This window comes from Podarcis raffonei, chromosome 18 (assembly GCF_027172205.1).
Source record: "Podarcis raffonei isolate rPodRaf1 chromosome 18, rPodRaf1.pri, whole genome shotgun sequence".
Taxonomy (NCBI): Eukaryota; Metazoa; Chordata; class Lepidosauria; order Squamata; family Lacertidae; genus Podarcis; species Podarcis raffonei.
Window position 1 is genome coordinate 10,027,111 of NC_070619.1, and position 266,514 is coordinate 10,293,624.

At 49.5% G+C, this 266,514-nt stretch overlaps 8 protein-coding genes and 1 long non-coding RNA gene across 26 annotated transcripts; 7 read left to right on the forward strand and 2 right to left on the reverse strand.

Annotated features, from left to right (window-relative positions):
- Positions 1-4,194: 4,194 nt before the first annotated feature.
- Positions 4,195-64,066, forward strand: APC2 (APC regulator of WNT signaling pathway 2). Of its 3 annotated transcripts, none has more exons than XM_053372688.1 (15): positions 4,195-4,545; positions 26,379-26,537; positions 28,823-28,913; positions 29,912-30,101; positions 32,339-32,447; positions 36,154-36,267; positions 36,630-36,707; positions 43,900-43,986; positions 46,090-46,477; positions 48,302-48,397; positions 50,832-50,971; positions 52,897-52,974; positions 55,079-55,195; positions 57,195-57,409; positions 58,448-64,066. In XM_053372688.1, exons 1-15 carry the CDS (start codon positions 4,492-4,494, stop codon positions 63,972-63,974), a joined length of 7,443 nt encoding a protein of 2,480 aa, XP_053228663.1. In that variant the 5' UTR covers positions 4,195-4,491; the 3' UTR covers positions 63,975-64,066. The 3 variants fall into 3 exon arrangements, with proteins under 3 accessions (XP_053228663.1, XP_053228665.1, XP_053228664.1); XM_053372690.1 differs by lacking the exon at positions 4,195-4,545 and adding an exon at positions 22,212-22,489; XM_053372689.1 differs by lacking the exon at positions 4,195-4,545 and adding an exon at positions 22,212-22,485.
- A 6,009-nt stretch (positions 64,067-70,075) lies between these two features.
- Positions 70,076-127,705, forward strand: TJP3 (tight junction protein 3). Of its 6 annotated transcripts, none has more exons than XM_053372293.1 (21): positions 70,162-70,232; positions 85,927-86,010; positions 87,239-87,295; positions 89,168-89,292; positions 89,899-90,001; positions 92,675-93,146; positions 94,714-94,817; positions 96,391-96,553; positions 97,012-97,105; positions 98,228-98,286; positions 102,379-102,454; positions 103,003-103,159; positions 105,279-105,387; positions 106,414-106,633; positions 108,329-108,525; positions 110,055-110,150; positions 110,829-110,899; positions 111,647-111,958; positions 121,643-121,900; positions 126,175-126,227; positions 127,464-127,705. In XM_053372293.1, exons 2-21 carry the CDS (start codon positions 85,999-86,001, stop codon positions 127,570-127,572), a joined length of 2,847 nt encoding a protein of 948 aa, XP_053228268.1. In that variant the 5' UTR covers positions 70,162-70,232; positions 85,927-85,998; the 3' UTR covers positions 127,573-127,705. The 6 variants fall into 6 exon arrangements, with proteins under 6 accessions (XP_053228272.1, XP_053228268.1, XP_053228271.1 ...); XM_053372292.1 differs by having other exon boundaries at positions 70,178-70,232; positions 85,961-86,010; XM_053372297.1 differs by lacking the exon at positions 85,927-86,010 and having other exon boundaries at positions 70,076-70,232.
- A 212-nt stretch (positions 127,706-127,917) lies between these two features.
- LOC128405562 (uncharacterized) lies at positions 127,918-199,128 on the reverse strand. The gene is made up of 2 exons (XR_008328329.1): positions 199,051-199,128; positions 127,918-128,302 (listed from the first exon to the last, which is right to left on the reverse strand). It is a non-coding gene; the product is annotated as an uncharacterized LOC128405562 (long non-coding RNA).
- APBA3 (amyloid beta precursor protein binding family A member 3) lies at positions 129,550-151,022 on the reverse strand. Of its 4 annotated transcripts, none has more exons than XM_053372300.1 (13): positions 150,773-151,018; positions 149,698-149,911; positions 147,059-147,406; positions 144,240-144,930; positions 143,128-143,167; positions 141,762-141,907; positions 139,320-139,406; positions 139,002-139,160; positions 136,883-137,158; positions 135,514-135,726; positions 133,613-133,732; positions 132,846-132,986; positions 129,550-130,622 (listed from the first exon to the last, which is right to left on the reverse strand). In XM_053372300.1, exons 2-13 carry the CDS (start codon positions 149,802-149,804, stop codon positions 130,551-130,553), a joined length of 2,400 nt encoding a protein of 799 aa, XP_053228275.1. In that variant the 5' UTR covers positions 149,805-149,911; positions 150,773-151,018; the 3' UTR covers positions 129,550-130,550. The 4 variants fall into 4 exon arrangements, with proteins under 4 accessions (XP_053228275.1, XP_053228274.1, XP_053228276.1 ...); XM_053372299.1 differs by having other exon boundaries at positions 144,240-144,933; XM_053372301.1 differs by having other exon boundaries at positions 136,883-137,080; positions 144,240-144,933; positions 150,773-151,016.
- On the forward strand, positions 153,476-159,637 carry MRPL54 (mitochondrial ribosomal protein L54). Its single transcript, XM_053372326.1, has 3 exons — positions 153,476-153,626; positions 157,129-157,285; positions 159,399-159,637. The coding sequence occupies exons 1-3, from the start codon at positions 153,521-153,523 to the stop codon at positions 159,529-159,531; spliced, it is 396 nt and encodes a 131-aa protein (XP_053228301.1). The 5' UTR covers positions 153,476-153,520; the 3' UTR covers positions 159,532-159,637.
- C18H19orf25 (chromosome 18 C19orf25 homolog) lies at positions 161,182-166,367 on the forward strand. The gene is made up of 3 exons (XM_053372329.1): positions 161,182-161,258; positions 165,085-165,247; positions 165,996-166,367. Exons 2-3 carry the CDS (start codon positions 165,112-165,114, stop codon positions 166,190-166,192), a joined length of 333 nt encoding a protein of 110 aa, XP_053228304.1. The 5' UTR covers positions 161,182-161,258; positions 165,085-165,111; the 3' UTR covers positions 166,193-166,367.
- On the forward strand, positions 169,833-213,822 carry PIP5K1C (phosphatidylinositol-4-phosphate 5-kinase type 1 gamma). 8 transcript variants are annotated; one of them, XM_053372304.1, is made up of 19 exons: positions 169,833-170,082; positions 184,856-184,887; positions 186,609-186,701; positions 188,077-188,207; positions 188,886-189,003; positions 189,432-189,584; positions 191,704-192,003; positions 192,749-192,954; positions 193,713-193,796; positions 194,826-194,874; positions 196,668-196,752; positions 197,900-198,061; positions 201,775-201,913; positions 203,844-203,876; positions 204,822-204,936; positions 206,644-206,772; positions 210,633-210,707; positions 212,212-212,298; positions 213,730-213,822. In XM_053372304.1, exons 1-19 carry the CDS (start codon positions 169,923-169,925, stop codon positions 213,730-213,732), a joined length of 2,154 nt encoding a protein of 717 aa, XP_053228279.1. In that variant the 5' UTR covers positions 169,833-169,922; the 3' UTR covers positions 213,733-213,822. The 8 variants fall into 8 exon arrangements, with proteins under 8 accessions (XP_053228279.1, XP_053228280.1, XP_053228281.1 ...); XM_053372305.1 differs by having other exon boundaries at positions 212,215-212,298; XM_053372306.1 differs by having other exon boundaries at positions 169,834-170,082; positions 204,822-204,926; positions 206,640-206,772.
- Positions 213,823-218,178: 4,356 nt separating this feature from the next.
- Positions 218,179-228,246, forward strand: LOC128405863 (serine protease 57-like). Its single transcript, XM_053372863.1, has 6 exons — positions 218,179-218,231; positions 220,462-220,596; positions 223,396-223,632; positions 225,594-225,738; positions 226,395-226,655; positions 227,949-228,246. The coding sequence occupies exons 1-6, from the start codon at positions 218,179-218,181 to the stop codon at positions 228,099-228,101; spliced, it is 984 nt and encodes a 327-aa protein (XP_053228838.1). The 3' UTR covers positions 228,102-228,246.
- A 21,423-nt stretch (positions 228,247-249,669) lies between these two features.
- On the forward strand, positions 249,670-265,774 carry FSTL3 (follistatin like 3). Its single transcript, XM_053372321.1, has 5 exons — positions 249,670-249,734; positions 258,682-258,867; positions 262,789-263,004; positions 264,141-264,368; positions 265,337-265,774. Exons 1-5 carry the CDS (start codon positions 249,674-249,676, stop codon positions 265,387-265,389), a joined length of 744 nt encoding a protein of 247 aa, XP_053228296.1. The 5' UTR covers positions 249,670-249,673; the 3' UTR covers positions 265,390-265,774.
- The last annotated feature ends 740 nt before the right edge of the window (positions 265,775-266,514 follow it).

The following is a 266,514-nucleotide window of genomic DNA, read 5'->3' on the forward strand; positions in this document are numbered from 1 at the left end:
AATCCAAGCTGTTCATAAACTAAACTGTTCTTAAACCCAAGGTACCATTGTAAGTGTTTTGTTTCCTGGGCAGGCAAATGCAAATGCCAGCTTTGAACCTTAGAAGAACATCGGAAGAGCCCGGTTTATTTGTTTCGTAAAATTTATGAGTTAAAAAGGTAAAGGGACCCCTGACCATTAGGTCCAGTCGTGACCGACTCTGGGGTTGCGGCGCTCATCTTGCTTTATTGGCCGAGGGAGCCGGCGTACAGCTTCCGGGTCATGTGGCCAGCAGGACTGGAGAACCAGAGCAGCGCACGGAAACGCCGTTTACCTTCCCGCCGGAGCGGTACCTATTTATCTACTTGCATTTTGACGTGCTTTTGAACTGCTAGGTTGGCAGGAGCAGGGACTGAGCAACGGGAGCTCACCCCGTCGTTGCGGGGATTCGAACCCACAGCACCACCCGAGTCCCTCATAAGTGTGGGCTGAAAGCAGGTTAAAACTCGCACCAACTGTCAGGAGAGCGTGCAGAAGCCAGGCCCTGGGACCAGTAGGACTTTGCAGGACTGGGGCCTTCCTAAGTTTGTTCTGAAGAGGCAAGGTGCAGCCGCACAGGTGAGGCTGATTGGTAACTCACTGCACCTGGTGGCAAGAGCCGGGAAGGGATATAAGGTCAGCATTTCCCTTCGGCTCTTTGCCACAGCAACACACTTCCTGCCTTGCTGTGTTTGGCTTCTTGCTTTCTGATCCTCGGACCTCGGCTTCTTGACTCCTTGCTTCTCGAACCTCGGACCCTTGACTTTGTGACTCTTTGCTTCTCGACTCTCGGACCCTTGACTTCGTGACTCCTTGCTTCTTGATCCTCGGACCCCTGACTTCGTGACTCCTTGCTTCTCAACCCTCAGACCCCTGACTTCGTGACTCCATGCTTCTCGACCCTCGGACCCTTGACTTCGTGACTCCTTGCTTCTCGACTCTCGGACCCTTGACTTCGTGACTCCTTGCTTCTCGACTCTCGGACCCTTGACTTCGTGACTCCTTGCTTCTTGATCCTCGGACCCCTGACTTCGTGACTCCTTGCTTCTCAACCCTCGGACCCTTGACTTCGTGACTCCTTGCTTCTCGACCCTCGGACCCTTGACTTCGTGACTCCTTGCTTCTTGATCCTCGGACCCCTGACTTCGTGACTCCTTGCTTCTCAACCCTCAGACCCCTGACTTCGTGACTCCTTGCTTCTCAACCCTCGGACCCTTGACTTCATGACTCCTTGCTTCTCAACCCTCGGACCCTTGACTTCGTGACTCCTTGCTTCTTGATCCTCGGACCCCTGACTTCGTGACTCCTTGCTTCTCAACCCTCAGACCCCTGACTTCGTGACTCCATGCTTCTTGATCCTCGGACCCTTGACTTCGTGACTCCATGCTTCTCAACCCTCGGACCCTTGACTTCGTGACTCCCTGCTTCTCAACCCTCGGACCCTTGACTTCGTGACTCCCTGCTCCTCAACCCTCGGACCCTTGACTTCGTGACTCCCTGCTTCTTGATCCTCGGACCCTTGACTTCATGACTCCTTGCTTCTCAACCCTCGGACCCTTGACTTCGTGACTCCTTGCTTCTCAACCCTCGGACCCTTGACTTCGTGACTCCTTGCTTCTTGATCCTCGGACCCCTGACTTCGTGACTCCTTGCTTCTCAACCCTCAGACCCCTGACTTCGTGACTCCATGCTTCTTGATCCTCGGACCCTTGACTTCGTGACTCCATGCTTCTTGATCCTCGGACCCTTGACTTCGTGACTCCCTGCTTCTCGAACCTCGGACCCTTGACTTCGTGACTCCTTGCTTCTCAACCCTCGGACCCTTGACTTCGTGACTCCCTGCTCCTCAACCCTCGGACCCTTGACTTCGTGACTCCCTGCTCCTCAACCCTCGGACCCTTGACTTCGTGACTCCCTGCTTCTCAACCCTCGGACCCTTGACTTCGTGACTCCCTGCTTCTCAACCCTCGGACCCTTGACTTCGTGACTCCTTGCTTCTCAACCCTCGGACCCTTGACTTCGTGACTCCCTGCTCCTCAACCCTCGGACCCTTGACTTCGTGACTCCTTTCTCCTTGACCCTCGGACCCTTGACTTCGTGACTCCTTGCTTCTCAACCCTCGGACCCTTGACTTCGTGACTCCCTGCTCCTCAACCCTCGGACCCTTCACTTCGTGACTCCTTTCTCCTTGACCCTCGGACCCTTGACTTCGTGACTCCTTGCTTCTCAACCCTCGGACCCTTGACTTCGTGACTCCTTGCTTCTCAACCCTCGGACCTTGACTTCGTGACTCCCTGCTCCTCAACCCTCGGACCCTTGACTTCGGGACTCCCTGCTCCTCAACCCTCGGACCCTTGACTTCGTGACTCCTTGCTTCTCAACCCTCGGACCCTTGACTTCGTGACTCCCTGCTCCTCGACCCTCGGACCCTTGACTTCGTGACTCCCTGCTTCCTGGCCCTCAGACCCCTGGCTTCTGGACTCTCATCCCTGCTCCCACCCCGCCATCTTGCCCCTGGTCCCGATGTCCTCAGCCGGGACTTCGATCTCCTGTAGACCTGACCATGACACCAATTTTCTGAGCATCTGGGGAGGCTTGCCTAAACCCAAAAACATTCGTGGCAGGCGCTGAAAAGAGCGCCGCGAAGGCTGGGTGTCAAGTGGCAGGGAGTTCCGAAGTCGGAGTACTGCCACACGAAAGGTTCGAGTCCTTGGAAATGTGGAGCAGGCGTTTTGTGGTGGCAGCAGCAGTTCCGCAGACTTTTCAAAGGTTGGTTGGGCAAATAAAGGGTCAGGCCGATCCCAAATGGGGGGGGTCTCTATTCTAGCATCCTCACCGGGTCCGGCCAGATGCCCCCAAGGAAAGCATCCCCCCCCAGCAGGATCCGAGCACAAGAGCAACACAGGACACCCCTGTGGGGCTAGGCAGCCCTGTTCTGCCGCCCCTCGCCTGCAGAGCTGGCAGCCCCTCACCCTTTTTCAAACAGCCTCTTCTCTCCTTGGGAGACCTCTGGGCAGCCACAACTGCCTTCCCTGCTCTCTGAGCTGCCCCAAAGAGAGGTCCCTCTTCACACTGCCCCACAGGAGCCTGGCAAGCACCCCTGCCCAGCCCCAGAGGCACCATTCACCCACGGAGCTTGCAGCCAGGGCTGCTGCAACAAACAACCTTGCAAGCCTTGCGGAGGCAGAGACGCCAGAGGGCAACAGAGGAGGGAGCGAAGGAAAGAGGGCCAGAGGCCAGTGTTGACCATCATTCTGGCCACCCCAGGGTGGGTTAAAAGTCACTGGTCTATGCTGACCGCTGGCCCTTTCCCAGAGTTTTCAGGGAAGGGGAATTTCCAGGCTCACCTGGCGATGCTTTTGGCACAGGTGGGCGGGTATGAACCCTTCATGGATCCCTGCCTTGCCGTGGCGAAGGGGCTTGAATAACTCGGAGAAGCTGTGAACTATGCCGAGCAGGGCACCCAAGATGAACAGGTTATAGTGGAGAGTTTTGACCAAATGTGATCCACCTGGAGGAGGAACCGGCAAGCCACTCCAGTATCCCTGCCAAGAAAACTCCATGGACAAAGACAACAGGCATATATAAGTTATGACGCTGGTAGATGAGCCCCTCAGGTCGGAAGGCTACTGAGGAAGAGCGGAGGACAAGTACAAGTAGATTCAGAGCTGATGAAGCGGCTGGGCCAAAGCCGAAAGGACGCTCAGTTGCGGATATGCCTGGAAGCGAAAGGAAAGTCGGATGCTGTAAAGAGAAATATTGCATAGGAACCTGGAATGTAAGAACCATGAACCTGAGTAAGTTGGACGTGGTCAAAAATGAGATGGCAAGAATAAATATTGACATCCTGGGCATCAGTGAACTAAAATGGACGGGAGTGGGCGAATTCAGTTTGGATGACCAATCCATTCTTAACGAAATCAGCCCTGAGTGCTCACTGGAAGGACAGATCCTGAAGCTGAGGCTCCAAGACTTTGGCCACCTCAGGAGAAGAGAAGACTCCCCGGAAAAGACCCTGATGTTGGGAAAGATGGAGGGCACAAGGAGAAGGGGACGACAGAGGACGAGATGGTGGGACAGTGTTCTCGAAGCTATGGACATGAGTTTGACCAAACTGCAGGAGGCAGTGGAAGACAGGAGGGCCTGGCGTGCTCTGGTCCAGGGGGTCACGAAGAGGCGGACGCAACTAAATGACTAAACAACAACAAAACAAAGGACAGATATGATTTGGAAAATAAAAATAAAATTTCCAGACTGCCTTGCAGCCTCCTCCTCCACCTCCTCCTCCTGCAATATTCTCTCGGCCACATTTTCCCCCCTAGCAACCCAGTGGACTGACTCTGCACCGCTCCCTAGCGCTCGCTGGAGAGCGCTGCCGCCTCCGTCCTTGCAAGAACCAGGCAAGCCCATCTGCATCCATCAGGGTGGGAGGGGAGAACCAGCCAAACGGTGGCAGAGAATGCAGAGAACTACATGGGCTTGCTCTGGGTCCTGTCCTTCTTCCATTCAACCTTCTTTGGTGATGAGGTAAGGCCCTTCATCTTTTTCCCTTCGCTGCCTTCCTTCTTAAAGAGATGCACCTGCCTTTTCCAATATGCTTTCTCTCCTGCTCTCAAACGATAGCCGTCGATGACAAACAAAAAAGCCTCAATCTGTGCGTTGGTGTGTTTTTTCTAATGCAACTGCTGGCCCTCTCGGGTTGCGGGTTTAGAAAACCAGGGACAGCCCTTGGGGGGGGGGGGAACCAGGAGCCGAGAATTCAGGGTGCAAGCTGTGGAGGGTGACAGGGACGGTTTTAATTTTGCAAGGTCCAGATTGCGGTTTTGAGCCTGGGTTTGTTCATGCTGCGGTGTTCCCCGGAGCCACAATCTCATTTCGGTTGTGCTACACTGACGTGTGTGTTTTAAACGATGGCCAATATTGTGCTTTGGTTGTTGCAACCTCCTTTGGTGATAGATCGTTTGGCTGGCTATCTGTCTTGCTGTCTGTTTATCCATCCATCTCGCTGTCGTGATTACAGACACACAAACACCCCCTCCTCGCAAAAGGGACGAGGGACCTGTTTTCTGCATTTTTGTTGCCTAGTGATGACAACTCCAGACAAAGGTGTGTTGGCAGGCATTTGGGGATGCAAGAGGCAGTGTGTGTGTAGATTTGATGTTGGTCCAAAATGGAGCGCCATTTTCCCCCACCGCCCCTTTCCAAAAGGCTTGGCCGGTTGGCTGACGTCCACATGAAAGGCAAAGGGAGAGAGGCCGAAAAAGAACGTCCCCGAGTTTAGCCAAATGACACCAACGCCCTGGAAGAAAGAAAAAAACAAGCGAGCGTTCGGAATGGGTTTGCTGGATCCGTCCCAAAAAAACAGCCCATCTAATAGAGCGTTCTGTGTCCAGAAGTGGTTGGACACATGCCCTCTGGAAAAACCGATGCAGTCAACAAAGACGGTAGAAGGAACGCCCCTGGTTTGCATCCCTGGCGTTTTTGCGGTAGACTGCCCTCGCCCAGGAGGCTCCATTTCGCCGTTGGAATGACTTTGCATGTTGTAAGGCTCAGAGCCGGGGATGTTTGATGCACAATAATAATAATAAAACAATGTGCGCTCTTTCAATTGCATCAATTGCCTTATACGGAGGCGGTACCTCCGTGGTTCCGCCTATCCCAGTGCTGTCTGCACGGACTGGCAGCAGCTGTCCGGGGGGGGGGGCCTTCTGCATGCAACGGACCTTGCCTTAAAAAGAAAGCAAGATTCTAGTCCTCATCGCTTTGAACTACAAGGCCGAAATGAACAGAACGCTGCCTTAGACCATGGCTCCATCTAGGCCAATATTGCCCACATGGACTGGCAACAGCTCTCTAAGGTTTCAGGCGGGGGGTGTGTGTGCCAAGTTTGGAACCTGGCATGGGCGCCTCTTTACTTTTACATTCATCAGATATAAAGAAACAATCCTTAAACAATCCTTTATGATGTTTTTATATGTGCTGGAAGCAGCCAAGATTGGCTAGGGAAACCCCAGTCAGATGGGTGGGGTATAAATAAAATTAGTATTAGTATTAACAACCACCCCTGTCAGGTAATCCAGTATTATTATCATCCATATTTTTTGGTGGGAAGGCAGAGACAAAGACCTGCCGCAACCCATCCATTGTGAGTTCCAGACAGAGACAAGATTTGCACTCGGCGCTTGCCGACTCTTAGGTCAATCTCTTGAGTCCTCTGTTCGGAACGGCAATCTGGTGCACCCCCAAAGCAAACTGGTTTGTCTCCCGTTCCTTTCCACCACCCCAAAGATAACTAACATATTTTTTGCTCTCTAAGACTCACTTTTTCCCTCCTAAAAAGTAAGGGGAAATGTGTGTGCATCTTATGGAGCGAATGCAGGCTGCGCAGCTATCCCAGAAGCCAGAACAGCAAGAGGGATTGCTGCTTTCACTGCGCAGCGATCCCTTTTGCTGTTCTGGCTTCTGAGATTCAGAATATTTTTTTCCTTGTTTTCCTCCTCCAAAAACTAGGTGCGTCTTGTGGTCTGGTGCGTCTTGTAGAGCGAAAAATACCTTAGATCCTACAGCAATCTCACCGGTTACTAAGCTGATCGCAGGCCAGGAGGTTGTCAGACAAGCCTTTGTCCCAAAGTTAGAGTTACCTGCATGGACACTGGGCCAGATTTGTGCTCACGTGAACTTCGAGGGGTTAGGAAAGGCGTGGGATTTATTTGTTATTTTAGGGTGGGGAGGATGAGAGGCTTGTGTTTGCTCTTTTCAGGAACTTTGGAAAGGACTTGTTGTTGTTGTTGTTTAGTCGTGTCCACCTCTTCGTGACCCCCTGGACCAGAGCACGCCAGGCCCTCCTGTCTTCCACTGCCTCCCGCAGTTTGGTCAAACTCATGCTGGTAGCTTTGAGAACACTATCCAACCATCTCGTCCTCCGTCATCCCCTTCTGCTTGTGCCCTCCATCTTTCCCAACATCACGGTCTTTTCCAGGGAGTCTTCTCTTCTCATGAGGTGGCCAAAGTCTTGGAGCCTCAGCTTCAGGATCTGTCCTTCCAGTGAGCACTCAGGGCTGATTTCCTTCCGAATGGAGAGGTTTGATCTTCTTGCAGTCCATGGGACTCTCAAGAGTCTCCTCCAGCACCATAATTCAAAAGCATCAATTCCTCGGCGATCAGCCTTCTTGATGGTCCAGCTCTCACTTCCATACTTGGAAAGGACTGGCCTTTGTGAAATAGCCTGCGAGAAACCTTTCTGAACAATAGCTCGTAAACAAAACAGGAAATTCAGGGAGGGTTCTGAAGAAGAAGAATAATAATGAATTTTGATTTGTACCCTGCCTTTGCCAGCAAGAGCCGGGCTCAGGGTGGCTAACATCATAACAGACTGCCTTATCCCCTATCTAGCTCTGCACGGACTGGCAGCAGCGCTCCAGCGTTTCAGGACGGAGACATTCGCTGCATCCCAAACGTCAAAGGATTTGGAATGCAAGTGTCAAGTCAAAAAAGGGTTTGCTTTCAGAGAGCTGACCTCCTTTTGAGTAGCCCATCCCCTATGTTGCTTCGGGCGGGTCTCAGACATAGGGAGCAGGTCTGGAAGGCGAGATACCCAAAGCCCTCAGTCGCTCATCCAGAGGTGGAGATTCTTCTGTGTCCGCCTCTCCGGGATAACCCAGTACAGTGGTACCTCGGGTTAAGTACTTAATTCGTTCCAGAGGTCCGTTCTTAACCTGAAACTGTTCTTAACCTGAAGCACCAGTTTAGCTAATGGGGCCTCCCGCTGCCGCTGCACGATTTCTGTTCTCATCCTGAAGCAAAGTTCTTAACCCGAGGTACTATTTCTGGGTTAACGGAGTCTGTAACCTGAAGCGTCTGTAACCCGAGGTACCACTGTACGGAGATTCAACAGAGCACTCCATCCCCAGTAGAGGCGGATGGGAAGGAACCGGGGACTTATACAGAGAGGCAGCGGAGAGGCTGGTGAGAAGGAGAGATGGATTTGCAGTGTAAGAGTCCCTTGTATGTGGTTAGGACAGAGGGACTTGCGCAGACAGCCACCTCTGTACACAGAGGCCGACCACAGCACAGCAGGGACTCACACAGAGAGGCAGCGGCCACCCTCCTTTTGCACTTGAGACGCGTACATTAATCCCTTCCCCGCTGAGAGACACGCACGCTTTTTATAATTTAAAAAACAAAAACCCAGAAGGCTGATGGCCGAAGAGTGGATGCTTTTGAATTCTGGTGCTGGAAGAGACTCTTGAGAGTCCCATGGACTGCAAGAAGATCCAACCTCTCCATTCAGAAGGAAATCAGCCCTGAGTGCTCACTGGAAGGACAGATACTGAAGCTGAGGCTCCAAGACTTTGGCCACCTCCTGAGAAGAGAAGACTCCCTGGAAAAGACCCTGATGCTGGGAAAGATGGAGGGCACAAGGAGAAGGGGACGACGGAGGACGAGATGGTGGGACAGTGTTCTCGAAGCGACCAGCATGAGTTTGACCAAACTGCGGGAGGCAGTGGAAGACAGGAGGGCCTGGCATGCTCTGGTCCAGGGGGTCACGAAGAGGCGGACACGACTGAACAACAACAAGCTTGCCAGGACCCCCTTTACCTTCCCCCTTCCTTCCCAGAATTGTTCCTTTGATAGGCTTTTTTGGGGGGGTCTGTTTTACTCCTCCCCCCATCATTTCCATGACCTTCCCCCCTTCCCCATCCTCTAGCAGGCTGTCTGCATCCTGCCCTCCTCCTCTGGAGGGGAGCTCTAGGCGAAGCTGGGTACCAGTCGGGCCCGGTTGCCATGGTGACCCCATCCTCTGTGGAGGGGAGTATCCTCCCATCTCCAGCATCAACGTGTTCGCATGTCGTGTCTGGGTGTGCAATGATATATTGATTCCTCTGCTCCTATCCAGCAATTGCATTGACCTTGCCTCCCAGTTGTCAAACTGGGATATGTTTCCTCTTAGCAGGACATGAGAGGGAAGGTGGGAGGGGGCCGCTTCTGGGGGCTTGGATGCCCCCCTCTCTCTCCCCCCCCCCCCCGGGGCCTCTTTGTTTGCCAGTGTTGGGTTTCCTCTTTCTCGCCTCCCCTCCTTTAATCTCCTCCTGCGCCCTGGATCTTGACTGAAATTTCAATTAGCAGGAGCTGGTAACAACAGCCTGTTTGTTTAACCCCCCTGGGGGGGTTTGCAGGGTGTGAGTGTATAAGGGGGGCGGCGGGGAGAGACTAGCCCCTCTCCCCTTTCCCTGGAACATATCCAGGCCCTAAAAGATTCAAGCATTTTTGTTTTTTGTTTTTCATTTTCAGGTCCTTTCCCTTTCCAATTCTTGCTCAGTTTTCTTCCTCCTCACCCTTCTTTTTTCCTTCCCCTTTCATTTAAATCCCCTCTCCCTTTTTTGCATTTTAATTCCCTCCCTCCTTTCCCACAAGATCTCCTCTAGATGTTTCTTCTTTTTCTTTTAAAAGTTATTTCCTCTCCTGTTAAAACAAGAAAAACCAGGACAGCTTCCAACAATCCAAAACGGAGCATAATAATAATAATAATAATAATAATAATAATAATAATAATAATATGATAAAGCAGCTGAATAAATCCAGACTAGATCCAGATTAGATCAGATTTAATTCCTTTAGGATATTTTTTCTCTCTCCTTGCTCCCTCTCTCTCTTTCCTTTCATCTTAATGATTCCTGCTCTTTGTTTTCCACTAACTTAGTTCTTTCGTTCTGATGTTCTTCCTTTTTCTTTTGGGGCCGCCGTTTCCAGCTTTCACAGAATCATGGAATGGGGGACCCCCAAAGGCCATCCAGCCCAACCCCTTCAGTACAGGAATCACAGTTGAAGACCGTGAGAATTGGCCACCCAAATTCTTTTTGGAATCTTCCAGTAAAGGACACTTTCTGAGTCCAGTCTACTGCTGAATGGCCCTTAGCCTCAGAAAGTTCTTTCCTAATCTTTCGTTGGAATCTCCTTTTTCTGTCACTTGAAGCCATTGGATCTGGTCCCTCCCTCTGGACTCAGAGTAGATCCCTTGAAATGAAAGATTATGACTAACCGTAGCAGCACTAGTTAGGTTAAGCCTTGGTTCAGTCTTCCTTCCTTCCTCTCTCTCTCTCTCTCTCTCTCTTCTTTCTTTCTTTCCTTCCTTCCTTCCTTCCTTCCTTCCTTCCTTCCTTCCTCCCTCCCTCTCTCCTTCCTTCCTTCCTTCCTTCCTCTCTCTCTCCTTCCTTCCTTCCTTCCTTCCTTCCTCCCTCCCTCTCTCTCTCTCTCTCTCTCTTCTTTCTTTCTTTCTTTCTTTCTTTCTTTCTTTCTTTCCTTCCTTCCTTCCTCCCTCCCTCCCTCTCTCCTTCCTTCCTTCCTTCCTTCCTCTCTCTCTCCTTCCTTCCTTCCTTCCTTCCTTCCTCCCTCTCTCTCTCTCTCTCTCTCTCTCTCTTCTTTCTTTCTTTCTTTCTTTCTTTCTTTCTTTCTTTCCTTCCTTCCTTCCTTCCTTCCTTCCTTCCTTCCTTCCTTCCTTCCTTCCTCCCTCCCTCCCTCTCTCCTTCCTTCCTTCCTTCCTTCCTCTCTCTCTCCTTCCTTCCTTCCTTCCTTCCTTCCTCCCTCTCTCTCTCTCTCTCTCTCTTCTTTCTTTCTTTCTTTCTTTCTTTCTTTCTTTCCTTCCTTCCTTCCTTCCTTCCTTCCTTCCTTCCTTCCTTCCTTCCTCCCTCCCTCCCTCCCTCCCTCCCTCCCTCCCTCCCTCCCTCCCTCTCTCTTCTTTCCCTTCCTTCCTTCCTTCCTTCCTTCCTTCCTTCCTTCCTCTCTTCTTCCTTCCTCCCTCCCTTCCTTCCTTCCTTCCTCTCTTCTTCCTTCCTCCCTTCCTCCCTCCCTTCCTCCCTTCCTTCCTTCCTCTCTCTCTGGAGTGTATGTGTGCACTCCAGTTTTCTGCACACCACTTAGAAATATTTTTACTCTATTGAGCCAGTATAGAAATTAAACATTCCATCAATATATGTTTATTTTGTGGGGGCTTTAAATAAACCCCCACAGCCCTAAATATTTGATTACGTTGATCGACGTTAAGGCATTGGTTAACAAACTATTGCTTTAACACTGAGCAATGCAATGTTTCCATTTAACTTTTTTTTAAAGCAATAAAAAAAAACCTCCACAGTCCTGGGAATTGTAGTTCCCCCGCTCACGGAGCTACAATTCCTGGCACCCTTACCAAATGACAGATCCCAGTGTCCTTTGATGAGGGAAGCAATAATCTAGAAGCAAATCAGAGGCATTGTGGTTTTCTGAAAGCAAAAGCAAACCAATCGATAGTGTCTAACGTCAGAGATCCATTTAAATTAATGGGCAGGCTTAGGTCAATTTCAATAGGTCTACTCTGAGTTAGATAACCCTTTTTCTTTGTGTGCCGTTTTAATGCCCTGTTTAATATACACTTCCTCCCCTCCTGTTTCGTAATTTCATTTTAACGCTCGTGATTTTCTTCTTTTAACTCTCCCAGTGTTTTTCTCTTTCATCTAATATGACAAGTTAGATATGTGACGCTGGCTTGGCCTGGGGGTGACAGATGGGATCTCCTTCCAGGCTGTTAATCTCCCCAGAACATCTGGGTTGATAACTAAGACCCCTGAGATTGTAGTTTAATATGTTCACTCGATCTCCTCCCCAGCCACAAATTTAATTCCAAATTCTGCATTTTGGCAGGGAGATGTAAGGCACAAATGCCCCTATCAATTTATTTATTTATTGGTTGCGGGAGGAGAAGGGGGGTTTCTCTCCTGATCCTTTTGAATCTCAAAACCTGGGTGCTTTTGCAGTACATTTCTGAGCACAATTCAAAGGGTTGGTGCTGACCTTGAAAGCCCTAAACGGTCCAGGCCCAGTATACCTGAAGGAGCGCCTCCAACCCGGACACCGGGGTCCATCTCCCGAGGGTCTTCTGGCGGTTCCCTCCCTGTGAGAAGTGAGGTTGCAAGGAACCAGGCAGAGGGCCTTCTCGGTGGTGGCAACCTCTCATCAGATGTCAAGGAAATAAACAACTACCTGACTTTTAGAAGACATCTGAAGGCAGCCCTGTTCAGGGAAGTTTTTAATGTTTGAAGTTTTATTCTGTTTTTAGTGTTCTGCTGGGAGCTGCCCAGAGTGGCTGGGGAAACCAGGCTAGATGGGCAGGGTATAAATAAGAAATTATTATCGTTAGGGGATGACCTCTCCACAATCCACAATTCCATTTTTTAGGCTGAGAACAATGAGGACTGGAATCTTGCTTTCACTTAAAGAGAAGGGCCACGGCCCCTCTACTCCCTTAACCCTGATTTTATTTTACTCTTATGTAGGATTTGCCAAAAGAAAGCTTTTAACATTTGATGTTTTGTTGTGTTTTTAATATCTTGTTGGGAGCTGCCCAGAGTGGCTGGAGAAACCCAGATGGGCAGGGTATAAATCATAGAATCATAGAATCATAGAGTTGGAATAGACCACAAGGGCCATCGAGTCCAACCCCCTGCCAAGCAGGAAACACCACCAGAGCACTCCTGACATATGGTTGTCAAGCCTCTGCTTAAAGACCTCCAAAGAAGGAGACTCCACCACACTCCTTGGCAGCAAATTCCACTGTCAAACAGCTCTTACTGTCAGGAAGTTCTTCCTAATGTTTAGGTGGAATCTTCTTTCTTGTAGTTTGGATCCATTGCTCCGTGTCCGCTTCTCTGGAGCAGCAGAAAACAACCTTTCTCCCTCCTCTTTGTGACATCCTTTTATATATTTGAACATGGCTATCATATCACCCCTTAACCTCCTCTTCTCCAGGCTAAACATGCCCAGCTCCCTTAGCCGTTCCTCATAAGGCATCGTTTCCAGGCCTTTGACCATTTTGGTTGCCCTCCTCTGGACATGTTCCACTTTGTCAGGGTCCTTCTTGAACTGTCCTTCTTGAACATCATCATCATCATCATCATCATCATCATCATCATCATCATCATATTACAATAGTAACAACAACAACAACAATAGCACAATGCCACTCCATCCCAAATCCTCTAATTCTTTGCCAGAGTTTTGGCATGCAAGAATCTGCCTTGTACACAGAGTCAGACCTTTTGATTCTTCTGGGTCAGAGAAGGGAAGATCCCATCACTCGGTCCCTTGTTCAGTCGATTCAACCTGGGATCTTGTGCATGCAAGGCAGCTGTTCAGCCCCTGATCTTACAGCTCTTGTCAATTACTGTTGTTGTTTAGTCGTTTAGTCGTGTCTGCCTCTTCGTGACCCCCTGGACCAGAGCACGCCAGGCCCTCCTGTCTTCCACTGCCTCCCGCAGTTTGGTCAAACTCATGCTGGCACCTTCGAGAACACTGTCCCACCATCTCGTCCTCTGCCGTCCCCTTCTTGTGCCCTCCATCTTTCCCAGCATCAGGGTCTTTTCCAGGGAGTCTTCTCTTCTCAGGCCAAAGTCTTGGAGCCTCAGCTTCAGGATCTGTCCTTCCAGTGAGCACTCAGGGCTGATTTCCTTCAGAATTGATAGGTTTGATCTTCTTGCAGTCCATGGGACTCTCAAGAGTCTCCTCCAGTGCCCTAATTCAAAAGCACCAATTCTTCGGTGATCAGCCTTCTTGATGGTCCAGCTCTCACTTCCATACATCACTACTGGGAAAACCATAGCTTTAACTATACGGACCTTTGTTGGCAAGGTGATGTCTCTACTTTTTAAGATGCTGTCTAGGTTTGTCATTGCTTTTCTCCCAAGAAGCAGGCGTCTTTTAATTTCGTGGCTGCTGTCACCATCTGCAGTGATCATGGCGCCCAAGAAAGTGAAACCTCTCACTGCCTCCATTTCTTCCCCTTCTATTTGCCAGGAGGTGATGGGACCAGTGGTTTAAAAATCCATCCCCTCTTCCCAGGGAACTTTGGGAACAGGGATCTCCCAACCGCTCACAGCACCCAGACCAAACTACAGTTCCCATGATTAATTGAGGGGGAAGCCTTGACTGTTCAAAGAGGGGCAAGACCGTTTTAAATTTATAGGGAACCTTAGGGATATTTGATGCCTGCTCTGTCCAGAGTGCTGAAAGAATTCTAGCTCATCCCCCTTGAACTCTGCAAGACTTTGAAGGACTTGCGAAAAGTCACCCAAATGGAAATTCGCCCTCCCCTGTTTTTATGGACCCAGGTGGCCCCCCCTCTTGTTGTTTTTTAACTATATATTTATGGGGTGCCAACACAGCTGTTGCAATCGGTGGGTCCTTGCCCAATATAGGCCCATTGAAAGGGAATGACCTTCCAGTGAGTCTACTCTGAATCCAATCCAGTAGGAGACTGCGTGTGGTCTTCGCAAAGGGGTTGGTGACTTTAATTTGCCTAGATCTTAAAATAACTGAAGTGGGAAGGGTGGGTGATCTGAGAGAGATCTCTGGGATCTAGAGTTTCCCTGGCACTCGGAGGAGGTGTGAATGGTTGGTTGACAGCTGCCTTGAGCCAAAAGCTTTCCCCAGGAGCATTTATGACATTAATTCATAATGAATAGTCAGTCTTAAAATAGACTTGACCTCCAGTGACTATCTTGGTTTTCTACATTTTTCTTTTAGAGCGTTGGAACCTTGCACACATACTAAAAAGAAGGAAATTTTACTTTTCTTCTCCTTTGGCGATCCCTCATAGCCAAGTAAGATTGTCTTCCATGAACACGGTTTTAACAGTGAATCCGTAAGTGACCATGGAGGCCAATTCTGGATCCGCACGTCCTTCCACAGTGGGGACATAGGTTTCCGGGCGGGAGTTGATCACGGCGAGGATTTGCCAAGCGTGCCTTCCTCTTAGCACGTTTCTCCCTTGCGTCCTGAGTTCGAGCGTCTTCAAAGCCCAGGACACCTTTGGTAAAGGCTGTTCTCCAACTGGAGCGCTCGCAGACCAGTGTTTCCCAGTTGTCGGTGTTTATACTACATTTTTTAAAAGATTTGCCTTGAGAGGGTCTTTGAACCTCTTTTGTTGACCACCAGCATTATGCATAGTGAGGTATGGAAGTGAGAGCTGGACCATAAAGAAGGCCGATCGCCGAAGAATGGATGCTTTTGAATTCTGGTGCTGGAGGAGACTCTTGAGAGTCCCATGGACTGCAAGAAGATCAAACCTCTCCATTCGGAAGGAAATCAGCCCTGAGTGCTCACTGGAAGGACAGATCCTGAAGCTGAGGCTCCAAGATTTTGGCCACCTCATGAGAAGACTCCCTGGAAAAGACCCTGATGTTGGGAAAGATGGAGGGCACAAGGAGAAGGGGACGGCAGAGGACGAAATGGTGGGACAGTGTTCTGGAAGCTACCAGCATGAGTTTGACCAAACTGCGGGAGGCAGTGGAAGACAGGAGTGCCTGGCGTGCTCTGGTCCAGGAGGTCACAAAGAGGCGGGCACGACTAAACGACTAAAAACAAGCATTACGCTTTCCGTTTTTAAGTTCGGAATAGAACAGTTGCTTTGGAAGATGATAATCAGGCATCCGAACACCATGACCAGTCCAATGAAATTGATGTTGAAGAATCATTGCTTCAACACGGGTGATCTTTCTTCTTCTAGTACACTGGCATTAGTTCGCCTGTCTTCCCAAGCAATTCTCTGCCCCTCTTCCCATCCCATCTCTCTTCTCCCCCAACATTCTCCATGGATAAGGGGCAGCGAGTTAGAATGGGCAGAGACGTATTCTAACAGAGTCCACATCATGCGTTCAAAGCATATCCTTTAAAGCCCAGGCATTTAGAAAGTTCTTAGGGGTTTTAATTTGTTTCAGTCTGTTTTATTGTGGTTTTTAGCCTGTACACTTTAACTGAAGGGTGCAATTTTATTTTATTTTAGTGAGAATCTTATTCTCTTATCCTTTTTCGTCGATCGCTCGGAGGGCTTTCAGTGTATGTGGGTTTTACGGTGTATAATAAACACAGCCTCCCCTACGCACACAAAGAACCACGGGAACTGTAGTTTTCCCACCCACCCCTCGGAGGAAGCTGCAATTTGCAGTGCGCGGGACAAAACTACAGTTTCCAGGATCCTTTTGACAGGTGGGAAAACCGATACGCTGGGATGTGCTTTCGATGTATGGCGCGGATTAAAATCTTGGCCAGCGAGGGCAGGGGGACGTCTGCCACACATCACGCATTATTTTCTCTGCCACCTCCCCCCACCCTACTTAAAAAAATTAAAATAGATCTGAGCTCCCGGGTCAAAACCAGCTCAAAACGGAAGGCTGCCTTCTCTAGTTCAGCTATGTTTATTTTCTATCTATCTATCTATCTATCTATCTATCTATCTATCCATTATCTATCTATATCTATCTATCTATCTATCATCTATCATCTATCTATCTATCTTCTCTCTCTCTCTCTCTCTCTCTCTCTCTCTCTCTCTGTGTGTGTGTGTATATATATCCATCATCTTGGAAGCCATTGGCTGTCGCCATGGTTACACAAGAGCATGTTCTGGGCTGCTATTGGCTGGCGCCAGCCCTCTATTGCTTTCCTCCCCATCTATTCCCCCCTCCCTTAAAAAAAAAAAACCATTTCTCTCTGATTTATTCACTGTATGGGACAAGTCACTAGGGACTCTCTTTCCAATGCAAGATGAATGAGGCTTTGAAGAAAGGTAGCTAGCCTTTTGTCTCCGTGGGGGCGGGGAAGAAAGGAAAGGTTATTTATTTATTTGGAGGCCTCTCCAACCCCCTCCCCAACTCCTCTCTCTCTCTCTGATTTTAAAAGGGCAAATTCCACTCAAAGAACCCCCCTCCCCGAATCTGTCTCCTCTGCAAAATGAAAACACGGTGCATTTAAAGAAGGGGAGGGGCTTCACCGTGGTACGTGGTTCTGGAATAAGTGGGTGGGGAGCCGGGGTGATACTGCAAAACTGCTCCCCGGGGGCGATTCGATGCGGCCGGAGGGCGACCACCCAAAAGGGTTTCAGTTTTGTTTATAAAGGCCTCATTTCCAAGGCCTTGGTGCACCCCATGGTTAGAGCTTGGTGCTGATTACGGCAAGGTTGCAGGTTTGATCCCCGCCAGGGACAGCTGCCTATTTTTGCATTGCAGGGGTTGGGCTAGATATAATAATAATAATAATAATAATAATAATAATAATAATAATAATATATATTTATTATTTGTACCCTGCCCATCTGGCTGGGTTTCCCCAGCCACTCTGGGCGGCTTCCAACAAAGACCAAAAATGCACTAAGATGTCACACATTAAAAACTTCCCTGAACAGGGCTGCCTTCAGATGTCTTCTGAATGTCAGGTAGTTGTTTATCTCTTTGACATCTGGTGGGAGGGCGTTCCACAGGGCGGGCGCCACCACCGAGAAGGCCCTCTGCCTGGTTCCCTGTAACTTGGCTTCTCGCAGCGAGGGAACCGCCAGAAGGCCCTTGGAGATGGACCCAGGTGTCCAGGCTGGATGATGGGGGTGGAGATGCTCCTTCAGGTATACTAGACTGAGGCTGTTTAGGGCTTTCAAGGTCAGCACCAACACTTCGAATTGTGCTCGGAAATGTCCTGGGAGCCAATGTAGGCCTTTCAGGACTGGCGTTATATGGTCTTGGCGGCCGCTCCCAGTCCCCAGTCAAGCTGCCGCATTCTGGATTAGTTGCAGTTTCCAGATCACCTTCAAAGGCAGCCCCACATAGAGCGCATGGCAGTAGTCCAAGCAGGAGATAACCAGAGCATGCACCACTCTGGCCAGACAGTCTGTGGGCAGGGAGGGTCTCATCCTGCGTACCAGATGGAGCTGGTAAACAGCTGCCCTGAACACAGAACTGACCTGCTCCTCCATGGACAGCTGTGAGTCCAAAAGGACTCCCAGGCTGCGCACCTGGTCCTTCAGGGGCACAGTTACCCCATTCAGGACCAGGAAGTCCTCCATACCTGCCCGCCTCCTGTCCCCCCAAAACAGTACTTTTGCCTTGTCAGGATTCAACCTCAATCTGTTAGCCGCCATCCATCCAAATTGCCATTCAAATACAGTCATACCTCGGGTTAGAGGTTGCGTGTTTTCGGATTGCAGTAGTCCAAGCGGGAGATAACCAGAGCATGCACCACTCTGGCCAGACAGTCTGCCGGCAGGGAGGGTCTCATCCTGCGTACCAAATGGAGCTGGTAGACAGCTGCCCTGGATACAGAATTGACCTGCGCCTCCATGGACCGGTGTCCCTTCTGACCCGATCCTTCGATTCAGGATACTGTTGAGCTACGTAAGAACCCCCCAGCGGCCATCATAGCCTATCGGCCGAGGAGAATGACATCTGTGGATCAACAATGTATTTTTGGAGTGGGTTTGTTTTTGCCATTTTGAGGGAGGATGACGTGGTTAGAGCAAGATGATTGTGGAGGAGGCTTATGAGCAATTGAGAGTGGGAAGAGAGGAGAGGTGTGTGGTTCCCCCCCCTCGTGTCTCCTAATGCCACGATGCGTGGGTGATTGGTTGGCAAACCAGTACAGTGGCAGGCGGAATGAAGACCTGCGGAACTCACCGCCACAAGATTCCAGGGGCAAGCGTGCGCCTTTTCGTCTCTCTATGTTTCCCCACCTTCTCTCTTTCGGACATCTCCACCTCTCTCTCACTGTTCCTCTCCCTCTCTGGGCTCCCATGAAATCAGGTGCATGGGATGATAATAATAGTAATAATAATAATAATAATAAATTTATTATTTATACCCCGCCCATCTGGCTGGGCTTCCCCAGCCACTCTGGGCGGCTTCCAAAAAAATATTAAAATACAGTAATACATCAAACATTAAAAGCTTCCCTAAACAGGGCTGCCTTCAGATGTCTTCTAAAAGTCTGGTAGTTGTTGTTCTCTTTGACATCTGGTGGGAGGGCATTCCCACAGGGTGGGCGCCACCACCGAGAAGGCCCTGTGCCTGGTTCCCTGTAACTTGGCCTCTCGCAGTGAGGGAACTGCCAAAAGGCCCTCAGTGTCTGGGTAGAACGATGGGGGTGGAGATGCTCCTTCAGATATACTGGACCCAGGATTCTGCAAATCGGGCCTAGCCATCTCCTTTCTCTCACCCTCTCCCTTTGTTTCTTAAGGGTTGGTCAGATTCAAGGAGGAGAAGTTCTGTCAAGGTAGCGCAAGGGGCTCAGGGGAGCCTCTGTGTGCCAGCGCAGTCTATCTTGGAATGCCCGGTGCTCAGGGCAGAGAGGAAACAGCTGCAGGCTCTGTTTACAGCCTTCCCAGTGTGGAGAAGGGCCTGGTCTTAAACAGAAAGGATTTGAGAAGGTGGAATCGCAGCACTTGTGCTCAGTGAGATACACCTGGAAATCTGAGGCAGAGGCACCCAAAAATAATAATAATAATAGCACTGGGCCCATCACCTCCCAGCAAATAGAAGGGGAAGAAATGGAGGCAGTGAGAGATTTTACTTTCTTGGGCTCCATGATCACTGCAGATGGTGACAGCAGCCACGAAATTAAAAGACGCCTGCTTCTTGGGAGAAAAGCAATGACAAACCTGGACAGCATCTTAAAAAGCAGAGACATCACCTTGCCAACAAAGGTCCGTATAATTAAAGCTATGGTTTTCCCAGTAGTGATGTATGGAAGTGAGAGCTGGACCATAAAGACCCTGATGTTGGGAAAGATGGAGGGCACAAGGAGAAGGGGACGACGGAGGACGAGATGGTGGGACAGTGTTCTGGAAGCTACCAGCATGAGTTTGACCAAACTGCGGGAGGCAGTGGAAGACAGGAGGGCCTGGCGTACTCTGGTCCAGGGGGTCATGAAGAGGCGGACACGACTAAACGACTAAACAACAACATTATTATTATTATTATCCTATACCTGGGGGTCTCAGAGCAGTTCACAGAATAAAATCAAGATATCAAACTACAGAATGCATAGTAAAAATAAAAGCAACAACCCAATAGCCCCCCCTTAAAATAATACACATTTTAAAAGGGCGTGGGATGTAAATCAGATCAACCAAAGGCCTGGTTGAAAAGGGACATTTTTGCTTGGCGTCTAAAGGTGTATAATGAAGGCGCCAGGTGAACTTCCCTGGGGAGAGCGTTCCACAGACGGGGAGCCACTGCAGAGAAGGCCCCGTTCTCGTGTTGCCACCCTCCGGATCTCTCAAGGAGGAGGCACATGAAAGAGGGCCTTAGAAGATGATCTCAGGGTCTGGGTTGGTCCATATGGAAACAAGCAGTCCTTGAGGTCTAAGTGGAGGTCGCAACTTAGTCTGTCTCATAAGTTAAGTGCGTCATCTTAGAGAGCCTTTCATTTTCTTTCCATATCTTCTAAAAAGCAAATCCTTTAGTTAATATTCTTTTTTCCACACAGTCTATTCCACACAGTCGTTTTCCCATCTCACTTTCTATCAGTCATGTGACGGTGGTTCTTGAGGACTAGCGACTTAACTTCTTGAGGACAGTTCTCCTTGAAGACTAGCGACTTAACTTGTGCGGGAAGGGCCGTCGCTGGGGGCCGAGGCCTCCATCCGTGCAGAAGGTGGCAGGTTCAAACCCTGGCGTCTCCAAGTAGGGTTGGGGACGCCCGCCCCCCCCCCCCACGCAAAACTCTGACAAGCTTCTGCCAGCCAGTGCAGACAGCATGGGGCTCGATGGACCAGGCATGAGGTGGTCCTGAGAATTCCCTCTAGTAGCACGTGATAAAACATGCGTGTAGCTGCCGCTGCTCAGCTTCGGAGAATCAGCTTCTGATGCCCACACACGCGTGTGACAGCTGCGCCATGTGCCGGCTGGGCCCTGGGCAGAGGCACATGGATCTGTGGGCATAGAGATGCGAGGTGGGCAGCTGTGGACCCCCACCCCAGCCGCTGGGGCCGCTGGTTTGCGGAGAGCAGCTGTCACAGCCTTCGCTTCAACTCCCTTCTCCCTCCACAGATCAATCGTCGTCGCTGCCCTGGGGGGAAAGGCCCACAATCTGGGCTCTGTTGACAGCGAGTGCCATCTCCTAGCTGTGTCCTCCTCAGAGTAGATCCATTGAAACGAAGGAGCCTCAGGCATCCATTCCGGACGGGCCTGTTCTGAGGAAGGTCAACAATTCCTATTTCCCAAGGACAGTCCCAGATTTACAAAAGCCGCCCCAGTTTCTGATTTATTTACGTCTTTCCTTCTGCAGTGTTGGATGGCAGGTTGAGAGGAGTCCCCTACCAGGACAGACTTTGCTCGTGTGCTCAAGACATCGATTCCGTAAAACATATTTTGTTGCACTGTGCAAAGTATGAGCAAGCCAGGGCTGAACTGATACTACCCTTGCTGGTACCTTTCCCGGGAAAATCAGAGGCTCACTATGTCAGGCTCCTATTGGAAGACCGGACAAATGCTAGAACATTAGTAGTGGCCAAGTTTTTATCTGCATATGCAGATTAACTGTATGTCTTCTAATGGTTGTATAGTTACTTGTCTCCTTGGCTCAGGGGTTGCGTAACTCCATCCCCTCCAACATTTCCCCAATGAAAATAGGGACGTCCTAAGGGACGTGGGTGGCGCTGTGGGTTAAACCACAGAGCCTAGGGCTTGCCAATCAGAAGGTCGGCAGTTCGAATCCCCGCCACTGGGTGAGCTCCCGTTGTTCGGTCCCTGCTCCTGCCAACCTAGCAGCTCGAAAGCACGTCAAAAGTGCAAGTAGATCAATAGGTACCGCTCCGGCGGGAAGGTAAATGGCGTTTCCGTGCGCTGCTCTGGTTCGCCAGAAGCGGCTTAGTCCTGCTGGCCACATGACCCGGAAGCTGTACGCCGGCTCCCTCGGCCAGTAAAGCGAGATGAGCGCCGCAACCCCAGAGTCGGTCACGACTGGACCTAATGGTCAGGGGTCCCTTTACCTTTAAGGAAATCCAGGACTTTGTGGGATCAAACCAGAAACTGGGACAGCTTCTGTAAATCCAGGACTTTCCCCTGAAAATAGACAACGCTCCCCTCTGAATTTTGCGCCCGGGTCCCCAGCTCCCTGCTACGCCACTGTTTCTCCAGATCTAAAGGCCTGGATGGATGCTTCCGCTCCGATGCTGCGTGATCTAACTCTGTATATGAGTTACATCATTGTAATTATAACAGATCGTTATTAATCTAGGAGCCGAAAAGCCTGTGTTATTGACACGCTCTGAAAGCAATGGAAGGAGCTCAGCTGGGGAAACCGGCCCTGCCTTGTACGGTTTGTGCGGAGATTGCGGGGTGGCAATTGGATAAACCGGGGGGGGGGGTGTCTTCTCACAGCTATTTGGTTCAATACACCCACCACGTGACTTGTCATTGGCAGGCGAGGACCCCACGAAGGAGACAAACAGTTCTCCTGTATCTCCCCTCGCATTTATACCACGGATAATGCCCTCCGTCTCAAACAATTTCTTAAGAAAAAATGGGGATGTTGCATGCCTGCAGGGACCCCAAACCCACAGGGACCCATAAGAAGACCCCCAAGGAGGCTGTGGAACTGAGGAGTGGAGGAATTCGCAGGAATTAACAGCCTGAGGTCAGAGGTTGGGGTCCCACAGGGACCCGGCTGCCGTTTGTGAGTAAGGGTTCTTCATTGTCTCTGTTTCCTCCGTTTGATGTTCTCCGTGATTCTCCTTTTCCGTAAGAATAACCTCGGGGATATTTTTTTGGGGGGGAATAGGGGTGTTCCAAGAGACCCCAGGTGTGCTTGTGGGGAAGAAAGAGTTGTGGGGGAGATGGAGGGAAAGGGGGCCAGTGGGGAGGACACAAAAGCAGCGAGGAGCCCCCAGAAATGGGGAGAGAGAGAAAGGAGTCAGCGGAACGAAGTCTGCTCTGAGAGAGAGAGAGAGACAAAGGGATGAAAGGAAGACCGAGTTGGGTGACGGCGGGGTGGGCCAGAAAGAGACAAAAGGGGGCTCCGTTCTTTGTAAAAAATGACTGCGGCCATTGATCTGTGGGGACGACGATTTAGAAAAAGGGAGAAGAGAGCAGGTGAAGGGTTTGCGAACCTACCTGCGCTAACCTGGTCTCCAGGTGATGGCAGGGAGCAGGCTGAAATCTCCAGGTTAGGAGAATGTGCCTTTAATTTTTAAATATACAGTGGTACCTCAGGTTAAGTACTTAATTTGTTCCGAAGGTCCGTTCTTAACCTGAAACTGTTCTTAACCTGAAGCACCACTTTAGCTAATGGGGCCTCCTGCTGCTGCCGCACGATTTCTGTTCTCATCCTGAAGCAAAGTTCTTCACCTGAAGCACTATTTCTGGGTTAGCGCAGTCTGTAACCTGAAGCGTATGTAACCTGAAGTGTATGTAACCTGAGGTACCACTGTATTTATAAGACAGCATCTTAAAAAGCAGAGTCATCACCTTGCCAACGAAGGTCTGTATAGTTAAAGCTATGGTTTCCCCAGTAGTGATGTATGGAAGTGAGAGCTGGACCATCAAGAAGGCTGATGGCCGAAGAATGGATGCTTTTGAATTCTGGTGCTGGGGGAGACTCTTGAGAGTCCCACGGACTGCAAGAAGATCCATTCTGAAGGAAATCAGCCCTGAGTGCTCACTGGAAGGACAGATCCTGAAGCTGAGGCTCCAAGACTTTGGCCACCTCGTGAGAAGAGAAGACTCCCTGGAGAAGACCCTGATGTTGGGAAAGATGGAGGGCGCAAGGAGAAGGGGACGACGGAGGACGAGATGGTGGGACAGTGTTCTCGAAGCTACCAGCATGAGTTTGACCAAACTGCGGGAAGACAGGAGTGCCTGGCGTGCTCTGGTCCAGGGGGTCACCAAGAGGTGGACACTACTCAACAACAAGAAGAAGATTGTGCATGCGGCTTGCAGGATTCAGCCCGGCAGGGACTGGGTGGAAATTATTGCATAGACTCTCTCTCTCTTTTCCTACCTTCCCTTTCCCAATTAACCTCCGTCTCCAGGGATTAGCCAGGGGAGTGGCAAGGAAGGGAAAGAACTGGGCTGGGCACGAGGGGAGGAGTGGGTTCTACGTCTCTCTGTGTGTTTGGCATGGGGCACAGCCCAGGTGACATCACCAGGGGGCCGCGCCTAAGTCTTGTGCTTGGGACTTATATCTCAGGGTCCGAGATGGGCAAGCCGACGGCCGACCAGCTTATGACAAACAGTTGCTGGGTTATATTTGTAGGTGAGGGGAGCCAGTGGGTCTATGACCCTTGGGGAGTTAGGGGCTTGCCCTGCCTATGAAGACAGGGGCTCTCAATGGGGAAGACGGGGCGCTGCCCCACTTTGAGTCAGACCCACGGTCCCATCTGGCTGCTTTGACTGGCAGCACCGTATTTTTCGCTCCATAAGACGCACCAGACCACAAGACGCACCTAGTTTTTGGAGGAGGAAAACAAGAACAAAAATATTCTGAATCTCAGAAGCCAGAACAGCAAGAGGGATCGCTGCGCAGTGAAAGCAGGAATCCCTCTTGCTGTTCTGGCTTCTGGGATAGCTGCGCAGCCTGCATTCGCTCCATAAGACGCACACACATTTCCCCTTACTTTTTAGGAGGGAAAAAGGGAGTCTTAATAGAGCAAAAAATACAGTACGTCCATGGAAATCAAGAGAAATCGTAGACCTCTTTTCATGAACGCAACCACAGCGGCTAGGATTTTAATAGCAAAGAATTGGAAAAGTGATAACATAACCCCACAAAAACCAACTGGCAAGCAAAAATGAGAGAATATTTACAACTTGCAAGGATGACAGGGAGATTAAGACTGGGCAATGTTTAAAGAATACCTTAAAAACCATTGTGACAACGGTCAACTCCTGGCAGACTTAGAATGAATCTTGAAGTGGGTCTTATAGAGCAAAAAATACAGTAGTTTCCCAGGCTTTCAGGCTCTCCCCGAGCCCCCTTTCTGGAGGTGCTACGGTGAGGAGGGGGTCACCCCAGGGCCCTTCTGAAGGCAGGTCAGGTGCTCTTCAAACGAGGCGGGGTCTCCTCCCCACAAATAGAACCCAAGGCGCTAGTCCTCATGGTTGTGAGCGAGAAGCAAATAGGAATCTTGTGCTGTTAATCAGTGTGGCCGACCGTTTGACTGACAGATTTGGGTAGGGGGCCCTGCCTGGGGTGTGAGGGGAGGGGCAGTACCTCTGGTGGGGGGGGCACTTACCTCTGGTGGGGGGGGGGAAGCAGCCACAATCCCAGGAAACGGCTTCCAATGGCCGACTAAACCCAGGAAGGGGAACCTATGGGTCGCAGGCCTTCTCAGTGGTGGCACCCTCCCATCGGATGTCAAGGAAATAAGCAACTATCTGACTTTTAGAAGACATCTCAAAGCAGCCCTGTTTAGGGAAGTTTTCAACGTTTGATGTTTTATTGCGTTTTTAATATTCTATTGGGATCCGCCCAGAGCGGCTGGGGAAATCCAGCCAGATGGGCGGGGTATAAATAACAAATTATTATTATTATTATTATTATTATTATTATTATTATTATTATTATTATTCCAAGAGGGTTTGTGCACAATGGGCGACAATGCTTAGCCCTTGGGGGGCTCTTCCAAAAGTTTGTGGTTTTGCTGCTCAGCTTCCCAGCGATTGTTATCAGAGTTAGGCCCGTTGTGATGTAAGGGCCGTATGGAATTGCGGACACCCCTGCCAGGTTTCTGTCTACGACCTGCAACATGGGGAATGTCCGTGCTTGTGTTTTCAGGGGTGACTGTGCCCCTGAAGGGCCAGGTGCGCAGCCTGGGAGTCATTTTGGACTCACTGCTGTCCATGGAGGCGCAGGTCAGTTCTGTGTCCAGGGCAGCTCCGTCTGGTACACAGGATGAGACCCTCCCTGCCCGCGGACTGTCTGGCCAGAGTTGTGCATGCTCTAGTTATCTCCCGCTTGGACTACTGCAATGCGCTCTATGTGGGGCTACCTTTGAAGGTGACCCGGAAACTGCAAATAATCCAGAATGCGACAGCTAGACTGGGGACTGGGAGCGGCCTCCGGGACCACATAACACCGGTCCTGAGAGATCTGCATTGGCTCCCAGTACATTTCTGAGCACAATTCAAAGGGTTGGTGCTGACCTTGAAAGCCCTAAATGGCCCAGTAGACCTGAAGGAGCATCTCCACCCCCATCATTCTGCCCGGACACTGAGGTCCAGCTCCGAGGGCCTTCTGGCGGTTCCCTCACTACGAGAAGCCAAGTTACAGGGAACCAGGCAGAGGGCCTTCTCGGTGGTGGCGCCCGCCCTGTGGAATGCCCTCCCTTCAGATTTGAAGGAAATAAGCAGCTATCCTATCTTTAAAAGACATCTGAAGGCAGCCCTGTTTAGGGAAGCTTTTAACATTTGATGCTGTATTGTTTTTAACACTCGATTGGGAGCCGCCCAGAATGGCTGGGGAAACTCAGCCAGATGGGCGGGGTATAAACAATAAATTATTATTATTATTATTATTCCCGGCGCACGATAGCAAAGCCGCCTCACTCGTCCCTTTCTGCCCCTCTGCAGTTGACGGAGGAGCTGAAGATGTCTACGTCCATCGCTTCCTACGACCAGCTGGTCCGGCAGGTGGAGGCCTTGAAAACAGAGAACACCCATCTTCGGAGGGAGCTAGAGGACAACTCGAACCACCTGTCCAAGCTGGAAAATGAGACTTCAGATATGAAGGTGAGAAAGGGAGGCTTGTGTTCAGTGTATTAGCAACAGCCCTCAGCCTCGGATCAATGAGGGCTAGAATCATGCTTTATTTAAAGGAGAGGAGAGGAGCTCGCGGGTAGGACATCTCCCTGGCATGCAAAAGGTCCAATCCAGGTTCAGTCCTGAGATGGATGGACAGATTCCTGTTCTTTCTTTCTTTTTTCAACTTAATTTTTTATTAGTTTTCATCAAACATACATTCCAATACATTCATTGTGTTAATACGTCTCATACATAACATTAGCTCTATTGAGCTTTGGAGTTCCTTCGGTAAGTATCATATATTTTCATTATGTCACGTATTTTATGTTGTTGTTGTTGTTTAGTCGTTTAGTCGTGACCGACTCTTCGTGACCCCCTGGACCAGAGCACGCCAGGCACTCCTGTCTTCCACTGCCTCCCGCAGTTTGGTCAAACTCATGCTGGTAACCTCGAAAACACTATCCAACCATCTCGTCCTCTGTCGCCCCCTTCTCCTTGTTCCCTCCATCTTTCCCAGCATCAGTGTCTTCTCCAGGGAGTCTTCTCTTCTCATGAGGTGGCCAAAGTACTGGAGCCTCAGCTTCAGGATCTGTCCTTCCAGTGAGCACTCAGGGCTGATTTCCTTAAGAATGGAGAGGTTTGATCTTCTTGCAGTCCATGGGACTCTCAAGAGTCTCCTCCAGCACCAGAATTCAAAAGCATCAATTCTTCGGCGATCAGCCTTCTTTATGGTCCAGCTCTCACTTCCATACATCACTACTGGGGAAACCATGGCTTTAACTATACGGACCTTTGTTGTCAAGGTGACGTCTCTACTTCTCAAGATGCTATCTAGGCCTGTCATTGCCCTTCTCCCAAGAAGCAGGCGTCTTTTAATTTCGTGGCTGTTGTCACCATCTGCAGTGATCATGGAGCCCAAGAAAGTAAAATCTCTCACTGCCTCCATTTCTTCCCCTTCTATTTGCCAGGAGGTGATGGGACCAGTGGCCATGATCTTCATTTTTTTGATGTTGAGCTTCAGACCATATTTTGCGCTCTCCTCTTTCACCCTCATTAAAAGGTTCTTTAATTCCTCCTCACTTTCTGCCATCAAGGTTGTGTCATCTGCATATCTGAGGTTGTTGATATTTCTTCTGGCGATCTTAATTCCGGCTTGGGATTCATCCAGCCCAGCCTTTCGCATGATGTATTCTGCATATAAATTAAATAAGCAGGGAGATAAAATACAGCCTTGTCGTACTCCTTTCCCAATTTTGAACCAATCAGTTGTTCCATATCCAGTTCTAACTGTAGCTTCTTGTCCCACATAGAGATTTCTCAGGAGACAGATGAGGTGATCAGGCACTCCCATTTCTTTAAGAACTTGCCATAGTTTGCTGTGGTCGACACAGTCAAAGGCTTTTGCATTGTCAATGAAGCAGAAGTAGATGTCTTTCTGGAACTCTCTACCTTTCTCCATAATCCAGCGCATGTTTGCAATTTGGTCTCTGGTTCCTCTGCCTCTTCTAAATCCACGTATTTTATACATTTATCTATTTGATCATAAGCTGTTGAAGTTAATCAAATCCTGCCAGTGTCTTTAAAGATTCACAGTTGTCTCTTATATAATCCAAGTATTCACTCCAATTCTCATAAAACTTTTGTTCATCCTGATCTTTTATTCTCCCCGATATTCTAGCCAGTTCCACATAATTAATCATTTTGACCTGCCATTCAGTAATAGTTGCTATTACTTCTGTTTTCCAATTCTGGGGTTAACATAGTCCTTGCTGCTGTTGTGGCATACAGGAATAGGTTTTTATCTTTCTTTTTGACATCTTTTCCAACTAGTCCCAGTAGAAAGGCTTCGGGGTTTTTTTTTTAAAGTATACTTAAAAATTTTTTTAAGCTCGTTGTAAATTAATTCCCAGAAGCCTTTCACTTTACTGCAATTCCACCACATATGGAAAAGATCTCCTTCTACCTCAGATGGAGAGATTTCTGTTCAATTCAGATCCTATTCCTATTTAACTCAGAACAATGAGGACCAGAATCTTGCTTTATTGTAAGGAAAGGAGCAGATCCCGCTGAGAAAGATGGACACCTGGGAATTTCCGCCTGAATCAGCCCCAACAAAAAGGACTCTGGTTTCTTTTGGGAAACATTTTTTTCAATTCATTGTGAATTATTTCCCAATGCTCTTTTACCCGGTCCACCGCATGTGAAAGAACGTTCGCTCCACCTCTTTGCAATTCAATCCATTTTCTGTCTCTCCCATTTTTTGTCCATTCCAGGAAGTCTTGAAGCACCTCCAGGGAAAACTGGAACAGGAGGCCAAGATGATGGTTTCGTCGGGTCAGATGGAAGTCCTAGACCAACTGAAAGGTCAGTGGAAGTTACAATCCGAGAGGAGATCTTTGTTCATTTTGGGGTGGCTGTCGCTCCCAAGCAGGATCCCTAAAACAACGATTAGCCCAGGCGGTGGGTTCCCTCCACAGCTCGCCTCTCCATTTAATAATAATAATAATGGATTTATGCCTTGGGACGCGGGTGGCGCTGTGGTCTAAACCACAGAGCCTAGGGCTTGCCGATCAGAAGATTGGCAGTTTGAATCCCCGCCACGGGGTGAGCTCCCGTTGCTCGGTCCCTGCTCCTGCCCACCTAGCAGTTCAAAAGCACACCAGTGCAAGTAGATAAATAGGTACCGCTCCGGCGGGAAGGTAAACGGTGTTTCCGTGCTGCTCTGGTTCGCCAGAAGCAGCTTAGTCCTGCTGGCCACATGACCCGGAAGCTGCACGCCGGCTCCCTCGGCCAGTAAAGCGAGATGAGCGCCGCAACCTCAGAGTCGGCCACGACTGGACCTAATGGTCAGGGGTACGTTTCCCTTTAAATCAGGCTTCTAGTCTTCAAGGCTGCAGAGGCAGCTTTGTAAAGTGTGTGTTGGCTTGTGTGTTGGCCTTTGTAAGGAAAAAGGTCAGGCTTAGCATTCAATAGAAATGGATAAATAGTGACTGTCACCCCCCTCTTCTGCACTGAGCCTCTTGGACTTGCCGATCGGAAGGTCGGCGGTTCGAATTCCCGCGATGGGGTGAGCTCCCATTGCTCTGTCCCAGCTCCTGTCAACCTAGCAGTTTGAAAGCACACCAGCGCAAGTAGATAAATAGGTACCGCTGCGGCAGGAAGGTAAACGGCGTTTCCATGCACTCTGGTTTCTGTCATGCGCCAGAAGCGGTTTAGTCCTGCTGGCCACATGACCTGGAAAGCTGTCTGCGGACAAACGCCGGCTCCCTTGGCCTGAAAGCAAGATGAGCGCCGCAACCCCATAGCTGCCTTTGATCGGACTTAACCATCCAGGGGTCCTTCACCTTTATCCTTTGCTCCAGCCCTGCAGATGGACATCAGCAGCTTGTACAACCTCAAATTCCATCCCCCGGCTCTTCTCCCTGAACCCATAAGCCAGGATCACAGCCCCGAAGGCAGTCCTGCTCACCCAGGCTCCCTACAGAGAAAGGACAGCATGTTGGACCTCAGCCGGGCCACGATCCGACTACTGGAGGAGCTCGACAGAGAGAGGTGAGGGCGGCGATGAGGTCACCATTGGAGTCAGCAAGCCAAAGTGCCCCTGTCTCAGTTAATTTCTCTTTTTTTCCCCATCCACTAATGCGATCTGAACCAGCCTCCCCTTTTGAGATCATAGCCTTGCCATTGAGCGCGGGGGGGGGGGGTGTTTATATTTTTTGATTATGTATTTTGTGGTTTTAGGGATGCGGGTGGCGCTGTGGGTTAAGCCACAGAGCCTAGGACTTGCCGATCAGAAGGTCGGCGGTTCGAATCCCCGCAATGACGGGGTGAGCTCCCGTTGCTCGGTCCCTGCTCCTGCCAACCTAGCAGTTCGAAAGCACGTCAAAGTGCAAGTAGATAAATAGGTACCGCTTCGGCGGGAAGGTAAACAGCATTTCTGTGCGCTGCTCTGGTTCGTCAGAAGCGGCTTAGTCCTGCTGGCCACATGACCCGGAAGCTGTACGCCGGCTCCCTCGGCCAGTAAAGCAAGATGAGCGCCGCAACCCCAGAGTTGGTCACGACTGGACCTAGTGGTCAGGGGTCCCTTTACCTTTACCTTTACCTTTATCTTGATTTTTCATTCTGTGAACCACCCTGAGACACACACACAGAGAGAGGTATAGGGCAGTATATAAATTCAAGAAATAAATAAATGCAGTGGTACCTTCGTTCTCAAACTGAATCCATTCCAAAACCAAAGCGTTCCAAAACCAAGGTGCGCTTTCCCGTAGAAAGTAAGGCACAACGGATTAATCCGTTCCGGACTTTTAAAAACAACCCCTAAAACAGCAGTTTAACATGAATTTTACTATCTAACTAGATCCATAAAATGAAAGCAAGAATCAATATACTGCACCATAAAATAAATAAGACAGTATTGTAGATGATAAAAATTAAAATAACTTTTTTTACTTACCTGCACTGATGATAGTCTTTGTTTGGATGGGGGGCTTTTATCCATTTCTGCAGTCACACAATCCGTCAATCAGTAGCTGAACTGGGTTCCACACAGTCACAAAAGCAATTTAACCAAAAAAGCCTCAAAAACAAAAAGGCAAAATAAATAGCAAAAACAAAAGCGCCAAACTTAATCCGTTCCGGAAGTCCGTTTGACTTCCGAAATGTTCGGAAACCGAGGCGCAGCTTCTGATTGGTGCAGGCGCCCCGGAAACAATAGCCGACAGCCGCATCGGACGTTCGGCTTCCGAAAAAACGTTTGAAAACCGGAACGCTTAATTCCAGGTTTTCAGTGTTTGAGAACCATAGCTGTCAACCGTCCCTTATTTGGCGGGACAGTCCCTTATCCCAGCGCCGTGTGCCGCTGCTGTCCCTTATTGATGATGTCCCTTAAATTTCCCGGGTTTCAAAGGAAGCAGCTCCTCTCCCTCCCTCCCTGCCGGCCAGGGAGGAGGGAGGCTCCAGCTGTGTTGCTTGGCTGCGTTGCTCACCCAATAAGGAGTCTAAGAACGACTGGGGGGTGGAGCTTGCATGCCTTGTGCCGATCAAATCGGCCGCGTTGCCTGGGGACTCGCCTTTGCTCAGCGCTTCCCAGCGGAGAGGTGACGGTGGTTTCCCTTGCTGCATCCCCTTTGCCGGGTTGCTGCGCTGTGGGAACCACCGCTTGAGGCTTTGCTTGGCTGCTGGCTGGGCTTTCTGCCTTTGGCTCGGAGGGGCTCAGAAGTTGAACATATCTGTGCTAGGAAAATCCCTTATTTTGGCTGCTGAGCCCTTATTTTCTAGGCTGCTGGTCCCTTATTTTCAAATCTGTAAACTGACAGCTATGTTGGGAACCAAGGTCCCACTGTAAATAACAATGAGGACTTGTAGCTTGTTTTAATTGTAAGGTAGGGAGAACAGCTTGGTGGCTTGGCACCTCCTCTGCATGCAGAAGTCCCCAGCTTTGATCCCCCCAGATTCTCCTGCCCCCCAAAAAAGAATCAGGATCAGGTGATGGGAAAGACTAAATGAACCCAATGTAGATTCCCGTACCTAACTGAAAGTGTGCCATTATGACCTATGCCAGCTTTCGATTTAGCTAACTGCAGGGTAGAGATATCCACACCGTACATTTAAAGCTCCCCCCCCAAAAGAATGTTGGGAACCGTAGTTTTCCTGCACCCGGCGCTATAATTCCTGGCGCCCTTAACAAATCACAATTCCTAGGTTCTTTTTTTGGGGGGTGAGGAGCCTTCCTTTTCTGATTGATGCCCTCCCACTGTGCTTTACACACACCCCTTCGTCTCTCCTAGATGTTTTCTCCTGAGTGAGATTGAAAAAGAGGAGAAGGAGAAATTGTGGTACTATACTCAACTCCAAAGCCTCTCCAAAAGGCTGGATGAGCTCCCTCATGTGGAGACGGTAAGTTTCGGAAACCCATGGGCAAACTCTTGGCATACCATCTATATGAAGCCACTGGGAGAGATCATCAGGGGGTTTGGACTGGGTGTCCATCAATATGCAGATGATACCCAGCTCTACCTCTCTTTCAAATCAGAACCAGTGAAGGCGGTGAAGGTCCTGTGTAAGTGCCTGGAGGCGGTTGGAGGATGGATGGCGGCTAATGGATTGAGGTTGAATCCTGACAAGACAGAAGGACTGTTTTGGGGGGACAGGGGGCGGGCTGGTGTGGAGGACTCCCTGGTCCTGAATGGGGTAACTGTGCCCCTGAAGGACCAGGTGCGCAGCCTGGGAGTCATTTTGGACTCACAGCTGTCCATGGAGGCGCAGGTCAATTCTGTGTCCAGGGCAGCTGTCTACCAACTCCACCTGGTACGCAGGCTGAGACCCTACCTGCCCGCGGACTGTCTCGCCAGAGTGGTGCATGCTCTGGTTATCTCCCGCTTGGACTACTGCAATGCGCTCTACGTGGGGCTACCTTTGAAGGTGACTCGGAAACTACAACTAATCCAGAATGCGGCAGCCAGACTGGTGACTGGGGGCGGCCGCCGAGACCATATAACACCGGTCTTGAAAGACCTACATTGGCTCCCAGTACGTTTCCGAGCACAATTCAAAGTGCTGGTGTTGACCTTTAAAGCCCTAAACGGCCTCGGCCCAGTATACCTGAAGGAGCGTCTCCACCCCCATCGTTCTGCCCGGATGCTGAGGTCCAGCGCCGAGGGCCTTCTGGCGGTTCCCTCATTGCGAGAAGCAAAGCTACAGGGAACCAGGCAGAGGGCCTTCTCGGTAGTGGCGCCTGCCCTGTGGAACGCCCTCCCATCAGATGTCAAAGCGATAAATAACTACCTGACATTCAGAAGACATCTTAAGGCAGCCCTGTTCAGGGAAGTTTTTAATCTGTGATATTTTAGTGTATTTTTGGTTTCTATGGAAGCCGCCCAGAGTGGCTGGGGAAACCCAGCCAGATGGGCGGGGTACAAATAATAAATTATTATTATTATTATTATTATTATTATTATTATTATTATTATACCAGGGGTTTGCGGGACCAAGGTTAGTGCAAAGCTCTTCTCAAGTTTCTAGTCCCTGGTGTGTTGCGGGGAGAGAGGTTCTGCAGAAAGAGGAGCTGGAAATGAAAAAACATTGCACAAATACAAAGCTTTGGCCTAAATGGGCTTGTAATACTCTTTGTGTCCTAAATATGCCGGTTTGTGTCTAATTACCGTATTTTTCGCTCTATAAGACGCACCAGACCACAAGACGCACCTAGTTTTTGGAGGAGGCAAACAAGAAACAAAATATTCTGAATCTCAGAAGCCAGAACAGCAAGAGGGATTGCTGCGCAGTGAAAGCAGCAATCCCTCTTGCTGTTCTGGCTTCTGGGATAGCTGCGCAGCCTGCATTCGCTCCATAAGACGCACACACATTTCCCCTTACTTTTTAGGAGGGGAAAAGTGAGTCTTACAGAGCAAAAAATACGGTACTGTATTTTTCCATGTATAAGACTATATTTCCCCCCAATATTTTTTTTTAAGTTTAAAATTGAGGGTCGTCTTATATGTGGAACGTTGTAATTCATTAGTTCTTAATTTGGGGCTCGAAAAATAAGGGTTGTCTTCTGCTTGGGGGGATCTTATGTGGAAAAATATGGTAACATTTCTTAACATTTCCTGGGCTATTTTAGACCTGGGTGAATTCAATCAATCAATCAATCTGTTTATTTTGAGAGGGCTTGAAACAATCCTACAAAACCCCGAGTCTTTGATTCTGTTAAGACAAAAGTCCATTGCCTAACACTTTATTGCTTTAACACTGGTTGAGGCAATGTTTTAAGGTTGTTGCTTTTTAAAACGAATCTGGGAACTGTAGTTCCCCGACTCACTGAGCTACAATTCCCAGCACCCTTAAGAACCGATGGTGTCCAGGAATCTTTTTTGTGGGGGGGAAGCAATGATATAGAAGATTCTCTTGGCCAAATTCAGAGGGGGTTTTTTTAACCATCTCAGCCATTTTTTAAAAAAAATATTGGCAAAGAAATGGAAAGCAACAGATCCATCAAAATTGACGGGCACGATGCACTGAGGCCTAGCCATTTCCGTGGGGTCTACTCTGAGTAAAACTCCATTGGCGGCAACTCCAAATGAGCAGCCTCGGCGAAACCTGATAGGGGTGGAAAATCGGAATATTCTTCGATTGTGGGTGTTTTGCAAGCAAATGCAAATGTCAGGGATTCACCTCTCTAAAAATTATGGAATTGTTCAGGGAGAGGGACAGTGCACAGATGGAGTTTGTGTTTTTTAGTAATAATTTTTATTAAGTTTTCCATTTAACAATCCAATCATATCACATTAACTATTCCAAATTATACCAATACATATTATGTAGTCCGAATATTTTGCCAAATTTTAAATTTTGTTGGGGGTTCCCATGTTCCGAGCTCAGTAAGGGTCCAATCATCTCATATTTCTGCTGCTTTTGATGTTCACAAATCCCATCTTCCAGTCTTCTTCTTGTTATGGTTTTTCTTCTTAATAGCCTCTGAGTTGTTCCGCAGGCGAGTTAAACCAAACATTGTTATGTTTACTTCCAGTAGCACCTTAAAGACCAACTAAGTTAGTTCTTGGTATGAGCTTTCGTGTGCATGCACACTTCTTCAGATACACTGAAACAGAAGTTGCCAGATCCTTCTATATAGTGAGAAGGTGGGGAGGGGTATTCCTCAGAAGGGTGGTGGGAATGGGTGATTGGCAGATAGCTGTGATGAGCCTGTTGACGACTGCAATAGGTCTTACAGGAAAAAGCAAGGGGTGAGAAGGTGAAAAATGTCCTTCAGCTCTCTATATTGGACAAACAGGCCAAACCTTACGCCAAAGAATAAACGGACATAAATCGGACATCAAGAATCACAAGACAGAGAAACCAGTAGGAGAACACTTCAATCTCCCAGGACTTTCTATACAAGATCTCAAAGTAGCTGTTTTACTACAAAGGAATTTCAGAAATAGACTGGAAAGAGAAGCTGCTGAATTGCAACTCATTACCAAACTTAAAACCATGGAGAGACCTGGTCTGAACAAAGACATTGGATTCTTATCTCATTATACACGACAAAGCCATTTTTCACCTTCTCACCCCTTGCTTTTTCCTGCAAGACCTATTGCAGTCGTTAAGAGTCGTCAACAGGCTCATCACAGCTATCTGCCAATCACCCATTCCCACCACCCTTCTGAGGAATACCCCTCCCCACCTTCTCACTATATAGAGGGATCTGGCAACTTCTGTTTCAGTGTATCTGAAGAAGTGTGCATGCACACGAAAGCTCATACCCAGAACTAACTTAGTTGGTCTTTAAGGTGCTACTGGAAGGAAAAAAATTTTTTGTTTTGACTATGGCAGACCAACACGGCTACCTATCTGTAATTGTTATGTTTCTGTGTGAACTTTGTAAGGCTCTCTGTAAATCCCCACACGCTGATCCAACAGTCCTGTTCGAGCGGCAGGCGCCATTTTAGTCTGTTCCGACGTAATAAAGTCTTAAGCGCCTGCTCATTAATTTTCCCAGACCAGTTGCGCCATAAATCAGTCTTTCCAGGGGAGGGTTTGCCAACTCAAACACACAGAAGTTTGCGTTTTTAACCTGGCCTCTTCCTGTGCCGCCAACCAGTTTTCGATGCAGATGGACCTGATCCGCCAGCAACTCGAATTCGAAGCCCAACACATCCGCACCCTCATGGAGGAGCGTTTTGGGACAACCGACGAAATGGTGCAAAGGGCCCAGGTGAGGATCATAAAAATCGTCGAATTATAGAATTGGAATGAATGAATGAATCTTTATTTGCGTCATCCATCGGCCATAGCTTTTGCTACAGTTTCATATAGGGAGGAAGGATTGCAAGAGCCTTTACATATTATTATTAATATTTTAATATTAAATGATATAATAATAATATAATACAATTATTGTTATGTTATTATCTTATTTTCTTCTTTTATCGTGAACGGAAGTTGTTAACATTGTTTTTTAATATTGCCACCCACCCTGGGATTGAAACGGCCGAGTGGGCAGATGTGGGTTGAAGCGAACTTGCCAGTAAATAATACAATGTTTTGCTCTTTTTTATTTTTTTAAAAACCGTTCAGATCCGGGCGTCTCGGCTGGAGCAGATCGACAAAGAGGTGATTGAAGCTCAAGAAAAAGTCCAGCAATCGGAGCCTCAGGTGAGGGGGCTTGGAGCAAATGGGGGGTGCGTAGATCTGTGTTGACCCCGATATCCTTTTCACATGTTCTGCTAGTAAGCCAGATGTCCTCCATTTTTCATGCAGCTGGTTCTTTCTGTTGTTGTTTAGTCGTTTAGTCATGTATGCCTCTTCGTGACCCCCTGGACCAGAGCACGCCAGGCCCTCCTGTCTTCCACTGCCTCCCTCAGTTTGGTCAAACTCATGCTGGTAGCTTTGAGAACACTGTCCCACCATCTCGTCCTCTGTCATCCCCTTCTCCTTGCGCCCTCCATCTTTCCCAACATCAGGGTCTTTTCCAGGGAGTCTTCTCTTCTCATGAGGTGGCCAAAGTATTGGAGCCTCAGCTTCAGGATCTGTCCTTCCAGGGAGCACTCAGGGCTGATTTCCTTCAGAATGGAGAGGTTTGATCTTCTTGCAGTCCATGGGACTCTCAAGAGTCTCCTCCAGCACCAGAATTCAAAAGGTTCTTTCTACCTGACATTTATCCCTGTCGAAATTCGGTTGGTTCGTTTTGGCCCAATTCTCCAACCCATTAAGGGCATCTCGAGTCCTGATTCTGTCTTCTGCGACATTAGCGCCACCCGCAATTTGGTGCCACCTGCAAATTGGACAAAGATCCCCTCAATTCCTTCATCCGAGTCATGACCCGGAAACTACAACTAATCCAGAATGCAGCTGTCTGGGACTGGGACTGGCCGCCAAGACCACATAACACCGGTCCTGAAAGATCTACGTTGGCTCCCAGTATTTTTCTGAGCAAAATTCAAAGTGTTGGTGTTGACCTTTAAAGCCCTAAATGGCCTAGTAGACCTGAAGGAGCGTCTCGACCCCCATCGTCCAGCCCGGACACCTGGGTCCATCTCCCAAGGACCTCTTGGCGGTTCCCTCCCTGCGAGAAGTGAAGCTACAGGGAGCCAGGCAGAGGGCCTTCTCGGTGGTGGCGCCCTCCCTGTGGAACGCCCTCCTACCAGATGTCAAGGAAATAAACAACTATCTGACTTTTAGAAGACATCTGAAGGCAGCCCTGTTTAGGGAAGTTTTTAATGTGTGACATTTTAATGTATTCTTAATCTTTGTTGAAAGCTGCCCAGAGTAGCTGGGGAAAGAATGGATGCTTTAGAATTATGGTGCTGGAGGAGACTCTTGAGAGTCCCATGGACTGCAAGAAGATCTAATTTCTCCATTCGGAAGGAAATCAGCCCTGAGTGCTCACTGGAAGGACAGTTCCTGAAGCTGAGGCTCCAAGACTTTGGCCACCTCAGGAGAAGAGAAGACTCCCTGGAAAAGACCCTGATGTTGGGAAGGATGGAGGGTGCAAGGAGAAGGGGACGGCAGAGGACGAGATGGTGGGACAGTGTTCTGGAAGCTACCAGCATGAGTTTGACCAAACTGTGGGAGGCAGTGGAAGACAGGAGGGCCTGGCGTGCTCTGGTCCAGGGGGTCACGAAGAGGCGGACACGACTAAACGACTAAACAACAACAACAACATCGTATCGACAGTGGAGGGTGGAAGATGGGTGTCCTGCGCCCCCCCCAAAAAAAATTCCTGGCTACACCCATGATCCCTGCACCTTCCAAGTTCAGGATCAGGATCAGACCCGCCCCAAAACTGGTCCGTCGCAGAAAGATGTGAGTCTCATCGCAACCCTTTCCCTCTTCCTACCCCTTGTCGTCCCAACTCCCCAGGCAGAGATTTTGAGCCAGTGATGCTAAGCCATCACAGCAGCCAGGCGGAGATATCCGTTCGCCGGAACGAACGCTGTGACAGCCTCAGCTTGTCCCGCAGAGAATGGCAGCAGACCTTCTGCTGCCTGTGAATTCGAATCCTCGTATCTGCACGACAGACAGATAAAAAAAATGAGCCTTTTCCTGTAGATTAGACAGTGCCGTATTTACCATATTTTTCGCTCTATAAGATGCACCAGACCACAAGACGCACCTAGTTTTTGGAGGAGGAAAACAAGAAAAAAAATATTCTGAATCTCAGAAGCCAGAACAGCAAGAGGGATCGCTGCGCAGTGAAAGCAGCAATCCCTCTTGCTGTTCTGGCTTCTGGGCTAGCTGCGCAGCCTGCATTTGCTCCACAAGATGCACACACATTTCCCCTTACTTTTTAGGAGGGAAAAAGTCAGTGTTATAGCGCAAAAAATATGGTACTTAACCCAAGGTACCACTGTACGTATAAGCTAAACAAGCTATAGCTTAGGGACCCACTCTTTTGGGGGCCCGCCAAAAAACTGAAGGGGGATGTGCACTTCCAAAAAAGAAGATAAAAAAACAAATAAAATAAAAGCCTATATATAGAAAGGAGCAAACCGGTGATATTTTAGGGAGCAGGCAAGCATTAAAGGAGCCTACACAACACAAAACGCCGTTGCTGGATGTAGGTTTTATCTTTATTGGAGAACTGGGCCAAAGCGAACCAAATGAGTTTTGACAGGGACAAATGTCAATTTATGGACTTAGGGAGAAAGAACCAGCTGCCTGAAAAATGGGGGACAGCTGGCCCACTAGCAGAAATGTACATCCAGGGTTTTTTTCCTTTAAATTTTTTTGGCGGCCCCCAAGAGAGTGAGGCCCTAAGCTATAGCTTGTTTAAAGGTAAAGGGACCCCTGACCATTAGGTCCAGTCGTGGCCGACTCTGGGATTGCTGCGCTCATCTCGCTTTACTGGCCGAGGGAGCCGGCGTACAGCTTCCGGGTCATGTGGCCAGCAGGACTAAACCGCTTCTGGCGAACCAGAGCAGCGCACGGAAACGCCGTTTACCTTCCTGCCGGAGTGGTACCTATTTATCTGCTTGCACTTTGATGTGCTTTCGAACTGTTAGGTTGGCAGGAGCAGGGACCGAGCAACGGGAGCTCACCCCATCATTGCGGGGATTCGAACCGCCGACCTTCTGATCGGCAAGTCCTAGGCTCTGTCGCTTAACCCACAGCACCACCCGCATCCCTATAGCTTGTTTGTTGTTTAGTTGTGTCCGCCTCTTCGTGACCCCCTGGACCAGAGCACGCCAGGCCCTCCTGTCTTCCACTGCCTCCCGCAGTTTGGTCAAACTCATGCTGGTCGCTTCGAGAACACTGTCCCACCATCTCGTCCTCTGTCGTCCCCTTCTCCTTGTGCCCTCCATCTTTCCCAACATCAGGATCTTTTCCAGGGAGTCTTCTCTTCTCCTGAGGTGGCCAAAGTCTTGGAGCCTCAGCTTCAGGATCTGTCCTCCCAGTGAGCACTCAGGGCTGATTTCCTTCAGAATGGAGAGGTTGGATCTTCTTGCAGTCCATGGGACTCTCAAGAGTCTCCTCCAGCACCAGAATTCAAAAGCATCCATTCTTCGGCCATCAGCCTTCTTTGTGGTCCAGCTCTCTAGCTTCTTTAGCTTATAGTAAATCTGGCACTGGAGGGGTGTTTAAAAGAGGAGCTTTTTTCGTTTTTTTCAACCTTCTTTTTCCTGTCCTTGTGAGCATCTCTCAAAGGGCAAACGCCAGGGCCGTGATTTGGTCCTGTGCCTGGGACAGAATAAGGATGGATTTCTGCATCGTTCTAGGGACCAAACCGCCTGTTCTTCTCCTTCCCCCGTTCTCTTTCCCCGATGAGGAAGAAAAGAAAGCCTGTTTTTTTTTGTTCAAGCGTCCCTGTGGAAAAGGGAGGCAGTTGCCATGGCGACGAGAAGTAGGTCAGCAAAGCGGGGGGGGGCAAGCTGGCCTGATGGCCGCAACCAGATTTGGCACAGCTGCCAACTTCTGTGTGTAAATGGGAGAAAGGTTTGGCTGGCGATAGCTGCCTTCTCCCAACAACCCGGTGCCACCAAAATTTGCTGGGATGCAAGCCAGGTCTGTGTGGCTTTCTGCATCCTAACCTTACCCCAAAATTTATTGGTGTGTGCTTTCCTTTTGGCAAATCCGAGCAAAGAGAAAAATGAAATAAATTCAGGATTAAGGAGGTGGAGGGTCCGTGGCCCTTTCTCCAGGCACAAGCAAGATCCTAGTCCTTATTGTTCTCAGCTTAAAAAGGGAATTGTGGATTGTGGAGGGGTCATCCCCTAATAATAATAATAATAATTATTATTATTATTATTATTATTTATTTCTCTCCCAGGACGCGGGTGGCGCTGTGGGTTAAACCCCACAGCCTAGGACTTGCCGATCAGAAGGTCGGCGGTTCGAATCCCCGCAATGACGGGGTGAGCTCCTGTTGCTCGGTCCCTGCTCCTGCCCACCCAGCAGTTCAAAAGCACGTCAAAGTGCAAGTAGATAAATAGTTCCCACTCCGGCGAGAAGGTAAACGGCGTTTCCATGCGCTGCTCTGGTTCACCAGAAGTGGCTTAGTCCTGCTGGCCACGTGACCTGGAAGCTGTATGCCGGCTCCCTCGGCCAGTAAAGCGAGATGAGAGCCGCAACCCCAGAGTCGGCCACGACTGGACCTAATGGTCAGGGGTCCCTTTACCTTTACTATTTCTATCTCACCCATCTGGCTGGGTTTCCCCAGCCACTCTGGGCAGCTCCCAACAGAACATTAAAAACAGAATAAAACTTCAAACATTTAAAACTTCCCTAAGCAGGACTGCCTTCAGATGTCTTCTACAAGTCAGAGAGATGTTTATTTCCTTGACATCTAAAGGGAGGGTGCCACCACCGAGAAGGCCCTCTGCCTGGTTCCCTGCAACCTCGCTTCTCGCTGGGAGGGAACTGCCAGAAGGCCTTCGGAGCTGGACCTCAGTGTCTGGGCAGAACGATGGAGGTGGAGACGCTCCTTCAGGTATACTGGACCGAGGCCGTTTAGGGCTTTCAAGGTCAGCACCAACACTTTGAATTGTGCTGGGAAACGTCCTGGGAGCCAATGCAGATCTCTCAGGACCGGTGTTATATGGTCTCAGTGGCCGCTCCCAGTCACCAGTCTAGCTGCCACATTCTGGATTAATTGCAGTTTCTGCGTCACCAGTTGCCTGTGAAAATGTGCCCTTTTTTATTGACATATCACTGTTTTTTTCCTTAGCATACACCTAAACATTTTGTGAATCTAACAGGAGAAGAAACGAAAGAGATTCAAAATTTTTTGTTTCTTCTCTGGCACAGAGAATTGTCGGTTGTGTTGCTACCCCCGATTATGGCCTTTCGTCCATTCACTGTATTTATTTTCCCCCAATTTGAACTATAAAATGGTGAGTTTCTTGAGTCAAAATGAGAGTACCCCTAAACATTTTTTGGGAGGGAAAGCACTGGATATATTTATTTACAGTACTGCATTTCTATGCCATAATGAGGCATACATGTTATTCTTCTAGGCTGGCTCCAGGTTGATTTATTATTATTAACCTGTATAAAGGTAAAGGTAAAGGGACCCCTGACCATTAGGTCCAGTCGTGTCCGACTCTGGGGTTGCGGCGCTCATCTCGCTTTACTGGCCAAGGGAGCCGGCGTACAGCTTCCGGGTCATGTGGCCAGCAGGACTCAGCCGCTTCTGGCGAACCAGAGCAGCGCATGAAAACGCTGTTTACCTTCCCGCTGGAGCGGTACCTATTTATCTACTTGCACTTTGAGGTGCTTTCGAACTGCTAGGTGGACAGGAGCAGGGACCGAGCAACGGGAGCTCACCCTGTCATTGCGGGGATTCGAACCGCCGACCTTCCGATCGGCAAGTCCTAGGCTCTGTGGTTTCGACCAGAGCACCACCCACATCCCATTAACCTGCATACAAATGTAAAATAATAATAATAATAATAATAATAATAATAATAATAATAATAATAATAATAATTGTATACAGCCCTTCATCCATAGATCTCACGGCCGTCCACAACATAAAATTGCAACATAACTGATGGATCAATCAATTATATTTATTATTATTGATAGTCTTTTTAAAATTTATATCCCGTCTTCCGGGGAGCTCAAGGTGGCGTATGTGGATCGCCTCCTCTCTGTTTTGTTTTGGCTGCTCACGACAACCCTGTGAGGTAGGTCAGGCTGCTCCAAAAACCACCCAGGTTGCTGAAGTGGGAATTCAAACCCTGGTCTCCTGGAGTCCCAGTCCCTCTGGGAATTTCTCTGCCAGCATGGTTAATAATAATAATAATAATATATTATTTATACCCCGCCCATCTGGCTGGGCTTCCCCAGCCACTCTGGGCAGCTTCCAAAAAAATATTAAAATACTATAATAAATCAAACATTAAGAGCTTCCCTAAAGAGGGCTGCCTTCAGATGTCTTCTGAAAGTCTGGTAGTTGTTCTCTTTGACATCTGGTGGGAGGGCATTCCCACAGGACGGGTGCCGCCACCGAGAAGGCCCTCTGCCTGGTTCCCTGTAACGTGGCTTCTCACAGTGAGGGAACTGCCAGAAGGCCCTCGGTGCTGGATCTCAGTGTCCGGGCTGGACAATGGGGGTGGAGATGCTCCTTCAGGTATACAGGGCCAGGGCCATTTAGGTCTTTAAAGGTCAGCACCAACCCTTTGAAGTGTGCCCGGAAATGTCCTGGGAGCCAATGGAAGTCTTTCAAGTGTTATATGGTCCCGGTGGCCGCTCCCAGTCACCAGTCTAGCTGCTGCATTCTGGATTAGTTGTAGTTTCCGGGTCACCTTCAAAGGTAGCCCCACATAGAGCGCATTGCAGTAGTCCAAGCGGGAAATAACCAGAGCATGCACCACTCTGGCCAGACAGTCTGCGGACAGATAGGGTCTCATCCTGCGTACCAGACGGAGCTGCCCTGGACACACAATTAACCTGTGCCTCCATGGACAGCTGTGAGTCCAAAATGACTCCCAGGCTGCGCACCTGGTCCTTCAGGGGCACAGTTAACCCATTCAGGACCAGGGAGTCCTCCACACCCATCCCCCCAAAACAGGACTTCTGTCTTGTCAGGATTCAACCTTAATCTGTTATCCGCCATCCATCCTCCAACTGCCTCCAGGCACTCACACAGGACCTTCACCGCCTTCACTGGTTCTGATTTGAAAGAGAGGTAGAGCTGGGTATCATCTGCATATTGATGGACACCCAGCCCAAACCTCCTGATGATCTCTCCCAGCAGCTGCATGTAGATCTTGAAAAGCATGGGGGAGAGGACAGAACCCTGAGGCACCCCACAAGTGAGAGCCCAGGGGTCTGAACACTCATCCTGGCAGATTTGGTTTAAGAAAAGAGAACTATTATTTTAAAGATTTTTCTTTTTCCCCAGCTCTGCGGGAAACTCTCCGGCCTGGAAGAGGATGGGAGCCTTGAGATTCCAGCACACCCTGAAGATGGGAATCAGGAGGGCAACAAGGTAAGTTGGTTTTCCAGTGGTGCCTTGGTTCTCAAACGCATAGCTGTCAACTTACAGATTTGAAAATAAGGGACCAGCAGCCCCGAAAATAAGGGATCAGCAGCCAAAATAAGGGATTTTCGGAGCACAGGTATGTTCGACTTCTGAGCCCCTCCGAGCCAAAGGCAGGAAGCCCAGCCAGCAGCCAAACGAAGCCTCAAGTGGTGGTTCCCACAGCGCAGCAACCCGGCAAAGGGGATGCAGCAAGGAAAACCACTGTCACCTCTCCGCTGGGAAGCGCTGAGCAAAGGCGAGTCCCCAGGCAATGCGGCCGATTTGATTGGCACAAGGCACGCAAGCTCCACCCCCCAGTCGTTCTCAGACTCCTTATTGGGTGAGCAATGCAGCCAAGCAACCCAGTTGGAGCCTCCCTCCTCCCTGGCCGGCAGGGAGGGAGGGAGAGGAGCTGCTTCCTTTGAAACCCGGGGAATTTAAGGGACATCATCAATAAGGGACAGCAGCGGGACACGGCAGTGGGATAAGGGACTTTCCCGCCAAATAAGGGACGGTTGACAGCTATGCTCAAACGCCTTGGTTCTCCAACAACTTGGAACCCAAACACTGCAAACCCAGAAGTAAGCTCTATTACAGCTTCATCACTTATTTTTGTTTCCTTATCTCTGTACTGTGTCCTAACATACATCATTTTCTTTATATATTTCCTCCAATTTTTTCCTTTCCCACTTTGTGAAAATTTAATCTGGGCACATCCAAGTACAGTGGTAACTTGGTTCTCAAACTTAATCCATCCCGGAAGTCCGTTCCAAAACCGAGGCGCTCTGCTTTCCCGTAGAAAGTCATGCAAAATGGATTAATCCGTTCCAGACTTTTAAAAACAACCCATAAAACAGAAATTCAACATGAATTTTACTCTCTAACGAGACCGTTGATCCGTGGAATGAAAGCAGTAACTAATGGGCTGTACTATAAAATAAATAAGATAGTATTGTAGATGATGAAAATTAAAATTATTATTTTTTCTTACTTGCTCTGATGATAGTCATTGTTTGGATGGGGGGCTTTTATCCATTTCCACAGTCACACAACCAGACAATCAAACAGCTGAACTGGGTTCCACACAAAAACAAACAGACCAAAAAAGCCTCAAAAACGCAAAATAAAGAGCAAAACCAAAAACGCCAAATACAGTGGTACCTTGGTTCTCGAACTTAATCCGTTCTGGAAGTCCGTTTGACTTTGAAATGTTCAAAAACCAGAACACTTATTTCTGGGTTTTCGGTGTTTGGGAACCAAGGCGTTTGAGAACCAAGGCACCACTGTATTACTTTGGGAACCATATTCGCACAGATAATTTTTAAAACAATCCCATTTGCTTTAAAACATTTGCTTCTTTAAAAAAATTAAATTGTTTTTTCCAAAAAAAAATTAAAACAAACAAACATAAATCTCAACCGTATTTAAACCAAACTTTGTATCATTGTTAAGTGACTTCCTCGTATCCCCCTGGTTGAATTTCAGTGTATAACATTTCAACGGATTTCCAAAACCTAAATTCTTAAAAAATTAACTTAACCACTTAACATATTTCTTTCTTTCCAATTCAGCATTAAACATAATAATTCATCACATTACATACCGTATTTTTCGCTCTATAAGAAGCACCAGATCACAAGACACACCTAGTTCTTGGAGGAGGAAAACAAGAAAAAAAATATTCTGAATCTCAGAAGCCAGAACAGCAAGAGGGATCGCTGCGCAGTGAAAGCAGCAATCCCTCTTGCTGTTCTGGCTTCTGGGATAGCTGCGCAGCCTGCATTCGCTCCATAAGACGCACACACATTTCCCCTTACTTTTTAGGAGGGGAAAAGTGAGTCTTATAGAGCAAAAAATATGGTATCTAAATCCTAAGCCCATCTGGTATTTGCAAGCTGTTCCCATTAATTTAACTTAACATATTGAACCAAATAGTCTTTAAACATTTTTTTCGATTCATTCTCCATCGTTCCCCAATACTCTTTTACCCTTTTACAGCTTTGACATGAGCACCCCCTGGTGGCTACCTTTGAGACCTGCACCTGATTCTCCCTTTCCGCCTTTTTGCAGGTGGAGGTGGTATTCTGGCTCCTTTCCATGCTGGCCACCCGGGACAAGGAGGACATGTCTCGAACCCTGCTGGCGATGTCCAGCTCCCAGGAAAGCTGCCTGGCCATGCGGAAGTCTGGCTGCCTGCCCCTCCTCGTCCAGATTCTCCATGACACGGACCGGGAGCCAGGGGCCCCTGAGAGCCCCGGAGCCGCCGGGAAGGACTGTCGCATGAGGGCCAACGCCGCCCTACACAACATCGTCTTCTCGCAGCCCGACGAAGGGCAGGCCAAGAAGGAGATGCGAGTCCTGCACGTTTTGGAGCAGATCCGTTCCTATTCGGAGACCTGCTGGGATTGGCTGAAGGCTCACGGCAAGGAGGGAGCAAAGACCCCCGAGAGGGGAGCAGGTAAAACTAGCAGGGTCTTGCAAATCCCCTTCTCGCTCTCTGGGTAAAGGTCATTTTTACTAAGTCCAGCCAAGGGACGCGGGTGGCACTGTGGGTTAAACCACAGAGCCTAGGACTTGCCAATCAGAAGGTCGGCGGTTCGAATCCCCGCAATGACGGGGCAAACTCCCGTTGCTCGGTCCCTGCTCCTGCCAACCTAGCAGTTCGAAAGCACACCAGTGCAAGTAGATAAATAGGTACCGCTCCAGCGGGAAGGTAAACGGCATTTCCGTGCGCTGCTCTGGTTTGCCAGAAGCGGCTTCGTCCTGCTGGCCACATGACCCGGAAGCTGTACGCCGGCTCCCTCGGCCAATAAAGCGAGATAAGCGCCGCAACCCCAGAGTCAGTCATGACTGGACCTAATGGTCAGGGGTCCCCTTAGCTTTACCTAAGTCCAGCCAAAGGCGACTATGGGGTTGCGGCGCTCATCTCGCTTTCAGGCAGTTTGTCCGCAGACAGCTTTCCGGGTCGCCCAGCCAGCAGGACTCAACCACTTCTGGCGCATGACGGAAACCAGAGCGCATGGAAACCCCGTTTACCTTCCCGCCAAAGCGGTACCTATCTACTGTGCTTTTGAACTGCTAGGTTGGCAGGAGCTGGGACGGAGCAATGGGAGCTCACTCCGTCACAGGGATTCGAACCACCGGCCTTCCGATCGGCAAGCCCAAGAGGCTCAGTGGTTTAGACCACTGTGCTCATCAGGGGACACCCGCCGGCCCGAGCTCTATAGCGCCACCACGGCAGCAGGCCAGAAAGGGTACTGCACAGAGGTTACTTCTGGGGACCTGAAGTTCCTGTGCAGATTGTATTTTTGCTCATAAAGAGTTCGCCCCAGAGAGCTTCTGCCGGCCTGTGACTTAGTTTGTCTCCGTAGAAAGCAGCTTCCGTTTAACAGCAAGGACTGGAATCTTACTTGATCTTTAGAGAGGATGTAGCTTAGGGAGATGCGGGTGGCGCTGTGGGTCAAACCACAGAGCCTAGGACTTGCCGATCAGACGGTCGGCGGTTCGAATCCCCGTGACGGGGTGAGCTCCCGTTGCTCGGTCCCTGCTCCTGCCAACCTAGCAGTTCGAAAACACATCAAAGTGCAAGTAGATAGATAGGTACCGCTCCGGCGGGAAGGTAAACGGTGTTTCCGTGCACTGCTCTGGTTCGCCAGAAGCGGCTCAGTCCTGCTGGCCACTTGACCTGGAAGCTGTACGCCGGCTCCCTCGGCCAGTAAAGGAGATGAGCGCCGCAACCCCAGAGTCAGCCACGACTGGACCTAATGGTCAGGGGTCCTTTACCTTCACCTTTAGCTTAGGGGGAGAGTGTTTGCTTGGTGCGCAGAAGGTTCAGGAGAGCATCTTCTGCCCCAAACCCTGGACGGCCTCTGCCAGTCAGTGCTGAGCGACATGGCCTGACTCTGAACCATAGGCAATCCCTAGGTTCCTTCGACTGAGTCTCAAGGCAGAGTCCACTGCTGAGAGAGGTTAATTTTTGCAGAGTCGCCTTTCTGAGCTCAACTATCTATAAATACATCTCATATACACTTTTCTTTTAAAATCACTTTTCTTGATTTTCCAATAAAAACAACCAATCAACATATCCACAATTAAAAACAATAAACTAAATTTTTTAAACACAACCAAATTACAGTCCGAATTGTTAATTGTTAATTTTTCCAGGCTGGCCATAGTCTGGACCTCTGAAGAATATCTCCAATACAATCATCTTGCCTCTTCTCGCTGTTTTCGTATTTTCCGCATTTCTCAACGCTTTTATCATATACGTTTTTCTTGGCAGGGCCTGTCCCTATTGAGCCGCAAATCTGCCAAGCCACATGTGCTATCATGAAACTCTCCTTCGACGAAGACTATCGCCGGGCGATGAACGAGTTGGGTAAGCGGAAATTAAGTTTCTATCGTTCTCCTTCCCTCCCACAAAATATGACACCATAGAATCCCTTGTCTGTGACTATTGTTGTTTAGTCGTGTCCGCCTCTTCATGACCCCCTGGACCAGAGCACGCCAGGCCCTCCTGTCTTCCACTGCCTCCCCCATTGGTCAAACTCATGCTGGTAGCTTTGAGAACACTGTCCCACCATCTCGTCCTCCGTCGTCCCCTTCTCCTTGCGCCCTCCATCTTTCCCAACATCAGGGTCTTTTCCAGGGAGTCTTCTCCTGAGGTGGCCAAAGTCTTGGAGCCTCAGCTTCAGGATCTGTCCTTCCAGTGAGCACTCAGGGCTGATTTCCTTCCGAATGGAGAGGTTGGATCTTCTTGCAGTCCATGGGACTCTCAAGAGTCTCCTCCAGCACCAGAATTCAAAAGCATCCATTCTTCAGCGATCAGCCTTCTTTATGGTCCAGCTCTCACTTCCATACATCACTACTGGGAAAACCATGGCTTTAACTATACGCACCTTTGTTGTCAAGGTGACGTCTCTACTTCTCAAGATGCTGTCTAGGCCTGTCATTGCCCTTCTCCCAAGAAGCAGGCGTCTCTTAATTTCGTGACTGCTGTCACCATCTGCAGTGATCATGGAGCCCAAGAAAGTAAAATCTCTCACTGCCTCCATTTCTTCCCCTTCTATTTGCCAGGAGGTGATGGGACCAGTGGCCATGAACTTGGTTTTTTTTGATGTTGAGCTTCAGACCATATTTTGCGCTCTCCTCTTTCACCCTCATTAAAAGATTCTTTAATTCCTCCTCACTTTCTGCCATCAAGGTTGTGTCATCTGCATATCTGAGGTTGTGTCTGTGACTATCTAGCCATAATTCTTTTTTGCATAAAATAAATAAAATGTGGCCGATATCTTCCCCCGTCCTGCTTGTCTCTTGCTCTCTGTCCCCTTCCCTGCTTTTCTCGGATTCCTGCCTTGCCGGGGGTTGAGCTAGATGCCCTTTGGGGTCCCCCTCACTACAATTCTTCTCTTCTTTCTTTAAAAAAATATATATATTTATGCTTTTCAGGTTAATACCTTTCGCTAATTTTACAATTACAATTTACATTTCCAACCTTGACTTCCTTCCCCCTCTTCCCGTGCGGTTCCTTAAATTCATTTTTAATATCTTCTGCATATCCAAATTATCCAAATTAACTTAATTTGCTCGTTTATTCATCTAAATACATACCCTTATAAAACTACGGGTCATTACAATAACCCTGCCAATCTTCTTATCTGCTTACAATTTATCTGTAAATATTCAACAGAACATTTCCAGATTTTTTTTAAAGTTTGTCTTTGATTTCTTATTCTTCCGGTAAGTTCCAGTAAGGAACAGATTTTAGATGAAGAGTGGGAAAGAATATTTCAGCAACCACCCTTTGTTGCGACCTCTAGGATAATCTAGGAACAGGGGTTGAAGTTAGTACAAAAATGGTATTATACACCTGTAACGTTATATCATTTTACAAAATCTGGAAGTAAGAATTGTTGGAGGAAATGTGGAGTGATGGGAACATACAGTCATATGTGGTGGGATTGTCTGTTAGTTAATGAATTTTGGAAACAGATTGGTATAGAAATGTCGGAAATTGTGGGTAGGAAGGTGGAAATAACTAAATTAATGGTTCTTATTAGTCTGAGTAGCACCGAGTTAAAAACAAAAGAGGAATCATGTAAATGGGTAAAATTGATGGTAACTGCAGCCAGACAGGTTATAGCAAGTAATTGGAAAAATGCAGAAGAACTAGGAGTGAACCAATGGAGGGGAAAAACTGAATAATATTATAATTTTAGAATATCTAACTGTGAAGATACACAAAATGAAAGGGTTTAAGGTCAGGATTGGTTTGAGAAGATATTGAATTATTTGGGTGGGTTTGAATAATTTGGGGCTATTAAAATGTTAAAAGTTAAATAAACCTTGTGGACGGAGGAGTGTTAAGGTATATAGAATTGAACATATGGTTGATTTGAATATGTTATTACAGTGGTACCTCGGGTTAAGTACTTAATTCATTCTGGAGGTCCGTTCTTAACCCGAAACTGTTCTTAACCTGAAGCACCACTTTAGCTAATGGGGCCTCCTGCTGCTGCTGCGCCGCCGGAGCACGATTTCTGTTCTTATCCTGAAGCAAAGTTCTTAACCTGAAGCACTATTTCTGGGTTGGCGGAGTCTGTAACCTGAAGCGTATGTAACCCGAGGTACCGCTGTATTGATTATGTATACCCAATATATCAGCCACCTGGGTGGGTTTCACTGTTTATTTTTTACCAACAACCAAACACACAGAAATTAAACATTAAAAAAATACATTAAAAGAGAGAGAAAGAGATGCTCTTTAATACGTCTGGGGTCAAACACAGAAGCCTCCCTTTTCTTCTTCCTAGGCGGACTGCAGGCTGTTGCCGAACTCCTTCAGGTGGACTACGAGATGCACCAAATGACCAGTGATCCCCTCAATCTGGCCCTGCGGCGTTACACCGGCATGGCTCTGACGAACCTCACGTTTGGGGACGTTGTCAACAAGGTACTGTGGGGGATAGGAATGGACTTTGGCTGAGATTTCGGCATCACTTGGCCCACGGAATCCCAAAGCGGAGAAACGTCTGAGGTTTGAAGGCACTAAAAGAAAGTACCGTATTTTTCGCTCTATAGGACGCACTGGACCATAGGAGGGGGAGAAGGGGAGAATTATTCCCCTCTCTGCTCAGCGCCCCTTCAGCGAAGCCCCTTCCATTTCTCCTTCCGCTTCGCTGAAAGGGCACTGCACAGAGAGGGAAAACTGTGCAGTGCCTCTCCAGCGAAGCGAAGCCTGGAGACCAAGAGGGATCGGTGTGCACCGACCCCTCTTGCTGTCCAGGCTTCAGACGGCTATCCGCAAGCCTTCGGAGCGCAGCGGGAACTCCAGGGGCTTCAGCGAAAGCAATGCGAAGCCTCCGGAGCGTGGGGGGAGCGCTCCCTCTGCACTTGGGAGGCTTCGCGTTGCTATCGCTGAAGCCAAGGAGCCTGCATTCACTCTATAGGACACACACATTTCCCCTTCATTTTTGGAGGGGGGAAAGTGCGTCCTATAGAGCGAAAAATACGGTAACATGCGGGGGAAAGTCCAGGCACCTGCAATCGGTTCAGGGAAAAGGCTGAGTGCGAGCAGAGCATCTATAGGGGTTCCGTGGGGCAGCGCCGGAAATGTAGGCCCCTATCGGACTTTGAAAAGCTGCCATCATCATAATGTATTCTTTATATCCCCTGCCCATCTGCCTGGACCTCCCCAGCCACTCTGGGCGGCTCCCCAAAGAATATTAAAAACACAATAAAACATCAAACGTGAAAAACTTCCCTAAACAGGGCTGTCTTCAGATGTCTTCTAAAAGTCTGGTAGTTGTTGTTCTCTTTGACATCTGATGGGAGGGTGTTCCACAGGGAGGGCGCGACCACTGAGAAGGCCCTCTGCCTGGTTCCCTGTAACCTCACTTCTCACAGGGAGGGAACCGTCGGAAGGCCCTCGGAGCTGGACCTCAATGTCTGGGCTGGACAAATGGGGGTGGAGATGCTCCTTCAGGTATACTGGGCCGAGGCCATTTAGGGCTTTCAAGGTCAGCACCAACACTTTGAATTGTGTTTGGAAACGTACTGGGAGCCAATGTAGGTCTTTCAAGAATGGTGTTATGTGGTCTCGGCGGCCGCTCCCAGTCACCAGTCTAGCTACCGCATTCTGGATTAGTTGTAGTTTCCAGGTCACCTTCAAAGGTAGCCCCACGGAGAGCGCATGGCAGTAGTCCAAGTGGGAGATAACCAGAGCATGCAGCACTCTGGTGAGACAGTCCGTGGGCAGGGAGGGTCTCATCCTGCGTACCAGATGGAGCTGGTAAACGGCTGCCCTGGACACAGAACTGACCTGCGCCTCCATGGACAGCTGTGGGTCCAGAGTGACTGAGAGTCCCATATGGTCCTGGTGGCTGCTCTCAGTCACCAGTCAGGCAACCATGTCCTGGATTAGTTGCAGTTTCCAGGTCACCTTTAAAGGGAGCCCCACGGAGAGCGCATGGCAGTAGTCCAAGCGGGAGATAACCAGAGCATGCACCACTCTGGAGAGACAGTCTGTGGGCAGGGAGCTTCTCAGCCGGCGTACTAGATGAACCGTCGCTGTTTTGAATTTATGATTTTCTGCAGTCAGTCCAGCAAACCACTGAACATTGCTTTCTTATATGGTGGGGTAGAGGAGCACTGGGGATGATTTTGTGGAAGCAAAGGGGAGCACTCCCCAAAAAATAGGTTGGGGAGCCACCAGTCCAGTGTTTATGGGCGCATTGCGCTTTGGAGGCGAAATGCAGAAAAGAGGAACATTTGAAGGCAAAGGGGTAAGCTGGTTTTGATGGGAGACCACAGCAGTTTCTCAGATGATGACCCTTCTCCCCACCTCTGCTCCATCATTTCTCGTTTTGACCCACCCAGGCAACATTGTGCTCCCGTCAGAGATGTATGCAGGCCATTGTGGCGCAGTTGGCGTCTGAAAGTGAAGAGCTCCATCAGGTAAGCATAGCTGAAAGGCAAGGGGTGTGTGATCTGCGTCTGCCCATATCAAGCTTCCCTAGCCAATTTTCACACAGTTATGTGTAGATTTCCACAGCAGACTTCTACACGCTTCCACAAAAGACTTCCGCAAAAGACTTTCACACTTCCTCAGACTTTGGCAGAAGACTTCCACACTTCCGCAGACTTTTACGCTTCTGCAGAAGACTTCCACACACTTTCACAAAAGACTTCCACACTTCCACAGAAGACTTCTGCAGAAGACTTCCACACACTTCGGCAAAAGACTTCCACACTTCCTCAGACTTTGACACTTCTGCAGAAGACTTCCACATACTTCCACACACTTTCACAAAAGAATTCCACACTTCCGTAGAAGACTTCAGCAACAGACTTCCACACACTTCCGCAAAAGACTTCCACATACTTCCACACACTTCTGCAGCAGACTTCCACATTTCCGTAGAAGACTTCCACACTTCTGCAGACTTTGACACTTCTGCAGAAGACTTCCACACACTTTCACAAAAGACTTCCACACTTTCACAGCAGACTTCTGCAGCAGACTTCCACACACTTCGGCAAAAGACTTCCACACTTCCTCAGACTTGGGAAGAAGACTTCCACACTTCCACAGAAGATTTCCACATACTTCCACACACTTTGGCAGAAGACTTCCACACATGTCCTCACAGACGTCACCAACCTGCCGCCCCTCTCCAGATGTGTTGGGCTGATGTGCAGGGTTGTCACAATGAGGAACGAGTGTATCCCTCCATTTCACTTTCTCTCCATTTTTGTCCCCTCCCCCCTCCACTCACCTTCAGTTAAGTTCTCCACATTCCCACATTGGTTTGTAAAAATTAAAACAAAAAATGGGGGGGGGGGACACAGACATTTGTGGACATTTGTAGGCATATTAGCATATGTTTTCCCCGATTTATATTATTTATTTATCGCATAAGATTTCTATGTTGCCCACATGCAAAGGCAAAGCGACAACACAAAGAATAAAGCGGTGAAATTATCAGCAAAAAAAACCCAGCTGAAAAACACCAATGAAAACCATTTTTAAAAAACAAAACAAAACGGTAACCTAAAACCCAGATTAAAACACATTCTATACACCTGGATAGGCTTCTCCGAACAGAAATGTTTTTAGCAGGCGCCAAAAAGAGCACAGAGAAGCTGGTGTCAAGTGGCAGGGAGTTCCAAAGCTTAGTCCTGGATCAGCAAATCCCTCTGAGTTTAGCCAAGTCACACACGCACACACAGCAGCCTTCTAAAGCCGCTGGCTACCGTCATTTGAAGGGACGCGGGTGGCGCTGTGGGTTAAACCACAGAGCCTAGGACTTGTCGATCAGAAGGGCGGTGGTTTGAATCCCTGCGACGGGGTGAGCTCCCGTTGCTCGGTCCCTGCTCCTGCCAACCTAGCAGTCCGAAAGCACGTCAAAGTGCAAGTAGATAAATAGGTACCGCTCCGGCAGGAAGGGAAACGGCGTTTCCGTGTGCTGCTCTGGTTCGCCAGAAGCGGCTTAGTCCTGCTGGCCACATGACCCAGAAGCCGTACGCCGGCTCCCTCGGCCAGTAAAGCGAGATGAGCGCCGCAACCCCATAGTCTCCTTTGACTGGACTTAATCGTCCAGGGGTCCTTTGTCTTTACCTTAGGGGAGCGGGTGGCGCTGTGGGTTAAACCACAGAGCCTAGGACTTGCCGATCAGAAGGTCGGCGGTTCGAATCCCCGCGATGGGGTGAGCTCCCGTTGCTCGGTCCCTGCTCCTGCCAACCTAGCAGTTCGAAAGCATACCAGTGCAAGTAGATAAATAGGTCCCACTCCGGCGGGAAGGTAAACAGTGTTTCTGTGCGCTGCTCTGGTTCGTCAGAAGCGGCTTAGTCCTGCTGGCCACATGACCCAGAAGCCGTACGCCGGCTCCCTCGGCCAGTAAAGCGAGATGAGCGCCGCAACCCCAGAGTCGGCCACGACTGGACCTAATGGTTAGGGGTCCCTTTACCTTTGCCGTCATTTGAACTCAGTGCCCTTCCAAGATCAGTAACCGGCTTCCCTCCGCTCCCTTCCTGATCCTCCTCTTCTTCCTCCTCTCAGGTGGTCTCCAGCATCCTTCGCAACCTCTCCTGGCGGGCCGACATGAACAGCAAGAAGGTGTTGAGGGAAGTCGGCAGTGTCACGGGTCTGATGCAGTGCGCCCTGCGGGCCAACAAGGTGAGCCGGGAAGCGGCTAATAATAATAATAATAATAATAATTTATTATTTATACCCCGCCCATCTGGCTGGGTTTCCCCAGCCACTCTGGGCGGCTTCCAACAGGATATTAAAAACACAATAAAAGATCGCACATTAAAAGCTTCCCTAAACAGGGCTGCCTTCAGATGTCTTCTAAAAGTCAGATAGTTGTTGATTTCTTTGACATCTGAAGGGAGGGCACCACCACCGAGAAGGCCCTCTGCCTGGTTCCCTGTAACCTCGCTTCTCGCAGGGAGGGAACCGCCAGAAGTCCTTCGGAGCTGGACCCCGGTGTCTGGGGTGGAGCTGCTCCTTCAGGTCTACTGGGCCGCTTAGGGCTTTCAAGGTCAGCACCAACACTTTGAATTGTGCTCAGAAACGTCCTGGGAGCCAATGTAGGTCTTTCAGGACCGGGGTTATGTGATCTCAGGGGTCTGTTGTCTGTCAATGGTGGAATCTCATTGGGGCAAATGCAGCAATGGCCTTCCACTCTCTCGGACAACCTGCAGCCAATCGGAAGCCGCGCCTTGGTTTCCGAACGTTTTGGAAGATGAACGGACTTCCAGAACGGATTCCATCCGACTTCCAAGGTTACCAGTCCAAAGGCCTCAGGGCGGTTCACAGCTCCCAGGATCCTCTGGGAGAGAAGCCCACAGTTGATTTAAAGCAGTCTCATAGTGCTCTAAGGGACATGGGTGGCGCTGTGGGTTAAACCACAGAGCCTAGGACTTGACGATCAGAAGGTCGGCGGTTCGAATCCCCGCAATGACGGGGTGAGCTCCTGTTGCTCGGTCCCTGCTCCTGCCAACCTAGCAGTTCAAAAGCACGTCAAAGTGCAAGTAGATAAATAGGTACCGCTCCGGTGGGAAGGTAAACGGCGTTTCCGTGTGCTGCTCTGGTTCGCCAGAAGCGGCTTGGTCATGCTGGCCACGTGACCCAGAAACTGTACGCCGGCTCCCTCAGCCAATAAAGCGAGATGAGCGCTGCAACCCCAGAGTCGGCCACGACTGGACCTAATGGTCAGGGGTCCCTTTACCTTTATGTTTACCACAGTGCTCCAAACGCCTGGGACAAACATGTAACAAGAAGGATTCGAAACCTGCGGGACCAGAGATTCTTAGAAGACTGGAGTAAACATTTGAACTATCTAAAAAGCAATTGTAATAAACAGATTACGTTAGTAGGACTGCAAGAAGTTCTGTAAAGAGGATTATGTGAAATATCGCAAGGAAGATTAGCAAGAGAATTATTAGTTAACGATAATTAAAAGTACAGTGGTACCTCTGGATGCGAACGGGATCCGTTCCGGAGCCCTGTTCGAAACATGAGCAGAACGCAACCCGCGGCTGCACTGGTCGCGGTTCGCCGCGTCTGCGCATGCGCGTGGCGTCATTTTGAGCGTCTGTGCATGCGCGAGCGGCGAAACCCAGAAGTAACCCGTTCCATCACTTCCGGGTCGCCGCGGGACGTATCCTCAAAGAACGTAACCTGAACCGAACGTAACAAGACTAATAGAGAAATTAAGAAATGCAGAATAAGTGATAAAGAATGGAAAATCTTCAGCGGTTGTTGTCCAAAATATTGTATAAGATAAGAATTCATGTTAAATGATTGTTGGAAATGATAGGTTAAAAAATCAATAAAAATGTGTAAAATAAAAAAAGAATTAAAAGGCACAAATAATAATAATACAGTGGTACCTGGGGTTAAGTACTTAATTCGTTCCGGAGGTCCGTTCTTAACCTGAAACTGTTCTTAACCTGAAGCACCACTTTAGCTAATGGGGCCTCCTGCTCTTGCTGCACGATTTCTGTTCTCATCCTTAAGTTCTTAACCTGAAGCACTATTTCTGGGTTAGCAGAGTCTGTAACCTGAAGCGTATGTAACCTGAAGCATATGTAACCCGAGGTACCACTGTAATAAAAACACCAGGTGAACACGGCCTCATTGCCTCTGTCTCTCTGCTGTTCTGTGCTAGGAATCGACCCTAAAAAGTATCCTTAGTGCGCTGTGGAATCTTTCGGCTCACAGTACAGAGAATAAAGCCGCCATCTGTCTGGTAGACGGGGCCCTGGGCTTCCTGGTCAGTACCCTCACCTATAAATGCCAAAGCAACTCGCTGGCCATCATTGAGAGCGGAGGAGGAATCCTGAGGAATGTCTCCAGCCTCGTCGCCACCAAGGAAGATTACAGGTCAGTGACTCTCTTCCTCTGTTTCTCGGCCGCCACTGGGCGCATCTCCCTCCCTCCGTTCGACTCCCGAAACGTTTGAAAACCAAGGCGCAGCTTCTGATTGGCGCCGGCACCCCGGAAACAATAGCCGACAGCCGCATCGGACGTTCGGCTTCCGAAAAGCGTTCAAAAACCAGAACACTCACTTCCAGGTTTGGGGCACAAGGTGTTTGAGTACAGTGGTACCTTGGTTCTCAAACGCCGAAAACCCGGAAGTAAGTGGACATTTTTCGGAAGCCAAACGTCCGATGCAACTGTCGGCTATTGTTTCCGGGGCGCCTTCACCAATCAGAAGCTGTGCTTCTGTGCAGCAAAGAAAAAAGTTTGATTTTAATTTTTATCATCTACAATGCTGTCTTGTTTATTTTATAGTGCAGTACATTGTACAGCGGGTGGCGCTGTGGGTTAAGCCACAGAGCCTAGGACTTGCCGATCAGAAGGTCGGAGGTTCAAATCCCCGCAATGACGGGGTGAGCTCCCGTTGCTCGGTCCCTGCTCCTGCCAACCTAGCAGTTCGAAAGCACGTCAAAGTGCAAGTAGATAAATAGGTACCGCTCCGGCGGGAAGGTAAACGGCGTTTACATGCGCTGCTCTGGTTCGCCAGAAGCGGCTTAGTCCTGCTGGCCACATGACCCGGAAGCTGGACGCCGGCTCCCTCGGCCAGTAGAGCGAGATGAGCGCCGCAACCCCAGCGTCGGCCACGACTGGACCTAATGGTCAGGGGTCCCTTTACCTTTACCTTTACATTGTTTATCGCTTTCATTTTATGGTCTCATTAGAGAGCAAAACTCATGTTAAATTGCTGTTTTAGGGGTTGTTTTTAAAAGTCCGGAACGGATTAATCCGTTTTGCATTGCTTTCTATGGGAAAGCGCACCTTGGTTTTGGAACGCTTTGGTTTTGGAACGGATTAAGTTTGAGAACCAAGGCACCACTGTTCAGCGAAACGCAGGTCCATGCCACTGTGTTGTTTTTAATTTATTCCCTGACTGTCTTCTAGGCAAGTCCTGAGAGACCACAGCTGCCTGCAGACCCTCTTGCAGCACCTCAAGTCGCACAGCCTGACCATCGTCAGCAACGCCTGCGGGACCCTCTGGAACCTCTCGGCCCGCAGCCCCAAAGACCAGGAGCTCCTGTGGGACTTGGGCGCCGTCAGCATGCTCCGAAACCTCGTGCACTCCAAGCACAAGATGATCGCCATGGGCAGCGCGGCAGCCTTGCGGAACCTCCTGGCCAACCGCCCCCTGAAATACAAAGATGCCGTGGTCATCTCGCCAGGGTCCTGTATGCCATCGCTGTACATGAGGAAGCAGAAGGCGCTGGAGGCCGAACTGGACACGAAACACCTGGCCGAGGCCTTTGACAGCCTGGAGAAGCAGACTTTGAAGACGCAGAACTCCAAGAAGCCCATAAGGCACATGGAGAGTTTGGTGAAAGACTACGCCTCCGATTCGGGGTGCTTTGACGACGACGAGGGCCCCAACGCCTCTGAAACTGGGAACGCCTCTGTTCTCTCCATGTTCCTGAACTCCTCCTTCCTCCAAGGGCAGGCGTTGCCGCGAGCCGGTGCTCCACGGAGGTGCCCCGAGCCCGAAAAGGATGGGAGCCGTCCGGCGGAAGCCGCCCAGGTGGCCCCTTCGCTGCTCCGCCCGGACGAGGACGTCTCCGCGGCGGCCGAGAAGCTGGCCAACAAAATCTCCACCGCCGTGGCCAAGATCGACAAGCTGGTGGAGGACATCTCCGTCCTGCACACGTCGTCGGACGACAGCTTCAGCCTCAGCTCCGAGGACCACTGCTTGGATTGGCAGCTGGGGCTGGAGGAGGTGCACGAGGCCCGTGCACAGTCGTGCTCGCCGTGCCGGCTGTCAGACGCCAGCGGCTTTGCCAAGCGGGAAGGCCTGTGCCGCGCCCACACCCTCCTGCGGCTGAAGACAGCCTACACCAGCCTCTCCAACGACAGCCTCAACAGCGGGAGCACCAGCGACGGTTACTGCACCAAGGAGCACATGAAACCATGCACCGGAACGACCTTCTTGGATTTTAAAGACGAGTTGCATCGCTACCAGAAGCGGCCTAGCCGCCTGGACCTCAAGAACATCTTGAGCAACAGGCCAGAGAAGGCAGAGGTGCCAGGAAAGAAACGTCACGGGACAGGAGAGGCGGCAGAAAAGCCGGAAAACCTTGGAAAGCTCCCGAAATCTGACGCTGTGGTTGCCGAGAAGGACCCACAACCCCAGACAAAAGTTCTGAGCAATGAGCTAAACGCAGACCCCAAAGTCCACACGATTAAGCTCTCACCGTCCTACCAACATGTCCCCCTGGTGGAGAGCATTGGGGACGGTAGCTCAGCGCCCGAAACGGCCGGGCCGCAGGGAGCCGGTCCCTTCTACCCCAGCTTGTCGCTGAAGTCGATCGAAAACCTGAGCAAGATCCCTGAGAGGCTTCCCGCTCGGCCCCCGGCCCCCGTGGCGCAAGAGCAGCTGCAGAAGTACTCGGTGGAAGACACGCCGATCTGCTTCTCTCGTTGCAGCTCGCTGTCTTCGCTTTCCTCAGCCGACAACGTCCTGGACGGGCAGAGCCACAGCGAGAACGAGACGGATAGCGACTCCTCGCTGGAGATCATCGAGGTGGAAGAGGTGGCCGAGATGGAGGAGGCGCGGAAGGGAGGGCAAGCGGAGCCTGCCCCGGCCGCCTCGCAGCCCATCGCCATCCCTTTTCCCAAGAAGGAGAAGGTCTTCCTCCGCGGAGCTTCGCCCTGCCGGCCGGAGGACTTGACGCCGTCCAGCTCTTCAGAGAACTACATACAGGAGACGCCGCTGGTGATGAGCCGCTGCAGCTCGGTCAGTTCGCTGGGCAGCTTCGAGAGTCCATCCATCGCCAGTTCCATCCAAAGCGAGCCTTGCAGTGAGATGATCAGCGGCACCATCAGTCCCAGCGAGCTGCCTGATAGTCCCGGGCAGACCATGCCCCCCAGCCGCAGCAAAACACCCCTGTTCGAGCTCAGCGGTCAGCCGGAGAAGGAGGCGAGCCAGTTCAACATCCAGTGGGAGAACAACGTCAAGAAGTTCATGGAGATCACAGACTTCAAGGAGCGGTTCCAGGTGCCCCAAGACCTCGACTCCATGGTGTACTTCACTGTGGAGAAACCCAACGAGAACTTCTCCTGCGCCTCCAGCTTGAGTGCTCTTCCTCTCCACGAACACTATGTCCAGAAGGACGTGGAGTTGAAGTTGATGCCCCCTTTCCCCGACAGGAGCGGCGGCCTGGGCTTCGCGGCACACGAGGAAGAGAGGGCCGCCGAGAGCCAGAGGAAGCCAGAACGCCTTGAGCTGACCTCTGACGAAGACATCGAGATCTTGAAGGAGTGCATCAATTCGGCCATGCCGTCCCGCTTCCGGAAAGTGCGGACGTCTCTCGTCTCCGGGTTTCCGGGCCAGGTTCTGAACCCCCAAACCAAGAAGCCAGTGCACATCCCGGTTTATATGCTGGTCCCCGCCAGTTCTCACCTTGGTCTCCCCAAGCACAGGCGTACGGCAGCAGCCACGCGGCCCAGCAAAGACTACGTTGGCGATGAGGATTCCTTCACCGACTCGGCTGAAGGGACTCCGGTCAACTTCTCCAGCGCGGCTTCCCTGAGCGACGAGACGCTCCAGTACCCGACGAAGGAGGAGGCGGACTTGAGGTGGTGCTCCGGGAAGAGGAGGGATGCTCTGGGCCCACGTGGATTAGGCCTCAAGATGGAGGTGGCCCAGGGTGAGGCGGGTGGCTTCCGGGCCGGAAGGATAACCTCCAGCCATTCCACGCCAACCCGGGTGGCGTCCGCGTACAAGCACAACACGGGCTCGAGCCACACCAGCCCGCTCCGCACAGGCCGGGCCCAGTCGGCCGAGTCTAAGCGAGGACACGTCCCCCTCAGAAACCTGGAGTTGACGCTCGTGAGGCAGGGCAGCCTGAGGGCCAGCTCGGAAGGCAGCCGTTCCAGGAAAGACGCCCCTCAGGAGAACAGCAGCAGCGACATGGTCTTCCAGTCGCTCTGCCACACCACGCCGACTGAAGAGGCGGTCTATTGCTTCTACGAGAATGACTCAGACGACTTGGCAGAACTCAGGGCGAGGTGTTCACCCAGGAGGAAGGCCGGCGCACCTGGCAAAGGCCAAAGAAAGGAAGCTTGGGTCAAGAAAGAGGCCGAGTTTGCTTCCAGGCAACCGCCGCCGAAAACCAAGATGGCTGCCAAGCTGCGCAGCAACCTCATTGTGGACGAGACACCCCCATGCTATTCCCTCAGCTCCTCTCTGAGTTCTCTGAGTGATGTGGAGCTGTGCCACGCAGAAGGGAGGGGGCAGCTGTATGGCAGAGCCAAGCTGGCCTTGAGCCGGCGGCAGGAGATGCGGGCAGCGCTGTCCAAGCGGAGGGGCAGCTCAGGGAGCTCCCTCAGTTGCGACTCAGACGACAACCTGCTACCCAAAGGGGTCGGGTCGGCCGCAGCCAAGAGGAGGAGGCACTCGGGGAAAAGGAAGCAGGGCGAGAAGGAGAGGAAGGGGAGGAAGCCCCACGAGCGGAAGCCAGAGGCCACGCCAGACGAAGCCGCCTCAGACCTGGACAGTGTCGACTGGAAGGCAATCCAGGAAGGAGCCAACTCAATTGTCACCTGGCTGCACCAGGCGGCCTCCTCCTTTGCCCGCGACCCGTCCTCGGAATCGGACTCCATTCTCTCTTTCATGTCCGGCCTCTCATCGGGATCCACGCTGCAGCTGTCTCTGGAGAGGAAGGAGAAGAAGGCGGGCAGGAAGGTCGCCGGCCGTCACGTGGAGAAGAAAGACCTTCCACGGGCGTTCCAGGATGGCAAGAAGGTCGCCACAGGAGGTCCCAGGGCCCAGAACAGTCGGGCGGAGAAGAATGTTCAGCAGAAGCCGCTCACCAACTTGCCGGTGGTCTTCCGAGGCCGGACGGTGATCTACATGCCAAACGTGGTGAAGGACTCGCCGGCACAGAGCCCCAGAGCCGCCCCGAAGAAGGCAGGACCCCCAGCGAAGCAGGAAGTGCCTGTGAAGAACCTCAGCCTGAACCAGCAGAGATCTCGGAGCCTCCACAGGCCGGGGAAGATCTCGGAGATGGTGGACCTCACCTTGCCGAAACGCAGCGCGACTCCGCCGGCCCGGATGACGAAAGCCCCTTCCTCGGGGTCGTCCCGGACGTCCACGCCGTCTCAGCCCAACCAGAAGAAGCTGACGTCCCCTTCGCAGCCGCCCGGCCGGCAGATACCGACTCGGGAAGCCGGGAAGGCAAACGGGAACGCCACATCTCCCGGCCAGAACCCCAAGCCGGTGCAGAAGTCTCCTGTCCCCAAGCAACACAAGACCCAGAAGTCTCCCGTCCGTATCCCCTTCATGCAGAAGCCGGTGAAGAAAACGCTGCCGGCCCGGAACGCCATGCCTACTTTGGAGGAGCAGGTGGGGAGAGGCAGAGGGTCAAGGCCCCAGACCGGCGGGAAGCCCACCCTGCAAAGCAGCCACCTCAATCTGGTCCGCATGTCCTCCGCGAGGTCCGCCGCCAGCGAGTCGGACCGCTCCGGCTTCCTGAGGCAGCTGACGTTCATCAAGGAGTCGTCTGGCCTGCTCATGAGGCACCGGGCTGAGCTTTCGTCGCCGCAGCCGAACTCGACGCTCTCCCCGGCCGCTTCGCCTCGGAGGGGCCGCCCCGGCCTGCCGCCCGTCTTCCTCTGCTCCTCCCGGTGCGACGAGCTCAAGGCGGACAAGGCCTCGGGGCTGATGCAGCGACCCGTCGTCTCGCGGGGGCCTCTGTCGAGCCACGGGGTCCCGGTGGGCATGAGGCCTCCCAGGCGGACCAGCTCAGAAAGCCCCTGCAGGCTCCCGGTCAAAACGGGCAACGGCCTGCCAGAGCCATTCAAACGGTACTCCTCGTCGCCTCAGATCAACGTTGTCAAGAGGACGGGCAGCCCGGCCGCTCCCGGTTGCCAAGAACCCACGAAGAACAAGAGCAACGAGGGGCCCAAACTCCCCGTGGTGCCTCCTCTGGGAGCACCAGAAAAGCAGGCCGAAGAGGCACAGCAGGCGATGGTGAGGGGGACGTGGAAGCGCATCCGAGACGAGGACATTCCGCACATCCTGAAGACCACCCTCCCTCCCACAGCCCTGCCGCTGGTCAGCACCTTGGAGGAGGAAGAGGCCCCCCAGGCCCTGCGGAAGACCAGCGACGCCGTCGTGCAGACGGAAGACTTCTCCGCCGCCAAAACCAACTCCAGCACCTCTCCGACGATGGAGAACAAGGCTGCGCTCCTCGCGTTCTCCGAAGTGGGAGAGGCAGGCGGTCCCAATCCAGGCAAGGCCCCTGCGGCGGTGCCCATCTCCTTCACGCACGAAGCGCCCGTCAGCTCTCTCGGGAACTTCCCCCCAAGCAGGCACAGCTCCCCGAGCCGGGCTGCCCGGGTGACCCCGTTCAACTACACGCCCAGCCCCATGGCGGAGCCCACGGACAACGACAAACAGATCCAAAAAGTGCAGGTCTGAGCAGACACCGGGCGCGGCCGCCGCACCTCTGTACGAACACAGAAGCTTGTCTCCGTTTGCTTATCTTTCGTTCATTTTCTTTTCTATTAAAAGGAAGACTTTGTCACTGCCTGCTAACTCCCCGCCTTGCTTCTTAGCAAAGCGAGGAGGGATCTGAGAGCTTGTGATTCCATATTGACACAGGACTGGGGGAGCCGTTTCTTGGGCCGATCACTGGGGAGAGATTCCTTTCATGCCCACCGAATCCTTCCTCCCTTTCGAAACGGCTTCATGGACTTCTTACGCACCAGGAGATGCCCAAAGTCCACATCATACTCAATGTGGCTGTCGGTGGTGGTGCTACGAGATGGATCGGGGCCCCGCCACCCAATCTGTGGGGATGAGGGCGAGCAATTCTCCCCCACCGTCGGTCGGAGAAACTGAGGCCGGGAGTTCTTCGCCCCGTTCAGAATTAAACAGGGTGTTCTCCCACAGGAAAACACCCTTCCTGCTTGGATTACGAGCTTTTGGAAGAGTTATTTCACCGTTCCCTCACGAGCACCCCTTGCCGAATTTGTATCCCCGGCCTTGTACAGACACGCTCTGTTTTGAACACTTCCGATCGCCCTTCGCAAGCGACGTGGTCAAGAGGCGCTTCTGGCTTGGCTTACATAGAAGACTCCTTTGGCAGGCAACTTTTTTTTGGGTGGACGGATAACATCGCCAGACGGATTAGTCCTTCTTTGCCCGTTCCACGGTTCCACCAAGCCACCTTGGGGGCGGTGTGTCTCCTGCCCTCCTCTGCGTTCCTGGAAACCACAGACACAAACTTTAAGAATCAGATGGGAGGCATATAAATAATAAAATTATTATTATTATTATTATTGGCCAGGGATGTTGCCTAGACCACATCTCCCATCATCCCTGATAGCCGGGGCGGCAGGGGCGATGGGAGCTGGGCTCCAGCGACATCTCACGCATCACAGACCTTGTAGCATTGGAAAGGGACCCGAAGAGGCATCTAGACTAACCCCCCCGCAATGCAAGAATGGCCGCTCCCCCTACTGTACGGGACAGCAGTCACGAGTGAACTCGCCCTGAACGGGACAGACCAAATCCTATGGCAGGGGGGAGGACAAAGCGAAGGGGGTTAGAGGACAGAGAGAGCCTTAACCTCAACTCTTGGTTGCATGTATTAGGCCCCGATCCTGCGCACCTGCTTACCTGGAGGTGAGCATCCATTGGGCTCAGTGGGGCTTGCGTCTGAGTCGCCCTGTCTAGGACTCCACTTTTAGTCTCCTGTGTTATGGGCACTAATACCGATTGAATTAAAAACGAAAAAACGAGAGAGTTTATTTTGTTTATTCGGGGTGGGGGAGGCATTTAAGCAAGGGAGGGGGGAAAGAATAAGGGGTGGGTGGGTGACGAATTTTTACGTGGCAGAGTGGGGGCTGGATTGGGTGGAAATAAGCTCCAAGGTCGAAAAGTGGCCCCCTCTAGTTCTCCCTACCTGGCCCTTCCATGTCCCCCCTGGCTACATCTCATCAGCCACGCCCCTTTCCTCCAGGCCACACCCCTTTCCTCCAGGCCACTCCTACTTCTTCCAGGCCACTCCCCTTTCCTCCAGGCCACCCCCCTTTCCTCCAGGCCACTCCTACTTCTTCCAGGCCATTCCCCTTTTCCCCAGGCCACTCCCCTTTTCCCCAGGCCACTCCGCCTTTGCTCCAGGCCACTCCCCCTTTCCTCCAGGCCACTCCCCCCTCATCAGCCCGGCTCAGCTCAGAGGTAGAGCGTGCGCTCTGGCTGCAAAAGTTCCCTGGTGCAATATTTGCTATCTCCAGGTAGGGAGAGAGCAAAACCCCAGCTGCTGCCAGCCAGTGTGAGTAACACTGACCAAGATGGGGTGTGTGTGGCTTAGACGCTTAATATGCCTTTACTCGGAACCTTGAGGACTAGAAACTTGCTTCCTTTCTAAGGAAAGGGCAACAACTCAGCATCAGAGGGCTGCAGAGTTTGAGGGGAACCTCAGGGTCATCCAGTCCAACCCCCTCTGACTGCCAGAAAATTCCTCCTGATGTTGAGTCGGAATCTACTTCCTCGCCACTTGAAGGCACGGGTTCGAGTCCTACCCTCCGGAGCAGAAGGAAACAAGCTTCCATGGGACGGCCCTTCAGATATTGGAAGATGGCCCTCAGGTATCGCCTCTTTTCCAGGCTAAACATCCCCAGCTCCTTCAACCGTTCCTCATCAGGCTCGGTTTCCAGACCCTCGATAGCAAAGGACCCAGTTTCGACCCCCTGCCTGAAACTCCAGAGCCCCTCTGCTGCCAGTCAGTGTACACAAGCCTGGGTGGGCCAGGTGATCAGACAGAGGCCACCCAGCGAGATCCGTGTCAGAGTGGTGACATTTGAACCCTGATCTCCCAAGTTGACACTCCAATCACTGCTCTTGCATTTGGAAAAGAATGGGAGGAAAATCCTGTTAGCTGTTCGCCAGCATGACCAATGGTTAAGGTAAAGGGACCCCTGACCATTAGGTCCAGTCGTGACCAACTCTGGGGTTGCGGCGCTTACCTCGCTCTATGGGCCGAGGGAGCTGGCGTACAGCTTCCGGGTCATGTGGCCAGCAGGACGAAGCCGCTTCTGGCGAACCAGACCAGCGCACGAAAACGCCGTTTACCTTCCCGCCGGAGCGGTACCTATTTATCTACTTGTGCTGGTATGCTTTCAAACTGCTATGTTGGCAGGAGCAGGGACCGAGCAACGGGAGCTCACCCCGTCATTGCGGGGATTCGAACCTCCGACCTCCTGATCGGCAAGCCCTAGGCTCTGTGGTTTAACCCACAGCACCACCCACATGACCAATGGTTAGGGATGATAGAAATCAGACTCCTATGGGGTGGGGGCAGTGGAAAAGCAAACCGAACAAAAGGCCTTTCCCCCTCCCCAGCCATTAGTTCCCATGGGAACACATTGCCCTCGCTTGTTTGCTTTTTACATAACAAAAGCGGATTAGTTTTGGAAAGGTTTGAGACCCTATTTCTGCAAAGGAAGCCCCTTCTGGGACTCCAGATTCCTAGAATTGCTAATAGGGAAGGGGACCTTAACAGGTCATCCAGCTCATCCCCATAATTTCCATTCTGCAAGGCAAGGGGTGGCATTTAACTCCCCCCCCCTTTCACACAGGAACACGGGTGGCGCTGTGGGTTAAACCACAGAGCCTAGGACTTGCCGATCAGAAGGTCGGCGGTTCGAATCCTGTGACGGGGTGAGCTCCCGTTGCTTGGTCCCTGCTCCTACCAACCTAGCAGTTTGAAAGCACGTCAAAGTGCAACTAGATAAATAGATACCGCTCCGGCGGAAAGGTAAACAGCATTTTCGTGCGCTGCTCTGGTTCGCCAGAAGCGGCTTAGTCCTGCTGGCCACATGACCCGGAAGCTGTACGCTGGCTACCTCAGCCAATAAAGCGAGATGAGCGCCGCAACCCCAGAGTCGGCCATGACTGGACTTAACGGTCAGGGGTCCCTTTACCTTTACCCCTAGACCAGAGCACGCCACGCACTTCTGTCTTCCACTGCCTCCCGCAGTTTGGTCAAACTCATGCTGATAGCTTTGAGAACACTGTCCCACCATCTCGTCCTCTGTCGTCCCCTTCTCCTTGTGCCCTCCATCTTTCCCAACACGAGGGTCTTTTCCAGGGAGTCTTCTCTTCTCATGAGGTGGCCAAAGTCTTGGAGCCTCAGCTTCAGGATCTGTCCTTCCTGAGAGCACTCAGGGCTGATTTCCTTCCGAATGGAGAGGTTGGATCTTCTTGCAGTCCATGGGACTCTCTAGAGTCTCCTCCAGCACCAAACTGAAAATCACAAATAAAAATTAAAAAAACAAAAAGGGCAGAAATTCTGACACAAAGGGCAGTTTGCCAGCTATCGCTTCGAATCGGCACCAGTCATTCACTCTCAGCCTAACTATAAAGTTCCAAAAGAAACTCAATCACAGAAGTATATACGGTACACTGAAAGAGTAAATTCCACCATATTCAGAGAGACTTTACTTCTGCCCCATAAAAAAAATGATTTATATGTTTATTTTTTTGGCACTTTTGTCCTACGCCTTTATTGTGCAAACATCAACTTTCTCAGAGCAAGTTCCTATGTCAGAACCTCCCTGCTCCTAACCTGACTTCTTGTGTCTTTCGAGCTGAATTGTGCATTTGCTTCAGAGTATGATAAAGGTAAAGGGACCCCTGACCATTAGGTCCAGTCGTGACCGACTCTGGGGTTGCGGCGCTCATCTCGCTTTACTGGCCGAGGGAGCCGGCGTACAGCTTCCAGGTCATGTGGCCAGCAGGACTAAGCCACTTCTGGCGAACCAGAGCAGCGCACGGAAACGCCGTTTACCTTCCCGCCGGAGCGGTACCTATTTATCTACTTGCACTCTTACGTGCTTTCGAACTGCTAGGTTGGCAGGAGCAGGGACCGAGCAACGGGAGCTCACTCCGTCATGGCGGGGATTCGAACCGCTGACCTTCTGATCGGCAAGCCCTAGGCTCTGTGGTTTAACCCACAGGATCACCCGCGTCCCTTTGCTTCAGAGTAGATACTGATATTTACTTATTTTTATTCAACCAGATTTACGTACAGCTTAATAAACAAGCAAACCAATCTCTAAGCATCTTGCAATGAAACAGTATAAATGTTCGATTTTTAAAAACAGCAATGAAAACTGTACATATAGGGCTGAATCCAACTAAGTTATTACTCAGAGCAGAACTGTTGTATCCAAGCGGAGCCAGACTCAAAGTAGACCCACTGAAATGAATGGACATGTGTGGCTAACTGAGGTCCATTCATTTATTCTGTGAGTTGAATTAATGCTGGAGGCAATCCATTAAAACCATAAAAATATCAGATAAATGAACAGCCTTTATTGCTATTGTTTTGGGGTTCCCCCCTCTCCTTCTAGTAATGCCCTCAACACAGCCATTCTGACAAGGGTCACAGATCAGGTGCTTGGCATGCAGAAAGAAATTGCATCCATCCTGAAAACTTGGAAAGCCACTGCCGGTCAGAGGAGGGTGGATTAACAGCCTGACTCAACATAAGACAGCTTCATATTGAAACCAGCCTATCTTTTATAACCATGAAGACTAGAAACTAATTTTATTTTAACGGGAAGGACATCAGGAAGAGCTGCTGGACTGTGGATCGGTCTCCCTCGGGAGGTGATGGTCTCTTCTTCCTTGCAGAGGTTGGATGGCCATCTGTCCTAGATGATCTAGTGAAGATTCCTGCATTGTACGGGGTTGGGCTGGATGACCTTTGGGTGTCCCTTCCCGCCAGACAATTTTGATTCCACATAGAATGGAATTCTTTGCATCAGTTCCACGAGTGAAAAAAGGATCAATCCCCAGCGGGCTTCTCCAGGCAGGTCTAGGAGCCTCCCTCGGCTGTGTTGTTATTTAGTCGTGTCCGCCTCTTCGTGACCCCCTGGACCAGAGCACGCCAGGCCCTCCTGTCTTCCACTGCCTCCCGCAGTTTGGTCAAACTCATGCTGGTAGCTTCGAGAACACTGTCCCACCATCTCGTCCTCTGTCGTCCCCTTCTCCTTGCACCCTCCATCTTTCCCAACATCAGGGTCTTTTCCAGGGAGTCTTCTCTTCTCATGAGGTGGCCAAAGTCTTGGAGCCTCAGCTTCAGGATCTGACCTTCCAGTGAGCACTCAGGGCTGATTTCCTTCCGAATGGAGAGGTTGGATCTTCTTGCAGTCCATGGGACTCTCCAGAGTCTCCTCCAGCACCAGAATTCAAAAGCATCCATTCTCCGGCGATCAGCCTTCTTGATGGTCCAGCTCTCACTTCCATACATCACTACTGGGAAAACCAGAGCTTTAACTAGATGGACCTTTGTTGGCAAGGAGATGTCTCTACTTTTTAAGATGCTGTCTAGGTTTGTCATTGCTTTTCTCCCTCGGCTGTAAGCCCCCCGAAAAGACGCTGCCAGTCCGTGAAGGCAATACGGAGCTATAGATGGACCAGCGGCCGGACTCCTTTTAACGAGGCTTGGCGCTCTCCCTGGGCCTGAACGGAAGGGGTTAAAGGCAAGCGGCTCTGCCGCATTCCTGGGCAAAAGGCATCACACCTGCCCGCCCGGCTTGCAGGAAGGAAGGAAAGAAACAAGAGGCGAGGAGGAGGAGGAGGAAAGTCTGCGCTCCGGATCACCCCGCGCTTCGTTGGGGCTCCTGCGCCCCAGAGCCGTCGCTGAGGAGCCCCCAAGCCCGGCAGGTTAGTGTTGGGGCGCGCGGGGGGGCAGCAGGGTGCGCCCCCACCTCCCTACCCAAATCCACCTCTCCAGAAAGCGACTTTGCGCCCTGGGCGCACGCCTTCTTTGGAGAGCTCAGGTGGCTGAAGGGAGGGGACGCTGTTTGCGCCCCCCCCTCGGAAAGGAAGAGAGCCCCCACCCCGGGATTGCTTCCCAGGGCCCCGATCCCGGTGCCCGCTCCACGCCCCGATCCACCAAAGGGCCCTACAGGTGGACTGAGTCTCTTGCAAGTTTTGTGTTTTGTTTTTTTGAGGGCGTTCGTTCTGGTACCTCGGAGTGTAGGCGTCCCCCTACTCGGGACTTACTCCGAGTAGCGGAGCGCAAGTTTCCTGTCCTGACTTGCCTCCAACAAAGTTTCTAGACGCGCTGGGGTGCATGGGGAAGCGGGGGGGCCATGACTTTCGCTGGGTTTACTCTGAGTAGCACTTACAGGGAAGGCAAACCCTATCCGGCGGTGGGAAAGGTGTCTGCGTAGCAAAGGCGACTTCCTGGTTTCCTGCACGTGGCTCCTGTTTTCGATTCCTCCCCTCCTTCTCAGCCCTCTCTCCCTTCTTAAATTCGCAAATGTGTTTCTTCAACCGTGGATCTTTGCCTAAAGCGCCCAGGCAGCCAGAGGCGAAGTAGATATTTTCTTTTTGGCAAGGCTGCCAAAATCGAAATAATCCCAGTGACCTCATTTAAAGTCACCCGGCCGCCGGCAAGCCTCACTTACCTGGGAGTCAGCGAGAAGCCCTATTGGGCCCAGTGGGGCTGACTCCTGAGTAGGCAGAGAGTCTGTGCTGAGTCGCACGAATTTCTTCATCCTTGTTGTTGTTTGAAGACACACCTTGCCTCTCCCTCAAAGGCCCGAAGGCAATTCAGTTAAATGTATGGCTGCATTATAAAATCTTCGTGGCCTTTATGAGAAACTTCGCTTCTCTGGAAACTAAACAGAGGTATACTTTATGTGCGTCCCCTTGTATTTTTGTATTGCATTTCTGTCCTACTTTTAGCCCCCTGCAAGCAGCTGAGGGTGGCATATCATTGGTTCTCCCCCCTCTTTTAATATCTGAGAAACTCAAGATATTTATCACATTTTTCCGTGTGTAAGCAAATGTCCGGGATTTTGCGGCGATCGCCCCCTCAAAAGCTTTCCACAGTAAATATAGGGCTGAATCAAATGAAGTTATTACTCAAAGCAGAACCGTTGCATCCAAGCTGAGCTGTACTCAAAGTAAAAAGGTAAAGGTAAAGGGACCCCTGACCATTAGGTCCAGTCGCAAACGACTCTGGGGTTGCGGCGCTCATCTCGCTTTATTGGCCGAGGGAGCCGGCGTACAGCTTCCGGGTCATGTGGCCAGCAGGACTAAGCCGCTTCTGGTGAACCAGAGCAGCGCACAGAAACGCCATTTACGTTCCTGCTGGAGTGGTACCTATTTATCTACTTGCACTTTTGATGTGCTTTCGAACTGCTAGGTTGGCAGGAGCTGGGACCGAGCAACGGGAGCTCACCCAATCACTGGGATTTGAACCGCTGACCTTCTGATTGTCAAGTCCTAGGCTCTGTGGTTTACCCACAGCGCCACCTGTGTACTCAAAGTAGACCCACTGAAATGAAGGGGCATGTGTTGCTAATTGAGACCCGTTCATGTATTCTGTGAGTTGAATTAATGCTGGATGCAATCCATTAAAATCATAAACATATCAGATAAATAAAAAGCGTTTGTTGCTGCTGTTTTGGGGGTGTTTTCCTCTACTCCTAGCAAAGCCCCAACACAGCCATTCTGACAAGGGTCACAGCTCAGCTGTTTGGCATGCAGAATGTGATAGGTTCAATCCCCTCTCTCAGCTGCAGATGGTTCTGAAAATTGCCCCCATCCACTGCCAGTCAGAGGCAGTAGTAATACAGCGCTCATAGATTAACACTGCAGGGGTCAGCAAACTTTTTCAGCAGGGGGCTGGTCCACTGTCCCGCAGGCCTTGTGGGGGGCCAGACTATATTTTGGAAAAAAAATAATGAACGACTTCCTATGCCCCACAAATAACCCAGAGATGCATTTTAAATAAAAACACACATTCTACTCATGTAAAAATACCAGGCAGGCCCCACAAATAACCCTGAGATGCATTTTAAATAAAAGGGCACATTCTACTCATGTAAAGGTAAAGGGACCCCTGACCATTAGGTCCAGTCGTGGCCGACTCTGGGGTTGCGGCACTCATCTCGCTCTATAGGCCGAGGGAGCCGGTGTTTGTCCGTAGACAGCTTCTGGGTCATGTGGCCAGCATGACTAATCCACTTCTGGCGAACCAGAGCAGCGCACGGAAACGCCATTGACCTTCCCGCCGGAGTGGTACCTATTTATCTACTTGCACTTTGAGGTGCTTTCGAACTGCTAGGTTGGCAGGAGCAGGGACCGAGCAACGGGAGCTCACTCCGTCATGGCGGGGATTCGAACCGCCGACCTTCTGATCGGCAAGCCCTAGGCTCTGTGCTTTAACCCACAGCGCCACCCACATCCCTATTCCACATGTAAAAACATGCTAATTCCCGGACCGTCCACGGGCCAGATTTAGAAGGCAATTGGGCCGGATCCGGCGCCTGGGCCTTAGTTTGCCTACTCGTGATGAATAACTCAACATAAGGCAGCTTCATATTGAAATCAGCCTCTTTCATTTATAACTGTGCAACACTGAGTTGGTCTGCCAAGGGGACAACTGCCCGTAGTTTTGCAGGAGAGCTGGAAATAACGCCAATGGATTTCAGATTTGTCAACCTATGTGCTCCTTGGGTTTCAGATAGTAAGAGTCTAAGAAACCCAGGACACAAATTTTCACAGCCCTCTAGCGGCTATGGTGGCTCGCTTACTAAACATCATATATTTAGCATTAACAGTGGAAGTGTATACAGCCGTACCTTGGATTCTGAACACCTTGCGAGTCAGAACGTTTTGGCTCCCGAACTCCGCAAACCTGGAAGTGAGTGTTCCGGTTTGCGAACGTTCTTTTGGAAGCCGAACGTCCGTCGCGGCTTCCGATTGGCTGCAGGAGCTTCCTGCAGCCAATCGGAAGCTGCGCCTTGGTTTCCGAACGTTTTGGAAGTTGAACAGACTTCTGGAACGGATTCCGTTCGACGTCCGAGGTACCACTGTACTTGATTCTGACCAAACTAAGCCGCCTCTTATCTCAAATCTGACCCCTGATTTCATATACAGTGGTACCTTGGGTTACATACGCTTCAGGTTACATACGCTTCAGGTTACAGACCCCGCTAACCCAGAAATTGTGCTTCAGATTAAGAACTTTGCTTCAGGATGAGAACAGAAATTGTGCAGCGGCAGCAGGAGGCTCCATTAGCTAAAGTGGTGCTTCAGGTTAAGAACAGTTTCAGGTAAAGAACGGACCTCTGGAACGAATTAAGTACTTAACCCGAGGTACCACTGTATATTTATTATAAATTTTATTTTTCACTTTTCCAATGTAATACTTTTGACATAAAGACAACCCAATCTTTCCCAACAAATTTATGTATATATTTTGACTTCTTTTGCAGTTTCTTACATTGTATCTCTTCCACTACTCCGATTAATAGTTACCGTATCTTTCATCGATTACAGTCTAAACTGTAAACTGTTTAATTATTATTTGCTGATACAGTATTTAATTTTAGCGTTTACTATTAGGTTCTGATGGATTGTTGAATGTTGCTTTGTTTGATATGAGTTGTTTATTTGAAAGTTACTGTGACTCTTTATATTGGATCAGATTTTTACTGTTAATGCTTGATGTTTTTATTTGGGTTGGAAACCGCCCAGAGAGGTGGGAGCAATCCAGGCCGATGGGCTGGGTATAAATAAATTGTTGTTGTTGTCTTTAAACATTAATTTTAACTGTTTTGATTAAGTTAATCCTGCTAATATATTTACATGTGTACTGTACAATAGCATTTCAAATAATCCACAAATTTCCCCCAGTCTTTTATAAAGTTTCCCTCGCTTTTGGTTCCTTATTACTCCTGTAAGCTTTGCCAATGGGATGAGAGTCTTCTTTCAATTCCTGAGCGTATATCCTCCTGGCTGCGGTCGTAGCAGACATAAACAGTTATGATTTCATATAGATATTTTTAAATAGTCCACGAAAGGCCTCCCATTCATCTCTCAACAGATTTCAGGTTTTTGATGAGGGGGTGCTGAATGGATGGTCAAGCCGTCTACTTGCGCTGCAGTTTTGAAAAAACATAAGCGCTTTGCAATATAGACAATCTGCTTCAGGTCCCGTGGATAATTCTTACTATTTATACACTGCCCATCTGGGTTGCCCCAGCCACTCTGGGTGGCTTCCAACAAAATATTAAAACACCAAAACTCTCAAACCTTCCTGTGCGGCCTGTTGTTGTTTAGTCGTGTCCGCCTCTTTGTGACCCCCTGGACCAGAGCATGCCAGGCACTCCTGTCTTCCACTGCCTCCCGCAGTTTGGTCAAACTCATGCTGGTAGCTTCGAGAACACTGTCCCACCATCTCGTCCTCCGTCGTCCCCTTCTCCTTGTGCCCTCCATCTTTCCCAACATCAGGGTCTTTTCCAGGGAGTCTTCTCTTCTCATGAGGTGGCCAAAGTCTTGGAGCCTCAGCTTCAGGATCTGTCCTTCCAGTGAGCACTCAGGGCTGATTTCCTTCAGAATGGAGAGGTTTGATCTTCTTGCAGTCCATGGGACTCTCAAGAGTCTCCTCCAGCACCACAATTCAAAAGCATCCATTCTCCGGCGATCAGCTCTCACTTCCATACATCACTACTGGGAAAACCAGAGCTTTGACTATACGGACCTTTGTTAGCAAGGTGATGTCTCTGCTTTTTAAGATGCTGCCATCGCTTTTCTCCCAAGAAGCAGGCGTCTTTTAATTTTGTGACTGCTGTCACCATCTGCAGTGATCATGGAGCCCAAGAAAGTAAAATCTCTCACTGCCTCCATTTCTTCCCCTTCTATTTGCCAGGAGGTGATGGGACCAGTGGCCATGATCTTCGTTTTTTTGATGTTGAGCCTCAGACCATATTTTGCGCTCTCCTCTTTCACCCTCATTAAAAGGTTCTGTAATTCCTCCTCACTTTCTGCCATCAAAGTTGTGTCATCTGCAGATCTGAGGTTGTTGATATTTCTTCTGCCAATCTTAATTCCGGCTTGGGATTCATCCAGTCCAGCTTTGCGTGGCCTAGCATGGGACAATGTGAAATTGTCCGATTTTTCTTTTAAAGAAGCAAGCCATCTGAGCAAGGTTCAGTCGCATGTGCATTCTGGGGGGAAATGCTTCCCCCGAGGTGTTCCGGAGAGCTGGCTTTTTAAGATCTCTGCCCCGAGGACCTTGCAAATCTGTAAATGGAGAGGGACGCTACCGCCAGAGTTGAAATGAAGGCAGCAGAGCCTAAGAGGTTAAGCCAAAGGGGTCAATTTCTGAGCCAGTCCTTTGTTTGTTTGCGATCTAGCTGCAATTCTGAGCTCCGAGAAATGGATTTGTAAGATCCTGTGGGATTTTCCTAACCCATCTGCCCCGGTCCGCTGTTGACCAACCACCGGTTTTTGTGTCTGTTTGAGTTCGCTAACCTCAAATAATCTAGATTTCCCCTTTCACAGCCGCCTGTCAATATTTGCCACTGAGAGAAGTGGAATACGACTGGCCAAAGGTAGATAGGGAAAGAGGGATAGACGATTGAGGGGCGAAGGTAAACCCTGGATTTTCAGGCTTATGAGAATAAAACTGCTGCACGGAGCCACTGTTTACCTGCTCCTATAACTCCCATAAGCCTGCGCTGGCGCAGGTTTTGGATTTTATTATTATTGATAATAACATTTCTATACACCCTTCATCCGAGGATCCACAAGGCGGTTTGCAATATAAAACACGCAAAAATACACAGCATAACAACAAACAAAACAATATCCCCCCAGCCGACCAGTTTCCAGCTTTCGGGCTACAACTCCCATCGTCCACCGCTAAGCTAGCAGTGGACGATGGGCATTGTACTTTAAGACGCCTAGAGGGCACCAAGTTGGGGGCTGCACTCTTAGACCCAAGTCTACGTGTTTTTAAAATTTATTTTATTCTTTTGTTTTGCAAGGGTTCTATTCTGCTTGGTTGCAACGGAACCTCAAAGAAGAATAAAGCAGGGAAACTATATATTTTAAAAAAGCAGCTTAAAACGTTCAGAAAATAAAATCGAGGATAAGCTAATAAGCGGATGAAAAAACACACGCCTACGTTCCGCATGTCTGGGTAGGCTTGCAATATAAAACACACAAAAATACATAGCATAATAACAAACAAAACAATAACCCCCCCCCCCAGCTGACCGGTTTCCAGCTTTCGGACTACAACGCCCATCGTCCACCACTAAGCCAGCAGTGGACGATGGGCGTTGTAGTCCGAGACGCGTAGAGAGCACCAAGTTGGGGGTTACGCTCTTAGACCCAAGTCCACGTGCATATTCCTGTATTGTAAGGGGTTGGACTAGATGACTTCCAGGGTCCCTTTCCCCCTCTACAATTCTAGGATTGCCCTCGGCAATCGTGCTGCAGCATCCTGCCCTATCGAGCCCCGCAAAGAGAGCATTGCAGCAGTCCAGCCCGACAGCAGCCGGCCTCTCCCGGTCCAGCCTTATTTATTTTCGTAGCTCCATCCTGCAAAATCTCCCGGCCTCGATTCCGCTACTTGGCAGCGGGAGGGAAGACCTCCAAAATTCTGGCCGGCAGCTGCCAGCCCGTGCTGGCGACAACACAGAGAGAGAGGGAGCCGACTCCAGATAAGGCCGCTTCCGGTGTCCGGCCCCGGATAATATTTCAGCCTTTGTTGCTTTCTCAGTGTCCTTGTGGTTATCGGAAACCCCGGTCCGTCGCGAGCCGGCCAGAGGCAGATCTTGGGAGATGTTTTCTTTGCGAGAGGCGGCCGAGAATTCCCTGTTTTTGAAGTTTCTCTGCACTGAGCGAATTTCCTCGGGGGCCTCTGCCAGCCGGCGAGGGAACTGGAGAGTTCTGGCTCCACCTGGAATCTAGGTGTGTCTTTGGGGAGGGTACACCTGTGCTCTGAAAGAGGTGGGGCCGGGGTGCGGAAGAGGAAGGAAAACCAGAGCCGACAGGCCGGGGGGGGGGAGAACCTGGAATATAAATATATATATTCTGGAAGCCTGCCTTCGGTCGGGCCTGGGCAAACCTCTTCGGGGCTGCGGACAGGTGAGCACACCTGTTTCCCACCTGGCAAAGATGTTTGGCCCAAGCTGGCTCTAAGCACCATGGCTGTACGATTTCAGGCAAGTAGATTTTGCGTTATGTGTTAGCCTTCACCTCACGACCTACTTCCAGCATGCAAAAAAATACGGGCTTATCTCTGAGCCGGGAGACGGGGAGGTTTGTCTGCCCAGCTTAACGACATTCTTGTTTTCTATATTTTTTTCTGGCAAGGCGGTTGCGGAGGGAAACGTGTAACCTGAGCCGTGTTTAATTGAAAGGGCTGCATTCAAGGCAGGAGCCTGGGAACCGTAGCGTGTAGCTGCACGCTACAGTTCCCCAGATTATTTCCCCCCTGGGGTGTGTGTGTTTTAAATGTGCAGCCTTAATCTCATGGCCGTTTGTCAACTTTCCCCTTTTCTCGCGAGAAATCCTATTTGGAATAAGGGAATTTAAAAAACGTCGGCAGCTATAGGCAGGTGGGTTGTTAATTTGGGGGTGAGGGTCTGGGACTCTGAACATGCTCAGAGGTACCTACCCCTTTTCTTTCCGGGTTAGAGCGTTTAGATTAATGCAGGGCGCCTTGAGCTTTTTGCACACGGAGTTTGAAAGCTGTGTCTCTGGGTGCGTGCAGAGTGCATTTTGCCATGGAGTAAAGAGGACTGGGGTTGTGGGGTTTTTTGGGTGGGGGGATCCTGGATTTTGAGGATGGAAAAATCAGGTTGTTTCTTTCTCGTGGGACAAACTGCGGTTTGGGAGTCAACCTCTCCCCGCAACCGAAGCTTTCCACCTGGTTTCCTTGTAAAACAGTCAGTATTCCAACAGGTGTGTCTTGTCTCCTGGCATGGAGAAACTGCCAAATGTGGCCTCTTGGCCCGATATTAACCCTGCCGTTTCGAAAGGGCAGAGGAGCGAAGCTCTGTTTGGGTGTTGGCTACGCATGAACCACTCCAGGTTCACTAGGACAACAAAGGGGACTTCCTGTAGTTTCTGCCTGGCAAAACGTCCCAGGAATGTGGGATTGGCCTTTCCGTGAGAGCGGCTGTTTACCCATTTTTGTCCTGGCTCTCCAGGTGAGGACAAGGGTGGCGCCGTGGGTTAAACCACAGAGCCTAGGGCTTGCCGATCAGAAGGTTGGCGGTTCGAATCCCTGCAATGACGGGGTGAGCTCCCGTTGCTCGGTCCCTGCTCCTGCCAACCTAGCAGTTCGAAAGCACACCAGTTCAAGTAGATAAATAGGTACTGCTCCGGCGGGAATGTAAACGGTGTTTTCGTGCACTGCTCTGGTTCGCCAGAAGCAGCTTAGTCCTGCTGGCCACATGACCTGGAAGCTGTACGCCGGCTCCCTCTGCCAATAAAGCGAGATGAGCGCCGCAACCACAGAGTCAGCCACGACTGGACCTAATGGTCAAGGGTCCCTTTACCTTTACCCTTACATTTGTCCCACAGCGCCTAGGATTTGCCGATCAGAAGGTCGGAGGTTCAAATCCCCGCAATGACAGGGTGAGTTCCCGTTGCTCGGTCCCTGCTCCTGCCCACCTAACAGTTCGAAAGCACACCAGCGCAAGTAGATAAATAGGCACCGCTCCGGCGGGAAGGTAAATGGTGTTTTCGTGCGCTGCTCTGGTTCGCCAGAAGCGGCTCAGTCCTGCTGGCCACACGACCCGGAAGCTGCACGCCGGCTCCCTCAGCCAATAAAGCGAGATGAGCGCCGCAACCCCAGCGTCGGCCACGACTGGACCTAATGGTCAGGGGTCCCTTTACCTTTTACCTCCAGGTGAGCGATTCAGGAAACCTTGAGAGCGCTTGAGAGCCTCCTCCAGTTGCACGGACTTCAAGAGGCACAAGGGGAGTGTCGCTGAGTGGGTAGAGCGCCGGCGTTTGCAAGCGCCGGAGGTTGCAGGTTGCATCCTCCTCCCTGGTTAAGAACGTGATTTTTTTTGGGGGGGAGACCCCTCTCTCTGCCTGAGACGCTGGAGAACAGCTGCCGGTCAGAACAGGCAGTATAGGGGCAAGGCGGCAACCGGAGAATTACACATGGGCATCAGAGGATACCTGTGGAACAGACCACCCAGATACCCCAATGGCAAACCCGTAATCTGGACCCAAACAAGACATCCCCTCTCCCTTCCGTTGTGTCCAGAAACTGGTGTTCAGGAGCCTTGCTGCCTCCAACCGGGGAAGCCGACTATAGCCATCATGCCTAGTGGTCACCGAAAGCCAGACTCCCCTCCTCCGTGAATTTCCCTCGCCCTCTTTTAAAGCCATCCAAGTCGAGGACCATTCCGGCCTCCTGTGACGGGGAGTTCCATAGTTTAACTACGAGCTGCGCGAATCGTTAAGAGTTGGAAGGGGTTGCCTTCGAGTCCCCGGCAAAGAAGGGATTTCTTTTATGGAAAGATGTTAGGCCAGGCACATATAATATTTTTGCCCGCAGTTAACCGGAAGCTGTACGCCGGCTCCCTCGGCCAATAAAGCGCGATGAGCGCCACAACCCCAGAGTCGGCCACGACTGGACCTCATGGTCAGGGGTCCCTTTACCTTACCTTTTAACCCTCAGCCGAAGTATTTCGTAGATCCCTCTTTCTTTCTTTCTTTCTTTCTTTCTTTCTTTCTTTCTTTCTTCCCCCCTCTTTCTCACTCTTTCTTTCTTTCTTTCTTCCCCCTCTTTTTCCTCTCTCTCTCTCTTTCTCCTTCCTTCCTTCCTTCCTTCCTTCCTTCCTTCCTTCCTTCCTTTCCCCCCTCTCTTTCTTCCTCTTTCTTTCTTCCCCCTCTTTCTTTCTTTTGTCCTTCCTTCCTTCCTTCCTTCCTTCCTTCCCCCTTTCTCTTTTTTTTAAAATAATTTTTATTCATTTTCCAAACAAGTTTTATACAGTCAACAAATTATTTTACACTCATGCTTCAATTTTTGACTTCCCTCAGTTTCTCTGTCAATCTTTCGAAAAATTTCTATTTATTGACGCATTTCTAAACATGATATTGCCTTTCCCCACTCCTTTTCCTCTTACTCTCTTTTTTGCAGTATTTCTTACTATCTCACAGAGTCTCTTCAAAACCAACAAGCGTTGTCTGTGTATCACATATATTTTTCAGATATTCTGTAAATTTCCCCCAGTCCTCAATAAACGTTTGGTCTTTCTGGTATCGAATCTTCCCAGTCAATTTGTCCAATTCTGCATATTTGGTCAATTTCCTTCTCCATTCTTCCACTGTTGGAATTTCTTCCTGTTTCCATCTTTGGGCCAGAAGTAACCTTGCGGCAGTCATTGCATATTGAAACAGTTTACAGTCTCTCTTATTGATTTCATTTCCTACCATTCCTAATAGAAAGGCTTCTGGTTTTTTAACGAACGTATATTTCAACATCTTTTTCAATTCATTGTATATCATTTCCCAGAAGTCTTTCACCTTTTTACACTCCCACCACATATGATAGAAAGTACCTTCTTTTTCTTTACATTTCCAACACTTATTACATGTTTTATACATTTTGGCCAGTTTAACTGGCGTTATATACCATCTGTAAAACATTTTCATTACATTTTCTTTCAACGCAGTACATGCCGTAAATTTCAGCTTTTCATTCCATAATTTCATCCAATCATCATACTGTATATTGTAACCAAAGTCTCTTGCCCAGTGTATCATTACTACTTTTACCTCTTCATCTTTTGTATGCCACTCCAGCAACATTTTGTACATTTTAGACAGGTTTTTATACTCATTATTCAATACCTCCATTTGGAATTTTGATTCTTTACCTTCATACCCACACATTTTACAATCTTTTTTAAACATTTCATTAAAATGTTTTAAAAATCCTTCCCCCTTTCTCTCCCTCTCTCCCTCTCCCTCTCTTTCTTCCTCTTTCCTTCTTTCTTTCCTTCCTTCCTTCCTTCCTTTCTCTCTCTCTCTCTCTCTCTCTCTCTTTCTTTCCCTCCCTCCCTCTCTGCCTCTCTTTCTTTCTTTCTTTCTTTCTTTCTTTCTTTCTTTCTTTCTCTCTCCCTCTCTCTCCCCTTTCTTTCTTTCTTTCTTTCTTTCTTTCATTCTTTCTTTCTCCCTCCCTCCCTCTCTCTCTTTATCTCCCTCTCTCTCCCCTCTCCCCCCCCCCCCGCTTTCTCTTCCTCTCCCTTTCAGCAACATTCGCCACTTCCTTTATTCAGCCACCTTGACCTAATTTCACCACGAATTATTCCCCCCCCCCCACTTCTTCCAAAACTTCTTGGAATGCTTTATCTGCCTGCCGGCAGTTATTTATTTCTTTAAAGAGAGCCCGTTTTTTCAGCCGAAAGAGCTGATCCGCTTATCGAAATACCTCCATGCTTCTGAGTGGCAGATTTAAAGGCGTCATTATCGCCTTAGACCCCCACCTGAGGTAAGCCAATTATTACAGACCCTATATACCCTGCGGAAAATAAAATAAATTAAATAAATTGGGGCTAGTAAAAAAAGCTCCTTTTTAAAAGCAAGCGTAAACGGCTCCCTTCCCCAATTAGAAGTAAAGGGGGCACTTTAAATAAAAAATTGGCTTGCATTGATTTTGGGGAGGGGGCAGATAGTGTTTTGCTTGCGCCCTGCAAGTCACGCGTGATAGTGCTTTCTTTCCCAGCAGCAAATCCCACGCTAGGCGTCATTTAGGGAAATAAAAAGGGCCGATTTTATAGAATGGTAGAGTTGCAAGGGACCCCTAGAGTCATCTAGTCTGACCCCCCGCGATGAAGGCATCGTTATGGCCGCCGTACAAATCTATGCTTAAGGTTGAATCCTTACAAGACAGAAGGACTGTTTTGGGGGGACAGGGGGCGGGCAGGTGTGGGGGACTCCCTGGTTCTGAATGGGGTCACTGTGCCCCCGAAGGACCAGGTGTGCAGCCTGGGGGTCATTCTGGACTCACAGCTGTCCATGGAGGCACAGGTCAGTTCTGTGTCCACGGCAGCTCCATCTGGTACGCAGGATGAGACCCTCCCTGCCCGCAGACTGTCTGGCCAGAGTGGTGCATGCTCTGGTTATCTCCCGCTTGGACTACTGCCATGCGCTCTCTGTGGGGCTCCCTTTGAAGGTGACCCGGAAACCTTAACTAATCCAGAATGCGGCAGCCAGACTGGGGACTGGGAGTGGCCGCCAAGACCACATAACATCGGTCCTGAAAGACCTGCATTGGCTCCCAGGACGTTTCCAAGCACAATTCAAAGGGTTGGTGCTGACCTTGAAAGCCCTAAATGGCCCAGTATCCCTGAAGGAGCGTCTCCACCCCCATTGTCCGGCCCGGACACCTGGGTCCATCTCCTGAGGGCCTTCTGGGGGTTCCCTCCCTGCGAGAAGCGAGGTGACAGGGAACCAGGCAGAGGGCCTTTTCAGTGGTGGCACCCGTCCTGTGGAACACCCTCCCATCAGTTGTCAAGGAAATAAACAACTATCTGACTTTTAGAAGACATCTGAAGGCAGCCCTGTTCAGGGAAGTTTTTAGTGTTTGATGTTCTCTTGTGCTTTTAATATTTAGAATGAATTGATTTTAGAATGTATTTCAATTAATGGATTGTGATTTTATGTAAACTGTGTTATTTTTACTGTTGTTAGCCGCTCTGAGCCCTGCTTCGGCTGGGGCAGGCGGGATATAAATATATTATTATTATTATTATTATTATTATTATTATTATTATTATTCTGCTGGGAGCCGCCCAGAGTGGCTGGGGAAACCCAGCCAGATGGGCCGGGTATAAATAATAAGTTGTGGTGGTGGTGGTTGTTAATGCAATTGTAGAAATCTATGGTGCATTTGGGTTCTGGTCACCTCTCCTCAAAGCGGGCATTGGAAAAAGTTCAGGAAAGGCGACTCGGATGATCGAGGGGAGGTTTGGGACTATTTAGTTTTAAAGTAAAGGGGCGTGAGGAGCAACATGATTGTTGTTGTTTAGTCGTTTAGTCGTGTCCGCCTCTTCGTGACCCCCTGGACCAGAGCACGCCAGGCCCTCCTGTCTTCCACTGCCTCCCGCAGTTGGGTCAAACTCATGCTGGTAGCTTCGAGAACACTGTCCCACCATCTCGTCCTCCGTCGTCCCCTTCTCCTTGCGCCCTCCATCTTTCCCAACATCAGGGTCTTTTCCAGGGAGTCTTCTCTTCTCATGAGGTGGCCAAAGTCTTGGAGCCTCAGCTTCAGGATCTGTCCTTCCAGTGAGCACTCAGGGCTGATTTCCTTCAGAATGGAGAGGTTTGATCTTCTTGCAGTCTATGGGACTCTCAAGAGTCTCCTCCAGCACCAGAATTCAAAAGCATCCATTCTTCGGCGATCAGCCTTCTTTATGGTAGCAACATGATAGAAGTCTATAAAATTCTGCCTGGCGTTTAGTTATTAGAGTTTGGCTGAGAAAGGAGCAGCAAGTGAAAGATTTCCCTCTTTGCCGCCTCACCTGGTAGCTGCTATTCCCCAGTGCCCAGTGCATCAACTTCCATAAATACACAACTCTTATTATTGAGGGGAAGTGCGTGGAACAGGTCTCGGTATTTCAATTTCTGGGAATGGAGTTGAGAGATGACCTAACCTGGGGAGAAAACACCAAAGACCTGATGAAGAGAGCACAGCAGAAGTTATATTTTCTGAGAATCCTCCGGGAAAACAATCTCTCAAAGGACCTGTTGATGGCATTTTACCGTTGTACTGTGGAGAGTGTATTAACGTATGGTCTGTGTGTGTGGTTTGGGAGCTGCACGGCAAGGGAAAAAACAATGCTATCCAGGGTTGTAAAGTCTGCGGAGAGAAGAATTGGGCGCACTCTTCCCACCTCGGATCAAATCTACGCTTCCAGGCGCCATAAGAAAGCGGCAGAGATAGCGCAGGATAGTGCGCACCCCGGAAATGATCTCTTTCAGCTTCTGCCTTCTGGAAGAAGGTTCAGGGTTATAAAGACCAGGACTAGCCACCTGAGAAACAGTTTCTATCCAAATGCGATTTTGGTTTTAAACACAGTGTAAGGTAGTCTCTAGGGGTTAAACCACAGAGCCTAGGACTTGCCGATCGGAAGGTCAGCGGTTCGAATCCCCGCGACGGGGTGAGCTCCCGTTGCTCAGTCCCTGCTCCTGCCAACCTAGCAGTTCGAAAGCACGTCAAAGTGCAAGTAGATAAATAGGTACCACTCCGGCGAGAAGGTAAATGGCGTTTCTGTGCGCTTCTCTGGTTCACCAGAAGCGGCTTAGTCATGCTGGCCACATGACACCGGCTCCCTCGGCCAATAAAGTGAGAAGAGCGCCGCAACCCCAGAGTCGGCCACAACTGGACCTAATGGTCAGGGGTCCCTTTACCTTTAAGGTAGTCTCTATGGGAGTATATTGTATTTAATTATGGGGTATCAGAGTTTTTAGAGGGCTAACCAGGCTGGGATAGCTGGGATAGCAGGCTTGTTGGTTTCTGAATGTCTGGTGTAGATTTTCAGTTTCGTTGTTCTGTATGGGACAATGACAATAAAGATTATTGTATTGTACAGTGATACCTCGGGTTACAGACGCTTCAGGTTACATACTCCTCAGGTTACAGACTCCAATAACCCAGAAATAGTACCCCGGGTTAAGAACTTTGCTTCAGGATGAGAACAGAAATCGTGCTCTGGCAGCAGCAGGAGGCCCCGTTAGCTAAAGTGGTGCTTCAGGTTAAGAACAGGTTCAGGTTAAGAACGGACCTCTGGAACAAATTAAATACTTAACCAGGGGTACCACTGTATCGTATCTGAGCTGCGGTGTGCCCTGGAGGGATCCTGTTGATCCCTTTTCAGGAGAAAAAGGCCGCTTGTGATCTTCTAGCCGCTGTTTGGCTTGTGCTTCTGTGAGGTCACGGAATGTCCCCAAACATTCCAAGTTGGCAGGGGAGGAGAAAGGGAGCCGTCGAGATGTCAGCGGCTCGCTTGCCATGAGGAGCATGGAGTTCTCAGTTCAGCTGGGACGAAACTCTCACGAACAGGGGCCCCAGGGGTGAGAGCAACTTTGTGGGGGAAATCTTGAGCTCAAGGGCAACACGATTCCTCCATTTTCACGGGGTCAGCCTAGATGACCCTCGGGCCCCTTCCAACGAAACAATTCTGCGGCAGAAAGGAAGGGTTGCGGAAGTAGGGGGCGGGGTATTGGGTTGCTGTTTTTATTTTGATTATATATTTTGTGGTTTTGTGTATTGGTTTTGTTCTGCAAACCGCCCTGAGACCTCTGGGTATAGGATGGTATATAAATAATAATAGGCGATGGATTAAGGGAAGGGGGTATGTGGGTGGTTTTTTATAAATTTAATCTTCATTAAACATCAATCAACATCAATTTACACATAGCTCATCATTTTAACTTAGACAATACTTGTAATACAAACTACATTACAACAGCAACACACCTTCGACACGAACTTCCGATTCTTCTCATTGTACTATTTTACATTTTGTTAATCTGCACACAGTTCATTATTGCTATTATTTTTCCCCCATTTCTTATCAAGAACATTCTGCTATAGACTTTCTTTGTATTTCAAGATTCATTCTAAGTCTGCCAGGAGTTGACCGTTGTCACAATGGTTTTTAAGGTATTCTTTAAACATTGTCCAGTCTTTATTAACTTTCTGGTACTGAGTTTCCTCTTAATCTCCCTGTCATCCTTGCAAGTTGTAAATATTCTCTCATTTTTGCTTGCCAGTTGGTTTTTGTGGGGTTATGTTATCACTTTTCCAATTCTTTGCTATTAAAATCCTAGCCGCTGTGGTTGCGTTCATGAAAAGAGGTCTACGATTTCTCTTGATTTCCATGGACATACTGTATTTTTTGCTCTATAAGACTCACTTTTTCCCTCCTAAAAAGTAAGGGGAAATGTATTTGCGCCTTATGGAGCGAATGCAGGCTGCGCAGCTATCCCAGAAGCCAGAACAGCAAGAGGGATCGCTGCTTTCGCTGCACAGCGACCCCTCTTGTTCTTCTGGCTTCTGAGATTCAGAATATTTTTTTTCTTGTTTTCCTCCTCCAAAAACTAGGTGCGTCTTGTGGTCTGGTGCGTCTTATAGAGCGAAAAATACGGCAATTCCTAATAGGAAGGCCTCAGGTTTTTTTTGGGAGAAGAGAATTTAAATATCTTTAAAAATTTCATTATATATGCTATCCCAAAATTCTCTTACGCTTCCACCACATGTGCATAAATGTAGTGAGTGTTAGTTGGCAATGGAGAGTCGAAGGAAAGGGCAGAGCAGGTGAGGAAACTGAAAATCATAGAATTATAGAGTTGCAAGGGACCCTCAAAGGGACGCAGGTGGCGCTGTGGGTTAAACCACAGAGCCTAGGACTTGCCGATCAGAAGGTTGGCGGTTCGAATCCCCACGACGGGGTGAGCTCCCATTGCTCGGTCCCAGCTCCTGCCAACCTAGCAGTTCAAAATCACGTCAAAGTGCAAGTAGATAAATAGGCACCACTCTGGTGGGAAGGTGAACGGTGTTTCCGTGCGCGATTCTGGTTCGCCAGAAGCGGCTTAGTCATGCTGTACACCGGCTCCCTGGGCCAGTAAAGCGAGATGAGCGCCGCAACCCCAGAGTCGGCCACGACTGGACCTAATGGTCAGGGGTCCCTTTATCTTTACCTTTTAAGGGACCCTCAAGGGGCATCTAAGTCCACCCGCCTCCAATGTGTAAAAGGGGCTTTTAAAGAGAGAAAACAGAAACTGAATCAGACATTGATTTGACATAAAGGGCTAATTCTTTGGCTGCCTGCTCTCTTTCTGTTTGTGTATATCCCTGAAGTTGTTTTATAACGTTTTCCTTCTTTTCCTAGGTTGCAGACATGGAGGAGATGATAATCTGGGAACAGTATACAGTAACGCTAAACAGGGTGAGTGGTTTGATAAATAAGCAGAATAACAACAACAACAATCTTTATTACAGTCCAGAGACCCAACAAATCGTTACAAAGCAATGCACAATTCAGACAGCCTACCTCCAGGTTAAACAAGCATTTTGTTCAGCATATTGGGATCATTGGTTCTTGCAACCACCGATAAAAACTTTGCCACTGCTAATGTTCTAGCGTTTGTCCGGTCTTCCAGTAGGAACCTGACATAGTGAGCCTCTGATTTTCCCGGGAAAGGTACCAGCAAGGGTAGTATCAGTTCAGCCCTGGCTTGCTCATATTTTGCACAGTGCAGCAAAATATGTTTTATGGAATCGATGTCTTGAGCACACGAGCAAAGTCTGTCCTGGTAGGGAACTCCTCTCAACACTGCAGAAGGAAAGACGTTTAGTCTGGCTTTGGTGAAAAGCCTTCGATATTTTGGTACTGTCAGGTTTTTAATGTAAGATGTTGACTTAAAGACATGCCCATATTGTACTCCTACTGCCAGCGGACTACAGACTGCGTGCGATCGAGTTCGCAAGTCACTGTGTGCATTATCCCATAATCTTTGCTTTAACGTCTTTTGGGCGCCTTCATAACCCAGGTAATACAGTTGGGGGGGTGACAGACCGATAAGCAGAATAAGCCGAAGAAATAAGCGGATGGTTTTCTGATTTTTGTGTGTGTGTGTTTTGGCTTAAAAAATATATATATTAAAGTTTGTAAGGAGAAGGAAAAGACAGAATATAGAAAGCATGTTCAAAGTCCATTTTGGGGACCCAATCCGGCCCACCGGTCGGTTTAATACTGCCCCTGTGGCAGATCATCTCCTGGGGTAAAATCCTAAAAAAAACCTCCACAACTCCAACCCTAAAAAAAAGCTCAGTTAGCTTGGTGCCCTCACGGCCCCTCACTTCATCAAATCTGGCCCTCCTAGAAAAAAGTTTGGACACCACAGAAATGAACATCAAATATCAAGCATTTTTTAAACATAGATCACCGGGAATGATCTGCTTTGCTCATTAGGCATGACTCTCTTGTGCAGATCCTGTTTTTGCTAATAAACTCCAGCTTGCACAGTGTGATTTACTGCCGGCTCGCTCTTGAAACTAGGTGACCCACATGCAAAAGTGGCCCTTTGTCCTGAAAAGGTTCCTTGCCCTTGGTGAGCTTTCCCCTCCCCTGGCGCAGCCACAAAGAAGTTTGCGGAAGCTTCTGCACCCCTTTTTTGATCAACCAACAGACCAACAAACCGTGGTTTGATCTTAAGTCCAGTGTTTTGGAAGCGAACGAAGAGGAAACCATGGTTACTGAACCCAGAAACCATAGTTTGATCTAAAGTCCAGTTTTCTGGAAGTGAGAAAACTGGAAACCTTGGTTGGTGAACCCAGAAACCATGGCTTGATCTTAAGTCCAGTTTTCTGGAAGCGAGCAAACTGGAAACCATGGTTGGTGAACCCAGAAACCATGGTTTGATCTTAAGTCCAGTGTTTTGGAAGCGAACGACGAGGAAACCATGGTTACTGAACCCAGAAACCATGGTTTGCTCTTAAGTCCAGTGTTTTGGAAGCGAGTGAAGAGGAAACCATGGTTGGTGAACCCAGAAACCGTGGTTTGATCTTAAGTCCAGTTTTCTGGAAGCAAGCAAACAGATAACCATGGTTGGTGAACCCACAAACAAGTCTGGGGGTCTCCCATTTCCCTGCTCATGCGACAGGGGACGTGTCACTCTTTTGAACCCTTCCTGCAGTAACCTTGGAGGCGGATGGCTGACCCCTGTCAGAATCAGGATGCTTGGCTTAGCAAGCCGAATCAAATTAAATTGGAGCGCAGAAGGGAACTGACATCTGCTTTGGTCCTCTTTCCTTGCAGGATCCCCGGAGGGGCTTCGGCATTGCCATATCGGGAGGCCGGGATCGCCCCAGCGGTGTCGACGGAGACACATCCATCATCATCTCTGACGTGGTGCCCGGGGGCCCTGCTGATGGCCGGCTCCAGTGAGTAACCTTAAATCAGGCAGCTTCAGCAGGCTGCCAGGAAACCATGGTTTGATCTGAAGTCCGGTTTGCTGGAAGTGAGCAAACTGGAAAATCTGATTGGTGAACCCAGAAACCATGGTTTGATCTTAAGTCCAGTTTGCTGGAAATGAGGACACTGGAAACGGTGGCTTTGCAAACCCACAAACCATGGTTTGATCTTAAGTCCAGTTTTCTGGAAGCGAGCAAACTGGAAACTGTGGTTGGTGAACCCATAAACCATGGTTTGACCTGAAGTCCAGTTTGCTGGAAGCGAGCAAACTGGAAACTGTGGTTGGTGAACCCATAAACCATGGTTTGACCTGAAGTCCAGTTTGCTGGAAGCGAGCAAACTGGAAACCGTGGCTTGGCAAACCCACAAACCATGGCTTGATTTTAAGTCCAGTTTGCTGGAAGCGAGCAGACTGGAAACCATGGCTTGGCGAACCCACATGGCAGCCAGGAAAGAGGGAAATGAGCTTTCTATGGAATCCTCAAAAGGTTTTTTTTTAATGGTTTGGGAGAGTCAGAATTTTTTTGTTTGCTGATCGCTCTTGGCCCATCTCACAAGGCTTTCGTCTTTTTCAGGACCCGGGACAAGATAGCCATGGTGAATGGAATCTCCATGGAAAATGTGTCGTCCTCCTTTGCTATCCACACCCTGAAAGGCTGTGGGAAAGCCGCCAATATTGTGAGTAAGAGCTCCGGAAGAGACATGCCTTTAAATTAAGCAACAGCTCAGTGGGTAATAGCATGAGACTCTTAATCCCAGGGCTGTGGGTTCGAGACCCACATGGGACAAAAGAGTCCTGCTATTTCACGTGGTTGGCGCCTACCGACGCTACAATTCCCGGATTTCGATCGTGTCCCTGCAGATTTTGGGGCGGCTCATTTCTCGGTGAGAGAACGGCAGCTCTGAGTGAGCTGATAACAATCGTTGAATTTGTTGGAAGGGACCCCCAGGGGTCATCCAGTCCAACCCCCCCTGCGATGCAGGAATCACAGCTAAAGTAGGCGTTCAGACATTGGCCTGTCTTGGGAGACAATGGAGGTGAACTGTTGAAAGGTTGCAGTGCCTGTCGTGGTTGTAGAGACTGATACAGGGTATTCCTGACAGAGCAAAGAACTATTATTATTATTATTATTATTATTATTATTATTATTATTACTACTACTACTACAGTGGTACCTCTGGTTACATATGCTTCAGGTTACAGACTCCGCTAACCCAGAAATAGTGCTTCAGGTTAAGAACTTTGCTTCAGGATGAGAACAGAAATCGTGCTCCAGCGGCACGGCGGCAGTGGGAGGCCCCATTAACTATAGTGGTGCTTCAGGTTAAGAACAGTTTCAGGTTAAGAATGGACCTCCGGAACGAATTAAGTACTTAACCCGAGGTACCACTGTATTATTATTATTATTATTTACATTTATAGGCCATCTCTACTTCTATCTTCCCGGAAGGGATACGGGTGGCGCTGTGGGTTAAACCACAGAGCCTAGGACTTGCCGATCAGAAGGTCGGCGGTTCGAATCCCCGCAAAGACGGGGTGAGCTCCCGTTGCTCGGTCCCTGCTCCTGCCAACCTAGCAGTTCGAAAGCACCTCAAAGTGCAAGTAGATAAATAGGTACCACTCCGGCGGGAAGGTAAACGGCGTTTCCGTGCGCTGCTCTGGTTTGCCAGAAGCGGCTTAGTCCTGCTGGCCACATGACCCGGAAGCTGTACGCCGGCTCCCTCGGCCAATAAAGCGAGATGAGCGCCGCAACCCCAGAGTCGGCCACGACTGGACCTAATGGTCAGGGGTCCCTTTACCTTTACGTTTTTATCTTCCAGGAATCTCAAGGTGGCATTCATGGTTTTCTCACTTCTCATTTAATCTCCACAACAACCCTGTAAGACACCAAGGTCACCCACTGAGCTTTGTAACTGAGTCGGGATTCGAACCCTGCTCTAGCGTCCTGGTCCGACATTCTAACCCAGCGGCTCTCAACCTGTGGGTCCCCAGATGTTGTTGAACTACAACTCCCATCTCCCATCTGGTCAGGCTGGCTAGGAATGATGGGAGTTGTAGTCCAACAACAGCTGGGGACCCACAGGTTGAGAAACACTGCTCTAACCATTGCACCGTGCTGCCTCACAGAGCTGTGGGGTTGGAAAGGGGTCTTGGGTGGGTTTTCTGCAACGGCACACTCCAGCTGCGATGTTTCAAGGCGGACTTTGTTGGGTCGGAGCGACAGCGGAACCCGCAAAAGTGGTTCCTGGGATTATAAACTGTGTGGACTGCTCTAGAGGCACCGTATTTTTAGCTCTATAAGACGCACCAGACCACAAGACGCACCTAGTTTTTGGAGGAGGAAAACAAGGAAAAAAATATTCTGAATCTCAGAAGCCAGAACAGCAAGAGGGATCACTGCGCAGCGAAAGCAGCAATCCCTCTTGCTGTTCTGGCTTCTGGGATAGCTGCACAGCCTGCATTCGCTCCATAAGACGCACACACATTTCCCCTTACTTTTTAGGAGGGAAAAAGTGAGTCTTGTACAGCAAAAAATACGATATTTAGCTGCATGCATGCGCAGCAACGGAGACTTTGAGGGAAAGCAGGCCTGTGTTGTCTGAGCCAGATATTATCAGACAGAACAGGGTTTCCACTCCTATCGCTGATTCAAGGCCATATAACTCCGACGTTCTCGACGCATTCTTAACAAAATCTGAGTTAGCAGATTCCCCCAACTGCAGCCTGTCGCACAGTATTTTTGTGTCTCTTTACAATGTAGGTTACCGTATTTTTTGCTCTATATGACTCACTTTTCCCCTCCTAAAAAGGAAGGGGGAATGTGTGTGCGTCTCATGGAGCGAATGCAGGCTGCGCAGCTATCCCAGAAGCCAGAACAGCAAGAGGGATTGCTGCTTTCGCTGCGCAGCGATCTCTCTTGGTGTTCTGGCTTCTGAGATTCAGAATTTTTTTTTTTCTTGTTTTCCTCCTCCAAAAACTAGGTGCGCCTTGTGGTCTGGTGCGTCTTATAGAGTGAAAAATACGGTAACTTACGACGTCTGCGTCAAGGGTTTCACCCAGTACGTGGCCCTAGGGTCATCTAGTCCAACCCCGGCTGTGCGGAAATCACAGAATCCCCAACAAATGGCTGCCCAACTTCTGAAATGTTCGGAAACAAAGGCGCGGCTTCTGATTGGCACAGGCACCCCGGAAACAATAGCCGACAGCCGCGCCGGGCGTTCGGCTTCCAAAAAACATTCGGAAACCGGAACACTTATTTCCGAGTTTTTGGCGTTTGAGAACCAAGGCATTCGGTAACCAAGGCGTTTGAGAACCAAGGTACCATTGTATTCCGTTTTCTCCTCTCGCAGACGGTCAAGCGCCCCCGGAAAGTGCACCTCCCGGTAGCCAAGCCCAGCCCGCCCAAAAACCTTCCGCTCTCCAGCCCCACTTTGCGCGACGGTGACTCCGACGAGGACGCCGGCTACCGGGCGCCTTCCGCGTGGGGCGGGTTGGCGGCCGGCGGCCGGCACCAGGCTGAAGCGGAACACAACCGCGGCTACGACGGCGACTCCTCCAGCGAGAGGAGCTCCGGGCGCCACCGGGACGAGGAAGACACCCCCCGCAGGCACCCGGTCCGGAGCAGGAGGCGGAGCCAAGACGGCGGGCACCGGAGGCGGAGCCAAGACAGCGGGTCGGACCGGCAGCGCTTCACCAATGGGTACAGCCACAGGGGCAGCGCTAGCGGGCTGGCCCTGGTATCCGGGTTCAAGAGGCTTCCGCAGCAGGACGTGCCGATGAAACCGGTCCGCTCCGTTCTGGTGAAGAGCAAGGAGACCGAAGGTGAGGGAGATTTCCACCCCGATTTTCCCCTCCTCTTTTTTCCTTTTACGTAGAGATTCTTTGCCTTTTTAATATGATTTTTTATTAATTTAATCCTTCTGGACTGTCTAGAGGGGCTGGGAGCCGGGGGCACTGTCATACAGTGGTTCCACTCCTTCCTCCTGGGCCGTGTCCAGAAAGTGGTGGTGGGGAATGAGTGTTCAGACCCCTGGGCTCTCACTTGTGGGGTGCCTCAGGGTTCCGTCCTCTCCCCCATGCTTTTTAATATCTATATGAAGCCGCTGGGAGAGATCATCAGGGGGTTTGGGCTGGGTGTCGCATCAATATGCGGATGACACCCAGCTGTACCTCTCTTTCAAATCAGAACCAGTGAAGGCGGTGAAGGTCCTGTGTGAGTGTCTGGAGGCGGTTGGAGGATGGATGGCGGATAACAGATTGAGGTTGAATCCTGACAAGACAGAAGGACTGTTTTAGGGGGACAGGGGACAGGCAGGTGTGGGGGACTCCCTGGTCCTGAATGGGGTGACTGTGCCCCTGAAGGACCAGGTGTGCAGCCTGGGAGTCATTTTGGACTCACAGCCGTCCATGGAGGTGCAGATTAATTCTGTGTCCAGGGCAGCTCCATCTGGTACGCAGGATGAGACCCTCCCTGCCCGCAGACTGTCTGGCCAGAATGGTGCATGCTCTAGTTATCTCCCGCTTGGACTACTGCAATGCGCTCTCTGTGGGGCTGCCTTTGAAGGTGACCTGGAAACTGCAACTAATCCAGAATGCGGCAGCTAGACTGGGGCCTGGAAGCGGCCGCCGGGACCACATAACACCGGTCCTGAGAGATCTGCATTGGCTCCCAGTACGTTTCCGAGCACAATTCAAAGTGTTGGTGCTGACCTTGAAAGTCCTAGACGGCCAAGTATACCTGAAGGAGTGTCTCCACCACCATCGTCCATCCGAGACACTGAGATCCAGCGCCAACGGCCTTCTGGCGGCTCCCTCATTGAGAGACGTGAGGTTACACGGAACCAGGCAGAGGGCCTTCTCGGTAGTGGCGCCAGCCCTGTGGAACGCCCTCCCTTCTGATGTGAAGGAAATAAGCAGCAATCTTCTTTTTAAAAGACATAAACAAACAAACAAGATTTTTCACTTCCTTTTAATAAGGTGCACAGAACCAAGCGTGCGGGTTATGGCAACTGGTGAAAATTAAAAGAAAGGAAGATTGATTTATCCATTAAAACTCCATATTCCAATTCGCCCTTTTATTTAAATATTTCCGCTATATTTTAAGTACCGGTAGTTTAAACTGCTGAATTTAGATGAATCCCGCTATCGCTTTGTTACATAATTCTTCAGATATTCCGCGAGAATTTTCCACTCTTCTTTAAGAACTCCGATCTTCCCGGTTCCTTATTCCTATTTGTCAATTCTACATATTCCATTGATTTATCTGCCTTTCCCCCCTTCCCTCCTTTGAAAGCGCTTGAAGAACTCTTGCAGAATCTGCCGTTCATTTCACCCAAATGTCTCCGTTTTTTTCTCTCCTCTCTCCCCCCAAAACCCGACAAAAATGCAGAGTTTGGCTTGAAGTTGGGGAGCCAAATCTTTATTAAACACATTACGGACACAGGATTGGCGGCTAAGGACAGTTCTTTGCAGGAGGGAGACCTCATACTGAAGGTGAGTTGGGTGGGAGAGGGTCTTCGTTCAAATTCTGGAGGAATTACATCCGCAGTTTTGGGGAATGTTCAGGGTGGCAGGAGAGGATATATTGTTTATTAACACCCTTCCTTTTTCATACTACTGTATTTTCTGGCGTATAAGACTACTTTTTAACCCAGGGAAATCTTCTCAAAAGTCGGGGGTCGCCTTATACGCCGGCTACAGCAGCAGCTCTGGCAGCAACTCCCCACCAAAGGATAAAACGACAGCAGATTAAATCAGAGGACACCAAGATGAAGCAGAAATACACTTGAAAATTGGCCCCAGAAGCCCCCGGCCACTGGGAAGTGGAGCAGATTTCCGAGCCGGACTGGAGACTGGTTTTTTAATTTTTATTTGGTGTGCGTTGCAAGAGGGTTAGTCTTATACGGCGAGTATATCCCAAACTCTGTATTTTAACTGGAAAAGTTGGGGGGGTCGTCTTATACGCCCAGTCGTCTTATACGCCAGAAAATACAGTACATAAAAAAGGGTAATATACCCTTCCAATACAACAGAAAAGGGGGAAAAAACAACACCCATTGACATAAACATATATATAAACCTATATCCTTCCCCCCCCTCGTGAATTCTTCTCACCTCACCCTATCACTCCCCTCTGCAACAGCTTGACTTCCTTAATTTTTAATTTCAGGGCTCTCATTGCAACCTTTCTGTTATTGAATTTTAATCTCCTTATCGCACCCTAATTAGTTTTATCCTTTCCACTTTACTCCTTTAATCTAAGCATATCAACACGATCTGTTTTGAACAGTGTTTATTCATATAGTCTTCAAAACATGGCCATTCGGATCGAAGATTTTGGTTTGCCTGCCTTCTCATATATGCAGTTAGCTACCGCTCCGGCGGGAAGGTAAACGGCGTTTCCGTGCGCTGCTCTGGTTTGCCAGAAGCTGCTTAGTCCTGCTGGCCACATGACCCGGAAGCTGTACGCCGGCTCCCTCGGCCAATAAAGCGAGATGAGCGCCGCAACCCCAGAGTCGGTCACGACTGGACCTAATGGTCAGGGGTCCCTTTACCTTTAACTTTACCTAGAAATATATAAGGCCGATAACTATGAAATGATTATTGTGAGGTTTAACAAGTTAACTCTTTACATTTGGACAACTTTTCTGCTGTGGAGAAAAACAACCCTTTCCTTAATAGCAATTTAAACGATTCGTTTAAGTAAAACAATACAGTGGTACCTCGGATTAAGTACTTAATTCGTTCCGGAGGTCCGTTCTTACCCTGAAACTGTTCTTAACCTGAAGCACTTTAGCTAATGGGGCCTCCTGCTGCTGCTGGAGCACGATTTCTGTTCTCATCCTGAAGCAAAGTTCTTAACCTGAAGCACTATTTCTGGGTTAGCGGAGTCTGTAACCTGAAGCATATTTAACCTGAAACTTATGTAACCCGAGGTACCACTGTAACATCATAGCATGTTGGAGCTAGTCCTATACATTTCTTAACCTTCTAACAGCTCTCAGATCAGTCGGCTGAGCGTAAGATGCTGAATCTCCGGGTTCAAGAGACTATCCTCTCTTTCCAGATCAATGGGGTGTCGAGTGAGAATCTGTCCCTGGAGGAGACGCGGCGGTTGATCGAGCTCTCGGAGGGGAGGTTGACTCTGGTGGTCCTTCGGGATAACAGCCAATTTCTGGTGAACATTCCCCAAGTCAGAGACAGCGAGAGCGAAAGCTCCCATCTGGACGGTGAGTGAGGGGCAGGGAGGCGAGGGCACGTCCGGATGTCCTCTGGGGGTCCCATCATGTGAGGAGCTCGGAAAGATCACTTCTAAACTGCACCCGCAGGCTTGGAGGAAGTTTCCCAACTCAGAGTAGACCCCTCCTGAAATAAAACCGTTTTCAAAACTCCGGCAGGGCCATGTCAAAATTCTTCTTTCCTTAAAAAATATTTTTATCAAAACTTTGAAATAAAGGTAAAACAAAACTTTTTTTGGGGGGGTCACATCATTCAAGAAAAGGTTAAAGTCGGTTTTATTCTTTCTTTTATATATACAGTGGTACCTCGGTTTTCAAGTGCCTCAGAAGCCAAACGTTTCGGTTTTCGAACGCCGGAAACCCGGAAATAAATGCTTCCGTTTTCAAAGTTTTTACTTACAGAAGTGACGCACCGCAAACTTATTTCTCTTTGTTTTCTTTTCCCAAAGACATCTCTGACCTCGGCTCGGACATCTCGCCGCCTCCAACTGCCCCAGCGAGCGGGCCGGACTCACCGGCATCTCCAAAGTGGAATCCAGCCCCGTAAGCTGCTCTCTGAGACGCCTGTGGGGGGGGGTCTCATTTCCTTTGCCCACCCTGTCCCCCCACCATCCCTCTCTCTCTCTCTCTTTCAATCTCTTTCTTTCTATTTCTCTCTCTCTCTCTTTCTCTCTCTGTCTCTATCTCTCTATATCTATCTCTTTTTCTTTCTTTCTTTCTTTCTTTCTTTCTCTCTCTTTCTTTCTTTCTTTCTTTCTCTTTCTTTCTATCTATCTATAGACTTCATGGAATGCTGCATGACTATTAAAAATCTAGTAAACTCTATCCACCATCTTTATATTCAAGGCCACAATATGGTACATCTAGAGATTGTATGTAACGTGAAGGAGATTATGCGTTGAAATATTTTAGTTGATATTTTAGAATGTAAAATGCTATTTTATTTATTGATTGGTTTTACCTTGTGGGCCTATAGCCGAATAAAGCATTATCTATCTATCTTCTATCTATCTATCATCTATTTATTTATCTATCTATCTAGCTATCTCTTTCTATCTCTCTCTCTTTCTTTCTTTCTTTCTTTCTTTCTTTCTTTCTTTCTCTCTCTCTCTCTCTCTCTTTCTATCATCTATCTATCTATCATCTATCTATCTATCTATCTATCTATCTATCTATCTATCATCTATCTATCTATCTATCTATCTATCTATCTATCTATCTATCTATCTATCTCTATCTAGCTCCCTGTCTCTCTCTCTCTCTCTCTTTCTTTCTCTCTCTCTTTCTATCGCTCGCTCTCTCCTTTCTTTCTTTCTCTCTCTTTCTCTCTCTTTCTCTCTCTCTTTCGTGCTCTCTCTCTCTCTCTCTCTCTCTCTCTCTATCCGGCCCACGGCTGAAAAAGGTTGCTGACCCCTGGTATAAGGAAGCATTTTGTCTCCTTCTGGATTTATTCTAGGCACGGCCAAATTTTGCTTGTTGAACCTTGCCTCGTTAGATAAATCTTAAAGCCTTCCCACTCCTTTTAGACTACATCGGTTGCTTTATTCCGTAATAATTCGGTCACTTTTGCAAGATCCAAGTACAGTACTCGCTTCACTTTAATTCCCATGCTTCTCTAGTGCTTTTTAAAAAATCTCCTTCCCTCCTTCCCTTCCCCAAACCCAGGACCCTACGGCGCTCCGAGCAAACGTCACCCGAAAAGTCGATGACGCCCCCACTTCGCGGTGAGTGCCTCCCCTGCTCTCCATCTCTCTTGTCAAGGTGGCTGGTTTTTGGCTTCGAAGGTGGCTGAGAGGTTTTACGGCAGGAACTCAGGCCCTGGGGGGGTTCAGGGTTCAGATGTGGCCCCCCCGGGCCTCGCAATCCGGCCCCTGGATCCCTTCCCCCTGGCCCTTCCCCGCCACGTTTTTTGCCAGTTTGCAAAGGTGCCCTTGAATCTTGCATTTTGGGTGCCTGGGCAAAGGGTTTGGGGGTGGCTAGATTTTCTGTCCAAACGGTGGGGGGGGGGGCCTTGTTTGTCTATCCCAGCAGTGGAGAAACCTCCATTTTGGGGGCTCAATTTCCCCCCAACTCCTTTTCTGCCTCTGACACCCTCCGTAGAGCAGTTGAAGTCTCTGCCTTATCCATAAATACTCCATAAGCTGCAGACATGATGGACTGAGTAAAGGTCCCAATCACACCTTCTATTAATAATAATAATAATAAATAATTTTATTATTTGTACCCTGCCCATCTGACTCTGTTTCCCCAGCCACAATGGACAGCTTTCAACAAATATAGAAACATAATGAAACATCAAACATTAAAAACATCCCTGTACAGGGCTGCTTTCAGATGTCTCCTAAAAGTCAGATAGTTCTTTATTTCCTTGACATCTGACGGGAGGGAGTTCCACAGGGCAGGCGCCACCACCGAGAAGGCCCTCTGCCTGGTTCCCTCTAACCTCACTTCTCACAAGGGGGGAACCGCCAGAAGGCCCTCGGGAGATGGACCCCGGTGTCCGGGCCGGACGATGGGGGTGGAGACGCTCCTTCAGGGATACTGGGCCATTTAGAGCTTTCAAGGTCAGCACCAACCCTTTGAATTGTGCTCAGAAACATCCTGGGAGCCAATGTAGGTCTTTCAGGACCGGTGTTATGTGGTCTCGGCAGCCGCCCCCAGTCACCAGTCTAGCTGCCACATTCTGGATTAGTTGCAGTTTCCAGGTCACCTTCAAAGGCAGCCCCATGTAGAGCGCATGGCAGTAGTCCAAAAGGGAGATAACCAGAGCATGCACCTCTCTGGCCAGACAGTCTGCGGGCAGGGAGGGTCTCATCCTGCGTACCAGATGGAGCTGCCCTGGACACAGAATTGACCTGCGCCCCCATGGACAGCTGTGAGTCCCATATGCTCCCAGCGGCCGCTCCCAGTCACCAGTCTAGCTGCCACATTCTGGATTAGTTGCAGTTTCCGGGTCACCTTCAAAGGTAGCCCCACGTAGAGCGCATTGCAGTAGTCCAAGCGGGAGATAACCAGAGCATGCACCACTCTGGCGAGACAGTCCGCGGGCAGGGAGGGTCTCATCCTGCATACCAGATGGAGCTGCCCTGGACACAGAACTGACTTGCGCCTCCATGGACAGCTGTGAGTCCAAAATGACTCCCAGGCTGCGCACCTGGTCCTTCGGGGGCACAGTGACCCCATTCAGGACCAGGGAGCCCCCCACACCTGCCCGCCCCCTGTCCCCCAGAAACAGTCCTTCTGTCTTGTTGTTATTCAGCCTCAATCCATCCATCACCATCCACCCCCAACCGTTGAAAGAACTACAATACCGCATTAAACACTTCTGGAATTCTGGGATCTGTAGTTTTTATTCAGGGTGCTGCTAACTCTCAGGAGAACCCTCTCATCCCCTCGCAGAACTACGTTTCCCAGCCGAACAACCAGTCCCTCTGTCCCGGGGAACTCTGGGAATTGTAGCCTGGGGGGGTCTCCTAAGAATTCTCAGCAAACTACAAGTCCCAGGATCCTTTGGGGCAAGCTGTGACTATTTAAAGTGGACTGCTTCATCTTTTAAGGGTATCCTGTGGGTTCAGCTTTGATCAGTTTCCCCGTGCTTTGAAATGGGTGCAATAAAAGAGTCTCTGCTCTGTCCAGGGTGCTGAAACCATATTGCGCCTTCGTGTGTGTTTTAATATTATTATTACAGTGGTGCCTCACAAGACGAAATTAATTCGTTCCGCGAGTTTTTTCTTCTTGCGAGTTTTTTGTCTTGCGAAGCACAGTTTCCCATAGGAATGCATTGAAAATCAATCAATGCGTTCCTATGGAAACCGCCTTCAGACCAGGTCCGGGGACAGTCTGTCCCCCGACCTCTTCTGAAGGCTGGGGGGGGGGACAAGGGCTTTTCTTCCCACCGCCAGCCTTCAGAAGGCTGTTCTGAAGGCTGGCGGTGGGAAGAAAAGCCCTTCTCCCCACCTCCCGCCCCGCAAGCTCCGGGGACAGGAGGGCTTTGCTGCGGACCGCCAGCATTTTAAAAGCCCCCGGGACAGCAGAGACTTCTCCGCTGTCCTGGGGCGATTTTAAAATGCTGGCGGGCGGCAGCGAAGCCTCCGCTGTCCCGGGGCGATTTTAAAATGCTGGCGGGCGGCAGTGAAGCCTCCGCTGTCCCGGGGCGATTTTAAAATGCTGGCGGGCGGCAGTGAAGCCTCCGCTGTCCCGGGGCGATTTTAAAATGCTGGGGGTCGGCAGCGAAGCCTCCGCTGTCCGGGGGTGATTTTAAAATGCTGGGGGTCGGCAGCGAAGGCTTCGCTGCCACCCGCCAGCATTTTAAGATTGCCCGGCACAGCGGAGAAGTCTCCAGGACCTCTTCTGAAGGCGGGCGGTGGGCGAAAGTCTTTGCTCCCGACCGCCAGCATTTTAAAAGAGGTCCCCGGAGATTGCAAAGCAAGCCCATAGGGAAATTCGTCTGGCGAAGCACCTCGAAAAACGGAAAACTCTTCTTGCGAGTTTTCCGTCTTGCGAGGCATTCGTCTTGCGAGGTACCACTGTAAATGCCTTTTTTAATGCCTGATTCTTCGCTGTATTTTCATATTCGGCTGGGACAACCCAGTCAAACGGGTGCGGTTCAAACATTAAATTATTATTCTTAAAATGTGTGGTGCCAATGGATTGCCCGTGAAATTGTTGTTGAGCTTTTTTGGGGGGCACCCCCTGCAGAATATACATTTGGGGGGCTTATTTTTCATTTTTTTTAAGCATTAAAAAATAATAATTCTTACCTTACGTCCTGAGTTTGCCCAGACATTTTTCCGATTGGCAAAAATCCGCCCGGAAGCCATTTTGTAAGGGCAGTTACCGGGGAAACCCAGATGTAAGGCAACCCTACCCTAGTCTAGAAATGGAGGTATACTTGTGGCCAAGGGATGGTAAAATCACGAGGTTCCAAAAATAACAGATTGGCAGATCAAATTACAGGAATTGGTGGAGACGGCTCAACTGACTAGTAAACTCAGAGGAAACTCAAAGCAAAAATTTGCGGGAAAATGGGATGGTTACAGAAGATATGTTCAAAAATACAACAATAGTTTTGACTCCGTGCTAGCATTCGAGGGATAAAGGAACTAAAAGGAGGTGGATAACAATTAAGGATTTATTATGTTTTCAGAATGTATTAGGAAAATTATATAGAAAGGTTTATTGTTTTGTGTACATTCAAATGTATGATAAAATATAGGCAAAGGGACTTGACAGGAAGTCAAAGTTGAAGAAAAGATTTTGGAAGATAAAAGGGGAAAAAATATTTACTTTCATTATTATCATTTTGTGTGGGTGTGTGGGTGTCTGCACATATGTGTGTTGTTGTATGCAATGTTTGGGAGGAAATAAGACGGTAAATAAAAACAAACTAAATATTGATGCATGTAACTTTTATTTCTTAATTACCATATTTTTCGCTCTATAAGACGCACCAGACCACAAGATGCACCTAGTTTTTGGAGGAGGAAAAGAAGAAAAAAAATATTCTGGATCTCAGAAGCCAGAACAGCAAGAGGGATCGCTGCGCAGCAAAAGCAGCAATCCCTCTTGCTGTTCTGGCTTCTGGGATCGCTGCGCAGCCTGCATTCGCTCCATAAGACGCACACACATTTCCCCTTACTTTTTAGGAGGGGAAAAGTGAGTCTTATAGAGCAAAAAATATGGTATATTTAGTGGTAGTATGGCTGTATTGTTTTTTGTAATATAAAATCATTCAATAAAAATTATTTTAAAAAGAAAGAAAAAGAAATGGAGGTTGTGGTTTTCAGACTGTCTCTGTGTCCTGTCCCCCTCGCCAGAAGTCCAAGGGAGCCCTGAAAACGACTACGATGCCCAAACTGACGCCTTTGCCTCCCAGACTGGCACAAATTATGGGTAAGGAGCTTGGCAGAGTCCTAGCGGCTCCAGAGTTGGCCGCACACATCCTGGCCCTGAGAGCGTTTTTCTTTTTTAAATATAATTTTTATTAACAGACCAATCAAATCACATTAATTCCAAATCACATTAGTTCCAAATTATACAGCCAGATTTTTAAAATTTTGTTGGGGGTGCCCATACTTCAAGCTTCGAAAGGGGTCCAAACATCACTCTTGCTGCTGCTTTAATTAAACAGTTCTATCCGGTTCTGTCCAGATAGTCTCTTTGTTATTTTCCTCATCTTCTTGTTGTTATCATATATTCCTTTCTTTGTGATCTCTGATAATCTTCACAAGCGGGTTGAAAACAAACATCTCCTGTGTGGGTTTTACACTCTCCAGGAGTCATATCACATAAAGGACAGGCGCCATTTCCACACCTCCGTAAAAAACATTCCCACAGTCTGTCCAATCTATATCTCAGGGGGCCCTGCCGGGTCAAGATCACATTCCGATAACCATACATTCACATTCCCTGAGAGCGTTTTTCGTCCTCTCCTGTTTCAGATACAGCCCCGATTCCAAAGTGGTTCGTTTCATAAAAGCCAAGAGCATCGGTCTCCGTCTGGCCGGCGGCAACGATGTCGGGATCTTCGTCGCCGGGGTGCAGGAAGGCAGCCCAGCCGAGAGCCAAGGGATCCAGGAAGGAGACCAGATCCTTCAGGTAAGTAGATCCCTCGCCTGATCTGCCTGATCTCCGCAAGATCTGTGATGTGATGGGGACGCAGGTGGCGCTGTGGTCTAAACCACTGAACCTCTTGAGCAGGTATGGGCAAACTCAGGCCTCCAGATGTTTTGAGACTACAATTTCAATAATAATAATAATAATAATAATAATAATAAATTTATTTATACCTCGCCCATCTGGCTGGGTTTCCCCAGCCACTCTGGGCGGCTTCCAACAGAATATTAAAATACAGTAATGCATCAAACATTAAAAGCTTCCCTAAACAGGGCTGCCTTCAGATGTCTTCTAAAAGTCTGGTAGTTGTTTTCCTCGTTGACATCTGACGGGAAGGCGTTCCACAGGGCGGGCGCCACCACCGAGAAGGCCCTCTGCCTGGTTCCCTGTAACCTCACTTCTCGCAGAGAGGGAACCGCCAGAAGGCCCTCGGGAGAGGGACCCCGGTGTCTGGGGTGGAGATGCTCCTTCAGGGATACTGGGCCGTTTAGGGCTTTCAAGGTCAGCACCAACAGTTTGAATTGTGCTCGGAAACGTACGTATCATCCCTGACCACTGGTCCTGTTAGCTAGGGATGATGGGAGTTGTAGTCCCAAAACACCTGGAGGGCCGAGTTTGCCTATGCCTGCTCTTGGGCTTGCCGATCAGAAGGTTGGTGGTTCGAATCCCCGCAATGACGGGGTGAGCTCCCGTTGCTCAGTCCCTGCTCCTGCCAACCTAGCAGTTCAAAAGCACGCCAGTGCAAGTAGATAAATAGGTACCACTCTGGTGGGAAGGTAAACGGCGTTTCCATGCGCTCTGGTCTCCATCACTGTGTCCCATTGCGCCAGAAGCGGTTTAGTCTCGCTGGCCACATGACCCAGAAAGCTGTCTGCGGACAAACGCCGGCTCCCTCGGCCTATAGAGCGAGATGAGCGCCGCAACCCCATAATCGCCTTTGACTGGGCTTAACCGTCCAGGGGTCCTTTACCTTTTTACTGTGCGCCGGAAAAATTGGAACACAGTGGGGGTTTTTTATTTAGCAAAACTGTATAGATGGCTGAATTTTGAAAAATAAACCTTTCTGTACATTCTCTGTTGAAGAACAGAATGGGCAATCTAAGAAACGTCTGAACATTTCAGTATAGTGTAGTATAGGACCAAAAGAATAGTTTTTTATTTGCAGAATATGGATAGGTAGCTTTGCAAATGGATCAGAAACGAAAAGGTCAGAAAAGAGGAAGGCTCGCTGGGGAGATGAGAGTTTGTTTGTCTCAAATGAGACCTCTCCTATGAGACCGCTCCTATGAGACAATGAGACCTCTCCTATGTTAAGGAACATAGGTAAGAGACTCCTTTATAGTAAGAGTCTCAAAGTCTCCTGACCCAGTAAAGTAGCTGGGTTCTGTGTTATAAATCCAGAACCGCTAGTTAGTTTCCCAATGTAAAAAACAAAATGTGGTGTGGCAGAAGCAGACTTTTATCCTGAAAGTGTGACGCAGAGAGAAAAAGGGCACCCCCAAAGGTCATCCAGCCCAAGCCCTTGCAATGCAGGGAAATTTTGCCTGTTGCAAGACTTGAAAGCACGAACCTGATTTTGAAGAGTCTCATACTCTACCAAAGGGACGCAGGTGGCGCTGTGGGTTAAACCACAGAGCCTAGGGCTTGCCGATCAGAAGGTCGGCGGTTTGAATCCCTGCGATGGGGTGAGTTCCCGTTGCTCGGTCCCTGCTCCTGCCCACCTAGCAGTTCGAAAGCACGTCAAAGTGCAAGTAGATAAATAGGTACCACTCCGGCGGGAAGGTAAACGGCGTTTCCGTGCGCTGCTCTGGTTCGCCAGAAGCGGCTTAGTCCTGCTGGCCACATGACCCGGAAGCTGTATGCCGGCTCCCTCGGCCAGTAAAGCGAGATGAGCGCCGCAACCCCAGAGTCGGCCACGACTGGACCTAACGGTCAGGGGTCCCTTTACCTTTACCTATGCTCTACTAAGAAGCACTGCTCAGAGCAGTTTGGAAGAGTGTTACAGTATTTCAGAGGTGAAAAGAAGTGTGCATTTAGACAGAGGTGCAGAACATTGTTCTCTTTGCTTCCTTACTCCTTGCTCCCCGGCTCCTGCCCACAGGTGAACGAGCAAGTTTTTCATAACCTCACCCGCGAAGAGGCCATTCAGTACCTCCTGGAGCTGTCGCCGGGCGAAGAGGTGGCGTTGCACGTTCAGAATAAGCAGGACAGTGAGTAACTCGCCATTGCCGTGTCCCCCCCAGCCCTCATTTGCCATTGCTTAACTAGGACTTGCCGATCAGAAGGTCGGCGGTTCGAATCCCCGCAATGACGGGGTGAGTTCCCGTTGCTCGGTCCCTGCTCCTGCCAACCTAGCAGTTCCAAAGCACGTCAAAGTGCAAGTAGATAAATAGGTACCGCTCCGGCGGGAAGGTAAACGGCGTTTCCGTGCGCTGCTCTGGTTCGCCAGAAGCGGCTTAGTCCTGCTGGCCACATGACCCGGAAGCTGTACGCCAGCTCCCTCAGCCAATAAAGCGAGAGTCAATAAACCCCAGAGTCGGCCACGGCTGGACCTAATGGTCAGGGGTCCCTTTATCTTTACCTTTAAAAATACCAGGCAAGCCCCACAAATAACCCAGAGATGCATTTGAAATAAAAGCACACGTTCTACTCATGTAAAAACACCAGGCAGGCCCCACAAATAACCCAGAGATGCATTGTAAATAAAAGCACACGTTCTACTCATGTAAAAATACCAGGCAAGCCCCACAAATAACCCAGAGATGCATTTGAAATAAAAGCACACATTCTACTCATGTAAAAACACCAGGCAGGCCCCACAAATAACCCAGAGATGCATTGTAAATAAAAGCACACGTTCTACTCATGTAAAAATACCAGGCAAGCCCCACAAATAACCCAGAGATGCATTTGAAATAAAAGCACACGTTCTACTCATGTAAAAACACACTGATTCCCGGACTGTCCGTGGGCCAGATGGAGAAGGCGATTTGGCCAGATCCAGCCCCCGGGCCTTAGTTTGCCTACCCATGCGTTATGGAGAGCAATGTCGCCTGCCTGGGGTTCAATGTAGTAGTAGTAGTAGTAGTAGTAATAATAATAATAATAATAATTTATTATTTGTCCCCCACCCATCTGGCTGGGTTTCCCCAGCCGCTCTGGGCGGCTTCCAACAAAGATTAAAAATACATCAAAATGTTCAAGCCTTTGTTTCTCTCTCTCTCTCCTCCTATCAGTCTACAGGAAGATGGTGAAGTCCAACGTGGGCGACTCCTTCTACATCCGCACCCATTTCGATTTTGAGAAGGACGCCCCCTCTGCTCTGAGCTTCACCCGTGGTGAGGTCTTCCACGTGGTGGACACCATGTACCGGGGGAAGGTCGGAAGCTGGCTAGCCATGCGGATGGGCAAAGATCTCCAGGAACTCGACAAGGGCATTATCCCAAACCGAAACAGGTATCCAGGCGGGAGATGGGCTGTCTCTGAGGGTCCCTATGTTGTTTGTTGTTGTTGTTTAGTCGTTTAGTCGTGTCCGACTCTTGGTGACCCCATGGACTAGAGCACGCCAGGCACTTCTGTCTTCCACTGCCTCCCACAGTTTGCTTATGTTGTTTAGTCGTGTCCAACTCTTCATGATCTGGCTTATATTACGAGGGGGTAGTCCCAGTCAGAGTAGACAACCCGGTATTAACCAGTATACAGTACTGACTGCACGGGATGCAGGTGGCGCTGTGGGTTAAACCACAGAGCCTAGGACTTGCCAATCAGAAGGTTGGCGGTTTGAATCCCCGCAATGACGGGGTGAGCTCCCGTTACTCGGTCCCTGCTCCTGCCAACCTAGCAGTTCCAAAGCACGTCAAAGTGCAAGTAGATAAATAGGTACCGCTCCGGTGGGAAGGCAAACGGCGTTTCTGTGCGCTGCTCTGGTTCGCCAGAAGCGGCTTAGTCATGCTGGCCACATGACCCGGAAGCTGTACACTGGCTCCCTCGGCCAATAAAGAGAGATGAGGGGTCCCTTTACCGACTGCACAATATTGCAATATTTCGTACAATATTAGTTAAGACTCGCACTGCAATTAGCAGAGACTGTATAGCTATTTGTATTGGCTGCACAGGGTGATATAATCCGATATTAGAAAGACTCAGAGTAGACCTATTGATAAATTCCAGTATTAGAAATACTCAAGAGTTAGACCAATTGGAATTAATGGAGACTCTAGCCCTTAAATTATATTGGCTGCATTTTTTGTTGTTGTTGTTTAGTCGTTTAGTTGTGTCCACCTCTTCGTGACCCCCTGGACCAGAGCACGCCAGGCCCTCCTGTCTTCCACTGCCTCCCGCAGTTTGGTCAGACTCATGCTGGCCGCTTTGAGAACACTGTCCCACCATCTCATCCTCTGTCGTCCCCTTCTCCTTGTGCCCTCCATCTTTCCCAACATCAGGGTCTTTTCCAGGGAGTCTTCTCTTCTCATGAGGTGGCCAAAGTCTTGGAGCCTCAGCTTCAGGATCTGTCCTTCCAGTGAGCACTCAGGGCTGATTTCCTTCAGAATGGAGAGGTTTGATCTTCTTGCAGTCCATGGGACTCTCAAGAGTCTCCTCCAGCACCACAATTCAAAAGCATCCATTCTTCGGCCATCAGCCTTCTTGATGGTCCAGCTCTCACTTCCATACATCACTACTGGGAAAACCATAGCTTTGACTATACGGACCTTTGTTGGCAAGGTGATGTCTCTGCTTTTTAAGATGCTGTCATTGCTTTTCTCCCAAGAAGCAGGCGTCTCTTAATTTTGTGGCTGCTGTCACCATCTGCAGTGATCATGGAGCCCAAGAAAGTAAAATCTCTCACTGCCTCCATTTCTTCCCCTTCTATTTGCCAGGAGGTGATGGGACCAGTGGCCATGATCTTCGTTTTTTTGTTGTTGAGCTTCAGACCATATTTTGCGCTCTCCTCTTTCACCCTCATTAAAAGGTTCTTCAATTCCTCATCACTTTCTGCCATCAAGGTTGTGTGATGGGTGTAATCCCATGGGATTACTGTGCTTAATTGGCCAGCAAACTCGCCTGACCTGAACCCCATGGAGAATCTATGGGGCATTGCCAAGAGAAATACCCTCCACCCAACCCATCCCGTGGTTGTCGTTTGCACCCCAGGGCGGAACAGATCGCCAGCTTGGAGTCCGTTCTCAAGGCCACGTCGGGAGTCTCTGCTTCGGGGCCGAGGGCCGAATTCTGGAAACTGCGGGGCCTGCGAGGAGCTAAGAGGAACCTGCGGAAGAGTCGCGAGGACCTGTCTGCCCTCACCAAGCAAGGGCACTACCCGCCGTACGAGAGGGTCGTTCTGAAGGAAGGTGAGGGCAACTTGCCTTGTTTTGGGGGACTTCGCGCGGTGGGCAGTGCCGGATTTACATATAAGCTAAACAAGCCATAGCTTAAAGGTAAAGGGTCCCCTGACAGTTAGGTCCAGTCGTGGCTGACTCTGGGGTTGCGGCGCTCATCTCACTTTACTGGCCAAGGGAGCCGGCGTACAGCTTCCAGGTCATGTGGCCAGCAGGACTAAGCCGCTTCTGGCAAACCAGAGCAGCGCACGGAAACACCGTTTACATTCCCGCTGGAGCGGTACCTATTTATCTACTTGCACTTTGACGTGCTTTCAAACTGCTAGGTTGGCAGGAGCAGGGACTGAGCAATGGGAGCTCACCCCGTGGTGGGGATTCAAACCACCGACCTTTTGATCGGCAAGCCCTTGGCTCTGTGGTTTAACCTACAGCGCCACCCGCATCCCAAAGCTATAGCTTAGGGCCTCACTATTTTATTTTATTTTTTCTGGCCCATGTAGGACCAGTCTGGATAGTTGGCCTTGGTGAAGATTTGACGTTTTCTCGCACCCCCCCCCAAGTTTTTGATTGGAGTTACTGCTGAAATGAGGCTGCATTTTAATGTTGTGTTTTAATCTTGTTTTTTACTTGTAATTTAATCAATTGTTTTTATACCTGGTGTTAGCCGGTCTTGGCTGGGGAGGGTGGGGTATAAATAAAATTCATTACTTCTTCTTCTACTTCATCTTATTATTATTATTATCATGTAACAAGGTCAATAATAGTATATTTGGGTATCTTCAGTGCTTTTTTTCTTGGGGGTACGCAGGGGTACACATACCCCTAAACATTCTGTGAATCTTTGTACTTTTGTCCATTTACTATACAGAAACGTAACTTTCGGGTTGCAAACGCGGCAAACCTGGAAGTGTATTCTTCCGGGTTTCGCCATGTGCACATGCGCAGAAGCTCTCTATCTCACCATGCATGTGCACAGAAGCGGTGCCTCTACTTTCGGATTTTTCAGGATACGTACGGACCCCTGGAATGAATTATATCTGTATCCAGACGGTCCACTGTAGTTATTTCCCCCGATTTGAACTATAAAACGTGGTTTTCTTGAGTCAAAATGAGAGTACCCCTAAACATTTTATTTTATTAGAAAAAAAAAACACTGGGTATGTTTATGCAATGTTATGCACGAGGCTTAACCACTGGCCTTTGAGAACCTGGCGCCTTCCAGATCTTTTTGGACTACAATTCCCATGCTGGCCAGCAGTTGATGATGGGAGTTGTAGTCCAAAGCATGCACATGGTCAGGGAAGTTTTTAATGTGTGACATTTTGATGTATTTTCAATATTTTGTTGGAAGCCGCCCAGAGTGGCTGGGGAAACCAAGCCAGATGGGCAGGTTACAAATAAATTATTGTTGTTGTTATTATTATTATTATTATTATTAGTAGTAGTAGTAGTAGTATATCTCCTCCGAGACGGAGGGGGATATAGATGTAATAAATAAGCAAGACCCCTCTGACTTTCTTCTTCCTCCTCCTCCCTGGCAGCAACCTTTAAGCGCCCGGTCGTGATCCTGGGACCCATCGCCGACATTGCCATGCAGAAACTCAGCACCGAATTGCCAGATCAGTTTGAGATTGCAGGTGAGCCTTCTTCCCCACAAACCGAGTCCGGCGCATAGCTGTCAAGCGTCCCTTATTTGGCGGGAAAGTCCCTTATCCCGCTGCTGTCCCTTATTGATGATGTCCCTTAAATTTCCCGGGTTTCAAAGGAAGCAGCTCCTCTCCCTCCCTCCCTGCCGGCCAGGGAGGAGGGAGGCTCCAACTGTGTTGCTTGGCTGCGTTGCTCACCCAATAAGGAGTCTGAGAACGACTGGGGGGTGGAGCTTGCATGCCTTGTGCTGATCAACTCGGCCGCGTTGCCTGGGGACTCGCCTTTGCTCAGCGCTTCCCAGCAGAGAGGGGACGGTGGTTTTCCTTGCTGCATCCCCTTTGCCGGGTTGCTGCGCTGTGGGAACCACCGCTTGAGGCTTCGTTTGGCTGCTGGCTGGGCTTTCTGCCTTTGGCTTGGAGGGGCTTAGAAGTTCAACATACCTGTGCCTGGAAAATCCCTTATTTTGGCTGCTGATCCCTTATTTTCGAGGCTGCTGGTCCCTTATTTTCAAATCTGTAAGTTGACAGCTATGGTCCGGTGGAGCTGGGAGGGCCAGGTCTTCATATGTAGTCCGACTCACTGTGCTTTGACCGACTCTTGCGCAGTCAAAGATGGAAAAACAATATCCATCTCTCTCTCTCTCTTTCTCTTTCCCTCCCCATTTTTAGAGAGCGTGGCGAGAGAAGGGAGCTCATCAAAGGTTATCAAGCTGGACTCCGTGTGGCATATTGCAAAACAGGTTAGAGCACTGAGGCGGGGGGAACGTCACGAAACTGGGGTCCAAGGGGATCGGAAGCAGATTCTCCCTCGCTCTGTAGCCCTTCCCTTCAAAATAAGATGCTAGTCCTCATGGTTCTGTGTTGCGTTCTGTTTATCTCCTTACCTCTGCCGGGAGGGCATTCCACGGGGCGGGCGCCACCACCGAGAAGGCCCTCTGCCTGGTTCCCTGTAACCTTGCTTCTCGCAGGGACGGAACCGCCAGAAGGCCCTCGGAGCTGGACCTCAGTGTCTGGGCAGAACGATGGGGGTGGAGACGCTCCTTCAGGTATACTGGGCAGTTTAGGGCTTTCAAGGTCGGCACCTTTGAATTGTGCTCGGAAACAGTGTAGGTCTTTCAGGACCGGTGTTATGTGGTCTCGGCGGCCGCTCCCAGTCCCCAGTCCAGCTGCCGCATTCTGGATTAGTTGTAGTTTCCGGGTCACCTTCAAAGGCAGCCCCACGCATTGCAAAGAGCGCATTGCAGTAGTCCAAGTGGGAGATAACCGGAGCATGTACCACTCTGGAGAGACAATGCACAGGCAGGCAGGGTCTCATCCTGTGTACCAGATGGAGGTGGGAAACAGCTGCCCTGGACACAGAACTGACCTGCGCCTCCATGGACAGCTGTGAGTCCAAAATGCCCGCCAGGCTGCACACCTGGTTTCAGATAGATAGCCGCCCTGGATGCACGATTGATGGCCTCATCTGTCGCTTTCCTGTCTCCCAGGATAAACACGCCCTTCTGGACATCACCCCGGCAGCTGTGGAGAGGCTCAACTACGTCCAGTACTTCCCCATCGTGGTCTTCTGCGAGCCGGACAGCCGCCAGGGCGTCAAAGCCATGCGCCAGTGGCTGGCCCCAGAATCCAAGAAAAGCTCGCGGCGCCTCTACGCCCAGGCTGGCAAGATGCGGAAGGACTGGAGCCACATCTTCACGGCCACCATCAGCTTGGCTGGCGGCTCCAACAGCTGGTACCAGAGCCTCAAGGACATCATCCGGGTGCAGCAAGCCCGACCCGTATGGACGACAGAGGAGCAGGTTGGTGCTGTCTGGGGTATCGGAACCTGGATCTCACGTCTTGCGCTGCGGTTGTGCCACGCTGGCGTTTTCTCTTTTTTAATGAAATATTTTTCATTTGATTTTTAAAAATGTCAGCTTCGTTCCGGAGCTGAGAGAGGCTGGGAATGAAAGCAGGCAAAGAGAGATAAGGAGACTGAAATGTGAGCTGGAATGTGAGAGGGAGGAGAGGCAGCCGAGTGGCATCGCTTCAGAGAACAGAGAGCAGGCAGCAGATAGCAAAGATCCACAAAATACCAATCTTAGCTCAGAGACGGAAGGGGAGAGGCCAGGAATTGTTGTTGTTGTTTAGTCGTGTCCGCCTCTTCGTGACCCCCTGGACCAGAGCACGCCAGGCCCTCCTGTCTTCCACTGCCTCCCAGTTTGGTCAAACTCATGTTGGCCGCTTTGAGAACACTGTCCCACCATCTCGTCCTCCGTCGTCCCCTTCTCCTTGTGCCCTCCATCTTTCCCAGCATCAGGGTCTTTTCCAGGGAGTCTTCTCTTCTCCTGAGGTGGCCAAAATCTTGGAGCCTCAGCTGCACGATCTGTCCTTCCTGTGAGCACTCAGGGCTGATTTCCTTCAGAATGGAGAGGTTGGATCTTCTTGCAGTCCATGGGACTCTCAAGAGTCTCCTCCAGCACCAGAATTCAAAAGCATCCATTCTTTGGCGATCAGCCTTCTTTATGGTCCAGCTCTCACTTCCATACATCACTGCTGGGAAAACCATAGCTTTGACTATACGGACCTTTGTTGGCAAGGTGATGCCTCTGCTTTTTAAGATGCTGTTTTGGTTTGTCATTGCTTTTCTCCCAAGAAGCAGGCGTCTTTTAATTTCATGACTGCTGTCACCATCTGCAGTGATCATGGAACCCAAGAAAGTAAAATCTCTCACTGCCTCCATTTCTTCCCCTTCTATTTGCCAGGCCAGGAATAGCTACCCCAAAAACTCGAAAAGGTCAGTGAGAGGAGAGGAAAAGAGTGGAATCGAAAGGGGTTTTTTTCCCTGTTGGAAGAAGGGGAAGGGGCAGAGTTTAGACTCAGGCAACTGCAAACTTGTAGTCAGACACTGAGGAGTGATTTATGTGTTTGAGCAATAAACCTGAGATAATTACTGCCAGTGTCTCGCTTCTGTGGGAGAGCCAAGCCGTTACAAAAATATAAACTTATAGCAAAATCAATTAAAAGTCCATATAAAGAGATTGTTCTGAATCTCAAGACTCTCCCCCCCTCCACGGGTCCTAATTTCAATATTTACAACAGCATATCAATCCGTTATCCACATTTTTTATCCGTCCAAATTGTCCATAGTCTTTGTTACCTTGCAAGGGAGATTCAAAATCCTGCTGGTGTTTTCATCTGCTTACAATGATCTCCTAAACAAATTATAATTCCCCCCCCCCATTCTTTTTAAAAGTTCTGGTCCTCTTGGTTCCTGAGCTTTCCATTTAATTTTGCGGCTGTTGTCTTTTCTCGTCCTTTCGAATCTCGGTACCTATAATTCCTAATTAAAAAAGCCCTTGTTTTTTTTAAACAAAAGTTATTTTAAACACTCCCCTCCCCCATTATATGTCATCTCCCAGAATGTTTTTTATTACCTCACACGTCCACCACACATGATAAAAGGTACCTTCTTTTTACCTTTCCGGCAGGTATTTCTGCTGGTTCTATACATTTTTGCTAACTTCCTAGGAATCAAACACCACCGGTACATCGTTTTCATATACAGTCGTACCTCAGAAGTCAAACAGAATCCGTTCCGGAAGTCCGTTCGACTTCCAAAACATTAGAAAACCAAAGCGTGGCTTCCGATTGGCTGCAGGAAGCTCCTGCAGCCAATCAGAAGCTGCGGAAGCCCCGTCGGATGTTTGAAAAACGGAACAGTCGCTTCTGGTTTTCGATTGTTTGGGAGCCAAGGTACGGCTATAATTTCCTTTCAGCACACAACATGCTGCACGCTAGCATTTTCAAAGAACGGTTGGCTTCCGATTAATAACCATCATACCAATTAATAATATTCATTTATTTTTAGCATTGTGCATCATTCAAGAATGGGCTTCCAATTATTTGCATTTTTTGAGCTGTTTTTTGCCATCTGGTGTCTCTCTGTAATAATGTTTTCTTACTCTCTCTTTTTCATTGGACCGATCTTGGGGTTGTGTTTTTAAAAAAGAACCAGGAAGTTTGCAACCCTCTCCAGGAAACCTTTTAAGCTTACGGGCAATAACTTCCATCTAGCATGAACACATGCAGAAAACTTCCTGATTTCTTAGATATTTCTCTTCTCTGCCCTCAATCATCTTACAGGTGAAACTGGTTTTGATTGGGTTTTTAACAAAACGTTATAATTGTTTTTATCGCTGATGTTTCTCGTTGTGAAATTGCTTCGAGGTATTTTACAAGAAGCACATTTCAAACGGAACAAAATCAGTAAGTGCCTGTTTGCTGATCTGCAACAACTTATACCCAAGTTGTCATGCATTTTAATAGGTAAATTCTCCTTGTAATGTATATTTTGAACAGCTGATTTTATTGATGTTTTGAATTTATTATTTTTTAGGTCCGCTTGGTTTTTAACTTCTGGCTTTTAACTGATAATTTTAATGTATCTTCTGTGCAATTTGGACGGCTGCCCAGTCGCTCTGGATTTGAACACCTTTTAGAATATCGTCACCAAACTTTGCATGACAGCTCCTGAGATCAGGAGCTGATTTCATCTATATTTGGATGCCTGGTTTTATCCTGATTTTGCACAATCATTCCTGAGACCAGGGAACTGGTTTTTCTCTATATTTGGATAAAACGGGGGGTTATTTTGAATCAAGATGGTGAACTGAACCTTTCGAAACCGCCCTGATTTTTGTTGGAGAAAAGCAAATACATTTCCTTCTTCTGAGCTTCTAGTTAATGCATGAGTTGCTTTAAACTACATGAGGGCGATCTAAACATCACCGGTTCTGAGTCATATTCTTGTTCTCTCCCAACGTGTTGAGACAAGATCTTTGCCTCTTTCATCTTTACTCATCCCATAAATAGTTGCTTCATGAATAAAGCCTCTGAACTCCAGAAACTGTAAGTGATCAAATAAATCTTATTGACCCAAGCAGCAAGCACTTCTAACAGGTTATGGGCCCAGGCGTTTGTTTGGAACCCCAAACGGATTTTCCCAAAGTTTCCTTTCCAAAAGCCTTCCCATTCCAGCGAGAAAGCCAGCGAGAAGGGGAGTGGATTTCAAGAGAAGTGAAGAGTAAGGCTGGGTGGACTGGACTAGGAAGAAAGAGCCGGTTGCAAGGAATCTGCAAAAGCAAAAATCCTAGGTGTGCCTCTCCCCAAAGGGTATTTGAAAGCAGAAGGGGAAATTTTGCATTGCTGAGAACTGGAACTTGCAGAGATATGAACAATGGCTGTAATTTAGGCAAGAGCAGTAATCCTCAAGTTGAAGGAGCAGATTTTTCAACGATGGATGTTCAAGATAGAGAATCTCCTAGCCAACTGCTGATTTTGCGCAGTCGGATAACGAAGGGCAGGGAAGCAAAAGTCATTGTCTTTCGCTGGAAGATTCACTGATAATACACACCAGAGGATTGGGGAAACCGTATTCAATTAGGCTGAAACAGGATGGAGACTTGCAAACTCGCCTGAGTGCCGCCCTAGAAATTCTTCGGCGACTGAGAAAAGTCGGCGGTGATCTTGAGGACAACCGTGCGGCGGTTTCCGTGTTATGCTGTTTACGCCAATCCTTTGCTCCACTGATAAAATGTCCTGGAGACCCAACCAGAAGCAGATTTGAGTCTTTTCCAAACAGGTTGAAGAGCGTCACAGGATTAAGAGAGTTACTGGGGAGGAACGCAGAACAGACGCTTGTCCAGGAAAGAGCAAAGAACGTCTTTTCGTCATGGGGAAATGGGACATCTAAGGGAATATTAGCAGTCTGGGGTGCAAGCTTGAAAGCTACCTGGTATGTTGATTCTGGTGCGAGCAATCATAGGACAAGTTGGGTGAAAGATTTCTGCAGGTGGAGAGGTGGGCTGGATGAGCCCCTGTGGTCCCTTCCAACTTGACAGTTCTATGATTCTAGAAGTGACACATCTTCGTTGCACCGCTTGATCCAAACTACAAAGACCGGATTTACTTTGCCGATGGGAACAGTAACTTTCCTATATATAATATATACAGTGGTACCTCGGGTTAAGTACTTAATTCGTTCTGGAGGTCTGTACTTAACCCGAAACTGTTCTTAACCTGAAGCACCACTTTAGCTAATGGGGCCTCCTGCTGCGGCTGCACTGCCGGAGCACTATTTCTGTTCTCATCCTGAAGCAAAGTTCTTAACCCGAAGCACTATTTCTGGGTTAGCGGAGTCTGTAACCTGAAGCGTATGTAACCTGAAGCGTATGTAACCCGAGGTACCACTGTGTGTGTGTGTGTGTGTGTGTGTGTGTGTGTGTATATAATTTTTATTAGTTTTTTTAACATATCATTTTCAAGAGTAATTAAACATACTTTCACACCTTATTCAAATTTTTGACTTCCATCAATCCTGTCTGAAAACTTTCCAATCTAATCTCTCAGTATGCATTTCTTATCTTCCCTATTACATTTCAAACTCATAACCAACATCTCTCTCTTTTTCTGCTTTGTAACACTTCGTATATTTCTCCTTACAAAACTTCTAGCGTAATTTGTTGATCACAGTTGCTCTTCAAATAATTCATATACTTCTTCCAATCTTCCGTAAATCTCTGGTCCCGCAGGTTTTGAATCCTTCCTGTCATTTTGTCCAATTCTTAATAGTCCATTAATTTCGTCTGCCGTTCTTCTTTCGTCGCAATTTCTTCTTGTTTCCATTTCTGGGCTAACAATATTCTTGCCGCTGTTGTTGCATAGAAAAACAATTTAACATCTTGCCTATTAATGAGTCGTACAGCAACATTCCTGAACGGAAAGGCCAATATTTTCTCAAGTGCGTCCAGCGAAGATCATTCCCAAACTCATTCCCCAAGTAACACCCTCCGGGAACAACCAGCCAAGAACAACCAGAACCACTGCAAAGCGGTACCACCCACCGCTAGTTCGGAGACTCGCTCCAGAAGGATACTATGGCCAATGGTATCGAAAGGCGCCGAGAGGTCGGGAAGAATTAACAGGAACATGTTTCCCTTGTCTCTCTTGACAGAGCTCATCACACAGGGCGACCAAAGCAGTTTCTGGGCCAAATCCCCGACTGAAGTGGATCCAGAAAAGCAGTTTCTTCCAAAAGCGCCCGGACCTGGCCTGCGACCACTTGCTCCAGAACCTTGCCCAGGAAAGGGAGATTCTGGAAAACTGCAACCTGTGCAGTTGATGGAAGTAGTCCGACTCATGCAACACGTTGGCGACTAATCTACACACAATTACCGTATTTTTTGCTCTGTAAGACTCACTTTTTCCCTCCTAAAAAGTAAGGGGAAATGTGTGTGCGTCTTACGGAGCGAATGCAGGCTGCGCAGCTATCCCAGAAGCCAGAACAGCAAGAGGGATTGCTGCTTTCGCTGCGCAGCGATCCCTCTTGCTGTTCTGGCTTCTGAGATTCAGAATTTTTTTCTTCTTCTTTTCCTCCTCCAAAAACTAGGTGCGTCTTGTGGTCTGGTGCATCTTATGGAGCGAAAAATACGGTGCCAAAATGATTATGCATTCTTTATCAATCTTCTGAGAAAAATACAAAACCTTACGCAAAGCCACAGGGACTTGCAAACTACCCATTGAAACCAGACATTATAAGTTCATCTCAGGTTGGGTAGTTCGCAAGTCTCTTGTATTTTTCTGAGAAGATTGACAAAGAATGCATAATCATTTTGGTAATTATGGTGTATATATTAGTCACCAACGTGTTCCAGGAAAGGGAGATTAGCAAGTAGCCGGTAGTTTCGGTTTTCTCGAATCCAGGGAAGGTTTGTTAAGGAGTGGGTTTACAACAGCCTACTTCAAACAGGCAGGGACCACCCCTTATCGTAAAGAGGCGTTGATCACCTCCCTGGCCCAGCCAGCTGTTCCCTCCCTGATGGTTTTTATCAGCCAAGAGGGGCAGGCGTCTAGACCACAACTGGTCGCCCTGACCGATCCGAGCGTCCACAACCTCTAGCCTTACCAGCTGAAACTCACCCAACACAACAGGAGTAGACTGTGTTCCAGACACCCCGTGAGATTCATCTGCTATCACAGCAGAGTCAAGGTTTTGGTGGATGCAAGCGATTTCAGCATAATGATGAATTCACAGATACAAAGAAGAAGAGTTTGGATTTGATATCCTGCTTTATCACTCCCCTTCAGGAGTCTCAAAGCGGCTCACATTCTCCTTTCCCTTCCTCCTCCACAACAAACACTCTGTGAGGTGAGTGGGGCTGAGAGACTTCGGGGAAGTGTGACTGGCCCAAGGTCACCCAGCAGCTGCAGGTGGAGGAGAAGACGCGAACACGGTTCCCCAGATTACGAGACTACCCCTCTTAACCACTACACCACACTCAGACTTCGCAAAGGTTTGGCGAGACCTTGGCACCCGTTGCAAAGCACAAAAGTGCCAGGAAATTAAAAAACCAGCCTTTTTGTATTATCTCAAAGAGGATCTCTGCAGGAGCCAACCTGCTTTTCAAGAGCCAAATGACCCTGATCCTGTCTGCGAGCTTTGCAAAAAGCACCTGTGGTCTTGAGCAAGCTTGCTGGAGCTTGGAAAGGGAAATCAACAATGTCTGGACTCATGGAAGTGTTTTCTCAAAGCAAAGGCGATCCCTGTTTGAACTCCCAAGCTTCGAGATTTCAGGTGGACCTACCTGGTCATTTATGGTGATCTAGTGGCCTGCTAGGACCAAGATGAAGATGCTAACTCTGTTCTTCACAAGCTCTCTCGGCAATTCAAAGACCTTGCCAACCTCACAAGACCTTATTTCTTGGAACACAAATCGAGCATTAAGACTCTTGACAATTTTTCTTCTTAACCAGTCGCAGAAAACGGAAAAATTGCTTGCTTTTTTGGTGTGTGTGTGTGTTTTTGAATGTCGGAAGCCAAGGTTTTTGAGATGCTCTTGGTGTTCTGGAAAAATATTGGCTCTTCTGTGCCTTTACCCAATAAGAAGCAATAAAAGGTAAAGGGACCCCTGACCATTAGGTCCAGTCGTGGCCGACTCTGGGGTTGCGGCGCTCATCTCGCTTTACTGGCCGAGGGAGCCGGCAAACACCTTCCAGGTCATGTGGCCAGCAGGACTAAGCCTCTTCTGGAGAACCAGAGCAGCGCACTGAAACGCCGTTTACCTTCCCGCCGGAGCGGTACCTATTTATCTACTTGCACTTTGACATGCTTTCGAACTGCTAGGTGGGCAGGAGCAGGGACCGAGCAACGGGAGCTCACCCCGTTGCGGGGGGATTCGAACCTCCGACCTTCTGATCGGCAAGTCCTAGGCTCTGTGGTTTAACCCACAGCGCCACCCGTGTCCCTAATAAGAAGCAATACAGAAAGGCAATGGGCCTGTCTGTTAGCGTCCTATGCAAAACGGTTGAGTTCCCTATTCGAGCTGATTTGACGTTCTGTCCAGCAACTCATGCACACCTAAAAGGTGTCTCTTCAACTTCATCTTCTAGCTGACAAGCAAGCTCTGGTTTGGTTACGCTGATACCCAATGGGCGAGAGATGCCACAGAAAGGAAATCTACCAGTGGTTACCTGTTTCATTTTCGTCAAGGCATGATCAGCTGGCCATACAAGAAGCAATCCTCCATTTCGCTGTCTTCTGCGAACGCTAAATCCCTTATTGCAATCTCTGCCAGCCGAGAAACACAATGGCTTTTTCAACCACTGCGTGGCCTTGGAAACTTCTCCTACCTAGGCAGTTATCTTTCCACAAGGGCCAACATTGATGCCGAAATCCAGCATCGCTTGAACTCTTCGAGTACGGCTTTCTCCCAATTGAAGTGCAGAGTGTTTGAGGACCGGGACATTCGCAGGGAAACCAAAATGCTCGTTTACAAAGCTATTGCACTACCACCCTTATTGTATGCTTGTGAAACGTGGGCCACGTATGAACGCCATCTCCAACTCCTCTATAGATTCCATCAACGGTATCTCCGAAAAATATATTACACATCACTTGGGAAGACAGGCGAACTAATGCCAGTGTACTGGAAGAAGCAAAGATCACCAATGTCAAAGCGATGATTCTTCTACATCAACTTCGTTGGACCGGTCATGTTGTGCGGATGCCTGATGATCGTCTTCCAAAGCAACCACTCTATTTCGAACTTAAAATGGAAAGCGTAATGCCGGTGGTCAACAAAAGAGGTTTAAAGAATGTCTCAAGCAAAAGTAGTATAAACACCAGCAATTGGGAAACACTGGCTTGCGAGCGCTCCAGTTGGAGAACAGCCTTTACCAAAGGTGTCATGGGCTTTGAAGACACTCGAACTCAGGACACAAGGGAGAGACGTGCTAAGAGGAAGGCACGCTTGGCAAACCCTCACCGGGATCAACTCCCGCCCGGAAACCAATGTCCCCACTGTGGAAGGACGTGGGGATCCAGAATTGGCCTCCACAGTCACTTACGGACTCACTGTTAAAACCGTGTTTGGGGAAGACAATCTTACTCGGCTACGAGGGATCGCCAAAGACAAAGACCAGAAGGTCGTGGAAACAGCAGCAGCTAAGCTCTCTGAGGACCATGGAGGCTGTCATAGCCTGAGAAGATAAACCCAAAGACTAAACACAACGGCGTAAAGTTATCTCCTTCTGAAGGACGTGCAGCAAAATGGCATCGTTGGCTGACGGTCTGAGCTGTCTGCAAATTGCCACTGCCTCGCCTGAGAATGCAAAACTATTTGAGAAGGCGGGTGGTATTGCAGAAAAGCAAAATATCTTTCCTTCTTCTGGACTTCTGGCTAATGCGTGTGTTGCCTTGAACCCTGCAAAGGTGCTGTTTTGTCTAGAAATTGTTTCGTAGCCTCTCTGCCTCGGCTAAATCCCGTCGCACAGTCACAGATCCGTTTAGTTGTTCTCTCCCAACGTGTTGAGAGGCAAAACCTTTCGTCTCTGCTCATCCTTTAATAGTTCCGGCCGAGAGGAATCCGTTCCTGCGTAAATAAAGTCTCTGCAGAAACTGTAAGTGATCGTTCCGGCCTAATTCACCCAAACTGCGAGTTCCCCTAACACCGCTTTCGAAACTGCCCATATTTTAACAACTGACCTCAGAAGCTACCTGTGTTTTTAAGCGCTGTGGTTTTTAAAAACAGACCAGCTTGGGGGCGGGCTATTAGAATTCCAGAGTGACACACGAGTAAATTTATATTTTGTGTAAAAGGCTGTGAGGTTTGTTTGTTTTTTTAATCATTACCATAATTTTCTGCTCTATAAGACTCACTTTTCCCCTCCTAAAAAGTAAGGGGAAATGTGTGTGCATCTTATGGAGCGAATGCAGGCTGCGCAGCTATCCCAGAAGCCAGAACAGCAAGAGGGATTGCTGCTTTCGCTGCGCAGCGATCCCTCTTGCTGTTCTGGCTTCTGAGATTCAGAATTTTTTTTCTTGTTTTTCTCTTCCAAAAACTAGGTGCGTCTTGTGGTCTGGTGCGTCTTATAGAGCGAAAAATACGGTGCGTGATACGCAGGTTAGGTTAAAATAAACTCACCTGCCTCCCTTTTCCGCCCAGGTGGATATTCCAGCCGAGGAAGGCTTGGACCTGCTGAACCAGCCCTCTCCCACCAGCCCGGGCTACTTGACCTGCGATAGCCGAGCCAACAGTGACTATGATGAGACAGACGCAGAAGGCGAAACGTACACTGACCAGGAGCTGGATGAATCCTATCAGGAGCCGGCCCTGGCTCGCTCCTCGGAACCCACCGAGCAAACCACGGATCAGGACCTCAGCGAGAGAGTAGCAGCTGCTTTGGCTTACCCAGTTAAGCAGGTAAGGGTAAAGGGACCCCTGACCATTAGGTCCAGTTGTGGCCGACTCTGGGGTTGCGGCGCTCATCTCGCTTTACTAGCCGAGGGAGCCGGCGTACAGCTTCCGGGTCATGTGGCCAGCAGGACTAAGCCACTTCTGGCGAACCAGAGCAGCGCACGGAAACGCCGTTTACCTTCCTGCCGGAGTGGTACCTATTGATCTACTTGCACTTTGACGTGCTTTAGAACTGCTAGGTTGGCAGGAGCAGGGACCGAGCAACGGGAGCTCACCCCGTCATTGCGGGGATTCGAACCGCTGACCTTCTGATCGGCAAGCCCTAGGCTCTGTGGTTTAACCCACAGCGCCACCCGCGTCCCTAGTTAAGCAGGTAAGGAGTCCCCAAATGGGTTCCTAGGGGTCATCTACTCCAACCCGATCCCTGTTCTGCTGCATTGCTGGGCAGCCCATGTGATGGGGGTGTTACTGTAGCAGTCCGCCTGCACTGGCTACCAATTAGTTTCCGGGCCCAGTTCAAAGTGCTGGTTTTGACCCATAAAGCCTTAAACGGCTCAGGACCGCAATGCCTCAACAAACGCCTCTTTCCATGTGAACCTACCCGGACCCTGAGATCATCTTCTGAGGCCCTCCTTCATGTGCCTCCTCCTCAAGAGGTCCGGAGGGTGGCAACACAAGAACGGGGCCTTCTCTGTAGTGGCTCCCCGTCTGTGGAACGCTCTCCCCAGGGACGTTTGCCTGGCACCTTCATTACACACCTTTAGGCGCCAGGCAAAAATGTTCCTTTCCAACCAGCCCTTTGGCTGATCCGATTTACATCCTCTGCCCTTTTAAAATGTGTTGGGGTTTTTCATGGGGAGGGGTATTGGGTTGCTGTTTTCGTTTTTATTAGGTACCGTTTTTTTCGCTCTATAGGACGCACTTTTTCCCCTTCAAAAATGAAGGGGAAATGTGTGTGCGTCCTATGGAGCGAAGAAGCCATTGCCCCGCGACCTTCTCCCGGCTGGAGACGTGACGCGTGGCTATGGCAGGAGCCTCTCGACTGCGCGCCTTTCCGCTGCTCCCCGACCTGCTCTTTGGGGCTGGAGGTGGGCTTCCCCCCGCCAGCCCCAAAGAGCAGGTCGAAAGGAACCTGAAGCCTGGAGAGCGAGAGGGGTCAGTGCGCACCGACCCCTCTCGCTCTGCAGGCTTCCAAGCTAGCCGCCTGAAGGCGACTGAACGCACCCTAAACGGCACCTTGTTTTAGAGGGGGGAAACAAGAGGGGGGAAATTCTCCCCCTCTCTGCGCAGCGCCTCCTGCCACTTTGCTGAAGGGGCGCTGGGCAGAGAGGGGGAGAATTTTTTTTCTTCTTCTCCCCCCTCTAAAACAAGGTGCGTCCTATTGTCCGGTGCGTCCTATAGAGTGAAAAATACGGTATTTTGTGGTTTTATATCTTGGTTTTATTCTGTGAACCTATACCCCCAGGTATAGGGCAGTATATAAATTCAAACCATCTGGTACGCAGGATGAGACCCTACCTGCCTGCGGACTGTCTTGCCAGAGTGGTGCATGCTCTAGTTATCTCCGCTTGGACTACTGCAATGCGCTCTACGTGGGGCTACCTTTGAAGGTGACCCAGAAACTGCTATTAATCCAGAATGCGGCAGCTAGACTGGGGACTGGGAGTGGAGACCATATAGCACCGGTCCTGGAAAACCTACATTGGTTCCCAGTACGTTTCCGAGCACAATTCAAAGTGTTGGTGCTGACCTTGAAAGCCCTAAACGGCCTCGGTCCAGTATACCTGAAGGAGCGTCTCCACCCCCATCGTTCTGCCCAGACACTGAGGTCCAGCTCTGAGGGCCTTCTGCCGGTTCCCTCATTGCGAGAAGTGAGGTTACAGGGAACCAGGCAGAGGGCCTTCTCGGTGGTGGCGCCCATCCTGTGGAACGCCCTCCCTTCAGATGTGAATAAGCAGCTATCTTCTCTTTAAAAGACATCTGAAGGCAGCCCTGCTTAGGGAAGTTTTTAACATTTAATGCTGTATTGTTTTCAACCCTTGATTGGAAGCCGCCCAGAGTGGCTGGGGAAACTCAGCCAGGTGGGCGGGGTACAAATAATAAATTATTATTATTATTATAAACAACAACAACATCTCCTGTTCTGTTTCACCACTGAAAAGCACTTACCATTGGGACGCTTGTACTAACTTTTAGCCAAAATCCGTTCTTAAGAAAACCTAAGATGAGCAGGGTAGATCAGGCCCAATCCAGCCCAGAATCTTGTTCTCACAGTGGTCAAGAAGCTAAGAATCGAGGTAGAGTGGCTTTGGAACTGGAGGCTCCATAAGGGCCTAAGAAAAGCCTGGCTTCTGCTACGAGCCAAAGGAGATTCATCTGTTCATCTGGTCCCAAATGACTTTTGGGAAAGGTGCAAGCAGGATTCGATGCAAGAACTACCGTATTTTTTGCTCTATAGGACGCACCTTTTCCCCTCCAATAATAATAATAATAATAATAATAATAATAATAATAATAATAATAATAATAATTTATTATTTGCACCCCGCCCATCTGGCTGGGTTTCCCCAGCCACTCTGGGTGGCTTCCATAGAAACAAAAAATACGCTAAAATATCACACATTAAGAACTTCCCTGAACAGGGCTGCCTTAAGATGTCTTCTGAATGTCAGGTAGTTATTTATCGCTTTGACATCTGATGGGAGGGCGTTCCACAGGGCGGGCGCCACCACTGAGAAGGCCCACTGCCTGGTTCCCTGTAGCCTCACTTCTCGCAATGAGGGAACCGCCAGAAGGCCCTCGGCGCTGGACCTCAGTGTCCGGGCTGGGCAATGGGGGTGGAGGCGCTCCTTCAGGTATACAGGACTGAGGCCGTTTAGGGCTTTAAAGGTCAGACCAACACTTTGAATTGTGGTCGGAAACGTACTGGGAACCAATGCAGATCTCTCAGAACCGGTGTTATGTGGTCCTGGCGGCCGCTCCCAGTCACCAGTCTAGCTGCCGCATTCTGGATTAGTTGTAGTTTCCGAGTCACCTTCAAAGGTAGCCCCACGTAGAGCGCATTGCAGTAGTCCAAGCGGGAGATAACCAGAGCATGCACCACTCTGGCCAGACAGTCTGCGGGCAGGGAGGGTCTCAGCCTGCGTACCAGGTGGAGTTGGTAGACAGCTGCCCTGGATACAGAATTGACCTGCGCCTCCATGGACAGCTGTGAGTCCAAAATGATTCCCAGGCTGCACACCTGGTCCTTCAGGGGCACAGTTACCCTATTCAGGACCAGGGAGTCCTCCACACCAGCCCGCCCCCTGTCCCCCAAAAACAGTACTTCTGAAGGGGAAATGTTTGTGCGTCCTATGGGGTGAATGCAGGCTTTCGCTGAAGCCTGGAGAGCGAGAGGGGTTGGTGCACACCGACCCCTCTCGCTCTCCAGGCTTCAGGAAGCTATCCACAAGCCTTCAGAGCGCGGCAGGAGTTCCCGCCGGTGCTCAAAAGGCTTGCGGATAGCAAGCTCCGGGAGCGAAGGCGAGGTTACGTGCAACCTCGCCCCCGCTTCCGGACCTGTTCTGGGGGCTGGGGTCGGGGGAAGCTCAGGCTTCCCCGCCCCAGCCCCGCGGCTAAAAAGGAAGCTAAGACAGTGAGCAGGATCCATCCCGCTGGCTGTCTAGGCTTCTGCCAAAGTCCTGCGCAGGTCTCTCCCAGCTGGAGAGGTTGTGCGTGGCTAAAGAGGAAGCCAAGACAGCCAGCAGGATGGATCCCGCTGGCTGTCTTGGCTTTTTTGCTCTTTGGGGCTGGGGGGGGGGAAATGATCCCCCCCTTTATTCCCCCCCCCAAAAAAACTAGGTGCGCCCTATGGTCCAGTGTGCCCTATAGAGCGAAAAATACGGTACTCTCTCCTCCTTTGTTTCCCAGCAGCTGTTCTTCAGAAGCCTCACTGCCTCTGACCACAAAGTCAGAGCCTAGCCATCACCGCTAGCGATAATTTTATTATTTGTACATCGCCCATCGGACCGGGTCGGCGAAGCCGCTGTGAGCAGCTTCCGGCAAATTAAAAACACCAATCTGTAAACAATGGTGCAAATGGGAAGCGATTCTCCTTGAATTAAGAGTATCCCAAACTTTGGGTCCCCGGTTGTTGTCGGACTACAACACCCATCATCCCTAGCGAGCAGGGATGATGGGAGTTGTAGTCCCAGCGACATCTGGAGACCCAGCTGTTGGGAAGCCACCCATTTTAAGAACTGTGTTTCTCACCTGTCGATTCCTCTTTGTTCGTTTCCCAGCACGACGGCGACCAGCAGCCCCAAGGCCAATGGAGGGAAGACTACGGAATCAGGTACTTGCTTTTTGCATTCTGGGGTACTGGGAAAATGACCGCCCAAGTGGGAGGGCTGATTTTTAGTTTCCGAGGGCACAAGATGAAGAGTTTGGGGGTCGAGGACACAGGTTAGGGGCTGCAGCAAACCTGCGAGTTTTAAAAGAGGCCGGTCGGCCGGTCAGCGATCCCTTGGTACAATCCTGTGCGCTGTGAATGATTGCTCAAGTTACTAGTCCACATTGTCAGTTGTCGGCAGCCGTCTGACCATGGCCGGATTTAGGTCTAAGCTACTAAAGGTAATGGGGCCCTTTCTATGTCCAGCTGTCCTTTGTCAACAACAAACTGTCACTGTTTTTTTTTGTGTTGAAGCTATGCTGTATGGTAATTTATGGACCTAATAGGTATCTTAAGCCATTTGCACATGTTGCCGTGCAACCAGTCCATGCAGAATGTAGGCACCCTATATATAGAAAGGAGCAAATCAGTGATATTTTAGGGAGCAGGCTAGCAGGCTTACACAACACAAAACACTGTCGCTGGATGTAGTTTTTATTTTATTTGTTTTTTATCTTATATTTTGGAAATGTACATCCAGGTGATTTTTTTCCCTTTACATTTTTTGGGGGGGAGGGGGTTCCCAAGAGAGCGGGGCCCTAAGCTATAGCTTGTGTGTCCAAACTTTTTTCAAAGAGGGCCAGATCTGATGAAGTGAACATGCGTCGCGAGGGCTGACCAAAGTTTATCGGATTGAAGTTGCTGGGCTTTTTATTGGATTTTACCCCAGGAAATAGGGACGCGGGTGGCGCTGTGGGTTAAACCACAGAGCCTAGGACTTGCCGATCAGAAGGTCGGCGGTTCGAAACCCTGTGATGGGGTGAGCTCCCGTTGCTCAGTCCCTGCTCCTGCCCACCTAGCAGTTCGAAAGCACGTCAAAAGTGCAAGTAGATCAATAGGTACCGCTCCGGCGGGAAGGTAAACGGCGTTTCCGTGCGCTGCTCTGGTTCGCCAGAAGCGGCTTAGTCCTGCTGGCCACATGACCCGGAAGCTGTACGCCGGCTCCCTCGGCCAGTAAAGCGAGATGAGTGCCGCAACCCCAGAGTCGTCCGCAACTGGACCTAACGGTCAGGGGTCCCTTTACCTTTTACCCCAGAAAATAAACTGCCACAGGGGGGCTGGATCGTACCGACCAATGGGCTGTCCTAAGAACCGACTTTATTTTGCTTAATTTTGCAACCTGGTTTTCCTCTCCCCCAGGGAATATGAACACGATGCCCTGCGGAAGAAGTTCACCCACGCTCAGACCTACGACTCCGAGTCGGACCAGGACTACGGTTACGACTGGGGACCTGCCACAGACCTGTAGACTCTTCTGCAGAGATTGGGGTTTGCCGACTGGAGGAATACACGGTGTGCGTTGTGTTATTTTTTTCCCATTTGGAAATTCTGTGCCTACGACATCCCTGTACGCCCTCTTTCAAGCCCCAGGTCCCTGAGGATCAGGAGAAACTCAGGTCCTGATTCCTCGCGGCGCCACCTAGCAAGGAATCGTTCTGCCTCCCTTTGCTCCGAAAATCCCGCGATCGGGGGGGGGGGGGGAACGATGTGTGCCAACGGCTCGCAGCTTTTGAACAAAAGACCTCGAGGTAAATCAATTCTTTTTTTAAAAAACGAGAAGATGGAAAGTAAATAAATCTCCATGCACACCTGCAAAGTTTGGGCCAGTTTTTTAATAATAATAATAAAAAAAACCCTCCGTTATTGATATCTCGCTGTCGGAGAAACACTCAAAACCCCCTCTGGATTTTTGCCTTAATAAATAGCTTGTTTTAAGTTGTGTTTCAGTTCTGGGTTTTTGTGTATGTGTCAGGGTTTGGGTCGGGTAGGCAGGAGCTGAAAACTCCAGATAGCTTTTCCTGGAGATACTTGCTTTTCAGATTTATTTCATCTTTCGTTTCCTAAAATGTTCACATCGTTAAAAACAACACCACAAATCCGTTCGCCTTAACGCAGCTTTGCAGGTTGTTTCTCAGAAGAGAGAAATTGGGAAGTTAAAGAGAGTTGTTTGTCAGAATTGTAAATGGAGAAATGAGGATCTCTCAGGGGCTTAAGGCCATGTTAAAATGAGTGTCACAGGAGGCTGCCTGTTTGAGCAGAGAAAATACCATATTTTTTGCTCTATAGGGTGCACCTAGTTTTTTTTGGGTGGAAATAAAGAGCAAAGACAGCCGGCTGTCTTGGCTTCCTCTTTAGCCACGCACAACCTCTCCAGCCGGGAGAGGTTGCGCGCGGCTTTGGCAGAAGCCAAGACAGTGAGCAGGATGGATCCCGCTCGCTGTCTTGGCTTCCTTTTTAGCCGTGGGGCTGGGGCGGGGAAGCCCGAGCTTCCCCCGACCCCAGCCCCCAGAACGGGTCTGGAAGCGGGGGCGAGGTTGCACGTAACCTCGCCTTCGCTCCCGGAGCTTGTTGCTATCCGCAAGCCTTCTGAGTCTGGCGGGAACTCCCACTGGACTCCGAAGGCTTGCGGATATCTGCCCGAAGCCCGGGGTGCGCAGCGCTGCACTCCCCGGGCTGCAAGCTGCTATCCGCAAACCTTCTGAGCCCGGCAGGAACTCCGGCCGTGCTCCAAAGGCTTGTGGATAGCTTCCTGAAACCTGCAGAGCGAGAGGGGCCGGTGCGCACCAACCCCTCTCGCTCTCCAGGCTTCAGCGAAAGCCTGCATTCGCTGCATAGGACGCACACACATTTCCCCTTCATTTTTGGAGGGGGAAAGGTGCGTCCTATAGAGCAAAAAATACGGGATGCTGGCGAGGGCCTATTTGACCCTCCCACTTCCAACCCCTTCCCTGCTTAAAAGCGCCTCTCAAGCCGGGGGAAACTGCAGTCTTCCACTCGCCAGTGGACGGGTGAAAAAAGCAAAAACAGCTTGAAGAGGCTGAATTTGGATGGGAAAAACCCAGATTCAAAGGAGCCTTGCCTCCCAGCTCAAACTGGCAGCTGCCTCAGTACAACCTTGCAGGCACAAAACTCTCCTCCCCAAAAAATCCCCCCCGTATTTTTCGCTCTATAAGACGCACCAGACCACAAGACGCACGTAGTTTTGGCAGGAGGAAAACAAGAAAAAAAATATTCTGAATCTCAGAAGCCAGAACAGCAAGAGGGATCGCTGCGCAGCGAAAGCAGCAATCCCTCTTGCTGTTCTGGCTTCTGGGATAGCTGCGCAGCCTGCATTCGCTCCATAAGACGCACACACATTTTCCCTTACTTTTTAGGAGGGGGAAAGTGAGTCTTATAGAGCAAAAAATACGGTATTTCCCATGTGCTCACCCTAAAGGTTTTTCTAAAAAATAAAACTACAAACTGCCAGGTTAGGCTCTGCCCTAACCTTTTACCCTGAGATGCTGGATTTCCGACTGCAGGAAATGCAGTTTTTTTTTTTTTTTGCATTCCCTCACACCCTTGTGAAGTGATAAATCGGTCCAGACCTATTTGTTTTTTAGCATTTCGTCTGACGATCGGCAAGGCAGCCCATTCCCCACCGCTTACTGACAGGTTTGTGGATGGACGCCTGCTGCAAGTTTTGCTTTAGACCTGTTTCTTGTTGCGAAGACCAGCCGCCAAATTTTTAACACACGGCAGGGCTGAGTGTGTGTGTGAGAGAGAGAGGTGGAGAAATCTGGTCTATTCAAGAAAGACGGTAGAACAGTGAGGTGGGTGTAGACTGTCCCACTGCAAAGAATTTTGTTTCTTTATAATATATAACCCAACCTCCCTGCAAGGAGAAATCTAGCACCTCAAGGTAAAAAATTGTTTTCACACAATCAAGAAATCCAGCACCTCAAGGAAAAAACTGTTCCCGTGTAATCCCTTCTCAGCTATCTCTTTCCCCTTATTCCCAGGACATGCAAATTTTAACACAAGGGCAGCATTTATTTCAATATATAAAAAATTATTTATCCACCAGCAGCGTGATGGGGTACAGGCCTTCCTCCCACTGTTTCTTAGCGGCTTCCCATGTCCCGACCCAGAAAACAATTACACACACACAAACACAAAAACCCACATCTCCGAAACCGAACATTGCAGGGCAACGCTTGAAGATGGACAATTTACCAGCACCCAAAATAAACCGCACACAAACACACGCTCCCAGTTAAAGCAAAATAAAACCTTTTTTTCCTGTGATTCCGGGTGGAGAAAAAGTTCCGTTGAGAGGCAGACAAGTCTGAATTCAGAGAAGACGCCTTTTTGGTGCAGAGAGTCTGGTTTGCGAAGCGAGAAGGGGTTGCATGCAACTTGTTAAGCAGGTGTAGATTTGCCGCTGCCCCAAGAAAACACCTCCCTTCATAGGAAAACTGGTTGTTCCTGTCCGGTCAGAAGACGGTAAGTTGACGCCGGCATGGTTTTGATGTGGACCTGGAATAAAAACGACACAAGGACGGAAAGGGTGTTTGCATTAAAGCGATATCACTGGGGAACATTTTTTTGCCATTTTCTGTTGCGTGAGATTTTTCAGCTGTTCTTATACGTTCTTTCAATGCTGCTTTCAAATGTAATTTGATACAGTGGTACTTCAGGTTACGTACGCTTCAGGTTACAGACTCCGCTAACCCAGAAATAGTGCTTCAGGTTAAGAACTTTGCTTCAGGATGAGAACAGAAATCGTGCTCCGGGGGCAGCAGCAGGAGGCCCCATTAGCTAAAGTGGTGCTTCAGGTTAAGAAGAGTTTCAGGTTAAGAACGGACCTCCGGAACGATTTAAGTACTTAACCCAAGGTACCACTGTACTCATATTGTACTATTTTGGCTGTGTTTAATAAAATGTTGAATTCTTGCACTGTGAAAAACAAAGATTACGGTGAAAAGTGAAAAACATGAATTGCAAAAAAAAACCACAACCAACTAGAGCTTACAGAACGAAACCAACTTCAGATGTGAAATCAGCACGTCGAAATTAGGTTAGAACGACTGCAGGTGTCAATGCAACAAAAATTTTGTTCCCCAGTGCCACCTAACAAAAAAAGTTGACTTTGCTAATGTTGTTGTTGTTGTTTAGTCATGTCCGACTCTTTGTGACCCCCTGGACCAGAGCACGCCAGGCACTCCTGTCTTCCACTGCCTCCCGCAATTTGGTCAAACTCACTGCAGATGGTGACAGCAGCCATGAAACTAAAAGACGCCTTCTTCTTGGGAGAAAAGCAATGACAAACCTAGACAGCATCTTAAAAAGCAGAGACATAACCTTGCCAACAAAGGTCCGTCTAGTTAAAGCTCTGGTTTTCCCAGTAGTGATGTATGGAAGTGAGAGCTGGACCACAAAGAAGGCTGATCGCCGAAGAATGGATGCTTTTGAATTCTGGTGCTGGAGGAGACTCTTGAGAGTCCCATGGACTGCAAGAAGACCAAACCTCTCCATTCGGAAGAAAATCAGCCCTGAGTGCTCACTGGAAGGACAGATCCTGAAGCTGAGGCTCCAAGACTTTGGCCACCTCATGAGAAGAGAAGACTCCCTGGAAAAGACCCTGATGCTGGGAAAGATGGAGGGCACAAGGAGAAGATGGGTGACACCTGGCTTGAGAGCAGTACATGTGAAAAGGATCTAGGAGTCTTGGTTGACCACAAACTTGACATGAGCCAACAGTGTGACGCGACAGCTAAAAAAGCCAATGCAATTCTGGGCTGCATCAACAGGAGTATAGCATCTAGATCAAGGGAAGTAATAGTGCCACTGTATTCTGCTCTGGTCAGACCTCACCTGGAGTACTGTGTCCAGTTCTGGGCGCCACAGTTCAAGAAGGACACTGACAAACTGGAACGTGTCCAGAGGAGGGCAACCAAAATGGTCAAAGGCCTGGAAACGATGCCTTATGAGGAACGGCTAAGGGAGCTGGGCATGTTTAGCCTGGAGAAGAGGAGGTTAAGCGGTGATATGATAGCCATGTTCAAATATATAAAAGGCTGTCACATAGAGGAGGGAGAAAGGTTGTTTTCTGCTGCTCCAGAGAAGCGGACACGGAGCAATGGATCCAAACTACAAGAAAGAAGATTCCACCTAAACATTAGGAAGAACTTTCTGACAGTAAGAGCTGTTCGACAGTGGAATTTGCTGCCAAGGAGTGTGGTGGAGTCTCCTTCTTTGGAGGTCTTTAAGCAGAGGCTTGACAACCATATGTCAGGAGTGCTCTGATGGTGTTTCCTGCTTGGCAGGGGGTTGGACTCGATGGCCCTTGTGGTCTCTTCCAACTCTATGATTCTATGATTCTAAGGGGACGACGGAGGACGAGATGGTGGGACAGTGTTCTGGAAGCTACCAGCATGAGTTTGACCAAACTGTGGGAGGCAGTGGAAGACAGGAGTGCCTGGCGTGCTCTGGTTCAGGGGGTCACCAAGAGGCGGACACAACTAAACGACTAAACACCAACATCATCATCACTACTACTACTACTATTATTTCCCCCAAAAAACCCACACCCCTGCAGATTGTCAAAGTTTCCCACCCCTCTCGAAAGGCTGACCCCTTTTTAATTTTTTTGCTTTGCCCGTGAAGCCAAATGCATGCAATCTGGGGGCGTTCCTGTACTAGCAAATTCAGCATCTCAATAAATAATCCTCTGCCGAGCAGGGATGCTTTGATGCCCACCTCGCTGACCGCCTGTGTCAAGATCTGGATGATCTTCTCGTGTGGCATGGCCACCACGCTCTGCCCGTTGATCTCGATGATCCGGTGTCCCACGCGGATCCCGCCCCTCTCGGCGATCCCCCCTCGCATGAGGCTGCAAATCTGGAGCAGGAAGAAGGCAGAGGGACCCTGTTTAAGAGTTGGGTAAAGGTAAAGGGGCCCCTGACCGTTAGGTCCAGTCGTGGCCGACTCTGGGGTTGTGGCGCTCATCTCGCTTTACTGGCCGAGGGAGCCAGCGTACAGCTTCCGGGTCATGTGGCCAGCAGGACTAAGCCGCTTCTGGCGAACCAGAGCAGCGCACGGAAACGCCGTTGACCTTCCCGCCGGAGCGGGACCTATTGATCTACTTGACTTGGACGTACTTTCGAACTGCTAGGTTGGCAGGAGCAGGGACTGAGCAACGGGAGCTCACCCCGTCATTGCGGGGATTCGAACCGCCGACCTTCTGATCGGCAAGTCCTAGGCTCTGTGGTTTAACCCACAGCGCCACCCGTGTCCCATATATATATATATATGCATATATTTATGCATATTTGATATATGCACATATGATATATGCATATTTATGCAAATCTTTCAAGTGTTATGGGCCTGCAAAGGTCTTAACACAGCCCCGTTTGCTTTGTTATTTAAATTCACTCCAATCCCCCCCACCCTCTAAAAAATACCCCGCAAAACGTTTCGCCACACAGCCTGGCTCGCTCGCTCGAGCCACCTAAGTTACTCACAATGCCGTTCTCCACGCAGAACCCCAGCGGGTATTTCGCATCAGGTCTCCGCACGATGGCGGTGGTGACAGGTGGACAGTGGACCACGCTGAGGGTCACCACAGTCTGGCTTTTCAAATCCTGGGAAGGGAGAGGGCGGAAATTTGAGGAGCTGGCTTACGAAAGCTCGCTGCTCGCGATCCCCGCAGGCTAAGGTGCCCGCAGCGACCTTAGGGCCTTCCAACCAGCGAAGTTCGAACCCGGGCCCTGCCAAGCAGAGGCCCTAGCCCTGAGCTGTGGCCCAACCACTAGCAAGAAAGTAAGATTCTAGTCCTCATAGAGGAAGCCAGCAATAAATCACACTGAGTAAGTGTTAACTCTTTATTAGAGGAAACAGGATCTGCACAGGAGAGTCAGGGCTAATGAGCGCAACAGCTCTGGCCCCGTGAATCAGTTTCTGAGTTACTCCCCGCCTAATTATTTATTGTAATTGTTAAGTGTAAACCGTTTAATTATCACTTGCTGATATTTTAGTGTTTACTATTGGATTCCAATGCATTATTGCACATTGTTTTACTTGGGCCTAAGTCATGGGTAGGGAAACTAAGGCCCAGGGGCCGGATCTAGCCCAATCGCCTTCTCAATCCGGCCCACAGACGGTCTGGGAATCAGCATGTTTTGACATGAGTAGAATGTGTCCTTTTATTTCAAATGCATCTCTGGGTTGTTTGTGGGGCATAGGAATTCATTCATCCCCCCCAAAAAAATAATCTGGCCCCCCACAAAGTCTGACCCCTAGTCTAAGTTGTCTATTTTAAAGCTATTGTGACTTTTTATATAGGATCTGATTGTTACTATCAATGTTTGATGTATTGTTAATTTTGTGTGTGTTGGAAGCTGCTGAGGGAGCCGGCGTTTGTTCACAAACAGCTTTCCGGGCCATGTGGCCAGCAGGACTAAACCGCTTCTGGCGCGGCAGATGCAAGTGATTGACTACATGGAGATGGCAGAAATGACTGGCAGAATCCGTGACCAGGGAGAAGAACTGATGGAACAGGACTGGAAAAAGTTTAAGGACTATTTACAAAAACATTGCAAAATGTCTGAGTGTTAACATGATGTGGGAAGTGAAGGTAACAGGGCATGTGGGATTTGGTTAAAAGTGAATGAAAAGAAGAATTTTAAAAAGGAGAAGGGGGCTATGAACAGAATAATATTATGTCATAGCATGTAAGATGAGGAATGGGCTAATATAAGGGAAATTTGGGACATAATAATTAGAAAAATATAATTTTAAGTAGGGTTTGAATAAGGGTTTGAACTTGCTGAATTTGATTGGAATAAAGAGGAACACAAAAAAGAGAGATGTGAGGAGGTCAAGACAGAGGGACATGGAATTTTGTAAATTTAAAAAGTGGATTTTTCTATTTTCTCTTCTCTTTTTTGTTATATATTTTTGTTTTTTGTTTTTTCTGTGGGCATTATCTAATGGATTGATTTATATGAAATGATGAACTTTTTGTTTTGTAAAACTTTAATAAACATTTATTTTTTTTAAAAAAAATAAACCGCTTCTGGCGCAACGGGACACTGTGACAGAAACCAGAGTGCATGGAAACACCATTTACCTTCCTGCTGCAGTGGTATCTAATTATCTGCTTGCACCGGTGTGCTTTCGGATTGCTAGGTTGGCAGGAGCTGGGACAGAGCAACGGGAGCTCGCTCCGTCGGGGGGATTCGAACCGCCGACCTTCTGATCGGCAAGCCCAAGAGACTCAGTGGTTTAGACCACAAGTATGATATCGTCCCACCACCGCTTCCCAGACTCTTGAGCCTTCTTCCCTTCGGCGTTCCCCAGCCGCTGCTCTGCATCCCACCAGCCCTGGGAAGGAAAAAGAGCCTCCTCCTCTGCCGTCGCTCACCCGTATGATGCCCTGGCAGGAAGCCAGGGGCAACCCTACCAGGCTGGTCCCGTTGGCTGACATGATGCGGTCCCCAATGCTCAGCTTCCCCGACCGCTCCGCTGCACCTTTGTGCATGAGGTTAGCCACCACCACAGTGGGCAGGATGGAGCCCCAGCCCGACTCCACGATCACGACGCCCAGGATCTCCCCTTTCTGCTTGTGGATGACGACCTAAAAGGGAAACACAGGGCAAGAATCAGTGTGGCGCCACGTCTGTAGGAACTGGTGATCTTTCAGTGTGTCTATCCAAAACTCCACTCTTGTGGTTGATCCCCACAACAGCTACTCACTTTGGGTTTTAGTCAAGCAAGCAGTCTAATTTGTCAGCGCCTAAATGATCTTCGCTGTGGGTTAAACCACAGAGCCTAGGACTTGCCGATCAGAAGGTCGGCGGTTCAAATCCCCGTGATGGGGTGAGTAACTAAGGTGGCTTTTTGGGGGACAGGGGGCAGGCTGGTGTGGAGGACTCCCTGGTCCTGAATGGGGTAACTGTGCCCCTGAAGGACCAGGTGTGCAGCCTGGGAGTCATTTTGGACTCACAGCTGTCCATGGAGGCGCAGGTCAATTCTGTGTCCAGGGCAGCTCTATCTGGTACGCAGGATGAGACCCTCCCTGCCCGCAGACTGTCTGGCCAGAGTGGTGCATGCTCTAGTTATCTCCCGCTTGGACTACTGCCATGCACTCTACGTGGGGCTGCCTTTGAAGGTGACCCGGAAACTGCAACTAATCCAAAATATGGCAGCTGGAATGGGGACTTGGGGGCGGCCGCCGAGACCACATAACACCGGTCCCAGGACATTTCCGAGCACAATTCAAAGTGTTGGTGCTGACCTTGAAAGCCCTAAACGGCCTTGGCCCAGTATACCTGAAGGAGCGTCTCCACCCCCATCGTCCAGCCCGGACACTGAGGTCCAGCGCCAAGGGCCTTCTGGCGGTTCCCTCATTGCGAGAAGCAAAGCTACAGGGAACCAGTCAGAGGGCCTTCTCGGTGGTGCCGCCCGCCCTGTGGAACGCCCTCCCACCAGATGTCAAAGAGAACAACAACTACCTGACATTCAGAAGACATCTTAAGGCAGCCCTGTTCAGGGAAGTTTTTAATGTGTGACATCTTAGTGTATTTTTGGTCTTTATGGAAGCCGCCCAGAGCGGCTGGGGAAACCCAGCCAGATGGGCGGGGTACTAATAATAAATTATTATTATTATTATTATTATTATTATTATTATTATTATTATTATTATTATTATTTATCTTGACCAACCCCTACAATGCAGGTGAGGTCTCTGCCCACCCACCTCTGGGGAGAGGAGGGGAAAGATCCGTCCTTACTTCCTTACAGTTCTCTTGCTTGGAGAAGTGCGCCAAATCGCCATTGTACAGCTCTTCCCCCGGGACAAAGCTTTCGTCGCCCTCGTCATCGCCGCACCGCCGGGGGTGGAGCTGGTCTGGGTCGATGCCGCTGGCCCTCAGGAACTGCTGGTACGCGACGCTGAAAGCTTGGCCGATTGCTTGGGCTATCAAGGGAGCCTGCGGAAGGAGAAGGCGGGTTTCCGGCGCGGAACTCGAACCCAGGACCGCGGGGTTAAAAGCCGCATGATCTACTGACTGAGCCGTCAACAATAACAACATCAGCAGCATGGTTGTGACTACAATTATTATTGTTAAACAGAGCCGATAAAAATCAATGTTTTTTTAAAAAAATGAGATTTTTTAATTTTAAATTTTTTAAAAAAATAAAATAAAAAAATACAATTTAAATAAAAAAAATCTGCTTTTTTAATGTAAATGGGATTTTTTAATTTAAACCGCATTTTTAAAATAAAATGCTTTTTTGGGGGAAATCTTTCTAAAGATTTTCTGTTTCAGTTACATTATAGTCCAAAGGCTATTCATCAGGAAATAAGGATTAGCTTCAAGTTTTTCACGTGTGCTAAAACTCAGTCTGTTTTCTAATAAAATAAAATTGTATAACCACATCAGTTAACAAACATGGATACATACGCTATAATGTCATTGTTTTAGTTAAATAAATTGTTTAAATTGTCATTAAGGAAATGATTATTTTCCCCCTTCCAATAAAGTATAGCAGAAAAGTTGCCCAAATATAAACAGTTAACTTACTAAACCTCACAATCATTTCGTAACTATCTATGTATTTCTAATAGTAAAACCAAATCAGTCATTTTTGATATTGCTGTAAAAACTGCTCTCACAATTCATTATTCCAAAAAAAGAAACCTTCCTCTGGTTGTCAATATTAAGATGACACCAGCAAGAACGAGTCTGTCTGGGGGGGAAAATGATTTGAATCAAGTCTTACCGACTAGTGATTTAAATTGATTTGATGTCAATCAAATCCAAACCGTTGCTATATTCCACTATTTATAACTTGTCATAAGGACTAGAAACTTGATTTCAAAACGCAGCTCTCTGCATTCTACCTCTCCCAGCTCTACCTCTCCTTTAAATCAGAACCAGTGAAGGCGGTGAAGGTCCTGTGTGAGTGTCTGGAGGCAGTTGGAGGATGGATGCCGGCTAACGGATTGAGGTTGAATCCTGACAAGACAGAAGTACTGTTTTGGGGGGACAGGGGGTGGGCAGGTGTGGGGGATTCCCTGGGCCTGAATGGGGCAACTGTGCCCCTGAAGGACCAGATGCGCAGCCTGGGAGTCATTCTGGACTCACCGCTGTCCATGGAGGCGCAGGTCAATTCTGTGTCCAGGGCAGCTCCATCTGGTACGCAGGATGAGACCCTCCCTGCCCACAGACTGTCTGGCCAGAGTGGTGCATGCTCTAGTTATCTCCCGCTTGAACTACTGCTATGCGCTCTGCGTGGGGCTCCCTTTGAAGGTGACCCGGAAACTGCAACTAATCCGGAATGCGGCAACTAAACTGGGGACTGGGAGCGGCCGCCAGGACCATATAACACCAGTCCTGAAAGACCTACATTGGCTCCCAGGACGTTTCCGAGCAGAATTCAGAGTGTTGGGGCTGACCTTGAAAGCTCTAAATGGCCCAGTAGACCTGAAGGAGCGTCTCCACCCCCATCATTCAGCCCAGACACTGAGGTCCATCTCCGAGGGCCTTCTGGCGGTTCCCTCCCTGCGAGAAGTGAAGTTACAGGGAACCAGGCAGAGGGCCTTCTTGGTGGTGGCGCCTGCCCTGTGGAACGCCCTCCCACCAGATGTCAAGGAAATAAGCAACTATCTGACTTTTAGAAGACATCTGAAGGCAGCCCTGTTTAGGGAAGTTTTTAATATTTAACGCTGTATTGTTTTTAACACTTGATTGGGAGCGGCCGGAGTGGCTGGGGAAGCTCAGCCAGGTGGGCGGGGTATAAATAATAAATTATTATTATTATTATTCTCCTTTCCATTTCTACATGGGACCTCACACACATATACGGCCCCCGAGGTTCTCCCCCGGCCCCCGATTTCCCCAGGCTCACATCCGCTGAGTGGAAGACGTGGCAGATCATCTTGTAGAGTTGCTTTTCGGCAGAGGCGTCGCCCCGGCGAGGCAGTTTCCGGCGAGCCATGAGAACCACGATGTTCCCGATGTCAGCGATGTAGGAGATAGTTTGCAGGAGATGGTCCATCATCGCCTCCTGGGAGCGGAAAGAGGGGAAGGAAGAGGGGTCACAAGGAATAGGAGCCATGCTTTGACCAAGTGTTTTTGGCACTCGGAAATTCCTGGCGAATCCTCGAACTCGAGCCCCGCTTCCGCCTCTGCCGCTAGGCTACCCGGAAGCCCACAAGGGACGCACCTGGGAGTCGGCCGTAAGGACCTTGATCCTCTGCGTGGAGATGAAGAGATCCACCTCCGTCATGGGCTGCGATTCTCCTTCGGGGGCCTGTAATGCAATGGCAGACGTCTTGAGGCAAGCGATGGCCGGGAAATAGAGAGACGGGGTGGTCGGGAAAGGAGAGACGTGGGGCAAGTGATGGCCGGAAGAGGGAGCAACAGGGGGCAAGTGATGGCTGGAGATTAAGCGAAGTGGGGCAAGTGATGGCTGGGAAATTAAGCGCAGTCGGGCAAGTGATGGCTGGCAGAGGGTGCAACGTGGGGCAAGTGAGGGCTGGGAGATTAAGCGAAGTGGGGCAAGTGATGGCTGGCAGAGGGAGCAACATAGGGCAAGTGATGGCCAGCAGAGGGAGCAACACGGGGCAAGTGATGGCCAGCAGAGGGAGCAACACGGGGCAAGTGATGGCTGGGAGATTAAGTGCAGTTGGGCAAGTGATGGCCAGCAGAGGGAGCAACATGGGGCAGGTGATGGCTGGGAGATGGAGCAACAGGGGGCAAGTGATGGCTGGAGATTAAGCGAAGTGGGGCAAGTGATGGCTGGGAAATTAAGCGCAGTCGGGCAAGTGATGGCTGGCAGAGGGTGCAACATGGGGCAAGTGAGGGCTGGGAGATTAAGCAAAGTGGGGCAAGTAATGGCTGGCAGAGGGAGCAGCATGGGGCAAGTGATGGCCAGCAGAGGGAGCAACATGGGGCAAGTGAGGGCTGGGAGATTAAGCGCAGTCAGGCAAGTGATGGCTGGGAGATGGAGCAGCAGGGGGCAAGTGATGGCCGGCAGAGGGAGCAGCATGGGGCAAGTGAGGGCTGGGAGATTAAGCGCAGTCAGGCAAGTGATGGCTGGCAGAGGGAGCAACACGGGGCAGGTGATGGCTGGGAGATTAAGTGCAGTTGGACAAGTGATGGCCAGCAGAGGGAGCAACAGGGGGCAAGTGATGGCTGGGAGATTAAGTGCAGTTGGGCAAGTGATGGCCAGCAGAGGGAGCAACAGGGGGCAAGTGATGGCTGGGAGATTAAGTGCAGTTGGGCAAGTGATGGCCAGCAGAGGGAGCAACAGGGGGCAAGTGATGGCTGGGAGATTAAGCAAAGTGGGGCAAGTGATGGCTAGCAGAGGGAGCAACATGGGGCAGGTGATGGCTGGGAGATTAAGCAAAGTGGGGCAAGTGATGGCCGGCAGAGGGAGCAGCATGGGGCAAGTGATGGCTGGGAGATTAAGTGCAGTTGGGCAAGTGATGGCCAGCAGAGGGAGCAACAGGGGGCAAGTGATGGCTGGGAGATTAAGCAAAGTGGGGCAAGTGATGGCTAGCAGAGGGAGCAACATGGGGCAGGTGATGGCTGGGAGATTAAGTGCAGTTGGGCAAGTGATGGCCAGCAGAGGGAGCAACAGGGGGCAAGTGATGGCTGGGAGATTAAGTGCAGTTGGGCAAGTGATGGCCAGCAGAGGGAGCAACAGGGGGCAAGTGATGGCTGGGAGATTAAGTGCAGTTGGGCAAGTGATGGCCGGCAGAGGGAGCAGCATGGGGCAAGTGATGGCTGGGAGATTAAGTGCAGTTGGACAAGTGATGGGCAGCAGAGGGAGCAACAGGGGGCAAGTGATGGCTGGGAGATTAAGTGCAGTTGGGCAAGTGATGGCCGGCAGAGGGAGCAGCATGGGGCAAGTGATGGCTGGGAGATTAAGCAAAGTGGGGCAAGTGATGGCTAGCAGAGGGAGCAACATGGGGCAGGTGATGGCTGGGAGATTAAGTGCAGTTGGGCAAGTGATGGCCAGCAGAGGGAGCAACAGGGGGCAAGTGATGGCTGGGAGATTAAGCGAAGTGGGGAAAGTGATGACTGGGAGATTAAGCAAAGTGGGGCAAGTGATGGCTAGCAGAGGGACCAACACGGGGCAAGTGATGGCTGGGATATTAAGCACAGTTGGGCAATTGATGGCTAGCAGAGGGAGCAACATGGGGCAGGTGATGGCTGGGAGATGGAGCAGCATGGGGCAAGTGATGGCTGGCAGAGGGAGCAATATGGGGCAAGTGATGGCTGAGTGATGGCTGGGAGATTAAGCGAAGAGGGGCAAGTGATGGCCGGCAGAGGGAGCAACACGGGGCAAGTGATGGCCGGCAAATGGAATAACATGGGGCAAGTGATGGCCGGCAGAGGGAGCAACATGGACCAGACCACAGACCCCTTTAGCCCCGCATCCTGCTTCTAGAGGTGAACAGCCAAAGTGACCCAACAGAAAGTCCACAAACCTCTTCCACTCTGCCCCTGCCAGCAGGCGCCGAGAGAGATAGACTGCGCCTGTACCTGGAGGCTCTGCTTAGGTGGAATTAGGAATGCTAAGGGATCCCTTGCTGGATTAGACCAAAGCTGCCTCTACAGCAACACATCTCTGGAGGAAGATGCTCCTCCAGGATCTCACCTTGATCCTGTCCACTGCTTTCTGAGCTTGGGCCATGCGGACGTGGGTAGGGGGGTTCCTCTCCGAGACCAGCTGCGTGGAGCCCAAGTACTTGGCCCCGAAGATCACGCCGTCCAGCAGATCTTCGGGCTCGCAGGGGCCTGGGACTGGATTAAACGACGAAAGGGCCCGTTTCTTAACGGAAGGTGGAATGGAACAAAGCAAAAAAAACCCTTTCCCTCAACCCTCAAGTTTCTAGTCCATACGGGGGAAGTTCTTCACCTGGAACGAGAGCAACTCCCCTCCTTTTTGCATGAGATTGTGATAGGAATTTTGAGGTCTTAGATATATGGCAATGTTCATGACCGCATGTACATAGATCAGCACAGGAAGACCGACCTGAAGCCATTTTGATTGCTAAACTGAGCCAATATTTTCTCTGCAAGGTCAAAGTGGGAAATCTCCCATTGTCTCTTTCCTCACAAATCCTGTCTTAAGGGTATGTCTGTGTTTGAATAGGGTGTGAGCCTGTGACCTGGCCCAGGAACTAAGTATTTATCACTACAAAAGACTGGCCAGGCTCCCCAGGAAATCCAATCAAGTAACCTGCCAGACAGGAGATAAACAAGGACAGGAGAAAAACAACATTCAAATTTTCTGTCTTAGACCGCCTTTTCTGTGATGTAGGTGTGATGTATCTGAGGGGTGGTCTTCGGTTACACCCCTTCTGTGATGTATGTATGATGTTTCTGGGGGTGGTCTTGATCTACAGGGTGGCAATTTCAAAAGTCCATATAAGGCCTTGCACACCATTTTTCTGGGCCACTCCTCTCTCCTGCGGGTGAGGGGAGCACCCTGTTGCAACAGATCCATAAAGATCAAGCTTACTAGCTGCTTTGCTTCTCAATATTCTCTGGTTGGCCTCTGTTACTACCAATAGGGAACCTACCGTATTTTTTGCTCTATAAGACTCACTTTTTCCCTCCTAAAAAGTAAGGGGGAATGTGTGTGCGTCTTATGGAGCGAATGCAGGCTGCGCAGCTATCCCAGAAGCCAGAACATCAAGAGGGATTGCTGCTTTCGCTGCGCAGCGATTCCTCTTGTTGTTCTGGCTTCTGAGATTCAGAATATTTTTTTTCTTGTTTTCCTCCTCCAAAAACTAGGTGCGTCTTATTGTCTGGTGCGTCTTATAGGGCGAAAAATACGGTATGTAAGGACTCTATATGGGCTCTTGGATACCCCATAAGGGAAAAGGGCAAATTTTTATTTACAACAAGATTGGTAGGGTTCCAGCATGCCCCAGACACAGCCCCACATGTTGAAATAACCCGACACTCAACACAGAAGCCTCCTCCTGCGAGTGGGACAAAAAACCTCCTTCGCTCACCTTCCTTGTAAGTCGGCAAGGACGACAAATCCGCTTTATCCTGTTCAAAGAGGGAAACAAGAAGGTGGCGGTCAGTTATATCCTCCTTCGAACGTTGCTTAGTCAGGTTGCAAACTGCCTCGTGCATTGTGACGCAGAAAGGCGGCGTGCATATAAAAAGCAAAGTCAAATGAAAGCTCCCTTATTCTCTTAAAGGCCCTTGCTCTGTCTACACCACTGGAAGGCGGCTAACAGATTGAGGCTGAATCCTGACAGGACAGAAGTGCTGTTTTAGGGGGACAGTGGGTGGGCGGGTGTGGCGGATTCCCTGGTCCTGAATGGGGTAACTGTGCCCCCGAAGGACCAGGTGCACAGCCTGGGAGTCATTTTGGACTCACAGCTGTCCATGGAGGCGCAGGTCAGTTCTGTGTCCAGGGCAGCTCCATCTGATATGCAGGATGAGACCCTCCCTGCCTGCGGACTGTCTGGCCAGAGTAGTGCATGCTCTGGTTATCTCCCGCTTGGACTACTGCACTGCACTCTATGTGGGGCTACCTTTGAAGGTGACCCGGAAACCGCAACTAATCCAGAATGCGGCAGCTAGACTGGGGACTGGGAGTGGAGACCACATAACACCGGTCCTGAAAGACCTACATTGGCTCCCAGGACGTTTCCGAGCACAATTCAAAGTGTTGGGGCTGACCTTGAAAGCCCTAAATGGCCCAGTATACCTGAAGGAGCATCTCCACCCCCATCGTCCAGCCCGGACACCAGGGTCCATCTCCTGAGGGCCTTCTGGAGGTTCCCTCCCTGCGAGAAGTGAGGTTGCAGGGAACCAGGCAGAGGGCCTTCTAGGTGGTGGCGCCCTCCCTGTGGAACGCCCTCCCACCAGATGTCAAGGAAATAAACAACCACCTGACTTTTAGAAGACATCCGAAGGCAGCCCTGTTTAGGGAGGTTTTTAATGTCTGACATTTTATCGTGTTTTTAATTTTCTGCTGGGTGCTGCCCAGAGTGGATGGGGAAACCCAGCCAGATGGGCAGGGTATAAACAATAAAAAATATTATTATTACAGTGACTGGCATTGGTGCTTCAACCTGGGACAAGGTGTGCCCCCTCGCGAGATCCTTACCACCACGTCTGAAGAGCAGGACGCCTCTTCCTCGCGCGAAGGTCCCCCCAAAACGGAATCAGCGGAGGAGAGGGGTGGCTCCTTCCATCGACGGGGGCCTTCCCCCTGAGCCCTGTCCGAGGCAAATTCCCCTGGCGCCATTCCCCCGGGGCGGCTGCTCCCGGCCACCGCGTCCGAGCGAGCCAGGGGCGTCTCGGCGCTCGCGTCGGCAGGCGGCCCTCGTTCGTAGCGAAGGAGGCTAAGCAAATCCTCACTCTCGACTTCCGCCGACAGTAGCCCTCGCCCCCTCTGCGGGCGTGGTGGGCCCCCCAAGCCGTGCCCTGTGGCGATGTGGAGCGGGCAAGGGGCCCCCTGGCACTCTTTGGGCGCCAGGAGAGGGTCTCCGTCGCCTTCGGAAACTCGGCCTTCCTCGCCGTCGGAGGCGGGCAGAAGACCGTCTTCGGACGTGGGCGATCGGTCTTCGAAATTCGGGCTGAGTCGCTGCAGGCGGGTCAAGAGGCCGTGAAGATGTAGGTGATCGGAATCCGGGGCGTCCTCCTCTTCCTCCCGGACGACGTCCGCATCTTCCATTTCTACGAGAAGCTCAGCCGGATCTGCGGGCTGCAGGTCGCTTTCCTCCAAGGTTTCTCCGGGGCCCGGCGTCCAGCCGGCGTCCCCGGACCCGGGTTCGGGAGACGCCTCCATTAAGCCCCTGCTGGAGGAAAAGCAAGGTTGAGCCCTCTGAGAAGTCAGGGGTGTCTGGCCATTGTGGGGAGTGATATAAACAGAAAGGAATGCAAGCTCTTTTCATATGCAGTAACAGCAGCAAGAATATTACTGGCCCAAAAATGGAAGCAAGAAGAATTACCGATGATTGAAGAATGGAGGATGAAGCTAATGGACTATGCAGAATTAGATAAACTAACAGGGAGGATTTGAAACCGGCGGGACCATAAATTCACGGAAGACTGGAGTAAATTTACGGACTACTTGAAAAGATATTTGTGAAGATCAGACGACGTTTGTAGGTTTGCAAGAAGTTTTGTGAGGAGTATTGCAAAAATGGAGAAGGGAGAGGATGATCTGTTAAGAGATGTAAAGGCAATATAAAGGTAAGAAATGCATAAGAAGTGGTTAAAACGGTGGATCATCAGAGGTGCTGACGGAAGTCTAAAGAAGATTGTATAAGTGATAAGTTTTGTGGTACATTTTATAATTTATATGCAAACCCCAGCCTAAGTGGCAAGCCCAAATGTACATAAAATTGATTCAAAACATGTGGATAATTACAAGGAAAGTATCACAGCACTAGCTGTTTCCTTTAAAAAAGCCATTTGTTGTTGCTGCTGTTACCTATTATTGTTTCCATATTTCAAAAAATTGAAAATACAGACACAAAATTTGTTTTGTTTTTTTTACAAAGTGGTCGAGCTTCGTTTTGCAAAACCTCCGAAAGCACTGAAGATTTTCTGCCAAAAAATCAACACTTCTGACCAGTGCCGGATTTACGTATAAGCTAAACAAGCTCTAGCTTAGGGCCCCGCTCTCTTGGCGCCCCCCAAAAAAGTTAAAGGGAAAAAACTGGATGTACGTTTCCAAAATAGAAGATAAAAAACAAATAAAATAAAATCTACCTACAGCAACAGTGTTTTGTGTTGCGTAGGCTCCTAGGATATAAGTCATGGGCCCCACCTGCTAGCCTGCTCCCTAAAATATCACTGCTTTGCTCCTTTCTATATATAGGGTGCCTACATTCTGCATGGACTGGTTGCAGGGAACACGGGCAAATGGCTTGAGATACCTATTAGGTCCATAAATGGCCATATGGCATATATTCAACACAAAAAACAGTGACAATTTGTTGTTGACAAAGGACAGCTGGACTTATAAAGGACCCCATTACCTTCAGTAGCTGAGGGCCTCATCCAACCTAAATCTGGCCCTGATCCTGACATGGGTTGCCCCGGGCATATTTACTGATTTTGTTTCTGACGGACGGATCCCAGATACGTCTGGGAATTTCAGTTGTAATGGTAAAGAGACCCCTGACCATTAGGTCCAGTCGTGGCCGACTCTGGGGTTGCGGCGCTCATCTCGCTTTACTGGCTGAGGGAGCCAGCGTACAGCTTCCGGGTCATGTGGCCAGCAGGACTAAGCCGCTTCTGGAGAACCAGAGCAGCGCACGGAAACGCCGTTTACCTTCCCGCCGGAGCGGTACCTATTTATCTACTTGCACTTTGACGTGCTTTCGAACTGCTAGGTTGGCAGGAGCAGGGACCGAGCAACGGGAGCTCACCCCTTTGCGGGGATTCGAACCGCCGACCTTCCGATCAGCAAGCCCTAGGCTCTGTGGTTTAGACCTTTAAATCCCTTTAAATCCTTATACCACCCTTAATCAGAATATCACACATCAGCTCCCAAGAGCCTGTTGGTGGAACAGGAAGGTTTTCAGCTGCCACCGGAAGGACAACGAGAAGGGAGCTTGCCTGGTTTCCCTAGGCAGGGAGTTCCAAAGTTGCCTCAGAGGAGCCAACACCGAGAAGGCCCTGTTCTTCGTCCTCACCAAGCGGAACCGAGAGAGGGGCCTCTCCAATGACCTCAAAACCCAGGCAGACTCGTATGGGACGATACGAGAACTCTGAACCTCCTCTGGCAGCATTTGGGGGCCCGGGAGTCCTGTGCCGTGGCGGTCTGCCCCACTTCAACCATCCCGGGGGGCCGTGTTTCGCGCCAGGATCGACCTCCCCAAAGACAGCGCAGCATTTCAGTGGAACGGGAAAGGCCATCCCGATTCCTGCTTTGCGGCGGGGACTTGTATGAAGTTTAAAAACGGGTTTTACCTGCAGCCTTGGCTGACCGCTTGCTTGCAAGCTCGGGGGCTGGAATCTGGCGGATTCAAAAGCCAATTGGATCGTTCAGCAATATCTGAGCCGCTCTGGGTCTCGGGCACCGCCGATTCGGAGATCCCGGAGTCTGCTTTTGGAATGGGGGCTTGCAGACGGCCGGGAGACGGACCGGGCTGTTCCCAGATGGAAGAAGCGTCTGTTCCGGGTTTTCCGGGGGCATCGGGGTCTGTCGCCATGCGCTCCTCTAACTCCATGGAGAGGGTCTCTGGGGGGTCAGTCACCGAATTCGCCTCCGACTTGAAGTCCATCTCACTGTCGGTCATGATGGGGGAAAGAATAGCCCTACACTTGAAAACGAAAGCGGGCATACAAGACCGGGCTCCAGGGAGACCCGAATTCAAATCCCACCACCCACCTCGCTGTGAAGTTCCTTGCGGGTCTGTGCTACAAATCCCGCAGGTTACCCCGGTAAAATTAGCAAAAATGTACAAAAATGGTTACGTTTCCTCTTCACTGACCCTAGGAATTAATTTGCAGCCTGCATTCTCCTCCCGCATTACAAATAACCCAAACCCTAGCGTTTACTAATTTCTAGGGTTTATCCTAAATGTAGAACAGCATTTTTTAAAAAAATAAATACAGATGTTGCAGATTGGAATGTGGAAATGGACGAGTGGAACAGACTTGAGGACGCTCACACGGTTTTGTATTTTTGTTATACGGTGGTCCCTTGGTTCTCAAACGCCTTGGTTCCTAAACAACTTGGAACCCAAACGCTGCAAACCCGGAAGGAAGTGCTCCAGTTTGCAAACCTTTTTCGGAAGCCGAACATGCTCTGTTTTGAGTGTTACGCTTCCGTTTTGAGTGCTACACCGAGATCTCTCTGTTTTTGCTATTTATTTTGCGTTTTTGCGGCTCTTTTTGTGTGTGCGACTGTGCGGAACCCAATTCAGCTACTGATTGATTGTGTGACTGCAGTACATTGTTCATTGCTTTCATTTTATGGGTCAATAGTCTCGCTAGATAGTAAAATTCATGTTCAATTGCTGTTTTAGGGGTTGTTTTTAAAAGTCCGGAGCGCATTCATCCATTCTGCATTGCTTTCTATGGGAAAGCCCGCCTTGGTTTTGGAACGCTTTGGTTTCGGAACGGAATTTCCGGAACAGATTAAGTTTGAGAACCAAGGGACCACTGTATCTGAGATTCTAGCACTGCTGGGGGGGGCTGATGCCTCGAAGGGTTGTTTTTGGGATTTAAATGGGCCCAGGCTCAGGGAAGACACACTGTTTTAAGACACACTGTTTTAAGAAGAAAAGGTTTGGTATAAATGCAGTAAACCAATCTAGCCCAGTATTTTTTTTCTCACAGTAGCCAAAAATATTATAATTTACTGAACTTCCTTGCAATTTTGGACAACTGCAACGTGCTTCAGGCACCGATATACGCTAAGATAATCGGCTCGAAATGTTTCAGGTTCAGGCAAAACTGCCCCGACATGTTTTCACTTTTTACTTTACTGCAGATTTTAATTTTTTTGCCGCCTTTTATTTTTTTAAAAAAACGTTTCCAATGGTTTTTCAACTCATCCTTCGCAGGTCGTTCCAACCCTTCCTGTAAAAGCACTTAGAAGTTTTGCTAACAGTGGTCGAATCAATTAAATTCAATTAAATTTGGGAAGGGCGGCTAAAAGAGCAAGACAACAGATAACTGACAGGTAATGGTTTCAGGGATGAGAAAAGGAAGGAAAAGGCACAATTTGGCTGCATTTTAATATTTTAATGTTTCAATATTTTAATGTTGTATTTTATCTTGTTTTTAAATTGTATTCATTCAACTTGTTAGCTGCCCTGAGCCTGGCCTTGGCTGGGGAGGGTGGGGTATACATAAAAATTATTATTATTATTATTATTATTATTATTATTATTATTATTATTATTTTGGTTGCCGTCTGCAGATTTTCTTTCGGAGAACAGGACTCATCTATTTTATTTTTTTCAAAAAAACAACAATAAATGTTCCCCAGGCATTTGAGAAATTAAGAGATATTTGCAGCTATCAATGGTTTTGCAAGCAGAATTCCAAATTCCGGGCGTGCTTTTTCACAAGGCAAACCCACGCATGTTTACTCCCAATGATTCCCACATCCAACATGTGCCTCCAATTGCAGCCTTAAGGTGGAAGTCTAACCCCGTCTACTCAGAAGTAAGCCTTACTGAATTCAAGGGCGGAGCGCTTACTCCCAGGTGATTGAAGTCAGACCTGAGTTGCGACGCTTTGCAAGCCTTTAAAAAAAAAAGCAAGCATTGAATTCTGGGTTATGTGTGGCTTGTTCACTTGGGAGTAGACAGGGTTATTGTTATTTAAAGTATTTACAAACCAAAGGACTGAAACGGACACAGCTAAACCCACCCAAAAATTAAACAAAAACACAGAACTCAGATATAGGAAAGTTGCCAGTCGTTGCCATCAAACCACCCAAATTTTTTAAATTCAGATTGAATTAGTTTTTGCCTGGCTTGATGTGTAACAAATCTATAAACTTGCCAGATTATTTCACACTGTTTTGGTTGCATTTCAGACGGTTTACAAGCAAAACGAAGCGGATGCAAACTTTTTAAGGGGAAAAAACTCACTTTCTGGAAAACTTTTTTGTTGTTGCTGCAGAGGAGGAGCGACCAGGAGGAGCTTTGCAAACGTGCAGGTTTTGGTGCTTTTTGCAAGCAGGATCCGGCCCGCTCATTCCGGGTCAGGGCATTGTTTGTTGCTGTTGTTTGGTTTTTCTACCCCTTGCAACTTGCAAATCCTTTCTCTGAACTTCTTTTTCTTCCTGTTGGGTCTTTTCTGTCCCTGTGGATTGAGCATGTGTGGGGAGGAGGGGAAAAGAAAGGAATAAAGGATTCTGGGAGGTGTAGTTTTCTTGGTTGCACGGTGCTCCCACCAGCCTCCAAAAGACTGATCAGCCACTGGGTCAAACAGAGAGCCGAGGCAGCCCTTTTGAGAGCAGAGAAGCATCCTGTTTCACCCAGAAGCTTTCAGATTGTTTTTATCAAAATATATACGCACACACATGTATTCAAAAAGCAAAACATACCTGAATCAGCTTGACCCTCCACTGGGTCAAACAGAGAGCCGAAGTGGCCCTTTTGAGCGTGGAGAAGAATCCTGTTTCACCCAGAAGCTTTCAGATTGCTTTTATCAAAATATATACGCACGCACATGCATTTAAAAGGCAAAACTCACCTGAATCAGCTTGACCCTCCGCTGGGTCAGACAGAGAGCGGTGGTGGCTCTTTTGATCGCGGAGAAGAATCCTGTGTCACCCACAAGAATCCTGTGTCACCCACAAGCTTGCAGATTGCTTTTATTGAAATATATATGCACGCACATGCATTCAAAAATCAAAAGCTACCTGAATCAGCTTGACCCTCCACTGGGTCAAACAGAGAGTGGCGGTAACCCTTTTGAGTGCAGAGAAGAGTCCTGTGTCACCCAGAAGCTTGCAGATTGCTTTTATCCAAATATATATGCACACACATGCATTTAAAAGCCAAAGCCTACCTGAATCAGCTGGACCCTCCACTGGGTCAAACAGAGAGCCGAAGTGGCCCTTTTGAGCATGGAGAAGATTCCTGTGTGACCCAGAAGCTTGCAGATTGCTTTGATTAAAATATATATGCACGCACACGCATTTGAAAAGCAAAAACCTACTTGAGTCAGCTTGACCTTTTCGAAGGGGGTAGAAAGATACCCCTGCGACGGTTTGGGGCCGAAGAAGCTCCCTCTCTGACGAAATTTGCTTTGAAGATCAAACCGGGGAGCGAATCCTCTCTCTTTCTGGTCGTAATAAGACGCCTCTCTCCTCTTTAACCTGCTTTCTTTCACCGGGCTTTCGGAAGATCTCTTTGCAAGCAGATCAAGTTGCCTTTTAGGGAGCCGGGGGATCAGATTCTGTTTAAAAATCCATGATGGGGCATCGTTGTCTTTCATATGTCAGCAAAATATCAACGAGGAAAACGCCTTCTCCTAAACAGACCTTCCTTTCGGCAGGGATAGTGTAATAGGAATTTTATGGTCTTAGATATATGGTAATGTTCATAAGTGCACCAACCAAGCACGTACATAGATCAGCACAGGAAGACCGACCTGGAACCATTTTGATTCCTAAACTGAGCCAATGTTTTCTCTGCAAGGTCAAACTGGAAAAGCCTCCCCCTTGTCTTTTCCTTCACAAATCCTGTCTTAAGGATATGTCTGTGTTTGAATAGGGTGTGAGCCTGTGACCTGGCCCAGGAACTAAGTATTTATCACTACAAAAGAATGGCCAGGCTCCCCAGGAAATCCAATCAAGTAACCTGCCAGACAGGAAAAAAACAACCTTCAAATTTCTGTTGTAGACCGCCTTTTCTGTGATGTAGGTGTGATGTATCTGAGGGGTAGTCTTCGGTTACACCCCTTCTGTGATGTATGTGTGATGTTTCTGGGGGTGGTCTTCATCTACAGGGTGGCAATTTCAAAAGTCTTTATAAGGTCTTGCACACCATTTTTCTGGGTCCCTCCTCTCTCCTGCAGGCGAGGGGAGCACCCTGTTGCAACAGATCAATAAAGGCCAAGCCTACAGGCTGCTCTTTTGCTCCAAGAAATCCTGGTTGGTGTCTTTGTTTTTGTCCAAGGGAGCCCTCGGATTTGTCCGTTAACAAGACCCAGAGTTGAACGTTATCCTTATTGTGAATTTTAAAATATCGGAACAAACCCAGAACGTTGCACCGTTCTGCTTAGAAGAAAACGCACAGAACAAGGTCGGGTTGGGGTCCTTTTAGAGCCCGAGGGCCAAGTTCCCTTGTTGGAAACTTAACGGGGGGCCGCATGAACCCTTTCCAGGGCCGGATTTAGGTTTGATGAGGCCCCAAGCTACTGAAGGTAATGGGGCCCTTTATATGTCCAGCTGTCCTTTGTCCACAACAAATGGCCGCTGTTTTTTGTGTTGTTATTGTCCAAGGAGTTTAATATGGTCTGAAGATCAACATCAAAAAAAAAAAAACGAAGATCATGGCCACTGGTCCCATCACCTCCTGGCAAATAGAAGGGGAAGAAATGGAGGCAGTGAGAGATTTTACTTTCTTGGGCTCCATGATCACTGCAGATGGTGACAGCAGTCCCAAAATTAAGAGACGCCTGCTTCTTGGGAGAAAAGCAATGACAGCATCTTAAAAAGCAGAGACATCACCTTGCTGACAAAGGTCCGTATAGTTCAAGCTCTGGTTTTCCCAGTAGTGATGTATGGAAGTGAGAGCTGGACCATCAAGAAGGCTGATGGCCGAAGAATGGATGCTTTTGAATTCTGGTGCTGGAGGAGACTCTTGAGAGTCCCATGGACTGCAAGAAGATCAAACCTCTCCATTCGGAAGGAAATCAGCCCTGAGTGCTCACTGGAAGGACAGATCCTGAAGCTGAGGCCTCCCATACTTTGGCCACCTCATGAGAAGAGAAGACTCCCTGGAAAAGACCCTGATGTTGGGAAAGATGGAGGCCCAAGGAGAAGGGGACGACGGAGGACGAGATGGTGGGACAGTGTTCTCAAAGCTACTAATATGAGTTTGACCAAACTGCGGGATGCAGTGGAAGACAGGAGGGCCTGGCGTGCTCTGGTCCAGGGGGTCACAAAGAGGCAGACACGACTAAACGACTAAACAACAACAACAAAAAATGCAGCCAATATAATTTAATGGTTGTAGTCTCCATTAATTCCAATAGGTCTAACTCTTGAGTATTCCCAATACTGGAATTGATGCAGCCAATATAATTTAAGGGCTAGAGTCTCCATTAATAGCTCTAACTCTTGAGTATTTCTAATGCTGGAATTCATCAATAGGTCTATTCTGAGTATTTCTAATATCGGATTATATCACCCTGTGCAGCCAATACAAATAGCCATAGAATCTCCGCTAATTGCAATGTGCAATGTGCAATGTGCAATGTATATATATATAGAGAGAGAGAGAGAGTTCATCACAACTTCAAAAAATAAAATAAAATAATAAAAATTTGTCTATGATTTTTTTACTGTTGTTTTTATTTGTTTTTTTGTTTTTGAAAATTAAGAAAATGTTATCAATAAAACAAGACACATTATCAGGAGTCTCTGCTAATTGCAATGTGCAATGTATATATATATATAAAGAGAGAGAGAGAGAAATAGAGTTCATCAGGACTTCAAAAAATAAAATAATAAAAAATTGTCTATGATGTTTTTACTGCTGTTTTTATTTTTGAAAATTAATAAAATGTTATCAATAAAACAAGCCACCTCATCAGGAACAGGCGGTCCAACGCAATTGCATTCGGCGTTGCAAAAAAATAAAAAAATTCAAAGAAGCGGACTACATTTCCCAGGATGCTCTCCGGCTCCCGCGCAGACTCCGTGCGCCTCCGCGGAGCCCGGGCAGCCTCTCCGCGCTCATGGCTCTCTCCGGGTTGCAGCTGCGGGCCGTGCTCCGCCTCTCCCCGGCCCGCACCGTCCTCTGGCCCGGCCCGGGGCTCCGCAGCTACGCCAAGAAGGCCGGCGGTAAGCCAGGATCCCGGTAGGGGGGCTTTGCAAAGGGAGGCTGGTTGGGGGAACTCTGCACATGGTCAGAGGGCCAGTGTGCTGTATTGCATTGGCCAATTTGCAGGTAGACTGTAGACAATATTGCAGGTGGACAGTGTATTGCATTGTATTGGCCAATTTGCAGGTAGACTGCACCGCGCTGTGGAGGTTCTGCTTCCTTCCTTTTCCCCTAAAAGGGAGGCTGGTTGGGGGGACTCTGCACATGCTCAGAGGGCCAGTGTGTTGTATTGCATTGGCCAATTTGCAGGTAGACTGTAGACAATATTGCAGGTAGACAGTGTATTGCATTGTATTGGCCAATTTGCAGGTAGACTGCACCGCGCTGTGGAGGTTCTGCTTCCTTCCTTTTCCCCTAAAAGGGAGGCTGGTTGGGGGCACTCTGCACATGGTCAGAGGGCCAATGTGTTTTGTTTTGTTTTGTTGTATTGTATTGTATTGGCCAATTTGCAGGTAGACTGCACCGCGCTGTGGAGGTTCTGCTTCTTTCCTTTTCCCCTGAAAGGGAGGCTGGTTGGGGGGACTCTGCACATGCTCAGAGGGCCAGTGTGTTGTATTGCATTGGCCAATTTGCAGGTAGACTGTAGACAATATTGCAGGTAGACAGTGTATTGCATTGTATTGGCCAATTTGCAGGTAGACTGCACCGCGCTGTGGAGGTTCTGCTTCCTTCCTTTTCCCCTAAAAGGGAGGCTGGTTGGGGGCACTCTGCACATGGTCAGAGGGCCAATGTGTTTTGTTTTGTTGTATTGTATTGTATTGGCCAATTTGCAGGTAGACTGCACCGCGCTGTGGAGGTTCTGCTTCTTTCCTTTTCCCCTGAAAGGGAGGCTGGTTGGGAGAACTCTGCACATGGTCAGAGGGCCAGTGTGTTGTATTGTATTGGCCAATTTGCAGGTAGACTGTAGACAATATTGCAGGTAGACAGTGTATTGCATTGTATTGGCCAATTTGCAGGTAGACTGCACCGCACTGTGGAGGTTCTGCTTCCTTCCTTTCCCCCTAAAAGGGAGGCTGGTTGGGGGGACTCTGCACATGGTCAGAGGGCCAATGTGTTTTGTTTTGTTGTATTGTATTGTATTGCATTGTATTGGCCAATTTGCAGGTAGACACTAGACAATGTTGCAGGTAACGTATTGTATTGTATTGCATTGTATTGGCCAATTTGCAGGTAGACTGCACCGCGCTGTGGAGGTTCTGCTTCTTTCCTTTCCCCCTAAAAGGGAGGCTGGCTGGGGGAACTCTGCACATGGTCAGAGGGCCAGTGTGCTGTATTGCATTGGCCAATTTGCAGGTAGACTGCACCGCACTGTGGAGGTTCTGCTTCCTTCCTTTCCCCCTAAAAGGGAGGCTGGTTGGGGGAACTCTGCACATGGTCAGAGGGCCAGTGTGTTGTATTGGCCAATTTGCAGGTAGACACTAGACAACGTTGCAGGTAACGTATTGTATTGTATTGTATTGGCCAATTTACAGGTAGACTGCACTGCGCTGTGGAGGTTCTGCTTCCTTCCTTTCCCCCTAAAAGGGAGGCTGGTTGGGGGCACTCTGCACATGGTCAGAGGACCAATGTGTTGTATTGTATTGGCCAATTTGCAGGCAGACTGTAGACAATATTGCAGGTAGACATTGTATTGCATTGTATTGGCCAATTTGCAGGTAGACTGCACCGCACTGTGGAGGTTCTGCTTCCTTCCTTTCCCCCTAAAAGGGAGGCTGGCTGGGGGAACTCTGCACATGGTCAGAGGGCCAATGTGTTTTGTTGTATTGTATTGTATTGGCCAATTTGCAGGTAGACTGCACTGCACTGTGGAGGTTCTGCTTCCTTCCTTCCCCCCTAAAAGGGAGGCTGGCTGGGGGAACTCTGCACATGGTCAGAGGGCAACCCTTCTCCGAAAACCCCCTCCAACCAACCCCAAAAAGGGGGGCCACCCAGCCCAGTCTCCTGGCTGGTCAGATTCTCTCCAGAAAGCCCACCCCCCCAAGCTCCTTGTATTGGCCAATTTGCAGGTAGACTGCACCGCACTGTGGAGGTTCTGCTTCCTTCCTTTTCCCCATGCGCCGCACCCCACATTGCAGGCTTGTTGCAAGGGGAGGCAGGCCTAGCTCCTTGGAGAAGGAAGGAGGGATGTGAATTGAGTAAATGAAGTGATCGTCTCTTGCTGTTGTTGTTTTTATACAGCATGTAATTTTTATTAAGTTTCCTGCTTTGCAGTTTAAAATACTCATTTATACATCCTTAAGATATCAGTGGGGACGTGTGTGGCGCTGTCGGTTAAACCACAGAGCCTAGGACTTGCCGATCAGAAGGTCGGCGGTTCAAATCCCCGCGACAGGGTGAGCTCCCGTTGCTCGGTCCCAGCTCCTGCCAACCTGGCAGTTTGAAAGCACGTCAAAATGCTAGTAGATAAATAGGTACCACTCCGGCGGGAAGGTAAACGGCATTTCCGTGCGCTGCTCTGGTTCGCCAGAAGCGGCTTAGTCCTGCTGGCCACATGACCCGGAAGCTGTACGCCGGCTCCCTCGGCCAGTAAAGCGAGATGAGCGCCACAACCCCAGAGTCGGTCACGACTGGACCTAACGGTCAGGGGTCCCTTTACCTTTAAGATATCAGTGACTTCCCTTTTTCTCTTTCCATGGTTCATTGTGTATATCATAAATCCCTGCATATATTTTACAAAAACTATACCATTCGGTTCTCCGTTATTGCATCCATCAAAACTTGTTTTCTAAATGCTACCGGCCTTTTCAGCTGTACACAATCATTTCCCATATATTCAGGAAACGTTTTCCAATCTTCTCTGAATGTATGTTCTTCGTTCTCTTATTCGATATGTTAGGTCCGCAAGCTGCACATATTCCATCAGCTTAAGTTGGCATTCTTCTTTAGTCGCAACCTCGCTCGTTTTCCATTTTTGGGCTAACGAAACATGGGCCACAGTTGCTGCGTACATAAATAGTCTTTTTTGACACCTGAGAATTTCCATCTGAATTATTCCCAACAGAAAGGACTCTGTTGGGTTTTTTTTGGGGGGGTGCTTTAAAAAATATTTTTTCAATTCATTATGAATTATTTCCCCAATACCCTTTTACAGTTCCACCACATATGATAGAATATACCCTCATTCTCATTGCATCTCCAGCACTTATCCGATTCCGTCTTATACATCTTAGGAAGCCTACTCAGAGTAAAAGACCATGTGTAAATCATTTTCAGGTAGTTCTCCTTCAAGGAATAACATGCTGTAGGCTTCAGATCGCTCTTCCAGAGTTCCCCCCAGAGATTAAAATCTATATTATGTCCTATATCTATTGCCCAGTGTCTCATAGAGGTCTTTTGTTTCCCAACCAATTTTAAGACCTGCTCCTCTTTGGTCCGTTCCGGGCAACCTCAAGGACAATGGAGGCAACATTTCTCCCCCAATTCATTAAGGATCATTTCCCTTCTCTTTCTGTTTTCATCCAGGTGTAAAGATCAGAGGGAAGGGCCCCGCCAAAGAAGACATGAAGGGTCCCGAAGTCTGCAAAGACGCCGCGATCCTTACCACCCATGCTGTGGGGGTCAACATCTACAAGGAAGGCCCAGAGGTCGCTTTGAAGCCGGACTCTGAATATCCGGAATGGTGAGTTTGCGGCAGACAAAGAGCCAACCTTCTGTAGAAATGCAGACATTATTTTTTTAAATTAACAAATCAAGTTTCTAGTCCACAGGATGTGTGCAAACAGATAGAGATTCGGGGGGCGGTGCATTGAGGAACCTCAGATTTCCTGTTTTGAATCAGAGGAACAGCTTTTTCGGAAAGGTCTCTGCCCCCACCCCCACCCCCATGCCTGAAATATATCTGGTAGCCAAGAATACTTTTGATACTGAATCCATAGCATAGAAGTAAGGGTTTGGAATCAATAGTCAAATAGTGGATCTTCTTCTGATTGCCCCAGCGAAAAACCTTGCAACCTTTGCTGTCACCTGCTCATCTTGATCTGCCAGGAGAAAGGACACTGGGGCAGTGGCTGGGCGACCCGGGATGGACGATAAAAGAGGGGTGATAATCTCATTCCTCAAGTCTTTATCAAGAGGGCAAGCCAGAAGGGCATGTGCCACCGATTCAGGACCGCCATCTCCACAGGGACGTTTTTTGTGTGGGATCTGTTGGAATCGTCCCTCAAGTCCAGCCGAAGGCAAGACATTCAATCTTGGGAGAGTAAAAACATGTCTATATTTTGGAATTGCTAGGTGATGCAGAGAGGGTGCCAGAGAGTCGAAATGGGAAGGTGGAAAACAGTCATGCCATGGGCAAAATGTCCTTATTGTGGCCAAGCTGTTCTGACGCTCAATATCATTTAAGGGTAAAGGGACCCCTGACCATTAGGTCCAATCGTGGCCGACTCTGGGGTTGCAGCGCTCATCTCACTTTACTGGCCGAGGGAGCCGGCGTACAGCTTCTGGGTCATGTGGCCAGCAGGACGAAGCCGCTTCTGGCGAACCAGAGCAGCGCACGGAAACACCGTTTACCTTCCCGCCGGAACGGTACCTATTTATCTACTTGCACTTTGACGTGCTTTCGAACTGCTAGGTTGGCAGGAGCAGGGACCGAACAACGGGAGCTCACCCCGTCATTGCGGGGATTCGAACCGCTGACCTTCTGATCAGCAAGTCCTAGGCTCTGTGGTTTAACCCACAGCGCCACCCGCGTCCCTCCAATATCATTTAGGCGCTGACAAATTAGACTGTTTGTTTTACTAAAACCCAAAGTGAGTAGCTGTTGCGGGGATAAACCTCAAGAGGGAAGTTTTTGATAGACAATTTCAGTCCAGGCGCTTTTGGGATCTTGCAGTGCTAGGGATATTAGACTGGGGGGGATTTGAGTTTAGGCGAAGCCAAGAGTTGAGTGTCCTGCACCAGATCCATCATTCTACTGAGGGAAGATTAGCCTCTAGGCGCAATGATGCGCTCTCGACCGTGTGATAGGAATTTTATGGTCTTAGATGTATGGTAATGTTCATAAGCGTACCAACCAAGCACATACATAGATCAGCACAGGAAGGCCGACCTGGAACCATTTTGATTCCCAAACTGAGCAAATCTTTTCTCTGCAAGGTCAAAGTGGGAAACTTCCCCATTGTCTCTTTCCTCACAAATCCTGTCTTAAGGGTATGTCTGTGTTTGAACAGGGTGTGAGCCTGTGACCTGGCCCAGGAACTAAGTATTTATCACTACAAAAGACTGGCCAGGCTCCCCAGGAAATCCAATCAAGTGACCTGCCAGACAGGAGATAAACAAGGACAGGAGAAAAACAATATTCAAATTTCTGTTGTAGACCGCCTTTTCTGTGATGTACCTGAGGGGTGGTCTTAGGTTACACCCCTTCTGTGATGTATGTGTGATGTTTCTGGGGGTGGTCTTGATCTACAGGGTGGTAATTTCAAAAGTCTTTATAAGGCCTTGCACGCCATTTTTCTGGGTCCCTCTTCTCTCCTGCAGGCGAGGGGAGCACCCTGTTGCAACACATCAATAAAGATCAAGCTTACTAGCTGCTTTGCTTCTCAATATTCTCTGGTTTCCCTCTGTTATTTTCTCCTACCAATAGGAAACCTATGTAAGGACTCTATATGGCCTCTTGCGTACCCCATAAGGAAAAAGGACATTTTTTTGTTTACAGCAACCGTCACACCAGGCTGGCTCTTGCAATTCTCTCTCCCGCTTTCTCGGCTCACCCCGTCGCCTTTCCCTTCCAGGCTTTTCCAGATGCACCTCGGGCCCCCTAAGAAACTGGAGGAGCTGGACCCGGAGACCCATGAATATTGGCAGAAGTTGCGGAAGCTGAACATTTGGCAGGAAAACAAACTCAAGAAGGTCCGGTCGTTTTGATGCGGAGAGCTGTGAAAGTGGCAGTTGGCTGCCGGGAAAGGACCTTGTTTTCTAATTTGATGTCTCCCTTTGGTGTAAAAGTTGGCCAATAAAAACCTCGACCTTGCAGGGTAGTCCCTGTGATTTTCCTCCTCTTCTTCCTCTAAATTATTTTATTACTTTTTTAAAAAACCACAAAAAAGAAACATAAATCGCTGGATACTGTGGAGAGTGATTTCCTGAACAGCCTGTGCTTTTTACTACAGTGGTCTCTTGGTTCTCAAACTTAATCCGCTCCGCAAGTCCGTTCCAAAACCAAAGCGTTCCAAAACCAAGGCTCGCTTTCCCATAGAAAGGAATTCAAAACGGATTAATCCGTCCCAGACTTTTTAAAACAACCCCTAAAACAGCAATTTAACATGAACTTTACTATCCAACGAGACCACTGATCCATAAAATGAAAGCAATAAACAATGTACTGAGGTTACACGATCAATCAGTAGCTGAACTGGGTTCCACACAGTCACAAAAACAAAAAAGCCATAAACAAAAATGCAAAATAAATAGCAAAAACAGACAGACCTCAGTGTAACACTCAAAACGGAAGCGTGGCACTCAAAACGGAGCATGTTTGGCTTCTGAAAAAAGTTTGCAAACCGGAACACTTACTTCCGGGTTTGCAGTGTTTGGGTTCCAAGTTGTTTGAGTACCAAGGCATTTGAGAACCAAGGGACTGCTGTATTTTCTTTCAATTGCGCAGCCGAGATGTAGGGATGCCCGGGACCCAGTTTTGGCACATACAGACACTCCACTTTTAATTGTTCTCCCAGATGTGGAAGGGAGGAGAAAAGGAACCGGGAGATTCCAGAATCAAATCAGAAACACTGTTATCCAGGACCGTCCCTGGAAAATCAGGATGCTTGGAGGGTACGTGAGCCCCACGCTGGGCAAAAGATTCCTGCATTTTCAGCGGGCTGGACTAGATGACTCTAGGGGCCCCTTCTGCAATTCTAGATGGGGCGATGATTTGGCTGTTTAAGGCAGCTTCTAACGTCTGAAACAATTCAGTATATTCTTTTGTGCTGAGTTAGGCTTGCCGTATTTCAAAAGGTTTGAAGGTATTTTTTTAAAGAATTTAAAAAATCTTCCCTTTCGACATGGGTTTCCCCAGACATTTCAAACATGTCAATGAAATATACATAATACACACGCAGATATACGAACAAAATACTTCACATTCAGTTGCCATCAAAAATGACCCAAACCCTTCCTCCCCTTTGCGGATCATGTTTAGTATCAAAATGCGCAGACTTCCAGCTGTCTGCAAGGAGCAAAGTTGCATTTTCAGCTGAATTTGGAGAGAAACCACTTGCATTTTGATAATAAACCCGATTTGCAGTGGAACATTTTTGATGGCAACTGTAGAATAGCAACGTTCTCATTCGGTCTCGCCGTTCCGCCGCGAGACCTACCCCTCTACCCTTTTCTCCCCTTCCCTAGCTCTACGCTCCCATCCGCAGCTCGCCCGCCTTGGCAACAGAGGGGCCATAGAGACGCACGCCGGAGGAATAGAGCGCCGCTCTTCGCTCAATAGAAAAACAGCCCAACCACCGGAAGTGAGGCGGCGGCGGCCGGAAAGCGGAAGTCGCTGCCCTCCCCAGGAGGAAGTGGGCGGGGCCCAAAGGAGGGGCGGGGCCAGGAGGGAGGGAGGGATTCAGGTGAGGAGGAGGAGGAGGGAGGAAGAGCAGGTGAGGAAGGAAGGGGGGCTACCTGGGGGAGGGGGAGGGTTTTTTTGGGGGGGTTAACCTGGGGGGGGGGTTAAACCTTTGTGGACTTGTGGGGGGGGAGAAATGGGTCCTATTTTTGGGGGGTATAATATGGTTTTTTGGGGGGGGTCGCAAATATGTGGGGGGGCCTTAAATTATGTGGGGTGGGGGCTTTTGACTTGGGGGGCAGAGAAGGGAGGAGGAAAACGGGTCCTACTTGGGGGGGGAGAGGTAAGTGGGTGTTTTTTTTGGTGGGAGTGGTTTTTTTGGGGGGGCGCAGGAACTATTATGGTTATTGGGGGGGCGGGACTCTTCTTGGGTGGGGGGTGGGCGACGTGTCAAGTGCCCCCAATGGGCTACAGGGGAGAAAATTGGTGTTTTTATTGGGGGGGGGAGAGGATAGGCAGTAAGCATTTTTCCCCCCCTTGGGGGGACTTTTGTGGTTGCTGCTAATGGTTAGATAACATGGGGGGGTTGATGAAAGGAGAAGGGGAAGGCTGCTATGGGGTGGAATATTGGGGTTTTTTGTGGGGGGGGGAGCAGGACGAAATGAACAAGGATAGAAATAATTGATGGTGGGGTGCTATTATTATTATTATTATTATTAAGGGGGGTGGAGATGCAGAAAAAGCCCAGAAGATGAAGGGAATGGGGGGGGGGGTCTAAAAGGAGGGTGCAGGTGGGACAATGGAGGAAGAGATCTGTTTGAAGAAAGAGGGGTGGGAAACTAATAGGGCCAGGTGTGGGTTTGTTTGGGGGTTTTTTTGGGGGGGGACGCTGAATAAGCTGCAATAGACGTTCCTTGAGAGGCTTAGAGACGGGAGGCGGCGGGTGTGTTTGACAGCGCCTAGGTGGGGTGACTTGTGTGTATTGGGGGGGAAGTGGGAGGAATCTGGGGAGAGGGGGAAGAGAAACTTGGAGTGGGGGGGGAATTAGGTAAAGAGAAAACCGGGAGGTGGGGGGTTGGCGTCGAAGCAGGAAAGGTCTTGATGGAGATGATGGAGAGGTGAGATGTCATAATCAGGGCTGGGTGGTGAAAATTGAGGGGGTTTTGTGGTGGGGGGGACTGTAAAGAACAGGAAAAATAGCCCCCTGGGGTGTTTGAAGAAAAGCAATGTTGGTTAGGGGGGCGGTTTTAGTGGTGGGGGAAACACGGACGGACCAGAAAGGAGTCTTGGTTTGCGAAGGACAGAAAATAGAGGCTGCAGTTTGCAAAAAGGGTGGTGGGTGTGGTATCTGCAGAACCGTTATATTCTCTCTTCTTTTTCTTCCATATATATATATATATATATATATATATATATATTTCCCTGATCTCTCTCCCCCCCAACCCTGCACGCGTCTTGCATCGGGCCCCTTCTTCGCACAGACACTGCAGAGCTTTGACTGAATGTTCTCGAACCCCTTTCGGATGAATGGGCTGTCCTTTCTAACCATCCTGCGGGGAGGGTTGGGGGGGAAGCGGAGAATTTTTTGGAAAGAAAAGAAGATAGGATTTATCCGTACAACTGTCCTCTCCTCCCTTCCTCCCCCCCCCCCGAAAATCCCTTTCCACCCAAAATATAGCAGCAGGCACAAACACACACACACACACACACACACCCATCACGAATCCGCAAATTTAATTCAACTGCGGTTCTGTGGAAGGATTATTAGGGCAGCGCACGGTGGATTTGCATGCTGAGAGGCTGGTCAGAGAGAAGGCAGGGACTGAGAGGAAAGGATTTGCGGTGGGGCAGGGGACAGGTTATGGGGAGAAGGTTTGCCAGAGTGAGGATGGAGGCGGGGGGGGGGGAGAGATTTGGCAATTTGGTCCAGCTGTTTACCCACCACGCCGATAAGGGGGAAAGTTAAGATTCCTTCCAGTTTTTGTTTTTCACGGAAATAAGACCACTACAGGAAATATTTCTTTTGGTTTGATTTTTCTGGGAACTCTGGTTGACCAGTGCAAATTTTGTTGTTTTAATTAAGCGAGGGAGTTATCAGAGTCAGACCATCAGCACTGAATGGCCGTGAGAGTCTGCACCGTTTCAGGAAAGGGGTCTTTTCCCCTCCGACCTAGAGATCCCATGGCATTTGGGGGGGGATTAAAACTGTGACTTTCTGCATGCAAAACCGATGCTACACACTTTCATTTATTTGATTTTTTAAAAAAGTAAGATTCCAGTCCTCGTGGGGCTCCGAATCAGGCGATGGTTTAAATGGGAAGCTGAATCAGATGGTTGATCCTTCTGGCTTGTCTTACACCGACTGGCAGCAGCCCTCCAGCCTTAACCTGAAAATCCCGGGCTGGGATTGAATCTGGGACTTTGCAGAAGCTCTGCCCCCTGAGCTGTCGCCCTCCTAAAAATGAAATAAAAATAAAAAGAAGCTGGGAAAGCTCAGTTGGCAGAGCACCGGACTCTGAATTTCAGGGTTCTGGGTTCAAGTTGGGCAGAAGATTCCTGCATTGCAGGGGTTGGTCTAGATGACCCAGGGGTCCCTCCGAACTCTATGATTCTGTGACTTGGCAGCTCCTGTTCAAATGAGCCCTGTTCTATGGTCCTCAATAAAATAGGACTATGGGAAGCAGAGAAGAGGCCTTCCCCTCCATCTGGAAATAAATTACCGGGAGTTGCAGCCCCCAGTTGCTTTAGATTAAATTTGCATTTGATCGAACAATGCCAGGAGACAAAATATCTTTAGATCAGGAATCGGTGGCGCTGTAAATATTGCAGGGCTATGACTCCCATTGGCTGATTGGCTGGTGGTGATGATAAAGTGGTACCCTGAGTTACAGATGCTTCAGGTTACAGGCGCTTCAGGTTACAGACTCCGCTAACCCAGAAATAGTACCTCGGGTTAAGAACTTTGCTTCAGGATGAGAACAGAAATCGTGCTCTGGCGGCACGGCAGCAGCGGGAGGCCCCATTAGCTAAAGTGGTGCTTCAGGTTAAGAACTGTTTCAGGTTAAGAACGGACCTCCGGAACGAATTAACTTCTTAACCAGAGGTACCACTGTATCAGACTTTTAGAAGGCATCTGAAGTCAGCCCTGTTTAGGGAAGTTTTTGATGTTTGATGTTTTATCGTGTTTTTAATACAGCGGTACCTCGCGTTAAGTACTTAATTCATTCCGGAGGTCTGTTCTTAACCTGAAGCACCACTTTAGCTAATGGGGCCTCTGGCTGCCACTGCGCCGCCAGAGCATGATTTCTGTTCTCATCCTGAAGCAAAGTTCTTAACCCGAGGTACTATTTCTGGGTTAGCAGACTCTATAACCTGAAGCGTATGTAACCTGAAGCGTATGTAACCCGAGGTACCACTGTACAGTGGTACCTCGGGTTACAGACGCTTTGGGTCACAAACTAACCAGGAAGTGGTTGTCCAGGTTAAGAACTTTGCCCCAGGATAAAAACGGAAATTGCACGCCAGCGGTGTAGCAGCAACAGGAGGCCCCATTAGCGAAAGTGTGTCTCAGGTTAAGAACCATTTCAGGTTAAGAACGGACCTCTGGAACGAATTAAGTTCTTAAACTGAGGTACCACTGTATTCCGTTGGGAGCTGCCCAGAGTGGCTGGGGAAACCCAGCCAGATGAGGGGGGTGTAAATAATAAATTATTGTCGTGTGCGCCGGCTGGCACACCAGGGCTTCAAGCAAGCAGGCCAGGGATTGAGCCTTGGAGCCTTTCGCACCCAAAGCAACAGCTGCTCTACCGGTGAGCTACGGCCTTGCTCCGAACGACACCCTGGGATCCCCATTGTGACGACACGCTCGTCTCTCTCCGAGCGCCCCCTCTGATCCCCAATCCTCCTTTCTCTCCCTCCAGTGCCCCGCCGGCATCTGTTTCTGAGCAATGACCTCCAAGGCCAAGAAGCGAGTGGTGCTGCCCACGCGCCCCGACCCCCCCAGCACGGAGCAGATTCTCGAAGATGTGCAGCGCGCCCAGCCCAACGACCCCGTCTTCGTCCTCCTGGCCGAGCCCAGCGAAGGTAACCAGAGCCCCCTTTCCCCATGGGGCTTGTTCACGTGCCTTGCCTCCCAGAACCAAGAGAGGCATGAAGCAGGAGGAACAAAGGCAAGGTACCCAGGCTCAGTCTCAGATTGCTTTGGGGGAAACCCTGGAGAAGAAGAGACATAGACAGCTGTGAGGAGATGGGCAGCTTTAGTTTTAGCAGCTGATATTGTGGGGATGGTGGCGCAGTGGGTTAAACCACAGAGCCTAGGACTTGCCGATCAGAAGGTCGGCGGTTCAAATCCCCGCAATGACGGGGTGAGCTCCCGTTGCTCGGTCCCTGCTCCTGCCCACCTAGCAGTTCGAAAGCACGTCAAAGTGCAAGGAGATAAATAGGTACCGCTCCGGCGGGAAGGTAAACGGCGTTTCCGTGCGCTGCTCTGGTTCGCCAGAAGCGGCTTAGACCCGGAAGCTGTACGCCGGCTCCCTCGGCCAGTAAAGCGAGATGAGCGCCACAACCCCAGAGTTAGCCACGACTGGACCTAATGGTCAGGGGTCCCTTTACCTTTTATAGCAATACAATTGTAGTCACAGCCATGCCGATGATGTTATTATTGATGATGGCTCAGTCAGTAGAGCATGCGACTCTTAATCCCAAGTTTGTGGGTTCGAGTCCCATGCAAGAAATCCACCTTCTCCTTTTCGTTTTAAAAATCATTGATTTTCATCCGCCCTGGAAAAGCACACCTTCATTGTTTTTTCTCTCTCCCTCTTCCTGCGCTCAGATTTGCCCTCCCCAACCAAGAACGAAGACCCCGAGGCGAAACGCGAGCGCCTCTACCGGCTGACCCAGTCGTACGTGGAGATGAACCACCGCCTCCAGATAGCCTGCAGCCTGCTCAAGGAGAAGTGCGAGGAGCTCAAGCTGGCCGGAGCGACTCTAGAGCAGGGGATCTTGGAGATGAAGCAAAGGGCCTTGTGAGATGACGCCCGCTCCGGGAGGCGGGCCAGCGACCAAGCGCCCCGAGCAGCCGGCCCGTAGCGCGCCCCCACTGCCCGCGGCAGCTCCAGCATGCATAAGCTACGCCACTCAAACACTGTCTGTGTGCTCGGTCTTGTGAATGTGTCCCAAAGCAGCTGCTCCGTTCCACGCCGCCTTGGCGACGGCGCGGTTTGCCTCCCCAGATTTCATGACATCCGCTCTCCATTCCGGGGCCTTGTTTCATTTCGTCCGCACAGACTTAAGGCAAGCTGTTACCGTCGGGCGCTCTCCCTTCTAAGCTGGGACAGGTGGACTTTTGAGGGTAGGGGCTGGGCGAACAGGGAGGGTTAGCCGGTATTTTATTTTTTGCCGTTTTTCTTCGTTCCCCCACATTTTTGCATCACTTTGACCATGACCTCCCCCTCGCCCTGTTACGACTTCTCCCTCTGGTACTGCCTGGATGACGACGCCGTCGCGACCGCCATCTGCCAGCTCCTGGCAGAGCACGGCTTCCGAGGGTACGTTGAGCACCAGGACCACGTGGCGGGGCGGCCGGAGCTCTCTGCGGTGGGCGAGGTCATCCAGGCGAGCCGCGTGGCCATCCTCCTCTTGACGCCCCGCTCGGTGGCCGACCCCTGGTGCCGGCGGGTGGCCGAGTGGAACCTCGACCACGCGGTGCACCGGGAGGGGGCGAAGGTCATCCCCGTCTATGTGGGCGTCTCGCGGGAGGAAATGCCCCCGGCGCTGAGGCACCTGAGCGGACTCGAGTACGGCGAGAGATTCTTCAAACAGAGGCTGCTCTCCAGCCTGCGAAAAGCAGGGCCCCGCGGGCAGACCCCGCGCCCCTCCAGCGTGAGCGGCGCAAAGAAGGGGGCCGGCTTCTGACGAACTCGGGGAAGGGAGCAGGGGTGGGGTAGGGCGGTGGCTCAACGGCTTCCGGATTCATTTTGGTGTTTTGATGTAGGCTCCCTCGTGACGTGGGTTTGGTGACTGTGAACGGAATTCCCACTAGATTTGTGCCTAGAGCTGATTTGTCAGGAAAGTGAAACAGAAGTTGTCCGTGTCTGGGGGTCCGGGGGCAGGGGGGGGGAACAGAGAGGAAAGGGAGGGGGGCGTCATTCGTTCATTTGTTGGGATGGCTGTTTCAGTATTGAAAGGGGGAAAAGCTAGGTCCCGAGGCTGCTGGTTTTCACCTCTGGTTTAACTTAAGGAGCTGTTATTAAAATGCAGTTTTCGGACAACGTTCAGCTCTCTGCGTTTATGTACCTAGGCAGTCGCTGTTTTCACAGTGGCAACGCTGTGGCCTAAACCACAGAGCCTCTTGGGCTTGCCGTTCGGAAGGTCGGCGGTTCGAATGCCCGCTATGGGGTGATCTCCCGTTGCTCTGTCCCAGTTCCTGCCAACCTAGCAGTTCGAAAGCACGTCAGAGTGCAAGTAGAAATAGGTACCGCTCTGGCGGGAAGGTAAACGGCGTTTCCGTGCGCTGCTCTGGTTCGCCAGAAGCGGTTTAGTCCTGCTGGCCACATGACCCGGAAAGCTGTCTGCGGACAAACGCCGGCTCCCTCAGCCTGAAAGCGAGATGAGCGCCACAACCCCAGAGTCGCCCTTGACTGGACTTTACCGTCCAGGGGCCCTTTACCTTTTTAAAACTTTTATGCAGATGTCCCTTATAGGAAACCCACAAGCGGGATTTTAATGTATTCTTAGTATTTGTTGGAAGCCGCCCAGAGTGGCTAGGGAAACCCAGCCAGATGGGCGGGGTACAAATAATAAATTATTATTATTACTATTATTATTATTAGGCTGCTACCTCCCCTCCTGACGTTTCCAGCAGCTGGTATTCAGAAGCACCGCTGCCTCCGACTGTGGAAGGCAAAGCATAACTAGTAGCTATTGATATTCCTGTCCTCCGTGAATCTATTTCATCCCATTTTAAAGCAGTCCAAGGTAGCCTGCGGGAGTGAGTTCCGTAGTTTGTGCTCCGTGAAGAAGTCCTTGGTTTCTTCTTTCCCAAATCTTCCCTCAATAAGCTTTGCCAGATGCCCAGAAGCTTTTCCGTTATGAGATACGAGAGAAAAGCTTTTCTCTTGTCGTTTTATCATGCCAACTCTCAGTTGCTGTCAGCAGGCGACCGCGGCCACAGTCCCGGAAACCGTCCCCCAAAAAGCGCATAATAATAAGAGCGCAGAAAACCCAGTAAAACCCCTTCCCACAACACATTTGAAAGGGCGCCGGATGTCAATCAGCCCAAGGCCAGGTTGAAGAGGTGCGTTTTCAACTGGGGAGAGCATTCCACAGAAGGGAAGCCACTGCAGAAAAGGCCCTGTTCTTGTGTTGCTGCCCTCTGGACCTCTTGAGGGGAAGGCACATGAAGGAGGGCCTCAGAAGGTGATCTCAGGGTCTGGGTAGGTTCATATGGAAAGAGGCAGTCCTTGACGTATTGCAGCCCTGAGCCGTTTAAGGCTTTATAGTTCAAAACCTGCACTTTGAATTGGTCCTGGAAACTAATCGGCAACCAGTGTAGTTGGGCCAGGATCGGTGTCATATTATTATTATTACGCGGGTGGTGCTGTGGGTTAAACCACAGAGCCTTGGACTTGCCAATTAGAAGGTCGGCGGTTCGAATCCCCACGACGGGGTGAGCTCCCGTTGCTCGGTCCCTGCTCCTGCCAACCTAGCAGTTCAAAAGCACGTCAAAGTGCAAGTAGATAAATAGGTACCGCTCTGGCGGGAAGGTCAACGGCCTTTCCGTGCACTGCTCTGGTTCGCCAGAAGCAGCTTAGTCCTGCTGGCCACATGACTCGGAAGCTGTACGCCGGCTCCCTCGGCCAATAAAGCGAGATGAGCGCCGCAACCCCAGAGTCGGTCACGACTGGACCTAATGGTCAGGGGTCCCTTTACCTTTACCTTATCAACGCCCTCCCACCAGATGTCAAAGAGAACAACTACTACCAGACTTTTAGAAGACATCTGAAGGCAGTCCTGTTTAGGGAAGCTTTTAATGTTTGATGTATTACGGTATTTTAATATTTTTTTTGGAAGCCGCCCAGAGTGGTTGGGGAAGCTCAGCCAGATGGGCGGGGTATAAACAATAAATTATTATTATTATTATTATTATTATTATCATTATCATTATCATCACCATTATCACCCATGCAATGTGCAATGTGCACCAGCTGGCAAGCAGACCAGGATTGGTGTTAATAATAATAATAATAATAATAATAATAATAATAATAATAATAATAATAATAAAATTTGCACCAGCGCCACGTGCCCCAGCTGGCAAACAGCCTAGGCGCGCATGCGCACAAGGAGCTCCGCCGCCAGCGACCCTTCTCAAGCCCTTCCGAACGCTCCCTTTTGTGCTTCAGAGCCAGCGAGCGGCGGCGGCCAGAGCGGCCCCTCCGGAAAGGCCTCCTCTAGCCCGCCCCTCACCTCCTTCGGCGAGCAGGCGCCTGCGCACAAGAAGCGGCCGCCCTTCGGAACGTAATCCGCGCCAGCCAGGAGCCTCCGATCTTGCGCCTGCGCAGGAGAACCCGAAGCCCCAGCCTACCGAGCGAGCGTGCGGCGGCGGCCAGAGCGGCTCCGAGTCCGCGCCTGCGCGTTGCCGCCTGGCTCTTTCTCTCTCGGCGTCTCCTCAGGAGGGGAAGGAGCGGCGGCGGCGGAGCTGAGGAGAGCCGAGGCCCGGCCTGCCTCCCGGGCTGCCTGCCGCCCTCCCTCGCCGGCCATGGAGCTGGAGGCGCCCGACGAGGCCGGCAGCGGCGGCGCCGCAGGGGCAGAGGCCGGAGCAGGAGCCCTCGAGGCCGAGGCAGGAGGAGGAGGAGGAGGAGGAGGGGGCGGCAGCTGGGGGGCGCCGGTGCTGCGGGAGCCTCAGGCGGCCGGAGCAGGTGAGCGGGGGGGGGAGGGGAGGGGGCAACGGGGGGGAAATCATTATTGGTAATCAGATATAGATATCGATACTGTATATATTTCCACGCAAACACGCACACACACACACAAAAATATATTTATATTTATATGTATGTATGTATGTGTGTGTGTGTGTGTGTATATATATATATATATATATATATATATATATATATGTAGGCATATATATATATATAGAGAGAGAGGTATATATATATCCCCTTGGGGGGATAATCATATTCAATATTGGTAATCAGATACAGATATCGATACTGTATATATTTCCACACAAACACGCACAGACACAAAAAAAATATATGTTTATATATATATATATATATATATATATATATATATATATATATATGTATATATATATGTATATATGTGTGTGTATATATATATATGTATATGTATATAAAATTTAATAGTAGGAGGGGGAACCGGACTCCCCTCCCCCCTTGGGGGGATAATCATATTCAATATTGGTAATCAGATACAGATACAGTACTGTATATATTTTCACACAAACATGCACACACAAAAATATATGTTTATATATGTGTGTGTGTGTGTGTGTGTGTGTGTATATATATATATATATATATATATATATATATATATATAAATTTAATAGTTGGAGGGGGAACTGGACTCCCCCCCCCCCCCGTCGGTGGGAATAATCATATTCAGTATTGGTGTGTGTGTGTATATAATTTAATAGTAGGAGGAGGAACCGGACTCCACCCCCCTCGGGGGGATAATCATATTCAATATTGGTAATCAGATATAGAAATATATTTTCACACATACATGCTCACACACAAAAATATATGTTTATATACGGTATATAGAATTTAATAGTAGGGGGAACCGGACTTCCCCCCCCCCGGGGGGGGGAATAATCATATTCAGTATTGGTAATGTTTTTAATGTTTTCACACACACATGCACGTACAAAAATATGTGTTATATATACTGTATTATAATAGGAGGGGGAGGGGGAACCGGGCTCCCCTGCTTCGGGGATAATCATATTCAATATTGGTAATCATATATATATATATATATATATGCACACAGACACACAAATATATGGAGAGAGAGTTTAATCATGGGAGGGGAGCGGGAACAATCATGTTCAACATTGGCAATTTTATATATATTCACACATAAATGCACACACACATAAGTATGTATGTATATATGTATACAATTTAATAATATGAATGGGAAGGGGAACCAGGCTCCCACCTTCAGGGTGATAAGCATATTAAATATTCAAACACACACACACACATATACACACACACACACACACACACACGTTTAAATTTTAGATATAATTTCACTATATATACTATATATACAGGGCGAGTTTTTTAAAAGAGGCCCTGTGTAACTTGTGTCCTTTGTATTCACGGGGTCTCGTCTAAAGGACTCACAGTGTGTGTGTGTGTGTGTGTGTGTGTGTGTGTACTCCCTTGTGGGGCTTTCAGCATCACTATAAACATCCTCCATATTACTATTAAATATTGGGAATATATCCCTTACTTCATAATATGCTTCATAAGATTTTACACACACACACACACATATATATATATACACACACACAGAGAATATTTTTATACACATACAGAATATTTATGTTTATATATATAATATAATACCACTACTATAGTGCATGTAGACAGTCATAGAATTGTAGAGTGTCAAGGGACCCTGAGGGTCCTCTAGTCCAGCCCCCTGCAATACAGGAATCTTTTGCCTAACGTGCTGCTCAAATCCCCAACCCTGATACCGAGAGTCTCATTCTCTGCCAGCTGAGCTATCCCATCTACCAAAATGTATATGTTAAAATTTCAATTCGCAATAACCGCGCTGTCGGTATCAATCATATAGTTCTCGTCGGTATTGTTATTATTCGCATCATGACTGTCGTCATCAATTAAAATGCATCAGGGTTGTTAATAATGTTGTCATTGCTCCCCCTATTATTAGTACAGCGGTGCCTCGCAAGACGAAATTAATTCGTTCCGCAAGTTTTTTCTTCTTGCGAGTTTTTCGTCTTGCGAAGCACGGTTTCCCATAGGAATGCATTGAAAATCAATTAATGCGTTCCTATGCAGACCGCTTGCCAGGCTGGCGGTGCGGAGAAGGGCTTTTCTCCCCACCACAAGCCTTCAGGACAGGTCCGGGAACAGAGGGGAAGGCGCGCGGCGCTTCTCCTCTGTTCCCGGGGCTTGCGGTGGGAGGAGGGTTTTTCCTCCCCACCGCCAACATTCAGAACAGCATTCTGAATGTTGGCGGTGGGAAGGAAAACCCTCCTCCCACCGCAAGTCTTCAGGACAGCCATCCGAAGGCTGGCGCGGGGAGAAGGTCTCTCCGCCCCACCGCCAGCCTTCGGAGGAGCCTTCCGAAGCCTGGCGGCAGGAGGAGGTCTCTCCGCCCCACCGCCAGCCTTCGGAGGAACCTTCCGAAGGCTGGCGGCGGGAGGAGGTCTCTCCGCCCCACCGGCAGCCTTCGGAGCAGCCTTCCGAAGGCTGGCGGCGGGAGGAGGTCTCTCCGCCCCACCGGCAGCCTTCGGAGGAGATCCGAGGACAGTGGGGAAGACGCGCTGCGCTTCCCCGCTGTCCCGGAGCTTTCCCTATGGGCTTTCGTCTTGCGAAGGAAGCCCATAGGGAAATTCGTTTTGCGAAGCGCCTCCAAAACGGAAAACCCTTTCGTCTAGCGGGTTTTCCGTCTTGCGAGGCGTTCGTCTTGCGGGGCACCACTGTATTCATGTTATATAACATGCAGTTTGTAATATTGTTAATAATGCAGTTTTCAATCGGCAAGAATCGTCCCTTGGACCAGCCTCGTTAATATCTCTATTGTCATTATTGTTACTGGCATTATTATTTTTGGTGTCACCACTGACGTCAATTGAAATGTATTGGGCTCGCTAATGGTAGGAGTTACTCTTCCTGTTGCTTCTGCTGCTGTTACTGGTATTAACATTATTCTCACTGGCACCATTAAATGAAATGCGTGAGGGTTATCAATAATAATCTTCGTAGAATCGTAGTGCTGTAAGGAACCCAGCGGTCATCTAGTCCGGCCCCCTGCAATGCAGGAATCTCAGCATGCGGTTCCCCATCCTGTTTGAAGCCATAACAGTTATTGTTACTGTTGCTGTTGTTGTAATTACTGGTGTAGCTATCGGGATTATTACTGCCGTAGTTAATTGAAATGTATTTGGGTTGTTCTTAATAATATTGTACCTAGTAGTAGTAGTAATATTTTTATTCATGCCTTAATTAAAATGTATGTGGGGTGGGAAATGTTGTTGTTGTTGTTTCGTCGTTTAGTCGTGTCCGCCTCTTCGTGACCCCCTGGACCAGAGCACGCCAGGCCCTCCTGTCTTCCACTGCCTCCCGCAGTTTGGTCAAACTCGTGCTGGTAGCTTCGAGAACACTGTCGAAGGGGGGGAAATACTGTAATGCTAATACTATAATTCTAACTTATTCTTAACATTAGTAATATCAGTAACTGATGATGAAGTGACCTATTTTGGGGTAGTGAGAGGGGGGCAGCGATCAGCACCACCCCAATACCGTACTTTGAATTTAATAACATTACTGAGAATATTAATAATAATATGGTGCACTCTGGGTGGCTGAGGGGAAAATCATCATCCTATTACCATAATTCTGGTTTACTGCTAACCGTGGAAAGTAATAAGTAATAGTCATATGGTGTGCTTTGGGGAAGAGGAGGGAGGAAACAGCACTGCCAGCCTAACGCTTCGAATCTTGTTTATTAATAATAATATGGGGGCACCAAACGGCTCTTTAAACAAAGGTTGCAGTCACCAAAATGCAATACCTACCATAATTTGCCATTTTGGGGCACAATGGCTCTATAAAGTCTCATTTTTCAAATGATGGGCTAGTTCAAATGATTGCTTCTCAATTAAATTAATCTGGCTAGTTCAGATGACAACTTTGAGCTAGATCAAGAGCATGAGTAGGCAAACTGAGGCCCGGGGGCCGGATGAGGCCCAATTGCCTTCTCAGTCCAGCCTGCGGACAGTCCAGAAATCAGTGTGTTTTTACATGAGTAGAACGTGTCCTTTTTAAAAATTGCATCTCTGGGTTATTTGTGGGGCCTGCCTGGTGTTTTTACACAAGAAGAATGTGTGCTTTTATTTAAAATGCACCTCTCGGTTATTTGTGGAAATTCGTTCATTCCCCCCCCCCCCAAAAAATATAGTCTGGCCCTCCACAAGATCTGAGGGACAGTGGACTGGCCCTCTGCTGAAAAAGCTTGCTGACCCCTGGTGAAGAGCTTTGAGAACTTAAACGATGAAAAGTCGCTTGATGATGATGATGATGATGATGATAATAATAATAATAATAATAATAATAATAATAATAATAATAAAATTTATTTATATCCCGCCCTCCCCAGCCGAAGCCGGGCTCAGGGCGGCTAACAAATTGATCCAGGGACAATTATATATTGGGCCTATACTCCAACCTCTTTTCCTTAACTGCTCCTGCTCCTACTCGGGCTGCATGGAAAAAAGCGTTTTGGTTTCTAAAATTCATTGCAATTGCACAGATAAAATACAACTGATTCTACAGGGTGGTGTATTAGTGCGTGGAAACAGTCAAGACCCAATGATCCCCAGATGATGGAGGTCCGGTGCCATACTGACACCCCGGCATCTTCCCAGGTTGAAAGTCACATGCAAAATGTGTCTGGTCCCTGGCAAATTTCAAACACTGGGTGGGATAGGTTAGAGGGAAATCACCCTCGTCATCTTAGGGTGAGAATCAACCCATTACCTAGCGCATTAGCCGTCATGGGCAGTGTTGAGTCCTACTCAAGGATTGCTGTTGTTGAGTCGTTTAGTCGTGTCCGACTCTTGGTGACCCCCTGGACCAGAGCACGCCAGGCACTTCTGTCTTCCACTGCCTCCTGCAGTTTGGTCAAACTCATGCTGGTAGCTTCGAAGACACTATCCAACCGTCTCGTCCTCCGTCGTCCCCTTCTCCTTGTGCCCTCCATCTTTCCCAACATCAGGGTCTTTTCCAGGGAGTCTTCTCTTCTCCTGAGGTGGCCAAAGTCTTGGAACCTCAGCTTCAGGATCTGTCCTTCCAGTGAGCACTCAGGGCTGATTTCCTTCCGAATGGAGAGGTTGGATCTTCTTGCAGTCCATGGGACTCTCCCTTGAAATCTGGATGTTATGGGTCTTAATTATCATTTATTTCACTTGGCCTGCTCGGCCGGCGTGACTCATAGTGGCAGTGACCCAGGTATTACTGACGGGTGACGGGCTGCATCACGCTTGGATGACAGCCATTAGCCGTCAAGCGTTGCCAAGTCATGACGCAGGCCAGTAGAGGAGATCACATTCTTCATATGACTACTCAGATGTAAGCCCCATTGAGTCCAACAGGACTGGCACCCGAGTAAAGGGGGTTTGTTCCAGGCCCACCCTTTTCTCTACTAACGAGCTCCGGGTGTCGTATATACGGCTCTCCCCGTCTCATTTAATCCCCTCAACAACAATGAGAGGTAAGCTAGTCTGAAATGCCAGGGTCGCCCAGTGAGCTTCATGGTTGAGTAGGACTTTGAACCCCGGTCATTGCTTGATAGCTTCCTATTAAAGGTAAAGGGACCCCTGACCATTAGGTCCAGTCGTGACCGACTCTGGGGTTGTGGCGCTCATCTCGCTTTATTGGCCGAGGGAGCCGGTGTACAGCTTCTGGGTACGTGATTTGAATTAAACGGGCGGGGCCACAGAATGCAACCCCTGTGTAAATGGGACCCTAATACAGACCCACACCTATTTCTGCTCTTCCTTCCCTTCATGTATAAATTAAAACTTGCTCTCCCCCCCCCCTTATTTTTCTCTCTGCCACCACCCAGCTGACTCTCCCCTCCCCGAACGCAGTGTTAGAAATTAACCGGGTGCCAGCCACGTTTTGCGACTGGCCTGTGCCCAGTCGCAACCACGTGGGGATCCCTAGATGCCTCGTTGGCGACTGGAGAAAGCAAAATGTCACTTAGAGTAGGATCTGAAACGTTTCCCCTGGAGCTTGAATTTGTTTTATTCTGGGTTGTTTGTTTCCACGTGTTCTAAACCGCTTTGTGATTTGTTCTTCAAAATAGGAAGCAGTATAGAAATAAAACGAACAGTAATAATAACAATAAGTATAAATTGCATAGGGACACGGGTGGCGCTGTGGGTTAAACCACAGAGCCTAGAACTTGCTGATCAGAAGGTTGGCGGTTCGAATCCCCGCAACGGGTTGAGCTCCCGTTGCTTGGTCCCAGCTCCTGCCAACCTAGCATTTCGAAAGCACGTCAAAGTGCAAGTAGATAAATAGGTACCGCTCCGGCGGGAAGGTAAACGGCGTTTCCGTGCGCTGCTCTGGTTCGCCAGAAGCGGCTTAGTCCTGCTGGTCACATGACCCGGAAGCTGGACGCCGGCTCCCTCGGCCAATAAAGCAAGATGAGCGCTGCAACCCCAGAGTCGGCCACGACTGGACCTAATGGTCAGGGGTCCCTTTACCTTTATAAATTGCATAAAAAGCACCTAGGCAATTCATCCCGGCAACCGTAAGCCATGTTTAAGGTACCGTTTGGCAAATAGATTATATATCTGAGTTTCTGACACTGTCCCCAACCCCGTTTCTACTCCTGCTGACTGTGTCTTCAGTGGATGCTCCCTCCGGCCAGGTCAGTTTGGAATTATTTTTAAAGTCAGGAAAAAACTGAGCTTGTCCTCTTCTCACCCTCCCCGAGGAGATGTTCCAAAATGCCTGGAGTTGAGAGAACTGCTCTTTGAGGCAGCATGCAGGCGTTTTAAAACCAGGCCCATCAGCAGTTTCAGAAAGATCTCAGCTGCCTCTTAAACCATTTAATCTGGTTGGATTTAAACAAACTTTGAGGCCATCAATACCTCAGTATAGAGGGAAGGTGTAAATAAAATATTCTTTTATTTTTTTAGATGCAACCCTCATCAGCGGAAAGAAAACCCATCTTTAATAGTGTCTTGCTTACTTTCTCTGTTAACGGCAACACATCGGATGCAAAATATAGCCTCAGGCGATAAAAGAACTCGCAGCCCCCCCCCCAAATTAAAAATAGCATGGTTAAAAAGCTGGACCCCTCCCTCTGAGTCATTTGTAACACCCTTTAACCAGCATGTGACAATGAAGCTGTATAAATCAAGATTGTTTATTTTCTCCTCCCCACCTTCACCCTCCTACAGTCCTTGCGTGTGGGTGATGCTGGGATTCAAATCATGTTCACGGTAATAACAGGATTGGTGTTTGTTACAGGCTTTAAAAACATGCCCTGGTTTGATGTGCACATCTCAAGGCCTCCCCCTGGTACACAGATGTCCTTTCATTCCTCTTCCCCCGAAGCCTTTCCGCTGTCAAACCTGTGGCATTAATGTTATTTCTTGCTCACCCCGAGGTCCCAGGGCCCATTGCCATGCAGGAACACAGTGTTAGAAACAAGTAAACAACTCAAAAACCATGAAAACCTGGTGGGTCCTCAAGTGTTGAAAACCAGGGTGAAGGGGTGAATCTTCAGAATTCTCTGAAAGCTGTAGACTCACCTCTGTGCAGAGGAAGTCCCACAGCTTAGGGGCTGCCGCAGAGAAGGCTCTCCTCCTTGGCCCGCCACCCATCTGAGCTTTTGAGGGAGGGTGAACTACCAAGAGGGCCCGCTCTGCCAACCTCAGCACCCGAGAGGGTCTTCCGGGAAGTAGGAGGCCTTTTCAGGTGTTTGGGCCCTGAGTCGTTTGTGAGCGCCTTGAAAAAAAATGGCGACCAGCACAGCTGTTTTAAAGCGGGTTGTTTAAGATCCGTGTACCTGAAGGAGCATCGCCACCCCCATGGTCCAGCCTGGACACTGAGGTCCAGCTCCGAGGGCCTTCTGGCGGTTCCCCCTCTGCAAAAAATGAGGTTACAGGGAACCAGGCAGAGGGCCTTCTCGGTGGTGGCGCCCGCCCTGTGGAACGCCCTTCCATCAGGTGTAAAGGAGATGAAACAACTTTCTGGATTTTAGGAGACACCATATTTATTTACCTACTTAGTCTGTAGAGCTGCCCCATAGCAGAAGTGCTCTAGGAAGGCAGTGAGGTGTGCTAGTTAGAGGGTCAGACTAGGACCTGGGAGATCAGGGTTCGAATCCCCGCTCCGTCACGAAGCTCGCTGAATGACCTTTGAGTCGGTTGCAGCCTCTTAGCCTACCTGTCAGGGTCGTTGTACGCATTAACTGAGGAGGGGGGCGAACCGTGTTCTCCTTGTGCGAAAAGTTGGGAAATCAGTGCAGCGAGAAAGCTCTTCCGCTGAGCTGCTTAAGAAAGCTGGAGGGGCCGGCAAGATGATGTCTGTCACCAAACTTGGCATCCAGAGATCTCCACGTGGTTTGCCATCGGACCTGCACTCGTTGGAGAAATGTGCCTGGCAGATTTCGGGCACTGGACCTGAGCCTTGGCACCACCTGGTGATGATGGCAGTGGGAGAGCTGAGGAGCAGAGCTCACTCCATCTGGAAAGGAAGTAAGGTAAAGGGACCCCTGAACATCAGGTCCAGTCGTGGCCGACTCTGGGGTTGCGGCGCTCATCTTGCTTTATTGGCCGAGGGAGCCGGCGTACAGCTTCCGGGTCATGTGGCCAGCAGGACTAAGCCGCTTCTGGCGAACCAGAGCAGCGCACGGAAACGCCGTTTACCTTCCCGCCGGAGTGGTACCTATTTATCTACTTGCACTTTGAGGTGCTTTCGAACTGCTAGGTTGGCAGGGGCAGGGACCGAGCAACGGGAGCTCACCCCGTCAAGGGGATTTGAATCACCGACCTTCTGATCAGCAAGCCCTAGGCTCTGTGGTTTGACCCACAGCGCCACTGTAACCTAGGTTAAAAGCACCATTTGGTGATTAGCTTATATATATGAGTTTCCTAACACTGGCTAGATGGACCTCTCTCTCTCTCTCACCATATAAATATATCTCTGCATAAGCTCCAAAACCAGCTCCTCAAAGGAACTGCTCTCCACTGCCGCAGGGTAAGCCCAGCCTTGAATCACGCTCTCATTACTCATCCTGGCTGGCGGAGCTTGGCGTTCCAGCCTTCTGTACCACCGCGGCAAAGGATCAGAGTTCCACCCTCCCGTCCCAAACTCCACCCCAGGGAGCCAGAATCAGTGTGGGCTGAAGATGCTTCCCTGCCTGGAGCAGAGTTTACTCACACTGCGCTCACTCTGCTAGGGCCAAATGCTTTGAACGATCTCGCCACGCCACCAAGGCATCAAACCCTGCCCATTAATCCTAGCGGCTGAAGCAGCCTTGTGCCGCGTTTCCGCAGAGTGGGGAAAACTCTGGACTTTTTTTCTTTTAAATGCAGCATCTGTACTGGGTTCTCCAGCCAAAAAAAGGCTCCCAGAGCAGCTTACACAAACCATCTATTAAAATAAGGCCGTCTACTTCCTTCCCATGGGACGCGGGAACACCCATCGAAAGAAACCGGCTTCAAAGAAAACATTTCAGAGCCAGTTTGCTTCCTCCATATTTATTCACCGGCTTAATTTATGGAGCTGACCCATAGCAGGGCTCTACAAAGCCAGTGGGGCTGTAGGGTTGAGGCACCCTCCTTTAAAACAAAAGGCCAACTTTCTCTCTTTCTCTCTCTGGTTCTCCATAGGATGCCTAGGCGGCCGTTTCAGGACACGCTTCGACGGCATGGCTCGCTAGGCAATCCATGCCTTTAAGTTGTCTAGACTTGAGCTGCCAGAGCGCTTGTGGGTCCTTATTAATGTCTCCTTTCTGCATTTTGGGTTGGGTGTTGAGCTGATTAGACCAGACATGCAGCCTTCCGCTTGTGGGGTATGTGTATGTGTGTGTGTGTGTGTGTGTGTGTGTGGACTGCAACTGCCTGCATTTCCTCGCTCCTGTTTTCTTTCCTTTCCGGATGACACATACATGCCTTCGCAGCGTGACTTCTTACCAGAGTTCTCGTGGTGTGAGTTCTTACCTCTGACCAGAGTTTGGCCCTGTCGCCAGGCACTGAAGTAGGCCGCTTTTACTTACGTGATTTTTGCATTGGGGTGTGTGGCATTTTGATACCCTCCCCTGTCAGTTCCCAGACCAGGTTAAACAAAATAAATAAATAAGCAGATGAGGAAAAACGAGCCCATCTCGAGGCCAGCATCCTGATCTCACAGTGGCCAGAAAGAAGCCCGTTAAAGAGCTATGATAGCTATCTTGAAAGGCCTGTCGCATGGAAGATGGAGCAAGCTTATTTTCTCCTGCTCCGGAGGCTAGGACTCGGAGCCAGTGGCTTCAAGTTACAAGTAAGGAGATTCTGACTTAACATCAGGGAGAAGATGCGAGGCCTTTTCTCTTCTTCCTCCCCCAGTTAGTACTCAACTAAGTTAGTCTCCGTTGCTCTGTCCCAGCTCCTGCCAACCTAGCAGTTTGAAAGCACACCAGCGCAAGTAGATAAATAGGTACAGCTGCAGCGGGAAGGCAAACGGCATTTCCGTGCGCTCCGTCACGGTGTCCCATTGCGCCAGAAGTGGTTTAGTCCTGCTGGCCACGTGACCCGGAAAGCTGCCTGCGGACAAATGCCGGCTCCCTCGGCCTGAAAGCGAGATGAGCGCCGCAACCCCAGAGTCGCCTTTGACTGGACTTAACCGTCCAGGGGTGCTTTACCTTTTTTACCTTTACTCAATACCCCATACCTGGTACTCGTGAATGGTTTCGCGGGGTGGGGGGCGCGTGAGCTGGGCTGTAAGCGACCTCAAGCCAGAAAGCAGGTTCTTGAGAACCAGACCCTAGTGTTGGTTTAGCATCTGGGAGAGGCCTGGGTGACCTTGGAGAGGGAGGCAGTCACAGTCTCTCAGCCTAGCCTACTTTGTAGGGCTGTTGTGAAGATGGGAAGGGGATTGGTGGTGGGGTGGATAACTTGTGCCGCCTTGGAAGGCAGGCAGGATGTAAACGCAGTAAGTAGCTATTTAATGATGAATACCAGTAGCTCCAGGGATGCGGGTGGCGCTGTGGGTTAAACCACAGAGCCTAGGACTTGCCGATCAGAAGGTCGGCGGTTCGAATCCCCACGACGGAGTGAGCGCCCGTTGCTCGGTCCCAGCTCCTACCAACCTAGCAGTTTGAAAGCACCTCAAAGTGCAAGTAGATAAATAGGTACCACTCCGGCGGGAAGGTAAATGGCGTTTCTGTGCGCTGCTCTGGTTCGCCAGAAGCGGCTTAGTCCTTCTGGTCACATGACCCGGAAGCTGTACGCCGGCTCCCTCGGCCAATAAAGCGAGATGAGCACTGCAACCCCAGAGTCGGTCACGACTGGACCTAATGGTCAGGGGTCCCTTTACCAGTAGCTCCACCGTTCAGCAGTAGAAGCACTATAGATAATGATGGTTTCAGGTTAGAGAAGGTGGGCTGAGTACCCTTTATCCCACGCTTGGAGGAAATGTAGCATTTAAACATAATAATCATCATGGAAGCGGGGAGGCAGGTTCATGCAAGCCACCCTTCGGCAACCATTAGCCTTCCAGGTGTGCGTGCACTTGGGATGCAGGGAATTGTGGCCCCCAACATCTGGAGGATGCCCGGCTAGTGACAGGCAAGGCGCTTCTTGATGCAGTCTTGGGAGACGTGAGCAGCGCTCGATAAGCGCTGCTCACATAGAGGAGGGAGAAAGGTTGTTTTCTGCTGCTCCAGAGAAGCGGACCCGGAGCAATGGATCCAAACTACAAGAAAGAAGATTCCACCTAAACATTAGGAAGAACTTCCTGACAGTAAGAGCTGTTTGACAGTGGAATTTGCTGCCAAGGAGTGTGGTGGAGTCTCCTTCTTTGGAGGTCTTTAAGCAGAGGCTTGACAACCATATGTCAGGAGTGCTCTGATGGTGTTTCCTGCTTGGCAGGGGGTTGGACTCGATGGCCCTTGTTGTCTCTTCCAACTCTATGATTCTATGATTCTAAGCAAGGCTAGGTTGCAATGGCCCTGGCTTTCCTGGCTCAACAGCATCACCCTCACGCCACCGGAGTTAAATGAGTTGTTGTTTTTTTGCAACAGGCCATCTGTCAGCTGGCTTAAGAGATAAGTGCCCCCTTAATACCCCTGGCAAGCCGCCAGCGGGAGGCGTTCCTTTCAGCCCGCGTCGCAAATCGGATTTTTGCCGTTGCGCATTTGAGACGCAATAGCCCGGCGTGTTTGTGTGTGAGGTTCCTTCGTTTGGTCTCATCCTCTCAGTCCCGCCTCCCATCTTTAATTATTTTTTTAATTATGCTTATCTATGGGTTTTCTCTAACCCCCCCCCCCACCTGGACTCTGTTCATCCCTGGGGACTTTTTATTAGGTACTTAAATGCGGCAAGGCAAAGCCGATTGTGGTCATTATTGCAAAACTGAAGCTAATCTCCAGCGCTGGAATTTTGACAGCTGGCAGAGAAGGGATTAGCCAGCCCAGTTTCCCTAGAAGCAGTGCTCTCTGCAGTGTGTTTTGTTTGTATGTGTTGAAAGTGTTCGGTTTCCATCCTCACCTGCATCATAATGGGTAGTTTTGGGGGTTGTGTAGCTGGGCTTTGGTTTGGGGCCAGAAAAAAACAACACAGAATGTGCCAAATCCAGCTCCCAGGGTACATGTTCCTGTTCCTGTTGTTTAGTCCTTTAGTCGTGTCCGCCTCTTCGTGACCCCCTGGACCAGAGCACGCCAGGCCCTCCTGTCTTCCACTGCCTCCCGCAGTTTGGTCAAACTCATCTTCATAGCGTCAAGAACATTGTCCAACCATCCCGTCCTCTGTCGTCCCCTTCTCCTTGTGCCCTCCATCTTTCCCAACATCAGGGTCTTTTCCAGGGAGTCTTCTCTTCTCCTGAGGTGGCCAAAGTATTGGAGCCTCAGCTTCAGGATCTGTCCTTCCAGTGAGCACTCAGGGCTGATTTCCTTCAGAATGGAGAGGTTGGATCTTCTTGTAGTCCATGGGACTCTCAAGAGTCTCCTCCAGCACCATCATTCAAAAGCATCCATCCTTCATGGATCACTGCCTTGCCGTGGCGAAGGGGCTTGAATAACTCAGAGAAGCTATGAAATATGCCGAGCAGGGCACCTGTTCCTACTCTGCTATAAAAACAAGCAAAAAAACACCCCTAAAAATCTAGTTCCCAGTCCCTGTGATGAAGATAGACTTCAGGACTTTGAAAGTCCATGGGATGGTGGAATAAGCTTTTCATTGGCTGAGTGCATGCCTAGGCTACCTCCCGGACTGTTAAAAGTTGGTGGAGGGGAGGGAGGTTAAAGAATAATAATTTGCTCTTCAGCATCGCATTTGCACCTGCAATTCAGTTTGCCGGACAGAACAAACCTTCCTCCCAGCAAATCAGTTTTGGAGGGCAAAGGGTGCGGTGGAAAGACCCCGCTGTGCGAGCCAAAGTCCTTTCGCAGGGCTAATTCATTAGATGAATCCAGCCATTGAGTAGTCTGCCAAATCTGCTCCGAGGGACTAGACGTGGATGGGGTCTCAGCACTTTGGATGGTTTGTGTCTCACACGGCCAAACATTTCACCATACTGTACTGAGGTGGGGATCGTGGGTTTAAGCTGGAACTTTTCTCCTTGACGGACCAGTTTTAAGAACGTCGGAAGAGCCCTGCAGCAGCTGAATGAGGCCAAAGGGGGTCCTCTCTAGCCCAGAATCCTGTTCCCCCCTGTGGAAAGCCCACGGCAGGAGCTGGGAGCCACAGCAACTCTCTACCCCACACCCCGTGATTCCCAGCATTTGATATTCAGAGGCAGACTTCCCCCAAAAGAACATAGCCATTACTTCCCTGGAGGGATTTCCTGTCAAGAGTGCATGCAGGAGCCAGGCCCTGGGACCAGTAGGGCTTCGCAGGACTGGGGCCTTCCTAAGTTTGTTCTGGAGAGGCAAGGCACGGCCGGACAGGTGAGGCCGATTGGTAACTCACAGCACCTGGTGGCAAGAGCCAGGAAGGGATATAAGGTCAGCATTTCCCTTCGGCTCTTTGTCACAGCAACTTGTTTCCTGCCTTGCTTCATTCGGCTTCTTGCTTCCTAATCCTCGGACCTTGGTTCCTTGACTCCTTGCTTCTCGACCCTCGGACCCCTGGCTTCGTGACTCCTTGCTTCTTGATCCTCGGACCCCTGGTTTCGTGACTCCTTGCTTCTTGATCCTCGGACCCCTGGCTTCGTGACTCCTTGCTTCCTGACCCTCGGACCCATGACTTCTTGACTCCCGGCTCTCTTACCCTCGGACTCTTGGCTTCCTGACTCTTCGACTCCAGTTCCTGCTCCCACCCCGCCATCTTGCCCCTGGTCCCGACGTCCTCAACTGGGACTTCAATCGCCCGTAGACCGGATCGTGACATTTCCCGCCCCAATTTGGCACTGGGAGGTCCCCACCTGGTATATAAGCTGCCTCAGATTGCCTCAATGTGGACTAGACTCCTGATCAATGCACATAAGGCTTTCTTTTTGCGTTGGCTTGGATGTCAATCCCACTGCATTGAATAGGGACTTGTTCCCCCGTGTGTTCAGCATCACAGCAATGTAAGGGAAACGTCAATCGGTTTAATTTGGAGGAAGAGGGGTGGTTTTTTTGGCCATGGGGTTGAAGGCCAGGTTCTCTCTCCCCACCATGCTGAGCTCTGCAGCAGGTACCTGTTGAGGTTCTGAGACATTCCTGCTTACCTTGACTCTCTCCTTCTCTCCTCAGGGCCGGCGGTGAGCAAGGCTGTCCTAACAGAGGTGAGTCCAAGTGCTTTCCTTCTGTCCTGACCTTTTTCTGAGGCTCAGGATAAACATCAGAGGTCCCACTCGGTGTTCCATCGTCATCCGAGCCAGGGCAGGTGGTTCCAGAAAGAATCAGGGTACTAGGGGGGCGGGGCTTCTTGTTCTCTCCATATAGTTTTTGGGAGAGTGATTTGTGGCCTGAGCTCAGCTAAGTGGCTAACAGTCCCAGAGGCTTCGCTCCTGGATCTGCAGAAGAAGGCGTTGTTTTAAAAAATTACTATTTATTAGATTTACCGTATTTTTTGCTCTATAAGACTCACTTTTTCCCTCCTAAAAAGTAAGGGGAAATGTGTGTGCGTCTTATGGAGCGAATCCAGGCTGCGCAGCTATCCCAGAAGCCAGAACAGCAAGAGGGATTGCTGCTTTCACTGCGCAGCGATCCCTCTTGCTGTTCTGGCTTCTGGGATTTAGAATATTTTTTCTTTTTTTCCTTCTGCAAAAACTAGGTGCATCTTGTGGTCTGGTGCGTCTTAAATACGGCATATACTGCCCTTCATCAAAATATCTCAGGGCGGTTCGCAAGATAAAAACACAAGATAGAATCAGACAACAGCAAACCCTTGATTTCTTTAGGAAAGGCTCTGAAGGTCACTGGAAGGAGATTTGAATCCTTCGATTGTTTCGGCGGCCCCTGTTGGCTTTTACTGAACCTTCGGGATCTTGTAGTCCTTAACGGTGCTGATAATAGGATGGTTTTTCAACGATCCTTCACTGCTTTGAGGGCCCTGGGGGCAAAGAAAGCAAGGATGATAATAATAATAATAATAATAATAATAATAATAATAATAATAATAAAATTTTATTTATACCCCGCCCTCCCCTGTTCAGAAAACCGGGTTCAGGGCAGCTAACAACAAACTTTAAAACACTTAATTTATGCTAAAAAAAAACCAGCATAAAATATGGTATAAAACGTGAATAACAATAAAATCAAAAATCAGTTTAGGGGGAAAATCCATTCAATAAACATTAGATGATCACCAGGGCTCGCTGGCTAAATTAGTCCTATTTGGGCTAGCATGGATACCAGGGGAGAATTCGCTGTGGGATCCCAGAGCGGGTGATCTTCATAAAAAGGGAGGGGGAGGGAAGGAAGGGGAATAAAAGATCAGGCTAAGTTCAGATTGAAAGCCAGGCGGAATAGCTCTGTCTTACAGGCCCTGCGGAAGGAAGTTAAATCCTGCAGGGCCCTGGTCTCATGGGGCAGAGCATTCCACCAGGTCGGAGCCATCACTGAGAAGGCCCTGGCCCTGGTGGAGGATAATCTCTAAACTATGATTATTCATGGACCTTAAGGTCCTCTGCGGGGCAGACCAGGAGAGGCGGTCCCATAAATACGATGTGAAAGCTTTGAAAGAACAGTTAAGAGAAAACCCAGAAGGGGATGGTCTAGTTCTCCCATTTCTGGAGGACACGTAGGAACATAGGCTTGTAGAGTTGGGAAGGGCGCCCCAGGGCTCATCTAGTCCAGCCCCCCTGCAGTGCAGGAATCTTTTGCCCAAGGTGGGACTCGAGCCCACAATGAGATCCTCATGCTCTATCAGCTGAGCTATCTCAGCTGCTGAGGAGTTTGGTTGGCGTCCCGGGAGCTGCCTGCTCTTCCTACACGCCCTGGGGCAGCTCCCCCCCCCACCTTGGCGATGTTTTGGCTGACCTCGAAATCCTTCCTGCCTCAGGCACCTTCCTTGACGGGGCAGCCGGGGGCCGGCCAGGGCAAGAAGATAGGCCATCGCGGGGTCGATGCGTCAGGCGAGACGACCTACAAGAAGGTATCCTTACCGTTTCTTTATATGTTTCCTGCCCTTCTAAGGTCACCAGGGAGGGTTACAGTGTTAAAACGCAGTATTTAAAGCTGCATTTCTCAAAGTTGTGTAGACTACAACTCCCATCATCCCTAGCGGGTGGTCGGGGATGGTGGGAGTTGTAGTCCAGCCGGGGACCCAAGTCTGACAAACGCTGGTTTAAAACAACAATTTTGAAAATAAGGTGGGTCCTAAAATATATACAGTGGTACCTCGGGTTAAGTACTTAATTCGTTCCGGAGGTCCGTACTTAACCTGAAACTGTTCTTAACCTGAAGCACCACTTTAGCTAATGGGGCCTCCTGCTGCTGCCGTGCCGCCAGAGCACAATTTCTGTTCTCATCCTGAAGCAAAGTTCTTAACCTGAAGCAAAATTTCGGGGTTAGCGGAGTCTGTAACCTGAAGTGTATGTAACCTGAAGCATATGTAACCCGAGGTACCACTGTATGTACCTCAAGAGGTGTGTCTTCAGCAATCTCCAGAAGCAGTATAGTGAAGGTGTCAGAGACAGCTCTGCGAGAAGGCGGTTCCACAACTTAGGGGCCGCCACGGAGAAGGCCCCGCTCTCGGGCCACCGCATACTCACACCCTGAGCCTCTTGAGGGCGGTGGAATTACCAGGATGCCTCCCCTCTTTTCGATCTCAGCACCTGAGGGGGCCTGTAGAGAAGGAGGTGATCTTTCAGGTATTTGGGACCTGAGCACGAGCACCTTGAACCGGGCCCCAAAATGAACTGTCAGCCAGTGCAGCTATTTTGAAACAGGAGGTCTAACCCCAGCCAGTAATTTAAAGGTAAAGCTAAAGGGACCCCTGACCATTAGGTCCAGTCATGGCCGACTCTGGGGTTGCGGCGCTCATCTCGCTTTACTGGCTGAGGGAGCCGGCGAACAGCTTCCGGGTCATGTGGCCAGGATGACTAAGTCGCTTCTGGCGAACCAGAGCAGCGCATGGAAACGCCGTTTACCTTCCCGCTGGAGCGGTACCTATTGATCTACTTGCACTTTGACGTGCTTTCGAACTGCTAGGTGGGCAGGAGCAGGGACTGAGCAATGGGAGCTCACCCCGTCATTGCGGGGATTCGAACCGCCGACCATCTGATCAGCAAGTCCTAGGCTCTGTGGCTTAACCCACAGCGCCACCCGCATCCCTAGCCAGTAATTTAGCAGCTGCATTTTGGACCAGCTGAAGTTTCAGCCGTCTCCCAAGCGCAGCCCCGCGTACAGCAGAGTGTATGGTGGTGGGTTCTCCTGGCAGATAGCTGGAGGGGTGAGCCAGAAACAGATGCCCCCGCTTGGGGAGATCATGCCATAACCCCACCCGCTCTGACACTGTCTGTCCTCAGACCACGTCCACCACGCTCAAGGGAGCCATTCAGCTTGGGATCGGTTACACAGTGGGGAACCTGAGCTCTAAGCCCGAGCGGGATGTCTTGATGCAAGATTTCTACGTGGTGGAGAGCATTTTCTTCCCCAGGTAAGTTGGCTGCTGGAGGTGGCAGGGTGAAGCCCAATTTCAACAGCAGCTGTTGGCCACAAACATGACGGGAGAGATGGCTAGAGGGGTGTAGCAGTGAGAGCAAGCCATGGACCTTATTCTCTCCTAGTCAGCTTCCTGGGGGCTGTGTGTCAGTAGTGGCCGAGGCGGGGGCAGCAAACTACATTCTCCATTCCCACCCCGCATGCAATAATAATAATAATAATAATAATAATAATAATAATAATAATTTATTATTTCTACCCCGCCCATCTGGCTGGGTTTCCCCAGCCACTCTGGGCAGCTTCCAACAAAACACTAAAATACAATAACATTAAAAGCTTACCTTTATGGTAACTGTAACCCAGGTTTCAGGAGCCATTTAGCCATTAGCTTATAAATCTGAGTTTCTAACACTGGTATTGAGGGCTGGGCAGAGAGGGTTGGACGGCTTCCCGGCCCCCTGCCTGGCCTAACGTTTACCACCTCTGGGGGGTCATTAGGTTTCAAGGACAGACCTGTTTTAAGGGCAGGTCTGTTTCTGCCACCTCGAGCTTCCTAGAGGAAAGATGGGGAGAAACACTAGCCGGCTCTGCTGCACTGTAACAAGAGCTCTGTGGGTGGAGAAGAGAGAGTTTGAACTGTTCTCTGTGTCTTCTTCTTCCTCTCGTGCCACAGCGAAGGCAGCAACCTCACCCCAGCTCACCACTACCCTGACTTCAGGTTCAAGACGTACGCGCCCGTCGCTTTCCGCTACTTCCGAGAGCTGTTCGGCATCCGCCCGGATGACTACTTGGTGAGGACGGCTCCTTTCCCCTCTTCCAAAGGGCAAAAATACCGTATTTTTTGCTCTATAAGACTCACTTTTTCCCTCCTAAAAAGTAAGGGGAAATGTGTGTGCGTCTTACGGAGCGAATGCAGGCTGTGCAGCTATCCCAGAAGCCAGAACAGCAAGAGGGATTGCTGCTTTCACTGCGAGGCGATCCCTCTTGCTGTTCTGGCTTCTGAAATTCAGAATTTTTTTTTCTTGTTTTTCTCTTCCAAAAATTAGGTGCGTCTTGTGGTCTGGTGCGTCTTATAGAGTGAAAAATACGGTACCCCAGACTTGGGCATCTTCGCGGTGGGTCTCAGAGGCCCCTCAATTTTGCCCGCCTCTTAGTTGCCATTAACGCCTGCCGCATCCTTGAACGCCTTTTACCTTCTCTCTCTTTCCTTCCCGCCCAGTATTCCCTGTGCAACGAGCCCCTGATTGAGCTGTCCAACCCCGGGGCCAGCGGCTCCCTCTTCTACGTCACCAGCGACGACGAGTTCATCATCAAGACTGTCATGCACAAGGAGGCGGAATTCCTCCAGAAGCTGCTTCCTGGCTACTACATGGTATGTCCCAACGGAAGACGCTCTCGGGGCCCTTTGTTGCAGCGGGAATCTGCAGAGACTCACCAGGGTGGATAAAAATCAATTATTTTAATAATAATTATAATAATCCCCGGGATGCAGGTGGCGCTGTGGGTTAAACCACAGAGCCTAGGACTTGCCGATCAGAGGGTCGGCAGTTCGAATCCCCGCGATGACGGGGTGAGCCTCCCGTTGCTCGGTCCCTGCTCCTGCCCACCTAGCAGTTCAAAAGCACGTCAAAGTGCAAGTAGATAAATAGGTACCGCTCCAGCGGGAAGGTAAATGGCGTTTCCGTGCGCTGCTCTGGTTCGCCAGAAGCGGCTCAGTCCTGCTGGCCACATGACCTGGAAGCTGTACGCCAGCTCCCTCGGCCAGTAAAGCGAGATGAGCGCCGCAACCCCAGAGTCGTCCGCGACTGGACCTAATGGTCAGGGGTCCCTTTACCTTTCTATAATAATCCCCACGCTGGGCTAAAAGATCCCTCCATTGTAGGGATTCGAACTCTGTGCCCCTCTGTGCTCCCTTCCAACTCTTATGGTTCTATGACTGGCAGCAAACAGCCCTCCAGGGTTATAGGCAGGTTCTCTCCTCCTACCAGGGATCAAACTCTGGTCGCTGCATGCAAAGTCTTGCCCCGACCCTCTGAGAAGGCTCAGGACAGTTTTTGTACTATAATAATAATTTTTATTTATACCCCGCCTTCCCCAGCCAAGGCCGGGCTCAGGGCGGCTAACAAGCAATAATAAAAACAAGTTGAATGAATACAACTTAAAAACAAGATTAAAATACAACATTAAAATATTAAAATGCAGCCTCATCACAGGAGGAGAAAGGAAAAAGAAAAAAGAAAGAGAGGGAGGGTATCAAATTGGCTCCAAGCCAAAGGCCAGGCGGAACAACTCTGTCTTACAGGCCCTGCGGAAAGAAAGCAGATCCTGCAGGGCCCTGGTTTCATGAGGCAGAGTGTTCCACCAGGCTGTAGCCAGTGTTGAAAAGGCCCTGGCTCTGGTTGAAGCCAATCTAACTTCCTTAGGGCCTGGGACCACTAGGGTGTTGGTATTTATGGACCTTGAAGCTCTCCGTAGGGCATACCGGGAGAGGTGGTCCCGTAGGTACGAGGGTCCTAGGCCGTGAAGGGCTTTAAAGGTCAAAACCTTTACTGCTGTGTCAGGGACCGTGCTGAGGAGGGGCTGCACTGAGGAAGTATGGTGGGAGCCGCCCCCTACTCCTGATCCTGAATCTTCCCAGGAGCAGGACAGCAGTATAGATTTGGAAGAGTGGTTTGCAGAGGGGTATAGTTCAGAAGGCAGAAGCTAGGAAATACTGGATGGGGAACAGCTAGCAGAAGAAACATTAGTAGAGAGAGGGTTAACAGATTCATAGTCTCTGGAGAGTATCCACCCACCCTCCCACAAAGTCCTGGAGAGCTCAGAAAGTGTCAGAACAGAAAACACAGAGGCTCCAAGCTCAGCTTACAAGACGTAAGAGTGACGTAGAATAATAGGGACAGAGAGGGAGCGAGTAGGCCTTAATTAGGAGCACCGCCATTCTGGTTAGATGCTTTCTTTTGTCCTTTGCTGTGTTTCTTAAAGAAACAAACAGGTGAGAATTCCCTTTTGTTTGATCTGCTCATTTACAGCCACGGGGGAGGAAGCCGATTCCCCAAAACTTGACATGCTGTGTCCTGCTCCTCATTTTTGAATTACCGTTGTTATTATTTTATAAACCTCCTCTAGAACTTGAGAAGGGACGCGGGTGGCGCTGTGGGTTAAACCACAGAGCCTAGGACTTGCCGATTGGAAGGTCGGCAGTTCGAATCCCCGCAACGGGGGTGAGCTCCCGTTGCTCGGTCCCTGCTCCTGCCAACCTAGCAGTTCAAAAGCATGTCAAAGTGCAAGTAGATAAATAGGTACCGCTCCGGCGGGAAGGTAAACGGTGTTTCCGTGCGCTGCTCTGGTTCACCAGAAGCGGCTTAGTCCTGCTGGCCACATGACCCGGAAGCTGTACGCCGGCTCCCTCGGCCAATAGAGCGAGATGAGCGCTGCAACCCCAGAGTCGGCCACGACTGGACCTAACGGTCAGGGGTCCCTTTACCTTTTAGAACTTGAACCAGAATCCCCGGACGCTGCTGCCCAAATTCTACGGCCTCTACTGCGTCCAGTCCGGGGGCAAGAACATCCGGGTCGTGGTGATGAACAACATCCTGCCCCGTGTGGTGAAGATGCACCTGAAGTACGACCTGAAGGGCTCGACCTACAAGCGCCGGGCCTCCAAGAAGGAGAAGGAGAAGTCCAGCCCCACCTACAAGGACCTGGACTTCATGCAGGACATGCCCGACGGGATCATGCTGGACACGGACACCTTCAGCGCCGTGGTCAAGACACTGCAGAGGGACTGCTTGGTAGGTTGCGCAGGGGACACGGGTGGCGCTGTCGTCTAAACCACTGAGCCTCTTGGGCTTGCCAATCGGAAGGTTGGCGGTTCGAATCCCTGCGATAGAGTGAGCTCCTGTTGCTCTGTCCCAGCTCCTTCTACCCTAGCAGTTTGAAAGCACGCCAGCGCAAGCAGATAAATAGGCACCACTGTGGCAGGAAGGTAGACAGCGTTTTCATGCGGTCTGGTTTCTGTCATGTGCCATAAGCGGTTTAGTCCTGCTGGCCACATGACCCGGAAAGCTGTCTGCGGACAAACGCCGGCTCCCTCGGCCTGAAAGCGAGATGAGCGCCGTAACCCCATAGTCACCTTTGACTGGACTTAACCGTCCAGGAATCCTCTAGCTTTACCTTGCGCGGAAGCCAGCCAGATCAGGCTAGAAGAGCCTCGGACCAGGGAGTCCCTGTGTGGAGTCTCCTTCTGCCTCCTCCCACTTCAATCCTCTCCTGGCCCTGGGAGACAGTGGAGCAGGAGAGGTTGGGGGGCGACTGTCCTTCGCTCTGCAATCTTGCAGCAACTCCTGCCTCTGCCTCTCTCGTCTCCCGGCCGCTGCAGGCTCCCCCAGACCACTGGTCCCTTATTTCACGTCAGTCTCCTGGTGCTAACTCATCGCAATCCAGCCCCTACTCCTCAGCGTCCCCCCACCCCACCCTAGTTCCCGGCCTTGCACGCTTAACCAGGGCTATTGGTCAAGCCCACCCTCTTCTCCCCAGGTGCTCGAAAGCTTCAAGATCATGGACTACAGCTTGCTCCTGGGGGTGCACAACATGGACCAGCAAGAGCGGGAGCGGCAGGCGGACGGGGCCCAGAGCACCTCCGACGAGAAGCGGCCAATGGGGCAGAAGGCCTTGTACTCCACCGCGATGGAGTCCATCCAGGGCGGGGCTGCCCGCGGGGAGTCCATCGACACGGACGACACGTAAGTGGAGCAGGTTGTGGGGGTCTGCCTTCGCCCCTCTTCCCTTGCAGGCGCTGGTCAGAGAAGCTGAAAGAGCCGCCCACCAACACTTTGGATTGTGCTCGGAAATGTACTGAGAGCCAATGTAGGTCTTTCAGGACCGGTGTTATATGGTTTCAGCAGCCGCTCCCAGTCCCCAGTCTAGTTGCCGCATTCTGGATTAGTTGCAGTTTCCGGGTCACCTTCAAAGGCAGCCCCACGGAGGGCGCATGGCAGTAGTCCAAGCGGGAGATAACCAGAGCATGCACCACTTTGGTGAGACAGTCTGTGGGCAGGGAGGGTCTCTTCCTGTGTACCAGATGGAGCTGCCCTGGACACAGAACTGACCTGCGCCTCCATGGACAGCTGTGAGTCCAAAATGACCCCCAGGCTGCGCACCTGGTCCTTCAGGGGCACAGTGACCCCATTCAGGACCAGGGAGTCCTCCACACCTGCCCGTCTCCTGTCCCCCAAGAACAGTACTTTTGTCTTGTTGGGATTCAACCTCAATCCGTTAACCGCCATTCACCTTCTAGCTGCCTCCAGACACTCGCACAGGAGATCCACTGTCTCTGCTGGTTCTGATTTAAAGGAGAGGTAGAGCTGGGTATCATCCGCCTGTTAGAGAACCCCCAGCCCAAACTCCCTGATCTTCATTATAAATGAACGAAGCATTGATCATGTTTCTGGTTTCTGCCAGTGGATGTTGACAGGTCTGGTCTCTCTCTCCTCCCTCTCAGAATGGGTGGCATTCCAGCCGTGAATGGCAAAGGCGAGCGCCTTCTCCTCCACGTGGGAATCATCGATATCCTCCAGTCCTACAGGTAAGTGTTCCCTCCATGTCTCCTCCGTTTGTGGGCAATGAAAATACCGTATTTTTCACTCCATAAGACGCACCAGGCCACAAGATGCAACTACCGTATTTTTTGCTCTATAAGACTCACTTTTCCCCTCCTAAAAAGTAAGGGGAAATGTGTGTGCGTCTTATAGAGCGAATGCAGGCTGCGCAGCTATCCCAGAAGCCAGAACAGCAAGAGGGATTGCTGCTTTCACTGTGCAGCGATCCCTCTTGCTGTTCTGGCTTCTGAGATTCAGAATATTTTTTTCATTGTTTTCCTCCTCCAAAAACTAGGTGCGTCTTATGGTCTGGTGCGTCTTATAGAGCGCAAAATATGGTAGAAATGTCGATGGAGAGCAAGAATATAGATTTAAGCAGCAGCTTCACCTTACCAGTGTTCCAGGCAAGGCCCGGTGGAAAAGATTTTGCCCTTTGACGGTTACCGGCACAGTTTCTGCCCCCCGGATTTGAAACCCAAAGGTTCCCCAGGGAGCTTCTACCTTCGTAAAAACATCTCAGTGTTTGTTTCTGCATATCCACCTGCCCATTATCCAAAAATTCACTTATCCAAACATAAATAATTATGTCCAAACCTCACTGCATGCAGTTGATTCAGATATCTGGACAGCCAGAGTTTGCCCTCTTTGTTACTTGTTTGTGCTTTGCTGGTCAACAGCAGCAGTTTGGGGGCAGAAGCCACGGGGGGGGGGCATTGAGAGAGATCGGAGAAACCAAGCGGGTGGGGGGGTGTCGGGCAAATTGGTTTTTCTTTTGCCTCTCTCTTGCCGATTGGCTGCAGCAGCCATTTTTTGGAAGAAACCATGGCCGGCTGCGGTAGAGGGGAGAGATAATGGATTAGAAATGTTCCCATTAGAGATAAGAGAAACGATTGCCTTGTTGTGCAGACACTCGCCTAACGAACGCTTTCCTGGGAACGCATTGTGTTTGGTAAGCAGGATTTCCGTGTGTCTTCCACCTTAATTTCCCACACTCCTTTCTTCCTTTCGCAACCCAGATTCATCAAGAAGCTGGAGCACACATGGAAGGCTCTCGTCCACGACGGGGTGAGTTTCGGCCCAACAGGCCGCTCGGTTCGCAGAGCTGCTTTAGCATTTAACCTGGCGGGCTGTGTTTTATTTTAAAAGTTAAAAAACTGCTCCCAACACTCACATCCTCAGAAGCAGCATTCTGTATTTTCCCGTGTATAAGCAGAGGTTGTTATTTTAAAAGATCCATGTTATTTGAGAGCCAGTGTGATGTAGTGGTTAAGAGCGGTAGTCTCGTAATCTGGTGAACCGGGTTCGCGTCTCCGCTCCTCCACCTGCAGCTGCTGGGTGACCTTGGGCCAGTCACGCTTCTCTGAAGTCTCTCAGCCCCACTCACCTCACAGAGTGTTTGTTGTGGGGGAGGAAGGGAAAGGAGAATGTGAGCCGCTTTGAGACTCCTTCAAGTAGTGATAAAGTGGGATATCAAACCCAAAGTCGTCGTCTTCTCTTCTTAAAAGAATGCTAAGAATTGGGGGTCGTCTTATACACGGATAGTGGAGAGGTGGGACCAGCGATTGTTGGTTGCCGCGAGCAGGTGATTGTCAGCGGCGTTTTTGCGGGAGATTGGTGGGTGCGGCAAGGTCCGCTGGCTATTGGCTGCTGCGGCAATTGGGTGGGCGATTGGCTGTGGCAGTCCTGCGGGTGAGCAATATTCTACAGGAGGGGGAGAGTTGCTATTGGGCACGGATCCTGCTTGTGGGCTGCTATCAGAAATGAACCAGCAGTGAATCACACAGAGGAAGTGAGAAACAGGATCTGCACACAAGTGCCAGGCCTAATGAGCGGATCAGCTCTATTTGGTAGGTCCTGCCCCGTATTGTGGAGATCTACATTTAAAGCCATTCAAAAGCACCTCAAAGTGCAAGTAGATAAATAGGTACCACTCCGGCGGGAAGGTAAACGGCGTTTCCGTGCGCTGCTCTGGTTCGCCAGAAGCGGCTCAGTCCTGCTGGACACATGACCCGGAAGCGGTACGCCGGCTCCCTCAGCCAATAAAGCGAGATGAGCGCCACAACCCCAGAGTCGGTCACGACTGGACCTAATGGTCAGGGGTCCCTTTGCCTAATTGTTGTATATATGTGTGTGTATGGAAGATAAAGGTGATACAGTCGTACCTTGGTTTTTTTGAACAGCTTAGTTCTCAAAATTTTTTACTCCCGAATGGCCCAAACCCGAAAATGACTGTTCCTGCAGCCAATCAGAAGCTGCGCTTTGGTTTCTGAATATTTTGGAAGTCGAACGGACTTCCGAAACGGATTCCGTTCCACTCCCAAGGTACGACTAAATAAGTGAAAGCAAATAAATACGTAAATGCTCTTCATTTGTTTTTCTTTTAATTTCTTTGTAACATTGCATTTGATTCTTAAGGGAGAAAGTTGTAAACTGATTAGAATTCCTCTCTTTTTATTTTGGAAATATGAAGCAAATACAGAAATCATCTAAATGAGTGATGTAACTAAATAAATAACCATTCCAAGATGATAATGAAACGGCCGACTGCCAGAATCAAAACAGGAAGCTTTAATCAGGAGTGCAATTAGGCAGGCACTGGAAGCAAACCCCACCCCTCCCAAAAAAGCATTTAATTTATAGTTTTGCGAAGGTGAATCGCAGCAGCGACTTGACTCTGGTTTCGTTCTGCCTCGGAGGCCCGGCTGGGAATTGCAGATAATAATGAGGCTTGACAACCATATGTCAGGAGTGCTCTGGTGGTGTTTCCTGCTTGGCAGGGGGTTGGACTCGATGGCCCTTGTGGTCTCTTCCAACTCTATGATTCTATGACTACTCCATCTCCCTCCCTGTTTCCCTAGGACACAGTGTCGGTCCACAGGCCCAGCTTCTATGCAGAGAGGTTCTTCAAATTCATGACCAACACGGTGTTCAGGAAGAGTACCTGTAAGTGTGTGTGTGTGTATATGTGGTCTGTTTGTTTGCATTTGCTGGGGAGAAAAACTGTGCGAGCCGAAACCGACTTTGCATCTCCTCCACGTTCCCTTTCGGGTTACAAGTGCTAGGAGATTGCTCTTCTTAGCATTTATTACATCTGTGTTGTTCCTTGGCCCCACCTCCCCGAGGTATTTCACCCACCCACCCCACCCACATTGCAGCCCACAGGAGAAGCTCTGCCACTCCTGCCAACCTAGCAGTTCGAAAGCACACCAGTGCGAGTAGATCAATAGGTACCGCTGCGGCGGGGAAGGTAAACGGCGTTTCCTTGTGCTCTGGTTTCCGTCACAGTGTCCCGTTGCGCCAGAAGCGGTTTAGTCCTGCTGGCCACATGACCTGGAAAGCTGTCTGCGGACAAACCGAGGACCTGGGAATATCTGCCTAGACCAGCCTTCCTCAACCTCGGCCCTCCAGATGTTTTGGGCCTACAACTCCCATGATCCCTAGCTAGCAGGACCCAGTGGTCAGGGATGATGGGAATTGCAGTCCCAAAACATCTGGAGGGCTGAGGTTGAGGAAGCCTGGCCTAGACGCTAGATTGAACCACATAGGTCTCCAGAGCTGCAAGTCTTACCTTTTGACAATAAGTATCTGCTGTGTTAGGGACGCGGGTGGCGCTGTGAGTTAAACCACAGAGCCTAGGGCTTGCCGATCAGAAGGTCGGCGGTTCGAATCCCTGCAATGACGGGGTGAGCTCCCGTTGCTCGGTCCCAGCTCCTGCCAACCTAGCAGTTCGAAAGCACGTCAAAGTGCAAGTAGATAAATAGGTACCGCTCCGGCGGGAGGTAAACGGCATTTCCGTGCGCTGCTCTGGTTTGCCAGAAGCGGCTTAGTCATGCTGGCCACATGACCCGGAAGCTGGACGCCGGCTCCCTTGGCCAATAAAGCGAGATGAGCGCCGTAACCCCAGAGTCGTCCGCCACTGGACCTAATGGTCAGGGGGCCCTTTACCTTTAACTTTATCTGCTGTGTGCATTCCTTTGGCTGGGAAACGCTCTTGACACAAGCCAGGGGATCCATCTCTGCACATCTTTCCTCTCCAAACTCTGTGCCAACCTGACGTTGCTGTTGCTCTCCATCTCTCCCCCAATTTCAGCTCTGAGGGTCTCTCCCTCGAAGAAAGGGCGGAGTGCCTTGCTAGCCGTCAAGCCCTCTGGCCCTCTGGCCGCCTTTTCGGCAAGCCAGCTCCCCTCGGAGAAAGACGAAGCCCAGTACGACCTCCGGGGGGCCAGGAGCTACCCCACCCTAGACGACGAAGGTAACGCACGTCGCCTGCTGGCCCTCCTTCTCCCCTCGCCTGCAGCTGTTCCTTAGCGGTCGATCTGCTCTCTGGCACCCCCACACCCTATAGTGCAAACAGCGTGTCTCTTCTTTTTTTAAAAAATATTATTTTCAATTTTTCTAATAACAACATTTTTCTTTTCTCTCCCCCCCCAATAATTTTTATTAAATTGACACAAATATCACACATACTGTAAAACAAAAAAGACAAAAATAAAAACCTCAATAGAACTGCTAAAATAAATTAAAACAGAAAATATAACAGCAAACACTTAATCAACATAAATTAATTACTTAAACTTCCAGTCTCATAAACATATTATTTGACTTCCTCTAGTCCCTCCCTTCTGAATTTCCTTGTATCTGAATGTAGTAGTTTCCAATATCGTTATCCAAAAAAAGAAACAGTATACCATTTAGAATCAGATTTCTTAACTTTTCTTAACAATTTAAATCTCATTTATTTAACTATCTCCAAATTTTATTTAACTATCTCCTACATTTTTCTTATGCATATATATCCAATCCAAATTTACATTGATTGACTCTTCCCCCCGACCCCGGTTTCCGATTTTTCCTTTATAATTTCCATTGCATCTGATTATTTTTTCATTTAATTTCCAATTATTTTTCACGTCGTAATTCTACCTTCAGTTCATAAATGCTACAACAATCCTGCTAACGTTTCCACGTTCTTGCAGTGTTCTTTAAAATAATCTATAAAGTTTTTCCAATCTTGACGGTTGGTTTTGCCATTTCGGCAAAATCTATCATCTTATTCCTCCATTCTTATTTCGTTGGTATAGTCTCTTCTTCCCACTTCTGGGCAAGTAACATTCTAGCAGCTGTGGTTGCATACATAAATAACCACTTTTGCTTCTTTGGTACTTCATCTCCTAATCCCTAGTAAAAAGGCCTCTGGTTTTTTAACAAACATATTTTTGAACATCTTTTTCATTGCATTACCGTATTTTTCGCCCAATAGGACGCACTTTCCCCCCTCCAAAAATGAAGGGGAAATGTGTGTGCGTCCTATGGGGCGAATACAGGCTTTCGCTGAAGCCTGGAAAGCGAGAGGGGTTGGTGCACACCGACCCCTCTCGCTCTCACGGCTTCAGGAAGCTCTGCGCAACCCTTGGGAGACTGGCGCGACTTTGTGCCGGTCTCCCAAGGGTTGCGCAGAGCTGCTTGCAGCCCCGGGCTTCGCGCAGCTCTGCGCAGCCCTAGGGAGCCTGGCGCAAAGTCGCATCGGGCTCCCGATGGCTGCACAGAGCTGCCTGCATTCCGAAGCCAGGGGTGCGCTAAAGGGCGCGCCCGGGCTTTGTGCAGCTCTCCGCAAGCCTGGGGAGACCGGCACGGCAGCGGATAGCAGGCTGTTCTCGGGGCTGGGGTTGGGGGAAGCTCGGGCTTGCCCCGCGCCAGCCCCGCGCCTGGGGGGGGGGAATATTTTTTTTTTCTATATTTCCCCCCAAAAAATACTAGTTGCGTCCTATGGAGCGGTGTGCCCTATGGGGCGAAAAATACGGTATATATCATTTCCCAGAAGCCCTTTACCTTTTTACATGTCCACCACATATGGAAAAAGTACCCTCTTTTTCCTTACCTTTCCAACATAAATTAGATGAGTTTTTAAACATCTTTGCAAGCTTTACAGGTGTCAAACACTATACATCATTTTCATATAGTTTTCTTTTAATGAGCTGCAGGCTGTAAATTTTAAATTTTCTTTTCACAGCTTTTGCCATGATTCAAGTGGTATATTATACCCTGTATCTTGTGCCTAGTGTATCATTACTGGCAAATAGCGTATCTCAAAATACCAGCACCATCCCACAAATATTTTTCTTCTCTCCCTCCTCCTCCAATTTTTCTTGCTGTGCCGTTGCAGGTGCTAACGTTACCCAGAGTAGGAAGGAAGGTAGGAATTCGCTTTCCGACACCCTCTCCAATTAGCTAGTAGAAAGTTGTCCTGGAAAGAGTTGAGCTGTCCCTTCTCTGTTCTGGGGCCCGGAGGTGGCGGTTGTGTTTACGAATGAATTGTGTTTATGAATGATTGTGTTTATGAATGGTTGTGTTTATGAATGAATTCGTGGCTGAACCAGAACCAGGCTTGCCTCTCCCTGTGAGGGGATTTTGATACCTCGCACGCATCCCGGCTTCTCCCGGGAACCTCACCGCAGCGAAGGGGCTGCTCAACTCCCTACGGAACAACTTCCCGTCCCTGGCGAGACCGACGTCTTCTCCGGAAAAAGGGGAGAGAACAGCTGTGCCGCCACTTTCGCCCTGAGTAGGACTCGGTTTCCCTTGTGTCATTAGTGGGTGGCTGTGCAGACGTGTGTGTTTGTGTGTGTGGCCAGCCCATAGCTGTCAACCTACAGATTTGAAAATAAGGGACCAGCAGCCACAAAAAATAAGGGATCAGCAGCCAAAATAAGGGATTTTAGTCACCCAGCTCCCGAGCCAAAGGCAGAAAGCCCAGCCAGCAGCCAAACGAAGCCTCAAGCGGTGGTTCCCGCAGCGCAGCAACCCGGCAAAGGGGATGCAGCCAGGAAAACCACCGTCACCTCTCCGCTGGGAAGCACTGAGCAAAGGCGAGTCCCCAGGCAACGCGGCCGATTTGATCGGCACAAGGCATGCAAGCTCCACCCCCCCAGTCGTTCTTAGACTCCTTATTGGGTGAGCAACGCAGCCAAGCAACACAGTTGGAGCCTCCCTCCTTCCTGGCCGGCAGGGAGGGAGAGGAGCTGCTTCCTTTGAAACCCGGGAAATTTAAGGGACATCATCAATAAGGGACAGCAGCAGGACACGGCGCTGGGATAAGGGACTTTCCCGCCAAATAAGGGACAGTTGACAGCTATGGGCCAGCCCCCTTCCGCACGCTTATTTGCGCTCACGCCAACGAACCTATGTTGTGGAGAGTTAACACTCCAGAAGCGTTCTTAGTAATTGGGTGCACTGCCCACATGACCCAGGCATTTTCCTTTGATCTGTTCTCTGTAGGGGCTGAGCTCTCTCTGGAGAGCAGTCTGTCTGAGAACGTGAGCAAGGTACCGTATTTTTTGCTCTATAAGACTCACTTTTTCCCTCTTAAAAAGTAAGGGGAGATGTGTGTGCGTCTTATGGAGCGAATGCAGGCTGCGCGGCTATCCCAGAAGCCAGAACAGCAAGAGGGATTGCTGCTTTCGCTGCGCAGCGATCCCTCTTGCTGTTCTGGTTTCTGAGATTCAGAATATTTTTTTCCTTGTTTTCCTCCTCCAAAAACTAGGTGCGTCTCGTGGTCTGGTGCGTCTTATAGAGCGAAGAATACGGTAGTTTCGTTTTTGTTAGAGGCAGAAAGCTACAAGCATGCAGCTAGATCCTGTAGGTTTTCTTTTCTGTTTGTTATTCATCTAAATAAAGAGTGTTAGATTAGAAGCACTAGTGTCGAGCTGAGTTACAGAAGACACCACGTTGACACAGACAAGCCATTTTACGTTGCGTGTGAACTCTGCTATTATCTGGCAACTGAGAAGAGTGGCAGGGCGTGAGTGGAAGCGTGTGGGCGCCACTGGAGTTTGTCGGAGTGGCAATAAATCAAATTTATTGCAGGGGCGTTGCAGCAGTGGGTCAAAGTTTTTACAACCCACAAACTTTAACAACCTGCAGCAGCTAAAAACGTCCTCTCCTTTTTCTCCGCCGCGACTGCGACAGGCCGGCCAGACTTGCTCCCGTGTACCCCTCCGTCCTTCGAAGAAGCCACCACCGCCTCCATCGCCACTACCCTCTCGTCCACCTCTCTCTCCGTCCCCGAGAGGTCTCCTTCCGAGTCCTCGGAACAGCCCCGTTACAGGTAATGAAGGAATGGGTTTCTGTGTAGTCAGTTTGAAACGGGACCCAAAACCCCCTTTTCTTCTTTCTCCAAGGGAACATTTCTAAAATGCATTAACTTGAGCTGTTGAGCAAAATGCATAACAAGAACACAGCTGTATAAACAAAGCTCTCTCCTTTATCAGTCACGGCAATGGATGACCTTGGCTGTTCCAGTGGAGTAGGGATGACATGTCTGGATCTTACCTTACCACACCTAGTCTGGGAACAGCGCCAGAGTGTGTTCTTGGAGCTGGTGACCTCTTGCTCCAAGATAAGAGCATAGGAACAGAAATACCCTTTTATGGTCAGAAGTACAGGAAGCAAAACCCTTTTATGGTTAAGAGTACTGGAGCAGGAACATCTGTGATGTCAACCTGCGCGTACAAGCTGACGTGGCTGGATTCCTGGGGAAGGGGGGGGAGAGGGTGCCTGGAGGATATATATACTGCATGAAATTTCTCATTTCTTTGGACTTGCTGTGGACTGACCACACAAGTGCCTTCTGCTATCCGGAGAGCAGAAATAAAGAACCCTTTCTCTCAACCAACCCTCGGTGTCATTTGACTTCCTCCCGTCCGGGAGCAACGCAGAGCCCACCAATTGGTAAAGTCTAATAAGGCTACAGTAAGAGCAGCCAAGCGCCTCTCTCGATAAGCCTTTTTCAGATTCCGGGTGGTTTTTGATCACCGTCCTTTCGAGCGGGACTTCCGAGACAGCAAACAGGGTGACGTTAGCGGGTCTCGTCGGTGTAACTGCCTTTGCGGGAAAACAGAGGGCTCGTGGCGTATTGGCACAATACAGAAAAGGGGGACTTGCGCATACTTTGAGGGATGTTGAAAGTCTCTTAAGGCAGAGGGCCTTCTCGGTGGTGGCGCCCTGCCTTTGGAACGCCCTCCCATCAGATGTCAAGGAAATAACTACCTGACTTTTAGAAGACATCTGAAGGCAGTCCAGTTTAGGAAAGTTTTTAATGTTTGATGTTTTCCCACTTTTTAATTATTATTATATTCTGTTGGGAGCCGCCCATAGTGGCTGGGGAAACCCAGTCAGATGGGCGGGCTATTAAATAATAAATTACTATTATTAAGTAAATAAATATGTCTGCATAGAAGTAAAAAATTGGAAGGGACCCTTATGATTAACTAGTGCCATATTTCTGAAAGTGGGCGATATCGCTCTCTGAGGGGCTCAGGAGCGATCCGGGGGGCGGTAGGAGCCTTGGGTGCAATTGGGGGCCACTGAATAAAAATAAGAAGGCAGCAGAAGCATAAAGAAAGAAGAAGAAATTGGAAAAACCGTTCGTACATGTTTCATCTGTTGTGTAACAACGCTTGCCGCCGTTTCAGTGTTAATGTTATTGAAAGAATTTAAAGAAATAAAGGAAAAGGAAAGGAAAATGAGAAAAGAACAAAAATATGTAGAAAGAAACAATATGCAGGAATGCATTGTAATATACTCCTGTACATTCTTATATAAATATATACAATGTTATTACCCTAACGCATACAGTCGTGCCTTGGAAGCCAAACGTCTTGGCACTGAAACATTTTGGCTCCCGAACGCCACAGACCCCGGAAGCAAGTGTTCCGGTTTGTGAACGTTCTTTTGGAACCCAAATGTCCGACGCGGCTTCCGAAATGTTTTGGAAGTCGAAGGGATTTCCAGAACGGCTTCTGTTAGGCTTCCAAGGTATTGCTTTATGTAGGTGTTAATCGCCTGCTTCGTCCTGATGCCAGACATTGTCCAATTAAATTTTTCCAATTCATCAACATCGGTCTCTTGGCCGCCATTTGGGCGCATAGAGTCCATTGTCGTCCTATTGTTCACTTCCGTGCAACAGGTATATAGATCAAAAGAATATTCAACGCTGAAAGTTTTAGCTTTTTCACGCCCTGCTTGTTCCTTCGCAGGCGGCGTACGCAGTCCTCGGGACATGATGGGAGGTGAGTCAAGTGCTTCTCCTCTAACTGTTTGTGTCTCCCAGGAGTAGATCATCACAGCCATCTGTAGATTTCAGTGCCCTAATACGTGCCTAATAAATTGGAGCCAGTGACCTGGGGCACCAGGATTTGAATCCCCACTCAGCCAGGGAATTCACTGGGTGACCTTGGAGCCAGTCACCATCTCAGTTGTGTCATGCTTATGATAATATTTCATTCTCTCATTACTTATGCTGTTTTATATGTGCATTTTAAGGGACATGGGTGGCGCTGTGGGTTAAACCACAGAGCCTAGGACTTGCTGATCAGAAGGTCGGCGATTCGAATCCCCGCAATGACGGGGTGAGCTCCCGTTGCTCGGTCCCTGCTCCTGCCCACCTAGCAGGTCGAAAGCACGCCAGTACAAGTAGATAAATAGGTACCGCTCCGGCGGGAAGGTAAACGGCGTTTCCGTGCGTTGCTCTGGTTTGCCAGAAGCGGCTTAGTCCTGCTGGCCACATGACCCGGAAGCTGTACACCGGCTCCCTCGGCCAGTAAAGCGAGATGAGCGCTGCAACCCCAGAGTCGGCCACGACTGGACCCAATGGTCAGGGGTCCCTTTACCTTTACCTATATGTGCATTTTATATTTGACTTCACTTAGTAATGATTTCTTTTGAAAGGTTTAAGTTGGGGGGGGGATTGTTAGCTTCGTTTGTGTTAAATATGTATTCTGTAGTTGACCTTTGTACTGTTTTATTTTGTAATCTTTTAAGATAGTATTTTAGTTTCCTGTTAATTACGTTGCTTTGTACGTTTTATATTTTGACTTTGTTTTTGGATTATTTTATTGATGTTTTAATATGCTGTAAACTGCTTTAAGGTTTTTCTTAAAAGTATAAAGTAGTATAGAAATGAATAACAACAACAACAATAATAATAATAATTTCCTTTCCTCCCAAACCCGCAGGTCTCGCGAACAGCTCCGGGCAGAAGATGACCTCCAGCAAATCACGGTGGAACTCAAGCCCAAGTGTGAAGTCGAGATCGTGGTCCCAGACATGGCTGCCGCAGGGTCAGGGCAAGTTGCTGCGCTGGGACGCATGCGAAAGCTTTCCAGGCACATTGGGGGGGGGGGCGCAGAGGACCTGCCCTGCATGCAGGAAGCGTCTCATGTCCCAATTCCTTGGCGTTTCCCTGTTGAAAGGGTCAGGAGGGCGCTGGCCAAACCAAATTGCTTCCAGGGTGGCAAAGGGTCTGGAAAACCTAAACAGACCACAGGGAGAGGGTTCTGTTTCTGTTTGATGGTCTTCTGTAATGGAATTCTACTCAGTGTCGATCCCAAGCAGATTCCAACGTATAGCTAGCAAAATAGCTCGGTGGGGGCACGTGCTGGGCACAAACAAATCAAGCACCCGGAGTGGGGGGGAATAGAAGGTTAAATGTAGGTTTTTACACGGAAAAGAGAACACAGCAAGGCAAACCTGGATGCCTGGGTTTTTCAAAGCAGTAAAGCAATGAGCGCACGCAAGCCTCTTAAAGTTAAAAGGCAAGCAAGGAACCAGACCCCCCCCCCCCCCGACTCCAAACCTCATGGCTCTTCTCTGTGATGACTCTCCTAGCTGATGACTCGCTGCAGGACGACGACGACTGAGGAGGAGGCGGAGCTGGAGCCGCAGCATTAAGCTGCTAAACACGCCCCCCGGAGACACCTGGTTGGCTGCCTCTGGTGGGCGTGGGCGCCAGCCAGGTGAGGAGGGGCGGGGGCTAACGCCCCCGGCCAGGGGCGGAGCTCGGGCTCCCGCCCACAACCACACCCCTCTCTTCCAGGGAGGAGAGTCTCTAGCAGAATAGAAACTTAAAAGACGTTGCAGGATTCCCCAAAAATTCAGACCAGAGGCAATTAATATTTCAACCAGCAGGGCTTTACTGCTACTGAAAGCAAATGAACATAATGGTCACAAATCCAGTGTATTCAGGATTGGCGCTGTCCATAAGAAATCCAGTTGCAACAGATTTAACTTAAACTTACAATAACTCATAATAAGTCTAAACCTTAACACTATATGCAGAACACCACACCAGAAGGAAAAGAGATAGAAATAGTAAAATCCAGTCTTCTTCTGGCCTTACTTTGCATGACCTTGACAGAAAAAGATAACAGAACCAGATTAAGTCGGTTATACTCAGCTTCTCTGAAGGTATAACCCAAACATCACGAACCTTCTGCTTGTTGCTTTCACACAAAAGAGGCTTCCAGAACCTTCTTGAATTAATTGGAAAAGGAAAGATCTCTACACATCAGATCAATACTTTCTGCACTAAGAAATGCAAACTGACAACCTCCCCTACATTTTTTGGGGGGGTGAGGTTAATGCTAGCTAAGTTTAAAAAACACAAAGGCGGCTTCTCTCTTTGATGTGCAAGCTTTCTATTTGCGGGAGTTACATTTTTGTAATGCAAGCAAAACGTCCCGGGGGGGGTGTTCAAAAAGCCGTTGTCCCTTTGCAGCCCCCGTGCTGGAGCAAGGGTTGAGCAGGCTCTGTTGACAGGTGGACAGGCACTTGGTTTGGGGAAGGGGCCAAGCTCAGTTTTGCAAGAAAAATGGCCCTCAACCAGTCCCCAGACGGGGCTGCAAAGGGACTCTGTGCGGTGTAAACTCAGTGTAAACTCTGACTGTGTGCAGCCTTGCGGTTTCGGCCAAGGAGTCGCAGTGGGGAGGGCTCCTCCTGCAAGCAAATAGCCCAGACTCAGACTGTGCTTTCCACACCCTCTGGTCCTTTTCCAGGGAGGCGACCTCTCTGGCTTGCGCCACGGTGCTGTCGAAGGCGTCGGCGGAGGTGGAGACAGCCAGCCAGGCTTCCGAGCCCGCCAGTCAAGCTTCGGACGAGGAGGAGCTCCCCGTCCCGGATATATATTTTGTAAGTTCCGTTTTATAAACGAAGGGAAACGGCGAGGGTCAGAAAAGCGACTGGCCTCGCTGTGCCTCCTCTCCCTCTTTTTCTTTCCCCCTCGAGTTCATAAAAACGCCAGCCGGGCTGTGGCTCGGGGGCACAGAATCTGGTTTTTTGGGGGGACAGAAGGTCCTGGGTTCAAATCTCTGGGTAGGACTGGGAACGTCCCGGGCTCAAAACTCCAGAGAGCTGTTTGTGTACGATATTGACCTCTACAGAAAGCAGTTTCCTTTCCTGGTGCTCCCGTTCAAGCCAGCGCTTTATTCGGAACCATGAGGACTAGGGTGTTAGCTTTCGCTCGAAATAAAAGTACCGTATTTTTCGCTCCATAAGACGCAATTTTTTCCTCCTAAAAAGTAAGGGGAAATGACTGTGCGTCATGCATGGTCCCTGGAGCCGAATTGCCCAGGGGCAAAAAGCAGGTTATGCTTTTTATTTTTTAGAAAGAGGGAAGGGGGTGTTGAAATGAAACCGCTGAGCAGCTGATCGGCAAGCGATCAGGAGGGAGATAAGGGAAGCTGGCGATAAAGGAGGCTGCCTGGAAAGGGGGAGGTCAAAGCACATGGATCCTCAGGATTTTTGCATTGGGTCGCCCCAAATTCACCATCAGATCGCATTGCATGTCCATGGCTATAGCCTGCACAAAAAACACACACATCCGCTGTTTTGTGGGGCCACAATGGTGCAAAAACCTGGTTACAAAGCATGGATCCTCGGGATTTTTGCATTGGGCTACCCCAAACTCAGCTTCAAATCACATATCATGTCTGTGGCCATAGCATGAACCACAAAAATCATACATCCACTGTTTCTTTCAGAATATTTTTTTTCTTGTTTTCCTCCTCTAAAAACTAGGTGTGTCTTATGGTCAGGTGTGTCTTATGGAGCAAAAAATACGGTGCATAGCTCAACGGTATAGCATCTTCCCACGCAGAAGGCCCCAGGTTCAGAGTCAGGGGTGCTGCCTGGAACCCTGGAGAGCTGCCATTGTAAGGCAAGCTTGCTGTATTTCCCCTGGGTTGGGTAGACAACCCAGGAGGCGATGACTGCCAGGAGCTATCGGTGAACCGGCCTCGCTTCTTTTCTCTCCAGCCGGAATCGGGTTCAGAGGATGAAGTCTAGGGAGGCTGAATCAGGGAGAAAGTGAGTCTGGGTGCTAAAGTGTGTGTGTGTTTGGAGTGGGCGCAGATTGTCACGCCGAATCCCGTCTGTTCGCTTTTGCCAAACCTGCTAGAACTTAAACCAGATATTCCTCAGCCCTGCCCCTCCATGGCATCTTGTTTTTGCAATGCCCACCATAAATAAGTAGAAAAAGAGACTCGTTTCCCCAAGGAAGTGGCAAGGTTAAGGGCGGAAGTGGCTTCAGTAAGACAGGAAGTGACGCCATGTTTTTCTTTAAGCAAGGCGGGAGATACTCCCCGGGCGCCAGCGTCCAAAGTCAGGACCAATAAGAGAAAGTCCTTCACGCAGTGTGTGGCTAAAACGAATTTGGGCTGTTAAACTCCCTTGCACGTAATTAAACTGGCATCTTGCTGATGACCTAGCTTTCTACAAGCAGGGAACTTTGAACGTGCATCTGGTCGGCCCCTGAGAGAGCAGGAAGCTGGACCAGACAGGCCACAGGGCTGATCTAGCACACTCTCCTTGGGTTCCTAATCCTACTCGTAGACCCATTGAAAGGAAGACCCCCTGGAAGGAAGCAGGAGGAGTTCCACTCCACTCTACCTGCACAGTCCCACCTCGAAGGCTCATCGTTCTCTAGCTGCCCCTGTGCCCCATAAACTCTCAATCTGACCCCCAGCCCATCTGGGGAAGGGGCGAGATCCTGGGCTGTATCCAACCAATCTTCAACATGCATTTCTCTCTTTAAACAGTTGTGGTTTCCCCCAAAGATTGCTGGGAACTGTTCTTAGCAACCCCCCTCTGAGAACTACAATTCCCAGCATTCCCTGGGAGGAGGGGTTGACCCCCGAGCCACTCTGGGGATTGTAGTCCTGCGAGGGGAACGAGGGCTCTCCTAGCAGCAGGCATAGGCAAACTCGGCCCTCCAGATGTTTTGGGACTACAGTTCCCATCATCCCTGGCCACTGGTCCTGTTAGCTAGGGATGATGGGAGTTGTAGTCCCGAAACATCTGGAGGGCCGAGTTTGCCTATGCCTAACAGCACCCTGAGCAGAACTACAGTTCCCATGATCCTTTGGGGACAGGAAGCCACGTCTGCTCGAAGCGATGCTCTAAATGCGTGGGTTGGATGTGCCTAGTGTTCTGCCCACAGCGGGGCTACTCTGAGTAGGACTGACATGGACTCTGGCCCTCTCCGACGGCTTTAGCTGAACAGTCCCTGCCCCAGAGGACTGGGTTTTGACCCCTTTCCTTACTTGTGCCCCCCAGTGACTCCAGCCCCAGCCCTTTCAGCCGGGGGGGCAGCACCACACGCCCCTTGCTGGATCCTGCCTCAGATCTGCCTCCCCCCCTTGCCCCCCTCCTTTTCTCCTTTGCTCTGCAAAGCAGCTTCTCCAAACAGCTACAGAAGGGAATCGGCTCCTGTTTTGCTTTTCGTTTCGCTCTTTTTTAAAAAAACAAACAACTGCGCCGTGTGGTTTGAAACGCATGTGAAGTGGAAACGCAATCTGCCTCGGTTGCTTTGTTCATTATAACATTTGCTGTTCGGAATTGGCCATCTGGCATTTGTGGACTGCTGTGCTTCTGACTTTCCTGGGGGTTTTTTTGAGTGTGTAATTCCTCCTCCCGACCCCCCAAAAACAAACCCAACGTTCTCCTGTATTCGTTGGTTCTGCAACTATGGGAGATGTAGCTTCCCTTTCTTCAGTTCAGCCTTTCCAGGTAGGATTTGGAAAGAAAACTTGCCCCAAATCACAGGGGAGACCTTGCCAGCCATCGTACATGATACGGAGTTCGATGAGCCCAATGATACGGAGTTCGATGAGCCTGTACAGTGGCCCCTTGGTTATCAAACTTAATCCGTTCCGGAAGTCCGTTCCAAAACCAAAGCGTTCCAAAACCAAGGCACGCTGCTTTCCCATAAAAAGGAATGCAAAACAGATTAATCCATTCCAGACTTTTAAAAACAAACCCTAAAACACCAATTTGATGTGAATTTTACTATCTTAACGGGACGCGGGTGGAGCTGTGGGTTAAACCACTGAGCCTAGGACTCAGAAGGTCGGCGGTTCGAATCCCCGCAACGGGTTGCTCGGTCCCTGCTCCTGCCCACCTAGCAGTTCGAAAGCACGTCAAAGTGCAAGTAGATCAATAGGTACCACTCTGGCGGGAAGGTAAACGGCGTTTCCGTGCACTGCTCTGCTTCGCCAGAAGCGGCTTCATCCTGCTGGCCACATGACCCGGAAGCTGTACGCCGGCTCCCTCGGCCAGTAAAGTGAGATGAGTGCCGCAACCCCAGAGTCGGCCATGACTGGACCTAATGGTCAGGGGTCCCTTTACCTTTAACTTTATTTATTTTTTTGGGTGTTGACCTGAGTTGCATCCCTGCATGCCTTCCTGCAATTGGGGAGGGTGATTTCCTGCTGCAGCAACATCCCCCTTCATGCATCTGAGCTCCAGCAAAACCTTTTCCATGCAGCTTGGGTTCCAGCAACAGTCCTCCTCTTCCCCTACAAAAACTGCCTCCATCAGCTTTTCTCTCTGTTTCATGATCATTCATTCTCACCCCTTCCAACATCATCTTTTTTTTCTTTCTTTCTCCACCTCCCATCCATCCTTTCCCATCTTCCTCTCCCCTGCTTTCTTTATTTCCCCCCCAACCCCCCAAAAATCTTCCATCATCTGCCCTGCCGTGCCCCACCCAGTTCACAGACGGAAGGTACTGGATTTACTCCCCACGCCTGCGCAGGCTCCGAGCCGCCTCGGTTTCCTCTGGGGACGTAAGTGAAATCCGCTGCCGGGGCTCAGCTACAGCTTCGAAATGCCCAGGGGCTGTGGTGGCAGAATGCCGAATGTCGCTCGCAGTGCTAAGCTAGCCGGCCCTAACACTGAGAGCCAGTGTGGTGTAGTGGTTCAGAGCGGTGGACTCGTAATCTGGGGAACCGGGTTCGCTTCCCCGCTCCTCCGCATGCAGCTGCTGGGTGACCTTGGGCCAGGCACACTTCTCTGAAGTCTCTCAGCCCCACTCACCTCACAGAGTGTTTGTTGTGGGGGAGGAAGGGAAAGGAGAATGTGAGCCGCTTTGAGACTCCTTAAAGGGAGTGAAAGGCGGGGTATCAAATCCAAACTCCTCTTCTTCTCTAACACGAACAGCAGTTTATGTAGTTACGTTGCAATATTTCTACAACCGCCCTGTAAGGTAGGTTGGTATTCTCCCCATATTGCAGATGGGGAAAACTGAGGCCGAGGCAAGACAGGAGTGGATAATAATAATAATAATATTTTTTTATTTATACCCCGCCCTTCCCAGTTCAAAAACCGGGCTCAGGGCGGCTAACAACAAATTTAAAACACTTCATTATAAAAGCAGCATAAAATACAGTATAAAAACATGAATAACAATAAAATTCAAAAATCAACTTAGGGGAAATAAGCATTAGATAATCCCCAGGGCTAGCTGGCTGAATTGGTCCTACTTGGGCCAGCAAGGAGGCCAGGGGAGAATAAGCTGTGGGGTCTCAGAGCGGGTGATCTTCATAGAGGAGGAGGGAAGGGAAGGGGAATAAAAGATCAGGCTGAATTCAAATTAAAGGCCAGGCGGAATAGCTCTGTCTTACAGGCCCTGCGGAAGGGGGTTAAATCCTGCAGGGCCCTGGTCTCCTGGGACAGAGCATTCCACCAGGTCGGAGCCATCACTGAAAAGGCCCTGGCCCTGGTGGAGGATAGTCTGACTTCCTTAGGGCTCGGGACCTCTAAACTATGGTTGTTCATGGACCTTAAGGTCCTCTGCGGGGCATACCAGGAGATGGTATTCATAGTTTATAGATGGCTTCATAGTGAGCTCATGGAATTCGTTGTTCTGGTCTCCCTGAGCAGCTATCGAATAGTTAAATTATAGAGGAACGTGCGGCCAGTTAATACTTCCACGGCTAAATCTCCCCGGAATTTTCTGCCGTATCCCAGCTGTTGCACCTCCAGCAGGACTCAAACCCGGCTGTGCTGTGTTCCTAGTTAAGGCGTTTGCAGAGCAGAAACTTGTACCCAGATTCTTCTTGTGTTATTTTGCAGAAGGGGGGGGGGCGGATAGGGAAGTCGCAGCCCTAAAATATCCGAAAGGCAACCCCTTTGTTTGGAAAAAGGCTGGCCTGTGCTCTGCGCGCTCTCTTTCTCTTTCCTGCTACACAGTTGTGCTCCGAACTGTCCTTATTCTCATCTGTCTGTCTCTCTCTTTCTCTTTCTTCGTTTTCCTCTCCTTCCTGCCTCTGCTCTTGCTTTGCTGTGCAGCAGCCAACAGACGAACGGAGCTGGGTGTATTCGCCGCTCCATTATAACACTCAGATCCACTCTGTCTCCGACGAGGAGAGCGATACAGTAAGTCGCTGGGGGTGTGTGCATGAGATAACCGTTTGGGTCACGGGGGAAAAGCTCCTTCTCTGATCGCGTCCTGATGAAGCAGACTCGTTGCATGTCCCCGAAAGCTTGCCTTATTATTCCCAACATTTGTAGATCCTGTATTGCTGTGGATAAGGGACACAGGTGGCACTGTGGGTTAAACCACAGAGCCTAGGACTTGCCGATCAGAAGGTTGGCGGTTCGAATCCCCGCGACAGGGTGAGCTCCCGTTGCTCGGTCCCAGCTCCTGCCAACCTAGCAGTTCGAAAGCACGTCAAAGTGCAAGTAGATAACTAGGTACCGCTCCGGCGGGAAGGTGAACGGCGTTTCCGTGCGCTGCTCTGGTTCGCCAGAAGTGGCTCAGTCCTGCTGGCCACATGACCCGGAAGCTGTAGGCCGGCTCCCTCGGCCAGTAAAGCGAGATGAGCGCCGCAACCCCAGAGTCGGCCACGACTGGACCTAACGGTCAGGAGTCCCCTTTACCTTTAAATTAATCCAAGAATCTTGAACTACAGAAATCTTTCTCCATTACCTGTTTACCACTTCACGGTTTATATCAGTGAACGAAATGGAGAATTTTGTAGTCGGGTGTAATTCCTAAGCTGTTCTAGCTGCCTGCGAGTTACCTTACAAATGCGGTATTTTACCTTGCATTCTGTATCAGTTGCAAGAGCTTCCACAATCTTGGGCGGGCAGGTTGTTGAAAAGCACGATGAAACTCTGGAAAAGAACCTTGAGCTTTGTGCAGCGACGGCCAACACAGCCTTTAAAGCAGGGTTTTCCTAAGCTGGGGGGCTCTCCCGCTGTTGTCGGACTACAACTCCCATCGTCCAGCGGTCGGGGATGATGGGAGTTGTAGTCCGACAACAATGGGAGAGCCCCCCAGCTTGGGAAAACCCTGCTTTAAAAGCAACAAGGGTCATGCGCCGGCAGCCGTCTGTCCCCACAGTCACTACAGGATTTACTACGCCACAATACATGTGTCAATTTGTACGAAGGCGGCGCATGAGTCTCAGCCGGCCAAGTGGGGCTGGTGCCGTGCATCGATGCCTTTTTCCGAACCCCCCTTTTCGCACCTGCCCCGAGCATAGATTGCAGGATAGTACAGTGGTACCTCGGGTTAAGTACTTAATTCGTTCCGGAGGTCCGTTCTTAACCTGAAACTGTTCTTAAACTGAAGCACCACTTTAGCTAACGGGGCCTCCTGCTGCTGCCGCGCTGCCGGAGCACGATTTCTGTTCTCATCCTGAAGCAAAGTTCTTAACCCGAGGTACTATTTCTGGATTAGCGGAGTCTGTAACCTGAAGCGTATGTAATCCGAGGTACCATTGTAATACCAGCCAGAAACCGTTTTGTTTTGCTCTTCCAGTAACTCCTTTCTCTTTCCATTTTTTTGTCCCCCTCCTGCAGTAACTTCTATGCAAAGCCCCCAACCAACCCCAAGAAACGAATCGTCCTTCTTGCCACCAGTCGCGGGGTCCCCTCTCGCCCAGCCCTGCTGCCTGCCGCTCAGCTGGGACGGGGAGCAGGGGCATCGTCGCACCTCCTGGATCCCGACCCGGCCCTGGAGAAGACAGGAAGAATAACCTCCATCAACCGCGTCTCGTTCTCTCCCTCCTCTCCCCCCTCAAGATGCGAATTTATATCCATCCGAGCAACGACCTGTAAACAGCTCCTCCTCCTTGGGGGGGGGCATGTATCAAGCTGGGTAAGGGCCCCTTAATTCTGGGTAGTGACCAATTTATACATATATATATCCCCCCCTCAAAGTGCACTATATTGTAGCTACCTGTCTGTATGTGATACTGTGAACTTCCTCTCTGTTTTATTTTAAAATCATGTATTTATTTTTTCCGTCCTTGCACAGAATTGTAGCACTGTCGTGCTTTTTTTTCTTTTTTAAAGAATTATTATTAAGGAACAGTTTACTGCACTTTTGGGGGCGCGAAGGAGAGGGGGGCGGCATTGTGAACCTGCACGGTTGGTCACCCGGGTGGCCGCAAACCCCCCCCCCCTTGATTCCCCGGGAAATGGGAAACGGCTTTCCGCTCAGAAAGTGGGGAAATCAAGGAGCCCCCAAGGAACTCGGCGTGGTCAGAAATACTGCTGTGCCAGGGTTGGCAAGGCTGTCTCCGTGGACGTGGCGCAGAAGCAGTCATTTTGGCTCCCGTGAGCCATTCATTTCAACATTGAGCATTTTGTGTGTGTGTTTGTGTGTCAGTTTTGGGCCCTTCTCCCCCAAAATCCGCAGGGGCTCTTCAGCGCGCGAGTCTTTTAAGCGAAGCATCTGCGCACAGCTGGCCCAGCCCAGAGATTTCGACGAGGCGGCGTCTTGCCTGGCGGTGAGGTTGAGAGACGGCCCTCTCCTCTCCTTTCCTCTTGCCATGTTGATCTGCGTTCCTGAAAGAAGTGTGAGAAACAAGTCCCTTGTTCCGGTGGCCAAAGGCAGCTGGCTTTCACCGAAGCTTTGGGTGGCGTTTTTGGACGGCTCCACGTCGCATCGACTTTGGAGGACCTTTCAGCCCGCAGGAGAAGGTTATCCTCGCAGGATGCAACAGGCAGAGGGAAGAGCTGTCTGGCGAGGCTTTGCAAGCGAGGCAGGCGCTTTTTTTCTCTTTAAAAATTCTCCATCCTAACAGTTTCCGCCCACCTGGTCTTTGGGACAGAACCGGTTTGAGCGTCTCGTACGCTGCTCTTCGCAACCGAGACCCAGGTAGCACGAATCGCGGTTCCTTTGAGAGGAGGCCTGCCGCGTGCCGGAACGGCAGGCAGTGTTACAAATCCAGCCCTCCTGACATTTTGGGCTGCGGCTGCCATCAGCCCCCCGGCCAGCCAGCTGGCGGGAGTTGCAGTTCAAAGCTTCTTGGAGGTTTTTCAAAGGCTCCCCCAGGCACGTCGCTGAAAAGACGGCGAAGGCGAGATATTTCCACAGCCGAAGCTGCGTTAGCTTGCCTGTGCGTACGCTCGCTCGCTCGCCGTCTGTTTTGTTTGCACAGACAAATGTCCTCTTGGGGAAGCAGTTTCCTTAAATAGCCCTTGAGAAGCGAAAGGTCTTGTCCCTCTCAGCGCAGCCTTCAAGAGAAAGCCCGGCCGTGCCTCTCCCCGTGGCAGAGCCTCAAATCTGCCTTTGAAACACAGAAAAGCTCTCCTTTCCCTTCCTGGGCGTCCTAGCCATCTGCCTCCACGAGAGATCCAGAATCGGAGGGATCCTTTCTTTGACTTAAGGGGAGAGATCTCTCCTTCCTTGTCAAAGAAACCTGCCACCAACTTCTAGAGTCGTTTGGCTTTGCAGTTCAACGACAGGAACATATTTAGGGTGTCTGAGAGCCGGTTGCAAAGCTCTGTGAACCTTTGGCGTTACTCCTGGTGAGCGGACTTGATTCCTTCGCCCGCCTTTCCTGCTCACTCTTTCCTCCCGTCTCCATCTTGACAATCCGCCTTCAAAAACCTCTCCGTGGAAGCTCTCGCCAGCTTGGAGCCCTGCCCCACGTCGCGGGCGATAGGAGCTGTAGTCCGAGCTGCCTGGGGGCGCCCGGTTGGCCGAGTCTGTCCCGGCTGCCATTTCCTGACGCCTGCTTGTGCTGTGTTCGCCACCACCCTTTTAAATTTCCCCGCCACCCCAAAACAGCTAAGCCCACCCTTTCAGAGCGGGGAGCTACTCCTTCCCACCCATTTCAGCAGGAAAGACAAAATTGGTGCTGTTGGCCAGCAGGGAGCGACATCGGACATCTTTTCTTAGAAGTCTACATTAGACCCGTGGGGTGTGCGTGTCTCTATGTACATTATAAATATATATATATTTATATCTCTCCCGGTTTTATTTCGTTTTGCAACGTGTTTTTGGAACTTGAGCGCTCACCCCCGTTTTGACGCGCTTTGTACAGAAGGGGGCGCGCAGGATTTTGGGGAAGGGGGGCAGAAATCCTGCAGGGCGTGCTCTAGGTCGATGGTCACATATCACCTCTTCTGTTTGGGATTTCTCCCCGCCCGCCCCCTCCCAGAAGTGTAAATCGCTGTCTTGACGATGAACCATTGTAGTTTTGCTGTAAAACCAGAGGCGGTTTCCTTTCTCTCTCGATATATATATATATATATATGCGTATATCTACGAATGCATCCCAACAGAAAAAAATTCCTCTCTCTCTCTTGATTTTTAAAGAAAGATTTATCTCCTACCCCTCCGCCCTTTGTAAATAAGCTGTGGGGGTTTTTTTTTCCGAAGTGTGTGATGAATTCATCCTCCATCCTTTCTATAGACCATGTGGCTCCCATGTGGAAGATGCAAAACTTCTTGTATTGGGGGTAGGGAAGCAAAATCCTGTTTTTTTTTTAAAAAGGGGAGGAATGTAACCTCATCCTACAAAACAGGACAGCCTTTCCTACTGTTACATCAGGTTCTTTCCTCGGGGGGGAGCATTTATTCCACCTCCCCATATCTCCCCATTTCTTCCTTGGCTGGGAGGGTCTCTCGCGACCCGGCCATGCCCATCGATCCCTTCAGGGACGTACCTCTTTCCCCGTTCAGCCCAAAGGCTTGGGGCGTCGAAGCGTATTTTATTATTTTTATTATTATTATTATTTCAGCTCCTGTCGGGTGTGGGGCCCCCCCGCGCCGTTCGTTTTTAACTGTTGTAATTTATTATTAAAACGCTTTATTTAAGGAGAATTTCGGTGTTTTGGCGTTTTTTTTTAAAAAAGAAAAAGTTCTCTTTCCTGATATAGTAAGTGGACAATCCCATTGTGCTTCCTCCTCCTCCTTCCTGCCCTCCGTTCTTTTGGAAAGAGGCAACACCAAACCAGATTTCTGTATCCAGGCGTAGAACCGTACGGAGACAAGGTGGAATTCTTGTATGCAATGTCGTCCGTCGCTGCCTTCTGGCATTCCATCCCCCCTCCCCCTTTATTTTTGGAAATATCTAATAAAATAGAATGATAAAAGCACTCCTTTGTTGGGTTGTGTGTGTCTTTTGCCTCTCTTTTTCCTTCCCTCCGTTTGGCTGCGATGGAGCTGAGCGTTCTTACATAATCGCTTGTTTCGTTTATAAATTGCTTCCCCGGAGGTTTCCACACTCAAAAAAAAGAAACGAGAGAGAAAACAAATTGGCCTAAACCCTGAAAACCTTTTTATTGGAACTTTGAACAAGGCAAAAGCAATTATCACTCAGAGACTTTACGATGTCGAATTACAACAAGAAGACGCCCTACTCCCGGAGACATATAGATGTTTAAAAGCTTGGCCTAATTTTGCAGCTGCCCCTTACTTAACTAACATCACTAACGAAGCTTATAGATGGGCTTTCTCTAGAGCCCGCTTTGAGACAATGCCCTCAGCAGTGCTGTACGGCAAATTCACGCGGGTACCAATGCATGCGCGTCTCTGCCCCTGTATGTCTAATAAGGTAGAATCTGTCACACACATCCTTCTATTTTGCGAATTTTATAGTGAAGAGCGAGTTCAACTTATTTTGCCGCTTTTATCAAAATTTATACCCCTTCAACATTATTTGGAATCCTCCCCCGAAATTCTACGAAAATACCTTCTGGAAGATTCCTCAAGCTCAATATCATATGAGGTGGCCAAATTTTGCACTTTAGTAATCAGGAAGCGTAAATCTCCTCTGTTGAATGGCACACTGCGAAGTTCCCTTGTGTAATCCTTTTTTCTTTTCTTTTCTGATGTTGTTGTTGATTTCTTTTTGTTTGATCTTGTGGTGTTTAGTGTCACTGGCTTTTGCCGTAATAAAACTTGGAAACTTGGTTGAAACTTGAGAGATAATTAAAAGATTAAGCAGCGCCCTGTGTTGAAATGATCTCATGGGTAAATAAACAGTACAGAGACACTGTAAAGCCAGCAGGGAGATGCGGGAGTCGTTCGCGGAGCATGGCATTAAACTGTGGAACTCTCTGCCACAGTAAGCAGGGAAGGCCAGCTTGGATGGCTTCCAAAAGGGGGTTGGGCAAATGCATGGAAGAGACGGCTTTGGGCGGCATATAGATAATAGAAAATATTAACGTAACATAGCAAAATTGGCTTGCGAGGTGGTGTGTTGTTCGATGAGAGATTGAGTGTTTGGTGGGGGGAGGGAGGGTCGTTTAATTTCATTGTACACAGGTTGCACAATGACAATAAAATTATTATTATTGGGGCGCGGGTGGCGCTGTGGTCTAAACCACAGAGCCTAGGGCTTGCCAATTGGAAGGTTGGCGGTTCGAATCCACGCAATGACAGGGTGAGCTCCCGTTGCTCGGTCCCTGCTCCTGCCCACCTAGCAGTTCAAAAGCACGCCAGTACAAGTAGATAAATAGGTACCGCTCCAGCAGGAAGGTATACGGCATTTCTGTGCGCTGTTCTGGTTCGCCAGAAGCAGCTTAGTCCTGCTGGCCACGTGACCCGGAAGCTGTACGCCGGCTCCCTCGGCCAATAAAGCGAGATGAGCGCCACAACCCCAGAGTCGGCCATGACTGGACCTAATGGTCAGGGGTCCTTTTTTTAATTATTATTTTGAGGAACGGAGCAGCTAATGCATGAACTTTATTAGTATTCAGCTCCCTGGACCAGGGGTCTGGCTCAGTGTAAAGCAGCCTTCATCATCATCATCATCAGTTTATGTACCACCCCTTATCAATAGATCCAAGGGCATTGTACAACGTTAAGAACATGTAATAAAAAATGATTTTAAAAAGCATAACAACAGTCAGAATCCTAGAATTACAGAATCGTGGCGTTGGAAGGGATCCAATGGTCATCTAGTCCAACCCCCTGAACGCTGGAGGAAGTGAGGAACACATAGCAGTAGTCCAAGTGGGAGATAACCAGAGTGTGCACCACTCTGGCCAGACAGTCTGCGGGCAGAGAGGGTCTCATCCTGCGTACCAGATGGAGCTGGTGGGCAGCTGCCCTGTACACAGAACTGACCTGCGCCTCCATGGACGCTGTGGGTCCAAAATGACCCCCAGGCTGTGCACCTGGTCCTTCAGGGACACAGTTACCCCATTCAGGACCAGGGAGTCCTCCACACCTGCCTGCCCAACAAAAACACCACTTCTGCCTTGTCAGGATTCAACCTCAATCCGTTATCCGCCATCCATCATCCAGCCGCCTCCAGACACTCACACAGGACCTTCACTGGTTCCGATTTAAAAGAGAGGTAGATTTGGGTATCAACTGCATATTGATGGACACCCAGTCCAAACCCCCTGATGATCTCTCCCAGTGGCTTCATATAGATATTTAAAAGCATGGGGGAGAGGACGGAGCCCCGAGGCACCCCACAAGTGAGAGCCCAGGAGTCTGAACACTCATCCCCCACAACCACTTTCTGGACACGGCCCGGGAGAAAGGAGCGGAACCGCTGTATACCACGTATACCACATACAGGTAGGTAGCCGTGCTGGTCTGCCGTAGTCGAAACAAAATAAATAAAATTCCTTCCAGTAGCACCTTAAAAGGTAAAGGGACCCCTGACCATTAGGTCCCATCGTGGCCGACTCTGGGGTTGCGGCGCTCATCTCACTTTACTGGCCGAGGGAGCCGGCGTACAGCTTCCGGGTCATGTGGCCAGCAGGACTAAGCCGCTTCTGGCGAACCAGGCAGCGCACAGAAACGCCGTTTACCTTCCCGCCGGGGCAGTACCTATTGATCTACTTGCACTTTGAGGTGCTTTCGAACTGCTAGGTTGGCAGGAGCAGGGACCGAGCAACAGGAGCTCACCCTGTCATTGCGGGGATTCAAACCGCCGACCTTCTGATCGGCAAGTCCTAGGCTCTGTGGTTTAACCCACAGCGCCACCCACGTCCCTAGTAGCACCTTAGAGACCAACTAAGTTTGTTATTGCTAAGGTGCTACTGGAAGGAATTTTTTAATTTAGATATACCAGAGTAAAGGCTGCCAACCCCCTTCGCCCCCCACTTCTGAGCCTGGACTCGCTCTTTCTCTTCAGGGGGCCCGGTGGAAAATGTTTCCTAATCCCCCCAGGATGAGGAAACCACGCTGGCTTGAGTAACGCCTTCCCGGATCCATCCCTTGCGCTGACGAGGAGGAAGGCGAACCACCGACCTCCACTGTTGGGTTAGGCGCCGGTTTAAGCTCTGAGCTACTTCCCTAAAGGAAGGCTACACAAGGCTCCTTTCCCCCCTCCAAAGATCTATTCTCCCGGTCGAATCCTTTCGCCCAGAGATCCCTCGAATACAGATCCCGTTCCTTGAAGATGGCAAAAGCCTCTCGGGCATTCCTCCTCGTGAGAACGCCAAGGTTCCTTCTCGTCCTTCTCCAAGCAGGTAAGATGGGAAGTTTCGGGTGCGTTCGGGTTACAATCTCTCTGCCACCCTGAGGACACTGTCGTCGTCATCTTTGGCGATCCCTCGTAGCCGAGTAAGATTGTCTTCCATGAAAACGGTCTTAACAGTGAGTCCGTAAGGGACTGTGGAGGCCAATTCTGGATCCTCACGTCCTTCCACAGTGGAGATACAGGTTTCCGGGCAGGAGTTGATCCCGGTGAGGGTTTGCCAAGCCTGCCTTCCTCTTAGTACGTTTCTCCCTTGCGTCCTGAGTTCGAGTGTCTTCAAAGCCCACGACACCTTTGGTCAAGGCTGTTCTCCAACTGGAGTGCTCGCAGGCCAGTGTTCCCCAGTTGTCGGTGTTTATACTACATTTTTAAAGATTTCCCTTGTGAGAGTCTTTGAACCTCTCTTGTCGACCACCAGCATTACGCTTTCTATTTTTAAGTTGGGAATAGAGTAGTTGCTTTGTAAGACCATAATCAGGCATCCGCACAACATGACCAGTCCAACGAAGTTGATGTCAAAGAATCATCGCTTTGACACGGGTGATCTTTGCTTCTTCCAATACAGTGGTACCTCAGGTTAAGTACTTAATTCGTTCCAGAGGTCCGTTCTTAACCTGAAACTGTTCTTAACCTGAAGTACCACTTTAGCTAATGGGGCCTCCTCCTGCTGCCGCTCTGCCGGAGCACAATTTCTGTTCTCATCCTGAACCAAATTCTTAACCTGAAACACTATTTCTGGGTTAGCGGAGTCTGTAACCTAAAGCATTTGTAACCTGAAGCATATGTAACCTGAGGTACCACTGTACACTGGCGTTAGTTCGTCTGTCTTCCGAAGTGATGTGCAAAAAATTTTGGAGACACTGTAATAGGCCAGGGGCATGAATGCTTTTATCAGTAAATAGATGCAAAGAAGTTTTTAGATGGTCCCAGTGGTCTCTTCCAACTCTACAGTTCTCTGGCTCCCATCTCCCACCATTCTTCCTCATGTAAAACCACATCAGTTCACATATATCTGCCGCCTTTCGCCATACTGCTGTTTCAGTTTAATCTGAAGCAACACTTTGGTTTTTCTTTCTCTGCTACGTGTGAGGGGTAGGGAAAGGAGACCCAACAAATTCACAGAGATTACTCTGGCTCTGTACAATGGTACCTCGGGTTACAGACACTTCAGGTTACAGACTCCGCTAACCCAGAAATAGTACCTCAGGTTAAGAAATTTGCTTCAGGATGAGAACAGAAATCGCGCAGCAACAGCCGGAGGCCCCATTAGCTATAGTGGTACCTCAGGTTAAGAACAGTTTCAGGTTGAGAACGGACCTCCGGAATGAATTAAGTTCTTAACCAGAGGTACCACTGTATTGATGTATATACATTGATAGGGAGCCTTCATAGAATCTACGTAAGAATTTGAAGGGACCACAAGAGTCATCTAGTCCAACCCAAAGCAATGCAGTAATCATCACCATCATCATCATCTATTACTTACACCCCACCCATCTGGCCGGGCCTCCCCAGCCACTCTGAGTGGCTTCCAACAGGATATTAAAAACACAATAAAACATCAAACATTAAAAGCTTCCCTAAACAGGGCTGCCTTCAGATGTCTTCTAAAAGTCAGATAGTTGTTGTTCTCTTTAACATCTGGTGGGAGGGCGTTCCACAGGGTGGGCGCCACCACCGAGAAGGCCCTCTGCCTGGTTCCCTGTAACCTCACTTCTCGCAGGGAGGGAATCGCCAGAAGGCCCTCGGGAGATGGACCCAGGTGTCCGGGATGGACGATAGGAGTGGAGACGCTCCTTCAGGGATACTGGACCGAGGCTGTTTAGGGCTTTAAAGGTCAACACAAACACTTTGAATTGTGCTCGGAAACGTACTGGGAGCCAATGTAGGTCTTTCAGGACCGGGGTTATATGGTCTTGGCGGCCGCTCCCAGTCCCCAGTTTAGTTGCCGCATTCTGGATTAGCTGTAGTTTCCGGGTCACCTTCAAAGGTAGCCCCACGTAGAGTGCATTGCAGTAGTCCAAGCGGGAGATAACCAGAGCATGCACCACTCTGGTGAGACAGTCTACGGGCAGGGAGGGTCTCATCCTGCGTACCAAATGGAGCTGCCCTGGACACAGAATTGACCTGCGCCTCCATGGACAGCTGTGAGTCCAAAATGACTCCCAGGCTGCGCGCCTGGTCCTTCAGGGGCACAGTGACCCCATTCAGGACCAGGGAGTCCCCCACACCTGCCCGCCCCCTGTCCCCCAGAAACAGCACTTCTGTCAGGATTCGACCTCAATCCATTAGCCGCTCTCAATCCTCCAACACAAGGAAGTCTTTCTCTTTTCATATCTGTCGGAGTTGAAAATCCCTGCTCACAACACGCCGTGGAGAACCATAGAAGAACAGCCTTGCTGTCATTTTGAAAGCATACCTATCCATTACTCTGCAAATAAAATAATATCCTTTGGGGCCTAAACTATTCCATACTCCGCTGAAACTGCATACAGTCGTACCTCTGATCCCAAATTCCTTGGGACTCAGATATTTCGGATCCCGAACACCACAAACCCAGAAGTGAGTGTTTCGGTTCGCGAACGTTCTTTGGAACCTAAACGTCTGGTTCCGAAGCTTCCGATTGGCTGCGGGAGCTTCCTGCAGCCAATTGGAAGCTGCGCTTTGGTTTCCGAACGTTTTGGAAGTCGAACGGACTTCCGGAACGGATTCTGTTCGACTTCCGAGCTCTGACTGTAAATGTTCCTTTTGTTGTCTCCCGACGCAACTTTGGAGAACTGCTTTTAAATAGTTCTGCTGCAACCTGCCGGACGTTTTCTGACCCAATTCATCCGATGGCCTTTTCTCGCACAGGTCTCTGGTTCTTCGCCCCTAGCGCTTGGGGGGGCTGGGTTATCGGGGGCAAGGAAATTGTGCCCCATTCCCAGCCCTTCATGGCCTCCATCCAGGTGAATGGGGCGCACGTCTGCGGTGGGTTCTTGGTGCGGCGAAGGTGGGTCATGACGGCGGCTCACTGCCTGATGCCCAGGTAAGTTGAAACCAGGGTGGATAAAAATCAATGATCCTGTTTTTTAAAAATCGAAACAAATCTGATTTTCTTACAAATCTGATTTTCTTATTTAAATCAGATTTTCTGGATTTAAATCGGATTTTTAAAATAAAATGCCGGGGGGGGGGATCTTTCTAAAGATAGTTTTCTATTTAAGTTACATTATAGTCCAAATGCTAAAGTAAAAGGGACCCCTGACCATTAGGTCCAGTCGTGACCGACTCTGGGGTTGCGGCGCTCATCTCGCTTTATTGGCCGAGGGAGTCGGCGTACAGCTTCCGGGTCATGTGGCCAGCAGGACTGAGCCGCTTCTGGCGAACCAGAGCAGTGCACGGAAACGCCGTTTACCTTCCCACTGGAGCGGTACCTATTTATCTACTTGCACTTTGAGGTGCTTTCGAACTGCTAGGTTGGCAGGAGCAGGGACCGAGCAATGGGAGCTCACCCCGTCACGGGGATTTGAACCGCCAACCTTCCGATCGGCAAGTCCTAGGCTCTGTGGTTTAACCCACAGCGCCACCCGCGCCCCTTCCTAGTCCAAAGGCTATTCATCAGGAAATAAGGATTTGTTTTAAGTTTTTCATGTGTTGTTCAAATCCACCACTCAGCCACAATCCTCGCTGGGTGACGTTGAGGGGGCCATTCACTGCTTTTCTAAGATTAAAAACTCAGCAATAAACCAAGGACAGATTCGATCGTACGTCCACATCCTACATGTCTGGTTGGACTCGTCTAAACAGGAACATTTTTCACAGGGACTGAAAGAACGACAGCGGAGGCACCTGCTCAAGTTCAAGTGGCAGGGAGTTCCAGAGTTTAGGTGCTGCCAGATTAAAAGATCAATTTCTTACGAATGTGCAATGGCTATTGTGCAGCAACTGGGCCAGTAAGACAGATAGCTGCCTGTCTGGGCTGTTCCCGCTGAGTGGATTTTCCTGCCTTCCCTTACTGTGTCTGCTTGCTGTTTTTTTAATTAAATTTTATTTAACATAATTATTACAAAATACAAGCGAAATACTGCAAATACATACATACATATATATTTCACATAAGCACAGACATATAAAAAAGAACAAAAAAGAAATAAGGAAGAAAAGAAAAAATAAGAAGAAAAGTTGGAAGAAGAAGAAGAAGAAAAGTTGGAAGAATTTCTTCCAAATTTATTCTACAAATATCTCAATAATACAATTCCATTGATTGACTTCCATCGCTTACGCTGCACTTCCTATATACATTTTAAGCAAAATTGTATCCGTTATTCCGTAGTTTCCCCACACAATCTCATACAAATATTATTATCAATGAGGTTTCCTAAATTTATTCTAAACACAACCAATTGTTGTTGTTGAGTCGTTTAGTCGTGTCCGCCTCTTCGTGACCCCCTGGACCAGAGCACGCCAGGCCCTCCTGTCTTTCACTGCCTCCCGCAGTTTGGTCAAACTCATGCTGGTAGCTTTGAGAACACTGTCCCACCATCTCATCCTCTGTCATCCCCTTCTTCTTGCGCCCTCCATCTTTCCCAACATCAGGGTCTTTTCCAGGGAGTCTTCTCTTCTCCTGAGGTGGCCAATGTCTTGGAGCCTCAGCTTCAGGATTTGTCCTTCCAGTGAGCACTCAGGGCTGATTTCCTTCCGAATGGAGAGGTTTGATCTTCTTGCAGTCCATGGGACTCTCAAGAGTCTCCTCCAGCACCAGAATTCAAAAGCATCCATTCTTCGGCGATCAGCCTTCTTTATGGTCCAGCTCTCACTTCCATACATCACTGCTGGGAAAACCATAGCTTTTACTATACGGACCTTTGTTGGCAAGGTGATGTCTCTGCTTTTTAAGATGCTATCTAGGTTTGTCATTGCTTCTGGGTTATACTTTTTGGTTTTTGTCTGATCAAATCAGTCAGTATCTGCTGCTTTTTAACCGTGCTTTCCAAACTGAAACTCCAGGCGATCGCCGTCTGTCCGCATCGTGCTTGGCGCCCACTCCCTCGTGGCCCCCGAGGCCTCGCAGCAGATTTTCGGGGTGCAAGAATCCATCGCTCACCCACTTTACAACTCTGGAACCGTGACGAACGACATCCGCTTGCTCAAAGTGAGTGGGGCAGGGGAAGTTCTGGCTAAATACGTCCTGCTCTATAAAGTACCTTACTGGGGGGGTACCTTTTTAACCCTGGGTGCTGCAATCCCTCCTGAGCAATTTTTCGGGGGCCGGTTGACAGCGGGGGACAGGGCCACAGGTAAAATTGGGGTGGGTCAAGGGTTGCAAAATCAACCTTTGCTCAGCAGGCTAGCTGTAGGAATGGATTCAGACCCTGGGGGGGGGGGGAAATATATTGTCCAGTTACAGTGGTATCTCGGGTTAAGAACTTAATTTGTTCCGGAGGTCGTGTGGCCAGCAGGACTAAGCCATTTCTGGCGAAACCAGAGCAGCGCGCGGAAACGCCGTTTACCTTCCCGCCGGAGCGGTACCTATTTATCTACTTGCACTTTGAGGTGCTTTCGAACTGCTATGTGGGCAGGAGCAGGGACCGAGCAACGGGAGCTCACCCCATTGCGGGGATTCGAACTGCCGACCTTCCAATCGGCAAACCCAAGGCTCAGTGGTTTAGACCACAGCGCCACCCGCGAATAGAGGACCTCAAAACAATTTTGAGTCAGAGTTGTCCTTGCTTAAATACCCCGTTCTGCCGCTAGAGGGAGACAAAGTTTAACCCCAGTACTAAACATGTCCCCTGATTCACCTTGCAGCTGAACGGCTCGGCCGTCTTCAATCACGCTGTTCAACGTGTCAGGATCCCGCGAGCCAACACCGACCCCTGCCCGGGAGTCATGTGTCACGTGACGGGCTGGGGGGACACCTCCAATTTTGGGACGATCCCCACCATACTGATGGAGGCCAACACAACCATTGTCGACCGGAAAGCATGCAACGTATCGTGGGCTGGCCAAATCCACCGCTGCATGATCTGCGCCGCAAACACCGACCCCAGTCTCCGGGGATTTTGCTCGGTGAGTGCTATTTTTTTTTGGGGGGGTGCCCAAATTTTCTGAACCAGAAACCCCGGCGCCTTCTTGGATTCCGAATGCCAGGTTTTTATTTATTTCGTTTCTGCAAAAGATTTCTTTATATAATCTATATATAAAACAGAGAGAGAGAGAGAGAGCGTCTGCTAACGACAGCTCAAAATAAAAATATGAAAAGCGAAACCATATACAGTGGTACCTTGGTTCTCCAACTTAATATGTTCCAGAAGTCCGTTCCAAAACCAAAGCGTTCCAAAACCAAGGTGCCCTGCTTTCCCATAGAAAGTAAGCCAAAACGGATTAATCCGTTCCAGACTTTTAAAAACAACCCCTGAAACAGCAATTTAACATGGATTTTACGCTCTAATGAGACCATTGATCCATGAAATGAAAGCAATAATCAATGATGACAAAAAATCAAATTATTATTTTTTTCTTACCTGCGCTGATGATGGTCGCTGTTTGGATTGGGGGCTTTTATCCATTTCCGCAATCACACAAACAATCAATGAGTAGCTAAACTGGGTTCCAAACAGTCACAAAAGCAAATTAACCAAAAAAGCCTCAGAAACAAAAAGGCAAAATAAATAGCAAAAACGAAAGCGCCAAACTTAATCCATTCTGGAAGTCCGTTTGACTTCTGAAATGTTCGAAAACCAAGGCGCAGCTTGTTTCCATGCGCTCTGGTTTCTGTCACGGCGTCCCGTTGCGCCAGAAGCGGTTTAGTCCTGCTGGCCACATGACCCGGAAAGCTGTCTGCGGACAAATGCCGGCTCCCTCGGCCTGAAAGCGAGATGAGCGCTGCAACCCCGTAGTCGCCTTTGACTGGACTTAACCGTCCAGTGGTCCTTTACCTTACCTTTATATATTACCCCATATTTTTCGCTCTATAAGACTCACCAGACCACAAGATGCACCTAGTTTTTGGAAGAGGAAAACAAGAAAAAAAATATTCTGAATCCCAGAAGCCAGAACAGCAAGAGGGATCGCTGCGCAGTGAAAGCAGCAATCCCTCTTGCTGTTCTGGCTTTTGGGATAGCTGCGCAGCCTGCATTTGCTCCATAAGACACACACACATTTCCCCTTACTTTTTAGGAGGGAAAAAGTGAATCTTATAGAGCAAAAAATACGGTATTTTATATATGTTGGAAGCCACACAGAGATGAGTGCTGCAACCCCAAAGTCGCCTTTGACTGGACTTAACCGTCATGAAGTCCTTTACCTTTACCTTCAGAGTGGGTATCTTTGACACTGACCTTTGTCTCCCTCGCATGCCAGGGCGACTCAGGCGGACCCCTGCTTTGCGGTTCCAGAGTCCACGGGATCGTCTCTTTCAACGGACGCCGTTGCGGAGACCGCCGGTTCCCGGACGTCTACACTCGCATCTCCAAATACATCGCCTGGATCCGTTACGTACTACAGACGTTTTGAATTGGAGCAGCTTGTGTGTGTGTGTGTCTTTGGGGAAGGCCGTGTTGGGGAGAATTTTCTGTCCTCCCCTCAGGAAGGAAGCGATGGAGATGGAATAACAATAGCTTTTTAAAAAATTAAAAAATAAACCCTCCATTTTATAAAAGCAGGAACTGTCGTCCCCATTAGTCTCCACAGTGAGTGTGTGTGTGTGTGAGAGAGAATGGTTATCTGTGTGTGGTTTTGTGGAATAATTTTCTACTCAACAGAGCCGTTTTGACAGCCTCACAAGTCGGTGTGATCTTCTTCCTTGGAGATATTTCATACCCTCCAACATTTCCCTGATGAAAATAGGGACGTCCCGTTCCATAATGATAATTTTACTATTTAGAACCCAAACATCTTACTGGGTTGCCCCAGCCACTCTGGGCGGCTTCCAACTTTTACCTTTACCTTTAAACAAGCTATAGATTAGGGCCCTGCTCTTTTGGGGGCCCCCAAAAAATGTAAAGGAAAAAAACAACTGGATGCACATTTCCAAAATCTAAGATAAAAACCAAATATAATAAGATCTACACCCAGCGACAGTGTTTTGTGTTGTGTAGGCTCCTAGGATGTAAGTCATGGGCCCCGCCTGCTAGCCTGCTCCCTAAAATATCACCAATTTGCTCCTTTCTATATATAGGGTGCCTACATTCTGCATGGACTGGTTGCATGGCCACATGTGCAAATGGCTTGAGATACCTATGAGGTCCATCAGTGACCATATAGCATATATTCAACACAAAAAAACAGCGACCATTTGTTGTTGACAAAGGACAGCTGGACATATGAAGGGCCCCATTACCTTCAGGAGCTGAGGCCCTCGGCAAACCTAAATCTGGCCCTGCCCGTCCCCCACGGGACGGCGGCTCTGGCGGAAAACGCTTTCCTCCCATCGGCCGAAAGCATCTCCCATCTGTTTTGGTTTTGTGGCGTCGTTTTCCAGCCCAGCCCAGGACAACCGGGAACGAGAGCAAAGAGTCGGGCGAGGGCGAGGGAGACGAGTCGACAGGGCACCAAAAACAACACGTCTCCTAATTGTGTCCTGATGGGCCAGCGTTCCTCGCCCCTTTCTCAGGAAAGAGTCGTCTGGAAAGGGGACAGGATGGACCAGTGGTTAGGGACGAGGCCAGGAGGGCTGGGGCGACCTGCCAGGCATGTCATGGTCCCTCAAGGAGTTGCAGGATTGGTTGGGGTTGGAAGAACAACCCCTTGCCCCGAGGAAAAGCTGTCCCCATGTCTGATCTCCTGCACACATACCAAAGGTAAAGGGACCCCTGACCATTAGGTCCAGTCGTGGCCGACTCTGGGGTTGCAGCGCTCATCTCGCTTTACTGGCCAAGGGAGCCGGCGTACAGCTTCCGGTCATGTGGCCAGCAGGACTAAGCCGCTTTTGGTGAACCGGAGCAGCGCACGGAAACGCCGTTTACCTTCCCGCTGGAGTGGTACCTATTGATCTACTTGCACTTTGACGTGCTTTCGAACTGCTAGGTTGGCAGGAGCAGGGACCGAGCAACAGGAGCTCACCCCGTCGCGGGGATTCGAACCGCCGACCTTCTGATTGGTAAGTCCTAGGCTCTGTGGTTTAACCCACAGCGCCACCCGCGTCCCAGACACATACTAGGTATCACCTAAACACCTTGAGCCAACCTCATCTACCTCGCAGGATTGTCGTAGAGGGAAAATGTGCGAGGGAAGGAATCTCATCCAACACCTTCGACAGTGAAAGAAAAACAAAGGAAAGGAAATAAAACCGTAGCTGCAAACTGCCTTGAGTCCGTTCCACTGCCGAATGCCACCAGAAAGTTCTTCCCGATGTTTTGAGTCGGAATCTCCTTTCTCAGTACTTGAAGCCACGGGTTCGAGTCCTGCCCTCCGGAGCAGGAGAAAACAATCTTGCTGCATCTCCCAAGGGACAGCCCTTGAGATATTTGAAGGTGGCTCTCGTATCTCCTCTCAGTCTCCTCTTTTCCAGGCTAAACATACCCAGCTCCTTCAAGCGTTCCTCATCAGGCTTGGTTTCCAGACTCTTGACCATCTCAGTCGCCCTCCTGTGCACAGATTCCAGCTTGTCAACATCCTTCTTAAATTGTGGGGCCCAGAATTGGACACATTATTCCAGGCATGGTCTGACCCAGGCAGAATAAATTGGGACTATGACTTCCCTTGATCTGGACACTAGACTTCTGTGGATGCAGCCTAGAATAGCATTCGCTTTTTTTGCTGCTGCATCACACTGTGGGCTCAAGTCAAGTTTGTGGTCCACCCAGACCCCTAGGGTGGCGCTGTGGGTTAAACCACAGAGCCTAGGGCTTGCCAATCAGAAGGTTGGCGGTTCGAATCCCCGCAATGACGGGGTGAGCTCCCGTTGCTCAGTCCCTGCTCCTGCCCACCCAGCAGTTCGAAATCATGTCAACATGCAAGTAGATAAATAGGTACCACTCCGGCGGGAAGGTAGACGGCGTTTCCGTGCGCTGCTCTGGTTTGCCAGAAGCGGCTTAGTCCTGCTGGCCACATGACCTGGAAGCTGTACACCGGCTCCCTCGGCCAATAAAGCGAGATGAGCGCTGCAACCCCAGAGTCGGCCACGACTGGACCTAATGGTCAGGGGTCCCTTTACCTTTACCTTTTAAGACTCCTAGATCCTTTTCACATGTCCTGCTTAGTAAGTCAGGTATCCCACTCCCCATCTTATATTTGTGCATCTGGTTCTTCCTGTCTAAGTGAGGAACCTGACATTTGCCCCTGTTGAAATTCATTTTACCAGCTTGGGCCCAGCTCTCCAATCTGTGAAGGTTGTTTTGAAGGAAAACATTCGCACAAAATCTCCTGTTAGCGTGAATAACGTTGGAGGGGAAATGTTGGGTGGAATCACAAGTGGAAATGCATACAAATTTCTGTGTGGACGTCCTCCCTTCCCCAAATCACAAACTGATGGTCCAGCTCCGAGGGCCTTTTGGCGGTTCCCTCCCTGCGAGAAGTGAGGTTACAGGGAACCAAGCAGAGGGCCTTCTCGGTGGTGGCACCCTCCCTTCAGATGTCAAGGAAATAAACAACTACCTGACTTTTAGAAGACATCCGAAGGCATAGAAGTTTTTAATATTTGATTAATTATTGTATTTTAATATTCTGTTGGAAGCCGCCCAGAGTGGCTGGGGAAACCCAGCCACATGGGTGGGGTATAAATAATATATTATTATTATTATTACGGATGGGGAGAGCAGAGGGGGAGAATTAGAAACTGGAGAGGGAGAAATTAAATTTACAGATCCATCGCTTGGGAGCCCCAGACTTAATCCATTGTACCGCCTTGAGCATCTTTGTTTATCCCCGAGCCGAGAGAAAGCCGCCACTCGACGCGCCCGGCGACGGCGAAACTGCGTCATTTTTTTGGAAAAGGAAAAACCTACGCAAACCCTCTTGGAATGCGACACTCTGCTTTTCTCCTTTTATAGCCTGCAAAATTCTGCCTGTTTGCTCCTCTCTCTCTCTCTCTCTCTCGGTCTGGGCTTTCAATCTCTTGATGCTAGGACTTTAGGGGATTTTAAGGGACGTCAAATCTCCTAAGGGCGAGCAGAAAGCCTGCCTGGATCACAAAAGTCTAGTCTGGCTGGCTGGCCTGTCTGCCAGATGGCCTCGTTGGAAGCTTTCAAAATGACCTGCTTCCTTCTCCTGCCTCTCAGTGTACCTGCCAGCGTTTTCAAGGTAGACTGCCCCTGAGGCCTGGAGTCTCCATTTGGCACAGATTTACCGCTTGGCTTCCAATATGCCTGGAAAGAGAAAGGGCTTTGAGAGCCATCAGGAGATCTAGGTCATAGACAAGAGCCCTGAAGGTGTTGGCAGCAGGTCACCCAAATTGGCAGGCATCCTAAACGGCCTCTGTCCAGTATATCTGAAAGAGTGTCTCCACCCCCATCGTTCACTGAGGTCCAGCTCCGAGGGCCTTCTGGCGGTTCCCTCACTGCGAGAAGCCAAGTTTCAGGGAACCAGGCAGAGGGCCTTCTCGGTGGTGGCGCCCGCCCTGTGGAACGCCCTCCCACCAGATGTCAAAGAGAACAACAACTACCAGACTTTTAGAAGACATCTGAAGGCAGCCCGGCTTAGGGAAGCTTTTAATGTTTAATGTATTGTTGTTGTTTAATCGTTTAGTCGTGTCCGACTCTTCGTGACCCCCTGGACCAGAGCACACCAGGCATGTATTACAGTATTTGATGTATTACAGTATTTTTATTTTTTTTGTTTTTTTTAAATAATATTTATTACTTTTCCAACAATTTAAACAAAACAAAATAAACAATACAATACAAAAACACTACATAATATAACATAAAAACACTACATAACACTAACACATTAAACTAACAAAACAAAATGAAGGCAATTTAAAACACACCAAACAATTTCAATATCTTATCTTTCATTCACTTATTTCAGCGAGCTCCTCAAACCTCCCTTTTTGTATTCCACTTCTATTAATTGTTTCAGCAATTCCTTTCCATCTTCCTCTGTTTTCTATCCTATAATTATCTTAACATTCTAACCTTATTTTTCCTTTAATACTCTAATAATCTAATTATACTTAGTTCCTTATAACATTTCTACTAAAGCCATATAACTTCATTTCCACCTTTTTCTAACATTCATTAATTTTACAGTATTTCTGTAAATAGTCTTCAAACTTTTTCCAGTCTTCTTCCACCGACTCTTCTCCCTGGTCTCGGATTCTGCCAGTCATTTCCGCCAGTTCCATATAGTCCATCAACTTCATCTGCCATTCTTCCCGGGTGGGTAAATGTTGTGTCTTCCAATACTTCGCGATGAGAATTCTTGCTGCTGTTGTTGCATACATTAAAAAAGTTCTATCCTTCTTTGGCACCAATTGGCCGACCATGCCCAGGACAAGGGCCTCTGGTTTCTTCAGGAAGGTATATTTAAATTTTTATATTTAAATATTTTTATATTTAAATTTTAATATTTTTTTGGAAGCCGCCCAGAGTGGCTGGGGAAGCCCAGCCAGATGGGCGGGGTATAGATAATAAATTATTATTATTATTATTATTATTATTATTATTATTATTATTATCCCTCTGTCTCTGTGTGGGAGGGAGTTCCCCAACTCCTTCTTCCATTGCCAAATCCTGTCTCAAACTCTGCAGAACGTTTCTTTGTGTACCTGCGCAAACTGATCCGCTAAGGTAGGGTTACCAGGCGTCCCTGGTTTCCAGGGACAGTCCCCGAATTTGCAAAACTGTCCCCGGACAAATTCTGTCCCTGGAATATCCCCAGATTTGCAAATCTGCCCCTGGGAAACGTGGCAGCGGCAGCCTCAGCCAGCCTGGTAGCGCCGTTGGCTCTGGCTGGCTTCAGGAGCTGCTCACTGCCGCCGCCACAGGGGAACCGCGGACGTCCGGCGGTACAGATCTCCTGTCCCCTTTTCTTGACTGATCGGGAGGCCCGGGAGTCGCGGGCAGGTGGCAGTTGCCCAGGAAGGGCGCAAGGAGTGCGGTTTCTCTGCCAGGCAAGGTGCAAAGCCCTTCTTCCGCACCCTGTGAAACATAAATGCGCAGAGTTTTTTAAAAACTGGGAAACCCTGTGACTCCCAAGCCTCCCCATATCAGTCAAAACAAAGGGGGAAGTAGATGGGGGGTAGATGGGACTCCCTGTTGTTGTTGCTGTCTAGTTGTTTAGTCGTGTCCGCCTCTTCGTGACCCCCTGGACCAGAGCATGCCAGGCCCTCCTGTCTTCCACTGCCTCCCGCAGTTTGGTCAGACTCATGTTTGTGGCTTCGAGAACACTATCCAACCATCTCATCCTCTGTCGCCCCCTTCTCCTTGTGCCCTCCATCTTTCCCAACATCAGGGTCTTTTCCAGGGAGTCTTCTCTTCTCATGAGGTGGCCAAAGTCCTGGAGCCTCAGCTTCAGGATCTGTCCTTCGAGTGAGCACTCAGGGCTGATTTCCTTCAGAATGGAGAGGTTTGATCTTCTTGCAGTCCATGGGACTCTCAAGAGTCTCCTGCAGCACCAGAATTCAAAAGCATCCATTCTTCAGCCATCAGCCTTCTTTATGGTGCAGCTCTCGCTTCCATACATCACTACAGTGGTACCTCGGGTTATATACACTTCAGGCTACATACGCTTCAGGTTACAGACTCCGCTAACCCAGAAATAGTGCTTCAGGTGAAGAACTTTGCTTCAGGATGAGAACAGAAATCGTGCAGTGGCGGCAGCGGGAGGCCCCATTAGCTAAAGTGGTGCTTCAGGTTAAGTACAGTTTCAGGTTAAGAACGGACCTCCAGAACGAATTAAGTACTTAACCCGAGCTACCACTGTACTGGGAAAACCATGGCTTTAACTATACGGACCTTTGTTGGCAAGGTGATGTCTTGGAGCCTCAGCTACTCAGCTTCAAAAAACAACACCATACGCTAAGGGACTCTTACTCTTCCCGCAGAGTCAGCACCCAGTCTGCTCCCTTGAAAGATTCGTCAAAATCGGGAGGGAATGGGCCTTGTTTTCAAAACTGGGTCAGGAGGGATTTTGGTCCAACTTAGCCATAGCAGAAATTTAATCGGCTGCGGTTTTTCTCTCTCTGCTGCTGCTGCTGTGTGTTTGGTAGGGTGTAGAATTTTGCATTTTGTCTCCTGCATTTCACTGGAAACTCCCGCCTGCAGGCAGACATAACAAAACCGCCCTCCCAGAGTTTGGTCTGAACTCGAGGATTTGATGAGACACACACTCGCGCGGCAAAGGCAAGCTATCTTTTATTGCATCTGCAAATCCCCTCCCTCTGTCTCCAAAAGGCTTGGCTGCTTTCGAAACATCTGGCACCGAAGCTTTCTTGGGAAACCGGGATGTGGAAATGACCTAATGCAGAGGGTTAGGAAGAATGCACCCGTTGGCCTTGGTTCTGCGGATTCTTGCGCTCGGATCCTGCCTGCGGGTTTTTCGTAACGGGCACCCTGAGAGGTGGATGCTAGACGGGGTGGGAGTGCTTAGGCCTGATGCGGCAAGCCAGGGTTTTCCCCCTTGGTCTTACGGAACCTCCAGATACAGTTGCAGTCTATCTGCACTCCAAGGTTCTTAGGGGTATTTGGCCAGGGTGCTGGGCTCCCTTTGGCCTGATCCAGTTCTGCAACGGAACAAAAAGCAACTGCACAACGTGTTTCCAAAACAGCAACAACAACAACTTCTACAACCATACAGCCCATGTCTTCTAAAAGTCTGGTAGTTGTTGTTCTCTTTGACATCTGGTGGGAGGGCGTTCCACAGGGAGGGCGCCACCACCAAGAAGGCCCTCTGCCTGGTTCCCTGGAACTTGGCTTCTCGCTGCGAGGGAAGGGAGAAGGAGATAGAAAAAGGGAAGAGGGACACACGCACGTAGAAGGAATAGTGAGGGGTTCTGGATAGGGAAAGGCTTGTAAGGGAGGATAGAGGTAGGAAAGGGTAGAGGGGTCTCAGGAGTAGGAAAAGGGTAGAGCTCTGTGGCCCCTCTGCCCCTTTCCTACCTCTGAGACCCCTCTACCCTTTACATAGCTCTGTGGCTCCTCTGCCCCCTTTTCTACCTCTGAGACCCCTCTACCCTTTACATAGCTCTGTGGCCCCTCTGCCCCCAATTGTAGCTCTGAGACCCCTCTACCCCTTTTCATAGCTCTGTGGCTCCTCTGCCCCCTATTCTAGCTCTGAGACCCCTCTACCCTTTACATAGCTCTGTGGCTCCTCTGCCCCCTATTCTAGCTCTGAGACCCCTCTACCCTTTACATAGCTCTGTGGCTCCTCTGCCCCCCAATTCTAGCTCTGAGACCCCTCTACCCTTTTCATAGCTCTGTGGCTTCTCTGCCCCATATTCTAGCTCTGAGACCCCTCTACCCCTTTTCATAGCTCTGTGGCTCCTCTGCCCCCTATTCTAGCTCTGAGACCCCTCTACCCTTTTCATAGCTCTGTGGCTTCTCTGCCCCCTATTCTAGCTCTGAGACCCCTCTACCCGTGACGGAGCCTCAAGAACATCTTATTGGGCTTTTATGAAAACCTACGAGATGGCGGTGAAGGCTGCTAAGAAGTCTTACTTCTCGGCCTCCATTGCCTCCGCTAGCTCTCGCCCGGCGCAATTATTTAGTATAATCAGGTCTTTAACGTCCCTTGAGGGACAGCCAAATTTAAATAACAATTTGACACACGGCTATGAGGCATTTGCGAGCTTTTTTGCGGAGAAGGTCTCGTTGCTCCGCCATGACCTCCCTGCCAATTTGGATACAATAAAGGAACTGGAGGCCCCTCGACTGTCCTCGGGTCCAGTATTGGACCACTTTGACCGGATATCCCCAGCCGATGTGGACAGACTCCTCCGAGCTGGAAAGCCCACCACCTGTCCTCTTGACCCGTGCCCGTCTTGGCTGATTAGAGCGTGTCCAGACGAGGTGCGGGCCCTCCTGGGGGATATCATCAATTTGTCCCTTGGCACGGGGACATTCCCAGGGGAACTGAAGGAGGCAGTGGTGCGCCCGCTCTTAAAGAAAACATCATTAGATCCTTTAGATCTATCCAATTACCGCCCGGTTTCGAATCTTCCGTTCCTGGGTAAGGTGATTGAGAGAGCAGTTGCTGAACATCTTGGTGGGTTTCTGGATGAAACATCGGCTCTGGATCCATTCCAGTCTGGCTTCCGCGCTGGTCATGGGACCGAGACAGCTCTGGTTGCCCTAACAGATGATCTTCGTAGACAGCTGGATCGAGGCGGGTCGGGGCTGCTGATTCTTCTAGATCTGTCAGCAGCTTTCGACATGGTCGATCACGAACTTCTGGACCACCGCCTTGCCGACGTGGGGATCCAGGGCACAGTCCTTCAATGGCTGCGCTCGTTTCTCTCTGGTCGGGGACAGAGGGTGGCGCTTGGGGGGGAATTGTCATCGCGCCACTCCTTGGTGTGTGGAGTACCTCAGGGTGCGATACTCTCCCCAATGCTTTTCAACATCTTTATGCGCCCCCTCGCCCAGCTTGTCCGGAGTTTTGGGCTGGGTTGCCATCAGTATGCCGATGACACCCAACTCTATCTGTTGATGGATGGCCATCCTGACTCGGCCCCAGACACACTGACCAGATGTCTGGAAGCTGTGGCTGGATGGTTACGTGGGAGCCGGTTGAAGCTAAATCCTTCGAAGACAGAGGTCCTGTGGCTGGGACGGGACGATATGGGATTGGGGGGGCAACTCCCATCTCTTGTGGGGGCGCAGTTAGTGCCAGCACCGTCCGTTAAGAGTTTGGGTGTAATCTTCGACACCTCCCTTTCCATGGAGGTGCAGATTGCAGCTATAACAAAGGCGGCATTTTTCCATCTCCGCCAAGCTAAGCAGTTGGCTCCTTACCTCTCTCGCCCTGACCTAGCCACTGTGATCCACGCGACGGTCACCTCCAGACTGGATTATTGTAACTCGCTCTACGTGGGGCTGCCCTTAAGACTGACCCAGAAACTCCAGCGGGTGCAGAATGCTGCAGCGAGACTCCTTACGGGGTCTTCGCTGCGAGATCACATTCATCCGGTGCTATATCAACTGCACTGGCTCCCGGTGGAGTACAGGATCAGGTTTAAGGTGCTGGTTTTAACCTTTAAAGCCCTATACGGCCTAGGACCCTCGTACCTACGGGACCGCCTCTCCTGGTATGCCCCACAGAGAAACTTACGGTCTTCAAATAAAAACATCTTGAAGGTCCCAGGCCACAGAGAAGTTAGGCTGGCCTCAACTAGAGCCAGGGCTTTTTCGGCTGTGGCTCCGACCTGGTGGAACACTCTGTCACAAGAGACTAGGGCCCTGCGGGACTTGACATCTTTCCGCAGGGCCTGCAAGACAGAGCTGTTCCGCCAGGCCTTTGGCCAGGGCACAGCCTGACTCCCTCCCTCGGCAATCTTCGCGGAGCTCTGGCCCAATGGTGGCCAGTGGCTTGAATTTAATTAATTTTATAATGAATGATTTTAGAGTGTTGTTTGTGTTGTACTTTTGTATTGTTTTATTGTTGTTAGCCGCCCTGAGCCCGGCTTCGGCTGGGGAGGGCGGGATATAAATAAAATTTATTATTTATTATTATTATTATTCATAGCTCTGTGGCTCTTCTGCCCCCTATTCTAGCTCTGAGACCCCTCTATCCCTTTTCATAGCTCTGTGACTCCTCTGCCCCCTATTCTAGCTCTGAGACCCCTCTACCCCTTTTCATAGCTCTGTGGCTCCTCAGCCCCCATTTCTACCTCTGAGACCCCTCTACCCTTTACATAGCTCTGTGGCCCCTCTGCCCCCAATTGTAGCTCTGAGACCCCTCTACCCTTTACATAGCTCTGTGGCCCCTCTGCCCCCAATTGTAGTTCTGAGACCCCTCTACCCCTTTTCATAGCTCTGTGGCTCCTCTGCCCCCTATTCTAGCTCTGAGACCCCTCTACCCTTTACATAGCTCTGTGGCTTCTCTGCCCCCTATTCTAGCTCTGAGACCCCTCTACCCTTTACATAGCTCTGTGGCTCCTCTGCCCCCTATTCTAGCTCTGAGACCCCTCTACCCTTTTCATAGCTCTGTGGCTCCTCTGCCCCCTATTCTAGCTCTGACATCCCTCTATACTTTTCATAGCTCTGTGGCTTCTCTGCCCCATATTCTAGCTCTGAGACCCCTCTACCCCTTTTCATAGCTCTGTGGCTCCTCTCCCCCCTATTCCAGCTCTGAGACCCCTCTACCCTTTTCATAGCTCTGTGGCCTCTCTGCCCCTTTGCTAACAATGAAACCCCTCTACCCTTTACATAGCTCTGTGGCTCCTCTGCCCCTTTCCTACCTCTGAGACCCCTCTACCCTTTTCATAGCTCTGTGGCCCCTCTGCCCCTTTCCTACCTCTGAGACCCCTCTACCCCTTTTCCTAGCTCTGTGGCCCCTCTGCCCCTTTCCTACCTCTGAGACCCCTCTATACTTTTCATAGCTCTATGGCTTCTCTGCCCCCTATTCTAGCTCTGAGACCCCTCTATCCTTTTCATAGCTCTGTGGCCCCTCTGCCCCCAATTGTAGCTCTGAGACCCCTCTACCCCTTTTCATAGCTCTGTGGCTCCTCTGCCCCCTATTCTACCTCTGAGACCCCTCTACCCTTTTCATAGCTCTGTGGCCCCTCTGCCCCCCAATTATAGCTCTGAGACCCCTCTACCCCTTTTCATAGCTCTGTGGCTCCTCTGCCCCCTATTCTAGCTCTGACATCCCTCTATACTTTTCATAGCTCTGTGGCCCCTCTGCCCCCCAATTGTAGCTCTGAGACCCCTCTACCCCTTTTCATAGCTCTGTGGCTCCTCTGCCCCCTAGTCTAGCTCTGAGACCCCTCTACCCTTTTCATAGCTCTGTGGCTCCTCTGCCCCCTATTCTAGCTCTGAGACCCCTCTATCCTTTTCATAGCTCTATGGCTCCTCTGCCCCATATTCTAGCTCTGACACCCCTCTATACTTTTCATAGCTCTGTGGGCTCTTTGCCCCTATTCTAGCTCTGAGACCCCTCTATACTTTTCATAGCTCTGTGGCTCCTCTGCCCCCTATTCTAGCTCTGACATCCCTCTATACTTTTCATAGCTCTGTGGGCTCTTTGCCCCAATTCTAGCTCTAAGACCCCTCTATACTTTTCATAGCTCTGTTGTCCCTGTACCCCTCAGAGCTATGAAAAGTGTAGAGGGGTCTGAGAGCTAAAATAGGGGCAAAGTGGCCATAGAGCTACGAAAAGTATAGAGGGGTTTCAGAGCTAGGAAGGAGCAAAGTGGCCACAGAGCTATGAAAAGGTTAGAGGGGTCTAAGAGGTAGGAAAGAGGCCACAGAGCTATGAAAAGGGTAGAGGGGTCTCAGAGCTAGACTAGGGGGCAGAGGAGTCACAGAGCTATGAAAAGGGGTAGAGGGGTCTCAGAGCTACAATTGGGGGCAGAGGGGCCACAGAGCTATGAAAAGTATAGAGGGATGTCAGAGCTAGAATAGGGGGCAGAGGAGCCACAGAGCTATGAAAAGGGGTAGAGGGGTCTCAGAGCTACAATTGGGGGGCAGAGGGGCCACAGAGCTATGAAAAGGATAGAGGGGTCTCAGAGCTAGAATAGGGGGCAGAGAAGCCATAGAGCTATGAAAAGTATAGAGGGGTCTCAGAGGTAGGAAAGGGGCAGAGGGGCCACAGAGCTAGGAAAAGGGGTAGAGGGGTCTCAGAGCTAGAATAGGGGGCAGAGGAGCCACAGAGCTATGTAAAGGGTAGAGGGGTCTCAGAGCTAGACTAGGGGGCAGAGGAGCCACAGAGCTATGAAAAGGGTAGAGGGGTCTCAGAGCTAGAATAGGGGGCAGAGGAGCCACAGAGCTATGAAAAGGGGTAGAGGGGTCTCAGAGCTACAATTGGGGGGCAGAGGAGCCACAGAGCTATGAAAAGGGGTAGAGGGGTCTCAGAGGTAGAATAGGGGGCAGAGGAGCCATAGAGCTATGAAAAGGATAGAGGGGTCTCAGAGCTAGAATAGGGGGCAGAGAAGCCACAGAGCTATGGAAAGTATAGAGGGGTCTCAGAGCTAGAATATGGGGCAGAGAAGCCACAGAGCTATGAAAAGGGTAGAGGGGTCTCAGAGGTAGGAAAGGGGCAGAGGGGCCACAGAGCTATGAAAAGGGTAGAGGGGTCTCAGAGCTATAATTGGGGGGCAGAGGGGCCACAGAGCTATGAAAAGTATAGAGGGGTCTTAGAGCTCGAATAGGGGCAAAGAGGCCACAGAGCTATGAAAAGTATAGAGGGGTGTCAGAGCTAGAATATGGGGCAGAGGAGCCATAGAGCTATGAAAAGGGTAGAGGGGTCTCAGAGCTAGAATAGGGGCAAAGAGCCCACAGAGCTATGAAAAGTATAGAGGGGTGTCAGAGCTAGAATATGGGGCAGAGGAGCCATAGAGCTATGAAAAGGGTAGAGGGGTCTCAGAGCTACAATTGGGGGGCAGAGGAGCCACAGAGCTATGAAAAGGGGTAGAGGGGTCTCAGAGCTAGAATATGGGGCAGAGAAGCCACAGAGCTATGAAAAGGGTAGAGGGGTCTCAGAGCTACAATTGGGGGCAGAGGGGCCACAGAGCTATGTAAAGGGTAGAGGGGTCTCAGAGCTAGAATAGGGGGCAGAGGAGCCACAGAGCTATGAAAAGGGGTAGAGGGGTCTCAGAGCTAGAATATGGGGCAGAGAAGCCACAGAGCTATGAAAAGGGTAGAGGGGTCTCAGAGCTACAATTGGGGGCAGAGGGGCCACAGAGCTATGTAAAGGGTAGAGGGGTCTCAGAGCTAGAATAGGGGGCAGAGGAGCCACAGAGCTATGTAAAGGGTAGAGGGGTCTCAGAGCTAGAATAGGGGGCAGAGGAGCCACAGAGCTATGAAAAGGGTAGAGGGGTCTCAGAGCTACAATTGGGGGGCACAGGGGCCACAGAGCTATGAAAAGGATAGAGGGGTCTCAGAGCTAGAATAGGGGGCAGAGAAGCCATAGAGCTATGAAAAGGGATAGAGGGGTCTCAGAGGTAGGAAAGGGGCAGAGGGGCCACAGAGCTAGGAAAAGGGGTAGAGGGGTCTCAGAGCTAGAATAGGGGGCAGAGGAGCCACAGAGCTATGAAAAGGGTAGAGGGGTCTCAGAGCTAGACTAGGGGGTAGAGGAGCCACAGAGCTATGAAAAGGGTAGAGGGGTCTCAGAGCTAGAATAGGGGGCAGAGGAGCCACAGAGCTATGAAAAGGGGTAGAGGGGTCTCAGAGCTACAATTGGGGGGCAGAGGAGCCACAGAGCTATGAAAAGGGGTAGAGGGGTCTCAGAGCTAGAATAGGGGGCAGAGAAGCCACAGAGCTATGAAAAGGGTAGAGGGGTCTCAGAGGTAGGAAAGGGGCAGAGGGGCCACAGAGCTATCAAAAGGGGTAGAGGGGCCTCAGAGCTACAATTGGGGGCAGAGGGGCCACAGAGCTATGTAAAGCGTAGAGGGGTCTCAGAGCTAGAATAGGATGCAGAGAAGCCACAGAGCTAGGAAAAGGGTAGAGGGGTCTCAGAGGTAGGAAAGGGGCAGAGGGGCCACAGAGCTAGGAAAAGGGTAGAGGGGCCTCAGAGGTAGGAAAGGAGTTGAGGGGGCACAGAGCTATGAAAAGGGGTAGAGGGGTCTCAGAGCTACAATTGGGGGGCAGAGGGGCCACAGAGCTATGAAAAGTATAGAGGGGTCTTAGAGCTAGAATAGGGGCAAAGAGGCCACAGAGCTATGAAAAGGATAGAGGGGTCTCAGAGCTACAATTGGGGGCAGAGGGGCCACAGAGCTATGTAAAGGGTAGAGGGGTCTCAGAGGTAGAAAAGGGGGCAGAGGAGCCACAGAGCTATGAAAAGGGGTAGAGGGGTCTCAGAGCTAGAATAGGGGGCAGAGAAGCCACAGAGCTATGAAAAGGGTAGAGGGGTCTCAGAGGTAGGAAAGGGGCAGAGGGGCCACAGAGCTATCAAAAGGGGTAGAGGGGCCTCAGAGCTACAATTGGGGGCAGAGGGGCCACAGAGCTATGTAAAGGGGTAGAGGGGTCTCAGAGCTACAATTGGGGGGCAGAGGGGCCACAGAGCTATGAAAAGTATAGAGGGGCCTCAGAGCTAGAATAGGGGGCAGAGAAGCCACAGAGCTATGTAAAGGGTAGAGGGGTCTCAGAGCTACAATTGGGGGGCAGAGGGGCCACAGAGCTATGAAAAGCGTAGAGGGGCCTCAGAGGTAGGAAAGGGGCAGAGGGGCCACAGAGCTAGGAAAAGGGTAGAGGGGCCTCAGAGGTAGGAAAGGAGTTGAGGGGGCACAGAGCTAGGAAAAGGGTAGAGGGGTCTCAGAGGTAGAAAAGGGGCAGAGGGGCCACAGAGCTAGGAAAAGGGTAGAGGGGTCTCAGAGGTAGAAAAGGGGCAGAGGGGCCACAGAGCTAGGAAAAGGGTAGAGGGGTCTCAGAGGTAGGAAAGGGGCAGAGGGGCCACAGAGGTAGGAAAAGGGTAGAGGGGTCTCAGAGCTAGAATAGGGGGCAGAGGAGCCACAGAGCTAGGAAAAGGGTAGAGGGGCCTCAGAGGTAGGAAAGGAGTTGAGGGGGCACAGAGCTAGGAAAAGGGTAGAGGGGTCTCAGAGCTAGAATAGGGGGCAGAGGCTTTTCAGCTTTTCAGAAATAGATTGGAAAGAGAAGCTGCTGAATTGCCACTCATTACCAAACTTAAAACCATGGAGAGACCTGGTCTGAACAAAGACATTGGATTCTTATCTCATTATACATGACAAAGCCATTTTTCACCTTCTCACCCCTTGCTTTTTCCTGTAAGACCTATTGCAGTCGTTAAGAGTCGTCAACAGGCTCATCACAGCTATCTGCCAATCACCCATTCCCACCACCCTTCTGAGGAATACCCCTCCCCACCTTCTCACTATATAGAGGGATCTGGCAACTTCTGTTTCAGTGTATCTGAAGAAGTGTGCATGCACACGAAAGCTCATACCAAGAACTAACTTACTTGGTCTTTAAGGTGCTACTGGAAGGGGGGGGAAATTTGATTTGACTATGGCAGACCAACACGGCTACCTATCTGTAACTAAAACAAAATAAAGACAATTTAAAACACACCAAACAATTTCAATATCTTATCTTTCATTCCCTTATTTCAGCGAGCTCCTCAAACCTCCCTTTTTGTATTCCACTTCTATTAATTGTTTCAGCAATTCCTTTCCATCTTCCTCTGTTTTCTATCCTATAATTATCTTAACATTCTAACCTTATTTTTCCTTTAATACTCTAATAATCTAATTATACTTAGTTCCTTATAGCATTTCTACTAAAGCCATATAACTTCATTTCCACCTTTTTCTAACATTCATTAATTTTACAGTATTTCTGTAAATAGTCTTTAAACTTTTTCCAGTCTTCTTCCACCGACTCTTCTCCCTGGTCTCGGATTCTGCCAGTCATTTCTGCCAGTTCCATATAGTCCATCAACTTCATCTGCCATTCTTCCCGGGTGGGTAAATGTTGTGTCTTCCAATACTTCGCGATGAGAATTCTTGCTGCTTGTTGCATACATAAAAAAAGTTCTATCCTTCTTTGGCACCAATTGGCCGACCATGCCCAGGAGAAAGGCCTCTGGTTTCTTCAGGAAGGTATATTTAAATTTTTATATTTAAATATTTTTATATTTAAATTTTAATATTTTTTGGAAGCCGCCCAGAGTGGCTGGGGAAGCCCAGCCAGATGGGCGGGGTATAGATAATAAATTATTATTATTATTATTATTATTATTATTATTATTATTATTATCCCTCTGTCTCTGTGTGGGAGGGAGTTCCCCAACTCCTTCCTCCATTGCCAAATCCTGTCTCAAACTCTGCAGAACGTTTCTTTGTGTACCTGCGCAAACTGATCCGCTAAGGTAGGGTTACCAGGCGTCCCCGGTTTCCAGGGACAGTCCCCAGATTTGCAAATCTGCCCCCGGGAAACGTGGCAGCGGCAGCCTCAGCCAGCCTGGTAGCGCCGTTGGCTCTGGCTGGCTTCAGGAGCTGCTCACTGCCGCCGCCACGGGGGAACCGGGGACGTCCGGCAGTACAGATCTCCTGCCCCCTTTTCTTGACTGATCGGGAGGCCCGGGAGTCGCGGGCAGGTGGCAGTTGCCCAGGAAGGGCGCAAGGAGTGCGGTTTCTCTGCCAGGCAAGGTGCAAAGCCCTTCTTCCGCACCCTGTGAAACATAAATGCGCAGAGTTTTTTAAAAACTGGGAAACCCTGTGACTCCCAAGCCTCCCCATACAGTCAAAACAAAGGGGGAAGTTGATGGGGGGAGGCTCAGGATTCAGGGGCAGGTGGCGCGCCGTTGCCCAGTTTTAAAAAAATGTTTGTGTTTCACAGGGTGTGAAAGAAGGGCTTTGCGCCTTTATACAATATGCATGTGTGCTTGGGCCCAGGGTCTTTTGCCGCACCGTCCCCACTACTGACTCCCTGTTGTTGCTGCTGTTTAGTCGTTTAGTCGTGTCCGCCTCTTCGTGACCCCCTGGACCAGAGCACGCCAGGCCCTCCTGTCTTCCACTGCCTCCCGCAGTTTGGTCAGACTCATGCTGGTAGCTTCGAGGACACTGTCCCACCATCTCGTCCTCCGTCGTCCCCTTCTCCTTGTGCCCTCCATCATTCCCAACATCAGGGTCTTTTCCAGGGAGTCTTCTCTTCTTATGAGGTGGCCAAAATATTGGAGTCTCAGCTTCAGGATCTGTCCTTCCAGTGAGCACTCAGGGCTGATTTCCTTCAGAATGGAGAGGTCTGATCTTCTTGCAGTCCATGGGACTCTCAAGAGTCTCCTGCAGCACCAGAATTCAAAAGCATCCATTCTTCAGCCATCAGCCTTCTTTATGGTGCAGCTCTCGCTTCCATACATCACTACAGTGGTACCTCGGGTTATATACACTTCAGGCTACATACGCTTCAGGTTACAGACTCCGCTAACCCAGAAATAGTGCTTCAGGTGAAGAACTTTGCTTCAGGATGAGAACAGAAATCGTGCAGTGGCGGCAGCGGGAGGCCCCATTAGCTAAAGTGGTGCTTCAGGTTAAGTGCAGTTTCAGGTTAAGAATGGACCTCCAGAATGAATTAAGTACTTAACCCGAGCTACCACTGTACTGGGAAAACCATGGCTTTAACTATACGGACCTTTGTTGGCAAGGTGATGTCTTGGAGCCTCAACTACTCAGCTTCAAAAAACAACAACACCATACGCTAAGGGACTCTTACTCTTCCCGCAGAGTCAGCACCCAGTCTGCTCCCTTGAAAGATTCGTCAAAATCGGGAGGGAATGGGCCTTGTTTTCAAAACTGGGTCAGGAGGGATTTCGGTCCAACTTAGCCATAGCAGAAATTTAATCGGCTGCGGTTTTTCTCTCTCTGCTGCTGCTGCTGTGTCTTTGGTAGGGTGTAGAATTTTGCATTTTGTCTCCTGCATTTCACTGGAAACTCCCGCCTGCAGGCAGACATAACAAAACCGCCCTCCCAGAGTTTGGTCTGAACTCGAGGATTTGATGAGACACACACTCGCGCGGCAAAGGCAAGCTATCTTTTATTGCATCTGCAAATCCCCTCCCTCTGTCTCCAAAAGGCTTGGCTGCTTTCGAAACATCTGGCACCGAAGCTTTCTTGGGAAACCGGGATGTGGAAATGACCTAATGCAGAGGGTTAGGAAGAATGCACCCGTTGGCCTTGGTTTTGCGGATTCTTGCGCTCGGATCCTGCCTGCGGGTTTTTCGTAACGGGCACCCTGAGAGGTGGATGCTAGACGGGGTGGGAATGTTTAGGTCTGATCCGGCAAGCCAGGGTTTTCCCCCTTGCTCTTACGGAACCTCCAGATACAGTTGCAGTCTATCTGCACTCCAAGGTTCTTAGGGGTATTTGGCCATGGTGCTGGGCTCCCTTTGGCCTGATCCAGTTCTGCAACGGAACAAAAAGCAACTGCACAACGTGTTTCCAAAACAACAACAACTTCTGCAACCATACAACCCACGTGAAGTCTGCAAGTTTGGTCAACTGCTGTAAAGCAGCCTGAAATTTGCACAACCGCTAAAAAGCACAAAGGCAAGTCAGTAATTTATTATTTATACCCCGCCCACCTGGCTGGCCTTCCCCAGCCACTCTGGGCGGCTTCCCAAAAAAATAGTAAAATACTGTAATACATCAAAAATTTAAAAGCTTCCCTAAACACGGCTGCCTTCAGATATCTTCTAAAAGTCTGGTAGTTGTTGTTCTCTTTGACATCTGGTGGAAGGGCGTTCCACAGGGAGGGCGCCACCACCAAGAAGGCCCTCTGCCTGATTCCCTGTAGCTTGGCTTCTCGCAGGGAGGGAACCGCCAGACGGCCCTCGGCGCTGGATCTCAGTGTCCGGGCTGGACGATGGGGGTGGAGACGCTCCTTCAGGTACACAGGACCGCGGCCGTTTAGGGCTTTCAAGGTCAGCACCAACACTTTGAATTGTGCTCAGAAACGTACTGGGAGCCAGCATAGGTCTTTCAAGACCGGTGTTATGTGGTCTCGATGTATATGGTGTGATGTATGGCAGTGGACCTGTGAGAGACCAGACTTCGAATCCCCACTCAGTGGCCGTGAAGCTCACTTGGTGCAGCTTTGGGGGCCCAGTTCCTGCCTCGCAGGGTTGTGGGATTAAATGGGGAGCGAGGGAACTATGCAAGACACCTGGAGCTCCTTGAGAGAGGGAAAAGGTGGAATATAAATGCAATCAGTCGACCTGATGGAAAGGCAAGTTCACAAATGAGCAGGGATTGAAATGCACGAACAGTTTTGCAGGGCAAAAATGTCTTCGCTGCAATGCTGGCACAGAGCAGGGACCAATCGGATCCTCCATTGGGGAGTTTCCCAATTGGGACGGGGCCATCGCTGAAAAGTCCCTGTTCTCACGCCAACCAGTGCCAGCCATATCTCTCTGTCGGTGGCAGAACGGGAAGCAGGGCATAGGAAGATAGCTGCTAAATGTGGCACAGGGCGGGCAGGCGGGTCTCTGCGGAAACATGGCCTGGAGGGTAGGACTCGAACCCATGGCTTCAAGTTGCAGGAAAGTTGCTTCCGACTAAACAGCAGGAAGAACTTGCTTCCTGCTTCCAATTCTACAATTCTATGCTTCTATGATCTGGATCTCAGTCTAGCTGAATATGCTGATGTTGCAGCCCCATTGCAGAGAACTCTGACCCATCCTATTTGGGTCCCCACTTTTTTGCCCTTTAGTTGGCTTCTAAGCATGCAAATGAAGGGACGCAGGTGGCGCTGTGGGTTAAACCACAGAGCCTAGGACTTTCTGATCAGAAGGTTGGCGGTTCGAATCCCCGCAATGACGGGGTGAGCTCCCATGGCTCGGTCCCTGCTCCTGCCAACCTAGCAGTTCGAAAGCACGTCAAAGTGCAAGTAGATAAATAGGTACCGCTCTGGCGGGAAGGTAAATGGCGTTTCCGTGCGCTGCTCTGGTTCGCCAGAAGCGGCTTAGTCCTGCTGGCCACATGACCCGGAAGCTGTACGCCGGCTCCCTCGGCCAATAAAGTGAGATGAGCGCCGCAACCTAACGGTCAGGGGTCCCTTTACCTTTAAGCATGCAAATAGACAGGGGGCAGACTGGATATTTGTGTCAAGGCAAAATCAGGGACCAAAGCCACCCTATTCCTAAGGGGCAAAGTACATTTGGGGAAAAGTACATTTTTGTGAAGTTGAGGCCCCAAGACTTTGGCCACCTCATGAGAAGAGAAGACTCCCTGGAAAAGACCCTGAAGTTGGGAAAGATGGAGGGCGCAAGGAGAAGGGGACGACGGAGGACGAGATGGTGGGACAGTGTTCTCGAAGCTACCAGCATGAGTTTGACCAAACTGCGGGAGGCAGTGGGAGACAGGAGTGCCTGGCGTGCTCTGGTCCAGGGGGTCACCAAGAGGCGGACGCGACTAAACAACAACAACATCATTTGGGGAAGGGGTCAGTTTGCAAATTATCCAATGCCACAGATTCTTTTTTAGGATTTAGCTTTTTTTAGGATTTTATCCCATAGTTGCTGAGCTTTTTTAAAGGTTTTTTTACCCCAAGACATATACGACCACAGGGGCCAAAATAAATTGACCAGCAGGCTCGCGAAACGGACTTTGGACATGGCTGCCCTAAACGGAGCCTGCGCTTACACCGTTCCATTTAAAGCACAAAGCGGACTGTGGTGGTTCGCCCCACGTGCGGAGCTACAACTCCCATCACCACGAAACTACAGTTCCTGGAAGTCTCTGGAAGGGACTGGGTTGGTGGAAGGAGCTTTGGAGCCATGCCTCGCACTCCGTCCAAGCTTCCGGATTGCAAAACCACCACGAGTCGCCACGCTGGAAAGGTTTCAAAAACCATTGGGAGGCGGCGGTTTTCTGGTGCGTTCCCAAAACCCCAGACACGAGACGTTTGGAAAGGGAGAGGGAAACAGAGAGAGAGGATTCTCTGCGGTGCGCGGGGGACGACGAATTTGGAGACGCATTTCCAGGAAGGAAAAATTTGGGAATGAGGAGGTGGGCGGTAGGGGTGAAGGATGCTAATCTTCCCAATCCAGAAGTTTAGGAGGGACAGGGAAGAGGAGCGCCGCGCGTCGCCAGCTGCGCTCCCATCGCGCGCAACTGGAGCGCACAGGCGTGCGCCACGACCCGGGAGGGCGCGTTATTGATGCTTCTCTTAACGATCCGGATTTGGCCGCATTCAGGCTGGCCTGGGGCGCAATACACTCCCCAGACACGTTACTGGCTGCCCTCGACACCGCCTCCCGTGGAGCTATGATTCAGACTGTTACAGACACCCTCACACACTTCACAGAGAGAGAGAGAGAGAGAGACGCGGGGAGAGGAGACGGCAGGGGGGGTGCTTTTCAAAGGGGGAGAAACACCCTCCCGGGAAGGCAGTGCCAAAGAGGACCCCGGATTATTCCCAAGCTAGGTGCCTGCCCTCTGCTGAGACTTCGCTCCTGTTTGGGAGAAACTAGAATCTAAACTTTCCTGGAGGTTCCTAATTTTCCTTTCCCCGTGTGGATTTTTGCGCCTCGCCATGAAATTCTGCCTTCTGCTGCTGAGCGCGCTCTGCGCTGCCGGCGGGGGCTCCCTCTCAGGTAAGCGCATTTTTGGGGAAATGGGGTGCCGGGTTTTAAGCAACACCCCCAATCTCCTTTTCCTTCCAGGTTCCAGGTTTTAGGAGCCCAAGGAAACCCCGAGGTGGAGTGGTTTCCCAGGCCTCCCCGGGGACAAGGGAACGCGGGTGTTCCCCAAGACCCCCGGTGCTTAGAACGTCGGATGGGATGGGAAAGGGGGCGTCTGAGCGTGTGCAGAGTGCGGGATTCAAACAGGATCCCTGAACTAGTTTTAAAACTTTCGGGAGTCAGTCCCAACCCAGTTCTGACTCCCTAGAATGGATGTGGTTGGGCCGAATTATTATTATTATTATTATTATTATTATTATTATTATTATTAGAAGTAGTATAATACTGCGCTATATAATAATAATAATAATAATAATAATAATAATAATAATAATAATAATTATACCCTGCCCATCTGGCTGGGCTTCCCCAGCCACTCTGGGCGGCTTCCAACAAAATATTAAAATACAGTAATGCACCAAACATTAAAAGCTTCCCTAAAATTACAATATCAAAAACACACAAAAATTAATCAATTACCAGCCCAATCTTTTAGGGGATTGCAGAAGGAGACTGTGATGATTTTTAAGGTGATTAGTCAAGGGATATGTTTTTAGTTGCGGCGGGGGGGGGGGGGAGTTAAACTTATTTTAGTTCTGGTATGGTTGCTGTTAATAGGGTTTGAAAAGGAGAGGATAAAATATGCCCTCCATCCATTTAAAATTGTTTTAAAAGCAAGAGGGGGTTAGGAATTAAAGGGTAGTTTTTAATGATGCCCCCCCCCCGAGTTCTTGATTGTAAAATAAAAAATCAATAAATTATCAATAAGAAAAGTAAGTGGCAGTGATTTTAGACTTTCGAAAAGCTGAAATAGACTAAAAACCGAATGAAACTTGCAGTGACTTTCTAAACATCTGGGGCGGCTCGTCTAAACAGAAAATGTGTTCAGCGGGCGGCAGAAAGAGTGTGGCGAATGCGCCTGCCCGATCTCATGTGGCAGGGAGTTCCGAAGGTTTTCTCTAAAGCGATACAGCTGGGAAGTTTGGAAAGGAGCAACAGAATCGGAAGAGACCGTCACGGTTTGCACACATTTGTGCTGCAAATGCGTAGCCCTCAGCTATCTTTGATGGTGTGCCATAGTGCCTTAGTGATCATGCGCGTGGGTTTCTGCGCATGAGCATTAAAGCGTCTATTATTATTATTTTACATGCCAGACAGATCTGAACCCTTGACAAAGACGGTCCAGGAAACTAGCTGCGTTTGTGGTGCCTTTGGCGTGAATTTTCTCCGCTGAGATAATTGACGGCAAAATCTATGGTGCGATAATGCCAAGGTTGCGGGTTCGAATTCCATGCACGACACAGCTGTATATTCCAGCATTGCATGGGGGGACTAGATGACTCCAACTCTGTGATTCTGCGACCGCACTTGGAACCCTGCGTACGGTTCTGGTCGCCTCTCACCAAAATGGATGTGTTGTAGAGCTGGAAAAGTAAACTTTTTTGTGTTTTTGTTGCATTCAAGAGGTGCAGAAACTTAATGCAAAAGCAGGTTTTGGGGGGCTCCTTTGGGGGGGTCAGGAATGCTTGGGCTGTGATTGCATTGCGGAGGAAAAAATATTATGTTATTTTCTAAAAATTATGTATATATTAAATTTCTACACTGCCCTTCATCCGAGGACCGCAAGGCGGCTTACGATATAAAAACACAAAGATACGCAACGTACTAGCCAACAAAAGTAGTAGCCAGCAACAGTACCCCGCTGCTGCTGTTTGAAAAGCCGTATTTTCATAGAGAGTTGCAAGGGAACCCAAAGGTCATCCAGTCTGACCCTCTGCAATGCAGAAATCTTTTGCCCAATGTTTGGGCTCAAAGCCAAAAACCTGAGATTAGGAGCCTCCTGCATTTTTGCTGTTGCAAAAAACCGTCCTGAGATATGCAAATCGAATAAATCAATTAAATGAAGGAGCCCAAAGTCCTGGGAGGATATAGATTTGGAATTTAGGGTTGCCGACAATGGATCGGAGGGTTCTGAGCAGTTGAATCTGTGCGCCGATTTCCCCGTTTGCAAATTATGGGATGTTTTAAGCGAAAACATGCCTCCCTTCGGTGTTTGGCGAGGGGGGACCCTTGCACGGCGAGACTGGAATCCGAGCTCCCGAACCAGGTGGGGTTTTTGAAAAAGGAGACGCTTCCTTTGAAGTGGGGAAATTAATCTTTCAACAGGGCTTTACCTCTCTTCTTCGGGTGAAATTGCACAAGACATCCCTCTTTGATGGTAAGCGGGGGCCAAGTCAGACAGGCAGGCAGACAGACCTGCAGGCCAAATGCTTAATTTTATTTTATTCCCTCCACCCCCAGCAAAACGTCTAGAGTTTCAAAGCTCTCTTTGGGGTTGAGAGTTTCCTGCGGCCAAGAGAGGGCTTGCTATCCCTGCTATAATAACAATTATTATTATTATTATTATTATTATTATTATTATTATTATTAATACCCTGCCCATCTGGCTGGGTTTCCCCAGCCGCTCTGGGCGGCTTCCAACAGAACCCAAAAACACAATAACCTATTAAACATTAAAAGCTTCCCTAAACAGGGCTGCCTTCAGGTGTCTTCTAAAAGTCTGGTAGTTCTTTTTCTCTTTGACATCTGGTGGGAGGGCGTTCCACAGGGCGGGCGCCATCACCAAGAAGGCCCTCTGTCATTCGGTTGAATTGCTAGCACATTCTGCTATTGCCCCTTTCCTGAATTAAAGGGAGCTAGAACTGGGGAAATAGAAGTCCCCAATGCGGATAATAATAATAATAATAATAACCTTTTTTAATTTATACCCCGCCCTCCCCAGCCAAGGCCGGGCTCAGGGCGGCTAACAAGCAATAATAAAAACAAGTTGAATGAATACAACTTAAAAGCAAGATTAAAATACAACATTAAAATATGAAAATGCAGCCTCATTTGATGCGGGTCAAATCCTATCGCAGAATCAAAAGGGTTGGACCCTTGCAATGCAGGAATTTTTTTGTGCCCCGTGTTGGACTCGAACCCGCAACCATGAGATTAAGAGTGTCAGGCTCTGCCGACTGAGCTACCCATGTTGGAGGGGGAAGGCAGGGGTTTTTTTTTGGGGGGGGGTTAGGCGCAGGGAGGTGATTGCGGTTATACAGCCGCCCAAATACTGGGTGCTCTGCAAAGCCACTGGCTATCTTAACATGCCCAGAGGCTCACTTTACATCCCGTGGCCTTAAACACCTGAGAAACCCCTCTCCGTGGCGGACGGCAACCCAGTCTGATGGGCAGGGTAATAATAATAATAATAATAATAATAATAATAATAATAATAATAATAATCTCTGCAAAAAAACCTTCCACAACCACCTCCTGAGGGAGCCCATTTCACCACCAAACAGCTCTTGCTGTCAGAAAGTAATGTTGACGTTGAGTCAGAAGCTCCCTCTTCGTAACGTGGAGCCACGAGTTCGAGTCCTGCCCTCCAGAGCAGGAAGAAACAAGCTTGCTGCTCACACTGGCTCACACTGGAGAGCCAGTGTGGTGTACTGGTTATGAGCGGTAGACTCGTAATCTGGTGAACTGGGTTTGCTTCCCCGCTCCTCCACATGCAGCTACTGGGTGACCTTGGGCCAGTCACACTTCTCTGAAGTCTCTCAGCCCCACTCACCTCACAGTGTGTTTGTTGTGGGGGAGGAAGGGAAAGGAGAATGTGAGCCGCTTTGAGACTCCTTAAAGGGAGTGAAAGGCGGGATATCAAATCCAAACTCTTCTCCACGGCACAGCCCTGCAGTTGCTTGAGATTTAAAGGCATCATAAAACAACAGAATTGTAGAGTTGGAATGTGCCCCCAGGGGTCATCTAGCTAGCCCAACCCTGTCTGTAATTCCGGGACTGTCCTGGGAAAACCGGGACACTTGGAGGAGGACGCGTTGTTGCAGAGGGTTGGGCTGGATGACCTTTGGGTGTAAAAGCCCCAAATCTTTGATTCTGTGAATCTGCCGAGACCCTGGCAGGTTGGCAGACCCAGCCAGGCATGTTCTGCCATCTGCAAAACAATGAGGACCGGCGGCTTCAAAATTAAACAGCTCTCCAATTCAAAGGGTTCGGGAAGGTGTCCTCGCTGCTGATTGTTATAGGAATTATAAGGTCTTATATCTTAAAAAGTAGAGACATCACCTAGCCAACAAAGGTCCGTATAGTCAAAGCTCTGGTTTTCCAAGTAGTGATGTATGGAAGTGAGAGCTGGACCATAAAGAAGGCTGATCGCCAAAATTGATGCTTTTGAATTCTGGTGCTGGAGGAGACTCTTGAGAGTCCCATGGACTGCAAGAAGATCAAACCTCTCCATTCTGAAGGAAATCAGCCCTGAGTGCTCACTGGAAGGACAGATCCTGAAGCTGAGGCTCCAAGACTTTGGCCACCTCATGAGAAGAGAAGACTCCCTGGAAAAGACCCTGATGTTGGGAAAGATGGAGGGCACAAGGAGAAGGGGACGACAGAGGACGAGATGGTGGGACAGTGTTCTCGAACAACAACAAGGTCTTATATATATATATAAAATAAATGTTCATAAACGTACAAGGCAAACACATACATAAGTACACAAACCACGTTCTGCAATAGTACAGGAGAGGAATCCTGAAGCCGTTTTGACACTCCCAAATTGACCTCAAATATTTCTCTGCAAGGAGGAAGGAAATGGGGAACGCTTTCCAATGGTCTTTGGACTGTAGGGGCTTACACCTCCCTTTGCAAATACAGCCTGGCAAATATCTGTTAAGCTGAGCAAAGTTATCAATATGCCTAAGAGATTCAGGAACTAAGTGTTATCTCCAAGGAATGGCCAGGCTATCCAGAAAAGGCAATTGATAAGGCATGATCAGGTCTCCTGGCAGACAGGAGAGAAGCAACACACTCCAATTTCTGCTGGGGACCCCCTCTTTCTGTGATGTATGTGTTGTAAATCATCCTCTAGATCCAGACCACCCCCAGAAACATTATGCATTCATCACAGAAGGGTGTAACCTAAGACCACCCCTCAGATAAGGCGGTCTAAAACAGAACATTTGCATGTTGTTTTCTCCTGTCGCTTTGTTTATTTCCTGTCTGGCAGGTTACTTGATTGGATTTCTTGGGGAGCCTGGGCAGTCTTTTGTAATGATAAGGCTCACACCCTTATTCAAACACAGATTAAGACAGGATTTGTGAAGGAAGAGACAATGGGGAGGCTTTTCCATTTTGACCATGCAGAGAAACATTTGCTCAGTTTAGGAATCAAAATGGTTCCACGTTGGCTTTCCTGTGCTGATCTATGTACGTGTGGTTATGAACATTGCCATATATCTAAGACCATAAAATTCCTATCACATATGTATGATGTTTGGGGGGTGGTCTTGAGTGGGTGGCACTGTGGGTTAAACCACAGAGCCTTGCCGATCAGAAGGTCGGCGGTTCGAATCCCCACGACGGGGTGAGCTCCTGTTGCTCGGTCCCTGCTTCTGCCAACCTAGCAGTTCGAAAGCACGTCAAAGTGCAAGTAGATAAATAGGTACCACTCTGGTGGGAAGGTAAACGGCGTTTCCGTGTGCTGCTCTGGTTCGCCAGAAGCGGCTTAGTCCTGCTGGCCACATGACCCGGAAGCTGTACGCCGGCTCCCTCGGCCAGTAAAGCGAGATGAGCGCCGCAACCCCAGAGCCGGGTCCCTTTACCTTTATCTTGAGCTACAGGGGAGGTAATTTCAAAAGTCTATATAAGAGCTTGAACACCAGTGTTCTGGGTTCCTCTCCCCCCTCCCTGCGTGGGGTGAGCGGAGGACCCTGTTGCAACAGATTAAGAAAGATCAGGCTCACTAGCTGCTTTGCTTCTCAATATTTTCTGGTTGGCCTCTGTTATTTTCTCTGACCGATGGAGAACCTACTTAAGGACTCTATATGGGCTCTTGGATACCCCATAAGGGAAAAAGGAGCAGTTTTTTCTTATAACATTGGCCTGTTATTTTCTCCTACTGATAGGGAACTGTTAACGGAGAACTCTGAGGGCTCCCTTGGGCAAAAAACAAGAACACCAGCTAGGAATACCAGAGCAAAACAGCAGCCAGTAGGCTTGGTCTTGATTGAAGACTGTCGCGACAGGACTCCCACCTGCCACCAGGTGGAACAAGATGGAAGCCCCAAACAAAAGAGAACCCAAACTTTTATTAGCTGCTAATCCCCATGTTACAGCCCCCCAACTACATCACGGTTACATCACGAAAGGGGAGGTCTGGTGGCCGTAATCTGAGCATCCTGGACCCTGCCCCATGGTTCTCCTTGCCCTCCACCAAACACCCATAAAGTGGAACAAAAAAGATCTTTACATTTCCCTGTTTCCCAGCCAAGTTCATCACACCCTTTTGTCTTCATCTGGGTTTGTTATTTCTGGAATGGCTACCTGTCTGGCACTCAGGTATCAGGAGGCCAGGGATTATCACTCAGGCAGAGGGGCTGCTGAGGAGCTGAGCTCACCTGTCTATATGAATTTCTGAAGTTTTCCCAGTGAGCAGTACATAGATACATCTATCAGTGAATTCTTACATTTGGTATCGTGCAGCAAAGGCCCTTTGAATAGACAGGAAGAAACTGCGGTGAACTATTTTGTGGGGACAAATCGCAAAAGTCACAAAAGTGATTGTGCTGGTTTTGGTAGTGGGCAGCATGTGCATGATATCTGCTGGAGGGGCAACCCCCCCAAAAAACCTATACATAAATTCCTGCAACAGAACCTACATAAGGACTCTGTACAGGATCTTGGATACCCCATAAGGGAAAAAAGAGCAGTTTTTTCTTATAAGACTGAGAAAGTGCACCTCTCCTGAATCGAGGAGCTTTGGGGGTGGGATGGGGAAGGTTCCCCCCACCCTCTCCCTCCTGAAACGTGGGAGCGTCTGGGGCACCCCAGACAGGAATGGCCCCGGGGGCTTTGCTCTCCAAAAAAATGAACGATTCGTTCACCAGATTAAGGAACAAACAGCCTTTTGAATCGGCTGCCAGCTGGCTGGCTGCTTTGCCGCGGGCTGTCTTGGGTAGTACTTTTTTTTTTGGGGGGGGTTAGGTTTGAGGATGCCATGAGCACTGGGGGGGGGGGGCAAATCAGAAGTCCCAGACAGACCTCACACGCTCAGGCCTGATCTTTCACTCCAAGAGTCAAACAAAGCACAGTTTGTCTGTCCAGGGGTTTTTTTTGGGGGGGGGTGAGGAAGAGATCAGGCTTGTTGTGGGTGGGGGGCAAGAATGAGGGGGTCAGCCCTCGCCAGCTTGTTTTGAAGGCCTGCGGCGAGCGAGGTCCCGGCAGGGTCACCCACCCCCCTGCAATGTCCGCCCAAGTCGGAACTTGAACCCAAGACCTTGAGGTTCAGAGTCTAATTTATTGTTTTATATCAGGGGTCAGCAAACCTTTTCAGCAGGGGGCCGGTCCACTGTCCCTCGGACCTTGTGGGGGGCCGGACTATATTTTGAAGGGGAAATGAACGAATTCCTATGCCCCACAAATAACCCAGAGATGCATTTTAAATAAAAGGACACATTCTACTCATGTAAAAACATGCAGATTCCCGGACCGTCCGCGGGCCGGATGGAGAAAGCGATTGGGCCGGATCTGGCCCCTGGGCCTTAAGTTTTCCTACCCATATTTTATATCATATCAGCTTTAATTTTTTTTGCTAGCATTGAATATCTACAAATAGCCAGTAAATCTTTTTTAGAAATCATTTGTTCTGTGCAGAAATACACTTAAGATTTCGCTTCCTGGCTAGCTCTTCTGCCCTAAACGCCTAACCAAGTTTCTGGCCCTCATTGCCGTGAAATAAAAGGCTGGTTTTTAAAAGGGCCGCGGGAAGCGGCGCTGATCCACCTAGGACTTGTATTGTATTGAATACGGCAGTATTCCCTGCCTGGAGATAGTGGAGATGTTCTGCATGCAAAATAGGAACCCTAAGCACTTAGGGTATTTGGTGATAGACTGCTCCTGAGAATGGAAGCTCCACAGAAAACTAGCCACCGGGAATAATAGGCACGGATGGGCGAATCCTGCCGATTGCTGGGAAACCACAAAATGTCCTTATGCAAAGTCTCCCAATAGTCAAGGCCGTGAAAGTAGAACTTCTGTAGCCTAGCACAGTCTACCTTTGCTCTAGATCTCCTATGCCCTTTTAAAATGTGTTTTTTTTCCAGTTGGGGGGGAGGCTATTGAGTTGTGGTTTTTATTTTAATAAAAAGAAAAAGAAAAATACATTTTATGTATACCCCACCCTCCCCAGCCAAGGCCGGGCTCAGGGCGGCTAACGACCAATAATAAAAACAAGTTGATTGAAATACAACTTAAAAAACAAGGTTAAATACAACATTTAAACATTAAAATGCAGCCTCATCGCAGGAGAAAGGAAAAAAGAAAGAGGTATTAGGTACTTTGTGTATTGGGTACTTTGTGGTTTTATATCTTGATTTTATTCTGTGAACCGCCCTGAGACCCTTGGGTATAGGGTGGTATATAAATTCTAATAATAATAATAATAGTCAGTGCTTTTTTTCTTAAAAAATGTTTAGAGGTACTCTCATTTTGATTCAAGAAAACCACCATTTTATAGTTCGAATCGGGGGAAAACAAATACAATAAATGGACCAAAGTACAAAGATTCACAAAATGTTTAGGGGGCACGCGTACCCCTACGTCCCCCCCCCCCAAAAAACACTGATAATAATAGATATAAACATCAAGATATGGTGAGTCCTAGGTTATTTTATGGGCGTTCGGCCGCTGTGAGGACAGGGTGCTGATCTATGCCTCGTAAGCTGGCCAGTCATGTGGTGGTGAGTTCCGCGAGCTAACCAATCTCTTAAGAGCCGATATTCCGTTCTAACGGCCCCCTTTCCCCAAACAGGCGGTATCTGCTGGCTGCAGCAAGGGCGCGAGGCAAAATGCACCATGATCGTCCGGACCGGCGTGAGCTGGGAGGAGTGTTGCGCCAACGGAAGCACGGACATGGCCTGGTCGAACGCCTCGCATCCGGACAACAAGATCAGCCTCCTCCGGATCCTGGGGCTCGTGACCTGTCACCCTTGCAAAGGTAGAGGGGCTTTAAAAAAAATAATTCAAGGGGCCACCACTATGAAGGCGCCGTGGAAGCTGGGAGCCAGCAGTAGGTGGCGCCAGATCATAGGGAAAAAAGGCAGGCAGGTGGCCCTCTTTGGCAGAGGGCAGACTACAGCCGCAAACAAAACGTTTCGACTGTCTTTTATTTTCATTTTTAGAATCATTTTCATTTGGTTTTACGAAACAGAAAAATTACGACAAGGCCAGCTGCATAACCGTCTATTGAGATTTTTTCTAAATCTCCCGGCTTCCCATCTTCGACTGCATATTATTTCATAATCCACATATTATAACTCTCCGTACTATCCATTTGCTCTTAAAATCCTGCTAATCTTTTTATCTGTTTTGCAGCGGTCATTTTTAAGTGTGTTTTAAGCACATTGTACTAATTTGACACTAGGTGGTGGCGGCAAGCTAATGGCAATTCAATTTATATATTTTGAAATGTGTGGTGTTGTTTTTAAAAAAAGCATCTTCACGGGGTGTGTGTGTGTGTGTGTGTGTGTGTATGCATAAGGTAAAGGTAAAGGGACCCCTGACCGTTAGGTCCAGTTGTGGCCGACTCTGGGGTTGCGGCATTCCTCTCGCTTTACTGGCCGAGGGAGCCGGCGTACAGCTTCCGGGTCATGTGGCCAGCAGGACTAAGCCGCTTCTGGCAAACCAGAGCAGCGCACGGAAACGCCGTTCACCTTCCCGCTGGAGTGGTACCTAGTGATCTACTTGCACTTTGACGTGCTTTCTAACTGCTAGGTTGGCAGGAGCAGGGACCGAGCAACAGAAGCTCACCCCGTCATTGCGGGGATTCAAACCGCCGACCTTCTGATCGGCAAGTCCAAGGCTCTGTGGTTTAACCCACAGCGCCACTCATGTCTCTCTCTCTCTATATGTGTAGTTTCCACCTAAGTCCGGTTGGGCAGTACTGCGTTCGCTCCAATTTATCAGCCTCGATTGCAGCCACCACGAATGCAAGGAGACATATCGGGACAGCAACGTTCTCCATCAGTTCCCTAGCTCAGAGATCGCACCCATTCAAGCTGTTGTGTTTTAGGGAGAGTTATGTATGTGGCCCCCCCCCAAAAGAAGAGAACGTGCCCCTCGTTCTGAAACAGGCTCCCCAGGCGGAAGGAGCTGCAGGTGGAGAATACCGTATTTTTCGCTCTATAAGACACACCAGACCACCAGACACACCTAGTTCTTGGAGGAGGAAAACAAGAAAAAAAATATTCTGAATCTCAGAAGCCAGAACAGCAAGAGGGATCGCTGCGCAGCGAAAGCAGCAATCCCTCTTGCTGTTCTGGCTTCTGGGATAGCTGCGCAGCCTGCATTCGCTCCATAAGACGCACACACATTTCCCCTTACTTTTTAGGAGGGAAAAAGTGAGTCTTATAGAGCAAAAAATATGGTACTTTCCTTAAACTGCTTTTTGTAGACGGGCTGCCTAGGGATCATCTACTCTAACCCCCCAGCGCTACAAACAAAAAGTTGGGGCAGATTTGGGGAGGGTGACGTCCGGAATTTCCTGGACATATATCCGGAATATCGGAAGCAGTGTCAACCCAGTGTCGCTTTTGGCGATCTTCCTGAACTCTTTTTCATAACTAGCCTTCATTGGCATAAGTTAAAACAGGAAAAATCACGAAATGGTACAAAATACGTTGACAATCCAAACACACTTACAGTATATAAAAGACTAAATTAAAGGAAAAGACTGGATAACCACAATGAAATAAATCAGGCAACTTTAGATTTAGGCTTTAAGAATCTCAGGTGTTCCTTAACAATAGTTCAGAAATTATTCCCTGCCCCCTGGAATTTGCACAAAAAAGCTCAACAGATTTTCAATGTTTGAAATATGCAGGAATCTTTTGCCCGCCACGGCACTCGAACCCACAACCCTGAAATTAAGAAGCTCCTGCTCTGAGCTGTCAGGAGGGGAAAAACCCCACCCTGAAAAAAACAACCAATCTCAATAACTTTTGTGTCCGGATTTTCACTGTTTGAAATACGGCAACCCTAGATTTGGTTCTTTGCGCCCTCCTTGCGGGGCACGACCCTGCCGGGAAAACGGGTGCTGCTTTTCCCCACCCCCAGACTTGCCTTGGGGGGGTGACATTCTCCCAGACAGCCAGAGAGAGCCCACCCACGTCTCCAAGAGGGGGACGACTGTGCCCCTCTTCCATCTCCGCCAGACGTTTTTTGTTTTGCCCCGGGGTGACCCTCCAACATAATGCACCCGTCTGTCTCCTGAGACTCTCCCTCCTTCCCAACAGACTCTCCCTGCCTCCCCCAGACAGATCCTTCCCTCTCTCTGACTTGTTGTTTTCATGTCACGGAAGCCGGCGAAGGAACAGGGGCGTCTATTGTGCGAGAAAAAGCTCTCCGTGGAAAGTCTTGGGGGAAAAACTCCCCTCTCCTGCAAAACCCAAGTTTTCGGGCACATCGTTGCAAACCCCAGTTTTGCAGACCCTCCAACTTGTCCCAGGGGTGTCATGAGGACTGCAATCTTGCGTCGTTTTTAAGAGAAGCGTGGAATTTTAGGGAATCCTTGGGTCATCAAACCAATGCAATGCAGGAATCACAGCGGGAAAATCCCGGGCTCTTGGCCATCTGACCTCTGCTTAAATACCAGACCCTCTAAGTGTCCCTATTTTCCACGGACAGTCCCCGATTCAGAGAAGCTGTCCCGGTTTCTGATCTGACCCCGGAACATCCTGCTTTTCCTTAGGACGTCCCTATTTTCACGGGAGAAACTTTGGAGGGGACGGAATAGGACGTCCCTATTTTCAGGGGAGAAACGTTGGAGGGGATGGAATAGGACGTCCCTGTTTTCAGGAGAGAAACATTGGAGGGGATGGAATAGGACGTCCCTATTTTCAGGGGAGAAATGTTGGAGGGGATGGAATAGGATGTCCCTATTTTCAGGGGAGAAACATTGGAGGGGATGGAATAGGACGTCCCTATTTTCAGGGGAGAAACGTTGGAGGGGATGGAATAGGACGTCCCTATTTTCAGGGGAGAAATGTTGGAGGGGATGGAATAGGACGTCCCTATTTTCAGGGGAGAAATGTTGGAGGGGATGGAATAGGATGTCCCTATTTTCAGGGGAGAAACATTGGAGGGGATGGAATAGGACGTCCCTATTTTCAGGGGAGAAACGTTGGAGGGGATGGAATAGGACGTCCCTGTTTTCAAGGGAGAAACGTTGGAGGGGATGGAATAGGACGTCCCTATTTTCAGGGGAGAAACGTTGGAGGGGATGGAATAGGACGTCCCTATTTTCAGGGGAGAAACGTTGGAGGGGACGGAATAGGACGTCCCTATTTTCAGGGGTGAAACGTTGGAGGGGATGGAATAGGACGTCCCTATTTTCAGGGGAGAAACGTTGGAGGGGATGGAATAGGACGTCCCTATTTTCACGGGAGAAACTTTGGAGGGGATGGAATAGGACGTCCCTATTTTCAGGGGAGAAATGTTGGAGGGGATGGAATAGGACGTCCCTATTTTCAGGGGAGAAACGTTGGAGGGGATGGAGTTATCTGACCCCCGAGCCGTCTGAAGGCAATCCTGTATAGGGAAGGTATTTTTAAAAAATGTTTAATGTTTTGTTACGTTTTTTATATATGTTGGAAGCTACCCAGAGTGGCTGGGGCAACCCAGTAAGATGTGTCGGGTATCAATAGTAAAATTATCGTGATGGAACGGGCCACCCCTATTGTCATCGGAGAAATGTTGGAGGGTACAGTTTTGCTTCTCTCCATTTCCTTCCACTTGCTGTGGATTTTAATTTAGGTGCTGTGCGTGCTTCAGATGAATAATAATAATAATAATAATAATAATAATAATAATAATAATAATAATAACAACAACAACCACCTCTCAATTCCTCCTTCCTCAGAGAGCTGCGAAGGAGTGGACTGCGGTCCGGGAAAAGTCTGCAAAATGAAATATGGACGCCCGCACTGCAGCTGCGCCCCAGATTGCTCCAACCTCTCCCGGAAACTTCAGGTGTGCGGATCCGATGGCTTCACCTACCAAGACGAATGCGAGCTTCTGACGGCAAAATGCAGAGGACAACCCGACCTGGAAGTCATGTACCAAGGCCGGTGCAAAAGTAAGCTGGTCTCCCCGCTCCAAACCACCACCGGCATCTTCCAAAGTTTGAATAACAAAAAACACAAGCGCTCAAGAAACTATGGTTTGTTAAACCCAACTGCAAATGGTCCGGCAGGTTATCGGACAAACCGTGGCATGCGCCAACGCAGTCGTACCTTGGTTCTCAAATGTAATCCGTTCTGGGAGTCCGTTCGACGTCTGAAAATGTTCGAAAACTGAGGCACGGCTTACGGTCGGCTGCGGGAGCTTCCAGCGTTCAATCGGAAGGCAAGTTGGATGTTCGGCTTCCGAAAAACGTCCTCAAACCGGAACACTCACTTCTGGGTTTGCGGCGTTCGTTTAAAAGCCTGGGATGGATTAATCCGTTCTGCATTCCTTTCTATGGGAAAGCAACGCACCTTGGTTTTGGAACGCTTTGGTTTCGGAACAGACTTCTGGAACGGATTAAGTTTGAGAACCAAGGTACTACTGTATTGAGTAGAATTTCATGACAGAAAGCGGCGACAGCTTGCCCAAAGATCAGCTGATCTTGATCCTTGGACTACTGCAATGCGCTCTATGTGGGGCTGCCTTTGAAGGTGACCTGGAAACTGCAACTAATCCAGAATGCAGCAGCCAGACTGGGGACTGGGAGCAGCCGCAGAGAGCACATAACACCGGTCCTGAGAGATCTGCATTGGCTCCCAGGATGTTTCCGAGCACAATTCAAAGTGTTGGTGCTGACCTTGAAAGAACTAAATGGCCCAGTATTCCTGAAGGAGCGTCTCCGCCCCCATCGTTCTGCCCGGACACTGAGGTCCAGCACCGAGGGCCTTCTGGCAGTTCCCTCCCTGGAGAAGCCAAGTTACAGGGAACCAGGCAGAGGGCCTTCTTGGTAGTGGCACCCGCCCTGTGGAACGCCCTCCCACCAGATGTCAAAGAGAACAACAACTACCAGACTTTTAGAAGACATCTGAAGGCAGCCCTGTTTAGGGAAGCTTTTAACGTTTGATGCGTTATTGTATTTTAATATTTTGTTGGAAGCCGCCCAGAGTGGCTGGGGAAGCCCAGCCAGATGGGTGGTGTATAAATAATAAATCATTATTATTATTATTATTATTTCTCTGATATGTGTGTGTGTGTCCCCTTGTGCAGAATCGTGCTCCACAGTCGTGTGTCCTGGGACCCACACGTGTGTCGTGGACCAGACCGCCAGTGCCCACTGTGTCATGTGCCGGGCCGCCCCTTGCCCGGACCCCACCGACATTGACCACGCGATCTGCGGGAACAACAACATCACGTACCCCTCCACTTGCCACCTCCGGAGAGCCACTTGCTACCTGGGGAGATCGATTGGCGTCCGACATTATGGAAGCTGCGCAGGTAGGTTTTCCCCTGGGGTCAGGACCCGAGACTCTGTTTGGCAGGGCTCCAGCCCCAGTGTGCCTAGGGTCTCACACCTCGGCGAGTTAGGGGTTTCCCCTGCAGGATAATAATAATAATAATAATAATAATAATAATAATAATAATAATAGTAATAATTTATTGTTTATTTTTCTCTTTGACATTTGGTGGGAGGGCGTTCCACAGGGCGGGCGCCACCACCGAGAAGGCCCTCTGCCTGGTTCCCTGTAACTTGGCTTCTTGCAGGGAGGGAACCACCAGAAGGCCCTCGGAGCTGGACCTCAGCGTCCGGGCAGAACGATGGGGGTGGAGACGCTCCTTCAGGGATACTGGGCTGTTTAGGGCTTTCAAGGTCAGCACCAACACTCTGAATTGTGCTCGGAAACGTCCTGGGAGCCAGTGTAGGTTATGTGGTCTCGGCGGCCGCTCCCAGTCACCAGTCTAGCTGCCGCATTTTGGATTAGTTGTAGTTTCCGGGTCACCTTCAAAGGTAACAGGACCGGTGGTCAGGGATGATGGGAATTGTAGTCCCAAACATCAGGAGGGATGGAGTTTGCTTATGCCTGGCTTAGGGCCTCATCAGACCTAAATCCGGTCCTGTTTGTGGGATATTTTTGGGAGAATAAAAAACTCGGGAGTAAACCTACACAGATCCGGAGTCCCTAAGGCGGTTGGATAGCCTTGTCCGCCTCTTTCTGGCCACCAAGCTGTCTTGCTCTGCTATCCTTTAGACCCCCATCAGCAATTCCCCCATCTGGGAATTGTAGCTGTGGGAGGGACAAACTACAGATCCCATAATTCTGTTGGGTGTTGAAGGAAATATGCCTCCAGATTGTAAGTTCTTTGCGGGCAGAGAGGCCTGACTTCTGCATCCGTCGCCCACGCTGACGGTGCCGTTCTGTGCAAATCCTGAATTTTGCCCTCTCCTCTTTTGATTTCTCCCGTAGCCCCGAACCGATACCCGCTGGACACAGATGAAGCGGAGGAAAACTACATCTGAACCTGCCGTTGTGATCTATCTGACTCCCGACGACACGCCTGGGGCATTATCTGTTAACGATGTACAGACCGTATATATCTGATATTTATTAAGACCAAAAGACGACGACAGCCTTATTTATATATATATATATATAGACAGATAGATAGATATCTCGGCTGATGTAACCTAAGCATATCTGCCCCAGTTTTTCCTCCTCCTTCTTTTGGGCACCCCCCACTCTGCAGAATTCTCCTCCAATAGTGCGGAGGGAGATCTACTCCACATTGTGAGAGCGAGGGGGAAGCCAGGACTGCAATTCTTGAGGTCTAGCAGCTTAGCTCAGATCCGTATGGGGTTCTCTGCTCTCTGCTTGCCTCTCGGCGACACCCTATCCCTGCCCTAAAATCCTGCGGGAGGTTTTTCTCTGTGCTGAAAATTCAGGCCCTGCCCCAACTCCCGAAGCTGCGCCGTTTGTTAACATCCCGTCGCTGACTCTTCCCACAAACATTCCGTGACATCACAGCGATCAAGCCAATAGGCACACTTTGGGGCGGGAACTCACCCACACAAATTACCAGTTTTTAGACTTTAAAAATATATATACTTATATATCTCTCTCTAATTTAAAATCACCACTATGGTCACACCGAGTGCCTCATAAGCTGGGTGTTGTTGTTGTTTTTAAAAAAGATGTCGTTTCTTGTTCTCTTTCTCCATTTTTTTAAAAAGCCTATTTTCTATAAAAACAAGAACAAAAAATACCTTTGTGTCCCGATCTCTTTACATGCTTCTTTTACCTGTCAGATGTTTATTAATGATGGGTTGAAATTAAATTTATCCACAGTCCTTCCTGCGGAGATCACCGGGTGGTTTGCAACACAATCTCATTTATAACCAGCCTTTCCTCTAAGTTAAAATAGCAGCCGGCGAACGACAGATTAAAACCCATAGCAACTTTCTAAACGTATTTATAAGATGGACAAGCACGTCTAAACAAAAACGTGCGTTTTTTTGACAGGTGCCGAAAAGAGGACTCTGAGGACGCCTGCCTGATATCCAGTGGCAGGTAGTTCCAAAGTTTAGGCTGGCAGGAAAGCAGGCTGGCTCACTGTTTTAGGAATGTATCCAGCTAAATTCTGCTCC

Coding starts and splice junctions, on each gene's coding strand:
- APC2 (XM_053372688.1), top strand. CDS start 4,492: ATGGGCTTGCTCTGGGTCCTGTCCTTCTTCCATTCAACCTTCTTTGGT. Junction 26,538..28,822: donor ATGAGACTTCAGATATGAAG/GTGAGAAAGGGA, acceptor TGTCCATTCCAG/GAAGTCTTGAAGCACCTCCA. Junction 28,914..29,911: donor AGTCCTAGACCAACTGAAAG/GTCAGTGGAAGT, acceptor CCTTTGCTCCAG/CCCTGCAGATGGACATCAGC.
- TJP3 (XM_053372293.1), top strand. Junction 94,818..96,390: donor AGGGAGACCTCATACTGAAG/GTGAGTTGGGTG, acceptor CTCTCTTTCCAG/ATCAATGGGGTGTCGAGTGA. Junction 110,151..110,828: donor AGATCAGTTTGAGATTGCAG/GTGAGCCTTCTT, acceptor CCCCATTTTTAG/AGAGCGTGGCGAGAGAAGGG.
- APBA3 (XM_053372299.1), bottom strand. CDS start 149,804: ATGAGCGGGCCGGATCCTGCTTGCAAAAAGCACCAAAACCTGCACGTT. Junction 143,168..144,239: donor CCTGCTCTTCAGACGTGGTG/GTAAGGATCTCG, acceptor CTCTTTGAACAG/GATAAAGCGGATTTGTCGTC. Junction 141,908..143,127: donor CTTGCCGACTTACAAGGAAG/GTGAGCGAAGGA, acceptor CGTTTAATCCAG/TCCCAGGCCCCTGCGAGCCC.
- MRPL54 (XM_053372326.1), top strand. CDS start 153,521: ATGGCTCTCTCCGGGTTGCAGCTGCGGGCCGTGCTCCGCCTCTCCCCG. Junction 153,627..157,128: donor CTACGCCAAGAAGGCCGGCG/GTAAGCCAGGAT, acceptor GTTTTCATCCAG/GTGTAAAGATCAGAGGGAAG. Junction 157,286..159,398: donor GACTCTGAATATCCGGAATG/GTGAGTTTGCGG, acceptor TTTCCCTTCCAG/GCTTTTCCAGATGCACCTCG.
- C18H19orf25 (XM_053372329.1), top strand. CDS start 165,112: ATGACCTCCAAGGCCAAGAAGCGAGTGGTGCTGCCCACGCGCCCCGAC. Junction 165,248..165,995: donor CCTGGCCGAGCCCAGCGAAG/GTAACCAGAGCC, acceptor TCCTGCGCTCAG/ATTTGCCCTCCCCAACCAAG.
- PIP5K1C (XM_053372304.1), top strand. CDS start 169,923: ATGGAGCTGGAGGCGCCCGACGAGGCCGGCAGCGGCGGCGCCGCAGGG. Junction 188,208..188,885: donor GAGAGCATTTTCTTCCCCAG/GTAAGTTGGCTG, acceptor CTCGTGCCACAG/CGAAGGCAGCAACCTCACCC. Junction 192,955..193,712: donor TCCATCGACACGGACGACAC/GTAAGTGGAGCA, acceptor CCTCCCTCTCAG/AATGGGTGGCATTCCAGCCG.
- LOC128405863 (XM_053372863.1), top strand. CDS start 218,179: ATGCGGGAGTCGTTCGCGGAGCATGGCATTAAACTGTGGAACTCTCTG. Junction 218,232..220,461: donor CTGTGGAACTCTCTGCCACA/GTAAGCAGGGAA, acceptor CCCCCTCCAAAG/ATCTATTCTCCCGGTCGAAT. Junction 220,597..223,395: donor TCTCGTCCTTCTCCAAGCAG/GTAAGATGGGAA, acceptor GCTTTTAAATAG/TTCTGCTGCAACCTGCCGGA.
- FSTL3 (XM_053372321.1), top strand. CDS start 249,674: ATGAAATTCTGCCTTCTGCTGCTGAGCGCGCTCTGCGCTGCCGGCGGG. Junction 249,735..258,681: donor CGGCGGGGGCTCCCTCTCAG/GTAAGCGCATTT, acceptor TTCCCCAAACAG/GCGGTATCTGCTGGCTGCAG. Junction 263,005..264,140: donor GTACCAAGGCCGGTGCAAAA/GTAAGCTGGTCT, acceptor CCCCTTGTGCAG/AATCGTGCTCCACAGTCGTG.